Source organism: Eulemur rufifrons, chromosome 14 (assembly GCF_041146395.1).
Source record: "Eulemur rufifrons isolate Redbay chromosome 14, OSU_ERuf_1, whole genome shotgun sequence".
Classification (NCBI taxonomy): Eukaryota; Metazoa; Chordata; class Mammalia; order Primates; family Lemuridae; genus Eulemur; species Eulemur rufifrons.
In genome coordinates this window covers 29,993,097-30,278,446 of record NC_090996.1, presented here as the reverse complement: position 1 = coordinate 30,278,446, position 285,350 = coordinate 29,993,097, and the positions used below count along the sequence as shown (strand labels likewise).

The window sequence follows — 285,350 nt, the reverse complement described above, 5'->3', positions numbered from 1 at the left end:
CCGGGCATCCGCCCCTGCTAGAGGATGGTCTGTTATTATCTAGGGCAGAGGTTTGGTGGAACACGATTGGTGAGCAATTGGGACTGCATCTTCCCTTCCCCTCCAGTTTGGAGAAACACCTGCCTCCAGGTGTGCCGTGAAGGCAGAGGAAAACGCAGCATGAAGGATGCGCTTCCAGCCCTGCACCTCCAGCACCGGGCTGGCCCTGCCCACCCAGGGTCCACGCCTGCCCCACAGACCCAGGCTCCGGGCACAGGCTGGCCCTGAGCACCACCCGCTGAGCCCGGCGCCAGCCACGAGCCCACCCAGAGGGTCTGCACGGGGCCACCTTTCTGTCCCCAACCCCTGCTGGCTCTGAGGGTCCCTCCACCACCTTGTTTCTTTCCATCTCTGGTTTTTCAGTGGCCATTTCTCAGTCCCTTTCCATCTCTCGGCTGTGTCTGTCTCAGGCTCTAGCCCCCTATTTCTACCTTTTTCCAAACCTCTTTCAGCCTCTTCATCCACCCCTCATTACTTCTGTTCTCTCTTCTTTCTCTCTGTGCAAAGCTCTTTCCTTCCTTCTCCATCTTCTCCCTGTCCCTCTCTCTCTCTCTCTCTCTCTCTCTCTGCAGTTACGTTCCTTGCTGCCTTTCTCTGGGTCTTCCTGTGCCTCTCTCTGCCTCTCTTGTTTTCCTCTGTGCGTGTGTCCCCATCTCTCATTCCTTCTCTGTCTCCCTCTCCCCCCACCCCCGCCCCATCCCCCTTATGCTTCGGAGGGACCCTCCCTTGTCGCTGCTTGGAAAAGCGCAGTCTGCTGCTGGAACGAGGCGGGGATGATGAATCTGCCTCCAGCGTTCGCAGAGGCCCAATATCGGTGTCCCAGCTCTTGGGTGTCACATGCTGGGAAAACGACAAGTGGAACTTCTCTGAGATGATAAGCCAAGACCACGACTGTGCCCCCCTTTTTTTTTACTATAAATTAAACCCAGGCCGTTTGCTCTCAAGGGAGGCAGGGAGTCTCAACGTCAGCACCTCGGACAAGTGGACCAGAGACCTCTGTGTCGTGGGGCTGTCCTGAGCATCACAGGATGTTCGGCAGCGTCCCTGGCCTCTACCCGTAGGTGCCAGTAGTGCACACACCCCCACCCATCGTCACAACCAAAACTGTCTCCAGACATTGCCAAATGTCAGGGAGGCGGAGATAGAATCGCCCCAGCTGAGAGCCACCAGCCTGCTAGCGTTTAACACATTGACTGCCACACTAGAAAAAAAAAAATTTCCCTGGGGCCACCGTGTTTTATTAAAACAAAACAATCCTTTCTAATTTGTTGTTTTTTTATTGTTTTCTGTGCATGAATTATATGCAATGTAATCCACATTTTTAGAATTAAATTGTCAATATTAATTGTAACAATGAGAACATCAGCAAGTAAGATTTTCAAGAACAAACTGCAGGGTTTTGCTTCATGAGGCCCTGGGTTCAAAACTAGCCCGAGTTAAATACAACTCACATGACCGTCAATGTGTTTACCCAGCGATGGGAGCTCAGACGGCAGAGAACAAATGTCTTTCGACTAATCTGAGACTCGAGCCCTGCCTCTGACGCAGTTCCACCATATGACCACCAGGTGGCAGCAAAGACCGCCCTTTCAGCAGCATGGTTGCCCTCACTTTGCGAAAATGCTTTCTTTGCACAGCCTAGTAATTGCTGTTGCGACCGCGCTCGTTCACCTCCAGGGGGCCTTGTGAGCAACCCGTGCCACTGACCCTTTTCCAGATTAGACAGAGAAGTCACAGCAACGTCCTGAACCAAAGCTGAGTGGTACAGGCGTTGTGGGGAGTGGGGAGGGAATCGTCTTGGGATCAGGCGGCTCTGAACTTTACTCCCAGCTGTAAACTTTTGTCTCCTTACGCCCTTGGTCCCGTTACCTTAACCTGTTTGTGCCTCAGTTTCCTCATCTGTACCCTGCTTTGCTTCTCTCCATAGTCCTCATCATTGGCTATGCATTGCACATGGCTCTCTCCTGCCATAGGTCAGCTCAGGGAGCAGGGGCTGGGAGTCACCACCCCCAGCTCCTGGAGTGGCCTCGCATCACGTGTTTGCTGACTGGCACATAGAGTAGCACAGACGCATAGCAAGTACTCCATGGTGTCAGCTGTGATGATGGTGATGGTGATGACATCAGCATGAGGGTGACATCATGGGAAGATGATGTCATGTGAGGATGATCACATGGTGACGTTGATCGTGGTGTTGTCACCTTATAACCCACACCAGTGGTCCCCAAACCTGCTGAACCATCAGCACCTCCCAGAGCTTTTCCTGAACCTAAGTCTCCCCTGGCCCAGGCTCCCCCCCTCAACACCTCATGACTCAGAACCACCAGGAGCAGGATCTCAGGCTTGTCTGCACGTTGGAATCATCGGGAGAGCTCGTTAAAGACACCAACGCCTGGACTGCACCCCTACAGACTATAGGACCAGGGATGTAGCCCAGGCATTGGGAGTTTTAAAAGATGCCCAGGTGATTCTAATGTGAAAAGTGATGATCCTTCCCCATCACCTAACTAACTCCCAGGTGTTGGGAAAGGGTGGTTCCCGCAGCGGCAGCAGCCTCACCTGAGCTGGTTAGAACCGTGAGTTCTCCAGCCCCACCCGGACACCCCCAGGGCAGCACACACCTGGCATCAACAAGCCCCGCAGAGCCTCGGGCACGCTGGATGCGAACAGCCCTGCCCCCCACGTGGGGCCTTCACTCTGGAGCCCCCATTCCCGTGGGCCAGAATGCCAGGATGAACAGAAGGGTGGATTTCGGGGGAGGGGGCAGAAGGAAAAGGAATGTTTAGTCTTAACCCCAGCACCCCACACCACAGAAAGCCACTGGCATACCCAGAGTTATTTTAGCCCAAAAGGCACTCCAGGCTACAGCTTCCCTGGGGAGGGCTCAATGCCAGCATCGCCGAGGATGCGGGAGCCTCTCCCACCCTGACCCCTCCCCCCCACAGCCACGCCAGGAACACACCTTCCCCTGGCCACACAACTGCCAGTGGTGCATGATTCCTTCACAAAAGAACCGTTAATACTATGACCAGCACTAATGAAAAACGCTGCTGCATTGAAGGACAGAGGATCTCGTGTGTGCCTGTGTGTGTGGCTTTATAAATCTCCTCTACTCGAAGTCAGCCCACAGCGCAGCAGCAGCCTCAGGCAGGAGTGTGTTGGCCACGCAGAATCCCAGGCCCACCCCACCCTACTGAATCAGAGGCTGCATTGTAACAAGATCCCCGCGAATGTTTGAGTAGCCGTGGTACAAACCCAATGCCGGGTACGCTCCTTCTTACCCTTTTATTGAGTGCAGCTTCTTGCAGAGTTCAGCGGATCACAACAGGAAACTTGATCCGTGGTTATAAAGTTATACGCAAGCGCTTATTTGGGTTCCAACCCAGCTCATTGCTCATCTCGGCTCTGGTTACCTGTTGCAGTAAATAACCTGAGCACCTTTGCAGCTTTTAAAGCTAATGCTCCCCAGGCCCCGAGACGGTGATTTGATTGGCCTGTGCTTGGGCAATTATTGAAATTCTTCAGGTGATTGCAATGGGCAACCAAGGTGGAGACCCACCTCACATGTTTGGGGGCTGTTTGGGGACTCAGCAAATGACAGTGTGTGCATTTCCCCAGACTGGGACTTCACACCAGAGAGCTGAGCTCAGGTGTCACTGCAGAACTGCTTTCACCGCAGGTGTGAGGGTGACTGGAGCTAACACTTAGCATTTGGACCGAAGACTCGGTAGGAAGATGGTAGCCCAGGAGTTACCAGCTGTGTGTTTGAGGACTCGTCTTCCCTACTAACTGTGAGTGTGCGGATAAAACTTCCCTCCCAGGTGACTTTGCCAATGGCCTTTCCCTGCTAAGAGGGAGTTTGTTGATTATTCTCCTCTTCTTACAGAGGCCTCCTGACAATTAAAAAATGCCTCGTAACACTGACCACCTGCATGTTCGAGAAGATGTCTCAGCTCGGGGATGACTCTGTTTAACGTCTCAAAAGAGAGCCACTGATCGCCAAGAACCATTAACATCATTAAGTGACATTTCCCAGTGGAGGCTCAGGTTCCAGACCAGATGGGCATGAAGCCGCTGGAGTGAGGTTGGAGGAAATTCTTCCACTGCCTGGTGGCTGAGAAACCCAGGTCTCTGCTGTGTCCCCTGTGGGGTTTCCCACAGCACCTTCCTACCCGGATTGGGGGTCATTTAAAGCATGAGGCAGTGTCCGGGGTGGAGTATATCTCACACCCGATACCCACAGCAGCCAACCAGCAGGAGGCCTGCCCAGAAAAGCTGTGTTAAAGGACAGAGTCCTGGTCTTGAAGCAAGGAGTATGCCACGAGCTCGCTGTGCATCTTTGCACAAGTTACCTAACCTCTCTGATCACCCTTAACATTTCCTTAACAAAGAGCTGATCCAGAGGACATGGGTGAGGATGAAATGAGGCCAGAGGAGGCAGATGGACATTGCAATCTGTAGAAGTCTGCAACTGATTAAAGGATCGTTGTTATTTATTTCAGGTGATGCAGGTTTGATACTCCCTCAGCCCTCCCTGCGCCACACAGATACACATACATGAGCAGCACACGGCACATCCCACACAGGGCAGCCCGGATGGCACTAGGACAGCAGCCAGACCCCGAGCTCAGTCCACAGGGATTTGAGGGCTGGCGCCCCCACCCCCCCGCAGCCCCATGCTCCCCTGGTGGCCTTGGAGGAGGGGGTGGAGGCGGCAGCGGCTACAGCCACCACCATGGGTCCGTGAAGTGCCCAGGCCTCCCCTCCACTACCACAACCCTGCGGCATCTAGGCTTATATGACCTGGTCCTGCCTCCGCCTCAGGCTGAGCACACGGGCTGCTGCCAGGAAGGCTGCCCCCGTGAGCAGCTCAGCGACGAAGCTGATCCAGCCCAGGGCCAGGGACCAGCCGAAGCGGATGTCCACCTGCTCCAGGAGCGCCTTCTCCTCCATAAGACACAGCGCCTGCTGGAAGGCAGTGGCTGAGTACGCGATGTAGATGCTGATTCCAGCGAGGGTCACTGAGGCTGCAGGGAAGGCAAAGGGAGAGCAGATCAAACCTCCCCCACACACTCTCCTCCTCCTCCCCCCCTCCCCCTCCTCCTCCTCTTCCTCCTTGCCCTGCCCAACCACTACGGTCAGCCGAGACCCAGAGTCCTCACTCCTTCCCACCACAGGGCCTTTGCCCATGCTGCTCCCCTGCCTGGGGCACCCTCCTCTCCCCTCCCCTCCCCTCCTGCCATCAATAACTGTGATCCTTCCCTGCAGGGGCCCCGGGTTTGCCTGTGCCGTGATCCCACGGCACCCCACAGCTGTCCAGCCCTGCCCAGGGCACATCTGCAACCTTGCATTCGTTTGTGTAATCACTTAACTGACAACTTCCATCTCCCCCAGCAGACTGTGAGCTCAGGGGGCAGGAGCCATGCCCGCCTGGCTCGTCCTCCATCCCCTGGCACCTAGAATGCTGCCTGGCACACAGTGGGTCTGCAGGCGTATTAGATTTGAGCTGCATTATCCAGCACGGTAGCCACTGGCCATATGTGGCTATTTAAGTCAATTAATGTAAATTAAGTTAACAACTCAGTCTCTCATTGGCACTTGCCGTGCACGCCTGGTTCGTGGCTCTCCCACTGCCCGGATGCGTTAGAGAACTTCCCCATCATAGAAACTTCCACTGGGTGGTGCTGGTTTCAAGACTTAGTCATTAGATGAACTGTTAATGCCAATATTAGCAATAATTGTGGGCAGTCGGAAGAGATCAGAGCTTCGCAATATTTTCACCTCCAGACGTTGCTTTTGTGTTCTCTCCTCGTGGATTCCAAGTGTGCGTGTCATTGCCACTGTGTCTTTTTTCAACGAAGGACCATTGCAAACACGCAGGTGTATGGGGAGCCACAGAGCAGCAGCCTGTGCCAAATCCCATTTCCTAAAACCACTGGTCTGCCGAACAAATGGTGTTAACCCAGCCACTGTCTGCCACCCCTTTTGTATTGTCTTGGTCTGGTTCAGTGTGTTGTTTAACTGACAAGTAAAGATTGTTTATTTATGGTGCATAACATACGAAGTTTTGATATACGTGTACACGGAAGAATGGCTAAATCACTCTAATTAATGTATGCATTGCCTCATACTTAGCACCTTTTGTGGTGAGAGCACTTTAAATCTCTCAGCGATTTTCAAGAATATGATACATTGTTATTAACTGCAGTGACCATGATGTACAATGTATCTCTTGAGTTTACGCTCTCATGTAGCTGAAATTTTGTATCCTTTGACCAACATCTCCCCATTCCCCCCACCCCCCAGCCTCTGGTAACCACCGTTTTACTCTCTGCTTCTATGAGTTCAACTTGTTCTAGCTCCACACATAGGAGAGGTCGTGCGGTATTTGTCTTTCTGTGCCTGGTCCTGCCAGCTTTTTAGTCAATCAAAGCAAAATATCTACCAGAATGTCTGATCGCCATGAGAGAGTGAGGGTGGCCAGAGTGAGGGTCCCTGGCCAGCCCACGGCCCTAAAGCTCGAAGCTATCATGACTTTGGGCAAAGGCAATGTACACGGCTTCTTTGAAGAGTTAAGGAAATGATTCTTGGAACCAGAGACCCAGGGATCCTGGGCCGGAAACCCCTCCCGTCTCCCAACTGTGATATCACAGGTGGGGAAACTGAGCCTCAAGAGGCCATGAGGCCCCATCCCCCACGGAGGATTCATGTGCAGCACCCACCACCCACCTCCTCCTGAGCCCTGGGCAGGGTGGGCACCTACCTCCAAAGAGGAAGAGAGTCCCAGTGAGCAGCAGGAGGAGGGAGGCGCGGAGGAGGAAGCTCAGAAACCCCGTCATCCCCCCGAAAACCATCAGGATCAGGCTGAGAGGCAGCAGAATCACAAACATCCCATGCATGGCTTAGAAGAGACAGAGAGGACACCAGGCAGGAGGGTTACTACCATCCTTCATTCAATCAACAAACACTTCCTGAGCACCCACTATGGGCCAGCCCCCGAATGCTGGGGGGGAATCCACATCACTGTCACTACCCCCACCACTATCACTAGGACTCTTTCTAATGATCATGATGGTGACGACAGCAACAGTTATGGGGCTCCTCGTGTGCCAGGCTGTGTGCCTTACAAGCATCATGTCACTTAACCCTCACAGGCCCCTCCAGGGAGGCGTCATTATTGCTGTTCACTCGATTATTCACTTGTGCGGACGCAGAGGCGAAAACCAAGACCCCTGCCCTGGTGGGGCGGCCTCCTAGGAGCAGAGTCCAGCAGGAAATGCCTAGTAAATGGCAACGCTGAGAACTGAGGGCAAATACAGGGCTCAGGGATGAAGCAGTGGGGGGAAGCCAGGGGGACCCCAGGAAATGGATGTTTGAGCAAAGCCCGGAGGGGGCAGCAGGGAGGCAGGGGCCGCAGGTGCAGCGCCCCCAAGGTGGGATCGTGACTGGTGCGATGGTGGCACCTGGGGAAGGCAGGGCGAGGCTAGGTGGGGAGGACGGGGCCAGGACACGTTGAGTTTGAGACGGATACCGTAGGCCGGTGCTCAGCAGGCAGTTTGGGACGGGGCTGTGACCCGGGAAGCTGACGCACATGGACGTGTTTAGAGAAACGAGACCAGGTGAGGCCTTGCGGGGAGAGAACAGAGGTGCAGAGGAGCAGTGACTGAGGACCGAGCCCAGCATGTACACATCAAGGAGGAAGGAGGAGCCAGGGGGCTCAGCGGGGCCAGGGGGCATCCTCCCCTCCCGCTGGGCGGCCCCTGTGCCTCCCCCAGCTCACAGGGTGTCTGGCCTCCTGCCAGCACCAGCAGAGTTGCAAAGATGTTTGAAACTCAATCCCCAGGGCAAGCTGAGGACAGCGACAGGCAGGGGTGAGCAGGTGGCAAGGGGGTGAGCAGGTGGCAGGGGGTGGAGGGACATCTCATAAGACCTGTCACCACTGTTCTGTCCCCTGCCTCAGCCCCCAAAATTGTAGGTGTCCTGTGAGTCCAAGGCACATGGCTGATTTTGCACTGGGCTGTCCTCCCTGGGCTGTCACTGGATGAGATGTGATTACAGGGGGGACAAGACGTCGGTCTTTCTCCCTTTCTTTCTTTTTCAAGGAAAAAGCCTTGGGCAGGGAAGTAGAACAGCCGGTGTGAAAACCTGGTCCTGCGTTCTATCCCCTGCACGGTTTCGCCTCCAGACTACAGCTGAGAAATGAAATCAGTTCTCATTTAGAAATTAATGAGGTTTCCCAGAGTTGGTACAGCCCTGGCGGCCCTGCATGAGTTCCCAGACATGCCGCTAGCGGCCGTGACGTACGCGTTCAATTAAATGTCTGGGTAAGAACAGGCGCCCCGTGGGAGAGTTGTAAAACCTCCTGCTGAAATTTGGTTTGGCTTTCTTTGTGCGTGTGTGCCTTACTCGTTGCTTTTTTTTTTTTTTTTTTTTTTTTTTCAATTTCCAGGATTGTGGTCTTGGAACATGAATATTGATCCCCAGTTCTGTTCTCCTTGGAAATGTTCCCATCTCCAACCACATCTCTAAATGTGCCTGGGAAGATGTTCTCCTGTGGGATGTGGATCTGATAAAGTAACCAATTTCTGGAGCTGGGATATTCTGCAGGTGGTGGTGTGTATGCAGTTGTTGGGGAGGGGGAACAGCCAAAAGACCACCTACTGAGAGTCTGAGTCTGCGACATACAAGCTGTGTGGCTTTGGATAAATGACGAAACCACTCTGAGCCTCATGGACAAAATAAGAGTGAAATCCCCTGCCCACTGATCTCCTAGAACTTGCTAAATTCGACAGCATCATGCTAAGCAGCGTGGGGACAGAAATTAATAAGTCGCCAACAGTTTCTCTCTTGGCATATTGATGGAGGACCTGTATGATTTATCATCCAAACCATAACTTTTGAGAGTCAAACAATCACCAATAGTTATTAAATTATCTACCAGGACCATAGGCATATTCTGAGACCAGTCAGGGCAAACCAGAACAACTAGGTCACCCCACGTAGCCATTTATTGTTCCAGCAAACATTTACCCAACACCTGCTGCCTGTGCCTCTCGGGGCTCCAGTGTCAGCGCTGTCACCCGCCAGCGGAGGGGCCTTAGGCAAGTTAGTTACTATGTAACATTTCAAACCTCAGTTTTCTCACCTGCTAAATGGAGATACTAAGGTATCCACATCACAGGACTGTGTGTTGAGGATGGAATAAAATAGCCAAACCTCTTGGAACAGCGCTTGTCACCTAACAAGCCTAATACGCCCATTGGTTATTAGTGTTAGTGTTGGTTTTCTGGCTTGGTACTGTGCTACCTAAATGAAATGATGTGTGTGAACGCTTATAAACCTTTTAGTAATATAGGAATCCTGTTACAACCAAACTCAAATCTGGGGCCATGAGAACTGGTTCCCATTCAGCAACAAGCCTCTAATGAGCCTCCGTGATGGGGAGAAAAATGTTCCCCAATGTCTGGGAACGGGCCTGGTGCTCATGGCTGGACCGCGGTGTTCTCCTGTTGGACAGAATCTCACTGAGCTTCAACGTCAGACAAGACCGTCTGAGACCACAAGACAGTAAGGACAAGCGAGGCCACTTCACGGTGCTGCCTGAGCACAGGCAAAAACAACGTTTCTGTGCCACCCACAAAATAGCCGCTTCTCCCAACTAATATGATCGCCACTTCCTTCTCAATCGCAGCTTTAGCCATGCTCTAGTCTGCCTCCCCATAAATAGGATTGATTGAGACATTCAATTAGAACTATCCCTACTTGCTGACACCACCCAGTTCGGATCAAACCCCTGCTTCCTCAGACCCCCTCCAAAATCACCCGATCAAAACCCAAATCCTATAACACCTCCTACTGAGATTCTCCCTGTGGTGTGTGTTCTCCTCTGTTGCAATGAGCAGTAAACCCCAACTTATTCAATTACAGGTGGTCCCTGGTGGTCTTCGGCTGGAGGACTACAGGCACTCGTGAGGGGGGAGGGTGTGATGGAGCAGGTCAGAGGTGGGGAGGAATCAAAGACCAACAAGGCCCAGGAAATTTCTTTCTCAGGATGTATTTTTACATAGTCCTGAATGCCCAAAAACTTGTACACACAGCCTGGAACATAGTATGTGTTTGATGTGCAATGGATGGCTGAATTAATGAATGAAGGAAGGAAGGAAGGAAGGAGCAAACTGAGCATTTCTTGAGCATCTAATACATGCAATATTTGGGGATAGGTATCATAGAGGTACAAAGTTGAATCATGCATAAATTCTGCCTCCTTGGAACTTATAATCTAGAAAGAAAGTTCAAGTGTAGACATACATTGCTGTAATGCCAGGTGAAAGTCATGTCTTAAGAGATTCAGGGCCAGGCATGGTGGCTCACACCTGTAATCCTAGCACTCTGGGAGGCCGAGGCAGGAGGATCACTTGAGCTCAGGAGTTCGAGACCAGCCTGAGCAAGAGTGAGACCTTGTCTCTACTAAAAACAGAAAAAATTAGCCGGGCATGCTGGAGCACACCTGTAGTCCCAGCTATTTGGGAGGCTGAGACAGGAGGATCACTTGAGCCCAGGAGTTTGAGGTTGCCGTGAGCTAGGCTGACGCCACGGCACTCACTCTAGCCTGGGCAACAGAGCAAGTCTCTGTCTCAAAAAAAAAAAAAAAAAAAAAAAGATTCATAAAGGGAAGAGCAGAATACTTGGGCTCAGAAGCGAGCTTCCCAATTCTTGGGTTTCCATCTCAGTTCTGTCATTCCCTGTTGGTGGTCTTGGGAGGAAAGGGTCCCGGGTCTGAGGCCACCAGACACACTGACTCACCATGTGACCTCAGGAGAGTCCCTTTATTCCTGGCAGCCCCCATTTTCTCACCTGTAAAAGGGGGATACCAAGGCCTCCCTGCAGTGGTCATCCCGACGGGCAATGTTTTCAAAAGCACCGAACACAGCCCTGGGCGCACAAATTTGTTCATAAACAGACACCTGTGGGTCTGTGGCAGAGGCTGGGGACAGCGCAGTGGACAAGGCCATGCCCTCACAGAGCTCACAGTCTGGTGCAGGAGAGAGCCCAGCCAGGAAGCGAGGGGACGAAGGATCATTCCCAACCTTGACGGGTCACAGAGGAAACAAGCATGAAGATACGGGAAAACCGGTGGGCGGTGGGAGAGCCTTATTCTTGGATAAAAGGTGGTTTATCAGTTTCCTGTCCCTGCTGTAACAAAATATGACAAACTGGGTGGCTTAAAGGCAACAGGAATTTATTCTCTCGCAGTTCTGGAGGCCAGAGGTTCAAAATCAAGGTGTCAGCCAGACCGTGTTCCCTGTGACCGTTCTAGGGGAGAATCCTTCCCTGCCCCCTCCACTTCCTGGAGGCCGGCGGCGGTCCCTGACGTCCCCTGGCTCATGGCAGCGTCACTACCATCTCTGCCTCCATCGTCATATGCCGTCCTCTTCTCATCTCTCTTCCATGCTTCTTGCTTCATTTTTTGAGACAAAGTCTTACTCTGTCACCCCGCCTGGAGTACAGTGGCATCAGCCTCGCTCACAGCAACCTCCAACTCCTGGGCTCAAGCAATTCTCCTGCCTCAGCCTCCCGAGTAGCTGCAACTACAGGCACGTGCCACAGCTTTTTCTGTTTTTAGTACAGTCTCACTCTTGCTCAGGCTGGTTTCGAACTCCTGAACTCAAGTGATCCTCCTGCCTCAGCCTCCCAGAGTGCTAGGATTACAGGCGTGAGCCAGTGTGCCCAGCCTGCTTCTCCTCTTCTTATGAGGACACTTGTCATAGGATTTAGAGCCCACCCAGTTAATCTAAGATGATCTCATCTTGAGATTCTTAACCTAATTACATCCACAAACATGCTTCTTCTAAATAAGCTTCCATTCACTGGTACTGGGCGTAGGACACGAGTGTATCTTTGGGCGGGGGGAGGTGACACCATCCAACACACTGCTGTGTCTTGCATAGCATACAGTAGGAACTCAACAGAGTTCCATATGATTGTTACATAGAATCAATAACAACATAAACACGTTGACAGATCATCATTTCGTCAAGGGTAAACGTGCGTGCTCAAGTGCAAGAGATATCTTAGACTCAAAAATGCTTTGTCGCAAGTAAGAGGAAAAGCAAACCCAGCAAGAAGAAAGAAGCAAATGTGTTCATGCCAAAAAAAAAAAAAAAAAAATTCCCTGCCTTTGTGACTGTTCTGTTACCTTCAAGCACTCTTCAAAGAACTGCTTAATGGGAAGAGCAGGCTTCCACAATGCCTGCAAGATCAGGAAGCCCAGGGTGGTTAGTGCTCTTAAAAAGAGGAAGGTCGCCCTTAACCCCAGCAACATCAGAAGCTCCTGCAAAGGAAGAAAGTCTCAGGAACCATTTACCAGGGGGAAATGTCCCTGCCTTTATTTTCAAATCTTGTCACTGTGACTCTGTGACTCCAGGCAGGGCTCAGAGATATTCAGTCCTACCATGCCTGGTAAAGAAGCGGCTTTTTAAAATTTTTGCAAATATTTGTCTTTGAATCTATCCTTGAGGATAGGGGCTGCATCTTAGTTACCCTCATGGTCTCCAAGTTGTACTGTTGGGCTATGGCAAGAACAGGGGTCTACAAGCAAAGAACTGGGTTCAAATCCTGACCCCCCCTCTTACTGAGCAAACATCGTCAAACATCCTCTCTCAAAAGCCTCCATTTCCTCACCTGCCAATTGGACTCTGGACTCTGACCTTGCAGAGCTGTGGTGAGCACTGTATATGGGAATAACTGTTGTCTTCACGTACCTTAGGCTCTACCAGATAGGCATTTTTAACTCCCATTTCACAGATGGGAAAACTGAGGTTCAAGGAATTTATGTCAGTTGCCCCAGATCAAACGGCTATGAAGTATCAGCGCTGGAACGGGATACCAAAGGAGGTGACAAAGGCACTGTGGGACTGCAGATGTGGGCACTCGCCCCAGCCTGGGAAGTTAGGAAAGGCTTCCTGAAGTGGGGGAGAGTTCTCAGCGGAGACCTGGAGGTAAGAAGGGGAGGCGTTAACTGGGCTAAGAGGAGGGAGAGGGTGTCCCCAAAAGAGGGGACAGAATGTGCCAACGTCAGAAGCAGGAGATTGGGAAGCAACACATATCCCAGCTCTTGCAGTTGGAGAGGTGAGCCAGGGTCACAGACAGTCCCAGGAGCCACACTAAGGAGGAATCCAATCACCACGACAGCCCTCTTAGGGCTTGTTTTATAGCAACACGCGACAACATTCTTCTTAGAAAAAATTTAAAGCAAGCTTCCTTTGGCCACCACGCCAACCCCTCTCCTCTCCTTCATCTCTTTCCCAGAATAAACCTCTGTGAATAGCTCGATGCACATCCTTCCAGACTCTCCTCCATGTATTTATATTTTTTCATATAATTACATATTTCTCCAATTCTACCAATGCACACTTGACCTGAAAACAGGACATGTTTGACCACCCACCGCATCTCACAGTATAAGTGGCAGAATATTTTTCTGTCTTAGTGGCACATAAAGGTACATCTTAAACTTTTGTTACATACCCACAGAAAAGGTATAATATTGAGGGATTTCTGTTGGGAGGGATAACAAATGGCATCATACTGCCCGTAACATTCTGTAACTTGCTTTTTTAATTCCACAATACATCTTGGTTTTCTATCCACATTGGTATATTCTTTTTACAAGCTGTATAATATTCCGTAAAATGGCTATACATGTATAAACACCTAGCCATTTCTCCAACTATGTGCACTGAGCTACACGTAGCTTGTTCATCATGGCTTCAAAAGTGGTGCAGTGGCCAGGCATGGTGGATCAGGCACTCATAATCCCAGCACTTTGGGAGGCCAAGGCAGGAGGATCACTTTAGGAGTTTAAGACCAGCCTGGGAAAAATAGCAAGACTCCCATCTCCAAAACTTTTTTTTTTTTTTTTAAATTAGCCAGGCATGGTGGTGCATACCTCTAGTCCTAGCTACTCAGGAGGCTGAGGCAGGAAGAGCACTTGAGCTCAGGAGTTGGAGACTGCAGTGAGCTAGGATTGGGCCACTGAACTCCAATCTGGGCAACAGAGTAAGATCTTGTGAAAGAAAGAGAGAGAGAGAGAGAGAGAGAGAAAGGAAGGAAGGGAGGGAGGGAAAAAGAAAGAAAGAGAGAGAGAGAAAGAAATGGTGTGGTGGACCTCCTCTTATGCCCCTACCAAGAAGTAGAATAACTTTAAATATGAACCTTTTTTTTTTTTTTTTTTAGTTTAAAACGTGGCTTTGACATTCAGTGGGCACCTGAGGAAGACAAGCTGAAACCCAGGCCTTCAAGCCCAGAGGAGCTGAGACCCACAGACTCCTGCCTGCCTCCCTGCCTGCGTGCAGCACAGCTGTGTCATAAATCACACTGACAACTCCCTCCCGGGCCCAGGCAGCCTGGTGTGCCCCCAGTTCCTTCTATTCCTGTCCCTTGCCACCTCCACCCTTGCAATTGGCACCAGGCATTGTGGGAGGGCTGGTTTTAATTTTCCACATCACTGTAACAGCCAAGCACCCAGAAAGACTGGAGACCCAACCTCGTGATTTTCCAAACTTGCCTCTGTAAAGGACAGGCAGGCCAGACCCCTGGCCCTTGGTCCAGCTTCTGCCACTGGCATGCTGTGTGGGCGTTTGGCCTCTCTGGGGCTGGTGTCTCTATCCCACCAGCCTGACAGTCCCCGTGGGCTCTTAGGAGATTCGGCTGAGGTAAAGCGTAGAAAACAACAGGAGGTGCCCCTAAGAAGCACTTTCTGCACCACACTCCAGAAACACCAGCCTTCCTGCTATTTCTGGAACACGCCCTGCTCAGTCCTGCCTTGTGGCTTTGCATTTGCTGTTCCTTCCGTAATGCAGGTCTCTGGTTCCCCATCTGAAGGAGGTAGTATAGGATGGCAAGACTCTGAACCCCCAAAAGCAGGCTAGGAGCTCCTCCTGTGGGCTGCCATGGCCTCTGGTCTTTTCGTTTGTTTGTTTTTGTTTTTGTTTTATTTCCAACTGCTCCTATAGATAACCGCTGGTCTTAATATACACACATTACACTGAAATTACTCTCAGTGTAACATTGAAGCAGACCCAAGATTCGAATCCCGGTGGTGTGCACATCTGTGGGTTTTGCCTGCCCCCACACCTGACAACAGCACCTTGACCTGCCGGTGTGAACACTCCATCCCCACTGCAAACCTTTATCTGTGACGGCCATTCCATCCCCACCCCTTGTTAAAGTGGGCACGTGACTCAGCCTGGCCAATCAGCAAATTCCACCCCCTTGGCTATAGTGATTGGCTGGGGACTGAGCATGTCACCCAATCTGATCCGGTGGAAGACATAGCTGGGGGTTGTGTGGGATTATTGAGAACTAGAAAGTCTCCTCTGTTAGGGTTGCTAAAATAGTGGAGGACTTAGCTGACTTAAACAGAAGAAAGCAAAACCCAAAAGAGAAGATGAAAGAAACCGAGTTTAGCAGTATGGGTCCCAGCTTTCCAGTTACATGGACCAGTAATTGCTTTTCTCATTTAAGCCAGTATAACCTGAGTTTCTGTCACTTGCCACCAAAAGATTCCTGGCTCATGCAGCTAGCCTGGTTGGTTTTAGACCATGGCTCTTTAATCTACACTGTGCTGAATTTGATCATCTCCTTTCCATCAAAAATAATTCCAGCCCCTAGCCAAGGAACCAAACCTGTGATTTCCCCAGAGCTAATCTGGAAGATAAAACACCCAAGCAAGGTGGATTTTGCTGACAAGGAAACCATTTTGTTGGAAACTTCTCTCTCTCACCTGGCTGCAATAGGTGAGGTTGTAAGGTGTTCCTGTTCATGAACTTGATGTTTCTGCTCAACTCCACCAAGCTGGCTGAGTAGAATTAAGGAGGCAAGTACGCGATGGGGCTTGCCTAACAGCTCTCCGTCTACCAGGTGACTGCAGTGAGTTATCGGATGCTGAAGTGGTCTGCCCACTTGGGTTTTCTTGGAGGAAAAAATCAAGGTTTCTTCCTACACACCCCCACCAGGATTTTTCTAGAAGGCTGACTTAGAGAACATGCAGCTTGTCAACTGGCTTCTCCTCTATGGCCTCTGCAGCAGGTCCTTAAAAGAATGAAATGTTTTTACGTAATAAAATAGCTTGGACCAAACTTAAAATTCAATTTGGGGAAAAAGAGATTCTGGGGGAAAAAAGCTCTTTCTGGGTGATTTCCAATGAGCGTGCAAGCTGAAGGGGCAGCTTGCCCTCTTTCCTGGAGGATATAATGGTAATAATATTGGCTGGGAGTGGTGGCATGTGCTCAGGAGGCTGAGGCAGGAGGATTGCTTGAGCCCAGGAGTTCGAGGTTGCTGTGAGCTATGATGATGTCACTGCACTCTAGCCAGGGTGACAGAATGAGAGCCTGTCTCAAAAAAAAAAAAAAAAATGGTAATGATAGCAGCTACCACTTATTGCACACTTACAGAGGTCAGGCACTGTATTAAATACACTCTCCCATTTTATCCTCACAAAAATCTTAAAAGGAGAGACAATTATCCTCATTTTGCCCATGAGGAAAACCTGAGGCTCAGGGGAGTATAAGGAAATGTCTGAGGCCACACAGCTAGTTGGCAGTAAAGCTGGGGGTTCACCCTAGGTGTGAGGGTCAACAGATGCATTGACTCTGGATGGGAGTTCTGCCTGTTTCTCAAAATCCTGGAACAAGCAGGCGTGTTGTATTATCAAGTTTCAAAAGGAAGCCAGCCCAGTGCCTCCTGTAGTTAGCCACCCAATCTTCCCATTGGTGTGCTGAGTCTATAAGCCTCAGTTTCCTCATTGGAAAAGGAAGGTAAAAGTGGAGGAAATTTCATGGGGTGGCCGTGGGAATCAAATGGAGACCTACATGAAAAGCACTTGGCTCCCTTGTCTGGCCCATAGGGAGCCTCAAGGAATCCAGCTCCCCGGGCGGGTTTAGGCGCCGGCTCGGGCTTCCCACTCTCCCTCGTGCTGCTGATCTGAAATGCCACTGCGTGTTTCCACATCTTTCTCCCCAGCTACCCCGTGAGCCCCTTAAGGGCATGGCCTGGGTCTTAATCATCAATGGGCACGGTGTCTGGCACACAGAAAGCCATCAGCCAATGTCGGCTGAATGAATCGTAAACCACACACGTTACAGGTGGAGCAAGGGAGGCCACCCCAGCCGCCCCCTCCGCGGTGCCCGAGCCCGCTGTATGCAGGGCGGCTCCAGAACCGGCGGCCAGATCCGGGGCAGGGCGCTCCCTCCGTCCTCACCCTCCCCGGACTCACTGAGAAGTTGTCGGCTCGCGTCGCTGAGCGTCACGTTCTCCTGCCAGAAGGGGTTCATCAGCGGCGTGCACGGGCTCTGCACTGGAGGGGACGGAGGAATCCATCAGTGGACACAGTATCCTGGAGTTCCACCTCTGGCTGGCGGCGCGTCCCCACGTTCGCCCTGATTGCCCCACCCCGGGAGGGAACCGGGAGAACTAGAGCAGTTGCGAGCGCAGCTGGACGCCTCTCAGAAGGGCTTTCGCAGCCCCAGCCATCTGCCCGCCTTCCCCGCGCCCCCAGACCTTGCGTTCTGCGCTGGGGGCTTGGGGAAGGGGTGCACGTCGAGCAACAGGTCCCAGGCGAGCAGGGCACCCAGCGTCCCCGGCCACAGCCCCCGGCCCCCGGGTGCACCTTACCCCGGCAGGTCCGCCAGAGGCCGGAGTGGGAGCTCAGAGGCTCGGGCTGGCTGCGGTTGGCGGCCCCCTGCGGGTCCTGCGCCCCAGGGCCGCTCCTCTCCAGCCGCTCGGTGTCGATGATGTACCAGAAGTCCGTGCCGATGGCGGCAGCCAGGAGCACGAAGCTGAGCGCCCCGGTCAGGGCCGCCGCGCCCGCCAGCACGCCCAGGTGCACCCGCATCGCCCAGCCGGACCCCGAGCCGCCGGTTCCTGTGACCGAGGCACCGGCTCCCAGCTCCACTCCCGGAGCCTCCAAGCTCAGATCGGGAATCCAGCCCTGAGACATCGCTCTCTAGCTCAGACCTGCACGCGTTCCCGGCCAGACCCCGTTCCCAGTCCTCAGGTGCCACATCCACCTGCAGACCCCTCACCTGTGCCGTCCACCCTCACCTCCGGGGCCGTCCGGGGATCCTAGCCCCTTCGCACTTGCACTTAACCCACCGGCTCCCTCAGCCCCACCCGTAGCCTGAGTCCCAGCTCAGCCCTGCCTGACCCAAGTGCACCCGCTCCTCAAACTCCTCACCTTGCCCCCAGACCCCACTCCCTCCGCTGCCCGCCTCACTCTCCACCACCCCCAGCCCCTCCCCTCTCTGCCAGGGTCTCTCCCTTTCCGCCCCAGCCCCTCCTGTTCTCCCCGCACTGCCTCACTGCCAGCTGCCTCTTCCCCCCCCCCACCTCCCCCCGGCTCGGAGCTCTTCCCTCGTCCGCCCTTCTGCCCTTCCCGAAGCTCTGGCTCCGGCGCTGCGCTCCGTGTGATTCAGCAGCCTGGCCCCCGGCTCCGAGCGAACGAGCGCAGCGCGGGAGCCTGGCGGTGTGTGTGTGGAGGGTGGGCCTTCCGACCACCTTGGGGAGTACGAAGGAGGGGCGCGGTGGGCCTCACCGTCCTGCCAGGGTGTGCAGATGATCTGCAATAGCCCCTCTTCCTCCAGCTCCAAGTACCCGCCTCCAAAATCCACCTTCAAGTGATTTTTCTGGATTGACCACAGAGAGAAAGGAAGATTAGTCTTATAAAAGTTCCTTAAAGCATTGGGGCAGTCCAGGTCCTCTAAGTCTATCATTTCTAACACCAAAATCTTTCTTCATTAGCCACCACCAGCACTGCCAACACCACCACCATCATCATCACTGACATCAGTACCACCACCGTCACCATCATCTTTATCACCATCAGTACCACTGCCGTCACTACCAGCATCACCACCACCACCATCATCATCATCGCCATCAGTACCTCCACCACCACCACCATCATCACTGACATCAGTACCACCACCATCATCATCATCACCATCAGTACCTCCACACCACCACCATCATCATCACTGACATCAGTACCACCACCATCACCATCATCTTTATCACCATCAGTACCACTGCCGTCACTACCGGCATCACCACCATCAGTACCACCAGCATCACCACCACCACCATCATCATCATCGCCATCAGGACCACTACCATCACCATCAACACCATCATCATCACCACCACCATCATTGTCCTCCCAAATTGGAATAAAAATCCCTCAGCCAGAGAGATGCTTCTTCCAGGGATTATGGGATAGAAGGGAAAGAACTTAGACCAGGAACCAGCTCTGCCACTAGCCTGCTAAAAGATCCCGATCTGGTTACTTCACCTCTCTGAGCCTCAGTTTCCTCATCTGTAAGAAGGGCTAGTAAAAGTCCTCTTCTGGGAATCTAATCCAGTGACAGATAATATGTGCTGAATCATTATAGCATGGCAGGCACAACAAGTACATTCCTTTTTAAATCTCCACATCAATTTTATAAGAAAAGTATGCTTAGTACAACCATGTTACAGAGGGGGACAAAAAGGCTCAGAGAGGTTGAGTAAGTGAGTCAACATCACACAGCTAGGAAGTAGAGGAGCCAGGACTCCAAACACAAGTTTGTCTAACTCCAGAGCCATACTTTGAATGTGGGGTTGGTTTCATGCATTTGAGTAACAAGAGTCTAAAGCAAGACTAATGTATAAGAGATACTCAGTCAATAGTTACTAATGTGTATTGGCTGACAATAGCTTAATATGGGAGACGCTGTGGAAAGAATTTATGAGAGACCTCACTTGAAAAGTCATCTCCACCACTTATTAGCTGAGTGACATGAGCAAGTGTTTCAGTTCTCTGAAGTTCATTTTCTTCAGAAAAATTGATGTATTGATACCAAAGTCACACAGTTATCATCAGAATGGAATGAGATGATAGATGAGAAGGCTTTTATCCCAGGGCCTTGCATACAGTAGCTGCTTGAGAGATTTTAGCATCTACTTTCCACAGGTATTATCTAGGTCATTGTGCCTCCATTTTACAGGTGATTAATTGTACTGTGTCGGGTATTGGTCCTTAATTGTTTTGTGTGTATTCTGTGTATTCGTGCAACCCCAACCCCACCCACCACACCTCCCTTCAGTTTTCCTTAGAGTTCTCAGCAAGTGCTCGAGCCTGGAGAACAGTCTTAGGCACAGTTGGTGCACTGCAGATTACAATAATGTCACGGGGGAATTGTCTGATCTCAGCCACCTGCTGGTCTCATGTCCTCATTCCCAACCCAGGATCAGTCCTCAATGAGCCTATGTTTACAGCAAGTGTTGGTGGGGATGTGGAGAGATTGAACCCTCATCCACTTCTGGTAGGAATGCAAAATGGTGTAGCTCTTTGGAAAACAATGTGGCAATTCCTCAAAATGTTAAATACCCCATGACCCAGAGATTCCACTCCTAGGTGTGTGTACCCAAAAGTACTGAAAACCTACGTTCACACAAAGACTTACACAGAAATGTTCACAGCCTCATTACTCACACTAGCCAAAAAGTGAAAACAACCCAAATACCTGTCAACTGATGACTGGATAAACCAGATGCAGTACATTCATACAATGGAATATTATGCAGCAAAGAAAGAAACAGACATACTACAACATGGATGAACCTCAAAGTTAAGTGAAAGAAGTCCATAACAAAATATGTATTATAGGGTTCCTTTTACATTAAAGGTCCAGAAAAGACAAGAGACAGAACTACAATAGTGACTGCTTAAGGATGGGAGAAAATAAGGAATGATTATACATGGGCATGAGGTTGTTTTGGGGCGGTGATACCAATATTCTAAAATTGGATTATGAGAGTAGGCCCCAAATTCTGTAAATATACTAAAATTGAATTGTCTAAATATATATACTAATTTTTTAAGCCTATGTCTGACTTTCCCAGGCCTGAACCCAGAGGAAACAGGACAGGAAGAGCTCGGGAATGAGGAGGAGGAGGATGGTGGTGAGATGATGCTGGTGGAGGTGATGACAATGATAATAATCACAACAGTGCCACTTTCTGAACGTGAACGCCGGCTCTGTGTCAGACACTGTCGCATCCATCACTGTTAATTAACACGACGCTCCTGGGAGGTAGACGTTGCCATTAAGGAGGCCGTGGGGGCTGCCATCAGCACACAGGCTCTGGAGGCAGCTGCACCTGCACCCCTTCCTAGCCTTGGACCTCAGACAAGGTCCAAACCCTCACCAGGCCTCAGTTTCTCCATCTGTAGAGAAGGTATAAAGACCATCCTGACCTTGAGGTTGTGAGGATATGACCTAGAATCACGCTGTGCTGAGCAGAGTTCCAAGTAGCCCACAGAAAACAGCTGGTAAACGTTAGCTCCGGTTATTAGCTCAGGTCCCTGTTTTACAAAATGCGACACAGTCGCTCAGTTTGACCCAGCAAGGTCACACAGCTAATAAGGCATGGACTTGGCATTCAAACCCAGGCCTGACTCCAAACTCAAGGCTATTGCCACTACCTGGGTATTAATCTGAACAATTAGATCTGACATCTTCGCCTGCCCCAGCGCCACAGACAGCAGACGGCCTGCCCCGGCCCCCTCCCGAGAGCATTTGCAGTTCACAAGCCGTCAGCGTCTCTACAGATTGTTAATGCCAGAATTGCCACATCAGTGCCCAGCGCCAGCCTCCAGCCAGCTCCCCCCAGCCCTCCAAGGCCAGAAATCCACTGACAGAGATTCTGAACATCACAAGGGATGGCAGGGTGAGGGGGCAGGAGCTGGCCAGATCTCCCGGGTCATGTTGCCTTGAAACCCCCTGCCCAGCCAGGACCTGCAATGATACCCCATGGGAGACAGATTTGGTTCTCCTCCTACTGCAGTTCGTTGGGGACAGGTGGAGGGGCAGAGGCACCAGAACCATAGAGCTGGGAGAGCTCATAGCATCTGCCCGTCATCTTATGGAGGAGGAATGTGAGACCTAAAAAAGAAATGCTACTCAAGCCTTCATGAAGGACAAGAAAAAGGGCATCTCAGTTCAGCCTGTCAGGCACTAACTTACTGAGCAACTACTACATGCCAGGCACTAAGGATACAACAGGACTAGGACAAGGTCTCCTGGCTCCTCCAAGGAGCTCACAGGGTCCTGGGGGTACCAGAGAAGGAAAGAAACACATGTAACGCTGTGTAATACCTGTAGTCCTAGAAACAGGTTGAAAGAATACTATTTGATGGTAATGACCATTTGTTGAGTGCTGAAATAACAAGCTCTTCCCATGTCAGGGGGTTCACATAGCCCCTATGCCCGCCTCCACCCCAACAATCTCCCCCATACCCTTGCCATGGTGATGAGGTTTCATCTACACAGCAACCCTGTATTACTTTCCCAGGGCTGCTGTGCCAAATTCTTATGAATTTTATGGCCTAAAACAATGCAAGTTTATTCTGGAGATCGGAAGTCTGAAGTGGTCTCCCTGGGCTGACGTCGAAGTGTTAGCAGACCTGCACTCACCCCAGAGGCCGTTTTCCTCGCCTTTTCTGGCTCCTAGAGGCCGCCCGCATTCCTTGGCTTGTGGCTCCCACCTGCACCCAAAGCCAGCAGCTCAGCACCTCCTCCCCAGCCTCTGCCACTGTCCTTCCATCTTCTCTTTCTGACCATCCTGCCTCCTTCTTGTAAAGTGCCTGGTGACCACACTGAGCCCACCCAGATAGTCCGGGGAAATGGCCGTGTCTCAAGATCCTGAACTTCATGACAGCAGGTGTCACCACTGCCATGTGAGGTGGCACAGTCACAGCTTTCGTGGATTCCAATGTGGCCATCTCTGGCAGGCCGTGATTCAGCCCTCCACAAACCCTAACAAGGTTGGCCTCGTGATTGCTCGCATGTTAGAGACGAGGAAACTGAGGCTTAAGGAGGTAAAGTGACACACAGAGGCACAAAAGGAGCAAGGCTTTGAACCCAGGCTTGTCTGATCCCTGAGAGTAGGGTACAGTTTCCACTGTGCTACAGAAGACAGCGGAGAAGGCAAGAGCAGGCCGGTGAAAAATGCTTCTGGGAAGAGGGGTCCCAGCACAAATCATGCGAGATAAATAGGACATCCTGGGGTTGAGCCGCAGGACAGCTGGCAACACTGTCCACCCCTGCACCCCAGAGCGACAAGCATGCATGCGATGTCGGGGAAAGAAACTGGACAGCCAATGTCCCCAGGCCAGTTTCCCCTGTGGGATCATATCTTCGAGGTAAAAATAGTAGCTTCGGTGGAGGCTGTGACAGTTTGGCGAGTTAGCTGCTTTCCCTAACTCATGTGAATGTTTGAGATGTCTAAGAGCATCCGTCTGTTGTCTGAAAGAATGGGCATCATTGATGCCTACTGATGTAAGCGGATTAACCACCCTCCCCTACCCGCTTCCTTTCTTCTCCCTGACCCTGGAGTTTTTGTTGTTGTAGTTGTTGTTTTTAGGGAGGAAGGAAGGAAGTTGTTTTTTAATAGAGCAGTTTTGGGTTCATAGCAAAACTGAGTAAAAGGTACCAAGGTTTCCCATGTACCTCCTGCCCCCACATAGGCACAGCCTCCTCCGTTATCAGCATCCGCCACCAGAGCGGCACATTTGTCACAAGGGATGAACCCACATTCACAGAGCACAATCACTCAGAACTGGGAGTTTCATTCAGAAACACGTTTCCACTGTTACGGAGTGTCTTGTTTCTACAGCAGGCGAGGGAAACAAAGCGTCTAGACACAGTCCAGACAAGCCCGGCCTTAGCCAGCCTCGGCCATGACTTAAAGCCTGAATAGCGTCCCCCAGAGAACGTGCACGCAGACACTTCTGGGATCGTCCAGACTGGAAGGAGTAAAGATGTTTATTATAAAAATAGTATGTAACTTTTTCTTTAAAAACTTGGGAAAGAGAAGAAAATAAAAGTCGCCTATTATTTCACAACCAGAGAGGAAGCTCTATTAACATGCCAGGTGCATTTCTTTCTAATGTTTTTTCTATGGATAATATAACCATAATAGCATCTACTGAGCTTTTTCAGGGTACAGGGTCCTGTTCTAAGTGTTTTGTACACATTGTCTCAATCCTCCCAGCAGCTGTACAAGGCAGGGGCTGTTATCATCCCAGTTAACAGATGAGAATACGGAGGCAGAGAGAGAGGAAACTATACAAGGATAAATGGGTATAAATATATATGAAAGCAAATGGAAGCCAGGATGGGAGATAAGAGTATAGACTTTGGAGGCAGACCACCAGGGCTTCTTTTATTTTCCTCTAACTTTATATATTCCTTATATAGGTAATATTGACACAAGTTGTAAAATACATAAATTTTAAACATTCAAAAGGTATACAATGCCACACTGTGAAAAGTCCTCCTTTCTCTCCTGAGCCCAAGTATCCAAGGGCAACCATACTTTGCAATTTCTTTGTATCTTTCCAGAGATATTTTATGCAAGCAATTGTGTGTGTGTGTGTGTGTGTGTGTGTGAGCATTCCCTTTTACACAAGTGACAGAGTAATCTACTTCTTGCTTTGTTAATTTAACAAAACATCTCATGGGTCATTATGTGTCAGTCAAGGGTGGGTTCTTAAGTATCAGATGCATAGCACTGAGACAATATGTAACTACTTCCACCTCCATCGGGCCATTGTGAGAAGCAAATGAAACAATGCACTTACCCAGAGCCTTACGCAGAGTAAGTGTTCACATGCAAGATATGATAACTAAAATTTTAATCATCCTGCATGTAGGGTTTTCCATTCTGTGTTCTTCAACTAAAATTACATCACTCAATTGGATATCATGTGCAAAAATAAAAATAAACTTTGATTGTTACCTTACACCATATACAAAAAATTATATGTCTGGCTGGGCATGGTGGCTCATGCCTGTTATCCTGGCAATTTGGGAGACTGAGGTGGGAGGACTGCTTGAGGCCAGGAGTTTGAGACCAGCCTGGGCAACATAGTGAGACCCTGTCTCCACAAAAAATAGAAAAATTAGCTGGGCGTGGTGGCGCACACCTGTAGTCCCAGCTACTCAGGAGGTTGAGGCGGGAGGATTGCTTGAGCCCAGGAGTTTGAGATTGCAGTGAGCTATGATGATGCCACTGCACTCTATCCTGAGTGACAAAGTGAAAGCTTGTCTAAAATTTAAAAAAAACAAAACAAAACACTCTAAATGGATGCCAGAAGTAAATGTAGGAACCAAAGCAATAGAACTAGAAGAAAATACAGGAGAAAAATCTTTGTGACTTTGAGTGACCAAAAATCCCTTAGACAGGATACAAAGAGCACAATCTGTAAAAGAAAAAAGTGGTGGTCCCCAGTGATCACTCATCCAGGTATTCACCCCCCTCTTTGTGAGTGCGGGTGAGCCCTGTGCCTTGTTTCTAACCAGTAAATACAACAAAGTTGACAGGATGTCATTTCTGTGATTACGTTACATGAGCTTGTCGTTGCCTTCTTGCCAGCAGTCTTTGTCTATTTGCCCTCTTGACTTGCACACTTCATGTTGGACAGACCAGTGTTGCTAGAAACTGAGGCTGACCCCTGGCCAACACCAGCAAGAAACTGAGACCTTCTGCAAGTAGCCCTGGAGAAACTGAGTGCTGCCAACCACCTGAGTGAGCTTGGAAGCAAATCCTTCCCCAGTCGAGCTTTCGAATGAGACCCCGGCCCCAGCCAATAACTTGATTGCAGAGGACCCAGTCAGGCTGTGGTCACGTTCCTGACCCACAAAAATGGTGAGATAATTAATGTACTGTTTTAAGGTGCTAAGTTTGTGGTGATTTGATACATAACAACAGGTAACTAATACAGTCAGCATATGTCTGGAGAGCAGTTTGGTGCTGCGTGTCAAGGACCTTAACAAATCAATACTCTGTGATTCTGCAGTTCCACTTTGGGAATTTAGCCTAAAGGGAAAAAAGAGGCAATTGAACCCAAAAGGACACATGAAGCTATCCATCACGGAGTTCTCTAGTCAGAGAAATGTAGCTAATATTTAGTGAGGTTCCACTATGTCCCAAGAGTTCTGCATTCTTTACTTCACTTAAGCCTCACGACAATCCCATTCTTATAAGATCATTCCCATTTTACACAGCAGCAAATGAAGTCTCCAAGACATGATGTGACTCACCCAAGACTAATCAGACAATGTTTATTAAATTCTTAGCACCATGTCTGGCACAAGGCAAATGGTCAATAAATCATATAGTGTCGGGAATCATTCAGCTTCAAGTTGTAGCAAACTAACACAAAATATTTTAAGCCAAAAAGGCTCACAAAACTGAAAGGCTCATGGAACTGGGTAGTTCAGCTGTACAGCGGGCTGCAGGCATGGCTGCAGCCAGGAGCTGGAAGAATATCCTCCAGGCTCTGTCTTTACCATCTATTAGCCCTGCTTGCTTCTGCTTCTCAGGCTCTCACCACACGACAGACAATGGTCCCAGGCTTGTTTCCTACAGGCCTGGAAGAACAAGAGCAACTCTCTCCCAAAATCCATAGTCTAATCCCAGAAAAGATTCTGATTGGCCTTAACTGGGTCATATGACCTTTTCTGAAATTGTATCACCAGGAAGTTGGGGCTCTCTGATTGAACACTCTGGGTCTCATGACACTCTTCCAGGGGCATGACTGTCATGACTGACCAGTCCCTCCCAGGACCACATGGTTGGAGCAGGGTGGTTCCCACAAGGAAGGATGCAGACAGAATCAGCATGGCCACAGCATGCCGTGATTATTACCCTAGCGTGGATGTTGAGAGGGGAAAACTGCATGTTGAGACTATGACCGCCCAGCTCCAGAGGTCAGGTCATTTCCATTACACACACCTCATCTCCCACCTCCCTGCTCTAACCTTTCCAAACTTCAGGGCAGCTCAGGAGGTGAGAACTGAAGGCTGTTGTCAGCAGGCCTGGAAAACAATTCTTCTACCCGACAGCATGCAGGAAAAAGTAGCTCATAGCGGAGCCTCCCTTGGTGAACACAGGACAGTGGGATGCAACAGTCGGAGCCAAGCGGAGCTGACACGCCCCTCTGTCCTCGCACATGAGGGTTCAAGAGCTGCCAACATTGTCAGCGACACAGCAAGCCCAGGACAGGCTCCCGAGAAGGCTGAGGGGTCAGCAGCTTCCCCCGGCCCCACCCAGAGAATGAAATAATTATAAAACAGGCGCCTGTTTATCGAGTACTTCCATGTGCCAGGCCCCATTCTAAACACATTGACTCACACTGCACAACCCTATCAGGCATGTACTATCATCATTCTCATTTTGTCGATGGGGAAACTGAGGCACACAGGGAGGTGAAGTAACTTGCCCAAAGGCACACATTTGAACTTGAGATTCAAAGCCAGACTGTCTTGCTCCAGAGGCTGTGATTTTTTTATAGAGAAAATAAATGGGCAATGATTTCCTGAATAGTACCCCCAAAGCACAGACAACCAAAGCAAAACTGGACAAAGAGGATCACATCAAGCTAAAAAGCTTCTGCACAGCAAAGGAAACAGTCAACAAAGGGAAGAGACAACCCACAGAATGGGAGAAAATGTTTGCAAACTACCCGTCTGACAAAGGATTAATAACTAGAATATATAAGGAGCTCCAACAACTCAATAGGAAAAAATTAAATAATCCAATTAAAAATGGGCAAAGACATTTCTCAAAAGAAGACATACATATGGCCAACAGGTATATGAAAAAATGCTCAACATCATTAGTCATCAGAGAAATGCAAATCAAAACTACAATGAGATATCATCTCACCCCAGTTAAAACGGCTTTTATCAAAAAAATGCTGGAGAAGATAGGAAGAAAGGGGAACACTCGTATACTGTAAATTAGTGTAACCACTATGGAGAACAGTATGAAGGTTTCTCAAAACACTAAAAATAGAACTACCATATAACCCAGAAATCCCAATGCTGGTGTATATCCAAAGGAGGGGAAATCAGTATATTGAAAAGATATCACCTACCCTTGTCGCTGGTCTCCAAGCCTCTCGGGGTTTAGACCCTGCCGATGCCTTTCACCTTCCAGTTCTGCTTCACAGCCTCTTCCCATGGAGTCTTCTGTAGGTTCAGGCACCCTTCCTTCTGACCCTCGTCCGATATATGTTTGTCTGCCTGTTTATTTTTTCACTTTCATTTAAAAATCTTTCTTTTTTGCAGAGATGCTCTGGCTGGAGGTATTTCTCATCTGCCATCTTGCCTCTCCTCCCATTGCTGAAATCTATAAAGCATATAAGGAAGAAATAATAAGTCTTATATAATTTCTTTAGAAAATAAAGGTGGCGATAACACATTCCAACTTGTTTTATGAGGATGGCATAACCCTGATTCTAAAATGTAATAGAGACATTATAAGAAAAATTATCATCCAACTTAGCCACATGTCAAATGAAGACACTACAGTTTCACATATGTTTGTATTTGATGTTTTAAGGAGTTAGATGTTATAAATTACTCTCTTACATGAAAAAAAAAAGATATCTGCACTCCCATGTTTATTGCAGCACTATTTACAACAGCCAAGATTTGCAATCAACCTAAGTGTCCATCAACAGATGAATGGATAAATTGTGGCACATGTATACATACAATGAAACATTATTCAGCCACAAAAAAGAATGAAATCCTGCCATTTGCAACAACATAAATGGAACTGGAGAACATTACGTTAAGTGAAATAAGCCAAGCACAGAAAGACAAACATCACATGTTCTCATTCACATGTGGGAGCTAAATATTAAAAACGATCTCATGGAGACAGAGAGGAGAATGATGGTTACCAGATACTGGGAAGGGTAGTGGGGAGTGGGGGATAAAGTGGGGATGATTAATGGGTTCAAAAATATAGTTAGATAGTCAGATAGAATGAACAATATTTCATAGCACAACCAAGTTACTATAGTCAACAATAAGTTAGGGTATACTTTAAAATAACTAAAAGAGTAGAATTGGAATGTTCCTAACACAAAGAAATGATAAATACCTGGGGTGATGGATACCCCAATTACCCTAATTTGATTAATTCACATTGTACACCTGTATCAAAACATCACAAGTACCCTATAAAGATATACAAGTATTATGAACCCAAGATAATTATAAATAAAATTTCAAAAAATATATAAATAAGCACTTGGTGAATTAATAAATAACTTTCTAAGCATAAAATCTCTTTCAAACATAGAAAACAAACACAAGCAAGAAGACAGAGGACTTCATGTTTCAGGAAAAAATGGGTGACAGCGTATTCATCTACTGGAATATTTATATAAGCAAACCGCATATTGGCCTGACTAGGCAGGCCCCTGTGAGCATTTGAATTTGTGTCTCCCAGTCTACAGTGACATAGTAGTGAACTCTAGAGAATGGTGGAGGTCTATATAAAAGACATGTATCTTATGTATACAAGGGGTCAGTCAGCTTTTTCTTAAAGGGCCAGATAGTGAATATTTGAGGTCATAGCATCTCTGTCCCAACTATTCAACTGAGACACTGTAGTACAAAGGCAGCCATAAATAATTGTAAGTGAATATACCTACCTGGCTATGTTCCAATAAAACTTTATTAACAAAAGCAGGCAGCAGGGGTAGATTTGGCCCGTGGCCCACAGTTTGCCAACCCCTGTTCTATTTGAACTCTTCAGGGACAGTTGATTAAGGATAGCAGGAGAGGAAAGAAAAATGTGTTCATTGAACAAATATAATATGCAGCTACCAAGCTGGGCTGTTTCATTTAATCCCTAAAACAACTAGGTCACTATTATCCTCATTTTACAGATGAAGAAAACAGAGGCGCCCAGACACTAATGATGCGCCCAAAGTCACGTAGCTAGTGAGGGAAAAAGTCAGAACTTGAATCCAAAACTCCAAAGCTCAGGCCTTTGTGCCCACACCACGCTGCCTCCCCAGTATCCCATTCCAGGTCCCTCAGGTCCCCGGCATTCCAGCCTCCCCAATCCAGCCCCCACACTCTCCCTCCCCCCGGGCCCACACTGGCTCTCAAGCTCTCTCCTTCTCCGCAGAGCTCAGCAACGCTGCTCTGTCTGCAACACATTTTCCCAGCTGAGAAAGAAAAAATCAAAAGTTTTGTTTTTGTACAAGCTACCCTTTTCGCCTGTGGCTAAAATTCTCCCTGACAGAACAGGAATAATATCCAAAGTCATACAAAAGTAAAGCTGGAAACTTCGTCCTCCTGTCAATATTTATTGGGCTTGCACCTGCGCCAGTCACTGCGTGGGGACTAGAGCAAGAGAGCAGAGCCTCCTTGAGGAGCTGATGGAAGAAGGAGCACAGTTTTCCCTTAGTTCAGCCTGGCAGGGAATGGGGAGACTCTCAAAAGGATGGAGAACTTAGAGGATGTGCAGAAATTAATCCATGGATGAGTCAGGAGGAAAGACATTCCAGGCACACAGACCCAGAGGGAGAGCATGAGCTTTGCAAAACAACCAACAGCCTGGCATGGCCGCACACCAGGAGCAAGAAGAGACTGTGGGGTGGGCCTCTGAGGACTGGGAAATTGGAGTTGCCCACTACCCTTTCCTCTTCTTCAGGCAATAGTATCCCAATTTTCCTTAGGGGAGCCTTCCCTTCCCACTGCACAGTCTTAGGGAGACTGTCATTCAAGGTGCCCCATCCACGTATGACCAAGGTACACCATGCTCTCTTTATGGAATTTGCTCCATGGAGAACATAATAATACAAAGTACTCAGGGCATAGAGTTTACTCATTTCCTAGGTAACACCTTGAAGAAGGTGTCTTTGCTTCTGTCCTAACTTCTCTGAGCCTTTCTGGACCTTGTCTCTTTTAAGGCCTGGGTTTTCCAGCTTTTCTTCCCGTTAGGTGTGAGATTCCCCATTGCATCATTACATTTTTCAACATAAATTAGCCATTGCTGGTATCAGGCCATCCACACAGACACAGAGCTGTGCAAGGTCAAATCGTCATGGGGAAAGAGAGGAGAATGGATTAGACATTAGGGGGAGTGAGTCAGGAGTCAGAAATGCCAGGTAGGGGACTACTGCAGAAATACAGCTGAGCAACAAGGTGGCCCAAACTGTGACAATGATCTTTGGGATAGAGAGGAGGGCTCATGGCCCAACCCAAAGACTAGAAGCATGTATCACTCATTCAATCACAAGCATGTATTAAGCATCTACTATGTGCCAGCATTTGCCCACCTTTGGAGCCACCTGTCCTCTTCTTTGTCATCTACCACTTGTCTCCTGGATTAGGTATCTATTGTTGCATAACAAATTACTGCAAAACGTAGTGGCATAAAATAATAAATATAATGAATGTTTATTATCTTCTGTGGGTCAGAAATTCAAGAGAGGCTTGGGTGGTCTGGCCCAGGGTCTCTCATAAGGTTGCAGTCAAGATGACAGCCAGGGCTGCCATCAACTGAAGGCTCGACCGGGGCTGGAGAACCTGCCTCCAAGGTGGCTCCCTCACGTGGCTGGCAAGTTTCTGATTGCTGCCAGGGTCTCAGTTCCTGCCACATGACCTCTTCCCGGTACTGCCTGAGCCCCCTCACAACATGGTGGCTGGCTTCCCCCAAAGCAAGCGATCTAAAAGAAAACCAGGAGAAAGCTGCAATGCCTTTTATGACCTGGTCTTAGAGGTGATACATTATCACTTCACCATATTCTATTTGTTATAAGTTTAGATTCGAGCTGGTGGAGGGTGGGGAGATTAAGCTCTACCTCTTGAAGGGAGAAACATGAAAAAAATATATGGACATATTTTAAAACCACCACAATTTCATGACACTTTATTCTTCCCCCACCTGTCTCCTCTCTGGGATGCTCAAGCAAAGAATTACAGAAGTTCTCATTTGTTGAGGACCTACTGTGTGCCCTCTAATATGTATTAGTTTGCTAGGGCTACCATAGTAAAGCAACACAAACTGGGTGGCCTAAACAACATAAATGTTTCATCTCACGGTTCTGGAGACCAAAAGTGGGAAGGGGCCGGCAGGGTTGGCTCCTTCTGAGGGCTCTGGGGAAGGATCTGTTCCGTGTCTCCTAGCTTCTGGAGGTTGCTGGCAGTCTTCAGCATTCCTTGCTTTCTGCTACATCCTCTCAGTCTCTGCCGTTGTTCATTGGTGGTTCTCCCTCTGTGCATGTCTGTCTCTGTGTCCAAATTTCCCCTTTTTATAAGGACACAGTCATATTGGATTAGGGCCCACCTCGTTTTAACTTGATCACCTCTGTGAAGACCTGGTCTCCAAACAATGTCACACCCTGAGGTACTGAGGTTCCAACATGCCGTTTTCACGTGGGAACACAGTTCAACCCACGACAGGCAGTGTCCTAACTCCTTATATATTTTTTGATTTCCTCCCAGAAATCCTCCGATGTAGACACCATGACTAGCCCCACTTTACAGATGTGGAAACCAAAGGTCACAAAGCTCAACTAAGCTATTCAGAATCAACGCTCAGAAAGTGGGGCGCCAAGCACTGAATACAGCCTGTCTGACCCCAGGGCCTTGCTCTTCCCTTCCCTGTGTTGCCTCAATTCCCTGGTGGAGTAAAGCAGCAGGCGTCTCCTGATTAATGTCATTAAACAAGCTTGGCTCTCTTCTGGCCAGGAAATGCTTAGACATTTCCCCCAGCCTCGTAGCTCCGTCTGGTCTGAGGGGCTGGCCCTCCATTCCTCCAGACTCCAGAGTCTACCAGGAGGGTTATTGGAGGTGACATCTCCCTGACATCACAACCCACAGTGTGGTTACAACTTGTGTCTATGAACAAGCAGTAGGGAACCCCAAATGTTGTTTGGGCAGAAGCATCGGTCAGGCATGGTGGCTCACACCTGTAATCCCAGCCCTTTAAGAGGCTGAGGAAGGAGGATCACTGGAGGCCAGGAGTTCAAGACCAGCTGAGCAAGAGCAAGGTCCCCATGTCTACAAAAAATAGAAAAAATTAGCGGGGCATGGTGGTGAGCCCCTGTAGTCCCAGCTACTCAGGAGGCTGAGGTGGGAGGATCACTTGAGCCCAGGAATTGGAAGCTACAGTGAGCTATGATGACACCACTGCACTTCAGCCCAGGCAACAGAGGAAGACCCTGTCTCTAAATAAATAAATAGATAAATGCAATAGTTAATAGCCACAAGTGATTGAGTTTTCCCATGCTTACTGCATTTATAAGAATCTCTATGGGATAGCACATTATTACTCTCATTTTGCAGATGAGGCTCAGAGAGACTGTCCAACACTGTATACAGGTGGTATATATGACATGGTCAGGCCTCCACCCAGATCCCATTCACTCCTCTCACGATTGGGAGATGCACCTGCACTGGCCTTAGGGACTTACTGGACCAAGGGACTGTGGCAGAAGTGCTGTTCTGAGACTTCAAAGGCATGGTCATAAGAAGCCCTGCAACTTTCACCTGGGTCTCTTGGAACCCCTGTTCTGGGACCAGCCAGCCACTGTGTAAGACCTTCAGCCACCCTGAGACCACCCCATACTGCGAGAAGCCTGAGCCACGTGGAGGGAGAGCCAGAGAGGCCAGGGTCATCAGTGTATCAGATGTGTGAGTGACACATCCAGCCCCAAAGTGGATCCTGCAGCCCCAGCTATTCCAGCTCACACCATGTGCATCAGAGATGAACAGCCCAGCTGAACCCTTCCTAAATTCCCGCCCCGTAAACCTAGGAGCAAAATAAAATGGTTGCTTTGAGACACTAAGTTCTAGAGTAGTTTTTCACTCAACCTTAGATAATGGAAACGATTGTTTGAATCCCCTTGGTCATTTCTGTGCATCTACCCACAGTGTCTACCAGCTAGATTTCCAACAGCTGCGCTTGAGACGTTCTCCAGGTGGCTGGAGGTATCTGTTCACTTTGTCTACACCAGCAGAAAGCTGGTAGTGCCTGGGAGTTCCCATCCTCCCGTGGTGACACTTAGCCAATCACTGACTAGGGTGGGAGTGTGCAAGCCTGATTTCCTTGCCTTAGTGGGTTGAATGGTGCCCTCCAAAAAGATAGGTCTACCCAGAAACAGTGAATGTGACCTTATTTGGAGAAAAGGGTCTTTGCAGATGTGGTTAAGTATCTCAAGATGAGATCATTCTGGATTATCCAGGTGGAGCCTAGAGCCAATGACAAGTGTCCTCATAAGAAGAGAAGACACAGACACGGAGCAGAGGGCCATGTGATGATGGAGGTACGGATTGCGAGGAGGCACCTGCAAGCCAAGGAACTCCCAGAAGTACCAGCAGCCATCAGAAGCTGGGAGAAAGGAAGGGAGCAGATTCTCCTCTAGAGTTTGCAGAAGGAACTGACCCTGCCCACACCTTTATTTCAGACCTCTGGCCTCCAGGACTGTGAGAGAATACATTTCTGTTGTTTTAAGCCACCCCGTTTTAGTAATTTCTTACAACAGGCCTAGGAAACTACCACACTTGCCTCAAAGAGGGACAAATGCTAAAATGTAATCTGTGCTTCAGAGCTCCCCGCAGCGTCAGGAGAAGGCTGTGATCCCACCTGAGTGTGCTCTCTGGCTGGGCTGCTTCCCCAGCCTGCTAATTTACTGCCTCAATAAAATCGTTTGCACCTCAGCTCCCATGTCCCACTCTGCTCTTGGGAGAATCTGACAAGACAAGTAATTAGGGCAGGGTCAAGGTTTGCACCAAGGCTGTCTGACTCCAGAAAGTTATCAATAAGAAACTCGTGTCACTTTTCACAGACCCACCTGAGCCAGCCCCTAGGAGCTGAGTGACCACAGGCAAGTGACTTCACATCTCTGAGCCTCAGTTTCCTGATCTGTAAAATGGCGCCAGTCATCTTGCTTCCTCCCGCTTAAGGTAGCTGGGAGAGTTAAAGATGATGTATGTAAAGACACAGCAGGTGCCCGAGCCTGGGGCACAATGTTCTGCACTTCAGAGTGGGTCTGGGGTAGGTGTGAGGACTCAAGTGACTCAATCTCACACTCAGGCAGTGCTCTGGAAAACAACTCTGGAGGATGTGGGCCCTCTGAGAGCCCTTGGCTGCCCTGGTCTGATTAGATTTGGCTTGCAAAATGTTCCCAAGATGACAGGAGCTGCTGGTGAGCCACATAATCAAAGCACATTTGTTGGATCTGAAGGCTCATGGTGTATCATCAGCTGAAAAAGAGAAAAATGTGAGTTGAAGGGAGGGGGAAAAAAGATCCTAAAGGCTGGGAACAGAATGAACAGAATGAAAAGAGCAGTGTGCGTTCTGACACTGCGGCAACAGCCCCCCTCCCCTCATTTTCCGGTGGGGGTGCTGACAGAGGAGGAATTCGAGGTACAAAGGCATTGACTAAGTCGGTCCCATTTCACCCAGAGGAAGCTGACCCTTAGAAAGGTCGCCCAAGCTCCCACAAGTGGGGTCGAATCCAGGTCTGCTCAAGTGCAGAGCCCCGACCCTCAGCCCTGGTCTCCTTTAAGCTGCCAAGGTCTCTCCTGACCCTGACTCGGTCCTTCCTCCATCCTTCCCCTGTTCCCCACCCACCAAGTCCACGTTTCAAACCACAGCACGTTCTCAGAGGTCCTTACTCAATGCAGCTATGACACCCAGAGGATTCTCAGAAACAAACAGGAAAGCACCTCTGTGACATCCGTCACACCACGATCTTGGACCCATAGTCACCCATCACGTCACCATGCTACTCAACGTCAAGACCGTAACTGCACGCCTGCACAGGAGATCTCGAGATGCCACTGAGAAATAAATGCCACTCAGCACGAAAAGTTCTCTGGAGCCAGTTTTGACATTCTCCATAAAGACAAAGAAACCTGGTGAGAAACCAGTCATTTCCACCCTGATGGAGCAGGACAGAGTTTAGGATGTTACCTGCTCTGTGTTTACCGCACAGCTCAAAGGGAGGTTACTTGGACAAACTAACTGTGTTGTTTTTTTTGCTCCATGTGAGGTCAACAAAGCCTAATACAGTGGAAAGAGCAGGCTGAAATAACTAAAACAGCATCAACCTAATGTCCCTCACAGTAGTTTAAATAAATAAATCATATTATGTTCATTCCTTGAAATATCCTACTGCTATGAAAATGAACGAACTGTACTGGATACAACATAAATTAATCTTATTCAGCAAAAAAAAAAAATCAAATACAAAAGAATATAACACAGTATGATTCCATTTAAAGTTCAAAGCAAGCAAAACTACATTGAGGGGATGCATATTTAGGCAGTGAAACTATAAAAACAACAAAGAATTGAGCACCTAACCCAGTATCACAAAAAAGGATGGTGGTTATTCAAAGGGAGGGGAGGGAGAATAAACAGGGCTTTCTGGGGTTCTGGCAATATCTGTAACTTGAACTCACTGTCAATTATGTGGATGTTTGCTCTATAACTATTTGTTATACTTTATATACTGTATATGATGTATATGAGTGCTATATTCCCCAACAAAAATGAGAATGTCATTAGGGAATTGCAAACTAAAACAACAATGGGATACCGCTACATACCTATCAGAATGGCCAAAATCCAGATCACTGACAACACCGAATGCTGGCAGCAGGAACATTTGTTCATTGCTGGTGGGAATGCAAAATGGTACAAGCCACTTGGGGAAGCAGGTTGTTTCTTGCAAAACTGAACATATTCTCAACATATGATTCAGCAATTGTGCTCCTTGATATTTATCCAAATGAAGTGAAAATTGAGGTCCATACAAAAAACCTGCCCACAGATGTTTATAGCAGCTTTATTTATAATTGCCAAAATTTGGAAGCAATCAAAATGTCCCTCAGTAGGTGAATGGATTAAAACTGAGGTACATCCAGACATGGAAAATTACTCAGCACTAAAAAAGAAATGAGCTATCCAGTCATGAAAAGGTATGGAAGAATTTCAGATACATATCACAAAGTGAAAGAAGCCAACCTGAAATTACATACTGGGGGACTTTGCTAGAAGGGGACTTGGGGGAAGGAGCCAGAGGATATATGGGAAATGTCTGTATTTTCTACCCAATTTTGCTGGGAACCTAAAACTTCTGTAAAAATAAAGTTTATTAATTTTTTTAAAAAAAATGTTTTAAGAAATAAAGGAAAGAGAAGGGAAAAAAGAAAAGAGTCTTGGGCATAGAGCTTAACCTCTCTGCTCCTCACATATAAACCAGGAACAACAATGCTTCACTCGTAGGATTGTCATGAGGGTGAAAAGCAACAAAATATACAAGATGCCTGGTGGATCTTACATTCGTCTGGGCACTACTGACCAGGACACAGGTTCGTGATTCAGAGTCACTGTCCCCTTACCAGTTAGAAGAGATCAACCTGTGCCTAGATGTAGTTTAAATAAAATAGAAACAAGGCCGGGCACAGTGGCTCACACCTGTAATCCCAGCACTTAGGGAGGCTGAGGTGGGAGGATTCCTTGAGGCCAGGAGTTTGAGACCAGCCTGGGTGACATAGCAAGATCCCATCTCTACAAAAAAATTTTAAAAATTAGCTGGGCATGGTGGCATGAGGCTGTAGTCCCAGGTACTTAGGAGGCTGAGGCAGGAGGATCGCTTGAGCCCAGGAGTTTAAGGTTGTAGTGAACTATGATGATGCCACTGCACTCTAGCATGGGAAACACAGTAAGACCCTATCTCAAAAAAAAATCAGACTTTGATTACAAAATGCAGTCTGTGCAGTGGAATGTTACTCAGGCATAGAAAGGAATGAAGCACCGATTCTTGCTACCACATGGATAAACCTTGAAAACATGATGCTAAGTGAAAGAAGCCAGATACAAAAGGCTACATGTTGTATGAATTTATTTATAAGAAAATGGGCAAATCCACAGAGACAAAAAGCAGACAGTGGTTGGCAGGAATGACTTTTGGGGGGGGGCGGTGAAAATGTCCTGGAATTAGCTAGCGGTGATGGTTGCACAAGGTTGTGAATATACTAAAAACCACTGATTTGTACATTTTAAAATGGTGAATTTTATGATATGTGACTTACATCTAAATTTGATACTTTGGGAGTCTGTGAAAATCCTGTTCTCCCCCTGAAAAAGTCTTTCTCCCAAAGGTTTTAATATCCATTAATGACTCTCTCATCCGGATCACTCATCCTTACGGTGACTTTAAAGAGTGTCTTTCTATTGCTAGTCACCCTTCCTCTAGGTGTATTTGTTGGAGCTTTTCATCCACTCCCTCCCTCTTAAAAAATTATTTTAATATCAGTATGGCAGCATGTATTTTTTGTTGAAATAAAACTCATATAGCATAAAAGTCACCATTTTAAAATGTACATTTCAGCGGCATTTAGTATATTCACAATGCTGTGCAAACATCGTCTCTATTTCCAAGCCATTTTTGTCACCCCAAAAGAAGATTCCACACCCCCTGAGCAGTCACTGCCCACTCTGCCTGCCTCAATCCCTGGTAACCAGTACTCTACTTATTGTCTCTATGGATTTGCCTCTTCTGGACATTTCATATAAATGGAATCATACAGTATGTGACATTTTGTGTCTGACATTTCACTTAGCATAATGTGTTCGGGGTTCATCTTTCTTTGGCTGAATAATATAACATTATATGGATGTACCACATTTTGTTTATCCATTACTCAGTTAACAGATATCTGGGTTTTTTTCATTTTTTGGCTATGATAGTGTTATAGCCAAACATTCTTGTGCAAGCATTTTTTTGAGCACCTGTTTATAGGAATTGTTTTTATTCAATGTCACTTAGTCATTTAGTCTTGTCACTCTTCATTTCCATGCTCAAATTATCTCACATTTGACCAGTGAAGACTCCTTTGCACTTTCATTTTAAAATAAATTTTTAACTACATAAGTAATATATGACACAGCTTTTTAAAAATTAACACAAATTCCTCCTGGACCTCCCCCCACATAAGCCCCCTCCCAAGAAGAAACCACTGTTTCACTTTGAGCTCATTTTCTCAGACTTTTTTCTGTGCATTTTATAGAATATGCATCTAGCCTGAGAAAACATATTTTGTGAGCTTTTTTTTTTTTTTTACATAACTGATATTATATAGTATGGAGGGCACTGTAACTTGCTTTTTTCATCTAACAGTACGACTTGGTGAAGTGAGTGAAATTGATGGGTTCTTAAAAATACAACAGATCCAGTTATATTACCTCAGGAAGGGGAGGGGAGTCATTGTCTGGAACTTTCCATGGGTTATATGTCACTCATTCTCACAACAACACTTCAAGAAAGGTATTGTCAGTATTTGAGAAATTAGAAAATTAAGTTTCAGAGAAGTGATTGCCCGAGTACCTAGCACGTGAAAAGCTCTCCAAAATTAGGTATTGAATGAATGAATATGATTAATCGGTGGCCAAGCTGGGGATTTGAACCCCACTCGGTGCACCTGAAAGTCAATCTCGAGCATCTGCGCACAGAACCAGGAACCACAGTCAACCTCCGTGCATTGAAAGCAGCTGCTGTTATGAGCTGATGGGAGGCAGAGGGCAGAATTATAATCACTCACTCTCAGCAGTCCTGGGGGACAAGCTCTCTCTCCAGGAGAACAAAATCTTCTAGGGCTGACTGGGAAAACACATCAAGTATTTGATAAACGCACGATCTTTGCAGAAAGGGCTGTGTTGAATAACCAAGCTAATAATAATCGCCTGAAAGCAATTTCCTGCAAGCTGGTTTCTTAACACACGTCTGGCAGTTCACCCACCTTCCCCGGGCTGCATACGTGATTTGTCATTAGTCCAGGCGGTGGGAGTAATGGACACTCCAGCTCATGTGAGCTCCAGCCTTAACCCTTGCCTCGCCAAGCCTGGAGGAGACCCATAAAGAAAAGGACCTGCCCAGGACACCAGAGAGGGCTTGCACTCTAAGTCTCCACCCAACAGACTCACTGGGACGTGTTGGAGACCTGAGGCTGCAACTCATTAGCTGAGTGGTGTTAAGCAAGATGCTTCACCTCTCTGAGCCTCGGGGTGAGTGTGAGGATGAAGGAAGAACATAACAGGATGGGGCCAGCAGGGTGCACTGTGCGTAACTGGAACTCAGCAACAGAGGGCTCTCCCCACGTCCCCAGCTACTGCCTTGTCATGGCCCGCAAAGAAAGGCTGGCTGTCTCTCTCCTTATCTAATGATAGGGAGAAAACGACCCCAAAATTGTGGCATAAACAATAACCCATTTCTTATGTTCATGACTTCTGTGGGTTGGTCTCTAAGGCCATTTGGGATGCTATAACAGAATACCATATATTGGGTGACTTATAAACAACAGACATTTATTTCTCATACTTCTAGAAGCTGGGAAGTCCAAGATCAAGGTGCCAGCAGATTCCATGTCAGGTTCACAGATGGCTGTCTCTTTGCTGTGTCCTTACATGGCAGAACTGGTGAGGCAGCTCTCTGGGGTCTTTTTATTTATTTTTTTTCTTGTACCTCAATCATCTGGTAATCTGGGGTCTTTTTTATAAGGACACTAATCCCATTCACAAGGGCTCCAACCTCGTGACATAATCATCTCCTGTCATAGTTTGGATATGCGACCCTCCAAACCTCATGTTGACATTTGATCCCCAATATTGGAGGTGGAGCCTCATGGGAGGTGTTGGGGTCATGGGCGTGGATCCCTCCTGAATGGCTTGGTGCCCTCCTCACCTTAGTGAAAGAGTTCTTGCTCTATTAGTCCCCTTGAGAGTTCCTCCAAGAGCTGGTTGTTAAAAAGAGCCTGGCACCTCCTCCTCCCTCTCTTCCTTCCTCTCTCGGCATGTGATCTTCCACCATGAGTGGAAGCTTCCTGACATCTTCACCGGAAGCAGATGTTGGTGTCATGCTTCTCATACAGCCTGCAGAATCATGAGCCAAATAAACCTCTTTTCTTTCTAAATTACCCCACCTCAGGTATTCTGTTATAGCAACACCAACAGACCGTGACACCTCCCAAAGGCCCAACCTCCAGATACCATCACAGTGGGGCTCAGGTTTCAACCTATGAATTTGGGGGACACCCACATTCAGTCCATAGCAGTCCAGAGCACGGCAGGGCTGGCTTGTCTCTGCTCCACAATGTCTGGAGCCTCAGCTAAGAGGACGCGAACAGATGGGGCAACTCACACAGCTGTGGGCTGAGGAGCTGTGTCTGGAGCATCTAACCCAAGCTGATTTCTACTGTGGGTCAGACTGTGTCCCCCATATTCAAGTACTAACCCTGTACCTGTGAATGTGACCTCACTTGAAAACAGGGTATTTGCAGGTGTAAATAGTTAAGGATCTTGAGATGAAATCATCCTAGATTTTAGGGTGGGCCCTAAATCCAGTGACTGTTGGTCATAAGAAGAGGAGACACGCAGAAAGAAGGCCAAAGGAAGACGGAGGCAAATGGAGTTAGGCCGCCCCAAGCCAAGGAACGCCTGGAGCCACCAGACAGAAGCTGGAAGAAGCAAGGAGAGATTCCCTCCTAGAGTTTTCAGACCGAGTACAGCTTTGCTGATACCTCGATTTTGGACTTCCAGACTCCAAAACTGTGAGAGAGTACATTTCTCTTTTTTTAAGCCACCAAATTTATGGTAATCTGCTATAGGAAACTAATATACCTCCCAATGCACCCATGCTTGAAAGGGAGTGGGGACTTCATGGCTAGGAGAAGGAGACACAGGATGCCAGTGGGCTGCGCCAGGGGCTTTACTGATAGATGTCATGTGTGAAGATCTCACGGGCTTCTTGGACCCTTGGGCGATCCTCATTGTTTGAGGACTAGGGACTGTGCTGTGGCTGTTTCTGAGGGAGGGACATTTGCAAGTGACTCTTGAGTAAATGCCCCAAGAAACCATAATATGTGTAAAGCAGGAGTAGCCAACAGACCTTTCTGGGATGAAGGACCTGTTCTATATCTGGAGCTGTCTAATACAGCAGCCACCAGCCACGTGTGGCTACTGAGCCCTTGAAATGTGACTTATTCAATGACAGGGGAATTGAATATTTCATTTCATTACATTTTAACTCATTTAAACTTTTTAAATTACTTTTTAGAGACAGCATCTTGCTCTGTCACCCAGGCTGGAGTGAAGTGGAGCAATCATAGCTCACTGAAGCCTCGGACTCCTTGGCTTAAGGGATCCTCCCAGCTCAGCCACAGGAGTAGCTAGGACTACAGGTGCATGCCACCAAGTGCAGCTAATTTAAATTTTTTTGTAGAGATGGGGGTCTCACTATATTGCCCAGGCTGGTCTTGAACTCCTGGCCTCAAACAATCCTCCCATCTCAGCCTCCCATTACAGCTGGGACTACAGGTGGAAGCCACTGCATCTAGCCTAACTCATTTACATTTAAACTTAAATACTACCTGTGGCCAGTGGCTACCATATTGGACAGCATGGCTCTCGAGAGTTTTCAGGTCCTCCTTCTCCTCATAAATGCCTTCTGCAAGACAGAGAGAAGGACACCCACGGAATGGAAAGGGAGGTGACCAAGCAGGACAGGTGGGTGTCCAGAGTTGAAGCTTCTTGGGCCAATGGAACAGCCAGTAAGAAGGACTTGAAGGAGATCATGGCTGGGTTGGGAGGGACAGGGAGGAGGTCAGTGTGGCTGGAGTGGGGAGAGGAGAAGAGATGGGGAGAAGATGATTGTGCGAATACTGGTGATGAGGATAAAACCACCAGGGCTTAGAGACCCCATTTTTGAGGCCGTGGGAGGAGAGGAGGTGAAGGGATGCTGCCTGAGCTGGAGCCGGAGATAAGGACAGAAGTTAACTGCCTAGTTGCGGGACATTCCAGCGATCTGGGAGTACGGCAGAGCAGACTCCCACCTTAAAGCCTGAGGGGCCTCATCCCTAAAAAGCCACAGAGCGGCTTGACATGAAAGCCACCCACAGCTGTAGAGGAAGATTTCAAAATGTCAGCCTGGGAGAAGGGACGCCAGGCTCCAATTCTTAAAAAACACCAGGTTGAGTTCCTTCCCTCTCCTTTCTCAGCAGAACGCCTTGGTTAATGGGGAGCTAACCTCCCAGTAAGAAGTACTAATCTCTGTTCCTCAATCAAATGGGCCACAGCTGCTGAGTTCAGAGATCCTCTCTATACATACCTTAAAGCGAGCTCTGTTCCTGCTTTTATAGAAAAAAGAGTAATTAGCTAAGGCATCTGGTGACTTTTAGGGGAGACTTGAAACTTCTGCACATTGTAACCCATGAGCTTTTCACGTGAAATCATTGTAATCTATAGCATGAAAAAGAGAATAAAAACGGGTGCTAGATTTCAGTCAGTACCACCTGGCTCACGGGAATGCTGGTGGTCCCCTGATCTTCCCCGCACCCTTTCACCTTACTTTTTGTGTCCGTGTCTTTGTCTCTCCCATCTCTTGCAGTGCACACTGCCCAGGGAACCGGTTATATCGGGGGCGTCTCAAACCCCCGATATACTGGCTTCTCTTTCTATCCAAGATGGAGTCTCAAAGCGTTTGATCAGAGGAGGGAGATGATTGGACTTTGTTTTTAAAGGATCCTTCTGCTTGCTTTACATTTAAAGACAAAACTCCCAGGGGTGTGAACACCACCTTCCTCATGCCCTCCCCACAAGCACAACATCCCCTGGGGGTAACTGAGAGAGCCCTCAGTGAACTACAGAGAGAACTAGGACTAGAATCCAGTCCCAAGATGCCCATCTGTACTGTCCTGGCGGGAGGCGGGGGGGGGGGGGGGGGGGGGGGGGCGGTCAGGAAACACAATCTGTTTCCTTAAAAATGATTTTTTTCTTATTTGTGTTACTTGGTCATCCTATCAACTTCCCATTTTTATCAACACTAACTGTGAAATTGATGCTGACACTTGTGTTTTGAAAAGAGAAATCTCTGTTTGAAAGTAATTGAGACAAAGGGTGCCAGCTGAGGCTGTGTCTGTGCATGTGTGTGTACACATCTGTGACCCCATATGCCTGTGTTTATATTTGTGTGTTCGTTGACCTGTGGTCTATGGGCGGGTACTGCTGTGCCTGTCTACACATGTCTGTGAACATATCAGTGTGGTGTACATCCCTGACAGCTCCCCATCTCACACACAATAAAGTACAGAGTCTTACAATGGTCCAAATGTTTTGGCCTCGACTACCTTTGCATTCTCGATTCCTGCTACCCATCCCCTGGCTTGCTCTGGGCTAGCCACCCTTTCCATGCTGTTGCTGGAATATACTTAACACAGTCCTGCCCCAGGGCCTTTGCACTGGCTGTTCCTTCTACCTGGAATCCCCTCCCCCAGATGCCCGTGTGGCCCGCTCCTCACTTAGCCTCTCTCATCTCTTGCCATGGTATCCTGGCCTCCCTAGGCGACTCGATCTCTTTCCATTCCCCAGCGCTCTTCTCTGTAACCCACATGGCCACCCGGCACACTGTATTTGTATTTATATATCGTTTTTTATCTGTCTTAACAGAATGTGAGTTCCATGAGGGCAGGAAACTTGACCGTCTCGTTCCTTGTTGTCTTCCTCCCTCCTCTCCCACCCTACATCTAGAATACTGGCTGATACATAGTAGGCACCTGACAAATATTTGTTAAGTGAAAGCTTGGGGTGTTTGCAGGTCTGCATGTGCATATTTGTGTGCATCACTTCTAGCACCTACATGGGCACATCTGTGTGTATCAGTGTGTCTGCCTGAGTCTGTGTGTATGTTAATGTGCCCCTAGTGTGTCTGGTGTGTGTGTGTGTGTGTGTCTACTCAGGTACAGAACAGACAGCAGGAGAATCAGTAAAGGAAGAAAGCAGCTTTGGGCACTTCAAAAACTTGCTGCCTATTTGCCAGGAAGACGCTTCAGTGATGTCCATTCACTTCTTCTGGGCAAGTGCTTTCCGGTTTGAGGAGACAGTGACAAAAGTTCTCCCAGGCCTGAGGCCTCTGCTGGGCTCCCCCCAGCCGGTGCTGTAATTGCCAGTGTCCGTGCTTCCTGACCCCACTCTGCCAAAGCCCTGTGGGGTCCACAGAGAAAACACACAGCAAAGGTGTGACAATGGTCTGCTGGAAGATAAATGGAGGTTTTTGAGTTTCATGCTAAGGCCTCCAGGGCCCTTAAAGTGCCTACCACTTTTAGGTTTAGGATGCTTTCAAGTTTAAAGTTTAACATTTGCATTGGATTTCATACCCTGTTAGACTCCAATTAAGACAGATTATGGATTCAACCTTGTGAGCTAAAGAAAAACCAAGCTTTTAAAGAACTAAAGTTAGTTTTCTTCAGAGTCTTACTGAGGAATGCAACCCAGGAGGAACCTTTCAGAGAGTTCTGTTAAGGCTGCTCCGAAGCAGTGTTTCAGCCCAATACACAAGTGGTGGCAGCTCTGTGTGTGTTCAGAAGTTACGTTAGAGGCTGGGCTTGGTGGCTCACACCGGTAATCCCGGCACTCTTCGAGGCTGAGGCGGGAAGATGGCTTGAGGTCAGGAGTTCGAGACCAGCCTGAGCAAAACTGAGACCCATCTCTACTAAAAATAGAAAAAACTAGCAGGGCATGGTGGCACGTGCCTGTAGTCCCAGCTACTCGGGAGGCTGAGTCAGGAGGATTGCTTGAACCCAGGAGTTTGAGGTTGCTGTGGGCTGGGCTGACGCCACAGCACTCCAGCCTGGGCAACAGTGCTAGACCCTGTCTCAAAAAAAAAATTACATTAGAGCAAAATCTCATCAAGGTTTGGGAGCAAGGGTACACCTGGTTATAGATTAGGGGCATCATCATTAATCCGGTCAGACGTTATTTTATACACAGGAACAGGCAAGGGCCAGATCATCTCTTCTAAAAACGCAGTGATTCAGGCAAGAGTCATGGGAAGCTGTGCTCTCTTGCTTGTCGTCTTCAGGACATTCTCAGGGGCAGGGCCTTTGTGAAATTCTGCCGGCAAGCTGGATGAGCAAACATAGCTTTCCGCATTTGCTACTTGGTCCCACACCTGGTGTTGGAAGCCTGTGAGTGGACGAAGGAATAACGATAACGACAGTGATAAATGCAGCAGCCAGCACGCCGGGGACCGGCACAGGCTCAGGGTCCCTGCATCCCGTTCCCATCTCAGGCCTCACCACTAAGTGTGTGGGTGACTTTGGGCGAGTTATTTAACTCCTTTGAGGAGTTTTCGGCCACCCACGTGCAGAGGCGTCCCCACCTAGACCGTTCGCCTCAGCAAACCGCGACAGGTGACAGCTCTGCCGCCTCCTCAGGCCGCCGCGCGCTCCAGGAACCCAGAGCCAACCAAGAAAGCGGCCAGCAGCGGCGCTCCCACGCACGCGCAGTTCGGGCTGGTGGGCGTGACTACGGGGAGGGGCGCGTGGACGGACGGGCGCGGGGGGCGGGGCCGCGCTTGCGCGGCCTGCCTGTCATGGCTGCCCCCTGAGTCCCGCAGTGGTGGGGTCGGCTGGGACTCCTGGCTGGGCCCCGCAGCGGGTAAGTTCCTGGGACAGGCGGCCGGACTGGGTATGGTGCAGGGAGCCTCTTGGCACTGTGCCTGGCTTTGAAATCCAGGCTCCCACGGACCTGAAGGCCCAGTCCCTAAGGCCTGACCCAATTCTTGCCTCAGTTTCCCCTTTTAAGTACGGGTGTTGGAGGAAGAAATCCACATGGTCACCTGGATTTTCATCCAGGGTCCAGGCAGCCTCCCTCGGTTCCAGATTAGGAAGGGAAGGCGATGCCCTAACTGTGATTGCTTTTTGAGAGGACAATGGTTAACAAGAGTGGAGTCGCGGAGGCGGCCAGACAGAACGAGGAGACCCGCAGGGAGGAGGTCTCCCGGAGCTGCTGACTCCAACTCTGCAAGCGGTAGCCAGGCCAACTCGTTCCACACCCCACCGCGGGCCTTGGTTGCTACAGCTTCCCAGTCTTCACACCCTGCCCTCCGTTATCCAGCGCGTGGCTGTAAACCGTCACGGAATCGTGCTCAATTCCTGACTGTGGAGTGAATGGCACCTAGTGGAAAGACAGACTGGGAGGAGGGAAGTTATTTCTACCTCCTAGTCCTAGCAAACTGTGTTTTGGGACAGTTTGACTAGGGACCTATAGAAGAGGAAGGTGGAAAGTGTCTGAGTGTGGCCCCCACAGCCCTATGAGAGGAGCCAAAAACACCTGTCATCTCCTGCTTCAGGGATGAACCAACTGGCCACCCGGGCGGGGGGCGGGGTGGGTTCTGTGAAATAAAATAGTGAAGGTAAGAAACCACTTTTGCTCATTCTGCTTGCCATCAAACTTTCACAAAGGGCAGCCCTATGGAAGAATGCCCTGAAGAAGGTAAGCAGGATAGAGCATAGGTTCCTGCCTCTCTTGCTTGAATCAATAAATTTTTTTAAAAAGATAAACTCACTGATCCTAGCCTTTGCCTCTCCCTGTACATAAGATAACGCCTGACCAGATTAATGGTGACGCCTTTGTAATCTATAACCAGATGTACTTTTGCACCCAAACTTTGATTAGATTCTGCTCTAAAGTAACTCCTGAGCACATGTAGAACCTCCACCACCTGATAAATAAGCTGTGGGCTGAAACACTGCTTGGGAGCAGTCTTAACTCTCTGAAAGACTCCTGGGTTGCAATCCTCAGTAAGACTCTGAATAAAACTAACTTTAATTCTTTAAGAGCTTAGTTTTTCTTTAGTGATAGTTCCATCCGCAACCTGGGTCTCCTTTCTCAGCTCTGCCCAGTGAGGAGAGGAGCCCAAAGCCCATCTAGCCTCGGCACTCCCATACAGACTCAGTCAGCTTTTCCTAACTAGAGAAACTGACCATTGCCTTTTTCTGTCTTCCCAGCATTTCCTTTAATGATAATAGTGATATTGCTATAGTGATAATACTTACTGTCTTTGTTTATTGAACATTTACTATGTCCTGAGCCCTGAAATTTATCATTGTCTCGTTTACTCCTCACGCGGGCCTTGAGATAGATACAAGAGGGCTTCTTTATTCCCAGGGAGCTGTTGCTGGGGAAGGCCCCTTAGAGGGAATCTTCTTCACCTAGGACTTACAGTGCAGAGTACATTTCCTGGGAAGGCTAGGTAGTTTGAATTTTAAATTGAAAATTCAACTACAAATTAAGAATTGCAAAGGGTTTTTGTCTCTATTTAAGGAAACCTGGTGTGTAATATTATGCTCACTTTTGGAAAGAGCAAAGAACATATATTTTTCTGGAATGTACTTTCTCCAACAAAATTGCACTATAGCAAAAAATGGCATCGTTTGGTGCACTTTTGACTTTCATGGCAACATCAGAGAGGATCTTTTATTTTTTTTCCCCCAAAAGCTTTATGTGGAGTCCTCAGTTTTCCCCCAGGACATCTCTCAGTCCTGGTAGAGCCAAATCTGCCTTTGAAACAATTTGTGTGGTAGGTCTACTCTTCCCGGATCCAGCCTGATAGTGCCAGGCCTTGTTGGTTGAGAGCTTGTGCCTGAGGGTGGAGCATTTCTCCATCGCTTTCACTGACACGGTGAAGTCCTGCATTGATTTGCCAGATTCACAGCTTTTCCTCACACCCCACTTGCTCTTTGCTGGCATATAGTGTCGAGTAGGAAAGCCAGAACGGAGACTTATAAGAAATTGTCTTTTTCCTGAAAATTTTTGTGTTGGGACAACTTTTGCTGCCTTGTGGCAAGCACTGAAACATAGGAACTCCACTTGTATACTCAGATCATGAGGATGCCTGGGTTCTGTTTTCCAGTTGAAGAAATGGAGGCCCTGAGGGGTTTTGCCACGTGCCTAGGGCACTCAGTGCGGTAGGAGCAGTTCCTGTAGGCAGTCAAGGGTTATGGGCAGGTCTGGGTCAAACACTTGAAACCAACCCCAGGACAAGGAAGTTGCTGGTATTTTACTAACACTGCTATGGGCCAAGAACTCTGCTGAGCACTTCAGCCCCCAGTGACACTGCAAGGTGGGACTGGCTAAAGAAGCAGGTCCAGAGAGATGAAGTGATTTTCCTGAGGTCACATAGCTAGGAGGTGGGAGACCAGAGTCCCCATCTGGTCTGCCCAGCTTTAAAACCCATCAAACTGCTGTCGTTTGATGCTTTTTGATGAGGTAGAATATTTGGTGAGAGGGAGACCCTTCCTGTTTTTGACCACTTTGCCTCGGGCATGGTTTTCTAAACTAGTTTTTGCTGTTTCACCATAATTTTTCCATATCTATATATCACCTGTGTAGTGATTCCCTTCACTGCTTTTCGTTTAAGTCCATTCACTTTTTTAAAAACTTTAATAGGAAAGCTTTAAAACAAATGGTATGTGGGTAGTTGGTATCAGCTTCTAGAATAATAAAAAGAGAAACTATATAGATAGGGCAAGCACATATGGCAAAATGTTCACAATCATTGAATCTAAGCAGTGGGTATATGGGTGTTTATTATATTCCCCTAACTTTATCTGTTTGAAATTTTTCATGATAAAGAAGTGGGAAAAAGGAAAGGAAAGGAAACTTTGTCACTATAAATGGAAATTCAGATCCCTCGCCATAAATAAAAGGTTACTATGAAAATGAATATATTATAAACAAAATAACATAATTAAATTCTAGCTGGATTCTTTTCCCTGGTCAAGTCGCTAAGACTTTCTAATTAGGAAAAATTGAAAAAGAATGGAAAAGGGAAGCCGTGTCTCCCTGGGAGACGCAGAGCTCTTGGCCACCTTGGTGTTTACACCTACACTTCCCCTGCGGGACCCGCCATGCTGAGGAGCTGTTCTCGCCTCCCAGGTGCGCCTGTCCCAGGATTAACGTGGAGCCTGGGCCATGGTGCAGTTGGCTCCCGGCCCAGCCATGGACGAGGTCACCTTTAGAAGCGACACTGTGCTGTCAGACGTCCACCTCTATACCCCGAACCACAGACACCTCATGGTGCGGCTGAACAGCGTGGGGCAACCCGGTAAGGTCCTGGGCCCGGGTGCCCAGCGGATCCCATTTTGTTTTCTGCTTTCTCATACTCATCTCTTTGGGGAAAATATTGGGAATAATGGCTAGTTTCATTGTTATCCTCACACTACTTCTTAAGTGCCCTTCTTTCATTGAGCAAATTCCTGTGCCTTGCTGAGCACCTACTGTGTGCTGGGGACAGGACTTGATGCTGGGAACACAGAATTGGGTGAGCCAAGCTCTGCCCTCAGCAAGCCCATGGGCCAGCACATGGGGAGACAGCAGTGGGGTTCCAGCTGTCCCTTCCCTGTCTGGCCACCTCCACGGCCATCTCTGCTTGCCTGGCTGCCTGTGTCTCCTCCCCCTGGGACTCCCTGCTCCACACTCTCCCCAGCCACCTCCCCAGCAGCCAAGGAGATCTTTTGGAAACGCACGTCAAATCACGGCACTCCCTGATGGGGACCACCTGTGATTCCCCATTGCTCTCAGGATAACATCCAGATTTCTCACCTCGGCCTGCAAGTGCCAGCCTGACACAGCCTCTGCCCCTTATGTCACCCTCCCTCACTGCACTGTGGCCACTGTCACCTCCTTCCTATCCCTCAGTCACTGCACCTGCTTTGTTCCCTCCCAGCCCTGGTTCCCCAAGTGTCATCTTGGACAAGCCCTGCCTGACCACCCTCCTAATTCTGATTACCCTGTATTAGCTCATTGTCCTGGTGTGATTATTAATACTTCCAATTTCCCTTCCATCCTAATTGGGATGATACATTTTACCAGGAGTCTATAAACTGTAGCCTGTGGGGCAAATCTGACCTGCAGCTTGTTTTTGTAAATAAAATTTTATTGAGATGTGCCTATGCCTGTTCCTTTACATGTTCTTATGGCTGCCTTAGTGCTGCAACGGCAGAGTTGAGGAGTTGCAACAGAGATCACATGGCCCAAAATATTCACTGACTAACCTGTCATAGAAGCAGCTTGCTGACCCCTGCGTCATATGGTTGCCATATCTGTGGCACACAGAATACAGTTTTACTGTATTCGTGGCAGTTAGTACACAGTCCATAATTATCTTACTTGTGTAACGTTTGTTCCCCCACTGTCCCCCTAAAATGTGAGTCCCTAAGATGTCCAATTCTGCTTTGTGTCCCCAGCACCTGGCATGGTACTCAGCACGGGGTCCACGTTCAGTGGTGTTTGTTGAATGGATGGATGGATGGATGGATGAGTGAAGTGCTCCAGAAACTGGCATAAGCCCAGGACAATGTGGGCGCCTAAAGAGAGGCATTGAATCCAGCCTTGGAGAAGATGCCTGAGCTCATGCCTACAAGCTGAGAGGGATCTACCCAGACAGAAGCAAAGGAAAGGCGCCCCAGGCAGTGCCTATGCAAAGGCCTGGAGGCAAGAGCTCTAGCCAGGGTCTTCCCATCATGGCCCTGCCCGTGGTGTCACAGTTGCATTTTCCCTGGAGAAGGTGGAGAACAGTGAGCCCCACCTCATGGCATGTAAGGGTGAAGGGAAGAGAAAGGACTGGGAACAGGTGTTGGGTACCTACTCTGAGCTAGGTGCTTTATACATTTATTATCCCATCATGGCCTGAAATAACCCAGGAGCAGATGCTATTATCCTCATAATGCAAATGAGGAAACTGAGGTGACTTGCCCAGGGTCAGACACCTGGGTGGCAGATGGTTCAAGCCTAGAGCTACCTGCTCTGAAGTCCTTGTACCTCCTGCCCCTGACCACCTCTCCTGGTACAGTGACTTTCTGGCCACCAGATGGTGAGGGATACTTCACATCCTTGTCCTGTCCTCCAGACCTTAAGGGGCAGAAGTGTGTCAGAGTAAGCGTTGAGCATTCTGGGTTTGAATCCTCCTCAGCCTTGTCCACATACAAAGCTGTGTGGCCTTGGTCAGCTCACTCAACCTGTCTAGGCCTCAGTTTCCATGTCTGTAGGATGAAGCTGATAATACTGTCTTCATGGCGATTGTGAGGGTTCAATGGATTGATGTGGGCCAAATGCCTGCACTGTAGATTCTCATACAATGGTGGCTGTTCATGGCGGTGGTGATGGTTATTATCTTGGTGGCCGCAGCCACCCAGCGTGGTCACAGCTCAATCAAATGGGACTGTCTGCTGGTGTTAGTGTATTTCTCCCTGGCCTTTAAAAATCCTTCCAGATGGTAATCCGATTTCCTCAGAGAAAGAGAAGACACCTTGAAATTCTTCTCATTGTGTGTCCTGTCTTGCCTTTCAGTTTTCCTGTCCCAGTTCAAGCTTCTGTGGAGCCGAGACTCTTGGACAGACTCAGGGGCTGAGGGTGGTGATCACCAAGATGCTCACGCAGAGGAGCCTCGTCCTGCTGGGACAGGCAGCACAGGGTCCCCTCCAGGAGGTGGCCACAGGCGTGAGGGTTTCTCCCTCCAGGCCGGGGCTGACAGCACCGGCCAGGAAGGGGCGGGAGCTCAGCTGGACGAGGACGGAGATTTGGACGTAGTGAGAAGACCGCGGGCCGCCTCTGATCTCCACCCACCGGGGCCTCCGAGAGACAAGGTACATCCCATGATTCTAGCACAGGAAGAAGACGACGACATGGGAGACGAGGCACACGAGGACAGCCCCCACAGTATCATCAAAATAGGTAAATGAAGGTCTGGCCCACCTGCCACCAAGGCAGCTCCGCAGCGTGGATCAGGGCACAGTATGGTCTGAGTGTTGGCTCTGTGTTCAGGCCTGGCCAGGACGGGACGGGCAGCGGGGGTTATCAGAACCTGTGCCGCACAGCAGGGAGAGCTCTCCAGAACCACAGCTCGCTCTTGCTCAACTCACGTCGCCACCAGCCTCACAGCCTTCTGTGCACTTCCTCACCTGTGGGCCTCTCCTGTGCTGTGCCTCCTTCCTGGAGCACCTGCCCCGGCCTCTGCTCTCAGCACGTTCCTCATGGCTGTGCAGGTCCCAGTTCAGTCACACCTCCTCCAGGAAGCCCCGCTGCTGCTTCCCCCACAACCGTGCGCTGCTCTAATTCAGCACGTCAGTGGTGGGGGGGCGTGCAGGGTGAGGTACAGTTTGCAGAAGCCTTGGCAGGGCTGGGCTGGCAACAGGGAGCCACGGGAGGCTCTGGAGCTGGGGTGTGGCAGATGGAAAGGGACGTAGATCCAGGATTAATCAGGTGTGGGACAGTCAGAGCTGGGAGCTAGAAGCCAGGTAGAGGAGGTGATGAAATGGCAGGAAAAGTGGGGCAGGAAAGAGGTTTCAAAGATGCTACCCACGCTGAGCCAGAGCTGAAGGGTTTGGTGACTCCATGCTTTCAAATCTGAAGACCCAGCACTCTGGAAACAGCAGGAGCACTAGGGAGCCAGGGCAGGAGTGGGGCGGCGATGGCTGAGTCCCTGCTGCATTGTGGGTATCTTTGCCAGGACCCTCTCCCCTAGTCTCATAGCCCCCTGGGGTGGGGGGTGCACAGATCAGGAAGTGACCAGCGTCAGGCAGCTCGGTGACGGTGAGGAAGGTTTTGAATCCACGTGGTCAATCTCCACAGCCGGCACTCTTGCCACCCCCAGCGCTGCTCATCTGGGGGAAAGGAACTCTGATTTGAGTCTGTTCATTACGTCCAGGGTCCCTCATGCTGCCTGAGGCCTTGTGGAAAGACCACAGTATCAAGTCCAGCCAAGATGCTGGTGGACAATGCATTTGTCACTTACTGGGGGCTCAGATTCTAAGTCTGCACATAGGGCAGAAGTCTTTAGTCAAATTTGCCCAAGAAAAGCCTTCAGAGAGCAGTGGCCCAGGTCCCCGGGAGCACCCCACACAGCCAGTTTTGCTCCTGGCTTTGGGACAGAGTGGCTGGCTTATGTTCTTTCTGGACCCTTCTTATACATCTTTAACACGGCAGTGCCCTTGACACAATGAAATGTTCGCTCTGTGAGAGCTCATGGGAACCAAAAAGAAACCAGGGATGTGCAGATTGCCCAGCCCCCCTCCTAGGGCCGACCGCATGGAGGGGACCATGACCCACCTACTCACAACCCTGCTATCCTCCACCCTTGTCCCTCCCTTGTTCCCCCCATCCCCACTCCTTTCTCCATGGGCACTTGGTTTGATTTGTGCAAGTCCGACGAGCATGCAAAGCTACCCTACCATGCATGTCTGTGTGTGTTCATTTGATGGCCATTACCAACTCACTCAAAAATACTACAGCGAGTTCTTATTTAGTAGCAAAGTGTCTCGTGTCATTCCTTTTTCTCCTTGATCTCATGTTTCCATTCTCTTCCCCCTCCTAGCCACCAGAATTCTATCCTAATGTGTTTTGTGCTTGAGAATACTTCCTATAATTACTTATCATGCTTCTCTTCAATTTTGTTAAAAAAGATATAAATTCAAACTCATTTTGTTAACTGCTAGTGTAGTTCTAAGTGTAAGAAAATATTTTGGAATGAGTTGTGATTAGTATCAGCATACAAATATATTTTGATTGCAAAATTTGCAGTTATTGACCATAAAAATGTGTGGAGTGATGCCTGTGTGTTTAGTTAGGTAGAATCAAGACTCTTGAGACCCTAGTCTCCGGGCTGTGGACATAGCTACCCAGTTACCTGTAAGAGAGTGAGCCGCAGCTCCTGGTCGCTGAGTGATGCTCAAACCGCCCCTCCCGACTGGGAGCACAGCCTGTGTTTCTGCTTCTCTCTCGAACACCTAACTCCAACCTCCAACGCCATCCGACCATGTTGGCAGGCTGCCATGCACCCCTGTCTTGTGGTTTTCTGTCCATCCCCATTTTCACAGTGGGCATTTCTCTTCTGGTTTCCATCCTGTCCAGAGCACACCATGGCCACCCCCCTGGAGGATGTTGGCAAGCAGGTGGGTAGGTCCCATCCACTTCCCGTGGCCCCGAAGGGTCTCTGCAGAGCCTCACGTTGCCTGTCCTTCCTTGTCATCTGCCTTCCAGGTGTGGCGAGGCGCCCTGCTCCTGGCAGACTATATCTTGTTCCAACGGGACCTCTTCCAAGGGTGCACCGTGCTGGAGCTTGGGGCGGGCACGGGGCTTGTTAGCATCATTGCAGCCACCATGGCAAGGACCGTTTATTGTACAGGTAACTACGCAACATCGCAGGCTGAGGGGAGGTAGTGATCTTCACAAGGCATGTACCGACTCTGTAAAAGAGGCAGAAACACTGGGAATTAGACATTGCCTGCTGTTAATTTTGCTATCCTGGTCCACTTGTTTTTTCAACCCTTCGATTTTTTTCTCAATATCAGAATAAGCCAGCAACACCAAGTCAGTGGCCACAGCATCACCTGCAGGTCTCGCAGCAGGTGCCTGGCCCCTCTGCTTATACCCTGAGAAAGAGAACATGTCTCAGAAAACCATGAGAAATATGCCCTTTTAGAAGGCTTTGAAAACAAGTTTATTGGCCAGGCATGGTAGCCCATGCCTGTGAGCCCAGCACTCTGGGAGGCCAAGGCAGGAGGATTGATTGAGGCCAGGAGTTTGAGACCAGCCTGAGCAAGAGTGAGACCCCATCTCTACTAAAAACAGAAAAATTAGCTGGGCGTGATGTTGTGTGCCTGTAGTCCCAGCTACTCAGGAGGCTGAGGCAGGAGGATCACTGGAGCCCAGGAGTTTGAAACTGCAGTGAGCTATGATGACGCCACTGCACCACTCCAGCCTGGGCAACAGAGCAAGACTGTCTCAAAATAAAATAAAAAATAAATATTTTAGGGCCCATCCCAAACCCCCAACTCACACCTTGCTGAGGCGAGAAAGGATGTTGAATATCTAAATTTTAACACACTTCCCAGTTGGTACCTTCAATTTGCTTTTCTTTTATGCCTGAGGTTGAGCCTCTTAGTATAATGAAAATCTATTTATGTGTCCTTTTCATGTCCTTTTCTGTGAACGTGGTGCTTGTATACTTTGTCCATTTTTTTTTTTTTGAGACAAGTTCTCTGTCACCCATGCTAGAGTGCCATGGCCCAATCATAGCTCACTGTAACCCCAAATTCCTAGGTTCAAGTAATCCTCCTGTCTTGGCCTTCCAAGTAGCTGGGACTACAAGCATGTGCCACCATTCCCAGCTAATTTTTTTTAGCTGGAGATGGGGACTTGTTTCATTGCACAGGCTGGTCTTGAACTCCTGGCCTGCATACCAGCTCCTAGGGTTGCTGTAAACATGAAAGGGTGAACTATGGGATGTTTTATATACTCAGAAAATGTTGGGAGCGCTCACCCCTTCCTTCTGGAGCACAGAGTCTCTCCCCACCAGGATGAGAATCTCTCACTTAGGGCACAAATCAATGAAAGGAGCCTTAAGGTGAACATATTTAATTTTGTCAGTAGGACTCACAGGAGAGACAGTACGGTAGTATCTGCAGTCGAGCCCTCGACAACAGTTCTCTCTCAGCAAAAATGTGGAGATGAGAGTGTTGTAACGACTGGCGCTTTACAGGCTGCCCTTCTGTCGTTCCAGATGTCGGTGCAGATCTCCTGGCCATGTGCCAGCGGAACATTGCCCTCAACAGCCACCTGGCTGCCACTGCAGGTGAGGCCCGGCAGGTCTTCTGTTTGGCAGGGGGGACAGACACCAAGACTGTGACCCTGGAAGGCAGGTTCCACCTGCTTCCCTTTGCACCAGGTGAACAGAGGGAGCATAGCGACTCCATCCTGGAATCACGTCCTCCTTCCCACAACTGCCACCACGTCCCACTTCAGCTCCTCTCTCCTGCATGTGGGCAGCGGCCCCCAGCTAGTCTCCCTCACCCTTTTTTGCCCAGTCCAAGCTGTCCTCCATGCAGCATCCAGGGTGACCTTTCTAACATGCAAGCCTGACCCCTTCCCTCCCCACTGAAAACCTTCCAGGGGCTCCATCACCTATGGGATGAAGTCGGGACTCTTCCTCGAATTCCCAAACCTCTCTGGCCTGGCCCCTGCCTGAGTTCCCACCTCCTCTCCTGACAGTCCTGATGTCCAGCCTGCGTCCAGCGAGCCAAGGACTCATGTCACAGGCAGATATCCCCCCACCCCCACCTACCTGATCGTCCAGTCCCCGCACAGCCGGCAGGGATGAGTGGACACGATGGGCGATGGCTGCCATGTCCTCATGGGCCACCTGTCCAGCCCTTCCTCCTCCTAACAGCCCTGCGGGCTTCGGGCCCTCCAGAAGTTTCTGGTTGCTCATCCTGTCCCTTCTCCCGTGGGGTCTGACCCTGTCTGTCTGCAGCTGCCTCAGCACACGTGGCCCAGCCTCCTTTGAGGCCCCTTCCCATGGCACCTTTCTCTTGCTGTCCCCCTGCCCACGTGCTCTCCCTCCTGGCAAGTCCTTGTCACACTCAGATCTCCAGATCTCCAGATTAGAGGTCAGAGGCAAGTCCCCAGACAGACTCCAGTGACATGTTGAGCCATCACATTTTAACATCTGCTCGTGTGACTAGTTGATTGGCATTTTCCATCCCCCCTGGACTACAGGCTCTGTGGGCCTTGTCTGTGTTCATCACCGTGGTGTGTTTGTTGACTGCCCCTTGTGCAGTAGGCAGTGGAACAGAGACCGGAAGGGAGCAGCAGGCCTGCTGCCAGAGCCTTTGCTGTCACCCCTGGTCTCACAGATGAGCTCCCTTCTCTCCTCCCGGTGTTTGGCCCATCCTCCTGACGTTACCCTGGCCACACGGGCTTGTGGTTGTCTCTTAACCTGCCCATTTTCCCTAAGGTGGCTGGTCCCCAAGAAGGGGCACCATGAGTCTTAAATCTTTATGTTCCCTGTGCCTGGCACAGTCGCTGACACTCAGCACTCAGAAAATGCCAGAAGGGCCAGGCACAGTGGCTCATGCCTGTATCCTAACACTTTGGGAGGCCAAGGCGGGAGGATCACTTGAGTCCAGGAGTTCAAGACCAGCATGGGCAATAGCAAGACCCTGCCTCTACAAAAATTAAAAAAAATAATAATAATGCTGGGAGGATTGATGGATGAATGGAGGGGAGGGACGGAAGGTGGTGATGGGTGGGAATGAGGGAGGGAGGACAACCAGGGTGGGTAGAGGATGGATGGAAGGAAGGGTGGGAGGTGGAGGGTGGATGGATGGGAGGCTGGAGGAGTGGGTGGAAGGATGGATAGATAAGAGGGAGGATAGACGAGTGGATCTTGGTGTATCCTTTTTCCTAATTATGTTTAGAGTTAGGGGGTTATGTTTATATTTGTTTTTACAGGTGGTATAGTTAAGGTCAAAGAACTGGACTGGCTGAAGGACGACCTTTGCACAGGTGTGTGTTTCCCTTTGATGTCCGGTTTGATTCAGTGGTTCCTCTGTAATTCTTTGAGGCCATCAGCTCTGTGGCCTTGATTGAGTGGCGGGGTCCCAGCTTTTGCTACACTCCTCGACAGTGGTGCTAATCATGTTCTGCACAGGGCTACTGGCCAAGGCAGCGGTGAGGCCAAAATCTGCCCTCCCCTCACTGGCTGGGCAGGCACCTGGCAGAAAGGGCACCTCTTACGCTGTGCGTGTGCACAGGCAGCGGCCAGCCTGCAGCTGGGATGCCGGCAGGCACGTCTGCCTGGCGGTACCCACCGCACCAAGCTTCCCCCAAGCATGTTTCTTCTTTCTTCTCCTAAAGCTTCCTTTGGTGAGAGCTGGTGGCCAGCAGAGAAAGAAACGAGCATAAAATGTCCTTTTCTTTCTTCTTTCATAGATCCTGAGGTCCCCTTCAGTTGGTCAGAAGAGGAAATCTCTGACTTGTACGATCACACCACCATACTGTTTGCAGCCGAAGGTAAGAAAACTCTCCTTCGTCGTACATGTCCTTTGTCATTACCTGTAGTCCTGTGCAGTGTCCCCTCACCTCTGCTGAGTTCTCTGCGTTTTGGAAGCACCTTCCAGGGCGTTCTGCCCCATCTGCGTACAGGTTTAATCCTGAGACCTGTCGCCGCTCTGAGTTGATAAGGATTCCCTCTGTAGTGCCCACGGGGGTCCCTTGGAGAAGCACCTCTCTTTGATATTTGCATGTTTTCCTGATGCCTTTTCTCTTCCTGCAGTGTTTTACGATGACGACTTGACCGATGCTGTGTTCAAAACTCTCTCTCGACTCGCCCACAGATTAAAGAATGCCTGCACGGCCATTCTGTCGGTGGAGAAGAGGTGAGCTCTGCACCCTGGGGTCATGCTGGTGCCCTGGGTATCAGCCACGCTCTCACCTTCTGAATGCGTCCTTGTCCATGTGCCATTACTACTCACTCCCATTTATTGAGCACCTACCCTGTGCCAGGCCTGTGCTAGTCCCTGCATCCATCACCTTGCTTAATCCTCGTACTAAGCCGGTGGGCAGGCGCTGCCGACCCAATTTTACAGGAGGTGGCAGGAAGGCCGAGGGACATCAGGGACGTGTCCAGAGCACAGCTGATCAGGGGTAGTCACAGACATGGATGCCAACTGCATCCCAGAGCCTCAACGTTTGGCTACCACTCTCCATCGAGACCTCTCTTTCTGAACATCCTCTCAGGGGACCACCTATCCCTGCTGCTCCGCCAGGTCTTCCCTCTGGCTGGTACAAACAGAGTTTGTGCTCATTTCTCCTCACCCGAAAGTCCCTCCTGGGTGTTTCCGCTCAAGCGTCCCAAAACGTTAGATGGCTGCATTTATTGAGTGTCCACGTTGTGGCAGCTGCAGTGCTAGGGACTTCACACACATTCCCCCTGGTACTTAAGACAGTCTACAACTTTCCTGAAGGCAGTTTGGAATATGCAGCCAAAGCCGTAAAACTGAGTGTATTTCTTGACCCAGCAATTCAACATCCAGAAATTCGAGATACGCACTGACATGTTTAGGAGGAAATGCTATGATGCCTGGCAATGGCTTTTTAATAATTCAGTGGGGTGGGTGGACAGGGGCTAAAGCCAGTGGTGGCTTCATCTTACTGTTCTCACTCCTTTTGCATGTTTGAAATTTTTCATAAAAGATTTTGGAAATAAGAGAGAAAGCAGCAAAGAGCTTGAGTTACAAGTTAAATCATCTTGCAGATTCAGGTGTTGAAAGGCAAATGTCAGGGTTGGGAGATGCATTTCTGACGTTGCTCGCTCACTCTGAAACCTCCACAACCTCCCGACTGCCTGGCAATTTTACCTCCATCCTCTGTGCTCTGAGTCCTCTGCACCGCCTCTCATTCATTCATCCCACAGATGGTGACGGGGCAGCTCCGTGTGCCAGATTCTGTGCCAGCTGCAGGCAGAACATGGCAGGAGCAGGTGGAGGCCCATCCTCAAGCATCGGCCTGAGTCTGCCTCTTGCACCAATCTGTAGCTTCTCAGGGGCAGGGACGTCTTTATCTTTCCAGTGGTGTCATCTTGGGCACATGACTTCGGCTGTCTGAGGCTCAGTTTCCACATCTGTAAAATGGAAGTAATAACGTCCCCACCTCCCAGATTCAGGAAGGAATTGCAGGCAGTTAGCATGAGATAGGCGCTCAGCAAAAATCCGCTCAGAGGAAGTGGAATCAGTGAGGCAACAGGAAAGCAAGTTGGGTGTCCAGGAATGACAGCAGTTTGAGAGTCGGCTGGTTGGTTTGCAGACTCAACTTCACACTGAGACACTTGGATGTCACGTGCGAAGCCTACGATCACTTCCGCTCCTGCCTGCATGCGCTGGAGAAGCTCGCCGACAGCAGACTGCGCTTCGTGGTGGAGCCCGTGGAGACTTCCTTCCCGCAGCACCTCATCTACGAGCGCATCCGACAGCTGGTAGGTCCGCGGCACGGGCAGGGCCTCGGGTTGCTTTGCCCTGGAGCGGCTGACGCCGGGCAGAGGAGGTGATGATTGGGTCCTGCAGGGGGTGAAGGCTGCATACTTGGCACCATCTTTAGTGAAACCTGTGGGGGGATCTGCACCCCATTCTCAGCAGTTACCATGCATGTCTGGAGGTGGCCTGCTGATGAGGCTTCACCTGCAACTTTGTAGCACATTCTTTCCGTGTGGGTAGTTCAGACTCCAGAGGAAGCAAGACCAAGGGCAGGAGGTTGTTTGGGGAAAAGGAAGTCAGTGAAGGGGAAGTTGGTGACCTACAGATCTTAATGCCAGGGCCCGGGCATGGCAGCTAATGGTCACATTCTCACTGTGGAACTATTCTGGCCTCCCAGACTGAACCTGTCTCATTACTGCTGACCCTTCTGACTGAGCACAAGGGACCCCATCTTATCAGGGCTCTGGGTGGTTGATTGTCCTGACAGCGACAGCTAGTGTGTGTCAGGCACTGTGCTAAGCACTTTTTGTCCACTGTCTCTTCTATTAACGCCAACAGCGTCTATTAATGGCAACAGCCCAGACAGGGTGTGTCACCCAGCCAGGAAACGGCTGAGCTGGGACCTCATCCTACATGTCACTTGCTATTGCAGCTTTTTTTTCATTTCAGCATATTACAGGGGTACAAATGTTTAGGTTACATATATTGCCTTTGCCTCTCCCAAGTCAGAGCTACAAGCGTGTCCATCCCCAGACAGTGCACACCACACCCATTAGGTGTGAATATTCCCATCTCCTCCTCCCCACTCCCACCTGCCCAACACCGGATGAAAGTTACTACCGTGTGTGCACATACAGTACTTTTCTTGTACATTACATTCACTAAATATTTGAAAATATATTGAAGTAAAATTGAATTTTTTTTTTTTGGTCATAAGAAAATATTAAGAGTTATTGTTGCAGTTTTGACAAGCTGCAGGTTTCTTGCAGCTTTTTAAATCCTGCACTTGGGGGAAATTTCAAAATTACCCGGAAAAATTCCTTAAAATTATCAGGAGCTGGATTCATAGTGGAACAAAGATTGAGAATCAGCTTCTCTTATCTTTGCCTCGTGGCTGTGGCCTCCCTTTCTCTGTGTCTTCAGCGACCCAGGCCTAGTTCTAAGGAGGCAAAGGGGAAGATGAGGGTTACCAGGGGCTGCACACTGTCATGCCCTGGCCCGTTTCCCAAGCAAGTGTGGTATGGAATCTGTGTGGTTCTGTGTGTCAAGAGGACCTGACATTCGTCACTGTGCCACCTCTGGGCAGCCTCCCTGCCTGTCGGCTCAGTCAGCCTCCAAGCAGACAGCAAACACTCCGCGTCTGCTAGTGAGGACGGGAGGCTGCAGTAAGACCTGAGCGTGTATCTGTGCATTCTCCACCTGCCAGCAATAAGAGTAGTGTCACATGACTGGGAAACTCAGCTTCTTACAAAATTCAGCAGCCACAGTACATGGTGCTTAAGATCTCCTGAAATGGAGAGATTGTGGCGACAGGCTGCCATTCTCCCGGTCCCTTTTGATTGTGTGACACCTGGTGGCCCTTCGGTTAATGCCAGGATCCATTCATCTAGGTTCCCTGCCACAGTCAAACAGAAGGAACAGCCCAGAGCAACAAAGGGAAGAAAGCTGCCCGCTCCCGCACTAGCTTGCGTGGCGCCGTGGTTTGCATGTTGTTTGATGACTCTCTTTGGCTAATTACTTTCCTTGATGAAATTGTAGCGGTCTTATTTGCACACTTGAGGAACCTGTCCTTTCTCTATTTGCTGCAGGAGCTCTGGAAGATCATAGCAGAACCAATAAAGTGACCTGTGGCCTCAAAGAGGCACGGCATCTCAACTGTTCTTGTAATATATTTCTAATAAAATCAAATGCTCACCGAAGTGATGCACTCGAGGTTTTGACATTCTAAATATATGGCAAATGTGCCTTATTGTGTGACCCAAGATGGTTTCCTGGGGTCTGTCACTGCCTCCCAGTAGCAGCCAGAGAGTGTTAACTGCCTGGGCGGGGGTCTATTGGTTGCCTGTTTCTAGTGCTCGATATGTGTCCTGGAGTGTTTCAAACGCTGCTTGGTCAAGTTGAGCTGCTTGGTCAAGTTGAGCGAATGTTCTCAACTTGATTTCACCCAAGGCAGTTATTTCAGCCATGCACTTCCCTTGGGGGCAGGGCCTTGGCCGTGCAGGTAGGTTTTTATGCTCTCCTGTGTTAACTGTTTATAAATGTCTTTAACATCATTGTCACAATTGCCATAATAACACCGCTCAACACAAAAGCCTCATTTCCTCCCGAGGCTCTGTGTCCTCCATCCCCATTCCTCCGTGAAGGACTCATGATGAGGAAGGGGCTGGAGCTGGCCCCAAGAGTGGACTGGACTGGCATTGGCCTTTGTCCTTAGTGTTAACCCTTTATAACCCAAATCAGGTATGCTTAGAACAAACATAAGATCTGCTCTTCTGTGTCATTTACAGTCATCCACCTCAGAGGTGTTCCCTCCAGCCTGGGCTCATCTTCCTTCGCCCCTCCATCTCTCCACCTTGCATCACATGCACAGACGGATGCTGGTCTTGTCTGTCTGTCTGCCTGGTTTTTTATCTTTGTGCTTCTCCTCCCATATCCACCTCTGTGTCCCTCTCCCACTCTCTCTCACCTCTTCTCTCTCTACTTCTCTGCAGTTTTGGCCTCATCTTCCTGCATCCCTTGGCCCTCCCTGCAGCCCTCTCCCCCGCCTCCCTGCTGCTGCTGCACACTTTGCACGGGGGGCCGGCATGGCCCCTCCCTGCCCACCCATGCAGACCAAGGCTCCTGGCTTCTCCGTCCAGCTGTCCATGCTCTTGCTCGCTTCTCCCCACCCACCCAGGTCCGAATCCCAGGCCCATTGCACCCCCAGTCATTGGCTTGTCCTTATACTGGGGCTGGGCATTTGCGGGTCTAAATTCATTTCATCTTCCCAAAAAATTTAAGAAATTAGCAGGCTTGTTATATCCACTTTACAGTTGGGAAGACTGAGGCTTCAGAAGGAAAAGAATCTCCGTGAGGTCAAGGACCTTGTTTGTCTTAAACATCACTATATCCCTGGCGTACGGTCTGGCACAAAGTAATTACTCAACACATACTGTTGAATTAATTGCTAATAGAAATTAGTAATTAGAATATTTCCTAATTATGGGTACTTTTGCCTCCAGGGGCATCTGGCAATGTCCAGAGGCATTTTTGGTTGTCACAAGTAGGGGAGAGGGTGCTGCTGGTATCTAGTGGGTGAGGCTAGAGATGCTGCTAAACGTCCTACAGAGCACAGAACAGCCCCCACAACACAGAATTGGCCAACCCAAAATGTCAACAGTGCCAACGCAGAGAAATCCTGACTTGGAAGAAGAAAACCAGCTACTTTAGGAAAGAGAAGGGTGCAGGGGAGGCAGGAGAGTGAGTCTCACCCTGCCCCTCTGGGATCAGGAAGAAAACCTGCACATGTACATCATCCGTGTACATTATCTGTAAATCTCCTAAAGAGCCTAAAAGGCAGAAGTGATCCTTATTTTACATGCGAGAAATCTGAAGCTCAGAGAGGTTAAGCAACTTGCCCAACATCACCCAGCTACTAGGCGCAGCATTAGGCTTGGAGCCCACATCCTTTTGACTCCCAGGCCCATATGCTTTTCCCACATTCCCATTGTGTGGTCCCTGGGCCAGCAGCCACAGCCGGGACACTGTCTGGATTCCTGTTAGAAACGTAGCATCATGGCCCAGCCCAGAACCTGCATTGGACAAGACATTGCATGGTTTATCTTTGAGAAGCCCTGGGGGCCACAGCAGAGCCTTTGACTATTCCTGTTTTCTAAGGTTCCTGCACAAAAACTGTCCCTGACAGACTCGCCCTAATGGAGCAGAGTTGCAGATCCCAGTGGGATATATTAATAATGAGTCTTCAAAACAGAACCCCACTAGACAGAGCGCCCAGCTGGTGATACGTGAGCACTAACGGTGGCATTTTCCTAGCACTCTTGGGGACAAGCCCATACACATAACTGGCACCAAGCAATTGAGTTGTCACGGCTTCACCTGGTGCATTAAAGGGAACTGCTTTTATGTCTAAACCACTTGGCCTGAAAATCTTCCTCTAAGTGGAGCCCAGAATTAATCTTGATCCACCATAACTCAAAGTATCATCAGAGTTTCACTTCCCAGAGTCAAAGTGCGCAGCATCACCATGTTTTATGGCCCGGCTTGAACCCCTGCAAGTGCTTGTTTGGCAGCGATATTTCAGAATCATCAAACCACCGGGAAGTTCTCCTGGGTAATTAACCCAGGCCATTGGACTCATTTTTTTTTTTTTTTTTTTTACACATTCTAACGTTTTCAGAGAAATATGTGGCCCAGAGAGGGGACTTGGTGGTTCAGCTGTAGCTTGCACGGGAAAGATCTGTTAAAACCAACAAATAGTGACACTGGTCTCCAGCGCCTCTCAAACTGCTGTGTACAGGAAACACCTGGGGTCTTGCTGAAATGCCGATTCTGACTCAGGTCCTGGGCAGGCCCGAGGCTGCAGCTTAACAAGCCCCCAGGTGATGCTGGTCCGGGGGTCACACTGAGGAGTGTGGCTGCAGCGTGTCATTCTTGGTTCAGAGCACAAACCCTGGAGTTAGGCAGACCTGGGTTCAAACCCTGGCTCTTTCACATGCCAGCGATGATCTTGGAGAAGTGACCTAGCCTCTCTGAACCTCAGTGTCCTCACCTGTAAAATGGTAAGAGTTTCCCCTGCCCTTTCTGACCACAATTAATCAATCAATCAATCAATAAAGTAAGTTAGTGCATGGGTACAAACTTGCAATTAAATAGATGAAACCAGTTCTAATGTTCCACAGCAGAGTGGGCTGGCTATAGTTAGCAACAATATATTGTATACTTCAAAGTAGCTGGAAGAGAGCACTTGAAATGTTACCAACACATAGAAATGATAAGTACTCAAGGTGACAGATACCCCACATACCCTAACTTAATCATTACACATTCTGTGCATTTAAAAAACACTCTCATGTAACCCATAAATATGTCAAATATGTATCAATAAAAGATAAAAATGGTAAAACTTCTTTGGGGGTTATTGGAAGCTGTGCCTGGCATTGGGGAAGTTTCAGTAGATGGCAGACATAGTCCTAACATAGAGTTTTTTTGGTTTGGGAGCATTTTCAACTTGCACACTGTGGCCTGAGTGATTTATAAGGTTCGATTATCTAGTATCATCGCCTGCTGGAGAAATCGTCGTGATGCACAGACCCGAGAGCTTGATTCCCTACCCATGTCTATACCCTAGTTACATAGGGCCAAGGGCTGCCCACCAACGCAGGGCTCCCTTAGTCTAGGTGGGTCCACACCTGAGGATTTCACAGCAAACAGAGGCTGACGTGACATCCCACTTTTATCTTAACTCTGCACTGCAGAACATGAACTCCTTTTCTCACTTGAGGAAGCTTTGTCATCCTGCCTAGTCCTTCATTATTAAGGTAAATAAGACTTTTGACACTTGCTAAATATTGACTTTAAGAGAATGACTGTCTTCATGGTTCAACAATTACAATTTCAGCAGTGTTGATAAGTGCTAGGAAGAACGATAAAGCCCTCTGGGGGCTGGGAGAGTGTAGATGAGGGTGGTAGCTACTGCAGGTGAGGTGCTACTGCAGGTGAGACGGGAGAGTCCCGGAGAGTGAGGGGCAGCAGCTGTGTGGAGTGAATGAACCGGGGAGTGACTGGATGAGTGAACTGAAGCCAGAGCTACCAGGCTGGGCTCCTTATTCTGGCCCAACCAATGGTGAAGACAGGTGCAGAGATTGTTCTTGATTTCGGAGCTCCCAGCCAGCCCGAGGTCATGCTCTCCTCTCCCCACGGGGGTTCCTCCCTGAGCACCTCGCATCCCTGCTGGCTCCCGGGAGGGCTTTCACCGCGAGGTGGCGCCCCAACCTCATGAGTTGACAGCAGGATGTGCCGGAAAGGAATCCAGGCCACGGTCATCAGTCCTCTAGGTGACTGGCAGCCACACCAAAGTGTGGGTCCCCAGTGAGTCTTGGGGGGACCTAACTAACCTGCCATTCATTATACAGTGGCACAACATCAGTTCTGAGAGCCACCAGCATCCAGCTAGCCCCATACCCTAATTTGGATCAAACCCACCTTTACTGAGCACTTAACTGTTGATCTCATTTATCTGCACAACCACCCTGTATCCATTTTAGAGGCAGGTAAGCTAATGCTCGGCTTATGGAGGCTGTCCAAGGTCACAGGGTTCAGAGGTAGCAAGGGCGGGTCTAAGCCCGGGTCTGTCTTTCCACTGGAAAGCCAGCATTCTTCCCATGCCCTCTGCCCAGGATGGGTGTTGCTTGTCTGAAGTAGACTGAGCAGCCCTGTGGATTAGAGACTGTGCTGTGCCATTGTCCTGGGACCAAAGGGTTTGACATAGCAGGGCTGAGACATGATCACAGCTTTATTCTGCCTTCCTAAGGCATCAGGAACCAATGGACATTGGAGCCATCCAATGTCTTTGGGGCAAGAATGTCTAGACTAGGAAGGATCCCAGCTTCAAAATGGGCTCCATGGGCAGGTGGTAGAGTTTCCAGCTTCAGAGCTCACCAAGAAAGCAGCCTAGATCCGATGGTTTGGATGCTGGGGCCAGGGAAAAGTGGAGCTGAGCCTTCTCCTCATACCCCCTTGAGGTTTCTCAGAGGCAATAAAGTTTGGTTCTTAAAATGTGGTGCCTTGCGTTTGAACTCAGACCAGCCCTAACACTCCCTGAGCCTTAGAATCCTGGTCCATAAAATGGGTTTGCTACTAGTACTTCTCAAGGTTGCACTTGATAATTCATGTAAAACATCTAGCATTGGCCGGGCGCGGTGGCTCACGCCTGTAATCCTAGCACTCTGGGAGGCTGAGGTGAGAGGATTGAGCTCAGGAGTTGGAGACCAGCCCGAGCAAAAGCGAGACCCCGTCTCTAAAATAAATAAATTAACTTAAATTAAAAATAAACATCTAGCATCTAGCTCGGCACAGGAGAAACGGTCAATAAATGGTAGCCGCCATCATCATCATCAGTATTATTATCCACTGCCGCATTTCTGTTAACTGCCTGTCTCAGGGGAATGGAAACTCCCCGAGTGGGCGCCTTGCTCAGCGGTTAATGATGGTGAAACAATCGCGCTCACCTAAACACCTCACCTAAGTGTTACTTGACTGACAGCGTGGGTTATTTTGGGGAGGAAAAAAAATCCATCAAGCTCTTGAGTGCCCCATTCCTGAAAGGTTTCCATGACAACACACACCTGGTGTTCCAGGGGGAGGGCGGGCACATGGGGAAGAGTTCAGAACTGAAACCCAGAGACTAGGGGGGGCGTCCTCCCACTCTTCCTACTTTTCTGGCTGTGTGTGCGCACCCCCGGCTCCATCCCGGCCCTGAGCAATACGCTTTGTCTCTTTTAAACCTCACCACAGTCCTTTGCAGGTGAAGCAACTGAGGCTCAGAGAAGTTAAAACTTGCCCAAAGCCCAGTCTGCTAACCACACGCTCTGTAATTTTGGCCCGTTCTGGGTTTCACGTGTCAGACTAGAAGAGTGACCCTGGAGCAGGGTTTCTCTGGCTCAGATGGTTGACACGTCGGGATAGCTCTGAAGCGACTGTTCTGTGCTGGCTCCCAGCGGTCCCCAATTGGATGGAGCCCCAGTTGCCCCCTGCGATCATTTGCTGGATCACTCACCCTTTATTATCTGCCCACTGGCATCTCCTGGTGTCAGCCCCACCGGTGTGTGCTGCTGCCACTTCCCAAACAAAGAACTCAAACCTCTCAGGGTTAGGGTCCATTTCTCGAGGAACCCAACTGTAAGATGGTGATTCCAATAATGATCATGGTAATAGCTAATATTTGTTGAGTGCTTATTACACGCCAAAGACTCCACTACATGCTACATGCTCTAAGACATTTCTCCCATTTAATACCCATGACAGCCCTGTGATGCAGGCGTTATGATCACCGTCCCCGTTTTACAGATGAGGGGCTGAGGCTCAGAGAGTTTAATCTGTGTAAAGTCATACTCCTCTTAATTGTCCCGGGCAGACTATGACCCCAGATCTCTTTAACTCCAGCATTTGAGGATATAACTGCTCTGCCACACTGTCTCCTAGTTTCCATCTTCCACTGTCTGTAAGCAGAGGGATGAGGATGAGGGGGAGAAAGGACAGTTGGGTCTGCTGGCCTGGGGGCGGGGGCTAGGGGAAGTTCAATCTCAGTTTGCATTTTCTCCTCTGTGAGGTTTCAGCAGGGAGTTGCTGGACAGCTCCTTGGGGCCAAGGAAAGGGTGAGATGAGTCAGTTCACTCTGTTGTCCTTTTCATGCAGTGAAGTTGATTAAGTACTAATAGAGCACCTACTGCATGCCAAACACTGTCAGAAAGAGTCATCAAAGGTCTCAGAAAGGACATACATGGTTAGCTGTTTTCTCCAGCACTGGCGGCGAGAGAGGGAACCACACTCCATCTGACTCCCTGAGATGCCCTCGGCAGGTATTGGCAAGAAGAGTTGGGGTGAACGTGAGTGCATCTCCAGCCACAGGAGGAAGGAACCAAGGATGTATTAAGCTCCTTCCATATTCTTGGAACTACATACACATTAACTAATGCAGAGCTTCTCAGCCTCAGCACTATAGATGTTTTGAGGATTGTAATTGTTTGTAGTTAGGGGCTGCCCTGTTCATTCGCTGCCTCTAGGAAGACCTGCAGGACACAGGGGTGGCAATAGGGGATAACACAGTTCCTCTGTCAGTTCAGGGTGTCCTGAGCTAGAGGGAGAACTTCACTGTCATGGCTCTTTGGGGCTGGCAGCTGTGAAGGTCCCAGCCATCACGATGATAGTGGAACAAAGCCATGATGTGTCAGTGACATGTCACATGCAGCAGCTGCTTCTGTTGGGCACAGCTCACTTGCTCATGTTATCCCCATCTTACCAGTTCATTCAGATAAGGAAAGCTGGAGATAGCCCCTGGGTCTTCTAGGAGCCCAACACAAGGGCCAAAATATGCAGTGCTGGTCACAAGGTAATCCCATATAGCGTCCTTCCTGGCATTCAGGCCTCACATTGAATGTCACATCCTTCCAGATGATCTCCTGACCTTCATGGATAATGATCCCACCCTGATCCTGGACATATCATCTTATTTTTCATGCTTAGAGCACGTATTATTAGAACTTAGTTTCCTTATTTACATGTCTTCCTTCTCATACACTGTCTCCAGCATCGGAATGGGAGCTCCTTAGGGCCAAGAACAGCTCAGCACCTGGCACACAGTAGGTGCTAAGTGCATATTCGTAGACTGAATGATTGAGTGAATGGAAAAATCAGTAAATGAGTGAATGAATGGCCTCTGGTCAACCTCTCACACTCAAGCAGGTAACATGGCGAAACTAGCACAACTACAGTGTTAATGCATAGGTCCCCACCAGGGACCAGGACCAAACTCTCCCATTTACCCCACCAATGACCCACTGTGGTAGATACTTTTTTTCTTTATTGGGATAAAATACACATAACACAAAATCAGCCATTTTAACAATTTCAAATTGCACGATTCAGTGGCATTAATCACATTCACACTATTATACAACCATCACCACTATCTAGTTCCAGAACTTTTTCTTCACCCCTAAAGGAAACCCCGTACCTGCTAAGCAGTCACTCCCCATTCCCCACCAATCCCAGCCCCTGGCAATCATTAATCTGATTTCTGTTTCTGTGGATTTGCCTACTTTGACTATTTCATATAAATATAGTATGTGGTCTTCTGGGGATTCATCCATGTTATAGCTTGTATCATTCATTCATTTTTGTGGCTGAATGATATTCTCTTGTGTGGATGGACCATAATTTGGTTATCTATTCATCAGTTGAATATTTGGGCTATTTCCACCTTTTGACTATAGTGAATAATGCTGCTATGAATGCTCGTATAATAAGGTTTTGTCTGAACACCTGTTTTTCATTCTTTTAGGTAGATACCTAGGAGTAGAATTGCTGGGTCTTAAGGTAATTCTAGGTTTAACTTGTTGAGGAAATGCCAGACTGTTTTCCACAGTGATGGCACGATTTTACAGCCCGTTCCCCACTCCACTGCAATGTATATGAAGGTTCCGATGTCTCCACATCCTCACTAACACTCATTATTTTCCATTTTTTGATTATGGCCATCCTAGAGAGTGTGAAGTAGTATCTCATGTGGTCTTGATTTGCATTTCCCTAATGATCAATGATGTTGAACATCTTTTCATGTGCTTATTGGCCACTTGTATATCTTTGGAGAAATGCCTATTCAAGTCCTTTGCCCATTTTTGAATTGTGTTGTGTTTTTGTTGTTTGGCCAGAAGGGTTCTTTGTATCTTCTGGATATTAGACTCTTATCAGATATGCTTTGCAAATATATTCCCCCATTCTGTGGGTTGTCTTTTCACTTTCTTGATAGCGTCCTTTTATACACAATAAGTTTTTAATTGTGATAAATTCCAATGTACCTATTTTTCTTCTGTTGCTTGTGCTTTTTATGTCCTATTTAAGAAACCATTGCCAAACCTGAAGTCATAAATATTTATCCCTATGTTTTCTTCTAAGAATTTTATAGTTTTAAGTATTATATTTAGGTCTTTGATCCATTATGAGTTAATTTTTGCATATGATATGAGGTTAAGGGTCCAACCTCATTCTTTTCCATGTGGACATTGTGGTAGGTACTTTAATGATCAAGTTTGCAGATAAGAACACATAAATGACTTGTCCAACACCACGTGGCCACTGGGAGGTGGAGCTGGAATTCAGTATCAGGTTCGACTGCCAGCTCGTCCCCTTCCCACCACACCCAAATGCACTTTATTATTTTGTGAGCAGGGGATATGGAAAGCACAGGCCTAGGAAATAAGACATGGGATCCAGTCTGGCTCTGGACAATCTCTTCCTCCTCTCGGGGCCTCAGTCTCCTTTTCTATAGAATGGGCTGCTGATTTCTAAGAGTCTTTCCCGTTCTGGCCGCTGACACCCCTCGAGCCTAATGCTCCAGTGCCTTCATTTTCATTTCTCCTCTCGGGAGTACAGTGTGGGCCCTCCCAGCTAGAGCTGCTCTTCTGGAAGGAGACCCATTACAGGCCCAGTGCATGGGCGAAGCCTCATCCCAGGCCTCAGGCAGCCTCTGGACAACACTGCCAGCATCCCCTGGCAGACACCTGCAGCCCCAAGCAACCCCACAGGAAAACTGTAAAACTGCAGAAAGTGCAAGCTAATGTGAAAAGGGCTTTCCCCACCTGCTGACAGTTTTTCTTCACAAGTGTCACAATGAAGCTATTTGAGAATCAGCTTGCAAAGCACTTGGCTCTAAATATCCCTCTTTCGTCCCTCCTTAACCAGAAAGAAAGCAGTGCCACCCCTCCCCTAGGAATGCCCAGAACCAGGGCCTGACCCACAGTGGGTGCACAATACCTAGTTGAATGAATGAATGAATAGATGAATGAAGATTGCTCCACACACTTCTGATTTCCCTCGATTGCCTTAGAACAGGGCGTGGCAAATTTTTCTGAAAATATTTTTGGATTTGCAGGCCACACAGTCTCTGTCACAACTACTCAGCTCTGCCATTGTAGCACAAAGACAGCCATAGATGATATATAAATAAGTGGGCCCAGCTATGTTCCAATAAAACTTTACTGACACACAGTGAAATCTGAATTTCATATAATTTTTATGTGTCACAAAATATTAGTCTTCTTTTGATTATTTTTCAACCATTTAAAACATAAAACTCATTCTTATAGCTCACAGTCATACAAAAACAGATGGTGGGCTGTATTTGGCCCCTGGGTTATAGTTTGCCAACCTTTGGCTTAGACTTTTACTTTTTTGTTTTTCATTTTATATATTTTTTTCTGAGTGCAGGAATGATATACATTCATTATAGAATAATTAGAAATGAGTGGCATGCAAATAAAGTTAAATTGAAATCACCCATAATTTCAATACACAAAGGTAATTGTTTCTACTGACATGTATTTTTTAACTCTATCTATCTATATCACTACTATTCAATATGATAGCCATTAGCTACATAATGACTATTAAACTTAAAATTAAAATTAGATACAATTAAACATTCAGGTCTTTGGTTGACTAGTCATTTCAAGTGTTCAACGCCTACATGTGGCTAGTGGCTACCATATTGGACATGATCCAATAGAACAAGATCACCATCACAGAAGATTCTATTGGACAGCATTGATCTATCTATATCTGTTTATATAGATTTAACCAAAAAAATAGGACAATACCAAATAGATGGTTTTTGTGACTATCTTTGTTCATGTAACATTTTGGGATGACATTTCTGTACCATCCAATAATTGACACTTATGCTTATTGTTCAACTTATTTTTTCATCCAATCCCTGCTTGGGCATATTGTTCAATTTCATGCAACCATTTCCCTTCTGAGTCCTTGTTGTACCTTTATTTCCATTTTTTCACTGTGATAAGCAAAATGACAGTAAACTACTTTATTATTAAACCTTTGTACCTTTCATTGTTTTAAGTTCATAGAGGTTGGATTGCTAGGTTAAAGGGTAACCTCACTTTAAAGATTAGATTTTTTTTATAGGAATATCCAGTCTCTCTCTGGAAAGGCTATGATCACAGTCCCATCAGCAGTACATGAAATTGTGCACTTCCTTGAAACCTCTGCAAATAATAGTAAATACAGTAATAAAAACGAGGCCATTCTGGTAGGTGAAATTTGTCCATCTCTTTGTTTTAACTTGCCTTTCCTTGACAAAGCGTCGTCTCTCACGTTTATTGGCCATTTTATTTCTTTGGTCGGATCAAGGGCAATAAAGAGATTATCTTCATGGCTTAGGTTTTAAGGGAAAATTGCTAGATTTGCAACACAGGCCCCACAAAGTTCTTCAAGCAAGGTGATAGGATTAACATACCAGAGAGACTGGCGAAACTCAGTTTCAGCAGGTCAATGGGTCAGTTATACTTTTTGTCTGTTCTTTTGGATTATTCTTATTGATAGTGGTTTTTTTTTGGAGGGTACCTACAGTCAGAGATCACACTAGGAGATGGGTGTTTGGCAGTTTTTAAATTCATCTATTTGTTTACTTTATATTCCCCTTGGTTCCTTAATTCCTGGGGCTACAGTCCTCCTTGTCTGATCAGAGACAGGGCAGACTGGACTCCTGGAGAGCAGAAGAGAGGACCTCAGGGTTCTCCAAGATTCCAGCAGACCAAGCAGTTATTGGTGATCCAGGCCGAGTGGGAAGAACCAAGTTGGATTCTTTCTTGGCCTTTTAAGGTCTGGAATCTTTGTCCATCCATTCATTATGAACACTTGTTGATCCCATGTTGTCCTGATAGGCAGGTTTTTGTGTCTTTGATTTTACCTTGGAATGATTGCATCCTCTTTCCACAATACCTTTAGAGAGCTGTGGGGGCTGTCAATCAATCACACCTTCAAGTTTTCATGCAGCATTTCATACAATTGTATAAAGGCACCTTATCACATCTGGGGTCTCCTTTACCCCCACGAAGGAGGTACAATGTCCCTATCTGCTATTGAGTAAATCAAGATCAGGGAGGAAAAGCGACCTGCCCTAGGGCATGCAGAAGGAGCCAATATCTGACTCTAGTCCAGCGCTCTTTGTCTTTGGGGGGTTGGGGGGAAGGCGGCGGTCATCGCATAGCAGCTGGGGGAGCTGAGACCGAGGCCCCGAGCGCCGCCGGCACTGGGGGGAGGGCACGATGCTCCTTCCCTCTCTTTCAAACGGAACCTTTCTGACTCAGTCTCTAGGGTTCCAGAGACCGGATCCGAGGCGCAGGGTGGGGGTGACCGGCCACACTTGCCTGCAGCACCGAGGGTCTAAAAAAAGGGGCGGGGGGTTCATAAAGATCCAGGTTAAATCAACCTATAGAGGTGCCCCCCACCCCTTTAGGGATGGGATCCCACCACTCCCCCATCAAACTTGGTGAGGGTCCTCGGCCGCCTCCTCCACAGCCCCCGCCCTCCTCCCGGCCCCCAGGCCAGCCCGCGGGGCCGGGTCTCCACCGCCCCCCGGGCTGGACTCTGCCCCCGCCCCGCCTCCCCCTCCCTCCCGGGGGCGGTGGCTCGTGGCGGGCGTTCTCATTGGCTGCGGCGCGAGCGAGGGCGGGGGCCGGCGGCGCTGATTGGCCGGGGCGGCTCGGCGGAGCCCTGGAGTCCGGCGAGTCGCTGGGGGAGCCGGGCAGACGCCGCGCGCAGCCGGAGCTCGGCGCGAGGATCCTGCAGGTCAGAGCCCGGCGGGTCACAGCCACAGATCTCAGCCACAGATCCGAGCCGTAGATCGGAGCCAGAGCCTAGAGGTAAGGGCGAGGCGCCGGGTCGCGTAGGGTAGGCCCTTTCCAGGGTAGCCGGGATGGGGTCCTTCTGCCCTGCCCCCAGGGAGCAGAAACGGAGCATCTTCCCCCAGAAGGGGAGCCCTCATCCTCCCAAGACGCGGGATCCCCTCCTGGGAAAAGAAGCATCTCCCAGCCCTCAGCAAAATAGCTGTTTTACCTTCAGAAATGGGGCCCTCCTCCTGCCCCCAGCTCTAGAGATAGAGTTCCGCTCCCTGATTCACCCCTTGAAATAGACTGTGGTCCCCAAGAACCTCCTCGTCCCTTTGGAGACTGATGCCCCTTCCCCATCCCTAAGAAACTAAGTTTGGATTTCTTCCTTGCCCCCAATGGAAAATGGAAATTCTGAGGAGTAACCTCCCCCTACACACAATAAGACAAGAAAATCCTGGAGCAGACACTCTGCAAGTCCCCCTCCCACCCCACATGAACCTCAGAAACTGGGCTCTGAAGATAGAGGGTTCCCCCTCTCTCTGCCAGAGACCCCTCTCTACCCATAAGGCAAGGTTGCCTCTGACACCACCACACTAAAGACTGGGGGATTTTCTCTCTTCCTCTAAAGATGTAAGACCAGGGGCTTTCAAACTCAGGAACAGGGCAAGGGTACAGCCACCCATCCAAGTCATCCACCTCCCTCGACCCCTCTGTAACCCTCTCACCGAAATCCCATCCTGCTTACACCCCACGCCCACCACTCCCAATCTCACCCTGTACCACCTCCACCCGACTCAACTCGCACACCTGGCTGCCCCACCTGTCTAATTCCCTCTCATGTTTCCTCACCCACTCTGGCCAGAGATAAGACCAGAGGAGGTTTATTAAGATTTAGTAAGACTGGTATCCTTAGAACTGGGATCCCAGGCCTAGGACCCTTCCAGGTACCTCCAAACTCTGACAGCAGAGATGGTCTCTGAGGCAGCAGGACCTTTGGGGATTCTCCCACCCGCAACACTCACACAAAGGGCCTTGTCCAGCGTATCCTCCCCTGAGGCGGTCTGAGGGAGGGGCTGCTGGCCCTCTCCTGATTTGCTCCCTGGGTCGCTGCCCACCCCCAAAAGCTCCTGTGGGCATTGCTTGGTGGAACCCCCTGGGCACTCGGCCAAGAGAGGTAGGTGCTGCTGGGCCCGTCCCTCGGGCTGGGGACAGTGTTGGCTTTGCTGCTTTGATGAAGCTAAATGGACAGGATGTTGGTGACCTGAGGGAGGTTGGGGGCAACTCTTCTCTGGTGGGCCAGGTTTTGGGTCGAGGGTGCAAGGGAGAGGGAGGCAGTGAGTTTTGCCTTGTTCTTTGGCACCAGGTGCTGCGGCATGGAGTATGGAGAAATGTGTTTCCTGGAGGCCCAAAGAGGTCGGCCCCTGGGAGAGGTAAATGGCCCAGTCTAGAGTCCTCAGACCTAAAAAGGGCTTCTAGATTAAAGACCCACCCCCTTCCTTTGATAGTTAAACAAACAGAGGCACAAGGAGGGGAAGAGACTTGCTCAAGGTCACCCAGCTTGTGGGTGACAAAGCCCACCACAACTCCTCCAGGGCCTGCAGGGTACCAGGATCTCAGACACTAGCTCCAGGTCTCACATTTACAATGGGTACTGCTGGTCCCCAAGTCTGTACTTGTCAGAGGAAGCGCGTAGGCTCTGCGAAGGTCATGCAGCTAGGAAGGGGCACAGCTGGAACTCAGAGCTGTCCCCACCAGGCTGCCTCATGGAATCCATTCCTGGGTGTCTGCACTACCCTGTTTACCCCGTGTGGTCTGGTATTGAGCCCATTGCCAAATCTAGGCTTGCCAAAATTCAGATTGACCCAGTAGCTAATAAGATCAGTTGAAATAGGCTGGAGTGGAGACTACTGCAGGGACCTCAGTTGCATAGCTGGGTTTGCTCCAAGAACTTTGGACAGGCCCTGAGGCACTCACATCCCTTCCTTCCAGGGTCCCTTCCCTCTGAGTCCATGCCCATTCCCTCAGATGCCCAGCTCCCTGCAGCATCTTCTCCCTGCTCAGAGCCCTGCATCTTTTCCTGGGGCATTGCGTGGGAAAGGTGCTGAAACCCTGGCAGATTTCCTGGGCTCACCCAGTTGAGCAGCAGGGACCAGGTCCCTACATATGGGACAGTCTGAGGTAGGGGCCCTGCCCTCTCTGGCCCCTGCCCAGTTCCCAGCTAAAGGATTGACTGGCATGCTCCAACGTAAAGCCCAGAGCAAAGTGCAGGTGCCAAGGTGTAAAGTTCAGAGCATGAGTAGAACCATAGTACAGGGGTCGAGAGATTGGTATATGGAAACTTCTTATCTGGGTCTAGAGCCCAAACCCGCCACTTAACGTGTGATCTTGGGGAAATTATTAACCTCTCTGTGTCTTGTCTTCAGGGTAAAATAAAAGAGTTTATCCTGATAAAGTGTGTAGCACACAGCAAATGAGTGGAAGCAACGATTACTATGACAGATGGCAAAGTCATAAAACCTCTAAAACTGAGGGGTGAAGGAGCTTATTATGGTTTTAGGCAAAACTTGTAACCTGTGCTGTAGATAGTCTGCCAGGGCTAAGGTGCTTGGAAACAAGGTGATGTCTTCCCAGACAGTGCCATATGCAGAAGGGACCACAGGCACTAAAGTCAGATGGAGCCGAGAGCTATGGCTGCTCAGGGAGCCTCAGGCAGGTCATTCACCTCTCTGAGCCTCAGTTCCTCATCTTTGAGTGGGGTTGTTGGAGGTGAGCATCAGAGATAGGCCTAGATCAGGGGTTCTCATCCTCGGCACAGATATTTGGACCAGATCATTCTTTGTTGTGGGGGGGTTGTCCTGTGTATTGTAGGATGTTTAGCAGTATCCCTGGTCTCTACTCACTAGAAGCCAGGAGCACCCCTACACTATGGGTTGTGTCCATCAGAAATGTCTCCAGACATTGCCAAATGTCCCCTGGGGAGCAAAATCACCCTCCCCGCCCCCATTGAGAACTGCTGGTCCAATATATGGCCTTAAACATGATGTATGCTTGATATAAAACAGCTTCCTTCTTGCACAAGTTCATTTTTCTGCTTTCTACATGATGAGGGGTGGAGGAGAATGTGTCCAGCTACAGAGTCTCTCTGTGTTAATGACAATTTTAACTCCTCACATTTACACAGGACTTTACCATCTCCAAAGTACTGTTAATGTCTATTATACCATTTCCCATTTTACAGATAAGTAAACTAAGGCTCGTAGAGGTTGAGAGGTTTGTCTAAGAGCATCACCCCACTAGAGGTCAAAGAAACATCCATGCCAGAAATAGTTTTAGAATCAACCTAGCTCTGGAGGCTTTTTCCTTCAGATTATTTGGCAGTCACTGTACACTCTTTGGCCCAGCAATCTCACTAGAAGATGCACCTCCTTCCGCAATGCTCACTCGTGCACGCAGATAACACAAGAATGTCCACTGCAGGGCTTCGCAATACCAGGATGGGAAGGGGTGACAGTGCAGTGTGTTTGTGACTCATGGGAAAGTGAGCAATCTTTGGAAGAATGAGGTAGATCAACATTGCTGACCTGGAAAGTTCTCCAAGGCATATTACTTAGTGAAAAAGATAAAGTCACAGGATCACTATAAAGAGTATGACCCCATTTCAAAAACCAAAAGATAGATGTAAACATGGAAATGGATAGTTAGGGAAGAACCTACATAGTATATGTGTAAGAATATATTCATGGGGGAAGAAGAAAAGGAATCCTGCACGAGCTTCCCGTGCATTAAAAACAAGCAAAGTGCAGCCCATGGAGGGTTAAGAGACTTGCTCACAGCAGGAGTTACCAGTGGTGGAAACTCGGCTGTGACCTCCCTGAGAGTTCTGGGGTCGAGGTGGGCCTCGACATCAGACTGACCTCACCACAAGTGGGCTTCCACCAGCATGACAACTTCAGGCCAGCCACTTTATCTCTCTCTGCTCATTTCTCCATCTTTTTTTTTTCTTTGAGACAGAGTCTCACTCTGTCACCTGAGTAGAGTGCCATGGCGTCAGCCTAGCTCACAGCAACTTCCAACTCCTGGGCCCAAGCAATCCTCCTGCCTCAGCCTCCCGAGTAGCTGGGACTACAGGCTCATGCTACCACGCCCGGCTAATTTTTCTATTTTTAGTAGAAATGGGGTCTCGCTCTTCCTGAGGCTGGTCTCAAACTCCTGAGCTCAAGCTATCCTCCCACCTCAGCCTCCCAGAGTGCTAGGATTACACGCATGAGCCACCATGCCCGGCTTGAATATTTCATATAAATGGAATCATGCAATATGTGGCCTATTGCATATGGCTTCTCCACGTTGTAGCATGTATCAGTGTGACATTCCTTTTATGGCTGAATAATATCATTGTATGGTTAGACCACAGTTTGTTTATCCATTCTTCAGTTGATGCACACTTGAGTTGTTTCCACCTTTGGGTTATATGTGTGTACAAGTTTTGGTTTGAAGATCTATTGTCAATTCTTTTGGGTATATGCCCAGGAGTGGAACTGACAGAGCCTGTGGTAACTCTTGTTTAACTTTTTACAAAAAGGAACTGCCACACTGTTTGACATTCCCACCAGCCATGTGTGAGGGTTCTAATGTTTCCTCACCAAACTTGTTATTTTCCATTTTCTGGTTATTGCTATTATGGTCATTCTAGCAAGTGTGAAGTGATCTCATTGTGGTTTCAGTTTGCATTCCCCTAATGTCTAATGATATTGAGCATCTTCTCATGTGTTTGCTGGCCATTTGTGTGTCAGCTTTGGAGAAATGTACACTGAAGTTCTTTGTCCATCTTTGAATTAGGCTGTCTTTTTGTTGTTGAGTTGTAAGAGATCTTTATATGCACAAATATATTTTTGTGTCACCGTATCCTCATCCATTTAAATATTTGCTCAGCTCATGTGGGTCAGGCACTGTCTTGTGACCTTGGGATACCAAGGTGACAATATAGTTCCTGCCCTCAAGGAACTCAAAGTCCACTGTAATGTTTCTCACCCACAACACTGTTGACATTGCGTGTGTGGTAGGGGCTGTCCTGGGCATTATTGGATGTTTAGCAGCATCCCTGACCTCTACCCCACTAGATGCTAGTAGCATACCTGCCTCCAAGTTGTGACACCCAAAAATGTCTCCAAACATTGTAAAATGTCCCCTTGCGGGCAAAATTGACCCTGGTTGAGAATCACTGGTATAGAGGCTAAGACACACCTGTGTAGCTACAGTTTCAGTAAGATCTCTTGTGCCCAAGAGGGTACACAGTAAGCATTCAGGATGTATTTGCTGGATGTCAGACACATGGGCGGTGGGGCGGGGGCGGGGGGGGGGTGGATGGACAGACACAACCTCTTTGTTGGTTGGAGAGATTGATGGAGGTGTGTATGAAAGAATGGACAAATAAATGAATGCAACTTACAAACTACCGTGGGAAAACAAAACACTATTCTTGTACGTGGAATATTCAACATCTTAACCTCTTCCGAGCACAGTGGTTTTCAAACTTTAGCATCAGAATCCCCTGGAGAGCTGGTTAAAACACAGACTGCCCCCCACCCCCAACCCACCAGAATCGAGTAGAATCACCAGCCTGGCAGAATGAGCTCCCAATGCTATTTCCATATTCTCTGGGAATCTTGAAACTGCCCCCTACCCACCCACCCCCACCTGTCCATTCTGAGAGATCCCATAAGCTTAACTGCCAGCATCTCCCATTTGGGTGCTAATATCTATTGTCTTGGATATCAGCAACAGGGTAGAAATCTGTTCCTTATCCACACTGAGAATTCCTTCAAAGCTAGGACCCGGTGTGTCCTTGTACCTTCCTGCTAAAAGTGTGGTCCATTAGAAATGCAGAATCTTGGGCCCTACCACTTATGGAAGATGAATCTGCATTTTAACAATATCCCCAGGGCGATTCGTGTGCACATTAAAGTTTGAGAAGCCTGTCCCAGGACAGCTCTATGATCCCCATACTCAAAGCTAAGCCCTGGGGAGCTTTGCTGATGAGTTACGTTGACGGCATCTGTTACAATGTAAATGGTATATGAGCGGGAGCATCATCTGGGCATCATTGTCCATTCATATCTTTGCCTGATGTTCTTTATCTCTTGGAATGTCTAAACTGACCTTGCTTTACCGGTGGGAACACGGAGGTCCAGGGGGCAGTGCCTTGCTCAAGGTCACACGATGACCATGAAGTGGAGACTGCTCTCCATTCCTGAGCGGGGAGTGGGATCCAAGGAGTTGAGCTGCCATAGCAGCGATCCCTGGAGGACAGCATTCCGAAGCTTCTAGGTGTGTCTTCTGAAAGCAGAGAAATGAGGGATGATTTAAATGGTGCAAGAGTAAGAACTTAAAGTTGTATTTTTTCAGTTGTTTAACATATTTATTGGGTACTTACTAGATGCCAGACATGGTTATCTGGTATATGGTGTTTTTTTTTTTTTTTTTTTGAGACAGAGTCTCACTCTGTTGCCCAGGCTAGAGTGAGTGCCGTGGCGTCAGCCTAGCTCACAGCAACCTCAAACTCCTGAGCTCAAGCGATCCTCCTGTCTCAGCCTCCCGAGTAGCTGGGACTACAGGCATGCACCACCATGCCCGGCTAATTTTTTCTATATATATATTTTTAGCTGTCCATATAATTTCTTTCTATTTTTAGTAGAGATGGGGTCTCGCTCTTGCTCAGGCTGGTCTCGAACTCCTGAGCTCAAACGATCCGCCCACCTCGGCCTCCCAGAGTGCTAGGATTACAGGCGTGAGCCACCGCGCCCGGCCGGTATATGGTGTTGAGCAAGGAAAGCAAGGGCCTCCCTCTGGGTAGCTTATCTGTAGTGGGCAGAGGTAGCAGCTGACATTTATTTGTTAATGAATGTGTTCATTTATGGCATGATTTCCTTGGTACTGTGCTGAGTGCAGCACTGGGGGTGTGTGTGTGTGTGTGTGTGTGTGTGTGTGTGTGAGATGGGGGAGAGAGAAAGGCTCAGCTGTGGCACCAGAGCCTCTTCCAGGCTGGCTGTGGGGAGACAGGCCTCATGAATGACCACGCAGTGAGGACAGTGGAGGGGAAGGGTGGGAGTGAATAGATGTTCAAGCTCAAAGTAGAAAGAGGTTACCAGTCCCCATTCCTGGGGATTCTGGGGAAGAAATTTCAGAAGGAAAAGGCAGGGAAAGGAGAAGGATATTCTGGGCAGAGAGAGTATCGTGAAGAGGCCCAGAGAGTTCACAGGGAACTGTTGAAATCTTCAGGAAAAAAAGGCAAGGGGATTAAAATCAAGATTCATAATAGACACAAAAACAAGCACTTGTTAAAGATTTTATTAAGCTCATTCAATGAGAGAACCAGGCAGATGTGAGAACCAGTTCAGAAAAAAAGTCAAATAAAGCACAAATATGTGTGGCGTAAAGGAATGTTGAAATGAATTGCAATCAGAGGCAAAAATGGTTGGACAAGATCCTTTTGAGGTCTCTACCCAGCTCTGAAAGTTTCTGATTTGAGGTTCCCAGTTGCCACCGGCACTTTGCTAAAAGAGGGGCTCATGTTCCAGTGGTTTGATGGAGTTGGTTGTGATGGGTGCACTTCTAAGGCTGAGATAAAGTCCTGGAGTAACCTCAGATATCAGTCCTGGGCTCTGTCCAGGCAGAGAAGGAAGCACAGGGAAAGGAAAGTGGGCCGCCACATCCTGACACCTGCGTTCCAGTTTGGGGACCACAGAGACTCTGTGTTCCGATCTGCACCCACAGGCTGTCCCCGGTCCCCTACCCCCCTCCAGTATTTCGCTTGAACACCAGGCCCAGCAGGTAGCGTTCTGCTGGTGCCACTGGCTCAGGGAGCCTGAGAGTTGATGAGCCACTGGTACCTGGGAATGGTGGCATTTGTCCTTGTCTGTCCAGTGCCTGTGTCCCCATGAGCTCAGTTCTTTGTTCTGGGTCTCAAGTCTGAAGTGGAGAGTCCCAGCTTTGCTTGGGGGGCATCCTTTGGAAATAAGAGCGGCGTGTCAAAGCCACATGGTTTGGGGGGAAAGTTGCTGAATCTACGAGACACATCTCCCCACTTGAGTTGGCATTGTGGGGGAGAGAGGATAAGTCCTCAAAAGACCGGGATGAGAAGCAGATGGTTCATCCTGGATTTGATAAGAGGCCGGTGCCTTGCTGTAGTTTGAATTTTCTGAAGGAGCCAAATGATTGTAAAGATTGTATTTCCCTGCCTCTGCAGAATCACCCCTAAGCACTGTGCTCGTGACTCTGCAGAAAAACTAGGCAGCCAGGCAAACCTGATTGAGGTCCCAACCACTTTTTGCAAACCTGATTCAGGTCCCAGCGAATAATGGCGAAAAGTATCTGTTCAAGTCCCTGCTTTCAATTCTTTTACACCTAAGAGTAGAATCGGTGGGTCCTGTGGGAATTCTATGTCTAACTTTTTGAGAAACTGCCAAACTGTTTTCCACTGTGAGCCACAGAGTTTGGGTCCAAGAAGTCACAGGGCTGCCTCAGATCCAATCACTCCCACTGGAGACAGATGCCACCTCCAATGGGAGTGACAGGGTCACAGATGGAGGAGGTAGAGGGGTGACACCCAGCCGATGTCTCTCTCTATCTCTGCAGAGGCAGGTGCTGGGTGGGATGCCGACGGGACCATTGTACCTGTGGTTCTTGCCTCTCACATGAACTTGCAGTTACTTGGAGAACAGCCATTAACTAAAAGTATGAAATTAATTTTAGAGAAAGGGGGCTCGGCTTTCTTGATATTCTCGTCTCACTTTTGCCTGTTTTTAAAATTGATGAATAACTTAATCTGGCAAACTGCACTAAGCCTAAATACCCAGCTCCGTGAGTTTTTACCTGTGAAAACAACCGTGTCACCAGCACCCAGATCAAGATATGGACCATCCCCAGTCCTCAGTGAGTTCCTCCGTGCCTCAAAGGGCAACTGCTATGTAACATCTGTCACTGCGGATAAGCTTTGTCTGTTTTTCAACTTCATATAAATGGAATCGTGCGGTAGGTGCCGGGCATCCCGCTCAGCGCTGCGTGTGAAATCCCACAATTAATTCTTCAATTTGCAACTGCAGGGAGGGCTGTGAAGAAAACATGTTTTGTGCCACAGGAGCATGGAGTAGCGAAGCCTCTCCAAGTCTGGGGAGAATAATCGGAATGCTGGGAACAGAAGCTCGCCCTCTCTAGGGACGTGCTGTTGGCCTGGCCCTGCCCGTATAATGCGGGGGCAATGTTGGCACTGCCAGAGCTGCAGGCTCCGGAATGGGCCCTGATAGGGTTGAACTCCGCACCCCCAACCCCAGTGCTCTTTACTATCCCGTGTGACTCTGAGCAGGTGACTTTGCCTCTCTGCCTCAGTGTCCCTTTTTACAAAATCATCATTCCACAAATCCTAGTGAACAATGGACATGGAGCTTGCATTCTGAGGGGATGTGGGGGAGATAGGCAAGACTGGGGACGCCTGTACGCAGGGAAAGGGGAGGAGTGGGGAGGGCAGGGGCGATGTAAAATCAGAAGCCCAAGCCCCAAGGAAGACATGCTGGGAGCCACCTGGGTCTCTGGGGAAGAGATTTTCAGGCAGCAGAAATGGCAAGAGCTGGATCAGGCTTGCCTGGCAGTTGGAGGAAACTCCAGGGGGCCAGAGGCTGGAGCACAGTGGGAGGGTCTGGGCAGGAAGAGGGCAGAGAGGGGGGGGGGGGGGTCAGGGGCCTCCTGGGGGCCATGGTGGCAGCTTTGCTTTCACTCTGGGGTGGGGGCCTTTGGAGGGTTTTGATTAAAGGGAGAGCTGATGTCATCTGGCCTGACGTTTGCAAAGGACCGTCTCTAGCTGCTGAGTTGATTGCATACAGCCTGCAGGAAAATTAGGAGAGCATTTGATGGTTTGGAGACCACAGCAGGGAACCTGGGGCAGGGATGGGAAGGAAATGGTGGGCGTGAGAGAAGCAGACAGATTCTGGGTCTGCTTTTAAGGTGGAGCCAACAGGATTTACAAGGATGGACCAGGTGTGATGCACCAGAGGGCGTCTGGCAGGTGCAGTGGCTTAACGAGCCTCCTACAGGCACCAGAATTCAGGTAGAGTTGAAGAACACACTTCTGGTGTCATTGTGTTGTTTTCACAGGTACTTTCTGTTTATAGGAAATGACTAGCTTTCTAGATACGATAGTGATATAAAAGTTTCCACTTGAATTTGCTGCTGTTAAAAAGGAAGAGAATTTCATGCACATGTCTTATAAATGTTGGTAAATACAGACACTTTAGGGAGACTGCAAATGCTGACTTTGGAGAAGCATGCAACTCTGTGTGTTGCTGACGTGTTAGCAGAAAAACGACACAGTGTCTGAGGCCGAAAGTGGCTCCACCACAGCAGGATCGGGTGCTTTCTCTAGACACCGGACAGACCTATGGTTTGAAGGCTGAGAATGCCTAGCTCAGGGGTCAACAAACTATTTCTATGAAGGGCCAGATGGTCAATATTTTCAGCCGCATGGGCCCCATGGTTTCTCTGGCAAATACTCAACTCTGCAGGGGTAGCACATAAGCAGCCATGAGTGAATAAATGGATGGGTTTAGCTGTGTTTTAATAAAACCTTATATTTACAAAATCAGGCCAACGCCATAGTTGTAGACCCCTTGCCTAGAATTTGAATCCCAGAGCAGCATAGCCTCAAAGAACATCCTCTTTCCTGGCCTTCTGGGAATTCTAGACTTAATAACCTCCGAGCTTCTCTTTTTTTTCCTTCACTATCTTAGGATGAATAGAGAAGTTTAACTTTGTGTCAACTACAAACGCACTAACTCCCTGATTATGCTGACCTACTTTCAGCTTTAAGTATTTCCACCTGGGGATTGGAATCCAATTTGACCTGGTTCAATGCCAGAACACTAATGTCCTTGTTATAATCCATTTGGAATCGCATCTCCTCTTTCCACACCTTCGGACACCAAACTGAACACAGATCAATTTTGAAGTGCCTCTGGGCTCTCTGTTAATGCCATGTCAAGTTATTCAATAGTTGTTTTCCTATAATTAAATGTCTAGACACACGCAGCTGTCATGAACTGAAGTTACTCCTGTGTGCTGTTCAAGTTTCTCTGTCTGCATATTATTTGAGAAAGCTAGAGAGGCTTCTTTCCTCCAAATGTGTGATAAAATTAATAACGCAGGTTATTAATGAAGAATCAAAAACTATAAAAAGGTGGAAACAAGTAGAAGCCACTTCCTAGCCTCACATCCAAGATAAAACAGTGTTAAACAGAAAATACACTTTCCAGCCTTCCTTTATTGGTTTATGGTTTTGTTTTTGTGCCTCTACAAAATTATAGACAGACTGCATATAAAATTTTATGGTCTTTTTTTTGGTCTCATTACATTGCTTCAAAAACCATTTTCTTGTCTTTTTTACACAGTTTTCCGTAAATGTCATACAATCAAGTTGTTGTACCACAACTTATTTGAGGAATCCTCTACTGTTCGTTGGTTACATTGTTTTCAGCTGTGCATGCTTTTTAAATTATGCTGCTCTGAACATCTCTGAGCATATCAAATTCACAAAGCAGTTAAGAGAGAAGTCAGATTTCACAGTCTACATGATGCTATTGCTTGAGTATAACTATGCTAGCCATTTGCCCATGTTTCTTGGTAGCAACTCTATGCCCCTGGATTAGGACTTTGCACACAATATGATCATAATAATTTTGTTTTATAATTGTGGCATTTGGAGAAGTTACTCTGTGAACTCCCAGCTCCCTTATCTGTAAAATGGGAATTGTAAAAATTAATTCGACAAATACTCAACGTTTCAGGCACTTGTGCAGCCCATCTCTTGGGAATGGACTGGCTTTCACAGAAGGCATGCATTAAACAGATATGCAAATAAATGTGTAAGTACAAAGTGTGATAAGTGGAAAGAATTTCACAAGGAGCTATAAGAAATTATATTTATTTCCATAAGAAGGTTAAGATTAAAAATGCTTCTTTGTGCCTCCGCTAACATCTGTAATGCTAACATCTGTAATGCTAACTTCTGTAATGCTAACTTCTGTAAAATGGGAATAAAAACCCCACCACAAAAGCATTGTTTTGAGGTTTCCATGAGATCATATATGTAAAGTGCTTAGTTCAGTCCTAGCCACAAGATAGGTGCTCAAACCCAAACGAAGGCTATAGTTTTTGCTACATGAGTTAGGCATGCCTAGTATTCAGAAGTGGGCTAAGTAAATCCTGACGATAAATGAGTAACAGTAACTCTCATTTGTTTAGCAAGATAGACTTTTGCGTGAACCTCCATGGCTATATTTGATCTTCAGAATGACCTTGGGAGGTAAGGACAGGCCCTTAGAGAGAGGAGATAGGCTTTGGAGCACTTCTAGATCTGAGCAGGAACTAGAACCAGGTCTGTTGGGTTCCTTGGAAACTTTCCAAGCCTCCTTGGTGTGTCTCTGTGTTTATTTCACCCTCTGGTTAAGTAGTTTCCACAGTGGTCCCCAGAGCAAGAGAGACGACCAATATTCAGTATAACCGAGCAACCTGCAGGGCCCACCTTCCCTGATGGTGCTGGCAGAGCACCGGGTATAGTCTAAGGGGACTTGAGGGGCAGGAATGCTATGCCTGGGCCTCAACTTTTGTTCCCCAACCTGGTGGAGAGTTAGCATTGACATCTGTGACAAGGAAGAGGTAGCCCATAAAGCCATGTTCCCTGCATGCACTAGCCCCTATGATATCTTAAATCTGTATGATAACACAAGTGTAAGGCGTTGCTGGGGACATGAGAGACATTAGACTACACATACCCATTTGGAACTTGTTTTAACCTACTATGTTAAACACTTTCCACATCAGTACCTAAATCACTACATCAATCTTTTTTATTGGATGCATGTTATTCTACATGATGGGTGTACCAAAATTATTTTAACCAGTTCCTACTGATGGACATTTTGGTTATTCTCAGTTTATATTAGTGAGACAAATTCCTTTAAGTAGAACTATTGTGGGGAAAAAATCATTTGTGCATTTAAAATTTTATAGATTTTGATGAATTGCTCACCAAGACATTTGTATAAATTTCCCATCCTGCCAGCAATTGTGTGAAAAGCCAGTTGCCCACCACCACGAACATGGTCAGATATTTCATAATAACAAGTCAGTGTGGAGAAAGCAGAGGGAAGGTGAGATGGCAGCAGGGAGGCCAGGCAGGAGGCTGGGGCAACTGGCCAGCTAGGAAATGATGGGTACTCAATGAGAGGACAAGAGAGAGGACAGGATGGAGCCCAGAGTCCATACTGACCTTGATATGCAGGACATCCTGTTAGAGGTATCTGCTGGACCAGGGAGGAAGATCTGGGGATACTGACTCACTTGTGGAAACCATGAGTATGCATGAGATCTCCCAGAGTTGGGGTGGGGTGGGTGGATGGACGGATGGACAGATGGATGAGTGGATGGGAAGATGGAGTAGATGGGTGGATAGATGGAGTGGGTGGAATGGATGAACAGGTGGACAGATGGACAGATGGATGAGTGGATGGGAAGATGGAGTGGATGGGTGGGTGGATAGAGAAATGGATGAATAAATGGACAGAATGGCAGAAAAACCTTCATTTTATTCTATTTAGATGGAACCATATGAAATAGCTGTTTTTGTTGTTCAGAAATGATCAAATACTTAATTTTATTCAGGCTGAAGTATTTTGGGGGAAGAGAACTGATGTCTGCAATTTACTTTGAAAGGCATCAAAAAAGGGAAAGGATTGAGGGATAGATGGATGGTAGATGTGTGACAAAGCAAGCACAGTAACAACGTTGATGCTCGAAACTGGGTGGTGGGCGTACAGGTATTCACTGTAAAATTCTTTCAACTTTGCTTTACATTGGAAATTTCCATAATAAATCCATGGGAAATTGTTTTCATTGGTAAATATTGGCACTTTCATGTGGTTTCCCCTAATATTTATTTCTCATTTGGCCAAGAGGCTTCTAGGTTCCCAATCTGTAGCATCAATAGATCTACTTTGCACAATCTCCTTTGGCCTTATTCATCCCAGATTTTGGGGCCGGGGGGCTGACATTTCTTGCCGGAGTTCAGGTTGAATTGCTCTAACGTGCTGATTACTGCGCCAAGGATGCCGGTATCTGGCTTGTAATAATTATAGATCTCCTCAGCGATTTGATCCCATTGGTTGCCCCAGCAACGGCGTAATGGCTCGACTGAAGCGCTGTCACGGTGATTTAGAACCAACATGTCTCTCTTGCAGCCTCCTATCTGGGTGCCCCCACCCCCTTGCTGTCGTCATGGCAACTGATGAGCAGCACGTGACCGAAAAGCTCTGTGTCCCCCTCCCCCCATCTTGTGATCATCGCCACTTCCTCTCCTGGGCCCCTTGTGGACCGGCTGCAATGGGAGGGTCTAGAATAATTGGTTTCCCGAGGTTCCTCCCCCATCCTCTAGATGGGGTCAGAGTAGCCCCTCTGCCCTGGAGGCCTTGGGAGATGACTTCATGCCCCTCAGACCCCGGTCATGGCTACGGCTAGACCCGCCCTGGCAGCAGAGACCTGGGGAAGCCATTTAGGGACCTAAAGCCTCGGATCTCTGCCTTGTCCCTTCAGGGATTCCTGAGCCTGTCAAAGAAAAATCTAGGAAGAGCCCCCTGCAAAGGGGAAAGGGGAGGGAAACAGCTTGTCTCAGAAGGTCTGAGATGCTGGGGTTCATCTTTCTGGCTTAAACCGAGCCAGGCTCAAAACATCTTTTTTAAAAGTCTGTATTCTATTTTCCCCTCTCCATTTAGATCTTTTTTCCTGCCTCTGTTTCTCTTTGTTTCTGTGTGAATCCTTTCCTTCTTGTTTCTGTCTGAAAATTGCCCGGCTTTCTGAGTCCATCTTTCAGTCTTTCTTGCTCTCTACCCCCCACCTTCACCTTCTCTCCATCCCTCCCCCTCGCCCACTTGCTGGGTACCAGCTGAGTGCACCCTTTTCCCAAACCTGCTTTGCTCCTGAGGGACCCTTTTCTCTCTCCTGTACCTGTGCCCATGTTCTGGGGACTGTCTGGAAGTCTGGACCACCCTCTGCAGGGGGGAGCTGGTGCCCAGAGGCACCTCTTGGGATGAACCTAGACAGCTGCATTCCTGGGACTCTGCAGAATGACCTAGAGGAGGCATTTTAAGCAGGCGAGCTGGGCTTGCTGCAGCACCCCGACTGCCAGGCACCGTGAGTGCAGGGGTGTGTGTGTGTGTGTGTGTGTGTGTACGAGTCCTCACATTCATGTCTGCTGGCATGTGGAGGTGTGTGTCAGTGACAGTTATCTATAGTGTTGTGGTGTGCAAGTGTGTCCACACCCGTGTACGTGTGTGCAAGCGTGTGGCTTTCTGTGTGAAGAACACACATACATGTCAGATTTTTCAAGGATATTTTGTGAAGAGAACACAGGAAGATGCGCCCCTTGAAAGTGGGAGCAAAATAACAAAAGATGGACATTAAAATGACAGATAAGGACATTGGGCTTATCAGTAGGCTTGCAGTTCCACTGTCGGCCTGCTCTGGTCCCAGGAAATGAAGTGAGGGTCACCTTGACAAGGCATTTTTGCTCAAGCCCCAAAATAAATCCTTTCATTCTAAGGGCTAAAACAGCACACTTACATACCCCTTTCTCTTTGCAACTCAGGGGAAGGGAGGGCTGAGGGCGCGCTGTCAGTGGGCATTTCGGGAGGAGTTTGCAGTGAGAATCTCAGTAGACAACCTGGGTGGCTCATGCCAAGAACAGAGTGAGTAAGCTCTGGATAGCCGGTCCCTTCACATCTTGTGGCCGATTAGAAGTTCATTTTGAATTTCTTCACAGAAGCAGCCCATGCCCCAAGAGGCAGCCAGAAGGAAGCAATTTTATAAAATGAAACTTCATTTGCAGGGCAAGATGTGGGAATCTGCCAGGTTGCCACTGAAGGTCCTGTAGTCAGGGTGTAGGAGCTGGCAGCCAAGTCACCTCTGGAAGGGAGGCCCTCGTGCTTTGCCTGTCCACAGGTATTTGGGAAAACTTGTCCAGCAGTCACTCTAGGAGAAGGCACTTGGCGTTCGCAGAGAGGACAGCCAGAGACAAAGACTGGCCCCAGGAAGTCGGCAGTCCAAGTAGGAATAGACCTGATCACACATGGTACCATCATACCCAGAGACACTTCTGCCACCTGCCTTTCCTCCAAGATGCCATCCTCTTTCCCTGCCCCTGGCATCTACCTGCCATTTACCTGCCATGGCCACTTTTGTCCACTTGCCAAAGCTCTAACCATCTTTAAACACCCTCTGCTGCTGCTTCCAGGAAATCCTTAACTTCCACCCAAGTACAGCTAACACCGTCTACCCTCCTCTATCTGCCCCAGGTACCTTAGGCCTGTGGCATCCTGTGTCCTACCGACCTCTTTCCCCACATTTGCCCAAGAGCTGCAGTTTATTTTGCAAGAACATAAAGAAAAACATCGGTGCAAATGCATGCAAAGTGACTGGTCAGGATTCTTGAAATGTCAATGTCTTAAAAGGCAAAATGGCTGAGAAATGCTTCCAGGCTAAAAAGAGATTCCAGAGCCATGGGCCCGAATGCTGGTGTGCAGCTGCCTCAGAGGAACAGAAAACAGCCGCAAAAGACATTTCGGGGACAAGTGGGGAAATTTGAACATAGACTGTGTATCAATGATAACATTTGCTGAGAGTGAAATACTTTGTATCTCAGATAATTTGTACTGAGGTTATGTAGGAGAATGTCCTTATTCTTAGAAGATACAAGCTGAAAGATTTAGGGCTGAAATACAAGTGTGCAACTAACTTTCAAATAATTCAAAAGATAGGTAATGATGGATGAAGGATGAATGGATAGATAAAGAAAGTGGGTATAAATGTGGCAAAGTGTTAACACTTGGTGGTTTTAGGATTACAGGTGGTTGTTCAATTATGTTTATAACTTTTAAGTAGGTTTGAAAATTTCTCAGTGCCCACTACATGCTGGGCACTCTGCCTAGCTTTGCACGTGGGTTATCTCCTTTAATCCCCAGCAGCCTGGGGACGGCAGTGCTCTCTCATACTCTTTTTCCAGTTGAGAGAACAAGCAGAGCCAGATTCAAGCCCAGGTTCAAAACCCTCCCTATGCCCCCACCCCATATTATGGTGAAATTACTAAAGATAACCCAGCAGTCTTGTTCTTCCACAAGAAGCTCTTCCGGTTTGAACGTGAGTGACTTTGTAGTCATTTGTGCAATAGGGCCAGTGATGCCTACTGTGTAAGACAGTTGCAAGGGTGGAATGAGACCAAGCAGAGGAAATGCCCAATCGGGCAACTTGCATGTGACAGGTGTGCCATTAATCCCTGCATGCCCAACAGGGCATCAATATTGTCCCCAAGAGGGTGAACACTGATTTATGGGGAAGCAAAAAATCTTAGTCTTTATGAATACAGTAGATGTACAATGGAATATATAAATAGACAATACAGTTTATGTGTGGAATTAAAATGTCACGGGGGATTTGCCTAACAAAGAATCTTTAGGTGAACAAGAATGAAGAAAGAGTTGAGGAACATCATATTAATCTGACGGACAAGGTTTGGAGGTAGCTTTTCAGTTCTGACTTCTGTGGTTGTTGCAATGTGGGGCTGGGACTCTATTACTGAATTTGACAAGTATGCATTGCCAGGCTCCATTCTGGACCCTGAGGTCCCCTGAGCCAGCCTATGCCTCTGGGCAGGTGACTCCTAAACAGCAGCCTCCAGTGATCTCAGTTTGGCACACAGTGTTAGAGTTGTCCTTATCCCACACTCTTTCCAGCACAGGGCTGCCCATGTAACTTCCCTGCAAATCAGTCACTCAGCTTCCAGGTCCCTGCCTCCATGGTGGAGAACCTGCCCTTCCAGGTGCGCTGTAAAGACCCCCAAGGGAACACACTTCTGTGCAGTAGTCACATAAATACACGAGCTTACCAGAACCTCCCAAAGTCCACCCCAGAGGGCTGAAACGAGCCTCCATATTTTGCTTGTTTGTTTCTTTGGGTTGTGTTGTTTCCACTCCTTGACATTATAGCTCCTTAGAGCCACCAAAAAAGAACCCAGATAGGGAGTGTTTAGAAATTCACTCCAAACTCTTCAGTCTCTTGAGCCAGATGTTCACACATGAAAAGCCATCCTGGGAGTAGAATGCAGAAGGAGGGGTGGCTTCAGTCCCCAGCAGGCGGGCAGGTGGGGTGGATCCTCATCGGTCACCTAGTTCACTCTCCCTATGCCCCTTCCAAGGGCGTGGAAAGGAAAGGATTGTTGCCAGAGTGACCTCGGGACTCAGGCGGTGGCTGTGGGACTCCTGGTAGAGGTATTCAGTTCATGGAGTGCAGCAAACATTTATGCAGCCTTCTCCAGGGGTGGCGAGGTGCTTGAGTGCTGGGGTTGCCGAGATGCATCACCTTGTGGGATTCTGTTATGTGTTTACTTATTTGCTGTAAGCCTCCTGCACTGGAACAGAATACAGAGACGTTGCAGTCTGGTTCCACCATCCTCACCTGGGTCCTTAGGATGATGTAGCACTGTCTTCAGGCAACAGGTGACCAGTAACCAGTAAATATAAAGAACAGATGGATTACGAGAGAAATACAGATGAGCATCATCGAACCCTGAGTTGAAGGGTCAGGAAGGCTTCCTGGAGCAGGTGACGGGAGGTATACCATGCAAAATTGCACAAGAGTTCCGGGAATGTCAACAGGAGGCCAGGACAGAAAGGACATTTCCAACAGACAGTATCATGTGAGCGACGAGAGGGCAGAGTGTGTGCAGTCCAGGCGGGAGATGCAGCTGAGGGGGGTGGGGGTTATGTGTGTCCAGCCTTGCAGCTGGGCTTCGTTCTAGGGGTAGCTGGAACCCAGGGAGTATTCAAGCAAGAGAGTGACTGTGTCTGGTTTGCTATTCAGAAAAAAATGAATGGTTCGATTAAAGCTCTGGAGCCGTTCCTGCAACCCTGCTCTTTTTGCCTGGAGGACAGCTGGGGTTTTTGTACATTTCCCAAAGAGTGTCATTTTAGAGATTTGCTTTTTTTACTTAGGAAGTTTGTTTTCCCGTAAAAGTATCAAGAAGTCATGAAATGGAGACTTTTTCAAAGCGAAGGTGGAGATGCCTCCTGATGAGAGGGAGGAACCCAGGTAGATTTGGACACCTTGGTAGGTTATTGCCCCCTCCCATGGAGGATGCCACCCCAGGACAAATCCTGTCAGTTTTGTTCACTGTGGATATTTGGTGCTGTGTGGACAAAAACACTGGGGAGGCAATTGATTCTGGGGGAGGGGGAGGCACATTGTCAGGAGTGTCCTGTAACTAGCCCCCCTCCCCAAAGAAAGCTCCACAGCCTAGGCCTGTCTTTGGTGCCACTTTTTGTCCCCCAGGCCCACTCCTTCGCCTAAACATGCCTGAACTAAGTTAAAAAGGCATCGTCAGCATACTGTCCCCACTCCAGCCATCCACCCGCTGGTGTTCCCTGGGGAGACTCAAAGCGCTCCCTAAGTGCTTGAGTCTGATAACTCGCGAAAACAAGCCACCAGACGGGGAGGTGGCTCATCGAAATCAACACCCAAGTGCCATCCAGAAGGCCCGAACCTTTGGCCAGGGTCCTATGATTGGTGGCCACTATGGCCACCTGAGAAGCAAGGGGCGAGCCCACCTGTCTGGTTGAAAGTTTTCCATGGAAGGCAATGCCTGCGTACAGTGAGACACTTCTTCTTTATTCCTGGACCCCCCCTTCACTAGCTCTTCTGCCCCCAAATGTTTAAATAAGGGTTGGCTAGAAGAACAGGAGGCCAGAAAAATGAGGCAAACTATCACAGATAATTGTTAAAATATCCATTATCTCCAGTTGTGCGTCCTTGTGCAAGTGGCAAAACCTCTCTGTGCCTATTTCCTCATCTGAAAACAGTGAAAATAGTGGTATTTGCCTCCCAGGACTAGATGAGATGGTGTGTGTGAAATCCGGACACAGTAGGCTTTCATTCATTAAATCAGAGCAGACACATACACACGTAAATGCAAGATCCTTTGAATTATGGAAGAGTTAAAATATTTGCAAGGGAATGCAGGAATGCCGTCAGGCACACACCATGACTCCAGCCACCAAGAAAGTGTTTCCGAGTCACAAGCTGAGCAGTCCTTGAAGGAGATATAAATGTTTCATTTGTTATATGCTGAAATATTTGGGTACATAGCAGTTCCTGGAGCCCTTAAAAGTGGTTTGTTTTCTCCGAATGGGAAGTGTGTCTTCCTCTGTCCTCCCCACTAGAACACGAAGTCCCATAGGACGGGGAGCAGCACGTGTTCTTGTTTACTGAGGTATCTCCAGAGCTTAGCACAGGTGCTGAGCAAACATTTATGGACCTGGACAAACAGATTTTTTTTTTTTTTTTGCTGTATAGATGTTACCTACTATTACATTTATTCCCATTTTTTTTTTCAATTTAATTTTACAGAATCAAAGATGGACAAACAGATTTTAAAAGCTGGACCTTTGGGGGCTTTGGCCTGGGTACCTTCTTCAGGGTGGGCACAAGCGTCCTTCCCAGGCCAGATGCCACTCTGTCTCTCCTCCTTCCTCGTAGGAGCAGAATTTCAAAACTAGCTCATCTTTCTGCAGACGTTTCTTTCCGCATGTTTCCTACCCCAACAATCAAGGCCCTCTGTCTTTCACATTCCGAGGGCTTGAATTTGAAGCCTTCTCTGTTCCTCTTCCTCTCTACTTTTTTTTCGCAGGCTAGGTGACTACCTGCCTGCGAGCAATGATGTGTTCACGCTCACTGCTTTCCTGATTTAACTTCACCTAATCCTTGCTGATGGGAGCCTGGGCAGGGGCGGGGCGGGGGGACTCTGAGACAGGGGCATGAGGGTGGCAGAGGCTGAGGGAGGCCAACTTCCCTCTCGTGGAACCCGGATGCTGTGGTTCGTAGCAGAGCCACTGCATGTGCCAAAAGTCTTCCCTAGCGCATCAGGGCCGTACAGGAAATGCCTTCCCAAGGTTAGAGAGCTTTTCAGAAACAGAAAATGACCTGCAACGAGCCATCTCTTCTATATCCTGTGTACATTCTTCAGTTGGCCCTAACCCAACTGAGTGCCGTGTGACCTCATGGATAGGTTTCATTCTTCCTATTTTACAGATGAGGAAACTGAGACCCCGCTGAGTTGACCAATTGCCCAGAGCCATCAAGCTCTAATATATGGCCCAGCCATGATTTAGACCTAATTTCTGGCCCATGTTACTTCCTCAACTTCACCTTCCAGCCTTTCTTAGGAGTCGACACTTGCATGTTTCCGAGAACAGCGTTCCTGTCTCCTTATACAAGTCACTGATGACTGTATAGTGCCTCCAACAAGAGGTTATAGGAATCATGCCTGCAGGGAGGGAGGAAGGGAGGGTCGGGCCCACCCTCGGGGACAGCCAGGAGAGGCTTTGGAGCGGCGGAGGGAAGCCGGATCTGAGATAAAGCCTTCTGTCCCTGCACTCTCGCCCCGTGAATGGGGCCCTGTTAGCCCCATCTGTGGCAGCCCAGGCCTCTGGCTTTATGGGTTGCCATGGTGACCCCTGGCCTTGACAACGGAGGTGCACTTGGCAGAGTGTGTCTTTGTGTCCCATTGAGTCTGTAGAAAAGCCAACGGCTGGGGCAGCAGGCGGGAAAGGAATGTCCCGAGCGCCTGCCAGCACTTTTTGTCTTGGTCCCGAGGGCAGATAGGAGAATGAGAGGGAGCATATTTGGGGCCCCAAAGAGGTATGGGGGGTCCATTTCTAGCCAGTGATGTGTGCAAAGAGTTTGTGTTCACAGGACCTGGGCAGCAGCACAGTGGAAAGATGAGCCAGACACCATCTTCCTAGGATGCCTGTTGAGCGTTTACTTTCATTCAATGACTATTTGCAGCCAGGCGCTGCTCTGGAGCTGGGGATACAGCAGGGACCCAAGTCCCAGGTCTTGGTTCACACTCTGCTACCCCATGAAGTAGGTTCAGTTGATATTATCCCCATTTTACAGACGAGGAAACTGAGGTCCAGAGAGGTTACTTAATGTGCCTGAGGTCACACAGCAGTTAAATGACTAGCCTGGGATGGCTAGTCTAGGGGTGTGATCCTTTTGGAGGATGCAAAGACTGGGAAGATGCGCGAGGCGCCCCCACAGGCTTCTTTCTCTCTGTATCTCTGGGAAGTTTTACCTGCACTTCTAGCGGATTTGAGGATCATGCAGATCTGTGACCATGTGCAGGGTCCACTGTCCACCCCTTATGGCAGTTAAAAGTAGCTCTCAGCCCACCCCCTGGGCTCCCCCAGTGCCCGGGTCAGTGTATGTCCCCTTCCAGAGATGAGGACATGGAAGCTCAGAGAGGTCATGGTATTTGGCTTCAGTCACAGGCTTGCCTGGGACTATCCGATCCCAAAGCCACTACCTTTACTCACTGTAACACATCAATTAATTCAGCTAATAACAAAACACCTCCCTGTAGTAGATACTGGGCTTGATGAATAAAGTGACATAGTTCAGAGAATAAATTGTATCGCTTTTCACCAGGAGAAATTTTTTTGAGAAACTGGGCTCGGAAACCATGACTATAAATTAACTGAGAAACCAAACTCTTTTCTTAATAACTCAATGGATTTTTTTTTAATCTATTGCAACCTACTCAACTCAATGCTAGCCTGTTAATTTAGCAACATGATAACTAAATAGAGAGAGCAGTTGCTGTCTCTCCCATAAAACCATTTGTTTCAAATGGGAACACTGAGACGTCACACAATTCAATTTCCATTCAATGTGTTTTTGAAAACTCGAGTAGGAGAACTCAAACAATAGCATTTGAATACTCTGGAAAAGTGAGAGCCACACCCACGTGCTTTCAATTACAAAATGTCACAGTGGAATATATAGCGTGCTGGCATTTTGGTGGCCTGCAGTTGAAATTGACCTTATAACAAAACCTAATCTCTGTCAGACATTAATTCTTAACACAATGTATCTCAAACAATCAGAAGAACTAATGTCATTCACCCACTCCCTCTCGCCCACTAATTCAATCAACAAAAGTTAATTAGTTGCCTGCTACAGGAGAGGCAAGGTATCATTTCTCTCAGGAGAAACGAAGTCGGATGAAACACTGCTCTCTTTCTGCAGCTCATAATTTAGTGGCAGAGGACGATGAAGGGGAAAATGGGAGAATTTAATGTACTAGGCTGCTTTACCCATCATGTGAATAATTTCTTAAAATAACCCAGCAAGATATGTATATAAAAATATTCCAGTTCAGTGTCAACAGCGAATTCTGTGCAAGGCAGAATGGAATCATGACTATTTTGCCTGTGATTAAAGTTCTGGAACTAGATAGGGGTAGTGGCCGCACAACATTGCAAATGTACTAAAAGGCACTGAACTGGTTACTTAAAAAGAGAATTAGGGAGTTGGCCCTCTTCTTTTGAAGATGGGGAGAGAGAGGCGCAGAGAAGGGTGTGTGGATCGGGACACACTCTGATCGTGCAGACCTGTGTTTGAATCCCTGCGGGCTGCAGGCTCTGTGGCCCCCACGGTTGTCACTCAACCTCTACCTGCTGCATTCATTCACTCAGTAGATAATATTGTGCCCCTGTCATGCACGAGGCACTGTGTGTAAATGCTGGTGATGAATGGAGAAAGAGACCACGATTTGTATCTTCTCCTTATAGGGCTAACATTCTAGTAGCCTGCCTCAGTTTCCTCAAGGCAACATGGGTGATAGTAATGGTTCCTGCCTCGGTTTCCTACAAGGATTAAATGAGATAAGTTGCATAATGCACCTGGCCCAGAGGAACGGACTGATGGTGATGATGATGCTGCGGTTGTTGCTTAATGTTACAGAAAGGCAGGTCTAGAACTCCCTCATTCCACTGACTTTCTCATATTGCCTCTACACCAGGAGGAGCACCCAGACCAAACTTAAGGGAAGAAGCTAATCTTCTGGGTTCTCTGTGGTGTTGGAATAAACATCACATCACTTTTCAGTGCTAATCAATGTGGATTGACTACAACAGTGAGCTGAAAGATTTTATGGCCTCTTTCAGGCTCTGAGGGGAAAAAAGAGTTGTGATAGACTAGTGATGTCTGTCATGTGCACCATCATAGATAGTAAAGATATGTGTGTTGCGGATGGAGCTGGCTCCTGAGTTTGGGCTTTAGAACATAAAGCTTGGGTCCTGGTGTATCCCTGCTTGGGGGCAAGTCCCTAACCTGCTCTGGTCTAAGTTGCCATCATCTGGCCCCTGGATGAAGGCAATGACATCCTAAATGTTGGGTGGTGGGCGCTCCAGGCCCACAAGACAAAGTCAGCAGGAGCCAGGGCCCAGGGACTTGAGGGCAAGATGCAAAAGAGGCTTGACAGGATGAACACACATGCGAAATGGGAGCTGAGGATCCGGACTCCCTGGGCTTGTGGAAGGTGGCCATCCCAATTTGCCTGGGACTGTCCTGGTTTCAAAATGGAAAGTCCCACATCCTGGAACCTCGCGGTCCTGAGCAGACAGGGATGCCTGGTGGTGCCTGGGCTCTGCACCCCTGGAGTGGGCCACCAGGTACCCCACCGGCTGCTGTGGATTCCCCGGACAGCCTAGTGACTGTATTCCATGGGAGAACAGAGCAGAGAGCACCTTGGCTTCCCACATCGAGTGGCTGCCATGAGGTTTGCCGTGAAGTTCCTCCCGTCTGAGTCCTTCCATCCTAGAGAGCACAGGCTTGTTCTCGCTTCCAGGGGATCCCAAACCAACTCTGTCCCTTTCTCTGTTTTTCCCATTTAAATGAGTGTGACAGTCCTATCTGGGGGGTGGTAAAGGTTACTCGAAAATGCATGTGATTTAACGTATATGTTTGTTACAATATACTCTTTGGTTGAATATATTCTTTTTATATTCAGCATAAAAGCCAAGGATTTGATGTCAAAGAATCTTCTCTGTTAGGTGGGGAAATGGTGGGGGGAGGGACATTTGGCCAGCTGGAGAGTGGTCTTTGTGGGCCTGAGTCTGTGTTTCTGGTCTCTTTCAGGGCGGCAGTGAGGGAGGGGTCTTCAGTGCCTGAAGGAAGGGGTCATGGCCTCCATGCTGCTCGCCCGGCAGCTGGCCTGCAGCTTCCAGCACAACTCCCGCCTGCTGGTGCCAGGTAAGCCCCAGGGGTCTTGGCAAGAACAGGTCCCGATGGGAGACACAATCCAGACTGGGGATTCCTGGGCAGGAAGAGTCCTTGGGGATAAAGGAACCGGCCCACCAGTGCCTCTGGAGCTGTGCCACTGTCCCCCATAAAACTGTCACCATGGTCACCCCCATCCCATTGCCCATCTCTGCCATGTGCTCTTGTCCTTGGTGAACAGCTCTGCAGAGGGAAGGGAGCTGATCCATCCCAGAGCCACTCTGCCTGCGGGTAGGTGGTGGCCCCTGCAGCCAGCAGGGCCCAGGCCATCCTCACAGAAACTGTTGGAGAAAACACACAGCTGGGGTCACTGCCAACAACAGTCTCTGTAATTGACCTAAAGGCCAACTGTGCTTCACGGACACTGTCAGGAGGTAATGCCCCCCGCCCCTCACCTCCATACCCCACACCTACTGGCCACCCACTGGCTCCTTCCTGGGGTCTCTCTCAGGTGGGCTCATTGTTCTGTGCCTCTCAGGCAGCATAGCCAAGTGAGCCCTGATCACATGACCTCAGGGAGACTTCCCTGCCCTAGTCCCACAAGGGAGGCCCAAGTAAATACCATTTTACAGGTGAGAAAACTGAGTCTCGGAGAAGCAAAAGTTATCTGCCCAAGATCACACAGCCCCTTGAATGCAAGCCTGTCTGGCTCCAAATGCTGAGTTCTGAGGCCCCCTCAATGTCCCCCCATGTGGTTCTAGGAGAGAGAGTGGGTAACAGAAGCCTCGCTACAGACACCCCGAGATTGGCCTCCTGCAGAGACATGAGCAGTCCCGCCTCTGGCCTGACCATGAAATAGGCTCAGAAAGACCAATGAGCTGCCACTCTGTCCCCAGCTCTCTGAGAGACCCCGAGCTTGTCACCGTGGTGTCCCCTTACTCTTGGAAAAGTCTGCCTTCTGAAGACAAACTGCTAGCCATGTCCTTGTCTTGCATGTTGAATTATGGTGTTTATGTCCTGGGTGGGATAAAGAGTAGGAGCATTTTCCCACTCCCAGGCTTTATTTTAAAATAAACATTTTATTTTGGAATAATTTTAGATTTAGTGAGAAGTTGCAAAGATAGTACAGAGAGACCCCATATGCACGCCCCAATTTTCCTCCATTGTTAACATCTCACCGTCACCAGGATGCATTTGTCAAAACTAAGAAACTGACCCAGGTTTACTGGTACTAGTAACCAAACTCCTGGCTTCTATTCAGATTTCACTAGTTTTCCCTTAATGTCTTTTTCTGTCCCGCGATTCATTGTGTTTACTTGTCACGTTTCCCTGGTCTCTGGTCTGTGACAGTTTCTCAGTCGTATTCTTCTTGACCTTGATAGTGTTGAGGAGTCAGGAACAGCTTTGGGGGTTTTGTTTTTGTTTTGTTTATAAGAGAAGCATATCGGTGTTTACTCGTAATCAGGTTAAAATAAACCAGAATTGGAAAGATGCAAGAATGGTGAGTTCCAAGTCGGAGAGAGCCCTTGGCATGGAAGATGCGTTCGTTCCCTAGCGAATGCTGTTGAGCACCTGCCACGTGCCAAGTGCTGTGCTGGGTGCCAAGGATGGACCAGTGAAGGAGACGTGGCTCTTGTAGAGCACGAGCCTGGAGGCACACCTGGCACCATCTTTGAAGGTCATTGTGAAGGACATCTGAGCCCTCCCAACAGACAACATGCAAAGAGCAGTAGATTAAGACTCATACAGTTAGGCTACTGGCTTCACCTCCTGTTGGCCATGTGAGCCCCTCCAAGAGACAATGTCTCCAGCCTCAGTTTTCTTGACAGAAAAGTGAAGATAATAGTATCCTTCCTATTTCACAAATTACTTGCATCGGAAGTGAAAGCACTTTGTTTATGTTTTACGAAGGTGGGAAATATCCTAACTCACATTTTGCAAGCATGGAAATAGAAGCATGATGCAAAAAAAAAAAAAAAAAGAAAGAAAGAAAAGGAAATGGCTAAATCACAGAGTTCCTTTCCTCTCTATTTTCTTGGCTGGAGTTTGATCTTTTTTGGCACACTTGTGGCCAGATTTAGACAACCATACGGTGATTTTTTTTTTCTTTTCTTTTGGCTTAATCAATTTGGCATATCGAGTATAAGTAGCAACAGAAATGATGGTTAAATGCTTATTTTTAACCCATTTAGTCCTCAACACCTTCTGTACCATAAGGTAAAGAAAACTGAGACCCAGAGAAATTAAGAAACTTTCCATAGTAACAGAGCCGACCACTGGCTGAGCCAGGCATTGGGTGAGGCCAGCCTGGCTCCAGGACCTGTGCCATTGTATTGGTTATCTGTTGCTGCATAACAAATGCCCCCAAATGCAGCAGCTTAAGGATAATACATTTGTTATCTCTCAGTTTCTGGGATCAGGAAACCAGGGATGGCTTAGCTGGGTTCTCTGGCTCCAGGTCTAGTCACGAGGGTGCAGTTGAGCTGTTAGCTGGGGCTACGGTCTCATCTGAAGGCTCAACTTGTGGATTGGAGGACCCACTTCCAAGGTCACTCACGTGGCTGTAGCTGGATTCAGTTCCTTAGGGGCTGTTGGCCAGGGGCTACTCTCAGTTCCTTGATGTGTGGACCCCTTCGCAGGGCAGCTCACAAGTGGCAACTGCTTCTTCAGAGCAAGAGCAGGTGCCCAACACAGAAGGCACACAGTGCTACCATGCCCACATCCCTGGGTACATCCACCCATCGAGTCACTATGAAGCCATTAAACATGACAGACAATGGCCAGAGATAATGTTCCCAACGGCATCTTTCATGCACCCCCCAATTATAATCTTATGTTGGTAAATAAAGTAAGAGACTGGGAGACGAGACATCAAAATGGTTATCTCTGGATAGAAAATTGAAAGTGGTTTTTTTTTTTTTCCATGTTGCTTATTGGTCTCTTCCTCAATGAGCATGTTATCAAACATAAGTGGGAAGGACAGTCACAGGGGCAGATCAGATTTTTTTCTTTTACAGAAAAGCAGGGCAGACAACTCCAGTTGGGCTTTATGTTGACTTCAGCCAGGCTCACCTAAGGAATCTTTGCTGTTTGGGAACGGTGTAAATATCAAGGGGACATTAAAAATGTTTGCTCTCTGCTTTATAGTTTGGAGTTAAAAATAGACTCTGGATTGGTGTGGCCATGAAGGTCATGACCATGATGGTTTACCCACTGTGTCCAGTCTTCTGTGTCAATGACACACCCTGGCCTTCTGGGTGTGCTATTTTATTCTTGAATGAAAATGCTAGATCATTCCATCTTTTTTTCCCCTGCATCTCTGTTCTTTTGATAATAATTTGCCTTTGGGGGAATCATGTTGTTTTGCTGCAAACGTTCCTTTCAAAGGCCAGCACTAGATGAGATCAAAGATAGCATCAGGCACATTCACAGGATCTAGGGAAGAGTTGGGTGGGCAAATTTCTAGTTTAACCACTTGCTAGCTGTGTGATCTTGGGCAAATTAATTAACCTCTCTGAGCCTCATTGTCTTCTTCTGTAATAAGAGAATGATACAATTTACCGCATGGGGGCTATAAGATTTAAATGAGGTAAGCCATATAAATCGCTCAGGATAATTCCTGGTATGTTCACCCTAAATGCTCAATGCACACTGGACATCCGCTCGGGTGACTTGATATAACAGATCCAAGAAAATCGGCTGTGTGCAGTGGCTCACATTGTGAAACTCAGGTCTTTGTATACATTGGCATATAGATTAACTTTTTACACATTTAAATAATTTCTACAATCTGATCTTTCACATGATAACACCATGGGCATCTTCCCATGTCCATAAGTATTCAAAATTTTGATCTCAAAACAATGGTTGTATAATATTCCATGAGATGGTTGACCGTGTCATATTCTACTTAGCAACCCTCCAGTGTTAGGCATTTAGGTTGTTTGCTCTTTGCTCTTACATAGACACTTCTATAATGAATATTTTTTACCTACATCTTTGTACACGGTTCTCATTATTTTCTTAGGAAGAATCCTAAATAACAAAATTGCTCAGTAGAAAGGACTAGGAGGTTGGCATCAGCTTATACTCACACCAATAAAACAGGAGTGTGCCTGTTTGCCTATAACTTCACTGACACTGGGTTTTCCTATTTTTTAAATCTGCAGTGTCCTTGTAGTGCCCAGGTCTGTCCAGACCAGTGTTTTCGGGTGGTCTGGCTGGGATGGGGTTGAGGTCCTGGCACCACCCCTATTAGGGACAGTGGGCATCTGTTAGGGCAGAATCCTCATATCTGCCATCACCAGGGGTTCTCACCGTCTCTGTTTACTGCAGGATCCAGACAGATCAGTCAAGCCGCAGCCAAAGTGGATATTGAGTTTGATTACGATGGGCCTCTGATGAAGACAGAAGTGCCTGGGCCTAGATCTCAAGTGAGTGGAGGACCCCTGAGTGGTGTGCTTTGGAAAAGAGATAAAGGGGCTTAGCAGAGGAGAACACAGCATGCATTCTTAGCTGCTTGCAGAGAGCTCACTACCAGAGATCCGATATGTTAAAAACTAGGCCATTCTGCTGTAAGAAGTCAAAGAAGGGTTCACAAAGCAAGTGTATCAGTTATCTGTTGCCACAATAATGCTGCATAACAGACAACCACAAAAACCTCAGTTTTGTCATTGGAACTATTTTATAAATCCAGAAATCTTTGTAGTATTGTAAATGATTGTATTCATAGTTACTTTGGATAGTGTTTTGCTAACAAAAGGGGAGACTTTCTTCAAGCAAATTTCCATTGTAGGGGTGGATTTTAATTTAACCATAGTAAAATTATGGAATAACATTTAATATTCATGTCATTAATATTATTCCGTGGTTTTATATGGAAATATAATTGCTAAAGCATATTTTACATTGACTTATTTTTGGAGCTGAAATCTTTGTATTATCAAAGCGACTAGCTTCTAATTCCCAGTGTCTGCATAGAATTTTACAAGTGGTTTATGGAGTGATTGGATTGTAATTATAAATGGTTCTGTGATATGCAAATTAATATTTTCAGTGTTTTATATTCCTAATGGATGTTAAAGTCTTTTTATTTTTCTAAATAGAAAAGAGAACCTATCTTTTTAGGGATATAAATGCCTTCAGCTTAATTTTTTTGCTAAATATTTTATATTATTAAGTTCTAGGTGTCTAAATATCCAGTCTGTTGTACTGGCAATTTAGCTGTGTAATGGAATAGTTTCCTGTCAACTGTTTATATTAAGTAATTTTTAAAATATGTGCAATATTGTTGACCAATAAACTATTAATTTATTGGCAAGAGAGAAAAAATGCCAAGCCTTGGGAATACATGAATGATTTTAAGCTGTTTGGCAAGAGTGTGTACTTGCTGTAATGCTTTTATTCTTCTCGCCGGCAGGAGTTAATGAAACAGCTGAATATGATTCAGGTAAGTGGCGGTGTGGTAACATCCTTCTGTTGTTCCTTTATTACAATTTAGCTGAGGGACAGATGCTTCCTCTGTTCTGGCTCTTTAAAAAAATGTAGTTGACTCTTGTTCTAAACCCCATTTTCTAATTTCCCTTGCAGTTTTTTCTTTGACCCATTGGTGATTTATGTGTTGTTTAATTTTCACATTTTTTTAAATCTTCAAAATTTCTTTCTGTTATTGATTTCAGGCTTCATTCCATTGTGGTTAGCAAACACCTTTTGCGTGATTTCAATCCTGTTAAATTAATTGAGCCTTTTTTGATGGCCTAGCATATGGTCCAGCCTAGAGCATGTTCCGTGTGTACTTGAAGAGTGTATATTCTGCTGCTGTTGAATGAGTGTGTGGATGTTTGTTAGATGTGATTGCTTTTAGAGCGTTGTTCAAGTCTTCTATTTCCTTGCTAATCTTCTGCCTAGGTTTCCAATCCATCATTGAATGCCAGGTATTGAAGTCTCCAACTATTATTGCACAGCTATTTCTCTCTTTAACTCTGTCCCTTTTTGTTTCTATAGTTTGGGGCTCTGTTGTTAGGTACAAATATGTTTACAATTGTCCTGTCTTCTGAACTGACCCTTTTATCATTATATAATGTCTTTTTATCTCTAGTAGTTTCATTTTATAGTCTGTTTTGTCTGATACTAGTATAAACCCTTCCAGCTTTCTCATGCTTGCTGTGTGCATCAGACACCATTTTATTTATTTATTTTTTGAGACACGGTCTCACTCTGTTGCCCCAGCTAGAGTGCCATGGCATCAGCCTAGCTCACAGCAACCTTAAACTCCTGGGCTTAAGCAATCTTTCTGCCTCAGCCTCCTAAGTAGTTGGGACCACAGGCATGCGCCACCATACTCGGCTAACTTTTTCTATACATTTTTAGTTGTCCAGCTAATTTTTTTCTATTTTTTTTAGTAGAGACGGGGGTCTCGCTCTTGCTCAGGCTGGTATCAAACTCCTGAGCTCAAACAATCCACCCGGCTCAGCCTCCCAGAGTGCTAGGATTACAGGTGTGAGCCACTGCGTCCGGCCCATTTTCCATCTTTTTATTTTCAACCTGTTTATATTCTTGAATCCAAAGTACGTCTGCTGAGCAAGCACGTAGTTGGTTCTTTTTATCCAGTCAGACAATCTCTGACTTTTGATTGGAACCCATTCACAGTTCATGTTATTATTGATACGGTTGTGTTCACACTGCCATTTTACTTTTTGGTCTCTGTATGTCTTGGGTGTCTTTTGTTTCTCTTTCACTGGTTTTTATTTTGCATTAGGTGAATATTTTCCAGTGTAACATTTTTATTTCTTTAATAATTACTACATATTTTTAGTTTCCTTAGTGGTTGCTGTAAGGCGTACTATATATATTATTTAAAAAAAAAAACAGGTTTACAAGGGTGTACAGGGTGTACAAGTTGAATTCAGTTACATGTATATATTGTACAGTGGTGGAATCTGGGCTTTCAGTGTATCCATCACCCAAGTAGTGTCTGTTGTACCCCACAGGTAATGACCATATAATTTAACTTATCAGAATCTACTTTAGATCTGTATCTCAACCTTTTCTGTTCTGACATATAAAACATATACAGAAAAGTTTGTGAACTACAAAATCACAGCTTAATGGACTATTATAAACAAACCACCCATGTCATGACCCCAGAGCAAGAAGTGTAACGTTGGCAGTGCCCACAGACACTCCCACATGTCCACAGAATGGGCAGGACATGGTTTACTTCACCAATCAAGCTTAATCCTGAAAGACTGAGAATGCAGGGAGTTGTAGCAAGCCTGAGTCGGTCTCTCCTCTCCCCAAGAACGCAGAGGCCGTGCATTTTTTCTGCAATTATGAAGAGAGCCGAGGCAACTACCTGGTCGACGTGGATGGCAACCGGATGCTGGACCTGTATTCCCAGATCTCCTCTGTCCCCATAGGTAAGAGCTGGCAACGCAGCTTTGAGTGTAATATCTCTTTCTCTCTGTCTCTCTCTCATAGTTATGGCCATCCCAGCTTTAGATGCTCCTCCCAGACACTTCCTCCAAGCGTAGGGAGAAGAACAAGTAATGTGTGGAGGGTATATTATGAGGCACATTACATGTCTTCTTTCTTCTTTCGTTTCCTCCTCCCCAAAACCTTACACAATAGTGTGTATTAACATGCCCATTTTCCAGATAAGTAAAGACAGCTTGGAGAGGTTGAGTAGCTCACAGAGGACTCAGCCAGGATGTGGACCCAAGTCTGTGTGACCACAGTGTCCACAATTTACATGTCTTAGGCTGGGTTTCCTGGAAAGAGCCTGAGTCAGGGAGTCTTGTGAAAGTTGTTTACTGGGGAGAGCCGTCAGGAGAAAAGGGAGGAAGGAAACAGTCTAGGGCAGAGGGAAGAAGATAAAAAGGATGAAGTGTCAGCTAGAGACTGTCCACAGCCTGACCGCACGGTGGCTCTGGAGTATGAATTGCACCCAGACTTGGTTCCAGACAGAGGGAAAGGGCCCGGCCTTCTGGAACCCCTGTGCCAGCCAGCCATCGCCCACCAGCTGCCGGAGGCGGAGGTGTGAGTAACCTCCTAGGCAAAGCAGCCTCCTTTCGCCAAGGGCAGTTTTCCCTACACGAGGCAGCTGCAGCCGTTATCAGCCAACACACGCGGCAGCTGGGAGACGCGTGATGACCCACCCGGTAAAAGTGACCTCGGTGGGACGCCAACAGCATCTGCCTCCCGGGCTCACCTCCCAGCCATGCAGAGCGCGACTCGCTGTGTAAAAGGGCGCGAGGACGGGGCTGTGGTAGACAGAGATGACTAGGAAACGCAGGTAGCTGTTATTTGCAGCCTGGATGCTTAATGCTTCTTTGGTTGATAGATTCCTGGCTGCATCTAGTGGCCTGCAGCCTGTCCCTTCACAGATGATGCTGGCTCCTCTGTCGCAGAGGAGACAAGGCATCCTTGCTCCCCTCGCTGTCACCCCCACACGGCCCTCGGAGCAGCCTGGGGCCTTCCCTGACCCAGCCCTGGGTGCCTCCTTCCTCCTCTGTGTCCCCCAGCACATTTCCTCAAACCTGTTTCTTTCCATTAAGATGCAATCAGACAGTAAGCACATGACTCATTCTTTTGGGGAAGTCCACCGTTCAGGGATGCCTCTGCCTCTGAAGGGCATTTTGGATTCAAAGATTTGCAAAGCTCTATCTCCTCTTTGTGTTGGAGTGGAAGGGACAGGCTCCTGAGTTCAAATCCTGGCTCCACCATACAGTAACGCTGGGACTGTGAGCCCCTCCCTGGGGCTGCCTCAGTTGGGAGGCCCAGCCAGCCAGCGTGTGCACAGGGGTGGGGGACAGCATTTGTTAAAAGACTTGAAGTTCTAAAAGCATCTCTCTGGCCACCTTTTATTTCATATCTGTAGTCTTTGTGAATGTGTTTCTTTCTTTCCTTTTTTGTTTTTGTTTTTTGAGACAGTATCTCACTCTATCCCACCAGCTGGAGTGCAGTAGCATCATCTTCGCTGACTGCAACCTTAAACTCACGGGCCAGCGATCCTCCTGCCTCAGCCCCCCAGAGTGCTAGGGGTACAGGCGTGAGCCACCACACCCAGCCAGTGCTGGGTCTTTAATACCTGTCTACACTTGCTAATCTCTTACTGTGGCAGCAGCTCAGGGCCCAGGATCAGAGCCTTGTGCCAGCAACATAAAGATTGTTCCCACTGCATTCAGACCACAGTGATACAAAGTCCCTTTCAAAGCAAATGCATTTATAGAAACTAGGTACAAGGTGTGTATAATAAAAATGTGATACTTACAGACTGGGAGTTTTTCTCTAAAGTTGACTTCCTACTCCAAGATTCCTGATTTTCTCATAGGCAACATGTGTTTGGTTCTTGCTCAGGAAGCCAATATGTGATGTAATTGTAGAGCATGTCTTCAAAAAAGGCCCTGGAAGATTAAAACAATCTTACTCAAATCCAATATGACTACAGAATAAGCCTTATAACTTAACTTTTTAAAAAATTATTTTCAATTTTAATGGGGTGGGAGGAACCAGTGTCATTCCCAAGCCTGAGCCGCGTCCCCAATTCTCCTCCCGGGGGCAACCATCCTTACTGGTTTCTGCTAGGGACAGTCTGTGCATACACAAGTGTGTATATATATGTATATATATATCTCCCATGTCCCCCTTTTTACTTAGCAGATATCAGATATTGTTCTAACTCAGCACAAATAAATCTGTCTCATCCTCTTCTACAGCTGCACAGTCACATTAGAAGGCTTTCATCATGTGGATAAATCTTAGTTTATTTCCTTGACCTGCTACTGATGGACCTTAGATTGCTTTCACGTCTTGGCATATTAGAGTGTCATAATTAAGACCCACGTACATAGGTCTTTACACACATTTGTAAGCTAAGTTAGTAGGAGAGCAATTGCTGAATCAAAGCGTGTCCTAAGCCTTATCGTGCAATGTCAGCCCCAGCCCACACAGTGAATGCAGAAGGCCTCGGGGAATAGGCAAGGGCATGAAGGCAGCGTGAGGCATGCTGGCCGCAGGTTGCAGGCAGCATCACTCGCTCAGTCCCTGAGTAAACATATATTGAGACTCGACTCAGCCAGTGAGCCCTGGAGAAAGTCAGGACCATCTTTGCAGCTCTTCATGCTGTCCTGCTGATCCACACCCCAGCCCTAGTCATGACATTGCCTTGACCTTGCATTTACCTCCCCTGTGTTTATCTAATCCAGTAGTGCTCAAACCTGAGCAAGCATCAGACTGTCCTAGAGAATTTGGTGAAGGCTTCTGGGCTGCTCCCTGAGAGATTCTGAGTCAGAGGCCTTGGGTGGGGCCCAGGAATCTCTCTTTGTCTGCAAAGGATAAAAGATCCTTTGCCTAGTGAAGAGAGTTGCAGGGCTGGGGCATGGGTACCCCCAGATGTGATGCTGATCTCTAACGCTTCCCTCCTCTCCCCAGGTTACAGCCACCCCGCCCTGGTGAAGCTCATCCAACAGCCTCAGAATGTGGTACGTCTCCGGGTTACTCAGGCTAAAGACCACATGTGTTCACGGCCATTCACAGAATCTCTTGGGCGACCTTTGGAAACAGCCCACTCATTTATTCTTTCATTCCATAAGTATTTATTGAGACCATACTATGTGACAGACACTTGGAATGCCTTGGTGGGTGACAACATAGTGCCCCCATCCCCATGGAGGCAGTCGATTAACCACACACATAAATAGAGCACAGCAACCATATCAAATGCTGCAGGTAAGACAGGCACTGCTGTGTGGGCACGAAATAATGATGGTAATAATGGTTAGCGTTTAAGAAGAGTATAACATGTACCTGACACTGTGTGTGGCACTTTACAGCTGTAATGTTGACAAGTCCCCAAGCAGGCACTCTTGTTATCCCCATTTTGCAGATGCAGAAACTGGGGCCCAGAGAGGTCAAGTATTTGCCCAGGGCCACACAGCCAGTGGAGGTGCTGGGAATAAACCCACAGGAGCTGAGCTATTGGGGAGTGGAGGGCAGGGAGGACTTCCCAGGGAAGTGACGTTTGAGCTGAGAGCTGAAGGAGGGGGAGGTCTAACAGGTGACGAGCCAGGAGTGGTCCCAGCCAGGAGAGCGGGGCAGCTGGGAGGCTGGCAGTGCACAGGAGCAGAGAGCAGCGAGGGATCCGAGGAGGACTGGAGTAGCAGCAAGGGGACATGGCTCTTTGTTTGTTTTTCTTGTTTTGTTTTGTTTTGTTTCACCCTCCTGTGTGCTCAGTGAGGGACATGGTTGTTAGATGCCTGCTAGACTACGGTTCTCAACCTCGGTACTTCTGACACCCGGGGCCAGATAATTCCTTCCTGCAAAGGCCTGTCCTGTGTGTTGTAGGATGTTTAGCAGCATCTTTTACCCACTAGATGCCAGTAGCACCCCCTCCCTCTGTTGTGACAACCAAAATTGTCTACAGCCATGGGCAAGTGTCCCCTGGTGGGTACATTCACCCCAGTTGAGAACCCTTTTGGTAGAAGACTGCAGTTTCTATCCTGAGTGGGTGCAAAGCCCCCGCGCAGTTAGGCTGAAGTACAGCACACACGCACATGTGCACACAGCCTGAAGGCACACTCAACAAATTTTCCCAAGTAACTGGTGTTTCTCAAATTCTTATTTCATTATTGTCCCCTTAAGAAGCTGGGGATCACATTATTTTCCTGATTTTTCCTCATCATGAAATTTTAATACCACCCTATTAGTTTTCCGTTGCTACCGTGGTCAAATGACCACAACTTAATGGTTTAGAACAACACCCACGTAATGCCTTGCAGTTTTTGTGGGCTGGGAGCCTGGTGGGCCAAGTTGAGTTAAGGCCTCTCAAAGCTGAAATCAAGGAGTTGACCAACCTGGGCTCTTAGGTGGAGGTTCTGGGGGGGAGTCCGCTTTGGGCACATTTAGGTTGTTGGCAAATTCATTTCATCCTGTTTCCACGTGGCCCATCCACCTTCAGGCTAGCGGCTGAGTCCTTCTCTGTCTGCCTCTCCTACGTCTGCTACCAAGGGCTCGTGTGGTTGCACTGGGAGTGCAGAATACTCTCCCTACCTTAACGGATCAGGAACCTTAATTATTGTACATCGGCAAAGCCCCTTTTGCCATGTGACATATTCACGGTCCCAGGGATGGAATGAGGGTGTAGCATCTTCTTGGGGTTATACTTGCAGCCTCGACACACAGGTACGCTGTTGTCCTGAAGTCTGTGCTTTGTGTATTAACAGGGTAAGATTTTTTTTTTTGCCCCCGATGAGAATGCAGAAATTGTAACAGGGACTCAGATCACATCCCCACACAGCTACTATTTCCTCCAACCAAATGAGGCAGACCACGATCCCCTGTTAGAGAACAGATAGATGCATTTCTCCTGTTGTTTGTGGCCACATGAGTGGAATTCCGAAGTGTGTACTCTTTATATTGTTTGGCTTATTTAACTCAAAATTGTGTCTGTGCGATTCATCCTTATTGTATGTAGCTGCAGGTCAGCTAGTCTCATGGCTTTATAGTATTCCACTGTGCGAATATACTGCACCCAACCTGTCCATTCTGCTGTTGATGAGCATGTGGGTAGTTCCCAGTTTGGGGCTCTCATGAACACTGCTGCTGTGAACCATGGAGTGTGTGTCTTTTGGTGAACACATTTATGTTTTTCCGTTGGATACAAAGCTGGGAGTGGAATTGCTGGCCACAGTGTGTGCGCACTTTCAGCTCCAGCAGATGCTGCCAGACGGTTTCCAAATGGGTTGTGCTGTTTCCACTCCGCCCGCTGTGTGTGAGTTCCAGGTGCTCCACATCCTCACCAACCCCGAGTATCACTGGGGCAATTTCCATTGACTCAGAATGTGACTTACAAAAGAATTCTAAGAAAGGCAGAAGGAAGCAGAGCCCAATCCTGACCAGAAACTGAATCCCTAGCCTTAAAACTTTCCTCCTGTTTTACCAACAGAGTTGAAGATAATAGGAAAAAAAACAAATTTCCCTGTTTATAAATAGGAGTGCCCTGCCTGGGAGGGGCCTGGGGACATTCTTGCCTCCAATTAGCAGACAGGTTCAGGGGCTGCTGTCGAGGAAACCAGCGTCCCCCTGAAGATGTCTGATGGGGCCCCTTTGCGGCCGGAGCCTGCACGGATATGTTTACATTCAAAGCACGGCTTTGTTTTGAAACGTTGTGCAGATCCCAGATGCTTTGGCAGTTGGTGCTGAAAAAAATGTGTCAACAAACATGTCAGACACATTTGCAGTGTCAACCGCCTCCGGAGGCAGAATCGTCCCCAACAGCACGTGATGTCAGGCCCAGGGATTCTGATTTCAGGAGATGGCTCCACCCTGTCCCTACCTGGGAAACCAGCCACCTCTCACCTTTAACCTCTCACCCAATCAGGGGCTGGTCCTGCCCTCACATCTCCCACTGGGATTCTTGCTGAGCCTCCCTCCATCCATCCCTCCCACTGCTCTCGCCTCCTCCAAACCTCCCTCCAAACAGCCATGCGTGGAGCCCTTCCCCAGCACCGCTGCCTTCAGGATGCATCCCAAACTCCTCCACTTCAAATGCAAAGCCCTTGGTGATCCAGCACCTTCTTTCTTCTTCAGCCTTATTTCTTGACATGAGTTCACTCCCCGGTTAACGGCTGCATGCCTACCACACGCAGGCGCAGCTCTCGGTGCTGGGGTTTGAGGGGGAGTCCATATTCCACCCGTCTATGCTGAGTTTTTCTGCAGAGGACTTGGGTTGGGGGCCTGGTGAAAGGGGTTCCCTGACAGTCTTAGGGAACTTCTCAGTGAGGGTACCTCGGGCAGCAGGCTAGGGGGCTGTGGACTGTCATCTTGGGTCTTCCAAATCCTTGGCTGGAGATGCGCTTAGGTGGTGGTTATGGTATTTTACCAGGCCAGGGCAGGTTCCTCCAGGTCATCCAACTCCTGAGAAGTGGCTTCAACCCTTTTGCACCACCCTGAAACTCCCACATAATTACTTCCTGTGACTGCAAGCAATGAAACCATGTCCCCAGGAGCTAATATGTGGGTTCCAGTTATGATTCCGTATGTCACCATGGCCATCGCATTACATTGCCCCCAAGCTATGCAGTAATTACTGCACACTGCATTTGCCCAGTCACGTTGCAATGAATGCTCGTAGCACAGCAGGCCTGGCCAGGTAAAACATGTGCCATCCTGTGATCTCTGGACCTTTCCAGCTCCTGCATCCTCTGTATACCTTGCCATCCCCCGGGCTCCTTACAAGCACCTGGCAGAGGAAGACCCCAAAGTTCAGAGAGGTTAAGTGACTTGCCCAAGGTTGCACAGCCATTTAAACCAAAGCTTCACACTGTACTTTAAGACTGCTGAGCTGATGGCAAGGATTCTAGAAACCTGTCCTCATTTAATTCCACTACCCCATGTCCCAGATATCTTCTGTTCTTAATGTCACGCTTTGTCGAGCAAGAACACCACCCCCCACATCTTTCCTGGGCCCAGATAGGCAGTCAAGCTGCCAGCCCGCCCGCCTGTGCCCCTCTGGGAGCCACTTCCCTGCTGCCACTGATGGCAGCTTGCTTCTACCCCATTCTCATGATGTGCCTGATTTCGTAGGAGCCCCGCTAGCAGCTTGGAGGCAGAAGGAAATGCTCCCTAAAGACCCCCACAGGAGAGCCAAGGACTCCAAGTTGTGCCAAGCATTAAATTGTCACATGGAGGCTGCCTGGGGTGTCTGACAGAGAACGGCAGCTGAAGCCAGTAAGCCTGGGTCTGAGTTGTGGTTCTGCTCCTTCCTGGCTGTGTGATTTGGGGCAAGTTGCTTGAGCTCTCTGGTCCTCAGTTTCCCCAGCTCTACAAAGAGGAGGGTTAACTTTCCCCACTACTTAAACCCGTAGACCCACCTGGGTGGTCACTAAGCAGAAAAAGTACCAGATATGAATTTGCCACAATTTCTAACAGTCCTAGCCAAGTCCTCAAGCCACGAGGAGAATGATGTCTGGGTCCTCTCCGTCCTTGGGTTTCCCCCATGCAGTGATGTCACTGTTTGGATTTGCACTAAACATATTATTAACACATTATGTCCAAGAGAGAGGTACCCGAGATGTCCCAAATCCCAGCACTGTCCTCCCCTTTTATAACTAGGTTGGTGTTTAGACTAATCATGGATGTACAGATGAGTTGTAACGAGAGCTCACATCTACCTTTCCCCAGCTGTCCCCTGTGTCAGCATCTCACCTCACCAGGTACATCTGTCAGAGCAATCTGTACAGACGAATGTTGGGACATGGCACACTGCAGGCTTTTAGATTTCACCAGTTTTCCCACTAATGGCATTTGTTGTTCCAGGATCTGATCCAGGATGCCATGCTGCATTAAATACAATCCCTTTTTATAACCCCAATCCACTTCCTCGTGAGCCCGTTGCTTATCCCCATCCCAGACCCCTCCCAGCCTCTTCCCAATCGCCACCCGGGACTGCTGCTGGACCTCCAGCCACTGTCCTGCTCTTAGCCCATTAGCTCAGGTCTCTTGTTAGCATGAAAGGGAGCTCTCATCACCAAGACACTGAAGGGGCCAGTCTTAGCACGGCCTGGGGCTCCTGGGCAGCCCCCAGCTGTGCCCCTGGCTCACCTCCCTCCTGGAGTCCCAAGAATAACCCCCTGCAGCTTCCACCTCTATCTCTTGCAGAGCTGAACTTTTCTGTATTCACTGGTGTGACACATTTTCCACTAAATCTAATGCATCTCTCTCCTCTAGTACAATGACTTGTTCTTCTGATCGGTAAAGGGTGATAAGGTTATAAGGATAAGTAAAGTTCCTGCCCAGTGCCTGCCATGTAGTCAGTGCCCAAGACCCACCAATGCTTTCTTTCCCACGCTGGCTTCCTGGGCTCACGGCTCCACCCTCTCTGGGCACACCTCATCCTTCTGTGGGGCCAGGAGGCTGTCGGCACCCCAGTGAGCTAGGAAGGGCAAGCGGTGTTATTCTCCCTTTTGTTGAGAGAGAGAGAGGGTCTGGCTCTATCGCCTGAGCTAGAGGAGCAGTGGTGGTATCACTCCTTTTAAAGACTCAATACTTGAGGCTCATTAACATTAAATGACTTAACCTTAATAGTTTGAATTCCTAATCTAGCACTTTTGCATTCCCCTAAATGGTCTCTGGAATGAAATACAGTCAAGTGTTGCTTAACGACAGGGATCCGTTCTTGGTTGGCAATTTTGTTATGCGACCATCATTGTGATCTTATGAGACCATCGCATATGTAGTCCATACTTGACCAAGACGTCATTACGCAGTGCACGTGACTCCAGGGTGAATGAATGCACTTTACTGTCCAGAAATACAGTGCAGCGGTTTGTATAATAGCACTCAGTAAATAAAGAATGGACGCAGGGGTACAAACCTTCCTGACTAGTTTTTTATAAAAAGAAGAAAAAATCCACTGTAATCTCAGCCTTCCCATGTGATTATACCTTTTTTTAAAAACCATTTTAGTAGCCGTGTAACATTACCTTGAGTTAATGTGTCTTGCTTCGCTTAACCAAATACTGGGCACTGAGAGTATTTCTACTTTTTGTTGTTATAAAGACTGCTACATAATTAAATTCATAGCCTTTGTCCACATTTGAAGTCCTTTCTTTAGAGAAGGTCAGGAGATGAGACAGCCAGATCACAGTATGAAATTCGGTGAGGCTTTTAAGATACAGTAACAACCAACATAGTTGAAACTTCTACCACGGTAGGTGTCCTTCCTGGATTAGATTTTTACGGTTTGTTTTCCTTGTCTGGCTTTGCTTTGAGGAAAGTGTTTGAGGACATGGCAGCAAGCCTGTCAGCGGAGGTTCGGGCCGACTGCCCTGCTGTGTGGGCAGCTAGCAACCATGCCCGTGTTTTAGAGCCAGCACAGGGATGGTTTTCTTCAAGAATGCAGCTACAGGAGTGTGGGACTGCCCCTAGGCCAGAGGCTGTTTTAGGGTATTTTGGCCAGCATTTTATAGTTAATGCACACTGCAATCCACATTCCTCTTTTCTTTTGAAATTTGGAGGCGCAGGCTCCCTTGGCCCGAGTTCCTGCCCGGCAGCCACACAGCAGGGCTGGCCCAGGCTTGGACAAGCAACTCCGTCTCCGTCACCACCAGGCCCCCGCTCCCTGGGCATCGGGCAGGAGTGTCCATTTAGTGTCCAGCTCACACTATTGATTTCCTTGCAGAGGAAATGATTTCTCTGGATTACATCCATCAAAATTAGAAAAAAACGTCGACAGAGAGAATCTTGTAATTTGCTAACACGGATTTTTCCACACTCAGTCTACTCTGGATATTTAGCCAGCACCCCCCTGCTCAGACCCACGGTCTAAGAGCTGCCACCGTCTCCTCATGCCTTTTTTTCTTCTTTATTTCTTAAAAAAAAGTTAAGGTGCAGTTTACATGCAGTAAAATCCACCTTTTTTTAGTGTACAGTTCTGTAGGTTTCAGCAAATGCATAGTCATGTCATCGCTGTCAAAATCCAGACAGGTTTACACACCCATGTTCACGGTAGTGTTATTCACAGTGGCCAACAGGTGGCAGCAACCCACCTGTCCGCCGACAATGGGTGGCTATACAAGATGCGTCTATCCACACGGTGGAATATTATTTAGCCTTAAAGAGAAGGGAAATTCTGACATACACCACAACATGGATGAACACTAAGGACATTATGCTAAGGGAAATAAGCCTGTCACAAAAAGACAAATACTATATGATCGCACTTTTATAAGGTCTGTAGAATAGTTGAACCCACAGAGACAGGAAGCAGACTGAGGGTAGCCAGGGGCTGGGGGAGTGAGAATGGGCAGCTGTTGTTTCAAGGGGGCAGAGTTTCAATTCAGGATGATGAAAAAGTTCTAGAGATGGATGCACAACAATGGGATGTTCTTATCACTACTGAGCTGTACACTTAGAAATGGTTAAGATGGTAAGTTTTATTTATTTTATGTGTTTTTTTACTATAAATTTTTTTAAAGCCCAGATAGAATGGGTTTATCACCCCAAATAGTCCCCCAGGCCCTTTAGTCAATCCGACTCCAGCCCCTGGCAAGCACGAGCTGTTTTCTGTCCCAATAGCATTGCCTTTTCCAGACCGTCATAGAAATGGAACCATATGGCATATAATCCTTTGATTCCGGCTTCTGTCACTCAGCGTCGTAACTCAGATTCTTCCGCGCTGTTGTGTGTATAGGAAGATGGTTCCTTTTTGTCCCTGAGTAGCGTCCCGTTGTGTGCGTGAACCACGGTTTGTCTCTCCTTTCCCCAGTGCAGGGACATTTGGGCTGTTTCCGGTTTTTGGCAAATGAGAACAGAAGCCACTGTAAACATTCATGTACACATCTTTGTGTGGACATGTGCTTTCGTTCCACCTGGGCAACACCGGGAGTGGACTGCTGGGTGACAGGGGAGGGGGTGTTCCACATTGTGAGAAGCTTCCAAGCTGTTTTCCAAAGGGGCTGCCCCATTTTGCCTTCCCCCCAGCTGTGAATGAGAGTTCTAGTTGCTCTACATCCTCAATGGTACTTGCCAGTGTACATTTTTTGGGTTATTTTTGCCTTTCTGATGGTTTTTTAAAGAAAAATTATAGATTCACAAGAAGTTACAAAAAATAGTATAAAGAGGTCCCATGTACCCTTCACTCAGTTTCCAATCGGAAGCATCTTGTGTAACTATAATGTGATATCACAACCAGGAAATTGACACTTTTTCAAAAAATCCAGAGCAATCGTAGTGGATTTCTCTAAAATCTCAGGGAATCCTGTCGTTCCCCACACGGGCAGAACGCCATCCACCTACTCAGAGCCTACTGGAACACGGGGTCTGTGCAAAGCATTGTCAGTCAGCAGGAGCTGGGTTGGGCGGAGAAGTCACCATTTGTCTCTTGGCCTTTCACAGAGCACATTCATCAACAGACCTGCCCTCGGAATCCTGCCTCCGGAGAACTTTGTGGAGAAGCTCCGGTCGTCCTTGCTCTCAGTGAGTTCCCAGGGGACGATCCAGCCACTGTGGCAGCCCCGCTGCCCTCAGACATGGTGCCACCAGCCGGGGAAGGAGAGGACCCAGAGCCATGACAATGAAGGATATAGGGCATTGCTACAGAAATCGAGCTCTTTGTGCTTATTCTTTCATGAAGAGTATTTTTAATTTTTCTTTTTAAGAAAATGAGGGATTCTTTGTATACAGGACAAAGGGAATGCAGGAAATTCATGTGTCCCACGACAGGAGCTCTGCACATGTTATTCAGTCTTTCCTCTGCTTCTCGATTTCAGCTGTTGGAAAGATGAAAGTGTTCGGGAACCTCAGCTTCCCACCTGGCGGATATGGGTGTCCTAGGTAGCAGTCATTGTGTCATGAGGGACAGATGGGGCTTTTCTGCCTCTTTCCTCTCTGCCAGCCTCAGGGGCGGGGCCCTTCTGGGCTTCTCAGCACCTGGAGAAGCCTGAGTCCACCCTCCCCATCCCATGCTTCCAGGACATCCCTGGCTCCCTGGCTCCCTCCCGTCCTCCCCCTGCCCCGTGGAGATACAGCCCCAGCCCTGGGAAGCCGGAGTCTGGATGAGCCTGGGCTCACAGCTGTTTCCTTCACTGCAGGTGGCTCCCAAAGGGATGTCGCAGCTCATCACGATGGCCTGTGGCTCCTGCTCCAATGAAAATGCATTCAAGACCATCTTCATGTGGTACCGGGTGAGGTTTTGGGCATGAACACACACGTACACATACACACACATATACACCCCTCTTGTCCGACTGTTCATCCTGACTGGCTGCAGTATCAGACTTTCAGTGACCAGGGTTAAAATCCAGGAAGGGCCAAGGCTTTGCCATCAAACCTACACAGTGTGACTATCACTCTACTTTTCCTCTCATAACATAAGCCACCTCAACAGATCTGACTTGTTGGTGATAGAATATTATGCATCCTATGTATTCAACTATTTATTTCCTTGCAAGCACCGTTAACAGTCTCATGCCTCAATACAGACCTGTAACCCTCGGTACATGAGACCAACTGCTGAGAAAGTGCTTTCTCATCGTCCAGACTTATATCGGTTGGGTGGGGAGTTGAAGCCCTGTCCACCCAGAGCATCTCTGACATTTTCTTCTGTTCTGTTCTGTTCTGTCAGAGCAAGGAAAGGGGACAGAGGGGCTTCTCCAAAGAGGAGCTGGAGACCTGCATGATTAACCAGGTGAGTGCAGCTCAGCTTCCATCGTGTGTGTTTGGGGGGCTGGCGCTGTCCCTCTGAATTAGGAGGGGTCCCCACACGCTTCCACTTAGGAGTCTGTTCCCTGAGTGTCAAGGCTGACTGGACTGCTCCCTGGTGGGCTTCCTGTGGTTTCCCAGGACAACTGCCTGAATTTGACGGGTCTGGAATAATCCAGGATATCAGCAGGAATGCGTGCACCAGGGTGGCAGCTGGGCCATCTGCTTGGGGCTGGGAAGGAATTGGGGCATTGTGCATCCCCGCCTGCACTCAAGGGGGCGGGGTCTCCCCTGCTACCCTCTGTGACAGAGCAGACCTCCTGCAAAGGCCAGGGCCACTTCCTGGGAGCGGCCTGCCCAGCTCAGCCCCTGTCTCAGGTCACCCTGGGAGCAGGTACCCCTCATTAGCACCTGGCCCACCTGAGACCCGTGGAAGCCAGAGCAGTGGAGCCACGGCCCCGGGCAGGGGCTTGAAGAGCCGGTAGAGCAGGGGTTAGAACTCCGACAGCCCAGCCAGCTGGCAGGGACAGAAAGGAGAAAGGCAGGCAGGGAGCATTGCTTGGCCACCTGCTGCTGCCACGGGAGAAAAATGAGCCCAAATGGTGCAGAACTTGTGAGAAGCCGGCATTTCGGATATTTATGTGAAATCTCTTGATTTTAAATTTGCGAATATATTTTTAAAAAAACATTTTTAAGTATGTGGGTAAAATCGAACATCTGTGCACTGAATATGTACCTCAGGGGTCCAGCTGATAACATCTGTCTGAGAAGAGCTCCCAGTCCCTCTGGTAGACGTCTCTGTCCCCCGAGGTTTGTGGGGGCAACGATACAGCTCCGCCGTCCTTACAACGGTGACTGATGACTGGCATTTCTTGGTTCTAGGCCCCCGGCTGCCCCGAGTACAGCATCCTCTCCTTCATGGGCGCGTTCCACGGGAGAACCATGGGTAAGCAGGGACCCGCGGCACAGCAATAACAGTGACAGCTGCCCTCGATGTGGCGTTGACGTTTTAGACATATTGTCTCATTGGTTCCACACAATTGCCCTGAAAAGAGCAGATTATTATCCCTACTTTGCAGATGTGGAAATCAAGACTCAGGAAGGGAAAGGACTTTCTAAGGCTCTTTGGTGACAGCCAGGATTTGAACTGTTGACTCTCTGTCTTCAAAACCTGTGCTTAATCTGTGATAAATCACAAGGCAAACACGCACACACGCACACATGCACACATTCACACACACACATGAAAATTAAGGGTCGCAGATTCCCCTTCAGCTTCAGGGTGTTGTAAGACCTGGGGTTCTGTGGGCGACTGGCCTCCCTGGGCATTGAAAGTTGCTGAAAAGCCTACCCTCTCCCTTTCAAAGACTGTTCAGTCCACTCTCCCAAGCCAAGCATCTGCTCTTTTGTTTTGCCGGACTCAGGTTGCCTAGCGACCACGCACTCCAAAGCCATTCACAAGATCGACATCCCTTCCTTCGACTGGCCCATTGCACCATTCCCACGGCTGAACTATCCTCTGGAAGAGTTTGTGAAAGAAAACCAACAAGAAGAAGCCCGCTGTCTAGAAGAGGTAACCCCCGGATCTTGCAGATCCTCCCTACGCACCAGCCCCTTACTCTCGCCACCCCAAGACTTAGCCCAGGAGAAGAGGAACAGATGATGGGTTTACCTGGGGACCTGTGTTGTGCTCCTTGGGAGGGAAGTAGGGACAGGGAGACAGTGTTCCAAATATTCCCCGTATTGGGAAAGGCAGTGAGACACATTGTTTTTCTCACCCAGCATCCATCACCCCACTTGGGTACCAATTTCTGTACCACTTAAGTTCCTTTGGGGACCAGCTTCAATAACTCTAAAATAAGAGAATAGATTTTTTGAAAGAATATGGGTGTCTCATAGGAACCAATGATCCCATGGGACCCTCTGGCACACTGGTTTTGTCCTGCCCCAAGTCCTAAGGCTTCATTGTGTTGCCTTGGGGGTTGTGTTAGGAGAAACTGAGGACACACAGCCTCCTGTCACCCCAGGCTTGCTCTTCAACCAAGCAGCCCCCCTTTGGTCTGTTCCATATATTGGGGTTCCATGGAAGATGTTGGAAAGATTCTGTTGCTGGAAAAAAAAATAACTATCACTCTTCAAGTTTGGATTGGAGCTGCAATAAGGCTGCTGGTTTTCCTCTTAGGCTCATCATCATTTTCAATGAATTAATGTTTACTGAGCACCTACTAGGTGTCAAGCAAGGTGCTAGGTGCTGGGTATTCACAGTAGCAAACGAAAGAAACAAGATCATGGTGTCACGTATGGCACTGTCCGATAGGAATATAATACAGCACAGGGATGGAATCACAGCTTTTTTAGAAATCACATTTTTTAAAAAGTAAAAAGCCAAAAAGTGCAAATGATGCTCTGAAAGTGAAGAAAAGTGTCTTGGAGCTTCCCTGGGGTGACTGTTGGAGACCAAGGCCAAAATCACATCATCCGAGCAGACGGCTTTTCCTTAGCTGTGCATACAAGGAAAGATTTCACTCATTAGTCTATCTAGGTGTATGCTTTTGGGTTTTTCAAATGATGTGTGATTTTGTAATCCCAGCACTTTGGGAGGCCAAGGTGAGAGGATCACTCAGGGGTTTGAGACCAGCCTGGGCAACGTGGTGAGACTCTGTCTATTTAAAAAAAAAAAAAAAAAAACCCACATTTTCAATAACGCTTCATGGGGCTCATGGAACCTCACACGCCTGCCCATGGATACAGATCAAGAGCCTCAAGGAGCAATCGTCTGTTCCCCGTTTGGAATCTAGGTGGAAGATCTGATCGTCAAATACAGGAAAAAGAAAAAGACGGTGGCCGGGATCATCGTGGAGCCCATCCAGTCCGAGGGCGGAGACAACCACGCGTCGGACGACTTCTTTCGGAAGCTGAGGGACATCGCCAGGAAGGTCAGTGGCCGCGGCCAAGGGCAGACAGGACCACGGGGGTTTCTCGGGTGGGTCCCAGAGCAAAGGCTTAGCTCCGCTTCTATTCTGGAGTCCTGGTTTAGTGCAGGGAGTATTTGATGTTCTGGGTTTTCTGTTCCAGCTCAGCACTTTTAGGAACCATTCAGACACAGCTCTGGTTGGAGCTGCTCTGCTTAAGGGTTTGTTTTGTTTCGCGTAGTGCAAGAACATGGGCTTGGTTTGCAGTTCGGAAAACAAGCACGATGTGGCTGGACTTGGGGTTTGGCAGTGGGTGGGCTGTGCTGGGGGCGGGGGGTGTTCCGCCAGCCTCCTGCGGGTGTTTACTTCTCCGTCTTCTCCGTCTGCAGCATGGCTGTGCCTTCTTGGTGGATGAGGTCCAGACTGGAGGGGGCTGTACCGGCAAGTTCTGGGCCCATGAGCACTGGGGCTTGGACGACCCAGCAGACGTGATGACCTTCAGCAAGAAGATGATGACCGGTGGCTTCTTCCACAAGGAGGAGTTCAGGCCCAATGCTGTGAGTCATTGTCCGTGGGCAGAGAAGGGCATGTCCCTCTCACAAGTGCTCCTTTCTCACAAACGGGGAGCTGGGTGCACACCTCATGTGTCACGGAGGTTTTCTAAGACCCCATTCTTATCAATTTAATCAGCTCACGGTGATCACCCCAGCTGTCTGCAAGGCCAACTCCGTGGCAGCCCATTGTCAGTCTTTTGCTGATTCTCTGTGTGCACGCACAATGATATTGCCAGTAGTGGCTGCTGGGGACTGAGCATTTGCTTTGTGCCTGGCCCACTTCTGAGTACTTCTCATGTACTTTTAATCCTCACAACAATCTAACCAAGTAGGTGTTATTAAGTAGGATAAACCCTATTTTACTAATGAGGAATCAGACAGAGAGGGTGAGTTGTCTAATATCACGTAGGCTGCAAGTGACAAAACCCAGATACAAAGACAAGACCGTGCCCTTAACCACACACTGTGTACTGCCACGTGTACATACACATTCACAAGCACATCCACCCACCCACCCACCTACACACATAACACGGCCATCGGGGCCCAGGGTCCTTTTTCCCACAAATAGTTTCTACCCTCAAGGTGGCCTCATAGTCCAAAATGGCTACTGGAGCTCCAGCCATCACATCTCGATTCTAGCCAGTTGGATTCCTTTTCCTATAGAAGAGGACAAAGTGGTCCCCTTCTTGTCTTTAGCAGCCTTCCCACAAATCTCATATAACATTTCTATTTCCAACACTTGACTAAGCACTTGTCACATGGCTACTCCCTAACCGTGAGGGAGGCCAGGAAGTGTATTTTAGTTGGCTGCATTGCCCTACTGAATAATTCATGGAGGTGTAAAGTGGGTGATCTTTGTTTCAGACCGCTAGAGATCCAGTCCCAACTCTACCACCTACGAGCCATATTTGCCCTTCCTCCTGTGTAAAATGGGGAGTATCATAGTTAAAGACCGGCTGTCTTGCTTCCCTGGGACTGAGGGACTTCCCAGAGCATGGGACAATTTGGTCTCCCCAATAGCAGCAGCTACCTACGGGGCTGTGTTGTTGGAAGAATTCAGTGAGATAGACGTGTTCTCCCAGCCCTGGGGGATGCTCGTTGGGTTAGTTTCTCTCCTCATCAAGAGGAGAAGGCATGTCTGAGGACAGCGGCCCCTTCAGAATGTGCCTATGTGTGAACCTCCTGACACCCCTTCCTCGTTCCAGCCCTACCGGATCTTCAACACCTGGCTGGGGGACCCGTCCAAGAACCTGCTGCTGGCCGAGGTCATCGACGTCATCAAGCGGGAAGACCTGCTGAATAATGCAGCGCATACCGGGAAGGTCCTGCTCACGGGGCTGCTGGACCTCCAGGTACCCCCCACCCGGCCCTGCACCCCAGAGGCTCCCCCCAGCCCACGGGTGCCCACAACCCCAGAGCAATTTGACTTGGACTCCCCACAGTTCAACAGCCACGGTGGCTGCCACACTGGCCAGTGCAGCTCTGTGACAGCCGTTGTCTTTGTTCTGGCAAACTCCCCGTCCAACACAAACCCACACATACAAGCATTACTCTCCTAGACTTGGGGTGCAGGTGGGAGGTGGCTGGGGGGGACCCAGTGTTTTCAGAACTGGCCAGAAGAGCCCAGGGTTGAAAGGAGCGATGACCTCCAAGTGGCTGGTCTCAAAGAGCCACCTGAGATCTTGAAGCATCCAGTCACCACTGACTTGAGCAGAACCACTGAGCAGGTGGTGGTGGTATAGTGATACTGACGGTGATGACGATGGGGGTGATGACGAAGGCAGGGAGGATGATAACAGTAAAAACTTATATTGAAATCGAACAGTAATGCTGTGGGTCTAGCCACTATTATTACCCCTATTTTACGATGAGGAAACTGAGGCAAGGTGTTAACTGCCCCAAAGTTACAGAGCTTCATGGTGGCACTGCTGACATTTGAACTTGATTCTAATGGACTTCAAAGTCACGTTCTTTGCCATTGTTTACCTCTCTGACATGATCAAGGACCTACTAATATCAATAACAACAACTTCCATCAATTGAGAACTTGCTTATGTGCCAGGCATTGTGTTAAGTGCCTTAACTCATTTAATCCTTAACGTTTGCCACATTTAGGGGAGAAAAAAGGCAGGACCTACCCCCCCCACCATTAAATTTAAATTTCAGAAGTCCAAGGCCCAGGGGTAGGTACAGGACATGGTTTGGGACACAGGGCAGTCAGGAGTTCCAGAAGATGCTCCCTCACTTCACCCAGTAGGACTGCCAGATTTAGCAAACTGCAATGCAGGACGCCCAGTCAAACCTGAGAAACAGGGACTAGTTTTTTAGTATAAGTATATCCCATGCAACATTTGGGACATTTTTATACTGAAAAAATGACTCACCTGAAATTCCAATTCACTGGGCATCCTGTATTACTTGGCAACCCTAACTCAGAACAACTGGAAATTAGAAAACCGTGATCCACATTTTCTGGACGAGAAAATGGAGGCTTGGGGAGGTGAGTGTGTCACCTAAGCCCAGACGGCAAAGCCCAGCTGATTCCAGAGACTTTGCGTGTAGCTGTTAAGACAGCCAAGACCCTCCAAGTGACACCACTCTGGATGGAATCCAGAGACAGGTTTTTCTTGGACTGGATTCAAAGTTGAGCTGAGGTTCAGGGGAAGGGACTAGGGGAAGCCTCTGCACAGGGCCGAACCCTTCCTTCCTGCTGAAGCCTCTCACCATCATCGGACGGCGCAGGCAGCAAAAGTGACAGGTGGCATTTGTTTCCCCAGAAGACGTCTGGGCCCTGCCTGGGGTAGTGCGTGCCCACTGCGGGACGAGGCGTGCGTTGCTCGGGGGCTGCTCCTGGTTCTGCACTGAGTTAGCTTCCCGGCCCGTCCACATGGTCCCTCCTTGTGACCCATGGTGGCAAGCGTCTTGCCAGGCTCTCGAGATAGGAAGGGACAGGCAGAGTCCACAGCCTGGCAAAGGGCCGGGATGGGGACACAGAGAACGAACGGGGCATAAGGGAAGAAAGAGAAGCAAACGAGTTCAGAACGATTGAGGTGTCCCTGCACAGGCCAGGGGACACAGAACAATGGGAGCGTCACGGTCACATTGCCAGATAGCAGGGTGGCCCAGGTGAATAAAAAAGAAATGAGCTTCCAGCCCAGCGAGGTCATGGTACCCCAGCAAGAGCAAGGCCCGAGTCTCTGAAATGTCCCAGTTAATGCTACGCGTCCCTAGTTGTAGGGGTGAGCCCTGGAGGAACCTGAAGATTTCTGACTGTGGCAATCTGGCTGTAGGCGTGGTGTGGAGGGCAGCGTTTCCCAAAGTGGGTTCCATGTGCAGGGCGGTGCCACAACAAGAGATCCACAAAAACTGCCCTGGCCTCGTGCTACTGGGATCCTGAGTTAGCTAATTTAGAGGGGTGAGTGGGGTTACGAGTTCCATCAGGACCTCAGAAAACCAGATGCAAGGAGTAGTTGGGATTATTACTGCAAGGCCCTAAGATTCAGCAAGACAGATGGGTGAGGAGAGGGAAGGTCTGCTTGCCTGTGAGCACCTGCCCCTGGAGGCAGCGAGGAGGGGGTGGGGTTCCCACTGCCCTGCATCAACTCCTTAAGTTACTAAGCCCTACTCTGTGAGTTTGTGTCACAAGGATCCCAAGGAGTGTCGGAATGGCGGAGACCGTATTCCGGGCCTCCTCAGGCCACACACTGGCTCCTAGGCAATCGGCTCGTGCCAGAACAGGGTAGAATAAGTGCTGGGGGGACTAAAAGCCTTAGTTTTCTCATCCATGGAGCCCAAAACAGGCCCCTCCTCCCTGGCAGAGTGAGGATTCAAGATTGTGCGTGTAGCACCGTGCCTGGCTCTATCACCACCACGTGACCGTCTCCAGTCTCCACCAAGCAGCTGCTGTGAAATCAGCCTCGCCCCCCCGCACCCCTGCCCCCCAGCTCTGTCCCCAGCACTCTGCGGTGGTTGTGGGTATCCGAGCCCTTGTTTGCTGTCCTTCACTAGAACAGGGGAAAGTAGAGAGAAACCAAGATCCGCTGCTCTAGGTGCCTGGATACTCTCCCAGGGCGGCTGTAAAAGATCACCACAAAGTGAATTTGGGGAAGCCACTATTCAGCCTAGGACATCTCCCCATCTCAAAGCCTTGAGGGAGGACGCGCATTTCTTCTCCTGGGAGAACTGCTGTGTCTAGAAGAGCTAACAATAGAGATGGCAAACATCTGTGGAGCACCTGACCCGTGCCAGGCCCTGGGCTTAGGACTAAACCTTATCTCACTGAATTCTTACCCCAGCCTCTTGGGGTCAGTAGCATTTATATCCTTCAGTTTCCAGAAGAGGAAACTGAGGCATCAGCCACTTAAGTGACTCACCCAATGTTCACAGTAAGAAACAGGCAGAGCTGGGTTTTGAACCTAGGCCTGGATGTCTCCAGAGCCAGCCATGCAGAAGCCCAGCGGCTGGCCCACGGGCGGCACCTGAGGAGGCACAGCCATTAAGCCAAGCTGGTACACAGGTGACACCCTTTGACGCCAGCCTTGTCTCCCCCGTGCAGGCCCGGTACCCCCAGTTCATCAGCAGAGTGAGAGGCCGAGGCACCTTTTGCTCCTTTGACACTCCAGATGAATCAGTACGGAATAAGCTCATTTTGATTGCCAGAAACAAAGGTACGGGGGCCAGGCATCATCTGCTGTGCATGCAAAATACTGCCGGGTCCTGGGGTGGGGGGCAGGTGGAACAGGAGACTAAAAGTAGATTTTAAGTCCCAAGAAGGAAGAAAGGAGACAGAGAGCAAAGCGGGGGAGAGTGTCATGGTCAGGAAATCAGGGAAGGCTTCCTTGGGGAAGTGGCATTTTACCTTAGGTCTTGATGGATGAACAGAGGTTGGCCAGGTGAGGAAGGTGAGAGGAGCATTATGGGCAGAGGGAAGGACTCGTGCACTTCCCCAGGGCAGCATGGAGCTTGTGGAGGCGCAGAAAGGGAGAGGATGGAGGGTGATGGGACAGACAGACGGGAGGGGATGGAGCTGAGGGAGGGGAGGCCTGGCCCACATCATGCTGGGCTGCGGATCGGTTCCGTACTCCAGACTTATCCTAGGAGGCATGGGCAAGGGAGGCCACTGAAGAGTCATAGGTGGGAGGGATACTGCTGTGAGATCGGAGAACCTACTATGTGTCAAGCACCATGTCAGGAATACCTTGTACCATCTTACAGAATCCTCGCAGTAGCCCTGCAAGGGCAGGGATAATCAGCCTCCCTTTTAAAATGAGAAAACTTAGTCTCAAAGATCCAAACACCCTAGACAAAGATGCCCAGCTGTGCCTGGGGAAGTCACCCTTTAAAACGAGCAGGGTCTGGCCTTCTGCAGTGGTAGCTCAGCACCTACGTGCTTGTCTTAGCCTGCGCTTCTGTGATTTGTTTACCCATTTTCTTTGCCCACACCTCCATGAGTTTCTGGAAGGGGAGGACTCGTCCCAGGATTTCTCTGACACCAAACCTAGTTCAGGGGCAGCAGAGCAATCAAACTTAGGAGGGAGGGGGCGAGGGAAAGAAGAGAATGACAGAGAGGAAACGAAGGCTGCATGGGTGGATGGAGGGGACAGGCGGCGGCCGGGTGGGAAGAGTGGTGTATGGACGGACGAGTGTACCAGTGGGGGTCACTTCCCTTCCAGCCCGCCCAGCAGGTGGCCCTGAGAGCCCAAGCTCCTAACCTCCTCCTGCCTCTTCTTCCAGGTGTGGTGTTGGGGGGCTGCGGCGACAAATCCATTCGTTTCCGTCCCACACTGGTCTTCAGGGATCACCACGCTCACCTGTTCCTCAATATTTTCAGCGACATCTTAGCAGACTTCAAGTAAAGAAGCCATTTCCACGACACTCTGAGGAAGCCCTGATCTCAACAGTTGTCAAATTGATTAGTTTGCCTAATTCATGTTTTCACTTAAAAGCATCAGAGGTGAATGCATAAACTGAAGGGTTTTTTGTGAGGAGGGGACGTGTTTGGTGGTTTGGGGGAGGCGGAGAGAAAAGGGGAGGGCTGGTTTCGATTTTCCTCCTGCAGAGCCAAAGGTGCACGTTGGTTTAAGCCCAGAAATCCTGCTAGAGCCCTGGACGTAGCCTTGGGAAGGGCCGCTGGGATCTTGGCCATATTTCTGCCCACCCTTGACCGACCCAATAATGGTTCTGGAAGCCAGTCAAGGCAGTTACACCTGCTCCTGGGACTGGTGGCTGGGACTTAAGGGTTCCAGTCCATCTCAAGTGCCATATTCTGTAATGAGGATGCCGGCTGCCCCTGCCCTATGCAAGCAAACAGGGCCTTGCCTTCTCACTCAGCCCCTACAGCTCTGAACACGCCCCCAGCACATTTCAGTGAGGGACAGGACAGATCGTAGCAGGGCAGAAAAATGGGGACAGGAGGACTGAGCTCAGAGGTGAGGGAAAGGGTCTCCTGGCCTCCTGAAGGCTGGGACCACTCCTCTCAGTGCACCTGGGGGTTTCTCCAAACTGAATTCTGTCCTTCACGGGGCTTTGCCCTTGGAGGATCTCCAGGTGGCATCACTGACGGTTCTCACCCGACAACCTCCATGCCCCAAACTCTGTCCTCCCTGGTAAATGTCAGCGTAGGCCTGCAGCCTGAGAGTCCACGGGGACATGCTTGAGCTGCAAGTTCAGAAGCACATGCCTGTCACCCCAGGAGCACAAGCCCAGGGGCCTGGGTAGCAGAGCTACACACCCTGTCTCCTCGGGCATTTGGGGGCCTGGCTCGTGGACCCCTTGTCCCAGGAGGCTCTTGCTCATCCAGATTCCCTCCGCCACTGAGCACCCGCATGAGCGGCGTGGCTGTTCCTTCAGGGGGACTCACTGCTGGACTAGATTTCTTCTTGTCCTGAGGGAAGCGCCAGGAATTAAAGGCGCCAGAGCTCCATGCATGGGGCACGTTGGTTTAAGGCAGTTTCCTTGTACTTGTCCTCCTGAAATTAGCTTTTCCTGAGATGACTGAGTGTGGAGATTACCCAGCAGATGGTACTTAAATGCTTAATTGGGGCTGTGGCTCAGGCTACAGTTTCTCTGCTGGAGGCGAGACACTGGTGGAAGTGATTTGACCTCAAATGCTCCTAAAAAGAGCACTTGATAGACTGAGAGCCAGGAAGTATTATTTAGTGGGTAGACTGAGAAAGTGGTTGTATTCTCTGTCCAAAAGGAAGCCACTTCATCCCCTGGTGGCTTGGTTGGCTATTTTGGAAGATGAGCATAACAAGGTTCCTGATTCAGCACTTTGCTCTTTTAATAACGAATCATCCAAAGATCTCAAAGTGGGTTTTCTTCTTTAGCTTTCACCCTTCAGCAGATTCGGTCATCCACCTATTTTTGTCGAAGAATGAGAGACACGGACATGTCTAACAGACACGGACAGATCCATGCATTCCAGTTCACTTTACATTCCTGCAGTCACTGCTAATCTGTTGCTTTTAATAAGTTCTGCCATGTTTACAGTCATTTGCACTGCCAACTAGTAGAGACGTATGACTCCCTCTCTCTGCAAGGTCTCACTCATTTGTACATTCATTTGTTCAACATTCAGTCATGCATCAAACTTTCATTAAATACCTGCACCATCCCAGGCCCTGTGCTAAGCACCAGGAATACAAAGATGAGATAAAACATAGTCCCTGCCCTCAGGGGCTCACATGCCATTGGAAACAGACTTTTAAGCTAACAGAGTAGAGTGGCAAGTGCTATAACAGATGTATTAGCACAACAGGAAAGCAGAGGGAGTCCTGCAAGCCACCTGAGGGTCAGAGGAAGTTTCTGAGAATTGGAGCAGGGTTTTGCAGAATGAGGAAGAGTTCGCCAAGCTGACAAGGCAAAGAAGAGTGTTGCAGAAAGGGAATGGCATATGCAAAGGCACGCCAGTTCACGGTCTGGCAGCTTTCACTGGGGGGCCGCATTCCACAGACAACATCCCAAGGTTCAAGGCCTTATTTAACAAACATGCCAAATGTAAACCAAACCACAATTCATTCATTGACTTAAGGATGCTTTCTCCTGAGAACTTTAGCACTGGGTGCAAATATTCAATAAGGTCCTTGGAGTCCAAAGGGTTTTAAGGCAGGGCACAACCAGAAAGTTGGCTCTGTTCGGTGGAGAGAGTGGCTCCACTATTTTGTTCTCTCCCCACGGGGCATTGACAGAGGGATGAGATCATTTTATCTGGAAAGTCATTTACAGATTTATTATTCACTCCTTACCAAGGAAAGTTACCCTCTGAAAAATTTTTAAGCCATTTACCAAGTTCTTGTTGATTCAGGGCATAATGAGTTCCTGAGACATCCTCTTTTTGGGGGTGGGAGCTTAGCTGGAAGAATTTCAAGGAAAAGAATTCTCAGCAGAGCTCAAGGTCGTAGAGACTCAGAAGTTGGTGAAAACATGGGAAGCCCAGCGGACAGGCTGCTGTCTAGGGCAGGGCCCAGGAAGACATACTTCTGTGGCCAATGGTCTGGAAATGAATCCATCATACATCAGTGCCATAGAGTCTAGTAAATGTCTAGCAAGTGCTGTCTCTTTTACAGAAAACAAGGTCCAATAATAGCAAGTCTTAGCATATCCTCACTTTTATTATAAATGGGTGTTTTTTTTATAATTTTTACTGACGCTCAGTAACCATGCAAAATTGTGCACAGCATTAATATATCTATGTATCTATACCTATCTATATATATATATATCAGCTCATGGTAGAAAACCACAGCTAGGGAGCATCACAGACTTATGCATACAAAGTGATCTGGTTTACAGTATTCTGTTCACAGTGCCAATAAATGATAAAGAAATGAACGTGTCACAGTGTAACTGACCATATGCACAATTCCATGAATTAAATCTGTTTCCTGTGTTAATCCGTATTCTTAAATTTAAAAGAATTTATAATGGAAATATCAAGAGTGAATGTGGACTTTTTGGGGTTTCAAATGGTTTTGCTTAATAATTATTTGCCACTACTTACTAAGTACCTCTCACACACTTTTTAGAGATGTCTTGGGGGAACACTTTATCTGCATAAATCTGCCTATAGAAGCACAATAAGGCCATTCATTTGACTAAGTTCATGAAGCACATACCATGTGACAGGGACACGGATGGACAAGGCACAGTCCTTACCCTCGGCTCATACTCCAGTGAGGTTAAGGTCACAACCACCCAGTGTGGGGACCGGGACGCACAGAGGCCAGGTCTCGAGCCCTTCGGGGTTCAGTTAGGCCCAAGCCGCATCTTCAAGGCTGAGCAGGAACTGCTCCGGTGGGATGGGGGCATTCCAGAACAAGAGAAGAGCTACACACAGGCACAAAGGCAGGGTGGGCATCTCCGAGAAGTTCAGTGTTACTAGAACACAAGGAGAGGGAGACCAGAGTGCCTGGAGGTGAGGCCAGAGAAACAGGCAGGGCCCAGGTCCCCCAGGACCTTCTGTGCCACTTGGAGGGGCAGAAGATTGTCCTGATTTCACTGCGAAGATCAGGAAGGCAGGGGGGCCGCTCAGGAATCTAGTGCAGTCACAGTGGCCTGGTGGCCTGGACTAAGGGCAATGACAACGGGGATGGAGAGGGAAAGAAAATCCTAGAATCCAAAACATGCAGGACTGTGGTTCTCAGCACTACGTGCACTTATGGATCACCCCAGAGAGCTTTTTAAAAATCCTATCCCTTGGGCCCCAGCCCAGACCGTTACACCAGGTCCTCTGACCCGCTGGTTGAGGAGTGAGTTGACGACCGACTGGAATAAACTGGGAGGCAGACGCAACAGGGGGAAGGCTAAGAGAGGTGCTCAGGGAGCACCCACAGGGATGAGCCGCCTCCTTGGTCCTCCTGGTGACCTGACCTGGAACTAGAACCAGGGGTCCCTTTCTCACCGCTGCTCTCAGCTGCCTCAGTGGCCCTCTAGGGCCCTTTCCTCACCTGGAAAACATGGTTTGGACCATATCTTTCCAAGGCTCCTTCCAGCTCCAACATCCAACAAGTCCACGAAATGACAACGGACTTGAAAGGCAGTACTTACCAATAAGTGCGTTTTTTTAAATAATCACATATAAATAGTGACCACAATTATTTGTTGAGTAGTTCCGTTCGTGCATTAAGATTTTCACAACAAACCTATAAGGCACATACAGGAGGTCCTCACTTAATGTTGTCCATAGGTTCTTGGAAACTGACTTTAAGCAAAATGATACACAATGAAACCAATTTTTTTTCTCATCAATGTTACAAGAGGATGACATTGAATGAAATGATGTTATTCAAGGACCTGCGGTATGTCGTTTTGCTTAAAGTTGCAGTTTCCGGCAACCTATCAACACTGAAGTGGGGACTCACTGTGTTTGTATGCCTGTTTTTAAGATGAGGAAACTGCAGTGTAGCGAGGTTAAGGGAACCTGCTCAAAAATCACACAGCCTGGAAGCTGGGACTTGATACACAGAGATGCATGAAACATACATAACATTGTGTGGACAGACGTGTGCATGCAGTCAACTCAGGACTGGCTTGAACTTTCTCCTGACCAGCCTGGCCTCTGGCCTTGGAAGGTCAACTTGAACTTGTCAGCCTATGTGAGTTCCCAAATGCACATTCCAAAGGCAGATGGGCTGAAGGTGCTAGAACTTCAAGGTAGTAAGTCTTTGCTGAAGAGTCACTGTTTTATATATTCTGTACTTCACCCCTGAGGAGGAAATGGAATGACCCAGCTCTGCTGCTTTCTAGCTGGGTGACCTTGGGCAAGTCACTTCATCCCTCTGAGCTTCATTCTGCAAAATGAGGATGATTGTAGGAATGCTAGCTAACATTTATTGAGTGCTTGCCTGGACCAAGCACTATTTTAAGAGCTTTTCATGCAGTAAAGTCAGTTAATCCTCCCAAGAACCCTGGGGAGGTAGCACTATTATCTTTACTTCACAGATGAGGAAACCAAGGCAGAGAGAGGTTACAAAACTAACCCAAAGTCTCAGCTAGGAAGTTGCAGGGCTGGGATTTCAAGCAGGCAAGAAGTCTTCCCTCAGAAGCCGCGTGCTTCACCCTGACACTATGCTGCCTCTCTGGGGTTCTCTAACTCCAAGTGTTGCTAGCAGGATTAAATAAAATCACGTAGTAATCGCCAGGCACGTAGTAGATGGTTCATATATAGTAGTTTCTTTTGCCACTTGTTCTCCATGAATAAATGTGTCTCATATGTGGTTCTAAATGACAATATTACATTTGTCACAGTTAAGTTCCCACTTGTAAATACTAAATCTACTTTCCAGTACAGGTACAAGCCCAACTGGAATCTGGGGGTATATTTCAACTGCTATCAGTAAAATGAATGAATATTCTGTCCCTAGAGTTGGTACAAACATGGCCAGATGGCATCGGCCCCACCTGATTAACCCTAATCAGGCAAGATTTTACAGTTGAATGCTGCAGGATCAAAACAAGGCCATAAAAGTTGGACTCTGCCTCGTGTTCAAAGGGACCCTGTTGCTTTCCATTTAGAAAGTCATGAGTCCTGAAGTCCTAAAGCAACAACAAAAAGAAAGCTTCCAACCCCAGTTATCTGGGCAATTCATCCCAGGCTGTCCCTTGCAAGCAGCTAAGTCCACCAGATCTGCTCTGGGGGGGTGCATTAAACATGGTTATTTAATGATGGGGTGGGGGATGCGATAGACTTCTGGCCCTGTGACAAGGTAAGTCTCATTTTTGGTGATCGTGTGGTAAGGACCACAGCTACCATTGGGCTGTGCTTTCCATGTGCTACGAACTGTGCACACCAGGAGCATCATCGCCACGTAGAGCACACCTCATCACATTTGGATGGCCGTCACAGGAAAGTTAACGTGCTACAGACCACCCTGTCCCCTACATCTAAATTATACACAGCCACGGCATGCCTGGGTGTCGGGGGCAAGTCCACACAGTTCTCAGCAGACAGGAAGTGAAGCCCAGCTGCAAGAGACACACATGGTTATATTGCGGATGCTTTTCTTTCTTTTTTGAGTTGTTTTATTATAGAGACGGGGTCTTGCTATGTTGCCCAGGCTTGTCTCAAACTCCTGGCCTCAAGTGATCCTCCCACCTTGGCTTCCCAAAGTGCTGGGATTACAGGCGTGAGCTCCCACGTCAGTCTGCAGATGCTTTTCAACAACTGCATGTTTCCTTCTACCTACTCGGCTTCTCAGTGTAGAATGAGAATTCACAGTTGAGAAACTTTCCCCCTTGCCTGGAAAGCTGGCAGGAGGAGAAAGGGATGGAAGAGGAGACTGTTATTAAAGCATTTTTCTTCATTTCTTAAGATGAACAAGCTCATGATGAAAATTTTAAACAACACTAGGTCACAAAGTTCCGAGTGGAAGAATTACTCCCCCCTTTCCTCTCATCTGCCTCTCCCACCCCAATGCTCTCCCCAGGGATAGCCACGGTTAATAATTTGCAATGTGCGCATTTTTTTAAAAACATACAAGATCACACAGAACCACATTGTTCCGTGATTTGCTTTTTTCACTTACCGCCCCGTGGCCATCTTTCCACGGGAGCAGATCTATTTCAATCTTATTCTTTTTTAAGGGACACACATATTCCACAGTATGGATCTATCAACATTTATTAACTGTGTTGCTTATTAATGGAAACTTAGCTTATTTCCAGTATTTTTGCTATTAGAAATATTTCAGCGAACATCCTCATACGTAGGCTTGAGCATTTCTATTAGATTTTTACTATAGACTGAATATTTATGCCCCCCCCAAATACATATATTGAAACTTAATCCCCACAGTGATTGGTATTTGGTGGTGGGACCTTTGGGCGATGATTAGGTCCGAAGGGTGGAGCCCTCATGAGTGGGCTGAGTGCCCTTATGAGACCCCAGACAGCTCCCTCACCCCTTCTGCCACGTGAGAGCACAGCAAGAAAACGGTTGCCTGTGAACCAGGAAATGGGCTCTCATCCAACACCAAGTCTGCCGGCACCTTGATCTTGGACTTGGCAGGCTCCAGAACTGGGACAAACAAACGTCTGTTGTTCGAGCCACCAGTCTATAGTACTTTTGTTACAGCAGCCTGAATGAACTGTCTAACCTGAATGAATTATTATCTTGGAACTGTCGTTAAAGAGGGGAGTTGCCAATATATCTACCACCCCAATCTAAAGACCATTTCCGTTTTCTGAGCTGCTTTACCATCTATTGCATGACTTTGAGCGATTCTCAGAATGTGGGTGCCTTGGAATTACCTTGGGAGCATAAAAGTACAGATGCCCAGGTTCTACAAGTGACTTCTGTTTTTGTTGTTGATTTGGGGTTTGTGTTTTGTTTTGTTTTGTTTTGTTTTGTTTTGTTTTAATAACTCCAAGTACTGCCCTACTGGTGCCTTGTAGAAGCCCTAACCCAGTTCCTGTTGTCTGGTGAAGATTGGTGATTTTAGCTCCGGAATAAAGGGATGGAACAATGCCTTTGTTCTGTATGCCCTCTGCTGGTACCGTGTGAGCAGACCTTGCAGCTCCTGCCTACACTGGCGAGAACCTGGGCTCTCCTCTCCGGGCAGGCCCCTTGCAGGCTTAACTGTGCGGTGATACTTCAGGGTATCCATGGTCAAACCTGGCTGGCATTAGATCACCTGGGGAGCCTTGAAAATACCGATGCCTGGTCACGGGCCTGGGCAATGGGATTTTTCAAATGCCCTCCAGGTGATTCTACACATGGAGCCAGGACCCTATTCCTTAGGCGGAAAATTGGCCCAGGAACACAAAGTCCACAGAAGCATGTGTCACTCTGGTGTTTTCTATAGTCTGTTTCAGAAATTCCTAACCACCTAGCATCTCAGAATTGGCTTTGAGCCTGTAAAAAAGACAGATTCTGGGAACCTGCCCCAGACATATTCAATCAGAATCTCCAGGGGTGAGGCTCTTTCAGGTCATTGCTTTGAACTAGCCCAATACAGGGGGCTATTTGAGCAAATTTTTGGTTTTAATGAGGTTAAGGTCAAATCATTACTACTTTTTTTTTTTTTTTTGGTAGAGACAGGATTTCAGTATATTTCCCAGGCTGGTCTCCAATTCCTGGCCTCAAGCAATCCTCCTTCCTTGGCCTCCCAAAGTGCTGGGGTTAAAGGTATAAGCCACTGCGCCCAGCCTTGTGTAATAGCTACACAATTGCCTCTTTCCACAATTGACTCTTCACTACAACTTCTTCAGCATGAACAGTAATACCCCTGTTATACAGAGAAGAAACTGAAGCACGGTGGTCAGTCAGTCCTCTGTGCAGATATCTAGGGAGAAAACCTTCCAGGCAGAGGGACTGCCAATACAAAGGCCTTGAGGCTGATACTGAAGGAACAAGGTGAACTTGACCTAGGGAAGTGATCTACAGCAGAGTGATGGACGAGGGAGGGGAGGGTAGGCCATCACAAGGAGGTCAGCTTTTATAACAGAGTTAACATAATTCATTTTTTTCCCAAGGATCACTTTGCTGTAAAAACAGACTCTAGTAAGTCCAGGATAGAAGCCCTGGACTGCAATAACCCAGGGGTGATATGCGAGCAGCTTGGATATGATGGTAGGGGTGGAGGGGGTGAGAAGTGGCCAGGTTCTGGTCATATTTTTAAAGTAGGGCCATCATAAAACCATAACACATGCCATTTTGCCTGAAGAAAGAGCCAGCACTTGGGAATGGGTTTGAGACCCACCCCTAGGCTCTGCGCCACACCCACACAATCAATGCAGGCCAAGAGTTGCTCCTGCACACGCAGCCCCTCCAGCTAGGAAAACCACAACTGTACACCCACGGACAGTGGGTGCCCAGTGTCTCCAAGCACCTGAGGGACCCAGTCACACTCACTCCCCAGACCACCTTCTCCAGCTGGCAGGAATTAACATGCAGTGAGAATTCAACCAATGAAACAGATCTATAAGCCTGTGCCCTTTCATTTATATCTTCAACTGAAAAATGAAAATTAAAAGGAGGTGTTTCTTCTCGTTCTTAAAAAATCCCAAACTTTCTTTCACTGTTCTCTTTCTCTTACTTTCAAAGGCTTCCCACAGTAATTAGGATAAAATTCAGGCTCTTCTTAGCAAATGCACCAAGCTCTTGTGCAGCACAGAAACACACCCTTGCTGTTCTCTGTGCCTGAAACAAGCTCGGGGCCACCTCCCACTTACACCTCAGGTCTCTGCTTCTCAGAAATCTAACATCGTGTCACCTTGATTACAAGTCACTTTTCTCAAAATGCCATTTCAGTCTCCACAGAAGAACGATATCACAACATATATTTGATATTTATCACATTCTTTATAACAATGAAATAAATGGAAGTAACCTAAATAGTAAAAGTTAAAAGCACCAGCTACATCCACTCAGTGGAATATTCTGCAATTCCTGAATATTCTTAATATTCAGGATATGAGACAGCTTTGTGTTATAACATGAAGCAAAAACCCAAACAGTCCCAGGTACAGTATAATGTCTATGACAAGCCTGAAAGCACAATGAGATACCACTTCACGCCCATTAGGATGGCCATTTCCAAAACAACAGAAAATAACTACTGCTGGTGAGGATGTAGAGAAACTGGCACCCTTAAACATTGCTGGTGGCAATGTAAAACGCAGCAGCCACTGTGGAAAAGTGGCAGGTTCTCCAAAAGTTAAGCACAGAATTACCAGGGGATCCATAATTCCACCGCTCAGTATGTACCCGAAAGAACTATAAGCAGAGACTCAAACAGAAACTTGTACACCAATGTTTACAGTAATAGCCAACAGCCAAAAGATGGAAAGAACCCAAATGTCCATCAACAGATGAATGGATAACAAAATGTGGTATATACATACAATATCATTCAACCATAAAAAAGCAATGAAGCACTGAGACATGCAGTAACAAGGATGCACCTTGAAAACATCGTGCCATGTGAAAGAAGCCAAGACAAAAGGACTCACATTGTATGATCCTGTTTACATGAAATATCCAGAATAGGCAAATCCAGAGAGACAGAAAGTAAATTAGTGGTTGCCAAGGGCCAGGGGGAGGGGGTCAATTACTGTCTAATGGGCGCAGAGGTTCTGTTTGACATGATGAAAAAGTTCTGGAAATGGATAGTAGTGATGGTAGTACAACATCATAAATGTACTTAATGTCCCTGAATTGTACACTTAAAAATGGTTAAAAGGATAAACTTGTTATGTATATTTTACTACAATTAAAAAAAAAAACTGGAAGGCTACACAATAAAACATTTAGTTGTTGACTTTTGAGTGGCAAAATAATAAAGATCAAACCTTCCTTCCTCTTCACTTTTATAAATCGCATAATTAACATATATTATTAATTATAGCAGGCACTGCACATAACTGGCTTTAGTTTATAAAATAACACACCAGCATACAGTCCATCTGGCTTTATTTATTTATTTTTAAAGACAAAGTCTCGCTCTGCCACGCAGGCTGGAACTCCTGAGCTCAAGCAATCTTCAGGCCTCAGTCTCCTGATGTGGCTTTACTGCACTGCAAAGCCTTCCAAACTGACAGCCCCTAGACCTCTGGGTGGTGAACAAAATCTCTGCTGGGTGTTGTGCTCACTCGGATGACATTCCTGCCCATGTCCATGTGCAGTTACCATCCTGGCAGGATGAAATGGCCCCCACTCTCGGCTTCAATTCCGTCCCTTCTGCTGCTGGGTATAGGAGGGGGCACAGCACAGGGCTCTGGAAATCCCTATGGACTACCTAGAAACCTTTTACCACACCAAAGCCTCTGACCAAATGCTTCGTATTTGCTCTGGGCTGCTGAGCTTGCAAAACACTTGACATTTATTGTTTATTCTCACACCCATTCCGTGAGACAGGCAGGACTTTCCATTTTACAGATGTGAAAACCAAGGTTCAGTGAGACTCAATAACCTGCCCCAGGACAGCGAGCTAAGCACTGACAGAACCCAAGCCTCTGACTCCAAATCCCATGCTCCCCCTCCCACAGTTCTGTCTTCTAATTTCACAGCAGTGGACAATCTGGGTAACCTTGGCACAACTTTCTCCAAGAACTGGCTCTGAACAGAAACTTCTGGCATTATCTGACTGTCATACACAAGTGCGGTAAGAATTTGCATGAAGAGTCTTTTTCCCTAAACCTGGTTACCAGCTTTTGCCTCATGAATTGCTTGGTGGCTAAAGACAAGTTCCTAGGGGCAAACTCTCCAGAAACTCGATCCCCTTCTTCAGCCTTGCCCACACTCTTGGCCTTCCTGTAAGAGATCCAGTAGCCCAGATCCACCCAGAGGCCTGGCTGCCAGTTGTTCACCTGCACTTGTCCAGCATCCCAAACACCTGTGTGAAACGCTCTCTGTCCAGGATCCGTCCATAGCGCAGGGTGAGGTAGAAGGTCTTCTTCCCACTGTACTGCTTGATACGCACGAACACTTCCTGGGGCAAGTCCCCAGTTTCCGTCAGGGGTATCACATCTGCCACGGGACAGTATGTATCCTGCCGCCAGCCCCAGAAGGTCAGGTGAGCCACTCGTAGCACAGTACCAGACTCATTCACGTACAGGAGGCCCACCAGTCTCTGGAAGAAATAGCTCATCCAACACAGCATGACCAGGGCAAAGCCAGCTATCCCACTCAAGAGGCACAGGGAGTTGAAAGTCAAGACACCCTGGGAGTACCAGTAGAAGCCTGGCGGCAAGGCCACCACTGTCAGGGCAGTCTGTGCCACCTTCAGACGAGACACATACCCAAAGGACCTTATGGCATCAAAACGGTAGACCATTTGGAATTTCTCAGTCTCTGTGCCTGGTGGTTTCTCCTTCGAGGTGGGTGACCTGCTCTCCACCCACCTCTTGTGATGCTCCTGCCCACTGCAGCACCACAGCCCATGAGGAGGCCTTCCCCATGCAGCTGGCCCTTGCCCCCGCAACCTCAGCACAGCTCGGAAGAGGGCAGCCTGGAAGGAAAATAGGAGACCATTTCTCTCATGGAAATCAACCATACTAATCACACAATGAATATCCACAAAGCATTGCACACGGAGAGTTCTTCCAGTCCTTCGAGATCACCATTACAGCCAGAGGAAGGAAAGGTAAAGCCAGATGCTTTATCTCATGTGAGCATACAAAAGCTATTCGAGACAGGTATCATTTCCACTTTATCACTAAGGAAACTAAACCCAGAAAGGGTAAGAAATTTACACAAGGACACAAAGCCAGTGAGTGTAGCAGAGTCTGACTTTCAAACTGGTCCTCTTTCCTCTAGGCAGTTCCAAATAACTATAGGAAAGGAAATGCAGTCTTTACTCAATAAATACCTAAGGAGGACCAACTCTGGGCTGGACACCGGATCCACAGGGCTGTGTGAACATTGCCCCAAGCAAAAAACAAAATAATCAATGTCCTAGTGGGAAATTCGAGCAACAAATCTGTGAAATATTTATCACAATAACTTTCCAATTTTCTGCCTGGTTTATTCGTTATCTTGGGTATTGGAGGGAACTGCTGTTTTCTCTTAGCCTAGTTTGGGGAAGGAGGAACAGCAGAGGAGGAGGAGTTAGGGAGGCCCCAACTCGCAGCACTGGGATTTTATTAGGTGAGCAGTGCAGTGGAAAAAGCTCTGGGCTTTTGGAGTTACACATGGCTTCCAATCCTGGCTCCGACAGTCATAAGCTGTGGACCCTTGGGCAAGTTACCCCATCTCTCTTAGCCTCCGATTCCTCGCCTTTCAAAACGGGGACTCAAAAGATACTGAACGAGACGATAGTTTTAAAGCCCTCAACTTAGTATGTGACACACGGTGAGCGCACAGCGAGTTTTAGCGACCACTACTGCTGGCCCACGTGACCCGAGGAGGGTCGAGAAAGCCAGAAAAGAGCAAATTTTAACCCACACCGAAGCTTCCTCCCGCGAACTCTCCAAGTCGGAGACCCATGCGTCCTGCCTGCCTGCCCCAGCTCCAAACCCGACCCCGACCTCCAAAACGCGTCACTCCCTCCAGGTCCACCACCCGGTTTCTTACCATGGCCCCGCCATCTGCTGCCGGAAGTAAATCCCATCTGCCCCGGAACCTCCAGGAGCGCACGCTCGGGTGTACGAGGCGCGCGTAATACGCGCTGCATTCTGGGAGTTGTGATCTGGCAACTGTGGCTGGCGCGGGTCCCAGGCATTGTGGGAGTGGATTCTCCTCCTCCCGACGTGCCGTGCGGTGTAGGGGCCGATCCCGGAAGTTCCGGGTCGAGTTTCCTGGTGCCAACGAGTCCCGCTAGGTACGGGTAGAAAGTGGGGTCATGGCGGCGTTTGGCCCAGCGCTCTGCCTCTTCGACGTGGATGGGACCCTGACAGCCCCGCGGCAGGTAGGTGGAGCCCGGCGGGCTGGTGGAAGCCGGTGCAGAGCCCCTGCTGCTCCCAGAGGGGGCTAACAACCGCCCAGGGTGGGCGCCAAGGAGCGGTTAAGGACCACCTGCCTCCTCCAGAGGGGGCTGAACCCTCCTCTGGGGTGCCCTGGAGGAATGAGACGGGAGCCCTAACCGGCCTTTCAAGACCCCAGGGTGCTCGGAGAGATGAGAAGGGGCTGAAAAACTTAAGAGCAGGAAACTTTTAGTGGGTTGGAAAATGCAGTTCTGGACTCTCCCCGCAAGCTATCGGGAATGATGGACCAGGATTTGAACCCCAGCTAAGGTCTCCTTACCAGCTATGTGCCCGTCAGGCCTGTCACCAAGGGTCTGTGCCGTGTAGCATGATATTAAAAACATAGATTTCCGGGTCAAACAGACCTAGCGGAGTCTTAGCTTCATCTCTTGGCAGCTGTGTGACCTTGAACAAGACAGTTAACTTCTGTGAGCCTCAGCATTTACAGCTTTAAATGGGCATATTACCTGTTCCATATGGTGTTTGTGAAGATCAAATGAAATTATGTAAGTTCATGAAAGTATGGTGCACACACTAGGCCTCAATAAATATTAGCCACCTTCATTGCCCCCCTTTCCAGCCCCTGCAGTGGACTGGGGTGATGGAGGAGTCCTAGATCATTCATTACAGGATACCTGCTTAGAGTCTCCTTGGGCTCTTGGAAACTGGGTTCCTACTCCCAGATTTTGCTGCTACAGACACATATAAGTTTCAGTTAGGAGGCTCTCTCCGTCCCCCTTTCACAAAGTGGTCACTGAATGCCAGCCATTAAAACTTGAGACTGGGCCCAAATGGCCTCACTGTCCTTAACTTCCATCCCACCTCCCTTAATTTTGGCTGGGTGGCAGCAGTGCTGTGTTCCAGAAGACCATGTCAAATCTTTGTGACCTTAGACATACCGTTTTACCCTAATCAGCCACAGGTTTGATCTATCCAGTAATGACAGTCAACTCCAAGTTCTCCAAAGGCCCTTTCTGACTTTGAGATTGATCAGTCAGCACACACTTGTGGGTTGTTAAAAGCCCATTGTGGTCTACGGGGGGGGGGGGGGTCAGCAATTCATTTTTTGTACAAGGTCGTATAGTAAATACTTTTGTTTTTGCAGTTCATATGATCTATAGTAACTACAATACTCAACTTTAGTGCAAAAGTAGCCATAGACCATATGTAAACACAGAGTAGCTGTGTTCCAATAGAACTTTATTTATTCCAAAAACAAACAGCTCAATTTGTCCCATGGGCTGTAGTGGTCTACGGTTTACATTGTGAAGCCTTTTTACATGATATCATTGGACCCTCTCAATCTTCCCCCAAGTTTCATCCCAGGTAGGATAGTTGTTATTACCATTTTAAACATAAGGAAACTCAGATACAGGGAAGCCCTGACGTCCTCAGTTTCACATAGCAGACCTGGTACAAGTCCCTGGGCCTCAGAGAATTGTTATTTGTCAAGTTTGTGAGCTAAAGTGGAAGCTGTTCTAGTTGCTGGATATGCCATTCAGGAAAGTGCTTCTGATTCCCAGAATGAAGCAGAATATATAAGCACAAAGTATAAAATAGCAAAGAAACCAGGTGACCCATAATGTATTCCTCTGAAGCATTTGAAACAGGATATTTTTTGCAGTGAATGTAAGTAATTTTCACACTCAAAATTTATAATTTAAAAGGAATTGTTTCTGTATGCTGGGTACTCTAGGTAAAAAATAAAAATTATTTTAGCAACAAATCTATTCATTATACTGCCTTTACCTTCCTCAGTATGTGTGCATCCTCAAACATTGATAAGCACAATACAACCTGGAAGAATGGGTTATCTTTTCAAGCAGTTGCTGAAGTGATATGACCTAAACAAATAAAATCTGATTAGCATGGATTCCAGAGATTTGCGCATTTTGCTTTTTTTGTTTATTTCCATCACAAAGACATTTCACTGTTTTAGTAGAAGTTTGTTGTGCTGAGTCCTTTCCTAAAAATGCCATTCTATCTAAAAACAGTTGGGACTTAGAACAGAAGCCTGTAAAAAGAGAGGGGCAAAATTGTTTTCCAACTTTGTATCATGAAAAATTCCAAACACAGAATCACTTGAAAAAATAGTACACAGAACACCCATGTCCCCACCACTTAGATTCAAAAATGGTTGACATGTTGATGTATTAACTTGATCCTGACGTTCTTTTTTCTTTTACTGAACAACTTCCTATGCTGCAGTCATCACAGCACTTCACTTCTGTGAATTTTAAACTGCCTCTCTTAAGAACAAAGACATCCTCCTTCATAACTACAGTATCATTATTACACCTAAAAAAATTATCACAACTTCCCTAATATTTCATACCGTCCATAGCCCAAGGGTCAGCAGATTTCTTCCTGTAAAAGGCCAGATAGTAAATATTTGAGGCTTCGCAGGTCATGTGGTCTTAGTCACAAATATACTCAACTCTGTTGTCATAGCATTAAAGCAGCCGTGGACACCATATACACGAATGGACGTGGCTGTGTCCCAATAATACTTTACAGAAACAGGCAGCAGGCCTGATTATGGCCCCCAGCCCCCAGTGTGCTGACTCCTCCTCTAGTCCATACTAAAATTTCCTTAATGGTCTCCCAAAAAAGTCTTTTATAATTGGCTTTTTTTCCCCAGAATGTGAATTTTTAACTTTTTTCCACCTTAATTTCAAGCTTTTGGATCTTTCTCTGGATTTTATTTTGTAGGGAGTGATTTATAAAGGATTCCTGGTAATTATCAGTACAACAGTTATTTGAGAACCTCAAAACGATTTTGGTATGCAGTTGCTTTGCTGTAAAGATGTTTGCTGTAAAGTTGCTTTGCTGCAGTGGGATGTAGTTCAGATGTTCTTTTGTGGTTACAGCATCTGGGTCTTATTTCCTGTCAAATAATATTTGCTTCCACTTAGAAGTAAAAATTTGCCTTTTATAACCCATTCATATTGAAGAACATGTCATGATCTCTGACCACAATACCATTTAGCTCACCAACATGTACAAGGGTTAAGATATAATAAATTATTAGTTAGCTGAGCAAGGAGGCACACATCTGTAGTCATCACTACTTGGGAGGTCTGGCTATGTTGCTGAGGCTACTCTTATGCATTTTTTATATAAGTATAATCAGTTCTGAATTTCCTCAATCTCGTTATTTTGTTTTAAGATCAACAACTTAAATCCACAGATGTAATACAGTGTAGTATTTAAAAGGAATGAGCTAGATTTTTGTGTCGACATGAAAAGATCACCACAATATAGTGCTGAAAAACCAAGTCACTGCACAGGACATAGAATGATTCCATTTATGTTTCAAAATAAGACCTATTAGCATATGTGCATTTAGACAGAAATGCATAGAAAAATAGTCCGAACAACACACAATGGCTGTTAATATATTACTTGAGTATTTAAAATTTGGTAAAAATAAGTGACATTTAACAAGTTTATTCCAGTAAAAAGTTGATGGCCCAAAATTACAACTAGAATATTTGAACTTATCTACAGACCTAGTAACTAAATTGGCATGTATGAAAATAAGGCTGGTATTATTCTTGCAGTTTTAGTCTCCTGATTATTTTGTGGCTCATGACTATTGTATTTTCCTTCTTGAAATGTAGAAAATTACCAAAGAAATGGATGGCTTTCTACAAAAATTGAGGCAGAAGATCAAAATCGGAGTGGTAGGCGGGTCAGACTTTGAGAAAGTGCAGGAGCAGCTGGGAAATGACGGTAAATGATACGTTGCTAATTACTTTTTGGTAAAAGATTAACTTCTTATGAGAATATTGGGGCCTGTAGCCAAGTATCATAGGCAGCCCTAAAACTTCCATTCTATCTGCTTCTTTCTTTGAGGAAACATTTTTTCTGCCTTTTTTTTTTTTTTTTTAATCCCACATATGCTTGTTCCCAATTCCTCTGCTTTTAATCCTGTAAATTTCTGAAGTTGCTGATGGAGCACTTGGTACTCAGATGTCTGGGTAGATTTACCTAGAAAGGTGAGTGTCCATGTCTTTACACACGGTATCTCTCTGCCTGGAACACTTCTCATCCCTGTTCACTGCCCTTCTAGCCTCAGCTCAGGCCCCATCTCCTGACCGTCCTTCTCACCCAGGAATCAAGATGCCCTCTGGGTCTAAGTGCCTCCTTCCTGTTGCCCTAACATGGTGTTTCCCAGAATTCCCTAATCATGACCCACCCAGGCTCCTCCCCCCACAATGAACCAGTCTCCAGCATAGGACCCTGGGAAGCTGGGAAGTCTTACTGACCCCACTGGAGATTCTGATTTGATAGGTCTACAAGGCCTGGGAATCAAATTTTAGCAAGTACCCGCAAGAGATTCGAGTACACAATCCTACTGATGTGACACTCTCTAATTGTTGCAAACTGTCTGGTTGTATGTTTGTCTTGAAGACCAGGACTGGGGTTATTCATCTCCATAGCCCCAGGGCCTCTGGGGTGCCTGGCCTATAAGAAAAAATAGGTGGGGAGATGGGTGAATTGATCTTTCAACCCCCATTGCCCCAGGAGTCTTCATATCTTGGAACCAACTCCTCTAGAGCAAGATTTCTCAACCTCTGCACCACTGACATTTTGGACCAGATAATTCTGTTATGGGGCTGTCCTGGGCATTGTAGGGCATTTAGCACCATTCTTTACCTGTATCCACTAGATGCCAGCACTGTACTCACACACACACTGGTGACAACCAAAAATGTCTCCAGACATTGCCACATGTCCTCTGGGAATAAAATCACCCCCATATGAGAACTACTGTTCTAGATGTAATATCTTACAGTACAAATCTGTGTAGACTGTATTTATTGGATCACGATTACTGGAAGAGTAATTTATGTAATCCTTTTGAAATTCTCTGTTCCACTTACACTTAATTTTCCTTGTGAGTGTTCTTCTTAGAAATGCTATAAACAACATAATCGGGCACATTAAGCCCCGGAAATCCTATTACCAGGCCATGATTGCCCTTTCTGTCTCTAGTCATATATTTAACCACATGTGCAGAGAAGGTTTTTGTCAGAGTAGCATAGTCTATACCTTCCAGAGAGTGCAACAACAGAATCAAAACATTTACAAGCTAGAAGAAAGCTGAAGGCCCAGCTGTATCAGAATCATCTGGGGGAAGCTTATTAAAAACAGATGGGGCCCTACCCAACACATAGGGGTATCTGCATTTTAACAGTTGCTTAAAGTTTGAGAATCCCTTCATTAAGGTTTATGTGGGTAGTCTCCAAATTTGAGTGACTGATTATATGAATCACCTGAAGAACTTTTTTTTAAGGAAAAAAATCTGGTTTTTAGCCTATCCCTGGTGATTCTGATTCAGAAAGCCTGAGAGCATAGCTTGGAAATCTACATTTTCACTCACTGCCCTGCTGCTGCCGGTTCACAGTGGGGTTTGGGAGCCGTCACAGGCAGCATCTTCCTTTACAGGCAGGCAGGCTGAAGTCAGGGGCACAAAGTCACCCATCACCGGGTCTCTTATATTTAGTCCCATTGTCAGCTTTTAAATTTGTAACCAAAAGGGCCTCTTTTTAAAAAAGATAATGAGATTTTTCTCCTCTCCCTATCCATTAAGATGAGATAGTCATTCAAAGTACTTACCGGAGTTTAGCAGTTTTATTGATGGTAAGTATTAATCAAGAAGTAGAAACAGAGGGCTGGGCGCAATAGCTCATGCTTGTAATCCCAGCACTTTGGGAAGCCCAGGCAACAGGATTGCTTGAGGCCAGGAGTTGGAGACCACTCTGGGCAACATAGCAAGACCCTATCTCTGCAAAAAAAAAAAAGGAAGCAGAAATATAGGTTTTGATTTATTACATTCTAAGTCTTCTTTCGTTTTAATTGTAGTGGTTGAAAAATACGATTACGTGTTTCCAGAAAATGGCTTGGTAGCATACAAAGATGGGAAACTCTTGTGTAAACAGGTAGGTTCTTAAGTTTGAACTTTGAACCATGTGACCCTTATATATTCCAAATTGATAATTAAATTTTCATAATTTTTTAAGGATGTTTAAATTTAATGTTTCTATTATGATAACACAAACTAGGACAGGCTGCCTCACTATACGAATTTTTAAGAGGTACTACGTAGCTCTGAGTAGTAGTAAGATCATTCTATTCACATATAAGAAAAAGCTGAAGTGGAACAAATATATTTTCTGTCAGTGCCCATAGATATTTTAATTGAATAAAAGCAGCAGCAATAAACTCTTTGGGCCTTCCAGGAAGCGTTTCAAAAATAATGAATACAAAAATCTTGATTAATGAAGCAGAAAATGCTTTTGACTGAAGCCTTTCTGGTTTGCCTAATGTTTTCAACCAGAGAAAAAAGAGAAAGAATTAAAAAAGCAGTATGTCACCGTCACTGCTACATCAGCCTAATGACTTCCAAACAATAGTGGCTGAAGACCTGGGCTTGCTGTAAAGCTGTTTTGAAAATGCTTCCTGCTGAATGAAATAACTCCAGTATTTTCTTTATCTAGAATATTCAAGGTCACCTGGGTGAGGCCCTAATCCAGGATTTAATCAACTACTGTCTCAGCTACATTGCAAAAATTAAACTGCCAAAGAAGAGGTGAGTTTGCTTTTAGCAAAGAAGCTCTGCTGGAATATGGAGTAATGTCATTTGGTGGGTTCATGTGGGTTGTCTCCAAATCTGACTGATTATCAGAATCACCTAGGCCGGGCATGGTGACTCATGCCTGTAGTCCCAGCACTTTGGGAGGCTGAGTCAGGAGGATCACGTGAGGCCAGGATTTTGAGATCACCCTAGGCAACATAGCAAGACCCCATCTCTACAAAAAAAAAAAAAAATTTGCTGGGTGTGGTAGTACATGCCTATATTCCCAGCTACTCAGCAGGCTGAGGTGGGAGGATCAGTTGAGCCCAGGAGTTTGAGGTTGCAGTGAGCTGTGATCATGCCACTGTGCTCCAGCCTGGATGAGAGTCACCTAAAGAGCTTTAAAAAAAAATACTGATCTTTAGCCAGTCCCCTGACTATTCTGATTTAGAAAGCCTGAGAGCAGAGCTTGGAAATCCACATTTTCACTCACTGCCCTGGGAGTACTTGTTCACTGCAAGGTTTGGTAGCCTTCAAGGGCCAGCTAATTTAAATCTGAAGCCCAGCATTCGGTAAGAAATAATTGGAAACAGTCTGTAAAGCCAGCAGAATAAGAGTGATTGCATAAATGATGGCATGTGCCCAGGGCGGAAATTTATACAGCCATTGGAAACCGTCTGCCTTCAGAGGTTGTCAGTGAGAGGAAACGGCTGTGAAACAGCCTGTGAAAAAAGCCACAGAAACCCCAGACCTGGAAGTCTCAAACTGCAGGCCTCCAGGCCACATCTATACAAAGCCAAATCTGGTTGGCCTGCAGTGTTAAATAAAATCTGAATTAATTGCCATCATTTAAAAGTCGATTTCACATTTTAAAACATCTGGACTTCTGGCTTCTGTTTGCAAATCTGAAGACCTGGCTACTCTGGGTCCCCACTCCCATGTGGCCGCTGTCACCTGAGCAGCAGCCCCCCGGGCACTCAGAGGCATGTGTTGCAGCTTTTCACAGGCTGCTACTCTCATTTTCTGACCTCTATAGGCATTTGATTTGGGGACCTACCTCCTGCTCTGGATACTTACACTATCTCAATTCCCATTTAAATAATAATAATAATAATGATGTACATAATGCCCACAGGAAAAAGATTGGCAGGAAATGGACCCAATGCTAACAGTGGCTATATTTTGGGGGTGAGGTTACAGGTGATTTCTTTAAAATACTTCTCATTTTTTTCCCCCATTTTTCAACACGCATTATGTAACACCTTAATCACCAGGGTGAGAAACATCTTTTAAGTGGCAGTTGAATTTCAGGGCATGCCGAACTCCAGAGGCTGCTTCAGACTGTCAGTACCCATGAAACCCGAGCCTCCTGCTCAGCACCTGCAGTCGGAGCAGAGCGCAGGAGCTTCCCCGTGCCCAGGAGAGGCCTGCATGGGGCCGGCTGGACCCAGAGCTGGTCATGGTTGCAGATGGGTGACAGGCGCATGAGGGGTACTCACCCTGTTCTGTTTACCTTTGTGAATGTTAGAAATTCTCTTAGTAAAAGTTAGAATATACATGTATCCCAGGTCCGTTCCATCTCTGGAGTAAACAGTAAGGGAGGGTAAGAGGCCAGGCGCAATAGTTCGCACCTGTAATCCTAGCTCTTTTGGAAGCTGAGGTGGGAGGATCGCTTGAGGCCAGGAGTTTGAGACCAGCCTGAGCACGAGTGAGACCCCGTCTCTACAAAAAAAAAAAAAAAAAATAGGAAAATTACCTGGACATGGGGGGGTGTGCCTGTGGTCCCAGCTGAGGCAGGAGGATCACTGGAACCCAGGAGTGTGAGGTTGCTGTGAGCTATGATGACACCACTGCACTCTACCCAGGTGACAGGGTGAGACTCTGTCTCCAAGAGAAAAGGTGGGGGTGGGGGCAAGAATAAGGGGGAAAACATACAAAGCATAATCCTGTCCTCAAAGAATTTATCGAGGGAGAGGGACGTGCAGAGCTGTAATTCCAGAATAGTAAAAGATACCCACTGAGACCAGGAGGCAGAACTGGGACCAGCCTTGAGCAGCGCTGTCCACGTTTACATCAGTGCTAACCACACGCCCCACGCAGGTCAGGCAGCTACAGTCAGACTTCAGAGCCCAAGTCTTCAGGGAGGAACTGATAAACCACCCTAATGGTTATTTCTGAGAAGCTTTCTAACGCATTAGCTTCCCCACATGCCTTGGGAATGAGCTCTTTTTCTGACCCATAACCCTAGGGTCACCCTGGGTATGGTCACCTCACATGTAGGACAGGGCTGGGTTTCTGCCAGCTCGAGGACAACCTGGACGTGGGATTTTTGTAAGAGTTCTTCAGGCGTGTCTATTTTGTTAAATCATTTGCCTCCTTCTCTACAAGTTGCACACAGCAGGGGAAAGGATCCAGTTGATTGGGATTTTGTTGTTTTTACCTTACTTGATGAGTATTCACTGCCTCCTGGTTTACAAAGTACCTTTACTTAAACTGGTACGTTTGATTTTCACAGGGCCCTTCAGAGGTAACCAGAGCAAATGCCATTAGCCTTTCTTCTGTCGGTGAATAAACAGGCTTGGAGAGATGCCCAGAGCCAAGCAGCCTAGTGAGAGGCCGCGTTGGCCTTGAATCAGGTCCTCAGCCCTGCACTTGGCACGTGGCCTCCCAGTATTTACAGTGGCTGGTGGCTGGAGATGAGGACTGAGTGATTAAAATAGCAGAAAGAGACCAGGGAAAATGTTTTTGTAGGGTTCCCAGGCATCAATGCTTAGGGCTGGAAGATACTTTACACTGCCTAAGTTGTCACAAAATGCTTGAATTTCATCTGCCAGAATGATTGTCTAGCTTACAAGCTATCTCAGTTTTTAAGAAACTGTTTAAAGAGTCAAACTGGAAACATAGGAAAAAACAGTTTTTAAACATCTTCATTCGAAGTAACTAAAATAGTGTTAGGCTGTTCTCCTTTTCGGTGATCAAATCAAACATGTAGGAGCAGTCTGCCACTGGTTAAATTAAATTTCCTCAGTTATTACTGAGGCTCATTGGACAATTCTCAGAACCTTTTTCTGTGTAGCTTTGCTTGGTATAATCTGTTCAAGACCTCAATAGCAAAACAGGTGTCTAGCGCATATATTTTCAAACTCCTCGGGGAACTTACTGCTCTTGTAGTGCTAGAAATCATTTTCATAGCTCTTTATTAACTTTAAAATTCTCTGCCCTATAGCAGCACTGTTGAACAGAAATAAATGTGAGCTGTGTATAATTTTAAATTTTCTGTAGCCACATTTTTAAAAAGCAGAAAAGAATAGGTAAAATTAATTTTAATATATTTAACCCAATATGTCCAAAATATAACTATTTTAACAAAAAGTCAATGTGGAACGTTACCGATGACCACATTCCTTTTTCATCTTAAGTCTTTCAAATCTAATCTCAATTTGGATTATCCACATTTCTAGATTGTGCTGTGCAGTGCGGTGGCCGCAATAGTCACGTGGTGGATGGCTGCTGTATTGCATAGCACGGTTCTGAGAAACATTGATCACATCAGGGTCTGCTTTTTAGAATTCCCTAACCTTTGAGGTTGTTTATCTATCTATAATGTTATCCAAATAGATGATGTGTTTTGGGTACCCTCTGTCACCTTTTTCTCCCCAGGGGCACTTTCATTGAATTCCGAAATGGCATGTTAAACGTGTCCCCTATTGGAAGGAGCTGCAGCCAAGAAGAACGCATTGAGTTCTACGAACTCGATAAAGTGAGTCTTTCTAAAACGTCCTTGCTGAATGGCTGGGTTTATGAAAATAAGACAAGACATGCAGCTTTGTGGCCAGTAGTTGAAGCCTGTTGTCTAAATTGCAATACAATACACAATTGGTATCTCTTTGTTTTTCTCAGAAAGAAAATATAAGACAAAAATTTGTAGCAGATCTACGGAAAGAGTTTGCAGGAAAAGGCCTCACGTTTTCCATAGGTATTGTATATTCAAATATATTCCAGACTTTGGTGCCCATTTGCCAAGAGTTTGTTATGGGCCAGTGAGCTGTTGAGATTGGACTGTGCCTCGTTTTAAGGTGGGCAGAGGGTTAAATAGTCTGATCCATAGAGGAGAAGCAGCCACTAGGAAGTGGCTTCCAGACTTCTGGCTTTGTTCTAAAATTCTTAGCAGGATTCTTCCTACCTGCACTTCAAGTCAAAAGAGAAGCACTTTGATTAATGAAGAGTAAGAACTTATCCTCACACCTTTGGACGGAAGAGAAGCGCTATAGTGGACTTCATAAGAGAGAGATGGAATGTGAACCTCTTAGATAACCTAGACTGATTATGTTTTAGAATTGTATTTCAATGGCAAGGAACTTTAGGAGTCAGTTGCTTGTTTTCACAGGTCAAGAAACCAAGGCTGGCCACGCGCCATGGCTCACGCCTGTAATCCTAGCACTCTGGGAGGCCAAGATGGGAGGATCACTTGAGCTCAGGAGTTTGAGACCAGCCTGAGCAAGAGCAAGACCCTGTCTCTACTAAAAATAGAAAAATTAGCTAGTCGTGGTGTGGACCTGTAGTCCCAGCTACTCTGGAGGCTAAGGCAGGAGGATCGCTTGACCTTGGGAGTTTGAGGCTGCAGTGAGCTACGATGACACCATTGCACTCTAGCCAGGGCGACAGAGTGAGACTCTCAAAAAAAAAAAAAAAGAAAGAAACTGAGGCCCAGAAAGGAGAAGAGACTTGTCCAAGTTACAAAGCTCTTATTTACTGTGACAGCCAGTGTGTGAATGTTTCTGGTATCTAATGAAGAGTGCTTTGTGCAGCATAGATGTTCTCAGACCTCTCTCTTGGTAGAATATGCCTGTCAAGTTCTTTGCAAACTGATTTCTCTTGTCAATGCTAATGAGTCATTGCTCAAAGCCCTCTCATTTTGCTAGCTTTAATTAAGGTACAGGTTGTAGGAAAATGAGAATTGCAAAGGAATCATGTATAACAGATGAATGGGTGGAGTTTTAAGTATTCCTGAACGGTGAGATGGACATCTTTCTGACAAAGCTTCAGAGGGCTTTTGTTGCCCATGAAAGCTGCCTGTAAATCACCTTCAATGTGGTTTTTATTTTTACTGCAAGAGGAGCTGCAGCCTGCTTCCAGGCATTTTCCACTGAGGGTGTGTTAAAGCTCAAGACAAATGCGACAGAATGAAGCCATTATCAGATTTTTCGTAAGCATGCTTCATTTACACCACTTGCTTGACAGAGCACTCAAATGCAAATACATTTCTCGTCCTGAATTGGCATTCTGTGTCTGATTTTTAGACCCAGATGAAATAATGTTAGAGGAAAACATGATGTAGAATTCATTTCTAGAACCTGTTCGTAATGTAGGATAATAACAAACTATGTTGTTGATTTTTAACTGGCAGTCCAGTTGCCGACAAAGAGTAAATTTTAAAAAATTTCTTTCAATGACATGTCATTAGCCTCTTCTTCACCTTTAGCTTTTATGTGCCCCCCCCCACACCCGGCAGGAGGCCAGATCAGCTTTGATGTCTTTCCTGATGGATGGGACAAGAGGTATTGCCTGAGACACGTGGAAAATGATGGTTTTAAGACCATTTATTTCTTTGGAGACAAAACCATGCCAGTAAGTATGGAAGCGTTTTTGCAGTTTCGTTGTTCAATTTGGGTTTGAATGGGAAGAACTGACAAATGAGCTATCTTCCGCCTCACCCACACTTCACCCAGCCGCCGGCTCAAACTGAGCGATGGCTTCTGTGCTGAGGGGGTATGACTGACGGAGCCTCCCTCCCTTCGGAGCCCAGACACCCGATGCCTCAGCGGGGGCAAGGGTCATACCTGTGTGTTAGTCATCCTTTTCTGTTTGGCTTTTGAATTAAATATTGATCACTTCAGGTGCCTTCCAGAATACCAGTCCCCAGTGTTGTCAAACCCTCTCTGCACTTCAAAGCCCTTGCTGTTTCCATTTCCTTTTACCACTGCATTCCCACCCCCGCAGGCATTCATTGTAAAGTGAGCGCAGGAGCCATAAATGTTGGAGGACAGGGAATCCCCCCCAAGTCTGAAGCTCAGGTGGGGCTCAGTCCTGGGCATCACACATGCAGCATAGGGGGCACTGTCCCTGGGGGCATCACAGTCCGAAGTCCAGGACCAAATCTAAACTGAGGACTGAGAGCAGAGCCCAGTGGTAAAGGCCAGCGCCAACAGGAGGCGTACATGGAAGACATTTCCCCAGAGTCACTGAGGCAGCAGAGCAAGGCTCTCCCTGGGACAGGTGGGTCCCCAGCAGGTCAGAGAGGCATGGCTGCCGTCCAGCCTGAGAGGAGGCTCAGCTCTAGTCGCTCAGTCCAGCCTCGGGCTCAGCATCTCTGGGCCATCTCTATTTATTCATTCATTCATTCGCATTCTGTTGCCCCTGCTAGAGTGTGGTGGCATCATCACAGCTCACTGGAACCTCAAACTCCCGGTCTCAAGTGATCCTCCTACCTCCACCTCCCAAGTAGCTGGGACTACAGGCACACCACACCGCCACACCCCACCGCCACACCCAGCTAATTTTTCTGTTTTTAGTAGAGACAGGGTCTTGTTCTTGCTCAGGCTGGTCTCTAACTCCTGACCTCAAGCAATCCTCCCACCTTGGCCTCCCAGAGTGCTAGGATTACAGGCACGAGGCACCATGCCTGGCTGCCAATTGTAAATTAATACATGTTCATATGTATTTTATTTTTCCCATAGTAGTCAATATTCTTTGAAAACAAGATTTTTAACGGCTGTATTATATTCTCTCGTTTATGCATAGTTTGCCCATTTCCGTCCTAGAGGCTCATTTGGGTTGTTTAAGGATTTTTTGCTGTTATAACTAATACTTTAGTGAACGTTTTTTGCATGATTCTTTGCCTTCGTCTCCGATCCTTTTCATCAGTGGTTTCCTAGAAATGGGAATTAACAGCCCAGCCATGTAAACCTTTAAACATCTCAGTTTTTGAACCGTTAGGTGCAGAGCTGTCCAAATACTAGCTTTAATCTTCTCATATTCAGTGATCGACATTTAGAAAGCTGTTTTCTTTCTTTTGTATTGAAGCTAATGTTTTTTCTGGCTCCCAGGGAAACGGCCCCTGAGCTAAGAGCTGTCAGTAAAGAGCCATTTCCCCACCAGGCCCTAAAGGCTCAGAAGCCTCTGGCAGCCTCTCCTCTCCCAGCAGCACAGCCTCCAGCGGGTGGCGTCTGGGGCTGCACAAAGGATGACTCTGCTCTGAGCAACTGGGAGAGCAGAGGGGAGAAACAAAGTGTTGTCCTTTTCTTTTCAAAATACTTGTCAGCCCCAGAAAGCCCCTAACCCTTCCTGTCAGCCACAACAAGCTGGCTCTGAGTTAGCGTGGAGGTCCTGGGCGCAGCCTGGAGTGCCTTGGTCTGCTGCAGGGGGAGAGAGGGCGAGGGTGTGTGGCACACGGCTCTGAATGGCTCTCGGGGGCCATACTGGCTGGATCGCCCTTCAGCCACTCTGAAGTGGCAGGCAAGGGAGCCTGTGTTTGTCGATGCTTTTTGTAAACAGCATGTTAGTTTAAGGCAATTGCAACGTGAAAATATTTTAGCACTTCATGAACATTATTAGCAACTGATTTACTTTTTGACTCAGCGCTTCCTTTTTGGGTAATTCAGCTGTCGGTGCACTGGGCACGTGTGAGACGTGCACAGGGGGTTCAGGGATGGGCACGGCCCTGGCACTCCTCAGGAGGCTGGCCTGTCTCCGCAGTGGGGTGCCACGTGGCTGTAAAACCAGCTGACATGGACCGTTCTCTAGGGCTTTTGTTAAGTGAACAAAGCAAGTGCAGAACAATGTATAAGCAATGTGCTACATTTTTGTCTAGAGAGGGGGAAATAATCTCTCTTCATATTAGCTTGTAAGCACATACAGGGAATCCGAACAGATAAAAAAATTACAGAAGTTACTGTGGGGGTGGGGACAGGATGGGAGAGAAACCTGCCAAAAGAGGAGCTTATCTTTTTTTTAAATTTTTGAACCATGGGAATGTGCTATCTATTGGAAAATAAAATCTTAAATTGAGAAAAGGAGGGAAACTAAAATCTTCCAGCACTTCTCGGTGTCAGAGGTGGTCCCTGCGGTCCATAGGGCAGCCCTGTAGGACAGCAGCATCCTCCCGGCAGCCGGAGGGCGGAGGAGTCTCGGCTGGTAGGAGACTGACCTGGGACCCGAAAGCCTCTCCTTATGCTCCTACATCACTTCTAAAATGCTAAGGCCGGCCTGCCTTTCGTATTAAATTGTGCAACATTTTATTCTCCAATAACGTTAAAAAGGAAGATCTTCCTGTGAAATTAGCTTAGAAGAGGTCCGTAACAGCACGGAGTCAAGAGGCAGTGGGCTTTGAAACCACTGTGCCACCCTGTACCTTCTGTTGCATCCTCAGACCCTGGGCCTTTCGCAGATTTAAATATTAATCAGCTGGTTTCACTGAGCTGTGGCCTTGCCTTTGGGCGTGTCAGTTACACTGTGATAGGAATCTGATCCTTCATTCATCCCTCCCCTCCTGCCCTCCCTGTATCTTCTCAGGAATAGGGTTTTTGTTCTGGGAGCTTGGTGGGGTGGCTGAGTTTCCCCAACCGGAATTGAGTAACCTTTAGTGCATATGCAAATCCAGTGTTTGAAATTTCCGGTTCTCTGAGGCCTTATTATTCTAGAGGGCAGCGGGCTTTCACTAGCCGAGTTTGGGTCCTGGCTTCGCACCCACTCTGGTCTGTATGCCTGCACCCCGGGAACTAGCTGCTGCGCTTTGAGAGTCACAAAGGAGGAAGCAGGCCCCTTGGCAGGAGAAAAAGGAAGGTCGAGGTGGCTGAGCGGTGGTGCAGATGCTCCCGCCAGCATTGCACCTCGCCCGCCCCCTGAACTCCAGCGGGGCCAAAAGGGGACCCAGCCAGGGTGGGGGAGGCCTTCACCTCCCTGGACGTGTTTTGATCCTCTGGACCTGGCTTTATTAAGTGTCAGTGAGTTACACTCACGCAAAGCTAGCCCTCGGATGCCACGGACAATCCCCCTGCCACCAGCAGGACCATGGGAGACTCCTGCCACAGTAGGCCTGCGTCCGGCATGCCTCTCCCCCTGCATGTCGCATCTGGGGAAGAGCAGGCCTGGCAGCTGTCATGGGACTGCATGAAACCCTTTTGCTTCAGAGGCCTCTTCCCGGGTAATGGCTCTGCCCTCGGTGCACCCTGGCTGGCTGCAGGAGCCTCCCAACTTTAGCTCTCAGTATCCACACTTGTGTCCCATCCATTTTCCAGAGACATCTGTGATAAAGAAATCAGATCGTGTCCTGGTCTTGCAGCCTTCTGGTGGCTTCCCAGGAAATCCCAAGTCCTCGTCAGGATCTACCGACCTTTCCAGCCCCTCCAGGCAGGTTTACACCTGCTGCCTTCCCAGACAGTCACATGGCCTGTCCCCTCACCGCAGGTCCCTGCTCGGAAGCCCTCCCTGTCACTCTGGGTTCCCTTGCCCCACAAGACATCATGGCTGGTCTCCCCAAGTGGCCCACAGGCTCCCAGGGCAGCCCTGATGCGGGTTTGGTTTGTGCTGTGTCTCCAGCCTCTAAAACCACGCCTGGCAGGGGGTAGGTTCCCCACCCCTTCCTCCTAGTCCGCGAGTGACGAGGGAGTGCCCGTGTCCCAGACAGATGTTTGGTTCTCGGAGCGTGCGAGAGTCGGTTTTGCCTTTGTTGGGTTCTGTGGCTTTTACCCATCATGCCACTCCTGAGAGAAATCTGACTTCACATGTATTGTGCTGGGAGCAGATGGTGGCCGTGACTCAGGGCTGTCTGAGTGGCCCCAGGGTCGTGGCCTCGTAATGTGACTCAACCTAGTGATTCCCGCCTGGGGTCTGGGACTTCACCCCACTCTGGGGAAGGCCTGCTCAGGAGTGGGTTGTTCCTGCAAAAGTGAGAGTACTAGTAATTTCCAGTGTCGATTCTGTAGAAAGATGTCAGGTTTTCCTACAGACTCACAGCTTTTCTCCATATTGGCTGCATTGTCTGTGCCTTACGAGAAATCCATTCCCTCTGCAGTTATTTTCATCATATTATGAACTGATTTTTTTCAAGGTTTTGAATTAGCGTGCTTTCCAATTTATGAGGACAGTATAGAAAAGTCCATGACAAGAACAGCAGAGGCTTTCCTGCAGGGTGCGGGGGTGCGGGGGGTGCAGGTAGCCTGATTCATTAACCTGACACCTCGGGGTTGGGGCTGGTGGGGACACAGACCAGAGCATGTGACTCAGGCACGGGACAGCCCCTGCCAGACAATTCCAAAGCCTCCGTTTCCCCATCTTTTACCAAGGTGTGACCCGCCCTTGCTCTGAACCCCGGGAGGACACCAGGTGAAATCATGCTTGGAAATGCTTAGACAGCCGCCCTGGCCAAGGTGCCGCTGCTGGTGCCAGGTGATTTGCCTTCCAGGGGCCTTGCCCCATCGATGCTCTCGATGACTTCTCACAACAGCGCTCTGGGCGAGGTTCCACCATTATCCCCATTTAGAGAGGAGGAGTTGCCGCAGCCACACCCCAGTCAGTGGCAGAACGAAGATCTAACCCAGGCCCCCCACTCCAGAGACCCTGCTCCTAACCAGCAGCTTAGACACCAGCCACGGGGGTGGGGGGAATTTAAATTAAAACCAGATCAACTCAGTTTCTCTGTCGCACTAGCCACACCAAGTGGGCAGTAGTCACACATGGCCAGTGGCTGCCGTCACCACGGTACTGCCTGTGTCCATCATCACAGGAAGTGCCACAGGCAGCCCTGCTCCAGGCTGTGCCCTCCCCATTCTCCCTGTGACTTGTTAGAGAAGTTTGGGCGCAGCTAAAGCAGGCTGATGGCTGTAAGGATCCTGTCACTTGCTGTGCTTGCTTGCTTTGTAGAAAAATAAGCCTTAGCTCTTTGCAAGAATGTCGTGATTTCTTTCATAGGCATAATTACATGTTCCAAGTCAAACTGCAGTTCAAGAGAAGGTTATAAATCCCTTCTCAATAATAACCGCACTCATGTTGTTCGTCTCCTGGAAACCAAGAGAAAGGTAACTGAAGAAATTCTCCCGGCCCAGTAAAATCTCAAGTTCCTCATTTCTCTGGCCGCCTCAGGCCCCAGGGTTGCAGCAAGGGCCCAGGACTGACGGGGCGGAGCCTTCATCTGTGCTTCGTGTCTTTGCAGGGTGGCAATGACCATGAGATCTTCACGGACCCGAGAACTGTGGGCTTTGCGGTGTCGGCGCCTGAGGACACTCGCAGGATGTGTGAGGAGTTCTTCTTCTGATGGAGGAGGGAGGGGTCCTGGCTCAAAGCCCAGGGCCCTCCCACACGTGCACACCCCTTCAGCCCCGACCACCTGGTCACGCGGGGTCTGGACCTCTAGCGCCTCAGGGAAATCGCCCTCCTCCCCCATGCCAGGAGCAGCCAGAAGGGAATAGAAAAGACTCTTGGGGAGTGGCTCAAGGACCACCTCCAGCACAAGATCCATCCCCCAGCCCCCAGCGTAAGACCCCAACTTCCGCACCATTCTAGGGTGATGCAGAAAGAATGTGCCTGGACCCTCCCTCTTTACAGGCCTTGTGAAGAGGAGAGGGGTTAATCTTTGCACCCCTGTGCCAGCACCAAAGAGGAGGATCTCGTGTGAAAAAGGACAGAGCATCTGCAGGGACCCAACTGGTGACAAGTTAGAAACACTAACTGAAACAAAGCTCCCTCCGTGTGGGCGGGACAGGGCTGTGGCCGTGGGGCAGCGTGGAGCTGGGGCTGTGTGCATCGTTTGCCCAGCCCCTTCCTGTTGGTGAGGCCGAGGCCTGCCCGACAGACGGCTGCCCTGGGACTGCGGACCCCGAAGAGTTTGCACTCGGCTGGCCCAGAGCTCAGGCCAGGTCTGCATTCACTGCACCTCGAGCGCCCTGGCTGCTTTGCTGTAACTGTCAAGACGGTTGGAAATCGGAACCAGCGACCCCATGGGGAACTGGTGCTGGTGAATGGTCCCTCCCCTGGAGGGTTCAGAGAAGCCAACTTGGGAGGCCAGACTTCCCCAGAAGGACCTTCTCGTTGGACCCAGAGGCGCTGGCCCTGGTGTGTCAGGGATGGGGAGAGCCTGGCTGGGGAACAGGAACGGGAGCTGCGCTTCTCTGTAAGCGCGTCCACCCACCCGGACCCTCACCCGGACTTGGACCAGCAGCTGGGCCTGCAGCCCTCGCTCCTCCCTTCCACATTCTGCAAGTCCTTCAGGAAACTGCAGGACGTTCACAGGCCTTGTCCGGAACACAGTGCAAGAGAGCTTTCCAAGGAAACGGTTCACATGCTGCTTTCCAGGGTGTGGAAACCCTGGGGCCCTTGCACCCTCCGCGGCCTGGCGCTGGGGCGGCCTGGCTTCCACGGGGTGCTGGCCACCTGGGCCTGCTGCGCTGCACCTCCTGCTGCCTGGCCTGGCCCATCCACTCCGCTCAGTCGTCTGAGCTCACTCGGGGGCAGGTGGGGAGAAAGCAAGAGGCTCCTCCTCTCGGTGACCCCTAAGACATGGCCATCTGGTGGCATCTCCCCTTGTTGAACGTTGCAAATGATACTGTAATGACTTTTCCAGATGAAAGGTAGCACATTAAAGATTTTATTTCCTATTTCTAATTGATTACTTTTTCTCCTTTGATTGGCAAGAGAGTGGTTAAGCGAGAGATTTGCGATTGTATCTTCTTAGGTTCTGGAAGGAAACCCCAGCCCTTCTAGATCTGAGAGCCCCTCTTTCTTGCTCTGGTATTTCTGTAATGCCGGGGGCCCCTCACTCTGTCCACATGTTTCACGTTTCTGTTCCTGACACACACTCCCCCTCCCCTGCTTTTCTGCCTAAATTCCCTAAATGTTTCCTTACTGTGTCAAAGCAAGACAGCTGGGTCCCACTCAACTGAATCTTAACCCTCTCTGTAACTCACTGCTCAAGGCTGCCAGCTGGGCCACCGTCCTTCCCCAGTTCCCAGTGGCTGTTTCAGACGATGCCAGACCCCTCGAGCCCGTCTCACCCCTCCCCCCGCCCTCTGCACTGTCAGAATTCCCTCCCTGTTTTTGGCCCTGAACCAAAGCCAGCAGTTTGCTGAAGCCGTTGGTTTCAAGCAGGAGCCTAAAGAATTCTCTCCCTATGGTCTGTTGGCCATTTCAGAACTTTGGAACTGTAATGGTCAATTCATTAGAAAGAAACATGAGTCATTTAAAAAAAGGAAAAAAAGGCCGGGCGCGGTGGCTCACACCTATAATCCTAGCACTCTGAGAGGCCGAGGCGGGTGGATCACTTGAAGTCAGGAGTTCAATACCAGCCTGAGCAAGAGCGAGACCCCGTCTCTACTAAAAATGGAAAGAAATTATATGGACAGCTAAAAATATATAGAAAAATTAGCCAGGCATGGTGGTACATGCCTGTAGTCCCAGCTACCTGGGAGGCTGAGGCAGGAGGATTGCTTGAGCCCAGGAGTTTGAGGTGCTGTGAGCTAGGCTGATGCCATGGCACTGTAGCCCGGGCAACAGAGTGAGACTCTGTCTCAAAAAAAAGAAAAGAAACATGAGTCATTTTTAAAAAAGGAAAAGAAAAAGGCCGGGCACGATGGCTCACACCTGTAATCCTAGCACTCTGGGAGGCCGAGGCGGGTGGATCGCTTGAGGTCAGGAGTTCGATACCAGCCTGAGCAAGAGCGAGACCCCCGTCTCTACTAAAAATAGAAAGAAATTAGCTGGCCAACTAAAAATATATAGAAAAAACTAGCCAGGCACGGTGGTGCATGCCCGTAGTCCCAGCTACTCGGGAGGCTGAGGCAGGAGGATTGCTTGAGCCCAGGAGTTTGAGGTTGCTGTGAGCTAGGCTGAAGCCATGGCACTGTAGCCCGGGCAACAGAGTGAGACTCCATCTCAAAAAAAAAGGAAAAAAAGAATTTCCTCCCTCTCCTTCCATCTTGTCATCCCATTGCCACAGTCCAGCTTCGGAGGCACCGTCCTGGTTACATAAGGTGACAATGGCTCGATGACACGCACACAGCCCTTACCAGGGTGGCAGGTGCTGCATGTGGCAGGTTAGGGCTGGTGGCCATGGCTCAAAGCCTAGTTGTGCCGCAGAGTGGCTGTGTGACCCGGGCCAAGTTCATCTGGGCTTCCATTTGCTCGTCTGTCAGATGGGGTGGTCCTGACCACATATGGAATGAAACAAGTGAATTTCTGTGAAGCACTTTGAACAGTGTGTGTGAACCGCCCCGACCTGCCACCCAGAGGTACAGTCATTCCCTCGGCCTCAGGGAGTTGGCAGGATGAAGACACCATCTCAGGAAATCTGAATGCAGTGGGTGGTGCAGAGCCACAGCCGAGCACAGCGGCTGCGCCCAGGCCGGCCTGGCACTGTTAAGAGAGCTGCCGCCCTCCCAGGCACTACAGAAGCTAACCCTGGACTCAAGGCCACCCAGGGTTTAAGAAGCCTCCGGGGAAAGGCCCAGGTTGAACCTGAGCAGCTGGTGAGTGGAGGGCAGGGGCCGGCCCAGCAAGGAGCTTGCACTGGGTGGGGGGAGGGGTGGGGGGACTGGGGATCTGCCCACTTGGGAAGGTCTCTCCAGCTACTGGGCGGGGAGTGAGCAGAGGGGCCGGGAGAGGAGAGGAACGAGTTGGGCAGATGTTGCCGTAATCCAGGCGTGTGTGGCTTTGAATCACTTCCTCTTTCCTCTTCTTCCTCCCCACCCCTGGATCCCGGCCACCTCAGCCCAGGCCGGGTGCCTCTAACCCTCGCCCCAAGGAGAGACGGCCAGGCCTCCAGGCTGCCTCCTGCCTCCACTCTGCCCTCCACAGCCCCCCACAGTCAAGTCCTAGAACTCATCCCACCTCCTTCACCCACGCTGGTTCCCCAAACGTTCCGGGCCGCCCTCGGCTTGCGCCACGCCCTTGCTCACGCCACCTGCGCAGCACTCAGCGGAGCAAGTCAGCACATCTCACTGCTTCCAGCAAAGCGCCTGCTTTGGCCTCTCCCTAAACGGGTTTGATGGGCTGGTTATAGTTTTTCCCCAAACGCTCTGAAAACCATCATATTATTAACAACACATGTGTCCATCTGCACCATCAAAAATCACTACCTTCCTCGGGCAAAGCCTTCCCAGCAGGCCACAAAGTCCCTCCCAGAGCAGACTGCTGGTCCTAGTCACCCCAGTCCCCTGCACCGCCCCGACCCCCCCTACTACTGCCCTGGACACGAAGGACGGAGGCTCTCTTGCCCCCAAACCGCCCGGGCCATGGCTCCTGCTGCTCCATCGGCCCACTGTCCCTACCCCAAGTGCTGGCGAGCACCCCTGCTGCGGCACTTACAAGAGACATCCATCCTGGCACCTTCGTGCCAGCACCTGGACCCTGGGGTGGGGGCAGCCTCACCTGAGCACGGTGAGCTCTCATCTACTGCCCGGGCAGGAACGCGCCGCGGAGACCCTCCCCTCCCACGCTCCCGCCACATCCTAAATGTTTCACAGGGCACTTAGCCACAGCTGAGCCGGTAAACGCCACGCAGCCACGTTCTACCGCTGAACCTTCCTATGCTAGACAACGATGAGTAAGGAAAAAACTGACCCCATCTTGTTCACTGCCCCCCAAAATAAAACCAGACAGCAAAGTGGAATGTGTCAGCCTCGTTTGGGGGAGACACCGTCACCTGCCGGCTTAAAGGGAACGCTCCTGGGCCAGCTGGCCTCCACAGCAACACACACACACACCTTGCACAAAACCAAACTTTATTGAGAGAAACGTGGCTGGCGGGAGGAAAGACCCGGATTTGGGAATGCTGGATTCTACTTCCAGCTTGGTCACCAACACCCCATGTCCCTCCCAGAGCCTCCAGGAGCTTCCCCATCTGTCAGTGGAGAGTCCGTGTCCCTTCCGGCTCTAACAGCCTGCAGTTCTAGAATACTCATCGATTGGAAAAGATGTGGCCACACAGAGAGGACAGAGCAAGAGCCGTTCACAAAGGGTTCTCCCCAGCGAGAGAATCCAAAGGTCACCTCTGAACCGCAGAATGCAACTCCCAAGCTCACCGGCCAGAGCCTGCCGGGGCACCAGCACGTGGGGTCACGGCGAGCTGTGACAGCCCCAAGACTGGGACACAGCCGCAGAGACTGGGGGAGCGAGACAAGGTTCTCAGCCCCAGGAGAACTCTTGGCAGAAGTGGCTTTGGAAGTGTGGTCTGTACCCAATAGAGAGGCCTCCGGGGAGCCATCTGGGGAACAAGCCAAGGCTGGAGGGAAAAAGGCCACCTTTGACCCAGCCACGGTGGAGTCGGGAGGTGGAGAGGACTCCCAGGCGCGCTACAGGCCAGGAAAAGCGATCGCGCTACTCAAGTGCACAGGCAACAGCTTGTGCGTGGCTCGTGCGTTTCGGTGCACACACGCAACCAACTCACTTACTTGCCTGTTTTAAAACAACTCCCTTCCACCCGCTCCCAGAGGAAGCAGCTCCTAGGCAGGAGGAGGAGCACGTCCACGGGGTTAAGAGCGCTGACGAAGCCGCCAGAGCCCGCTGTTCTCTGCCCAAAAGCCACCGTTTCAAAAGCTTTGCCGCCTGCATTGAGGAGAGGATTCTTGACTACATGGGGGCCATATATTTCAACACACATTACCCAGCTATTTCTACTTTTAAATCACAACTCAAGCCAAACCAAAACCCACAGCAAATAAAATCCTAAGGATTTGTTGACTGGCAACACCTACAAAGTTTGCAATGTCAGCAGCAAAGTGCACACAGAGCTGGTTCTGGGTGAGAGCTTTAAGTTATCAAAAATGAGGCAGGAGGGGGAAAAATCCCTAAGCATTTCTTAACAGCAGTATTAAAGAAAACCCCCTCACCAAGGGTGTATTTCTCCTTCAGCGTTTGACTTTAGCAAAGGCTGTCGGGAAGCCCGCTACCTACTCTCTTCCGGGATGGAGCCAGAGAAGTTTGTTTTGAACAAAGACCCTCCCTTCTGCACGAGCCCTTCTGCTAGCAACAGCCATCTTCCCCCAACCCCCACCTTCATGACAGAGGCTGTGAAATGGGTGCCGGGTGGTCACTCCACCAGCAGACAGAGGGTCAGATCGGGCTGTAAGGAGCTGGGGTGCAGCCTCCCAGCACCCCAGACCACAACGCCCAAGGGTCAGGGCTGCCGGGCAACGTGTCTTCCCCAGACAGGCAAAGGCACCAAAAGAGAAAATCCTTCCAATCCAAAGACCCCACCCCATCTCCCCTAAAGCCAGCTCCCCTAGAACTAATGAAGAATGAGAAGACTGCTCGGGCCAGGGTGCAGGAGACACACAAGAGGGGCACTCAGGTGGAAATCCACCCTGGGGAGGTCACACAGGGGCCATGTCATCCCCAGGGGGCCGGATCTGGGGAGTTGGGGTCTCCAACTCCAGCGGGAAGAGGGACTCTGCGGTCTGTGCCCGCTTCTCTGGGCGGCTGGGGACACACCACCTCCCACCCACGCCCTGGGCTGGGCCGGGCCCCTCCACTCAGCCACTGGCCGGCGCCTCTCCTTTCAAAATGCTTTTAATGCTTTTCAGATGGCGAGAGGTTGTTGCAATGGTCAGAGGCTGTGCTGGTGGCCGAGAGCACCCCCGTGCCTGCCCCCCCTTTCTCCAGGAGGTGCTTGAAAAGGACTGTGCCCCCCCTTGAAGCCCCATCTCGTGTGCTAGAATGTCATCTCCAGTGTGGTCCTGCCGCCTCCTCCCCCCAAAGTCTCCCACAAGCCCAGGAGAAGGGGTGCTTCCAGCGTCCCCTAGGAGCTGATGACGTGTCCGGACCAGGTCTCATGCTTCGTGCCCGGCGCCAGGTGGGTGATGACCACCTCCACAGCCTGCAGCTTCTCGTTCTTGGGCGGGATGGAACACATCTTAAAGGTGACCTCGTCGCCTTCCACCGGGACATACTCCCCTTCCACGCTACAGGAGTACGAAGAAAGCCATCAGTGCCCACACCCAAGACGCCAGCACCCTTCTGGTCAGAGGGCCACCAGAGCGGGCACCTGTCTCACTGACCACCTGGAACTGTCCTCCTGCCCTTCCACCAGAGGGAGCCACCACACTGCCCCGCGTCCTGGCCAAGCAGACCCTGACCCAATCAGCTCCTCCCCGGGGACTTTTGATGCTGGGACTACAAGACACAGCTCAGCCACCTGTGGGTGGTCATGCTGTGACACTGAACGTGAGAGCCTGCACTTGTGGACAGAAGAGCAAGGACAGCCAGTCTGAGCCAGAGAGACGAGGCCGTCGTCTCTAGAATCGGAGTTGAGAGATGGCCCGGGCAAGGGTTTCCTGAGTTCCTCAGCACAGCGGCCCCTGGTACCAGGGGTCCCCAAAACTGAGCTGTGTCTGCTCTCATATCCCCCAGATACCCGGTGAGCCTTTAAGAAAGTTCCTTTTGTGCTTAAAGCTAGTTCTCCTGGGGGGGGGTCCTCTCCCTTGTGAGCACCCCCAGGAAGGTTCCCTTACTTTGTAGGGGACATGAGTCACTATTTCACAGTGACATTGGCATCTTGATGTTCCCTTTATGAGACCCCAGGAAGAAATGCCCCTTCACACCCTGAAGGCCAGGGCTAGCCAGCTCCCCTAAGAACTGGTTTGACTGGAGAATCACTCAGTGAACAGTGTTTCCCTCTTTGATTTGGTCACCAGGAAGCTCAGGAATCCATTTCCAGCCCACTTCTGGCAGCAGAACATCACAGACATCACAGTATCTCCAACTTCCTTACCTGCAACCAAGCTTCCCTTATGAACTGACTGTAAACCACTACTAATTCTTTCTGGAAAGAGGCTGTGTGGAAATACATTTACACACCCATGTATGCGTTCATACGTACACACGACACATCGCTTTGGCATCTTTCTCATGCCCGTGCTGTGCAGGGGGCCTTCAGCAGATCTGATAAGTAAGGATGTGGGGGAAAGGGCGGCCCAGCAGACGTTGTGCAACAGGACCCTACTTTCAAAAGCGTGGTTTCTGTCTGCCAGGTCTGCCACTGCCTCAAATGAAAGATTGGGGGGTGCTTAGGCCAAACAAGGGGGTGGGGGTAAAGTGCCAGATTAAGGGTCCTGGAATACCTAAAGGCTGCCCAGAAGCTCAAAGGTGAAGCTCCAAGGCCTAGCAAGTGTGGGCCCCGCCCAGGGCTCCCCGAGGGCTTCCAGACACTCAGGAAGGAAGGACGTCAAGATCGAGTGTCAGGAGAAGGGGTCCCACCCCAAACTTCCTTCCTGCAGCAAAGGCGCTGGGCAGCCCCCAGCCTCACCAGGCACTTCCCCCAAAGCAGGGCAGGAAGCCAGGCCCCAGGCCAATCATGGCTCCCCCAATTCACAGGAGCGTCCTTCCCACTGGCCAGATATATACGGGTGCTCAGACTCACCCCAGCAGTGCTCGACTCTCTCTCACACGCACACACCATGCACAGCTGCCACCACCCTGTCCCCAACAAGCACGGCCAGATACCCCTAGGCATCCATGGAGAAGCACACACACGAAACCTGACACAACCATTCCCAAAGACGCAGTCACAATCACACATGGAGTGTCGCCTGCAGCCTCCCGCACCCCCTGACACATCCAGGTGCAGTCTCACCCCACAACCACAAATGCTCATACCCAGCGCCCGTAAGAGGCACACACTGTCCCCACCTCCACGGGGCCAGGGCAGCACCCGCCCCCGCCTGACCGCCCAGACTTGCCACTGACTCACTCGGAGATGTGCAGGAAGATGTCGGGGCCGCCATCAGCTGGGGTGATGAAGCCATGGCCCTTGGATCGGCAGAAGCATTTGCAGACTCCTTTGTAGACGGGGCCCTGTGAAGCCCGCACCGTCCTGATAGAGAAGGAGAAGTGTGAGGGGCCCCCATCAGCCCACCAGGACACCCACTCGCTCATCTGGGGCACATCCAACTCATCCTAGCCCCTGCCTATAGCTGTGCCTCGGGGAGTCCTGGCCAGGGCCCCACTATAGCCATACAGGTTGTGCACTGCACAACTCCAGGAGCCATTCACACAGCCTCTGGTAAGAATGACTCTCTAGATGACCCTGGCAAATTTTCTCAGGCCTGTTTCCCCACTTGGAAATAGGGAGTTGAACTAAAAGATCTCTGAGCATCCTTCCAGAGACTAATCGGGTTTTGGGGGTTTTTGTTTGTTTGTTTGTTTATTTGTTTGTTTTTGAGACAGAGTCTTGCTCTATCGCCCAGGCTAGAGTGAAGTGGTGTCATCATAGCTCACTGCAGCCTCCAACTCCTGGGCTCAAGGGATCCTCCTGCCTCAGCCTCCCGAGTAGCTGGGACTACAGGTACATACCACCACATCTGGCTAATTTTTCTATTTTTAGTAGAGACGGGGGTCTCGCTCTTGCTCAGGCTGGTCTCAAACTCCTGAGCTCGAGCGATCCTCCTGCCTTGGCTTCCCAGATGCTAGGATTACAGGCGTGAGCCACCGCGCCCGGCCCTAGAGACTAATTGTCAATTATTAACAACAGCAGCCGCCTCCACACACTGGGTCTGAGATCTGCACCATGTGGGTCCTCTGCAGCCCCGTGGCCACCCTGATCCTGTCCCAGTTTTACAGCTGAGGAAACCAAGGTCTCACGGCGGAAGAGGCTTATGTGTGGTTAAAGCCCAGTGATTTTAAGACCGCAGCCATTTCCCACTCATTGCCACTCCCAGCTCGGAACAGGCTCTCGGGGGCCAAGGCGCTTTCCCAGTTTCTCACCCTCAGCCCTCACCCCAGCCCCAAGTCCCCCTATGTGACAGCCAGGGACACGGAACCAGAGATGGTGAGAGACACAGTGACTCTCTGGCCTCCGGCAGGCAACCATCTCAGACAGCGTCCCCAGCCAGCCCCAGACTCACGCTGAGAAGGTCCTTGTCCGGCGAGTGGGCAGTGGGCTCGGGACCACGTTGCCCCGCAGAGGGGACGGAGAGCGCTCGTGGGTCTGGGGGGTGTCCAGCAGCCCAACCGAAGCCTCCTGGGTGGGGGGCTGCAGCGGTGGGGGAGGCTCAGATGACATGGCTGACCTGGAGAGAGAGGAGGGGCTCTCAGAGGCTCACGCCTTACAAGGCACGGGCCCGATGCGTCTGCACTTCTAGGTCTGAGTCCTCCACCTGGGACACATTCCTTGAGACTCCGTCATCGAGGAGGTCACCTTGCCGGGAACATGCCCGGCTGGGTCAGGTGCCTTCTCTGGGCACTTGCAGCAGCCGTGGGTCTCCCCTGATCACAACTCTGCACCAAACTGCCAAGTCATCCCTAACCAGGATGGCACAGGTCCCCTCTATGTCCCCAGTGCAAGGTACAGACCCTGGCACACGTGGGACAGTTGGTGAACACTTGTGAGAGGGAGGGGGCGGGCCGGGAGAGCAGGCGGAGGCTTCAGCCACCTGCGCCCAGCCCCCACCACCCCCCCAAACCCTCCCCGGCCCTGCTCTGCGCCAGACACCACAGGGAGGGCGGGGGGAGGTGGGGGGCAGAAACACGAACCACACACAGCGTCTACCTCCAGGAAACCCTGGAACACACACCGAAAGAGCTCCAACCCCCAGTCTGGATCCCCGAAGGGCTGTCACAAGTCTTTCTCCCGTGGGCCAGCCAGAAGGACCCAAAGGAGGTGGGGTTTGAAGGCTGCAGCCACTAGGCCGGGTCCACAGATCCAGGCCCTCGAGGTGAACTTCCACCCAGCCAGGCTCACTGGTTGCTGTTATGAAATCAGATTCCCTCGGTGACCCCTACCGGGCACCAGAACTCGGGGGAGACCCAGGGCTGCAGGGAGGCGCGCCCTAGCTGCTGCCTTGCTTTTGGCAATTCTGCAAGAGCAGGACACCGCGCTGTCCACAACGAACACCCAACGTGGAACAGGAAGGTGTCGGCTCTAACACAGCCGCCTCGTAGGGAAAGAGCAACAGCCGGAGGCAAAGGCCCTCGGGCAAGTCCTTTCCCTCTCTGGGCTCAGTTTCCGCATCTGCAAAGTGGGGCGGCTGGGTGGGCGATGGAGGCCGAGGACGAGGCTCTGCCGGCTGGGCCGGGAGGGGCCTGGACTCAGGAGGTCACCCAAGTTCACACAGCCAGGGGGACAGAAGCGGACTGGGGAAGGGGAGTTGATCCAGCTCCCCTGGGGCTTTCAAAGTCAAAATATGAACTATCTTTTAAACATCCCAAGAATTTGCCTCAAAATCTAAGTTTCCAGCTCTTCTTGAACAGAACTGGAAGCTCTGGCATCCCTGAGCCCCCCACTGCTCCCCGATTCCCTCATTCCTAGGCATCCTCCACCTCCAGCACCCAGCAGGGCCGCCTCAGGGCCGCCTCTGCCGCCAGCCCTGACCACCCAAGAGCCAGGCCGACGCCTCCTCCAGACGGACAAAACCTCTCCCTCCGCGCGCCCCCACACTCCCCTGTCAGGACGGTTCTGTCCACCTGGGAAGGGAGGTGACTGGCTGGCCTTCCGGAGCAAAGGACATAGCTACCTCCCGACCCTCGTTCTCAGCTGTAGCCGCGGCCAGGGAGGACCGCGAGGCCAGGGAGCCCCCAGCTCATAAAGGCCCTGACTGCTCGCCTGGGGGCCAGGGCTCCAGCGTGACCCACCAGCACAGGTCATAGAGTCCTGGAATGTTCCAAGGACCGGGGTTCTGGGAAGGCGGCCAGGCCAGACAGGGAAGGGCCCCGCCCAGGCCTCCCAGGCCAGCAGGAGGGACCATGGCAGCTGGTGACAACCGGGTGAGACAGGGCACTGCCCTCTCCTCTTCTACCCGAGTCCCCTTCCCTTTCTCCTGGAGTCAGGCACATCTGACTTCAACTCCCACCATCTGACAGCTGTGTGATCTTGGGCCAGTTATTTAACCTCTCTGGGCCTCGGTTCTGCATGTGGAAAATAGGATTTTTAACAGTCCCCACTTCGCACCATCATGATGAAGTTGAAAGGAAATAGTACACACTGAGTCCTGGGCATACCATCCACCCTGGGTTTCCTGCCCTGCTCTGGGGGTGTGCCTGTCGGCTATGGCTGTTGTTATAATTGTTATCATAAAGTCACTCAACAGGTATGTGCCCAGTACCAGGCCCTGTTCGTGGTACTGGGGACGCAGGGCCGAGCTTGAAGCCAGAGAATAGACAGGCAAATAAATATATAAAGAAGATCATTATAGGCTGGGCGTGGTGGCGCGTGCCTGTGGTCCCAGCTACTCAGGAGGTTGAGGTGGGAGGACCACTGGAGCCCAGGGGTTCCAGGGCAATGATCGCAACACTACACTCCGGCCTGGGTAACAGAGCGAGACCCTGTCTCAATAAAAAAATAAAAAAAAGGTCATTCCAGATTGCCAAAAGGGCCCTTAAGAAATGGCAGGGGAGATAAGAAGTAGCAGGGTGGGGTGCTGCTCTAGCAAAGGTGCCAGCTGGGCCCTGAACCGTGAGAAAGAGTCAACCATTTGAAAAGTAGAGGGAGGCTGTGCAAAGGCCCTGGGGTTGGCCAGCAAAGAGACTGTGGGGGGGGGGGCCGGAGGGCTGGGAGGCAGGAGATGAGGTAGGAAGGAGGCAGCTCAAGAACTGTGCATCATCATCACGTGTGTCTTTCTTTTCTCACATGCATTTGCCTCCCTGTCTGTCCGCACACCCCTGACTGTGCCCACCTCCCCTGCGTTCATGAGGCAGGCTCAAAATGGGGGCCCCCTTCTTCCTCCACTCCAGCCCCTCAACTCACCAAATACACCCGGTCCCTCAGAGATGCCAGTGGAAGCCCATGGCCTTCAGGGGTGAGTAGCCCGAGGGCAGCACGGGGTCCCTCTACATCCCAAGGGCCCACCCAGCACAGGGGCTGGCACAGAGCAGGGTCTCAGGGATGGTCCAGGGAATGACCCAAAGGTTCCTTCTTAACCAGCATTAGAGCCCAAAGCCTTGGCTGTCATCCGCTGTGCACTTGGTATGTGCTAAGCACCTTGAGCAGGGCAGCAGGACATGGCTACACTCATGCTCACCAGACGGTGGAGGAAACTGAGGCACAGAGAGCACAAGTGACTGGGGGCGGGAGCAGTGCCACCTGGGAGACCCAGGAGCCTTAACCACCACCCAGCCAGCCTCCCATGGCCATCTGGGCTGGGGAGCAGCTGGGGCGGTCACAGCAGGCCTGGCCGAGGGCCAGCCTCGTCACCACCAGCCCGTGCAGAGTGGAGCAGTGAATGGCCTTGGTGTGGGGGAGGGGTGGGTCAGAGTCCAGCTGTACAGAAAACAGCTGGGGGGTGGGTGGCCAGGCACCCAGTAGCTGGCTCTGAGCCCTGCCGCATCTCTCCTCCCCCACGCCCCCCCCCACACACAAGGATGGGGCACATAGCAGCCCCAGCCCCAGCCCCAGCCCCACCCGCCAGCACAGCCCAGCCCCAGCTAGAGATGACTCCTAGCAACGCTAGGCATGGCCCTGGAGTGTCCCCTGGAGAAGGCAGGGCCCATCCTGTGACCAGCCTTCAACTCTCCACACTTGGGGCAGGTCGGGGTGGCTGCAAGCAGAAGCTAAGGCTGTCAGGAGGCTCTGGGCCAGACCCGAGATGGGCCTCTGGCCTGCCACCAACTCAGACCAAATGTCACACCTAAGGCAGCATGTCATGATGGCTGCGTTGTGTGTGCACATGCAAGTAAGTGTGTGTATGCACACGTGTGTACATGTGTGGGGTATCTGTGTGTGCACGTGTATGCAGGTGTGTGCTCCTCTGTGTGTGTGTGTGAGGTGCGTCTGTGAGTGCATCTGAAACCACACACGTGCATGTTGCTGCTGTCTGTGCATGCGCACACCTGTGGATGGGGTGGGGGGACTACGCTGGGTGCCAGTGGCTGGGGGCCTGCACTGGCACCAGAGGACCTTGACAAATGCAGCCTCCTGTTCCCAGAGCCAGACTTCACACATCTGGGCTCCTTTCATCCCCATTTCACTGATGGGCAAACCAAGACACAAAGTGTCAAGTACCTGACCCAGGGTCACCCAGCTAATAAAAAACTGGTGAAATACTGAGTGTCAGACAGTGGAAATGCCAGGGGGGGAAAGCTAGTGGGGGACAGGGATGGGGAGGGGCTGCACATACAAAGCAGGTGGCCCCAGAAGGTGAGTAGCTGGCCATGTGCATCCTCCCAACCCCCACGCTCCCCCTTTTGCTGAGTGCCAGGCCAAGGGAGGGGGTCCAGGCCAGGGGAGGCAGGAAGCCACTCCCACCCTGACAGCCCCTGGGGACGGGTGTGTCAGCAGGGCCTTCAGTCTAAGAAGGGGGCCTCAGCCCAAAATAGCCTGGGAATTTTCCATAGCTCTGCAGCTCCTGGAAGGCTCCAAGAGTTCCGCAGGCACAAGGCTGTGGGCTTGCCACCTGTCCTTAGCTCGTCCCCCTACCTGGGGACTTAGCACCCAACATGCAGAGCCCTTGCGTCAACCTCCAGGGACCCCTCTGTCCAGGCTCAGCTGACCCACCCTCTCCCGCCCTCCTGGCCTGCGAGCCCACCAGGGCATCAAGGGTGTGTCCCCTAAGCCACAGCCAGGTGCTCACTCCACGGAGGGGCTTTAGCAGTGCCATTGGCCATTTACACACCTTAGCAAGAGGAGTTCATTTCAAGAGGCTCATATTTGGTAGCTTCTGACCCTTCCTTGAAGGTGGAGGGCCGTGGGGGGCACAAAATGGGGGTGTCTTGAGCCCTCCATGGGTTTCTGGCTGGGGAAGGCCAGGGCTGGGCGTGGTGCTGGGACAGCTCCACACTGAGGGAAGGGGACAGGGCAGGCTGCAGAGGACCAGCCCCGGAGGGGAGGACAGGGACGTGCGACCTCTACTCGCCTGATACCCACCTGCCACAGGTGTCTGTGTTGGGCTCTGCTGGGCACTCAGGCTTTGTGTCAACCCCCCCAGGCACGTTTATCATCCCCATCCTACAGGTGCGGAAACTACAGCACAGCTTCTGCACCTTTAGTGCCATTAGCAATCTCTGGGAACCCTGTTCACATGCAGACTGTGATTGAGCAGGTCGGGCTGGGGCCTGAGATTCTGTGTTTCTCAGGAGCTCCCAGCGAGGCACCTGCCAGCCCCGGGCTCACCGGTGCAAGAGGGTGGGAGGGAAACTGGGCAGGGGGTGGATGGGGGAGGCTCTAGAAGAATCACAAAGTTACCCTAGTGCACCTGGGTTCTGCTCTGTAAACTGAGGCAGAGACGCTGTCCCACCCCATGGCCACCCGGCACCCCAGCCCAGCTGAGCCCCAGGCTGGCAGAACCGAAGGCATGTGGGCTGAGGTGGGTCAGCTGAGCCCGGACAGACGGGTCCCTGCAAGCGACAGAGGCCGGGTCCCTGCAAGCGACAGAGGCCGAGAACGAGCCAGAGGTTGAAGCAGCATGCGATGGGCCTCGCCACATTCCCCTCCATTGTTCCGGGGAGAGCGGTCCCGAGAGGGTGGTGGGAGGGGAGCGGGGTAGGGGAAGAGGGAGGGAGAGCGGGGGGGGGGGGGGGGGGGGGGGCGGGGGCAGCCAGGCCGGAGCTCCCCACCCTAGCCCGCCTGGAACAGCTCTGCCCCGGGGCCCCGGATTGCTGGGAAGAGGCCGGAAACCCGAGCACCAGCGTAGCAGGCACCGAGGGGGAGGGGGCCACCGCCGCTTGAGCACTCCCAGCACTCCGGGACAGCCGCGCCCAGCAGCGGAGAGGCAATCACCCACCACCACGACGCCTGGGACCCCGCGCCCACCCCAGCCCCCAGGTGGAGAGCCCGGAGCCCGAGCCCGCGCTCTTAACAAGGACCTGCTCTGTCCCCCTATTCAGTCGTTCCTACAGAATCGTCACACTCGAGTTTCCCGCCCGACTCTGCTCTCCACTCCCTCTGTGACCCCCCGGCCAGGGACCTCACCACTCCAGGCCTGTTTCCTCATCTGACAAAAGGGAGAGGGGCCGCGGGTGTAGACGGTGCCAGCTACAATGCCAAGCACGCGGTGGGCTCAGCCAACAATACTTGTGCGGCAGATCGTGGAACTGCCAGGCATGGGGCCATCTGAAATAATCCTTCCCTCCCATTCCTGCCCATGCTGATGGGACACAAACCAAATGTCCTGACTCTGCCACTTCGCAGGACAAAGACCGTTCCCCTCCCGAGGGCACCCGTCATCCCACCCCAGAACCACCCCACCCCCCAATGGCCTTTCTCAGCTCACTGGACCCAAAAGCATCAATTCCCAGCCCAGATGCGAGACTCGGTTCTTGCCCAGGAAGGGCTACGGGGGGAGCCCCCAGTGGGGGAGGGGAACAGACCAGCCGCCCTGGGAGTAGAGGGAGGAGGCCCCGGCCCAGACCCCGGGAGGGCTGAGCTGAGTCTGATAGAATCACTTCAAGGGTGGGGAGTCACTCCCGGCAGAGGGCCCTGCAGGGGCAGATCGCGGGTGGAGAAGAATGTGGGGGAAGACAACAGGAAGCCCTGTTGAAAAGTCTGGGACTTGATGACAATGGGGACATCAATGGAGGATCTGAAGCCAGGGGTTGATTTGAACCCATTGTTTTCACATGTTCTCTCTGGCTCTGGAGTGGCAAATACATTAACCTCGCAGCCTGGGCACAAAGGGACTGAGAAGTATCAAAATAGCAAGTTAAAAAAATATTAATACTAGCTCACGTTTCTCCTGGCACTGGGTTAGCCACCTCCTTTTGTTCTCACGCCCCCCCCCCCGGGCTTTATACTGGGAAAAGTTATACCTCCAATCTGCAGATGGGGAAACTGAGGCTCTGAGAGGCCTCCTATTTTGCAGTGAGACACCCTAACCTGTGAGCATGGAGGCCCCTTTCCCCAGCACACACAGCCACTCCAACCCCAGAAAAGCTGTGCGGCCAGAGGCTTCCTTTTTAAAAATCAAAAAATGTTGCATTCGCGGCCTGCAAACCTGGGCTGTCGGCGCAGCCCGCGGGGAGGGAACCTGTGGGCGCGGATGAAGTTTTTCTCCTCCGCCCGCCCCCCCATCGGGGCGCGAATACCCGCAGCGAGCGCGCCCCGCGGCTCCTCCCCCACCCCATGCGGCTAATCGCGCGGCGCCAGGACGGTCCCCCCCCCCCGCCCCGCCCTGCTCCCCCGCCAGGCCTGGCGACCGTCCCGCCGCCGAGCCCACACTGGCAGGGCCAGGCCGGGGGTGGCGGGGTGGGGGTCGGCTCCACTTCCCGCGCGCGGCGCCCCCGGCGCCATAAGTCACCCCATTCAGACTCCAGCCCGCTGGCAAAGCGGTGGGGAGGGCGGGGCGGGGGTTTCCCTGCATGCAGAAAACAGGTGGCCAGGCGGGAAGTGCCACCCGACGTCCGCCCCAAATCCCTCCAGCTGCTGCCACACCCACCCCTTCCCCTGGGGAGGAGAAACCCGCGCTCCCCGAACAGGCCACGGCGGCTGGGGCATTTCCTAGGGGCCGAGCCCGGGGCCCCTGCCGCCGAGCTGGGGGACCTCGCACTAGGGGGCTGAGTGCCGGCGGCGGCGGCACAGGAGGCCAGGCCCAGTCCCTGAGGCTCCCGGGGCGTCGGGGCGGGGGCGCTCACCACGCCCCTCCTGGGGACCCCCGGGAAAGGCTCCCTACCTGGGGACTGCTTCTGCTCCGCCAGCTGCTTCGCCCCGACTGCGAGAGCGAGCTGGGGCGGGGGCGTGGCCCACGAGGAGGGGCGTGGCCCGCGGTGGGGGGGGGCTCCGCGGCCCCGCCCCCAGGAGCGCCCGGCCAATGGGGCCGTGGGCCGGGGCGGGGACGGCGGGGCGGGACGGCGGGACAGCCCGGGCGGAACCTTTGTGTCCGCGGGGGACACGGCGGGAGCGCGCGGCGCGGGGCCGGGGAGGGGCTCGGGGTGCGAACACGGCCCGGGAAAGTGGGAGACTTGGGGCCTGGCGCCGTGCGGCCCCCGCCCTAACCACCCGCGCGTTGTCCCGCCCCCACCTCCTTTGGCTCCCGAATCCGGAAGAGCCCCCGCTTAAGCAGAAAGAAAGAGAAAGGAAGGAAGAGACAGAAGGGAAACACGCAAAAAACAGAAGGGAGGAAAAGGAAAAGGAAAAAAGTGCAAAAACATTTAAAAAACAGAGAAAAACGAGGAGGCGGCCTGGGGGTTTTGTCTGTTTTCTTTTGTCTTTCTTTCTTTTTTTTAATTTTTATTTCCATCCCTTCTCGTACCTCTGTTTCTGGAGGTCCATGATGTTACTTCTGTTTTACAGGAGGGGAAACTGAGGCACAGACAGAGAGGTGAGCGACCCACGGTCACAGCAAGTCCAGGGGCCACCTCTGTGGGAGACAGTCTGGCGATCCCTCAAACCGCTAACTCGCAGTCACCTACTAGTCAGCAGTTCCCTTCCTGGGCATACACATACCCAAGAGAAATGAAAACATTTGTCCCACGAAAACTTACTGGCACAAAGATGTTTATAGCAGTATTACTCATAGCAGCCAAGAGGTAGAAGCAACCCAGATGTCCATCACATGATGATGGATAAACAAAATGTGTTATCTGCACAACAGACAATGGCTCGGTCATAGAAAGGAACGAAGTATTGATGTGTGCTAGGGTGGGGATGAACGGCGCAAACACGCTCAGTGGAAGAAGGCAGACACAGAAGGCCACGTGTTGTACGATTCCACCTGTACGGCGTATCCAGAATAGGCAAATCCCCAGAGACAGAAAGTTTAGATAGTTAGAAATATAGATCAGTGTTTGCTCAGAGCTGGGCGTCGGTCGTGGTGGGGGTTAGGAGGTTGACAGCTAAAAGGGTACAGGGTTTTGTTAGAAGTGACGAAAATGTTCTGAAATTGACGTGGTGGCAGTTGCACAACTCTGAATATTGTAAAAACCATTGACTCACAGGCCTTCAATGGGAGAACTATATGGTGTGTGGATCTGACTCAACAAAGCTGCTTACAAAAAGCCAGGCAGTGGGGACCCTGAGATGGGGGCGGTGACCAGAAGGACATTTTTTAAAGGCCCGGCAGAACCATGGAGTCCTACCTCCCCATTTTTTAGAGGAGAAAATTGACGTCAAAGAAAAGTGGAAATATTTTCCCCTGAATTACACCAAGGACTGACAACTGCCCAGGCTGGGCCTAGGGTAAACACTATTTGGTAGGCCCTGGCGTTTTAAGAACAGAATTAGGAGGGCGCTTAACAAATCAACATTTGAAGTAAATAATATTTTAATGCAATATTTTTAAAAAATCAAAATTTATGCCAAAAACAATCTTTGATGAACTGTTAAATTTTTAGATACAGATGAGATCTAACGGGGCCCTGGCAGAACCCTACCTCACCTGCCTCACCATAACCTTGACCTACCGAGCCCTGACACCCCATCTCTTCACTGGGAGGGCCTCCACCCCTGCTGGGAGAGAGAATTCCTCCCCCATGGGGTTGGGGTGGGGGCTGGCGTCCTCTCTTCACCACCAGCTGGGAGGAAGAGAAGGCAGTAGGGTGGTTGGCAGAGCCCAGAGAGGTTCAGGACAGGCCAGAATGGCCCAACAGGCCCCGCCCCAGGGCTCCAGGGTCCCTGTGCTGACGGGGCAGAGGGGACCCCACTGCTAACGGGAGGAGGCTGAGGGGAAAGGGAGGCTCTGGGGGCAGCCAGCCCCTCCCCAGGCAGGAATGGGCAGCTCCTATGGCCGCCCCGCTCCACAGGTGTCTCCGCAGCCCAGCCCCACACGCCTTGTGCAATGGATTCCTTCTGCCTTAACCTCTCAAAGCCTCCGTGCACACGCTGGGCCCTTCTGGGAAGAGAGGATGAGCAGGAAGGCAAAAAGTCCCCTTGCCCTTTCTCTGGCTGCAATTTTCCTAATTGCACACAAAGAAAGCAAACCTCAGAGAAGGTCGAGTAAGATGCCCAGAGTCACACAGCAGGAGAGGGACCAGGTAGGCCTCCCCAGATCCCCAGGTGTCCAAACTCCAGGCTCCTTCCGTTCCTGGGGTGGCCTGCCCTGCCCTGGCCTCCGTGATTGCACTGGTTCTGTTACTGTCACCGTGATTGTTGTCACTCATTGCTAACTCACTGCAAGTTTCTACGTGCCAGGCACAGAGCTGAGTGCTTCACGTTGATTTCTTCCATTCAACATTCATTTAACAATCTTTATTGAGCATCTACTATGTGCCAGACACTGTGCTAAGTACTGGGAAGACAGCTGTGAACGAAACTGACATCCCTACCCTCAAGGAGCTAACGTTTTAGGGGAGGCGGATCAGTTAAACTAATATCAGAGCAGGTTAATTGCAGAAGGTAACTGTTGTCAGAATGGAACCAGGTGATATACTAGAGGTGGCCAACTCCTCTCCACAAAGGGGCCACAGTTCCCTCACTGAGAAAATGACAATGAAATGAAAATCAGCCGTCAGGTGTCTCAGGGAAGAGATTCCAGGCAGCAGGAACGGCAAGTGCAAAGGCCCTGGGGCTGGAGCTGAACGGAGAGTTAACACCTGAAGGCTCAGCCCGTGAGGTAAGGCTGCCCAGACAGGGTGCTGAAGGGCCAGGGTCCAGTTCGGCTCTGACGGCCACGCCGTGTGCCCTTGGGCCGGCTTCACGAGCACTCCGTGCCTCCTCACTGCTCCAGCCTGGCCCGTGCTGCCCGGTGGGAAAGGAGTCCTCAGCCCCGGTCAGGGTGCAGAGCTCTAGACCCGCAAAGCCCAGATGCGGGACGCGGGCGCCTCTCGGCAGCCCGGTGCTGCCACCTGGTGGCGATGGCTGGGATGGACAGAGCCCGAGAGCATCCTCTCGTTCACTCTCAAGACACTTCAGAGCTGGCCACATTGGAGGCTTCTGGCAGCCTGTGGAGGTGGCTCACGCCTGTACTCCTAGCACTGTGGGAGGCCGAGGTGGGAGGATCGCTTGAGGTCAGGAGTTCAAGACCAGCCTGAGCAAGAGCGAGACCCCGTCTCTACAAATTAAAAAAACAATAAAAAAAAATTAAATAACAAGGGCAGAGCCACGTCGTGGGGAATAGAAAGCTCTGGCTGCCCCACGCACCTGCTGTCTTAAGCAGAACAGGCAAGCCGTGGGCGTCTGCAGAACCCCTGCAAGCCGTCCCCAGAGCGCCCAGTCAGGGAGGGTCCCCCTCGCAGCAGCTCCAGGTGCGGGAGCCCAGGCTTCTCCCCTGCTTCCTGGTGCAGCACCAGCTCCCCGTGGGACAGAGGCTGACCGTGCAGCCTGGCACTGTGCTGGGTACTGGGAAGACAGCTGTGAACAAAACTGAGATCCCTACCCTCTAGGAGCTGACATTTCAGGGCAGGCTGATCAATTAAACTAATATCAGAGCAGGTTAATTGCAGAAGGCAACTGTTGTCAGAATGGAACCAGGTGATATACTAGAGGTGGCCAACCCCTCTCCACAAAGGGGCCACGGTTTCCTCCCTGAGAAAATGACAATGAAATGAAAATGAGCCATCAGGTATCTCAGTATGTGGGGGAAGAGATTCCAGGCAGCAGGAACGGCAAGTGCAAAGGCCCTGGGGCAGGAGCAGAACGGAAAATGGGAAAGGAGTGCCGGGTGGGAAAGGAGTCCTCAGCCCCGGGCAGGGTGCAGAGCTCTAGACCCGCAAAGCCCAGATGCGGGACGCGGGCGCCTCTCGGCAGCCCGGTGCTGCCACCTGGTGGCGATAGCTGGGATGGACAGAGCACGAGAGCATCCTCTCGTTCACCCTTAAGACGCTTCAGAGCGGGCCACATTGGAGGCTTCTGGCAGCCTGTGGAGGTGGCTCACGCCTGTACTCCTAGCACTGTGGGAGGCCGAGGTGGGAGGATTGCTTGAGGTCAGGAGTTCAAGACCAGCCTGAGCAAGAGCGAGACTCCATCTCTACAAATTAAAAAAAACAATAAAAAAAATTAAATACCAAGGGTAGAGCCACATCATAGGGAATAGAAAGCTCTGGCTGCCCCACGCACCTGCTGTCTTAACCAGAAGAGGCAAGCTGTGGGCGTCTGCAGACCCCCTGCAAGCCGTCCCCAGAAAGCCCAGTCAGGGAGGGTCCCCCTCGGAACAGCTCCAGGTGCGGGAGCCCAGGCTTCTCCCCTGCTTCCTGGTGCAGCACCAGCTCCCCGTGGGACAGAGTCTGACTGTGCAGCCTGGCACTGTGCTGGGTACTGGGAAGACAGCTGTGAACAAAACCGAGATCCCTACCCTCTAGGAGCTGACATTTCAGGGCAGGCTGATCAATTAAACTAATATCAGAGCAGGTTAATTGCAGAAGGTAACTGTTGTCAAAATGGAACCAAGTGATATACTAGAGGTGGCCAATGCCTTTCCACAAAGGGGCCACGGTTCCCTCCTGAGAAAATGACAATGAAATGAAAACGAGCCATCAGGTGTCTCGGGGAAGAGATTCCAGGCAGCAGGAATGGCAAGTGCAAAGGCCCTGGGGCAGGAGCAGAATGGAAAGTACACCCGTGAAGCCTCAGCCCATGAGGTAAGACTGCCTCACTGGATTTACATACACTCTCAGAAGAAGGTGTTACTAGACCTTTTTTGGAGGGGAGAAAACTGAGGCTTAGAGAGGTGAAGATGCCTGCCTGGGGTCACACAGGTGGGAGTGATGGAGCCCACACTTTAACCACTTTCTTCCCCCTCTGTGCCAGACCTAATTTTGAGGGGTGCAAAGGTTTAAAAAATAAAAACACCCAGTCCTCCAGGACCCCTGAACCCCAAAGGCAGCTGATCCTTGGGCAGAGGACTAGGGAGCCCAGACAGGGTGCTGGGGGGCCGGGGTCCAGTTCGGCTCTGACGGCCACGCCGTGTGCCCTTGGGCCGGCTTCACGAGCACTCCGGTGCCTCCTCACTGCTCCAGCCTGGCCCGTGCGTGCCCGGTGGGAAAGGAGTCCTCAGCCCCGGGCAGGGTGCAGAGCTCCAGACCCGCGAAGCCCAGATGCGGGACGCGGGGGACTCTCGGCAGCCCGGTGCTGCCACCTGGTGGCGATAGCTGGGATGGACAGAGCCCGAGAGCATCCTCTCGTTCACTCTCAAGACACTTCAGAGCTGGCCACATTGGAGGCTTCTGGCAGCCTGTGGAGGTGGCTCACGCCTGTAATCCTAGCACTGTGGGAGGCTGAGGTGGGAGGATTGCTTGAGGTCAGGAGTTCAAGACCAGCCTGAGCAAGAGCGAGACCCCGTCTCTACAAATTAAAAAAAAAACAATAAAAAAAAATTAAATAACAAGGGCAGAGCCACGTCGTGGGGAATAGAAAGCTCTGGCTGCCCCACGCACCTGCTGTCTTAAGCAGAACAGGCAAGCCGTGGGCGTCTGCAGAACCCCTGCAAGCCGTCCCCAGAAAGCCCAGTCAGGGAGGGTCCCCCTCAGAGCAGCTCCAGGTGCGGGAGCCCAGGCTTCCCCCCTGCTTCCTGGTGCAGCACCAGCTCCCCGTGGGACAGAGTCTGACCGTGCAGCCTGGCACTGTGCTGGGTACTGGGAAGACAGCTGTGAACAAAACCGAGATCCCTACCCTCTAGGAGCTGACATTTCAGGGCAGGCTGATCAGTTAAACTAATATCAGAGCAGGTTAATTGCAGAAGGTAACTGCTGTCCAAATGGAACCAGGTGATATACTAGAGGTGGCCAACTCTTCTCCACAAAGGGGCCACGGTTCCCTCCCTGAGAAAATGACAATGAAATGAAAATGAGCCATCAGGTGTCTCGGTATCTCGGGGAAGAGATTCCAGGCAGCAGGAATGGCAAGTGCAAAGGCCCTGGGGCAGGAGCAGAATGGAAAGTGGGAAAGGAGTCCTCAGCCCCGGGCAGGGTGCAGAGCTCTAGACCCGCAAAGCCCAGATGCGGGACCCGGGGGACTCACGGCATCCCGGTGCTGCCACTTTGTGGCGATGGCTGGGATGGACAGAGCCGGAGAGCATCATTCTCTCTCGTTCACCCTCAAGACACAGTTTCTGGGGTCCCAACAGTGTGTTCGGGGGATCGTCACCCTCAGAATCCCCAGGGAAGGAGGCAGCCCCCACCCCATTCCAAGATGTGTGATCTCAAGTCTGTACAAAGACCCCAGGCCCTGGGGTTTGACATGAGGGCGTTTCAGGCCCCGTGGGGTGGGCGGTGAGGAGGGGGCACGTAGCTCATTCATTCGTTCATTGACTCATTCGTTTTTCATTCACACACTCAGCCTGCACCCACGTCCGAGGGAGGCCCGTGCCCTCCTCCCCCAGGACGTGAGGACAAGGCCCACTCCCGGCGACCGCTGTGAAGATACAGGTCACAATGGCTGTTCCACCCAAGCCAGACCCCCGCAGAGGGCGCCTGGGGAGGCCCTGGCTCCCCCAACACCTCCCGGCAACCAGGCCTCACCATGAGGATTCCTCGAGAGAGGCGCCTGGCCTCTCAGAGCTTGGAACCCGAGGCTGCCTGGACACCGTTGCTGGGACAAAAGACTTCCAGGGTACCAAGATGGAACAATCCCCAGGGTGAGGGTTCCTTCCCTTCCCTTCAGGTGCTGGGCTGGGAGAGGCCAGGGACAAGTCGACTTTGGGGCCCATGGAAAAGCAGGGGAGGCGACCACAGGTCCCCTTGCTGAGCTGGGGGCCAAGCCCAGTCTTACCAGACTCCCCGCAAGTCCTAACAGCCCCACCAACCCAGGGACCGCAGGACCCAGTAGGGAACATCAGGCACTGGGGCCTCCAACAGCACGTACTTTCTCTTAAAGTGTCACAAGGAAGTTGTCAAAGACAAGCAATGACTCCCCCACAACAGGTATGACACCCTCAACCCTGGGTGGCGAAAGACCACCTAGACTGAATGGGGTGGGAGTGGGGGTCCTGGCCCTGCCTGACCGTGTTGACGTGGCCTTGGGAGAGTCACCAAATCTCTCCGAACTGTCTTTCTCATCTGGAAAACGGTACTCTGCCGGGCATGGTGGCGTGCGCCTGTCATCCCAGCTCCTCGGGAGGCTGAGGTGGGAGGATCGCTGGAGCCCAGGAGTTGGAGGTTGCAGTGAGCTGTGATGACACCACTGCACTCCAGCCAGGGCGACTGGCCACACGCCCTGGTTGAGAGGATGAGAGGGCTGACACAGGGGCTTGAGATCAGGGTGATCTTCCGGCTGGAGCCCTTTCCGGCCTTCAGCGTCTTCACCTGCAAAACGGGCCCAGGAAACAAGTCCCAGGCAGGGCTACGGGGGCGCTGGCTGGGCGAGAAGCCTCTTCATGTCCCAGAGTCCAGCCCGTGTGGCATGAAATGGGAGGGGCCTCCTGCTCTTGGATTGGCCCCACCCTAGGACGGGGCATTGGGCGGGGAGATCCCAGGGCCCCCTCAAGCCACCAGGCCCTTTCCCAGGAGGGGAGGAGGATCTAGTGTCAAGACAAGGCCCAGGTCCCTGTGCAAAGCATCCATGTGGCTCCCAAAGGGACCCTGTCGCCCACACGTCACGAAGGTGAACTAGGCTCCCATCCTCCCCTTTCCTGGACCACACTCTGGGCATCTGGGATCCCAGAATTCCTTGCCCAAACAGCCCGAAGCCTGCTCCCAGGGCCTGCCTGGGGACTCTCTGGAGGCCCGAGGGCTGGCCAGGGGTGGCTACAGGGAGGCGAGGGCATGGAGCCGGGGTGTCCACACACTTGGGATGGAGCCAAGGTTGGGAAGAAGGGGGGGGGTGCAGCAACTGGACCCAAAAAGTCCTCCTCCAAAGGAGTCAATGGAACGCAGCCCCGTGTGGAGCTGTTCTGACCAGGGCATGGCAGCAGCACGGGCTCTGGAGTCAGGCATACTTAGGTTCCAGCTTTGGTCTGCTGCTTACCTACTGGGTGACCTCAGGCAAGTTACTTAACCTCTCTGAGCCTAGTCTTCACACCTGCAAAACTGGAATGCCTCATGCCTACCTCAATGCTGTTTTGGCAAGAAGTAAGTGTGGTGAAGAGTAGTGTTGAGCACAGGGTGCAGTGGGTGATAAATGCTGAATATTTTTCTAAAAAGACCACAGGGCCCCAGGCTGTCTGCATCCTAGACTTCCTGGCGCTGCCTCCAGGAAGAGCTTACATCCTAGGACACGAGGCTGCAACTGGAGTCAGAGTGCCTGGGTTCAAATCCCAGTTTCTCTACCTGCTGGATACACAGCCACTGGCAACTCAATTCATTCTACCGGCCTTGGCTTCCCATTCTGTAAAATGGGCGCCTCCCTCGGGCTGGCTGAGTGCCAGCTCAGTGTCTGGTGTACGGGGGCTCTCAGATCTGAGGATGTTTCTCCTGCCTCTCTCCTAAAGATGTTCGTCATCCTCAACACCTTTATCCTCCTCCTCCTCCTCCTCCTCCTCCGCCGCCGCCTCGTCCACCAGCTCAAGGCCCCGTCCCGGTGTACCTCGGAGGCCCACTGGTTGTCCACCAAGGTGAGCTCCTCCCGCCTCCTCTCCTTGCTTTGACTCCCGCTCGGGGCTGCCCGGAAGGCGCTTTCCTGACCACTGACCGTGCACGGGGTCGCCCCTGCACAAGGCCGTGTGACTCCCGCAGCTGGCTGGGGCGCTCCCATCCCCAGTGGATACCGGGGCATCTCTCTCCAATGTGGAGGCACCGGTGGCCAGGGCCAGTATACAGCAGGTGCTCAGGAAACGTTTACGGCAAACTCTCTACCCAAACCACAGGGAGGGGAACGCGGAGCCTCAGGGTAACACAGGAAGCCGACCTCGGGGGTGGGAAGCCCCCTGAGAGCCCCCTGGGATGCCCTCTTCCAGCCACACACACGCCTGTGCCTCGGTTTCCTCTATGTGGAGTGTTCGCTTTGCACCCCACAAGTATCAGGGCTGCCACCTCCCAAATCCCAGCATCTTCTCACCCCAGGCCCGAGGAAGCCTTCACACACCCTCCCCACCATTCCGGGCCGGCAGTTCAGAACACTAATCCAGCCACCGCCAAGGAGGCAGAAATGGCTGCAGTGTTAAAATAACCAAACACACTTTTTTTGTCTCACTGTACAAGCACAGAAGAGTTGCATTCAGGAAGAAACAACAGGAAGGTTTGCCTGTTTGTCTTTCACACAATTGCTCCAGCAAGGGTGTCAGGGCCTTCTAACTGCAGAGATTGGAAATGGTCTCTGGCTAACACGAATGAGTGAACTGCTAGGGACGTGCATGGCAGGGCATCTCGGGGACCTCGCTGGACTGAACCCTGGAGATGCTCACATCCCCCTGGCCTGGGGTCTTGACTGAGGGGGGCCCTGAGGCTGGTGGCCAGGGGGATGGTGGGGCGCTGGCCTTGGGTGCTCAGGTGAGCGCTGAGAGCCTGCAGGAGGTGAGAGGTCACAGGGGCTCTAGCCCAGGGGTCCCACCTGCCTCCCCCACCCCCAGAAGTATACACCAGAGTGCCTAGGCCAAGGACTTCCATGCCGATGCAGACCATCTGTCCCTACTGCGGGAACACCATCATCACGGTGACCTCACACGTCCCAGGAGTCCTCTCCTGGCTGCTGTGTTCGGCTCTGTTTGTGTTCGGGTGAGTGGCTGCCCCTTGGCCTCCCTTCGCAGAGGCCCTGAGCAATTGGTGTGTGGGGGTGGTTTGGGGGAGGGCTGGCTTGTGGCAGGGGTGATGGGGGGAGAGCTTCGGGGGAGGCAGGGCAGGACCATGCACGGAGGGGAGGTCCCGGTTCCCCCAGAACGGTGGGGGCTGCATGGCGGGGGAGCAGTACCTGCAAAGCAGCAGGCTCAGGGCAGGCCCCCTGGGCTGGTGTGACCACGGGCAGTCAAGAACAAGTGGGTTCAGGGTGCTCGCAACTCCAGTGGGCCTGGAGAATCATTTGAGGAGCTTTAGAACATAGAGGCCCACCTGCCATGGCCGAGGGCAGCCCCAGCTCACGCCGCTGTCGCTGCCCCGAGGCTGCAGGTGCGCCCTGGGCTGCTGCTTCATCCCCTTCTGCATCAGGAGCCTGCTGGACGTGAAGCACTCGTGCCCCGTGTGCCAGCACGAGCTCTTCTACCACCACCGCCTGTGAACCGCCCGGAAATAAACGTTGGCGGCACCACCTTGGCACCCTGTGTCCTTTTCTCCTGCCACAGTGGGAGGTGAGGGGAGTGCCAGGACAGTGCCCAGGTGGCCCGTGTCCACTGCATGGGGCCTCGCCGTCCCAGCGCAGCCTCCATTCCCTCCTGGCTCCTTAGAAACCACAGTCCCGGCCGGGCGTGGTGGCTCAGGCCTGTAATCCTACCACTCCGGGAGGATCGCTCGAGGTCAGGAGTTCGAGACCAGCCTGAGCAAAAGCGAGATCCCCGTCTCTACTAAAAAATAGAAAGAAATGATCTGGACAGCTAAAAATATATAGAAAAAATTAGCCAGGCATGGTGGCGCATGCCTGTAGTCCCAGCTACTCGGGAGGCTGAGGCAGGAGGATTGCTTGAGCCCAGGAGTTTGAGGTTGCTGTGAGCTAGGCTGACACCACGGCACTCTAGCCCAGGCAACAGAGCGAGACTCTGTCTCAAAAAAAAAAAAAAAAGAAAGAAAGAGAGAGAGAGAAACCACAGTCCCTGGGCTCCCACCCTCCTGTCCCGCACGTTCTCCCTCTGCCCTGGGCCCCCCTCTGGCCTCCTCCCCTCTGGCACCCACAGCTTTCACCCTCTGCTCCCAGCAGGTCTCAAAGCACCTCCCTCCTTGCGGGGGCTGGGTGGCTGGGAATGGCACTGCCATCACCTCTTATCCCAGACCCTCCAGGGCGGCTCTTCCATCCTGTCCTCTCCTGAAATGGCTCCTTCTCTTCCTTCATCCCGGCCTTGTCCTTGAAGGAGACATCCCCTGGGTCTCCCGGCCACACATCCTGCCAACTCCTTCCTGTCCCCACCAGCAGCAGTGCTGGCCCAGAGCTCAGACTACAGGACACCTGCCCACACTCTTCACCCGGGGCCATCTGTGAGCCGGCTCCCCCTCCCTGCCCCAACTCCAGCCACACAGGCCCTGGTGTTACCCACACACGCCCACACCCTGCCCCGTGGCTCTCCGGGGCCACTCACCCTCTGGTCTGTCACTTTCCCAGGCAGACGTGGGAGGTCTGGGCTTGGCTGCAGGCAGGGGCACATCTTCCTACACGTCTGTCCAGCTCCCCACCAAGGGGTTTGATCCTAAAGACCCCCTCACGGCTGCAGCCTACGGCACTGCACAGGCTGCTACAGAGGGCAGTGGCCGTCGAAAGGCCCCAAAGTGCCTGAGGAACGGGACCCCTTCTGAACAAAATGGGGTTAGCTTGGGGACCAGGTAAAGAAGGGGCCGGGGCAACATAAGATCCAGTGTTACAGCCAGGGGACTTCTTCTTACGTATTTATCTGAGACCGAGTCTTGCTCTGTCACCCGGGCTAGAGTGCCGTGGCATTGGCCTAGCTCACAGCAACCTCAAACTCCTGGGGGCTCAAGGGATCCTCCTGCCTCAGCCTCTCTAGTAGCTGTGACTACAGGTGTGCGCCACCACACCCAGCTCATTTTTTCTATTTTTAGTAGAGATGGGGTCTTGCTCTTGCTCAGGCTGCCCCTGAACTCATGACCACAAGCAATCCTCCCATTTCGGCCTCCCAAAGTGCTAGGATTGCAGGGGTGAGCCACGGTGCCCGGCCAAGACTTCTTAATTTTTCAAGAGAGAAACACTGTTCTCCCATCATCTTTTCAATTAATATGAACTTCACAAAGAAAGGGAAGGTTAGGGGGAAGAGGGGACAAGCAGGAAACCGTGGGCCTGTCTCCACCTGAGCGTGGCTGGGGGCTCCCAGTTATGCTCACGGCCACCCCGGCGGGGCAGCCCTGCCCCATCCCGCTGACGCCGAAGCCCGGCCCAGGGATGGTTTATTCAAATCCAGTAACCAGATCAGCAGTGCAAACTCAGGTCTGTCTGCCGAAGACTCCTGCGTGGGGGAGGAAGGTGCAGAAGTGTCCGTGAAGCTGCAGGCTGGGAGGCACAGCAGCAGGAACCAGCTTCCACCAGGTGGTCTCCAGCAGGCAGAGGGGTTCCTGGGAGCCTCCGGGTCAGGCACCACCAGAAGCCTGGTCCTCGCGTCACACCAGCCAGCTAGGACACGCTCCAGGACGGATTTCTCCGATGTGAACTCCCCGATGCCTGCACTGGGCCACCCCCACCAGAGGCCCTGAGCAATCGGGAGAACCGACTTCCAAGCAGGCATTGGCTGCGGGCCTGGGAGCCTCGTTTCCATGTCCAAACAGAGACCCACCCCAACAGGATTTTTAGGAGTAGATGGTGAAGTTTCTGACACAATCAGGCGCCCCATACATGGGAACCCTGGTGAGTCCCTGAAGATGAGGGAAGTAACCTCTCATTTGTGGTCAGGACGCAGGGGTGCCGAGTCAACACAGGCCGACCGGGAAGGCCCAGGTGGACGGGACAGGCGACGACTGAGCTAAGTAAGCTCTGTACCTACAGGCGAAGCCGTGCAGTCCCAAGCAGGGCTTGGTGGCCCTGCAGAAGCATCCAGGCTGCAGCAGGCAACAGTCATGGTTCTGCCAGCAAAGCCAACCTTTAGCCTGAACCCTACACCTGCAGAGTCCAGCCGGAGCCCTGTGCTCAGACTCCAAGCGGCCTGCCAGCTGTGACTCAGATTCTCAGACAGGTGTGAGACACCAGGGTCCGCAGTCCTGTGACAGCGCCTCATGGCCGTCTGCCCACATGGCTCCCCTTAGAGAGACTCGGTGCTGGCTGCGGCTCCACGGCGCTCCGCTCACCGCCGTGCACGCGCTGCTGTGCTGGGCCCTCCTCTGCCCCCTGCGTGACTGCGAGCTTCTGCCTTGACTCCACAGCCCAGTCCCCAGGCCTCTTGGGTTGAGACTGCCCAGTGTTAACAAAATATCATTTGCCGACTCTTCAAAGTGGGAGAATTCACGCTGGAAATCCAGGCTTCTCTGCTTCTTTTACATCTTGTCAGTGCAGCTACACGGGCCCCGGGTTCCTGAGAGGCAGCAACGTGGGGCTGAACCATGGCCACTGCCCTGGCCGGCCCTTCAGCCGGTCTCAGGGTCTCTGCACTCACCGCCTTAGGGGACACGGCCTCAACCACTGCTGCTACCTCTCAGTCCTCACGCATCTGAGGCCTCGTCCCAGGGCAGCCTTGGTTCCCACGCCAAGACCCAGCAGGAGGGCCAGGCTGGCGGTGGGCTGGGGTCATGGCCTCGTTCTCTGGCCCGTCAGTATCGTCTCTTCAGCCACTCCCGGGGCCTGTCGGAAGGGCAGCCCAGGAGGTACAGCCGGGAGAGCCCCACGGCTCGGAAGGATACGGTGCGTGCCCTGAGCAGACGAGCCTGGCAAGCTGCTGGCCTCTCACTTGAAACCGGGGACGGCTCCCATCCTCCCATCCAGGGAGGGCCGAGCCGGGCCACCCGTGAAATGGGTAGGCGAGGGGGGCAGCAAGCTGGGGTCTGGATGCCTGCTCTGCAGTTGGCAAGGACAAGGCCCTGCCAAGTCCGGGTTCTGGTCTACTCTGGGCTGCCAGACACCTTGATGCCAACCACCTTGAGGCCACAGCACGGGCTGCCTTGCTCAACGGCAGTGGCCGTTACGCAGGGTGGTGACACAGGGTTTGCTGCTCCTGCCCTCCCCAAGCTTGGCCGGAGCTGGAGACAGAGCAGTCCCCCAACCTTATCACGGGGGCCAACAGGAGTGTGTGGCGCTGGCTCCTGGGCAGGCTCTGCTATCAGAGGCTGCGGAGCCTCCCTCCCAGCAGGCTCAGCCCGGGCAAATGGCTATGCCTGGTGGGTCTCACCTTGAGCCGTGCCCGGGAGGGTGGGGCCTCTGAGGGGCCACCTGGGCCAGGCCAGGATCCTTGGGCAGCTTCTGGCATAACCCTCATCCCCCCACCGCCCCCACTCGCCAGGGAGGGGCCGACACCGACCACCTTTCCTTGCCTCCTGCCCTGCGGTGAAGCCTACTTCGCAGAAGTGAGTTTGCAGGGCCCAGCGGCACCACATCTTTACCGGTGGGAAGGAGACCAGTCCTGCAGCAGGAGCTGGGCTTGGCGGCTGGGCGGAGTCTGTAGCTCTTCCCCTCTCCCCCTGTTTTACACCCATCTGACGTGCAAGCATCTCGCTGTGAACACCCGAATGCCCAGATCCAGCACTGGTGGTTCGCAGCCGGTGTGGGCTGGAGCCCCCGGGAGCAGAGTAGGGACCCTCCCTCCAGAACCAGCACTACCAATTTTGCTCAGACCGTTCAAGGTCACCCGGGGGTCCCGCTTCCAGGCCTCACCCAGAGGCAGAGGCTGTGAAGGCCAAGTCAGCAGAAGATGCACAAGCACCCGTTCGTTCCCCCCAGTGGCAAGATACAGGAATTTGGGGACTTCGTCCTTATTTGACTTCGTTCCCACCCAGAAAACGAATGCCCCTAAAAGCTTCTGTTAATGAACCAGTCATAAAAAGGCCAACCCCAATGTGCTCGCGTTTTATACATTAGCTCAGCCGCTCGGCAGGGGAACTAACCATTCTAACAATTGACAAGGTTAGAGCCGCATCACACACTGGTGGGCATGAGCCGCACGCGCCGATTCAGAGTATTCACTCCGTGGGCCCCAGGGACACATGAGTGGCTACTGCACAGGATGGAGCAGATACAGTGTCTCCCCCAGGACAGCAAGGACTAGGGGACAGGGTGAGGTGGATGGGGTGGTAACAAAAAAAAAAAAAACGGCAAGGCCAGGAAAGCTACATGTTACCCATACAAAAATTCCGGGGAGGCACAGTCCCGACTCGACAATGTCTGACGTGTATGTGTGAACACCTTTAGGAAGGGACAGGCCTGGCTGCCACAGTCACTGACTCGCCAAGCCCCCCAGCAGACCCACCTATCAAGCCACTAGAACAGGCGTGTTATTCTCCCTCCAACCCAAGGGTCAGCGGACGAAAGGTCTGTTTGTACAGATGAAGGTTTGTTGGAACCGGCTCACCTGTTCACGCAAGCGTCGCCTGGGGCTGTCCTCCGGCTGAGTCACAGAGCTGAGTTTGGTCTGCAGGGCCGACAGTATTTACTCTCTGGCCTTTTACACACAGTTACCCACCCAGGCCCTAATACAGTAGGCTAAGACCACAAAAGAGAAACGTCTTTCTTACACCGCCCCCGCCAACCAACGCACAGAGCCCAAGGTGCTACAACTTCCCTAAGTGCTGCGTGTAGTTACCTGCGAAGGTGGTTTCAAACTTGAGGCCTTAGTTGGCTCTCACAAGTCTCCATCCCAGACACCATGAACATTTGCCTCAAAACAAATGGTGACAGTTGTATATGATTCCAGATGCCCCTCCCGTGCCACCTCGTGGGGAGCCCTGGTCAGGGGGCTCTCCCATCAGAAGAGATGGTACCTACGCTTGGCTTTTTGCCGCCGTCACAGGGACTCACGTTGCAGGGCCCCATTGTGTGCTGCGGCTGACAGCGTCATCCTTGGGCCTTGCTACACACTAAGACCCTGTCCCCCAGGGTGTGACACAGACAGACTCAGCTTCCCTAATGGAATCACACATTTATTTCACCAGAATGATCCCTAGCCAGCATCACTGTAGGCACCCGCCTCTCTTCTCGCTGCATGTGCTGGTCCCCAAGATGACACAGCAGGGGTGTTTGGAGGGACAAAGATGACACAGCAGGGGTGGTTGGAGGGACAGGACACCCAGTGCTAGGGAGCAGCCTGCACCTAGCTCGAGATGAGCCTTCGCATGCTCTTGTAGTTTCTAAAGGAGACCGTTTCAGCACGCGGCTTCTGTGTGCCACACGCAGGGAGGACACTGACCGCAACCCGCTGCTGTCGCACTACGGCTCCAAGGGACACACTGCTGTGAGGACCGACTGCTGTCGGCAGGGGCCATGACCGTACCACCGTGCCGCAGAGCGAGAGGACACAGGATGCAACTCGCTCAGCGGCTTCAGGTGAGCCAGCCGAAGGCAGGTTTCTTCCTTTAACATAAAAGTTCCGCTCCTGTCTCCCCAAAACCAGCTCAGGGAACTCCGACTCCTGACACCACCACCGGGAGTGAATGGCAAAGCAGAAGCAGCACACGACGGACACGTTACAACAAGTTCTTTGAAAAAACAGTCATTTAATATCTTAAGGGAAAGTAGTAACTTTCAGTCACCTAAGACTATAACCAACAAAACTAAAACAGATCGACACCTGGACGTTCATTCAAAGACAAACACACAGTGAATGGCTCTCGTCGCCCTGCCCGGAACTAGTCCTTCTGCAGGAGGAAGGCGAGGGTGGGCCAGGTCCCCCGGGGCCCTCACTACCTGCTTCCTGTCACACGGCCGGAAGGCAGCGCTGAGTGGGAAGGCACACACATTACCGCGGAAATTGAGAAAGGAGTCGCTCCAAGGTACAGACTGGCCCAGAGACCAGGAAATTCACACCCTAAATGTGGGACGAAGCCACCAAGGTGAACCGCTCGAGGGTCGCGTGTCCACCTGCCGGCGTGGCCTCCCGGACTAAGCCTCACAACATCAAACAGTATTTCCAGTCATCTCATTTGTACATGATTCCCTCCTGGAAAATCTTTTATTTCTTAAGCTCAAATGTAACTAGATAGAGGAGGGGGGAAAAAAAACCCCAAAAACTGAAATTAGAGGGAAAAGGACATCTCGGTAAAAGCTTGTTATAAAGGAAAAGGTTTCCCAAACCTATTTCCAGGGAGAGTAGAAATCTTCCTCAACTTCCACGTCACTCACTGAATTATAATTTTTATAGAAAATTTTATTCAACATACAACATTTTCCAGCAAAAAGGCAATATACAGGAAGAGTTGGTGTACACTGCTGCTACAGAAACCAAAAAAGAAAAAAAGAAAAAAAAAATCTGGGAAAGGATGAAAAATAAGTGTGACTTGCTGATTCTATTTTACTGCACTCAAAACTAGACACGCAGCTGGCATTAGCTCCAAAATGAAAGGAAACGAGGAAGGCTGAGACTGAAATAAAACTACACACCATGAATATCGACATCAGTGAGATTCACTTGCAGACTCACCCACCAAAAAGGAGCCTCCTCCCAGTGGCAAATTGTACATGTTCATTCATTAAATATACAATTCATTTTTCCTTTTTTAGCTTTTTTACAAAGTCAGCAGCTTACTAACCACTAGCGAGCATGCCCTCTTGGCTAAAGGCTCTCTCGTTTGTTCTGTCTGTTCCATTTTCACGAAATTCTATTTATAATTCTTTCACCTGCTCATATGAATTGTTGAGATCATCAAGTCTGCCGAAACGCAGTATAGTAAACCTTAATTGTATTTAACAATGTTTTTCAGCTTAATAAAAAGACCCCAAAACACCTGTCGGGACCGGCTGCAGGACAGCATGGCTGGCGGGAGTGAGACCCCTGGCAGCCGAGGAGAGAAGAACCGAGGCAGGGCTGACAACGCACACAATGACGGAAAGAGTGCTATTTATTAGGTTGTGAGTTTCTCTGTTTTGCCTTTACAGATGCACAAAAGGTCATTGAAAGTATAACTGAAGGAAACAGGTCAGACGAGCCTAAACACAAGACTTTCTAGCTGCAGGCTGGTGCACAGGACCGCGTGCGGCAGCCAGGCCGCTCATGCCGACACACAGCCCAGAGCCCTCGGCCGGGGACCTGCGCTCCGCTAACCTTCTCCCCCGTTACGCTGACAGCTGCCTTGCATTGTGGTTACCATAAAATAACTCTCATTGGCATCCAAGCTTTATAAAAACACCTTCATTTTGCTCAAAAGGGCAGTCAATAGATACAGAGAAGCCAAACTGAACAGCCTCGACAAAATAAAATTAACATCAGCAGCAAATCCTTTTGCTGACGACTCCGGAGAGTGTGCGTGTGTGCCAAAGTTCTCCGCTGTTAAAAGGGGCACACACCCACGCACCGTCCCTCGCCTCGGACACATGGGGTAAGGAAGTCAGTTATGGATCTTAATAGCCTTTTCAAGGTAAGTGTAGCGACTCCTCTTTGGGGCTTTGTTGAAGTGGTCGAGCCCTAGCCAAGGCCGAGGATGAGACATGTTACCTGGTGGGGACAAAGAAAAGCAACTGAGACCACAGAGCAACCCTAGAACCCCTGGGTCCGTAGCGGCCAACATGGACATTCAAAACCACTACGAGTATGTCCTGTAAGCCTCGAGGTGTGAGTTCACGGGGAGATCAGGAACATCTGAGCAGCATGCTCACCTGGGGCCAAGGATGCCCACGGCCTGACCAGACGTCTCAGAGGCTTCTAGAATGCAGTACTGTCAGAGGACCTGTACCCCTGGGACCACCACCACTTCAGTGCTCAGCTTTTAGCCACCACTGATTACATACGCAAAGTTTAATCCTCTAAGAATTCATAGGTTACAGGTTACCCAGGTGTGCAAAGAGAAGAGCTGGCACTGGACCCCGGGGCTGTCCCCCCCCCCCCCACCAGGTACCCCCTCCCCCCTCCCCCGACCCCACTGCCTAAACTCACGCTTGGTGAAAACTGCCCCTGCAGAGTGGGCACTTACCAGGCTGTGGCTCAAAGTCTTTCAAATTTACTTCATACTCATCTTCATTTATGTACTGGTGTCGGCCCATCATTACAATTGCAAATTTAAACTAAAAGAAAAAAAAAATTTAAGCTCCCCCATTATTTCTGGGTATCTCCAAAACTCACATCTCCAGCAAAACACACCCAGGCCACTTTCCCAGTCGAGGTTGGAGCGCGCTGTCCGCTGGGCCCCCAGGCGCATACCTTCTCGAACTCCTTCTCCTGGATGTCCAGCAGACTCTGAATCCGCTTCATCACTTCTCTGAAGTGCTCGCCCTGGAACAGCAGAGGACACGTGAGCGCAGGCGGTCACTCCCGGCATCCTGGTGCTGCCAGCACTGTGGCCAGCCGCCCAAGCAGGGCCCTGATTTAGCAACAACAGTCACTCGACACTCACGCTTTGACTGGAGACGCTCAACCCACTGCAAACACCGTACCTGGTGTATCCTCAGCAAAAACGGGATGCCGAACGTCCCGAACACCTCTTTGTGGAAATGAGCCACTGTGATGAGCATCTCGTTTTCCTTGTCTATGTCCACCTGGTCCAAAGGTACTTCCTGCGGACACGGAGTTAAACACAGGCCTGGGTAAGTACGGGTAATGCAGACAAAATGGCCACATTTAAATTATGACTAAGCACTCCAACAAGGACGTTAGACTATTTTTGCCAAAACAAAGGGCCAAACTTGGATCTATCAATGACGGGGCGTTCAGAGCCAAAAGACACCTACGTTTTTTCAAAAGAAAACTCAGCATAGAGACCAAATAGTGCATTATTCCAGTTACTGGGGAAATGTCAACAGCTCTAAATTCAAACAATCCACAGGTTCTGCCTGAAGTTGCTTGGTGGCCGACACTGAATATTAATTACTATGGACAAATACTGTATGATTCCACTCATGAGGTACCTAGAGTTGTCAAATTCAAAACCAAAGTAGAATGGTGGATGCCAGGGGCTGAGGAACGGTGACTGTTTCAGTTTGGGGAAAATGGAAAACTCTGGAGAAGAACAGATGGCTGCAGAGCAATGACAATGTCCTTTATGCCAGAACTTAAAAATGATAAAAAAATAAAATAAAAACAAAAACAAATAAAACCACACACACCTCAACTATTGGTACAAAAACGCAAACTCAGCTGCTTACACGACTTGCTTCTGTATTTAGGAAGCAGCAGACAGGCCCAGGCCCACCCAGTGGCCTCACCAACTCTCTGCCAACAAGGAGACAGTTACCTCTATTCGAAACGTTCGACTCGTTGCGGGAGATAAACATTCTAATAGTTCATCTTCTTGATGCACGCCAATAATTTTGTAGCTTACAATTTCTAGCAGCCTGAACAAAGAAAAAACAAGGGCAAGAAAGTGAAGTAAGTACATATGTTCGTGTAAAAATAAAACAACGATCACAAATAGTTTTCTAGGAAAGAATTGTATCTATAAAGCTACCACAACATGTCCTTGTCCTCTTATTTTTAAGAGGGTTTGAAATGTCAGAGCAGGTACTCATGGGGAGCGGACAGAACATGGAACAGGCGGTCCCCGCAGAGCATGAGAGCAAAGGACTCAGCTGGTCTTAGTGCAAGTGGGCACAGAGATAAAGTGAGATAAGGCTCCTGGGCCTGTGGGAGCCTTTCCCAAAAGGAACTCAAGGCAGGCAAGACCAGAGTTTTCCTCACTTACTCTTTAGATAACAGATTAAGGTCTCATTGTTTTATTGACATTCCAAAGAAAGCATATTGGAAACCAAATAGCCCCAAAAGCTGTTCGTCCTACCAGCTGACTGTAAGGCAAAATGCTAAGAACAGTGTCCAACTCTCTGAAATAAACACTCATCATCAAACTGGGGGCTTCCTTCTACAGCCTGCATGCTGGCTGAACAGATCCAGGGTGACCCAGCTTCTCATTGATCATTCACAGTTTGATTCATATACCCTTCCTCTGCTTGGCTTTTCTACCTGAATCTCACCTTTTTTCTACAGCTCATTAACACCAGGAGATAAGGGGGAAAATGGCTGAGCTGTGAAATACCTATAAACCTAGGCAGTAGGCCGCTTCTCTCCACACCTGGCCAGGACGCACACTGCCCCTGGCCGCCCCTGGCCGTGCTCCATCTCCATTAATGAGACTTGGGGGGGTGGGGGGGGGACAAGCCACCCCTACCTTTGGGGTCAAGAAATACTTGCCTGAGTTTCCCTGATGCTTTCTCCCCGAGCTCTACAGCCTTTTTACATTCTTCTAACAGGTCCCGGACACACCCGTGCTTGTCTGGATATAGTGTTATTTCCTAAGCAATGGAAAGATGAAATAAGCACTTTAAAGAAAACAAAAGGTCTGCACTAACAAACGAGGAAAAGCTGCCCCGGTTGTTCTCAATCGTCTCCAGCTGGTCCAACATGTCCTTGTCTATGTTCCCGTGCGGTGGTCCCTCACCTGTGAGCTCGCTCAGGGTGGGCAGATCGGCGGTAACCTAGGCCCCACCCAGTATTAGCAGGCCAGGATGCAGACTCATTTCTAGAGACAAATACTCTATGCAAAAAGCTTGCCATTTACAGAGCAGCCTCTCAGGACGTGATTCCCCGAAGGGCTGTCCAAGAGCCTTCCCAATTCCCAGCAGGGTTAGGGTTAGAGAACAGACCAGGCACACTGTGGGCTTCATCTGACCCACCCTGCACAGGGGAGGCCGGTTATGGCTCAAATCTTCCTTCAACGCTGGCAGAGCTAGAGAGAGATGAGTAACATGGTATCCAAGTGGACACAGACTGTCTAAAAGAACCACTTAAAGGTACGGCTGGACCTTTCTTTGGAGCAAGCAGGTGACCGTGAGCAGCCTGCGTTAGCGATGTGGGACGTGTGTGCACAGCAGAGTCAACGACTGCTCCACTCAGAGGCCTGCTGGACCCACTGGGACCCGGCCAAGGCAGGAATAGGTTGAGCGGGATACTTCCCCTGGGCCAAGTAGCAACGCGGAAGCGCCAACATCTCCCAATCAGTAAGAAAAGGATTACAGGGAGCTGTTAGCTCAACACTGTCATTCACCCCAAAGGCCTGAGAAGATCACACCAGGCAGGAGGAGGGAAGACCCTGGGCCAGGGGGCACTTAATACCTGCTGTCATTTAGACAGCGCTTTTCTTTCGTTATTTTAGTTTAAGAGCTGGGGATATACAGAAACGATAAGCTCCAATAAAATAAAAACTCACGGTATTTTAAACAAAACTTACCTCTTCCCTAAATTGGCTGTTTAACCATATACACTTAAAACTCCGCCTATTCTCAAAGTCTGTGATTTTCATCTTAAGCTATTAAAAAAAGAGAGACTCATTTTAGATACGTTTCCACAAAAACCCAAGCCTTCTCTTTATACCCACAGTTACGTTAATTTGGACTCATACCTGCTGATAGTAAAGTTTCTTAGGTTGTCTGGGCTTGAAGAACTGTAGAAGATCTCTTAGAGTACCTTCATAATTATGTCTAAGTGGATTACCTGGGCCATCCCTATAACTACACAAGAAAACAGCATATAAATAAATGACTTATTTGCCTAAAACAAGTATCTGAGTGAAGCATAAAAGCAAACCACTGCCCTCACGCCTAGACACGAAATTTGGACCTGGCATAGGGTTCAGACCTAAGTACCTCTTGCTGTCACACTGGAATGCTCTGCAATGGTGGCACAGCACAGAACCTGGTAGGGACTGAACTGGCTGGACACATGGGAGATGCACTGATGATGTGTCTAGAGTAAGTCTGGCTTTAGATGGGGCTCTGACGATTATTCTGACATCTCAGAGAAATATGGTGAAGCTGTGAGTGGTGACAATGCTAAATCTCCAAACTAAGCAAGCAATGGCACGTCAGGTGATGGGGCAAGCTACTTATTCACATTAGGTGCCAGATGTTTTGATGAACTATGGAAAGCATGTGGTTACCGACCAAACGACAGGGGTCTGTGAGTGTGGCTTACCCTTGAGACTTGAAAAACTGGAGCAGCATTGGATCCGTGTTGAGCCTCTGTGCAACTGTCTTTGCAACCTGCGAGACGGAAACGCCCCAGGAGACAGAAAGGAAGGTTCACATTTTAGGGAAAGAATTGAAATGTGCTCAATAAACTTCACGATTAATTATTTAAAATATGGTATGAGCAGCCTGAATTTAAATTCCCTAGAAATTTACTATTTAACAGGAATAAACTATATTCCTTAGTATAGCACCATGGGAGCCGTGTATCTATCTAATGATCACTTTTAAAAGGACTTTCACCTTGAGCGGTGAGGTCCACAGGTTTCTATTTTCTAACGAAGATTATTCTAGCTCCCACGGCAGCATCAGCCTGAATCCACGTCCACGGGCAATGTCCTCAGGCAATGGGATTGTAACCCCCACCCCCCCCTTCTGAACCAAGCCCATTAGACAGCTTCTTTAACAAGCATTTCAAACAAGAAATTGGTCTGTCTGGTGTGGAATCTGAAGGGGAGAAGAACGTTTCTTAAATACCTGAAAATAATTCATTCTATTTGATAATGTCACCACAAATCCAGGATCATTAGGGATTGTTTTATCACAGAAAATGACATCAACGCGATGGTAGAGGTCTCTGAAGTACTCCTTTGCAGTGGGCAATTCACTGTTATCATTTTCAGGGTCATCCCTGGGTGGGGGGGAAAGGTTTACAGACTGAATCAAAGTCCATGCAGGGGAGTAGTCGGTAAAAATGGCATTTTTTATGCAACAGTGACACCAACAGGTTCTCTTGCAATATAAACTCAGGCTTCGCTTTCAGGCTGCTGGGAGCCCGCCTCAGCTCCCTCTGTGAGCAAGGCACAACGAGAAAAGCAGTCACGTCTGTGAGATGTGCTCTGAGCCACGCACAGTGCCGGCCGCTTCACATTCTCAGTGTTCCCACAGAACCAGAACCTGCTCGAGACAGCAGAGCCCCCTTTACAGACAAGCACGCCCAGGATGCAGTGCCTTGCCCACAGAACTGGCAGGTGGCAGAGCCGAGGCTCTGACCAGGAGCCAGCAAATTACCACTTTCATGTAACATCTAAGACCACAGAGCTGCTGGATTACATGCAGACAGATCTAAATCAATCACCTAAGTAGGTGCATTCTCAGGAATTTCATTTATTTTAGGAGAAGGAAAACAATTGTTATTCCATAAAGTCCCTCCCCCCCCCATAGCTACCATGCTCACTTGTTCACATTTTTAGGGTGTGGGAAGACAGCTTTACATGATAAAGATGTTCCCCACCCCTCTTTCCAAAACCTAGAGAAGGCCAGCTACTGTCATCACTGAGATGCTCTAGCAAAACATGGCACAGGGTCTAGACACAAAACGTTACTTCGCCTAACGACAAGAAAACTTCTGACATTAGTATAAAGTGATAAAATCCTTCAAAAAAGTACATACTTTTGAAACACAATAATGTCACCATCCATTAGTTCATCCAGGGCTTTATCAAGAGACACGTCATAGTCCTGAATTCGCTCTGTTAAATTCGGTTTAACTTCCTATAGTAAAAGACATGAAATGGTTACATGGCATAGTTTGTTTAATGCTTAACACGGCCATATGTTCTTCCTTGCGCTTTAAGTACTTTCTCTAACCCCAATTCTGTCCACCTACATTTGTAGTTAGTTAAAATGCTAATAGAAAACACTAAAGTGAAAAATCCCTAAGTATGTAATTAATTACTGATCTTAAATAGATTTTTTTTAAGTCACAAATCTAAAAATGTGATCCTCAACTCAAGATTATCTAAGGCCCAAGTCAGGAGTCGGGTATAGACTTCACATGATAACAAATTCAGAAAAAGCAAAATAAACAAGAGCCCCCCCACCCCCCCAAACTACTAACGATACACTGATTATGAAAAAAGGAAGCACACAAACCTCATAGAGGATAAGATTAGTATCTTGACTAAATCCTGCTCTGTCACACATAACTGGGAGCAAGTCACCTAGGATAGAGAGAAGTTTTTAAATACGTAGCTGTAACATACTGAGCAAAACTCTGCTTAGAAGGCAAGGGCAGTAAGGACTTACTTATTTTACAGGATATTGGTGTGTAGATATGCCCACAGTAATTCAAGCTCCGTGTTTTGGGATCATACATCTTCAAAAATAACATTACATCATCTACAAGGTTAATAAACGAGTTTTGTTAGGATTGTAATACTCGGTACAACGTTGACGAAAAAGATCAATAGTAAGTTCACTTGCTGCTCAGTAACAACGGAAATGACAGCTTAAGGTAACAGTTACTGTGTCAGATGAGGTTTGCTCAAGAGGCTGATGCTATGACTGAAGAGATCTGTCCCACATCAAACTCACGGGAACTGCTACATTTGAGGCAGTGAGGTTGGTGTGTGCACTGAATTTAGAAATCCAAGTTCACAGAGACCTGACACTAACTAGCTGGACAGGTGTTACCACACAAATATGTTAACAGCTTAGTCTTTGATAAACGTGACCACTCATGGCAAAAAAACCTCTTGTCACTTTATATCAAGGGTCTGCAACCCACCTGTTTAATAAAGAAACTTTACTGGCAGACAGCGGTCGTTTACATATTCTCTGCGGCAGCTTTATTGCTACAATGGCAGACAGACTCTACGGCCAGAGAAGGCTGAGACATTTACTATCTGGCCTGTGACATCTTGCGATCCTGCTCTACATGATCTGTTCACGGTGGGTAGCACAACAGAGGCAGAGACCAGGAACAGGACAGCCCCACACTGCTGCCACCGTCTCCCCGCCTCACAGCCCATCTTACTTGACTTCATCAGGAAGCCTTGAGCACGGGAAGGAGCATTTGCGGAATTAAGCAACAGATCTCTCTGCAATGCTTGACCCCGTGTGTGTGGAACAACCATCCAAGAATCCAGCTCTACGCTCTAAGCGCAGTCAGGCGTCTCGTGGGCACTTACGATCTTTATCAAACTTGGGTAATGTTGCTCCACTAGCGGCCAGCTCAGGATCAACTGTTTCCAGGAATATTGTCCAAGGGTTTTCATTATCACTGAGTTCAATCATCTATTTCCAAAAGAGATGCTGATTTTAGAAGGTTCTAATGGCTTAGGTGACAGATCGAAAAACTATACTCAAGTACTGAAGAAAATGTCCATTCTATTTAACTGGACCAAAAAGGAAACAAGGTGCACTAATTGCAGAGGACGAAGCCTTCTGCACGGTCCCAAATGAGATATGCTATTAGCAACAATATTTACTGTTTTATTGCCGTCTGCTTCATTATCTAACATTGCTGGTCGCTTTGTTCCATTACTCCTTGCTTGCATGGGCCATAATCGAATTTGATCTTGTGGAAATCCCTGAAAAAAATGTTAAAAATGAGTAACAAGTTCATATTTTATCAACCTAATGATTATCTTTTTTTTTTTTTTCTTTTTCGTTGAAAGGGAGATAGGGTCTCTCTCTGTCATCCAGGCTAGAGTGTGGTGGCATCATCTTAGCTGACTGCAGCCTCAAACTCCTGCGGCAGCGATCCTGCTGCCTCAGCCTCCCAAGTGGCTGGAACTATAGGCACATGCCACCATGCTCAGGTGATTTTATTTATTTATTTTTTTAGAGACAGGGTTTTGCTATATTGCCCAGGCTGGTCTCAAACTCCTGGCCTCAAGAGATCCTCCCACCTGAGCCTCCCAAAGTGCTGGCATTACACATGTGAGCCACTGTGCCCGGCCTGGTTTTGTGATTACAAGAAAAAAATCATAATTACAACTCTCCCTACTGACTTAGACAACTGTGACCCACCCCTCAGGGTCAGCTCTATTCCAGGGCTCAAGTGCCCATTCTCCCCACCCACAAAGGGCAGGGGGATATTAACATACATGTGCAACTTCCTTCTTTGCAAATTCTATGGAAAGACTAGCTCAAAAGGGCAGAAACATGTTTCTGAAACTTCGTGGATTCCCCTGTCCTAGAGTCAAGAGCTCTAGAATATTAAGAGTATTTTTCCTAGACTCATTTCTCAGACAGGACATTTACCTCACACTTCTAGGCAGTGACTGGACACAGTGCCTATCCCCAAAGGTAGTTAGTGTTTTCTAGTTACACAAAAGAAAGGTGGAACCTGGAAGTCAGCCTAAGAAAAGCCACCAGAAGGACTGGCACGCACCATGGTCTGGGAGAGGTTCTGGACGAACTCGGCAAGCGAGGAGTTCTTTAATACTTTGAACACAGTGTACTTCACTTTCTCTTCATCGTACATGTCATTTCCTTGGTGGCCACAAAACTGGTCCTCTGCAACTATCTGAATACACATTTGAGAGCACAGAACAGAGTTTACGATTGACAAAAAATATGAGTCCATGCTGAACAAATTTAAATACTAAAATCCTAAAAAAATTAGTCTTTTGTTCCAAGGACATTTCTTCAGAAGATCCATGAAGAAAAGCTTTATAAAATGACCAAAACTAACTCAGGTGTTTATTTAGGAAAGCAGTCTACGTTCTAATACTATCACAATCTATAGCGTACCAGCTGGAGATCCAACCTGTGGCGACCGCCTCCCACTCTCCAATCCCCTCTTGTGCTTTCCATAAACGCTAACATCTAAGTCCTTACTCCTGAACCGGCCCCAACAGTCACTCAGGAAGTACCCGCCAGCTAACCCAAAAGAGGCCAGATATTAGCTCGGGGCACAATGGCCCTGATGTGGCGACAGTCACACTGGGTGTGAGCGCAAGCTCAGGGCACCGCATGCGCACTCTTCCGGGGTCGGGGCGGGGCGGACCTGCACTTGCATGTAGAGGTGGGCCTCCTGCCGCTCCTTCCGTTTCTGGGCCTCGATCCTTTTCTCTTCTTGTAATCGCTCCACCAGCTGCTGAGGAATATCGTGATCTGTGACAGCCTGTAAAACTTCACCTGCAGGACAAATGCATCCTCTTTCACCTCTGTGCAGACCTACTTTCCCTTCCTTAGAAGGTCCAAAGTCCAGGTCATCTTTAATAAAATAATCTATTAAAGTAAAATTACTTGCTATCATGAGTTTACATCAGAACACACAAGCCCAATCCAACTTGCTTCCCAACAGGGCAGAATAAGTACAAAATGTGTTTGGACAGGCAAGGCAGCTGGTGGATTCATGGTACAACTATAAAGTTTACCAAAGTAAAGGATGAAACAAAAACCTGCTCTACTCACTCAGTTTTGATTCCCTGATATACACCAACATATAAGCATTAGTGCAGTGCCGGACAGACAGGTCATCATCATGACCTCCATAATTGTGCTCAATTGCTTCTTCTTTAGTACACCTGGACACGACGTCATCGTCAAATTTACACCACTGGAAAGAAAGCAGCAGAATGTCAGCAGAGATACAGTGCAGCGACAGGAACCTAGCACTGGAGGCTGCTGGGGTGTTGGCCCAGGCACTTGTCTCAGGCATCCCTCTCACAAAATGCATTAGCACTTTCGTTTTCAATATTCTGTGGGAACTGCTACTTCTTACGCAATGGCATTTTTTCGTAGTCTACTCAAATAGCCCACTTTTCACTGAAGTTCAATCTACTGACACTACCAACTCTTTACAAAATTAAGAAAGCCATATTGAGCATACCTAATTTAATAAGATTTTATGCTGTGGTTATAAAATGACATGGGATGTTACCTTATCCCATATCATTTTATCAAAGCAAGTGAGGGCCTGACTTTTTAAAAAAAGTCAACATAACATACATAATAGTTATCGTTCAATCCGTTGTGGATCGAGCCATTTCAAATGGTAATACACGCTACAGCTGAAGGTGATCTTCGTTGCTGTCTCATGCTGTGGGGACCCCTCTCCATCACATTCCCTTGGCAGGGGCCAGTGGCCTGAACCCTTGTTCTCTTGTTCTGTTACTCGCTGGCCCTCTGGTCTTGGACAAGCATTTTGAGACCCTCATCTCCAAAATGGGTATCCTGCCCTCTATTCTCCCAAGGGAGATGTTGAAAAATCACGTGATGAAGCCACATGGAAGAAGACACGGGAGGACGGGCACACAGGGTCAGATGCAAGCAACGCGGCCTCCTTGAGCCAGCCCATGCTGGGTCTCACATAAGATATGAGGGATTATATTCTGTCTCATATTAGATATAAGCCCAGTGTTCATTACTAACAAACAAAGTACACTCACTAATTATTTACCTTTAAAGTCTCAGCAATTAAATGGACAGGAAAATAGCACTTAGCAGCCAGAGGACAGACAGACCAATGCGAGGCCAGGAAGGAATCTGAGCTAACAAGCCCACCGAGTGGGAAGGAGAGATGGCTGCAGCGGCGCGTCAGTGTTAATCTCCTGACCAGCGCCGCCTTCCAGCCGAGCCAACACTTACTTTGCCGTCCCCCTTGGGGTTTAGATAAACCACATAATGTCCACCGTGGTTATCTCCACTGTGAACCAGGACTGCGTGGAGGATGTAATTTGCAGGGTCCTTAGGATCGGTTTTTTGCAAAAATTCATCAAGGGGTAACTGTTCTGGGAACTCAAACCTATTAAAAAAACATTTTAAAGGAAATTCATTTACATATAAAATACTGTACTTTTTGATTCTATTTATTGTAAGGTTTTCTAATTCATTGGTTCAACATTAAGGGGAAAAGTATGACTTTGACTTGAGAAACCCCCTGAGCTACTTCCGAGGTAGCCCCCCGCTTACAAGAATTTTTCATGTCAACATAATATTTGAATTTAGATTTATGAGGAAAATGCATATAAAGCAATGAGATCCCTAATAAAGTTTTAAATCCAAGGATATCATACAGTCTTATAGTACACAATGTGAATTTCTAGGCTGTGGATAATTCAAAATACAACAACAAATGATTCTGAAAGCCCAAGAGTTACACCATTGAAGATAATTTATTTTTTGGGGGGCCAGAGTGCCATGGTGTCAGCCTAGCTCACAGCAAGCTCTAACTCCTGGGGCTCAAGCAATCCTTCCCCCTTGGCCTCCCACAGTGCTAGGATTACAGGCGTGAGCCACTGCGCCCGGCCAATATACTACAAATTGAGAAGTGTGGAAAAACCAAGTAAAAAGAGATTTCTCATCCTGCAACTTCTATAGACATAATGAAATTGATTCGGTTTTAAATTATTGTCTTCATAAAATTTGATCTTCTTGATAAGATTTCAGCATCAGGGGTGCCAAAGCAAAGTACTGTCACTCTTGAATCTGGTATCTTACTCTGGAAAATTGTGTATAACAGGGCACACAAACACCTACTTTAGCATTCTTGAAAACTCCGGCAAATTCTAGATGTCAACACCAACTGAGAGATTACAAAATACTGGAGAATCTTATTTAAACAAATACACTAGTATCGAATTCCACATCTGAGGTAACATCTACAGTTTGGCTCAGCTTAAATGTATAAGCAATCCTGGTAAACGCAAAATGTATGAAAAAGAGATAACCCTCCCTATCATCCTGAACTTCAATCCCCCACAGCGGAGAATAGGGCTGGAGTCAGCCGAAGTATCCTTTAGAGGAAGAAATCCATTCAGTGGGAGCAGCCTTTGAAATCTCTTATGTAAAATGATCCCTTTGACATTACAACTCTTGAAACGCTGAGTTAGAAGAGAACTCAAAAGCAGAGAGGAAACTGAAAATACAAAGACTGAACAAAAGTACTGAGATCAGTCCCGTAAGTCAGAATGATGATGAAATCTTAGCTTTCACGTTACACTATAGATTACCTATCATTGATCTTGATATTTTGGTCCGTCTGCGGGTCATACATAAATCTCATCAGTTGCAGATGTAACACTGGTGGCAATGTTAGGAATTTCACACCTTTCTCTGCTTCCTGAACATTGAAAAAGAAACACAAATTTAGTTCCTTGAACCAAGAAACCAACATGTTTCAGCAGGAGTCCAATGTGTTTGGGGAAGTTTGGAGTGCAGAGGGGGGGAAGTTTAGCTATCCATTTGGGCACCTCTAAAATGTTTTGTTTGGGTCTATTATTAGGTCTCTTCATTTAAAATCGCTGCACCAGCATGTGTGAGAGACTTCTCTTAAGTGGGATTATGTTCTAACTGGACACCTAACAATGGGAGATGTGAAATAAATTAAGACACACATTTCCTACCACGTTATAGTCATTAAACATTATGAAAATTGCGGAGATCCACGGGGAAAAAAACATCAAATGGAAAAGCAGAAAACTATGATTTCAATTGTGTAGGATTAGGTATGCCCACAAAGCACCTAAAAGGACCGAGCACAAATGAACACATTCATGAGTTGGGAGGATTTTAAGTCAACAGCTTCGTTCCCTCAGCTTCGTTCCCTCGGGCTCTTTTATGTTGACAACAGAACCCATACATCCTGGAACACACATGCAGTCCTGGCTGTTCCATATTATTTCGAAGAGAACGAAAATGTCCTGATTCACTATCAGCAAGGCCCTTTCAACACCCAACGCAGCCTCACCCCTGCAAATGCCAGCCTCTGAGCCACAGGACACCCCCACGCCCCAACTTCTAACAAAGGCCTTCTCGGGAGGGGCCCAGGACCCTCCACCTCTCACACCTCCCCCTGCACCTCTGCTCCAGCTCAGCCAGCTCTCGCTGAAATAAGGCCTTGCCCACCTAAGACACTAACAGGCTGTCAGGGGCCTTCATCTCCTGTCTGACTCACAGCTGAATTTCCAGTATGGACCTTCCCTTAGGCCTTAAACCTGTCCAATCACCAGCCACAGACCTGCAGGCATTAGGGGCTGTGACAAGGCACACCTATTTGGCAACCTTCTGTAGTGTACATGGGCATGTTTAAGACGACAGGGGTATCTCAGGAAAGACAAAAACAAAACCCATGAATCTGCTCCAAATCAGTGAAGGGCATGTTTTTAACTGGGAAGATAAAGTATTCTGTCCCTCCACGACTGTCCACTGACGCTTTCACTCTAGAATACATATCACTTACCCAGACCTCAAAATATCCAGCATAAAAGCAGTGCTTATAAGTTGAGTGAAAGGTTTCTTGAGCACATCCAGTTACCAAACTTAGTGGGTTTTTTTTTTTTTTTTTAGACAGAGTCTTGCTCTGTAGCCTGGGCTAGAGTGCATGGTGTCAGCCTAGCTCACAGCAACCTCAAACTCCTGGGCTCAAGCAATTCTCCTGCCTCAGCCTCCCAAGTAGCTGGGATCAGAGGTGTGCACCACCATGCCCAGCTAATTTTCTATTTTTAGTAGAGACAGGGTCTCGCTCTTGCTGAGGCTGGTCTCGAACTCCTCAGCTCAAGGGATCCTCCCACCTCGGCCTCCCAGAGTGCTAGAATTACAAGCATGAGCCACTGCGCCCGGCCAGCAAACTTCTGATTAATGTTTACAAAACGATGTTCTGATCTGCAACTCAGTCCCTGAGCAGTCTGGCCTAGCAGAATAGCAAATCCGTGACCCACTGCAAAATGGGTATATTAGCCCCATAAATTATAAATTGGCAAGTTTGGTAAGCATAGGCCAATGTGAAATTTTAAATCATAAAGTAGCTGAGCCAATGAGTCAAGGTTATGCGGCTGCAAAACAGACCCTAGATCACTGGATCCCAGACGACACTGGAGATCCAACAGGATGGTGTGGACAGCAGCCAGGGACTTTGGCCACGTCGATTTCCCTCCATCCACCCATGACTGGTGGCCTATTCACAGTGCTCACCACTCTGCCGGATGCCCAGAGCACCTCTGGGGCCATGACCCTAGAGAATGCACTCATTCTAGAGGTCAGGATCCTCAGAAAACTAAGTTTCATCTAAAAAGAAAAAAGTGATCAAACAAAATACAAAACAAAAAAAAAACACCAACCAAAAACAGAGTCCCAGGGACTAAGAAACATTTTTTGTGACTGGATGCAACTGAGGGAAACGTCCAGCCTTCCTGAGGAAGAGAGACAGTAATTGATGAACTCGGGAACTTCCTACAACACCATGACAGACCCTGAAACTTCTGGATGATGAATCTGCTGCTGCAACCTTCTGCTAACACCCTCCCCTCCCTTCCCCATTCAACTCTACAGGAAATAAAATCCTTTGAATGTTCTTAATACCAGAAACACATGAAAAGGTACCAGTAAATTTTTAAGTAGCATTTAAGGAAAAGGATTGAAAATAGAGAAAAAAGCGGCAGTAGGACACTGGTGCAAAACCCCAGAGTTACCTGTAAGCCGTGCTCCCCGGCGTCGTATTTATTGTCTCCGTCCAGTTGTTCCACAGCCACATAATCCACAAATGATTCAAAAACTTTAAAGGGGGAGGAGAAAAAGTCAAACCAAACTGATCACTAAAGTTTGAACCCAGATACAATTACTTAAATATAACCCAGATATAAATTATGTAAATCAATCTATTTAGGAATGCCAGAGAAGAGAATCTCACTAACTGTAGCTATGAACAGTAACACCCTCTACTCAAGACTATAGTTGATGTGTCCTCACCACCCTCACTCATCAGCCAAAGCACACTAATGTTTCTAAAGGGTACTAAAACAATATGTAAGAAGAGTTAATGTTTTAGTAACTTAGATTTTGAGCAAAACACTTATTATAAAGCTACAATTACGAAGACAGCATAGAACGTACAGTGTGGACAACCAGATGAGCACTAAGGTTTGCAGCTGACGACACAGAGCAACAAACAGCCCAGGTGAGCTGGAGACCAGAGCTGGGGGGGTCTGTCACGACATCCTACCACACACAGCTGTCCCAGGGGGATTGCAGATCAAGAGAAAAACACTAACAGGTAACAGAGTATCTTAGGACATAAAAAGCAAAACTGACACACTGGATTTCACTGACATTAAGAATGACAACATTAAAGGGTGAAAAGCAAGGCACACAACCAGGGAGAATCTCTGCAACTCAAGGCAGAACGGGCACCCCGAGTATAAAGAACTACTTATGTTCTGGCCGTTCTGGAATAACACAAGTGGATAATACTGAAAACAACAACTGTATCACTTTGCCAGCAAGTAAAAGAAAAAGAAAAAAACAAAACTGTAATATTGTAGTCCACAGGCAGTATGGGACAGGACAGTGACCCTCCAGAGAAGGGCAACAAGTGAGCCCACGATGGGCCCAGCTCACTGCTTCGTTACTAGGCTGCAGTGCTGGGGAAGGAAACCCAGACGGAGTCCAGTGTGTGAGTCTCGAAGACAGAAGTGAAAATTTGAGGAGCCCAGGGCAGCTGGAATCCACAGGGCACAGCACCCAAGAGCCAAAAGCTGCACAGGACGAGAGGTCTGGAGATTTGCAGAAGGTTCTCCTTGAGCCATTAGCGAGTGCTGGTCAGCAGGTGAGTGTGAGTGTGAGTACCTGAGGCCAGGGAGAGAACGCCCTGGAGAATGGGGGAGGGGGGATCCTAATCCTCATAGCTGAAAAAGGCTGGAATAGGCTGTGCTCCCACCAACCACAGTAAATACCTCCTAATACGTGGTAGATTGGTCTGAAAACTCAAGAAAGGGAACAATTTAGACCTAAAATAAAACCTGCTGTGCCCCCACTGAACAAAGCTTAAAACAAGCTAAAAAGAGCCAAACTACTTCCAAGTAACTTGATCTGTGCCCCAAAACAAAGGTTAAGAATGCAACACCCAGCAACATAGAAACCACAGTACCTGCTATCAATAAAATATTACCAGGCATGCAAAGAAGCCAGAAAGCACCACCCATCAAGAGAAACAGATCCAGAAATCACAGATGACAGAATTGGTATGAAGTTATTATTAACTATATTCCATATGTTCAGGAGCACTGAAGAAAACAAGAGCATATTAGGAAACATGGGAGATTTTTATTAAGGGATCCAAATCAAACCTCAAGAAATGAAAACATCCCGGATGGGATTCACAGCAAGCTTGACAGTGCAGATGTCAGAGCAATAAAAACCACAATGTCAAACCAACAAGGCAACCAGGGGTGACTTCTGACAGGGGATGGGGGGATGTGTGAAGAGTGGCCAAAAATTTTCCAAATTTAACGATCACTAAAACTATAATCTCACAAATCCAAAGTTCAGTGGACACTGAGCAGAAGAAACATGAAAACCACAGTAGGGCACATCATCACCTGACAGCTTATAATCAGCGAGAAATAGAAAATCTTAAAATCAAGGGCGGGGGCGGGGGGGGGCGGGCAGCGCAGCACTGGCGTTGGGACAGAGACAGCACATACTACACAGAGAGGAAGAGACATAAGTATGACAACACAACAGACTTCTCAGGAGCAACGCCATCAAGAACACAGTGCTGTCAATCACAGGTCCCTACCCAGTTAATGTGTCTTTCAGAAATGAAGATGAATTAAGACCTTTCTCAGCATACAAGGTCAAAGAATTCATCTCAGCAGACCTGTACTACAGGCAATAAAGAAAATGATACCAAATGGAAACCTGGATCTAAATTAAAACGATGAGCACCACAGTTGTACACATGGGTGTAAATGTAACACACTCCCCCGACCCCACCACCGCCTTGTTTTTAACATCAATGTCTATAAATAAATTAAGAACTGAGGAACCAATACAAAAATGGATACAATACTTAAACAGGCATTTTACAAAAGATCTCCAAATTGTCAGTAAGTATCTGAAAAGACAACTTCACTGATCTTCAAGGAAATACAAACTAAAACCAAGACAGCATCATTCTCCCACCAAAATCTTCAAAGTCTGATAACTGACACTTCCGGTGTGGGTGTAGAGAGAGCAACTGCGACGCTGACATACTGGGGATGGAAGTGAAGCTGATCAATCACTTTGGAAGTCTCACTAGCTTTACCTGTGAAGCTGAACATGGGCATGCCCTGCGTGGTAGCAAGTCAATTCCTCCCGCCATAAATGCAAATGAGCACAGGAATGGTCAATCTGCCTTACACCTAACAGCTTCAATCTGAAAACCACCCAAATATCAAGTTCCAAAACTTTCATGGTATATTCCTAAAATGAAATACTCTGAAGCAATGAAAATGATCAAATTACTGCTGCTTACAATGGAATGTATTCACAAATACAATGTTGAGCAAAAGAAATCAGAAACAAAGAATATATCCTACTGCACGACTGTATTTCAATAAACACTGAAAACATGCAAAATTAACCTCACATGTCAGAAGCCCTAAGAGTGGATTCCTTGGAGGAGGGGGAGGCAGTGAGTGGGAGGGGTTGTGGGGTCTGGTCCAAGGTTCTATTTCTAGCACTGTTTGGGGTCTACAAGCCTGTGTTCAACTCAGTGAGCTGTACGCTTTACACGTGAGCCATTCTCTGCATCTATTCTCTAGGCTATGTTTCGAAAATATCAATTGTAAATAAGCCAAAATAGAAATTATCAAAAGCTCATGCCATTAACATACACACAAACTTACTATTTTTCTTTCCCTTTATACTTAGCTGGATGTCATAATAATCTTCTCTTCTGTCGGACCGATAGTCCACTTCTTTACATTGGATGTAGGACTGTAAGGAAAGTAAGGCAGCTTAAGTATTAGTAGTCAAAAAACTCATTTTAAAAGTCATGCTTTAAAATTGGTAATCACATACCACCATTTTGCCTCTGAATAATTTAGGAATGGTGCCTTCTACACACGTGCCTTTCATCTTATTTTCCACATTATCAAGCAACTGAAAGACAATGTTTTGGCTTTAATAAAAATTTTTATGACTAAGCAATATACAGTAATTTTATACATGACTAGGAAATATCAATGGTCAAAGATGTACTAGACTATTAAACATATGACCTTTGGCATGCAATTATCAAAAACATACAAAATCTTCTTTCTTGGTTGGATTTTTACAAAATATCTACATGCAACAGTTGAGGTTAACCTTTTATACAGCCTTTGGAATGAATTAGTAATCTGTAGTGCCCTTAGAAGCATTTTTTTATGTTTATTTTACCTCTGTGGAAAAGCATGTAAACTGTTCACTAAACTTAACTCGTAATGGTCCACACCAAGAGATTAATGAGGTTGAGCCTGTCAACAGGATTGACTGGTTTGTCCATGGATATTTAATGAACTGGATTCAATCCAGCTAGTGCTGCAAAAAAGAAAACACACCTTGCCCAGCCAATCACCTTGAACAGCCATTTCATGTTGTGTGTGTGTGTTTGTGTGTCTGTGTCTTTTATCAAAACTGGAAGAATGAGAATTTGCTAATAACTAATGATTAGGGGGAGAACCGACCCAGAGGACTCCCTCAGTGAGACTTCTGAGCACGGGACAGGTCTGGCTGCTAGCTAGCTTAGTAACAGAAGTCATTGCCCTACCATGACCAGACTGCTTTCTGAAAGGGTTATGCTGCCTGACATTAACACTAACAACAAAGGTAGAGGTCTGTATAATTTATTTTACAAACTGAAATATAATTTGTTGCACTTGAAAAAAAAAGGGGGGGGTCTTCACTGCTCTGAGATGATTTAGGACCAACAGGAGAGCGAACTGAGCCAATCTGTTGGTTCTTTGATTAATAACTCATGTATATATGCCAATTTAACAAATTAAAAGCCTACTACCTACTATTACTAAAATTCAAGCTTCCTACAACACTTCAGCTTCAAATAATTATTCAAATAATTTTTCTAGCTTTTAAAACTAGATAGGTGCTGTCTTTCCTTCCAAGCCTAAGTTTGGTCCTAAATAAATATGGGCATTCTTTAAATTAGGTCTGAAATTTATCTTGGTAAGAATTTCTGATACTGCTTCAAAATATTCACTGTAAGAACTACACAAGTATTGCTTGAAACTTACCACTCGACATAGCTCTTGAACATCATGTTGCATGAAGCTATCTAAAGTTTCCCACCTTTCAAAGATAAAACAACTACATTTAAACATCCAAATTTCAAAAGAATAAATTAAAAGCAACTTCAATTTAAAAACTAAACCGAAAAATCAGGCATTATTCTTGAATTCTTTTTGCGGAGTTGTAATTTAGTGGTGAGAAAAACGCTCACAACTTTATCCTGTTTTGATAATCTTACTGCTAGGGGAGGTGGTATTTACAAGAAAATGCAATGCATTTGAAAGCTATACATGTTCTTTGCTTGAAAAGCAAAGACTTTAAGTGATGAATTATTTCTAAAGCAAAAGTTTAAAACAAAGCTTGTTATTTCCAAAGACGTAACACAAAATACAATGATAAAAACACTGACATAATTAAATGCCTGCAGTATGCTCTATTAATCCTTCTATTCTCCACTCATTCTTCCTTTAAAAAGCAGGAAGCACGAAGGGAAAAGGCAGATTGCTAATACATACCCAAATGATTTTGTTAGCTTTTTCGTTCCTACAGGTTTATCGCTGTGCTGTAGTTCATAGAACACTCTTTGTAATGCTAATGGGACGCTTTTAGACGAATCATCGCCCTCTGTTGGCATCATGTACACAGCCTAAAAGATTAATTCAGAAATAAGAATTTAATTTTCATGTAGAAGTATCATTTCTAATAACACAATAGCTATGGTAGCTACTAGGGCTTTAATCTATATCAAAATAGGTCAGAAAGTTTAAATCATGAAAGCATTTAGAGACAATCTGGAAAATAAAGAAGAATTTTTAAAATTACTTATAGCTCACCACCCAAAGAGAACCACTTTTATTTCAAAAATCTCGGAGCATTATATTTTTTAACTTACCATTACTTGTGAACAAAAGATTTGATGAAAACATAAGTGCTACTAGAATTCCCCACATTCATCTATCCCCAGGATGTAATCCTATCACAGTAATCTCCCTGGATAAATAGTCAAAGAGACTATGAGAGACGGACGGGCCAGCCAGTGGTCCCCCAACATGACTAGGCATCCTGTGGCCTGTACCGCCTTCATTACCAATCATATAATTTCCAAAATTCTTAATGAAATACTTAATAGAAATAAGCTGCATTTAGAGTAAGTGAAAAATCAGACTGCACAGCTGGCAGTTTTCAATTCAATTTTGATATAAATTTTTTCAAATGTTGCTGCCAATGGCTTGTATGTTTTAAAATAAAAAACCCTTCGTAAAGTTATTTCTAACACAAGTCAGTAAATACTATCCATTTACCTTTCGTAGTTGATTTGTGAAAAATAATGTCTGCAGCAGGCTGTTCATGTAACAAGTGGCTCCCTGATTCTTTAAACCGACATAGCCCGTGTGTTTCTTAGAATCCCACCTAAAAGGCAAATCCAAGGTTGAGGGTAACGTGCACACTCCTCCTGGCTGCCACACCATGTGTGGAACAATCCGACTTGATGTGGGCAACAGGGCCGACATCTCACCGTCGTGTACCATCACCTCTTTTCCGCCATCCTCGACAGGACCGAGGACCCTGGAGCCCTCATCGCCAGGCCCCTGCCATCAAGGAGACCGAGGCCAGGAGTACTTATCACACGGCTCCCTTCCGTGACCGCCCATTCGTGTCTGCTCACACCAGTGTGTGAACTGGTGCAAATCCAACCCCAGCATTCGAACAGCTTTCTAAGCACCTGTCTGCTGACTGTGGCGCTGCTGTCATTCATCAAGATCGGCACTCAGACACTTATGGAGCCGTAACACTCACACCAAATGTGCCTCACAGTGTGGTTTTATTACATATATATTACAGAGGCCACATGTAGTAGGCTCAGCAAGAAATGGAAAGAGCTGAAACCCGACTTTTCTGGAGAGAGACATATATACACAAGAAAAAACCGGGATGTGTATTTGGCCAGTTTTACTTCAGACTTCTTAAGTCCTAGAGCTTTTCTTTTGCTATTTTGGTGGTCGGCTGGGAGAAACAGATTATCTGAGTTAATTGCATCCTACCCTCCACCCCTGAAGTAGTAACAGGAAGCCAGAGACAATAGTGAACAAACACAACAGGCACGATGTGTGACCGAAATGGAGGAGACATTTCCTGTGCAGTCAGAGCCCCCAGTGCTGTGATCCCAGCCTTCAGCCCACGGCCCTGGAAACATCCCCCAGGACACCTAACGTTCTGGCCTCTTGACACCTCGTCCGGCACGAGCTCGGCTGGGGGGCTCACCTCTCCCCTCTTCCTCCATCCTCACACACTGACAGGACTGCCCCATCCCTGCTCTCTTCAAAATAATGGGCACCTCTGCTGTGGTTATTTACGTACTGCTCTGAGCTCCTCTAAGAGAGCAGTCTATATATTCTCTAAGAACAGAAAACCATAGCTGTCTGGTTGACCACAGTTGTGTAATTATATTCCACATGTCCAACACACGGACGAGCGAACATGAAGCAGGCATGTATCTGTGGGCCACGGGACAGGCACTGAGAGGGGAGCTCGTGCCGAACATACGCAGTTCTGTTCCGCGTATGCTCCATGCAGCTTTCACTGCAGCACAGGAGACATTTTTAATAGCACCCAATTAAAGAAAAACTTACGCAACTCCATGGGGAGCATCCGCCTGTACAAAGACTTCAAAAGTAACTTTGTCATCATCTATAAATCCTTTCTCAGGATCAGTCACTTCCTATTAAGACAAAAAAAAAAAAAGAACATCCAACTTGCATAAGAACACTTACTTTATTCCAAAGAAATAAGTCCCCTGTACTTAATAGATTAAAATACTACTTTTTAAAACATCCCAATTACACTTCCAATTTTGTAATGTTTCCATTTGTTTTAAGCAGTGGTCTATGAACAAAAACAGCAAAAAGCAGAGGTATCCAGGGGCTCAATGGCACAGCATGGACAGGAGGAAGCACTGTCTGCTCATCAGAGCAGGGCTTGAGAAGGTTCCAGAGAACGAACTCAGGCTAGAGGGGTAACGTGAAGCAGTGATAAGTCATTAAGCAGTAACATCCCTAAGAATGTTCCAATGCTCACCACTTCTGCAAAAAGGAGCCAAAATGAACTGAATGAATGAACCACCCAGCACTACGCCTGACTGAGAAAATGGCCACATACAGTATTGTGCCTTTTAGCGAAACTTAGCCTATTGGGAACTTGCTAATGTTTAACTAAAAGTTGAGACTTGAATCCAGATGGCTGGATTTTTTTTTTTTTTTTTTTTTTTTTTTTTGAGAAGTCGTCTCACTCTGTCACCCAGGCTAGAGTGCAGTGGTGTCAGCCTGGCTCACAGCAGCCTCCAACTCCTGGGCTCAGGTGAACCTCCTGCCTCAGCCTCCCGAGTAGCTGGGACTATAGGCACAAGTCACCATGCCCAGCTCAGATGGCTGACAAAAACCTAAGCTAGGAAACTGGAAAAAATATAAGTTTACCGACACCTGTCCAATCTACAAAGCAAAAATCTGACTCTAAAATGATTAGAAGGATTTCAAGAATCAAAAGAATTAAGGGAACAAGCTAGAATGTGCAGATTATTCAGACTAAATACACTATTACTTACACTCCAGGCCATAAAGTTGGAAAATCCCCAATCATTTTCTTTATGGAAGAACAAATGACTAATACGACGACTGAAAGACTTATCATCATCTCTGTAATTTATTATCTTCAGCACTGCCTGAGCGTGACAAGACCACGACCTGTTTAAAAAAACCAACAATCTAAGCCTTAGTGCACATTTTAACTGATGTTTATACACTTTTAAAGACACTATGAACGAGCACACCAAAATTCCCACTTGTGTCTTCCCTCGCTCTCCATTTGGGCTGAGGGGGAGGGGAGTGAAGGTGAGATGGGGGCATATTTATCTTGAATATAGTGTTTGGGGGATGCCCCAGTGTAGTCTGTAGTGATTTAACCCACGGTTTTAATTTTTAAAAGCTTGAAGCCAAATTTTTCATTGTATCTATACAAGTTTCTGAGTTATGAATACTGACTGTAGATTTGAAAACAGCAAAGAAAGAGTGGACAAATAGTGATCCTCAGTTCTGATAAAGGTGTCACTTCTCAGCATCACTTCCTGCTCCTGGAACTCACAGGAACCGTGCCTCTCAAGTGCTCTTGGAATGCCCTCCTTCAAACGCTGGGGGAGGGTCAGCACCAAAACATGGGCTTGTGGGCAGGGCTGCACCAGGGGACCTCTGCTACCTCACAGCTGTGCTGTCCTGCCCGGGCATGGTGGAATCCGTCGGCGAGCTGAAATTCATCGAGCATGGGCACCAAACTACAACCATCGAGTGCTACCATACATGCATGGGTAGACCACAAAAGAGACTTGGGATCAATGCTTAAAAACCAAACTTACATCACTTTAAAGCTGATTAAAGTAATGGTTTGCAATTAAAGCAGGGCTTTATTTTAAAAATGTTACTATTGAACTCAAATAGTTTGAGACTTTTGAACAGTGTCATTTGTTGCTTGCTCAGGATGCTTATACTACGGTTTTTTTAGGGTTTTGTTTTGATTTTTTTGAGACAAACTCTCGCTCTATTGCCCAAGCTAGAGTGCTGTGGCATCAGCCTAGCTCACAACCACCTCAAACTCCTGGGCTCAAGGGTTCCTGCTGCCTTAGCCTCCCAAGTAGCTGGGATTACAGGCACATGCCAACACACCCAGCTAATTTTTTCTATTTTTAGGAGAGATGGGGTCTTGCTCTTGCTCAGGCTGGTCTCGAACTCCTGATCTCAAGGGATCCTGCCCCCCTCGGCCTCCAAGAGTGCTAGGATTACAGGCATGAGCCACCTCACCCAGCCTACACTGGGTATGAACAGCTCACTTTGTCCAAGCTACAGTTGAGGCTAACATTGTCTATTAGGCTAAAATAATTCTAGCCCTAATACTCATTGGATTACACCACATTGTGATCACAAAAAAAAAACTTTATCCTATAAACAGGTCCTGGCTGCATAATAAAAATGGCTTGATACTTCTTAAACATTAAAAGAAAATGAGTTGTATTCCTGGGGCATTTACAGAACAGCCAGAGCCATCATCCTTTTGAGAACATTTTTATTGAGGGCTCCAAAGGGCCACTCTCTGGGGGTGGCAGGAGACTAGGACAGATGTGGTCCAGATGAGCAGCTTCTCCTGGCTCTTCCATGTAGACAGAGGTACAAAGTGATTTACACTCCCCTCAAACAATCTGTCAACTGGCCTTTTGACAAAAGTCGAACAGTTATCAGTTACTATTACTGATTACGAGGCGATTCATAAATGTTTGAGAATGATTCAATAGGTATAAAGTTTGAAATACTTATGAAAATGTGACGATTAATCTTTGCTTTGATCTAAAGAGGGATCAAGATTTTTCTCAATATTAAGAAATTGTATAATATACCTTTGTATTATCTAATACTGTATAATGTATCTCCTTTAAGAAATTACAAGAATTTTTAAATGTTCCTAAAGTCAGAGGCCCATGCTGTAAATCCCTCAAAGAATGGTTTTTTTTTTTGTACTTACTGAGTGACCCGTAGGAAATGGGTATCACACAATGAAAAGGATGTCTGACCCAGACAACTACAATTTCCCTCTCAGGCAGCTGTCACTGATAGATAAGAATTGAGCCTGGCAGCTCAATGGTCAACTGCTCCAGACGGGCCCTGATTCCATGGGCTGGTAGAGTCTAACACACGATCTTTAGTTTCTTATTTGCCAGACAAAAATATAGTTTTCTTGTTTGGATCTTATGCATACCAGTGGGAAACACCTAATCTAATTTGAAATCAAAGGGCTATACAGAGGCAGCAAGACAGTTTAAAATGGTATTTGAGTTAGGCTGATCAAATTTGGCTTCTAATAATATAATACAACTATTCGGGAATTTGTAGTTGCATCATTTAAACGGTCTTACGTGGAATCAGATTCTGCATTGCACTGTAGAAAGAATCCCACGCTTTTTTGGTGTGGTCTGTCTGGATAAAAGCGTGGCATCACCATAATCTTCCATGGCAGATTTCGCACAAAACATGGAGGGCTAAGGACCGACTCACTCAGTCTGCTGAAGCGCTCGACAGTGAACTGAAAGGTTGCCTCGGAGCGCCAACTGGTGTCTGCAAGAAAACACGTCATCGATCAGAGCCCAGGCATCGACAGAAAGCACTAGCATAAACTAGAATAAATTGTTCCACACAATCCTTATCTAGCTACTAAAAATCCTAACTCTTTGGGAAAATTGGTTCCAACTTAATAAAAGCTTAAAAATGTGAAATGACATAAGTTTCCGAATGAATGAATCCTTCCTTATTAAATCCTAAACTCAGAGGGCTAAGGACACACACTTGGCCTTTCCCTTTAGACTTCGGTGTGGTAAGAATGTCTACTAAATCCTAATCCCCAAGTAATCCTGGGCACCAAGTGAGTGGGGAGACTTTGGGGAAGGGGAATGAAACAGCTCACACATGTGTTTAAGGACAGTACACGTGGAGGGTAAGACTTGCGACTCCGCCTGAGTCTAGAGGGGACGCGGAGCGGAATGCGCAGGCGCACAGCACTCCAGGGCGGGTGGGGAACAGCCACTCGCCGCCCGGAAGTGCAGCGCTGCTTAGAGGCAAGGAGATGCCTACGAGTCAACATACAATGTTAACTTCATTAGCTCACAACTGTTGCGAAATACCAGAAGGAAGGAGCTGGTATTCTATTCCACATGAGTACTATAAATTGTTCCATGTTAAGGCGAAAGGCAGATTTAAGAAATTAAGGTCTCTGCCAATACAGTGCCTCTCAGCTAAGGTTCAAATGAAGGTCTCGGTTTTAAAATTCCACCTTTTACTGATGATGGTGACTACTCATTTTCAAGTGGCTACAGGTCAAACAGCTTTGATAAGCCTGATATGTCTCAGTGTTTGCTTCTCAAACGACTCCTGTGAAGGAGCAGCCCTCCCATAACCACCCCATCAGTCTGTTACTGACCAACACTTTCATAAAACATAGCAAAACTGCCGCAGCAAGGTTGGACTGCTGCGGAAGTTGGTGAATGCTTTCTTTCACTTTCTGTACCCGTCTCACTGCAGACCGGGAACAGGTCACTGGCCATCAGATCAGGGCCACAGTGCCGGGCCATGTTCTCAGAGTCATAAGCAGTCCCTAAAAGGCCGTTCCTGGCTTAGAATCATCAGATGCTATTTTGACATCTCTGACCCCCCAGTCTCCCATGGCACAAAATGAGAGGCTTGCAGGCTCGGGTGACAAGCATGTTAATAACACACTCTCATCCTTCATCCTCAGACCCCCAAAGGCAGTCACGACGGGATCCAACAATCCTTCAGACTCCAGAGTTCACTAACAACTGAGTTCTCAATATCAGCCACTTACTTAATAGCGTACTGAAATTGCTGGAAGTTTGCCACTGAGTTTGCTCTTAAGAAAACATGTCCATCAGTCCTCACCAGAGGGTAGTATTCTTTACCAACTCAAGAAAAATCGAAAGTATGCGTGACGGTTAGTGCTTTTACCTTCTTCACACGCTCTTCATCCCACATTCTTTCATTCCACATCACCCTGCCCAGTGCTTTACAGCAGAGGCACTTCAGAAGGAAGAGCAGCTGAAAGAGGTGAGTCTCAGCTAAGAGATTTATTCATTCGAGCCGCCTCAGTGCTAGGTGTTACCCTGGTCCCTTTGTGGGATAAAAGTCTACTAAAAGGCAAGAAACTTGTTCAAGATAATGATGTCAAGATAATAATGTCGAGAATGGCTCAGGGGAAAAGTTTTGCCTTGTGTTTTTATAGGGGCAAAGCACAACTGAGCAGCACTTCAGTCCTGTAAGGTAGACAAGGCAGATGCAACTTAATTTCTACTTTTTAGGTGAGGAAACTGAGGCTCACTGAGGTTAAATGTCCTACAAAGTGACAAAAGCGGATTTCAATACCCAAGATTTGTTGAGACACTAAGCACAGTGACCCTGCCCTCCAGTTTTTGAAATGCCACTTCTGTATGTAATATAGTACTCCACAAAACGCAGAGCAGCAGCACAGCACATAGACAGAACTGTGTGGAAAAACCAGCTGAGGGCTGTAAAAGTTCTATGTCAGGAGGTTTCCCCTCTCTTCTAACTCATCTATTCAGCTCTTTGTAGATTTTATAGACACAAAATCAAGACATACTATAAATGCCTTTTTGTTCTTCTACCTTATACTTTAGTAAAGTTCCTTAAGTATTTTTTGAATATTAAACAGACCCAAGCAAGGCTGAAACGCAGCATGGCATTTACGCTATTAGCTGGCCTGCCCACCGAAGTCACAGTGTACTCATCTTTGTGCCTCTTTCTGGGCCTGGCATTGTCCTGGCACACAGTGGTTAGTTCAGATTTGTTGAATTACATAACCAGATTTCTGCCTCACACTCAAAGCACATTTCCTAGAAAATAATTATCTCATAAATTCTGCTAATCAGGAAGTTTAGATGAGACTTCATGGGAATTAAAATTTCACCTCAGTGCCTCTAAACTCTTCATAATAGAATAATTGAAAATTGATATTAAATACCAAGGGTCATGAGAGAAGGGCCTAGGACAAGACGTAGAATTGGAACCCATCATCAACGGATATGGCCGGCCTGACCGTCCTCCTAAGGAATTACATGAGACCAACAGATAAAAAGGGTGTTTGCCCAAGGAAATACTTACAATGGTACACGAGATCCTGCATACTGTTTCTGCCATTTCCTATGGGTCTATAAGTATAAACATTTTTAAAAATTAAAAGTGCACTGGGGATTATGAAGGATTCCCCGTACCCTGCAGAGAGAGAAATCTGCCTGGATGCCACTGGAGGGTTATTTCCTTGCTCCTTTTTGTTGTAAATGACATAAGTTTCTGCTAGCTGCTGTCACCACACATGCTCAGCCAGACTCTGTGATAACCCACTACCACCTTCCAATCCTGTCCCCAATACCCATGAAGCAGCCACCGCAGTTATATAGCACACAAAGCTCCCACTGTGCTAAGTCTTACTCCAATCTCCTTTTCAGGACAAAGGCCAATGGGAAGTGCAAAAAGATACTTCGGATTCTAGAATCAGAAAGGTTAGCCTGAAATTACCTGAATGGTGCTGTTGTGGTATTTTTATCAAACCTCAAATATTCATTCTAATACAGGTTTTTGCAAGGCCTAGTCAATACCCAGAAATTACTTGAGTTTCAAGAAGAACAACAATCTAAATCTATAACCATCTAGATCTTCAGCAGCTGCATATGCACTAAAATGTCCTTGGCCATCCATCTAAGGGAAAATGGTGAATGAGAAACTAAAATAAACATATACTAGATACATGCTACTGTACCGTGTTAACAGAATTTTTAACAGTTCTCTTCCTCAACTATGCATATACCCACCTCTCTCTGTGTTGTTAGCTATTTAGACAAGCAGCCTCTCTGCACATCAATTTGTTGATAATATGGCTACAAAACAAACTCTAATCCAGTGTTTCCCAGATTGTGTCCCAGTTTGAAATGTTTAAAGGACATTCAAGGAAACAGGTCCTGAAATCCAGAGTCTGTGGGGAATCATTAACAAAAAATCCTTTTGGAGAAGCAATGTATACTAGGATACTGAGAGCTCTGAGATGCACAGTGGTCAATAAGTTGGCCTGACGTAGCACACCTCAAACATCCCAGAATTCTGAACACTTTCACAATGCACTTACACCCTGCAAAAGAGTGTCCCACCATACATATTGCAACTGAGAAAATGCTCCTTCGACTAAGACTTCTCCTAGAACGAGAAACATCTCCCTCCCTTGCCCTTTGCCCTCAAAGACTATTCCCTTGGGTCTTTTAAAAGGCAACTAAAATTCCAAGCCAGGAAAAAGTGCTATTGAAGATTACTCTACGTTCTCGCATAATATGCTTTTTCCATTTATGAATTCACAACGGGGGCATTTCCACTTTTGGGCCCTATTGTTTAATATCATTATCTATTACCAATAATTTAGCAAAATTTGCCTCAACAGTAGGGGGATTTTGCCTACATTGTGCCCTCCCAACAGTGACTCTCAACTGAGGCGACTTAGCCCCCCGGGGGACATTGGGCAATGTATAAAGACATTTTTGGTTGTCATGACTGCAGGTCCAGAGTGGTGGCCAAGGGATGCTGGCATCCTACGATGTACGGGACGGCACCCCTCAACACACATCTTTGTTTCCTCCCGAGCCCTCCCCCCTAATAAAAGAGCGGGGAAATGTGAGCATCCAATTGGTCTGTAGAAACAAGACTGGGAGTGCTCTGATTGGGTCGGGCCAGTAACTGCTCCACAAGCGGCTAAAAGTGATCCCAGACACACACCTGGCGCCTCAGACCTGACCAAGCCTTCCCAAATGCACTCTCTGAAACACTTTTGGCATCTCTGGTGTCTAAAATAAAACCACCAAAGCCCAATGACCAAAGAGACCACACCCACACCGTCGCCCTTCAGTCTACAGTGGAAAGCGCACTCCACAGGGAACAAAGCAGCGGGTGTAGACCACGCCTCTTTACCTTCCTCAGATATTGCCTCAGCCAGCTGCCAGGGGTAAACCGCACTGTGAGAGAACTCTCAACTACGGCTGCAGTTTCTCATGGAGGCTGAACTTTTGGCAGGAGGTCTGACAGCAGTCCTTCTGGTGGTGCAGCCCGTGACTGACGGTTTCTTTCAACTGCCCCGTTACTCCCCTGGGAAGGACACAACCCTCATGAGGATTGATGGACATGCTTTTTTGACAGAACATGGTTTCATATTATACTGCAAGATTCCAGGGGCTGCATAAAGCAATTACTGGCTGCTCCCTTCTTATAACTGCGACCTTGCGAGTGTTTGGGTCACATAATCTGACAAATTATGAAGAAACAGTCTCCAACAAAAGTGATTTCCTATACAAAAATGTCCATGCATGTACATATGCATACGCTTTCTCAAAGAGAATCTACAGACCAACAGTTAGTGTGGGAGAATGAAGCCCAAAGCTTGAATCAGCTTTCACACCTATTGGGAGTGGGGAGGGGTTATCAGCTACAAACGACTGATATTCACACTACACTGAGAATGCAACGGAAGTATCTTGCTGCAAGCAAAAGGGAAAGGAGAGTAAGATATGCTGTTGTTCTGAATCCTAACATGGCTGGAGAACTGCAGGCATGAATGAATACACACATATTACAAACTTCTGTATTTAAACCGTCTCGCCTAGCCTAGGGAGAATCACTTACCTTGACATTTTGTAGGCAATCTTGAAACTCAAAACCCAAACAGGATCCTAAATTTTACTCAGATACAACTTCCTTAAAACTAGCTTCTCTTAAACTCAGAAGAACTCAAGGAAAAAATATGGACCTGAATCTGCGTTTGTGACAGCTTTCCGCCCGCTGCAGGTAAGCAATGCGCAGGTACTCACCGTCCTCCATGTCTTCCTCTGTGTTGTTATGCCCATCGCTCAGGGCCACGTTCCCGTTGATAACAGGGTTTTGAGTAATTCTCGGTGGGTCATCTGTATCTCCAGCTTTAAAGAAAAAAAAAAAAAAAAAGAAATTCCATGGATTTTACCTTCGTGGCTTGACTCAAATACACAAAAATATACTTTTCGTGATGTTTAGCTACTAATAAATTCCAAATGTATCACAATAAAAGTTCATCCCACACCAAAAAGCATTTACTAATATATTTAGCAAATACAAACTTTTGTTGCTTTAAAAATGTTAAATGGAATTTGAACTCGTGCTATAGCACACTATAATCTGATTCATTCGCAATACTTGATTATTCTGCACAAAATTTTTATGTAAAGAAATTTCTTACATAGCTCTTATTCTACAATAGCTATCCAGATTTAATTTAAGAACCTTTATATAATTGATACAGAATATTTTGCAATAGGTTTCCTAGAAATTAAAATTCAATCCTACAAATAATTTTGATGAAAAGGGTTATTAATCCTATGCAAGTGATATACACTAGGAAAAAATGTTACACTTTTATGGACACAGGCCATGGAAAACATCAAATTGTCATCCTCAAAGTGTCACTGGACAATTAAGTATCTGGAAAGTATTCAGACAAGAATAGAATGGTCTTGTCATTTTAAATGGTTGCTAAAATCTGGCATTAAAAAAACACATGTAACAGCTTTAAGTAATGACTGGCAAATAAGGTATATAAACTTCAATTTTCTCTAAAGCTGACCCAGGTCCATAGAAAAAGTATGGAAATACTTTAGGGTTTAAGTAGGTTCATATTTCCCATTTAAATTCACTCCTTCTTCCACGTGGCAGAACAGCTCATTGCAACTGAGGCTGGCCCTGTGCTGCCTCCACACTCGGCATTCCCTCATGCATCAGACTCTCCAGTGGAAACTAAAAGGCTCTCGTGTGAAAGCAGGACATGGGCTTTTTCAAACAGCGAGGCAGGTGTGTGACTGGCCTGCAGATTTCAGACTTTTTGCCATTCAGACCAGCAGGCAGTTTCATTCAGCACCATGGACAGCGCCATCCCCGTCAGGCAATTTCCAAAACCCCAACTATCGGGTTACATCATCAACCTCTCCAAGTATTTTCTGAATAAAATTGTGCTTCCCCCTTCCCCACAAGCATCTCAAAACACAACACTCAAAATACCGAGAAACAGATACCGTCACACAAACATTTAAGATTAAAACATTTAAGATCACTTTCATTCAGTCTTCACGTTCTCTTAATACATACACTTAATGGTGTGTTAAAAGCTATTTCTAAAAACTGCACATAAACTTTTAAATGAGTCCCTTGACCACTATGGCCTGACAGGAAAACTGAGAGTGGAGGTTAAGGAAAGGAACTCAGATGTATACACAAGACACAGGAGAGAAAGAAGATTATTCTTGCTGGTTCTTAACTAGCTCAAATTCTCTAAATAAAACACATGTGCTAAAAAGGCAAGGATGTCGGGTACTCTGAAATGTCTTTCAGCCACATCTATCCTCCTAAAAACTACATCATGTCATCATTTAAGAAGTTTTATGGGGGAAAAAAAAACCCCTATGAAGACCTGTCAAATAAATTATGGCACATTCCACCAATGGAATGGGGACCTTACCTAAGATATGTTTAGTTAAAAGCACATAACAAGCAATATGTATCACATGCAACTTTTGTTATAAAGAGAGACAGTAAACATAAATATATAAATTCTTATTTCCTTTACAAAATTAAAAAGGTGTCCACAGAAACACCAGGAGGACATACAAGAACCTAATATTAAGAGGTTCTGTAGAAGCAGCAGTTTGTTGAAGTATACTTGGTACTATCCTATTACACAATTGCTTTAAAACATCGTTTATAATGTGCAAGTAGAAAAATGACAGGTCGTTATCTGTACACAAAACATCACTTCTTAAATTCAAATATGTAAATGTAAGCAGTCTAAATAATTGCAGAACTGTAGAATTCTAAAAGTGATCTGTAATTCTGAAATACAGGTTACGCTTTCATGAGGTCCAGTGAAATCAGACTGGGATTCAAGTGAATTCAGATTACAGGTCAAGGAAGGGTTTCTTTGGGTGACTTGAGATAGAGTGCTCTTTCACACATGGCATTAATAAAAATCATGACCAATTCAAGAGATCTATGGATCACCATTCTCAACACCCTAATAGGTGGGGGATATAAGTAAGTCCCAACCCAAGTTTTCAGCAACAGGATTAACTGCAATGTGATGACTGGAAAAAGTCTAAATTAAGCCAGGGCTTCTCTGCAGTTGGTCCCTATAAAGCAAACCAAGTAGAGTTTTACAGCTGAACCAGAATTTCCTGAACAATACCCCATCTTTTACACCCAAATTAGCATTTATGTTGGTTTGGCCAATTTGCCCCTTTCCACCCCTGACTGGCCCAGAGAAAGTGACAAGGGCAGTGACCATGATATGGCAAAAGGTCGCTGGCTGGTGCACCGTGCCCACAAGGAACACAGCCTGGCCAACAACAGGCCCCACGAAGCCCCCAACCACCTGCCCAGGCAATTCCAGGCTAGCTCCTACTGGGCTGTATACCCAAATTCAATGTTACTCAGAAATTAGATAGTTCTGAAAGGGGATTAAAAAATTTATTTAAAATAAGGCAAATCCCTGGACCAGATAAATGATGAGAGTACCTGATAGCCACAAAAAATTCATACTAGGCTTCTAGCCTAAAAAAAAAGACTGCCTTCTTTCATCATCAAAGACAGATAGATGTGCCAGATTGGCATGGACATATTTACTGCTATATGAAAGTTGTCTCCCTAAATTTTGTCTCTCCTAGCTGGAATTTTGTTAAGACGTCATGGCCAAACATGAACTACAGCATTTTTCCCCCTTTGTTTCCAAGAGACAGGGTTTCACTCTGTCCCTAGGCTGGAGTGCAGGGGCTGCATCACAGCTCACTGGAGCCTCAAACTCCTCGGCTCAGCAATGCCCTCGCCTCGGCCTCCTGAAGTGCTGGATGACAGGTGTGAGCCACTGTGCCCAGCCAGGACTAATTTAGACACACAAATATCCCAAGTAAGATTTGGGACACGTTTGTCAAACACCAATGACAATGTGTAATGCCTCAAGCAGACAATTCCTTGATATATGAAATGTCTGTTAGGAAAAAATAAAGCCATTACCATTCCAAAAATACATATCAGAAACAGAAGTATAACAGAAGACAGTTCCTATCACTCATGATTGGTAAGCGTTTTGCCAATAAATCTAGTGACAACTATCAGAGGCACAATTTTACATGTCATTAAATAACAGGCACAAAGTATCTACTTTTTGGAAACATAATAAGCTCCCTTGGAGAGTTGTGAGGCCTATGTTCCCTTTTCTTTTACTGAGGGTGCCCGTGCTTATATTCAGCTTTCTTCCCATTGACTTCCATCTGTGATGTCATAACACGGAACTACTATCCCATCAAAGAACACTTGCTAACTACCATGGAAATCAGGTAGCACTAATTTAGCACCCGAATCTCACCTCTGGGTGAGAGGAATCATAAAAAAACAGAATTCCAATTTGTTGCCTTGGACATTTTCTGTCACTTAAGAATCATTTAATCGTATATCAAACCTCCCCCCAAAAGATGGCGAGGGGTGGGGGGACACACCAAACACCACAGTAGACCTCACAGCCTTCCAACCCACAGTCCGTGTGCTGCCACCAGGTGGTGCCTTGGCCACAAAGATCCAGCTCAGCCTCAAATGCACAGGCATCTCCACTCAGCCCCACAGAGTCCTCCTACTAGTGATGACAACCTAGTGACCAACTACAGCCCCGTTACAACAGCAGAATACACAGAACACAACGGTCAACTCTTAGTCCCCGAATTGGCCGAATGGGCCTGAGAGCACATCTTAATCCCCAACACTGCCAGTTCCCTCTGAATTCCAACTCAAAACCTCTCTGGCTTCTGCTTGGTCCTTCCTTGTCCTGTCTCCTTCTCCCCCAACGTCGAACTCATTTAAACTCTGCCCCCCCACCCCGCCACGTTGAACTCATTTAAACTCCTCTTCCCCAACATTGAACTCATTTAAAAACATTACCTTAAACAGAGATTACCAACATAACTTAGAAAATGATATCTTTCTACATATAAAATTTTAGACTAATACTATTTTTTGATTTGTTATCCCAAATATATTTTGGGACAGTTTAGAAGTGTTGGTATTGGTTATCTAAACCCATCACTAGCATAAGGAACCCTATCTGAAATCCCGAATCACCTTCTCGCCCAAGCCTGTGGTTCCCAGCCATGTCTGCATGGCCCTGCAGTGGAGTCTGCTGGGGGCCGGGAGGGGGAGGTTCTCTCACCCAATCAGTGACTGCATAGAATCTCCAGGAACTCTACACCTCAGCATTCTTTTGTCTTTTTCTAAAGCATCACATAAAATTCTTGTCTTTAGAACCAGAAACAGATTCAAGCAACCTCATCAATTTAGATAAGCCAAAGCAGTCCAGGAACAGAAGGAGGATGTTAATGGGAAAATCCCCAAAGGTCGCCTTAGGTTTGCTTCACAGTAATGTACGACGCTCAGTTTCTTCGTTGTGACAAACACACCCTGGTGATATAAATTCTTAACAACTGGAGGAGCTGGGTGAGGGGTACATGGGAACTCTTTGTACTAACTTTTCAACTTTTCTATAAATCTAAAATTACTCCAAAATTAAAAATTAATTTTTTTGAGTTTGACAAATTTATTGGGATTTCAGTAAAGACATTGCTCTTCATCATTTATTTCTCCTGTATTGCCCTTAGTTAATATTTCATTTGAGTCAAGAAAAGAATATGTAGGCGAGGGATATTAATTTTAACAGACAGTAAAATGGACAAAAATGGATTGTTTGCCTATATTCAATTAAGTTAAAGTTAAATTCGTGTGCTTGATAAAATTAAATCACGTAAGAACTAATAGTTCTATATACACTTCCACTGTTTTACTTGGGGCTTATTCTAAACTTAAAAGCAAGTGAATAAAGTGTTAGGAATATACACAGGCTGCTTCTCTGGACTTACTACCTACTAAAAGAGCTCAGTTAGTGTAGTGTTACCACCAATAAAATAGACTGAAGCTACCTCCAAATTTAACATGCAGAAGTAAAAACTAATTTTTAAAAGGCAAATTTTATTTTAGAAAGCCCTCTAAAGCCTAAGAAGCAGGGAAAATGACTGATACCAACTTAAAAATGAAAATGCCAGCATTATGCATCCACCTGGACATGGGTTAAATTCTCAAGCAATTAAAGGTAGGAAAAAAACGCAGTTTGATAGCTTAAACACTGAAGGTCCCCCACACAGATGCCAGGGGCAAGTATACAAAAACAGAGTTGTTCAGGACAGACCAGCCAGGTTGGAGAGCTTATATCTGTGCTGGAACAGGAGTAACAGAGAAAACATTCAACACGTGAGAAGATCTAAAATTTGCTTCAAGTATTTCATGAATCAATAATCCAATTACTGAAGCCGTAATATGTGCCAGGTCCAGCACAACCATTCTCGGGTAATATTCACAGGCCCTGGGGTAGTAGGGTGGGGTAGGGTTTCTCCCCTTTTATTGGCAGACCCACAGCTCGAACAGATTTGGCTACAACAGATTATATCACCAGACCAGGGTCAAGACTGGACGGGTAAGGGGCACTGCCACAGGAGACACTAGGTAGGAAGGATGGAGGGAAAAAATCCTGAGCAAACAGGCATGATACTGAGAAGGCTGTAGTTGCTTTTAAAAAGATGCCCAAATAACCTGTACTCTTCCTACTGATCTGATTATAAACTTTTCTTCATGAAACTGAGATAACTCTAGGTTCACAAGCAGTTAAGAAAAAATACAGTTGGCCCTCCATATCCTCGGGCTCTGAATCCATGGATTCAATTTCAAGTATATGGGAAGATGTATACAGGTCATATGCAAATATTACACCATTTTATAAGGGACCTGAGCATCTGTGGGTTTTGGTATGAGGGGTCCTGGACCAATTCCCCCACAAATACAAAGGGATGACTGTGCAGAGATCACGTACCCTTTTCCTAGTTTCTCCTTATAGCAGCACCATCTTGCAAAACCACAATATATAGTATCACAAACAGGATCCTGATATTGACATAATCCACCAATCCTATTAAGATTTCTCCATATTTACTTGTTCTCATTTGTGTGTTTAAGCTCTGGGCAATTTTATTACACGTGTAAATTTGTGTCCACTGCTAGCCAAGACACTGAGTAGTTCCAACACAAGGATTCCTCCGGGTTCCCTTTCGTAACCACACCCACCTCCTTCATTAGGGGAGCTCCCCCATAAGCCCTGGCAAACCCCATCAGTTCTCCATCTCTGTAACTATGAAGAATGTTATATATTTGCTGCCACTGGATAGAGAAGTAAAAAATTTTTAAAAAGTAAAGAATGTTATAAAATGAACATACAGTAGGTGACAAGTTGTCCCTTTCTTATTGCTAAGTAGGATTTCATGGTAGGAAATGTATCGCTGTTTGACCATTCACCTGCTGACATCTGGGTTGTTTTGAGACTGGGGATATTACAAATAAAGGTTTACAGGTCCTGGTTTTCTTCCTTTTTCTTTTTTTTTAAGAGACAACATGGTCTTGCTCTGTCGCCGGGGCTAGAGTGCAGTGGTGTCATCACAGCTCACTGCAACCTCAAACTCCTGGGCCTCCCAGTACCTCAGACTACAATCACCATGCCAGCTAATTTTTCTGGTTGTTTGTAGAGACGGGGTCTTGCTATGTTGCCCAGGATGGTCTTGAACTCCTGACCTAAAGCAATCCTCCCACCTAGGCCTCCCCAAGTGCTGGGATTATAGGTGTGAGCCACAGCACCGGGCCTATTTATTTTTTAATACCTGTAAATAGTTATGTCATGATTTATTGAATCATTTCCCTATACATGACTGTTACTAGTTTTTTTTGTTTTGTTGTTGTTTTGACCATTGTGAATGATGCTACCCTTCCGTCCCATGACTTCCATCCTGTTGCCTGTGTACCCTATCACCAGGTGTTCTTTCTCAAACGCACCTGGCCTCTCCAAGTAGTTAGCCATGCTCTGTGCAGTAGCAGCTATCAAGAACCACACCACCACCAAATGCCTCAACAGTCCCTCACCTGATCCACCAATCTCCTGCTGCACACACAGCACAGAACAGCTCCGGCTCTTCAACACAATGAGAGACAGAGATGTGCTAAGAACACCACGAAGCTGGGCGCCACCATCAGAGAGGGAGGTGGGGGATACCAGTGGGATCAAGCAACCCAGAGCAGGAGGTAGGGCAGGCAGGGGAGCAGCGGTACCTGTGCCCCCTACACCAGGAGGAAGAAGAGGGAGCCAGAGCATTCCCTAGGCATCCACAGACCCTGGGGCAGTGGCAATCCAGAGACGGTGGGTCACATTCCTGAGAGCCAATTTCTGGATAGACTCAATTTCTAGTGTTGTGTGGGAAAGACCAGAAACTGGGGTGAGCCACAGTCCCCTCGGGGAGATTCTAAGGCAAAGCTAAAGCTGGGCCTCAGGTAAGTCCCTGGAATATACCCCGTCCTCAGACAGAACCTGGCGGTAATGAAGGAGCAGAGTTCTTAAAAGGACACAATAAGGTCAGGAATCACAGGTCAGAATGACTGCTGCTCCCACTCGAGGTCTAAAACACGGTCCTTTCTCCCTTCCAGAACCAGAGACCCGTGGCTGACCACCCCTCACAGCCACTGGGTGGAAAGAAGGTGCTAACCAAGCAACAAGGACCTTACTTGCCAACACACTTGTCACTCCAGTCACAAAGATGGTGCTACCCACAGGCCATGAGGACACCCCAAATACTTCCCAGCCCTCAAGTCCTTTGTGCCTGACTAGGTACCAGAAACGTCGTGGAAGCAAACTAGGCCCTAAGTGGGAAACTTCAACTATGTTTCAAAAATAACCATTAAAGATCTTTCTGGCTGGACATGACGGCTCACGCCTGTACTCCCAGAACTTTGGGAGGCTGATGCAGGACGATCACTTAAGACCTGGAGTTCGAGATCAGCCTGAACAACATAGCAAGACCCCCATTTCTACAAAAAATAAGTAAATAAATAAACAAACCCCACAAGAATTAGCCGGTGTGGGTCACACACCTGTAATCCCAGCTACTCAGGAGGCTGAGGCAGGAGGATCGCTTGAGCCCAGGAGTTTGAGGCTACAGTGAGCTATGGTGGGGCCATTGCACTCCAGCCTGGGAGACATAGTAAGACCCTGTCTCAAAAAAAAGTCCTTGCTAAGCAGCCATTACGATTACATTACCAAGGATTTTGCTCGTCCCCCAAAGAGTGGGATACCCTATTTTTTGGCAATTACATTACCAACTCTATCAAAGACGACATTTTAATTACTCCATGCCCTAATACATTTCTTTTTCTGGGCAGGAATGACTTGGGAGATAAAGGAATGCGTTTCCAGTTGGGCTGCTGGAGTGCAGTGCTACCCACAAGGACAGGGACCCAGCGGGTGAGGAAGTGGCAGGGACACAAGGGCAATAAAAGGAATGCGTTTCCAGCCATTGTTGGGCAGAGCCCACTCGCTTCTCTCAGGTCAACCAACTCGTCTGGTACCTTGTACATGCCAAAAGCTGGGCTGGGCCCTGGGGTTCAGTAGGGAACTAGACAGACACCTCCCCTGGTCTCCTCTGCTTACTAGGGTGGGAGGAACTGTCCCCTGGTGATAACTGCAATGGAGGGGACAGCACAATGTGCCAGGCCACAGGGCTGGAACATGTCACACTAGCCGTGGAGGAAGAGACATCTGGGCAGAGACCACAGAATGAAAAGCAGTCAGCTGTGCAGAAATTCTGCAGAAGCAAATTCTAAGTAGAGCAAACCACAACAGGAGCAGGAACAAGGGAAAGGCAGAGAGGGAAGATAGACAGGGCCAAGGCCATGGAGGGCCATGAAGGACATGGGACAGATTCTTTATTTCATTCTAACATGTTCCACCCCAGTTGGTGCCCCACAGATTGACGCAGAAGCCAGCATGTCCTGGGAAGCACTGTGACACTCAGAGGTGAGTGTCATGCCTAACAGTCAGATCTGAGACTGTCTCAGAACGTGGGCCCGGTGCCACCCCACACCCATCCGGTCACAACGATCGCGTCTGTCCTAACCTTCCACATGCTGAGTCTCCTTGCAAGCTCCTCTGCTGTTCTGCAGGACACGGCGAGGGTTTTTTTGGGTGGGGTTTTTTTTTTTTTTCTTTTCCTTACTACTCAGCCCATCTCCCCAGTCATATTATTGAGAATAAAACTGTGGCTTAATCAACACAACAAATCTACAGTGTTTTGGTTTACCATTTTGTGCCCTCTGGTTATGTGGCTATGTGCATCCTGACAAGGCTGGCGGGAAACCCACTTGCAGGAGACAAGTCCTATCCATCCAAACCGGTGGTCTTTGGGCTGTGCCTGTGGGGGCCACTGCAGGCCACGGCCAGCACCCACCCAGCTTCAAGGCAGTGGTGCCTGGAGGTTCAAAGTAGATCCGCTGCATTCAAACTTGACAGTTTGCTCTGTACTGAAATAATCCTGATTTAAATTAGTTATATGAAAACAAAGCCCCAAAGAAGGCTACATATAATTTGTGTTCCTTAAATAAAACTATTTGTTTGGGGCTTACAGTTTGGTTTTATTATGTAAAAATCATCTGTTCCCTAGAGATCATCCTAACTACCAATCATATCTGTCCACAAACACTGATGACTGGTTTTAACGCTGTGCTGGGCACTGAGGGGTGCCAAATACAGCACAACTAAAGACCTCATAATTACGTTTGCATTGCTTTTACTCGTAAGGTCTGTTTCACAAAAGAAATGGGGTTATCTGCTAAAGCATGCTGCGTGATCTAAGTGCTGTAGGAAAGGAAGTCGTAGCATGTGTGCCAGGGACATAGCTTCTCGGAAGCTACAGGACAAAGGATGTGCGCCAACTAGATGAGTATTTGTAACACGTAACAGCCAAAGGACTAACATCTAGAATAAACAGAGTCCCTATAATTCAAAAAAAAGCAATCCAACTACAAGAAAGGAGAAATTCGTAAGAAATACAAACGACGAATATGCTCAACTTCCCTAATTAACATGAGGTACTATTTTTCATCTACCAGAGTAACAGTGAAAACCATTGGAAATGTCCATTGATACTGAGGGTCTAGCAATATGGGGGGTGTCAAATGGCTGCCTGGAACATAAATCTTTACACTCAAAGTTATTCCTCCAAAACCAGTTATGTATCAAAATCAAAATGTCAAATATCCTTTCATTCATTTTGAAATGATTTTCAAAAGTCCACTCCAAAGGAAATTAGCATACATGCCCAAAGACATATACAAGCACTATTTCTTACACTGAGGCACAAGTTTAAGTTTCTGCAGGAAAACATTTTGGTGTTTTAAAAATTCAATTATCTGGCTGGGCCCGGGTGGCTCACGCCTGTAATCCTAGCACTCTGGGAGGCCAAGGCAGGTGGATCACTCGAGGTCAGAAGTTCGATACCAGCCTGAGCAAGAGCAAGACGCCGTCTCTACTAAAAAAATAAATAAATAAATAGAAAGAAATTAGCAGGCCAAGTAAAAACATATAGAAAAAATTAGCCGGGCATGGTGGTGCATGCCTGTAGTCCCAGCTACTCGGGAGGCTGAGGCAAAGGCTTGCTTAAGCCCAGGAGTTTGAGGTTGCTGTGAGCTAGGCTGATGCCACGGCACACTAGCCTGGGCAACAAAGTGAGATTCTGTCTCCAAAAATAAAATAAAATAAAATAAAAATTTCAATTATCTGCTAAATTTATTATTCTGTAATAATGTTCATTCTACAATGATCTCTTTAACAGGCGGCATGGGAAGAACTGGACATTGCAGGCTGGGGGGGAAAAAACTGACTAAACTAACCACCTTTTACAAAAAATAACTCAGCATGAAATGTAAAAGATATAAGACTTTTAGAAGAAAATACAGAAGATAACCTTTCGCATGGGGTGGAGGGAAGCCTTCTTAGCCATAACACCAAAAGCGAGACCAAAAAAATTTTTGATAAACTATACTTTATTAAAATTAAAGGCTTTTGCTTCAGAAAGATGCTGTTAAGAGAATAAACAGGCAAGTTAAAGACTGGAAGGAAACATTTGCAAATCACTATCTGACCAAGGACTTGTATCCCAAATACACAGAGTTCTCAAGATTCAACAGCAGGAAAAACTACCCAACTAAACAATCAGCAGAAGATTTTCCCAGCACTTCAAAGAGGACACAGGGATGACAAACACCTACAGCAGTCTCTGACCACTGGCCTGCACCCCATCCCCACGCACAGGTAGCCACCACATTGCCGTCATTACCACTCAACCAACAAACAGAAGATTCTCACCTACAGAGCAAACAGCACAGGGGTTTTTACAACAATGCTGATGTTTGGGGCATGTTAAGTCAATTTTTTTTTAATAACTCAGTGAATCAATATTTCCAAGTGAGCAATGAATGGTACTAGAAAAGATCCATTCAAAGTACAAGATAAACCAATGAATTTTAATGTAATAGAGTAAGAAAAGCTGACTGATATGGTTCAGATTCCACGTTGCAATTAGCCTTTATTAAACTACCATTTGTTTCATAGTTGTATCAAATAGCCACAATTACCCGGGAAGGCCACTAAATTGCTGTCCCCATTTCTAACTGCAAGACTAAATTTTCTTTATATTTTAACTAAAACTACATTGCAACTGAGTGAAAGCAGAAATAGACTTTCATCAAACTGGACAATAAAGTTGCAAAAACGTAAAACAATGTCATTCCTCTCCCTTTAGATAATAATTATTTTCTACAAAAAGTAGGTTAGAGAAATTAAGACCGGTCTCAAGTAACTCACAATAGATATAACCCAGCTAATCAAAAGCTCTTTGGGGTCTTCATTTTTAGGAGTACAAACAGCAACCCAACATCAAAAGGTTGCCTGTTCCAGAGACACAACTGATGAGCAGATTTGAATGGTGCTGCCCCAGGAAAGTGGGAATGACACGCCCCTCCCTGCACAGTTCCCACTCCCGAGACACTCCTGTGCAATCTGCAGGGTGAGAGTAAGGGTACAGCCACGTCCCCAGTTGCCTGGGGGTTCTCTACCTTCTGGGCCTTTGACTTTGGGTGGAACAGTACCAGCTTCATCACTGCAGCTGGAGGCTCATGCAGATGGCGAGCAGCTCAGCCTTGCTTGTACTCCACCTTCCCTCGCAGACAGCATGCCCTGTGGACCTCAGCTCCAGCACCAGACATGTAACCAACTCACACAGCTGTGTCTGTCAAAATCCCTCTAATAAATCCCCTCATCTGTAATCATGTCCCAGCGGTTCTGTTACTGATGGAACAAACTGACACTGATTCCTCACATTCCCCTTGACCACCAAGTTTGCTCAACTTAGTAGTGAAGCATATCCTAACAATAAAAAAGTTCAAGTCCCTTTAAAAACTACTGAGTAAAACCTGACACATTCATGGGAACCTGCACATCTTTTGCAATCCGGTATACATCACAGTGAGTTTCTTCACACAATGGATTATTGTTCTCCAATAAAAAGGAATGGGCCAGGCACAGAGGCTCAGGCCTGTAGTTCCAGCACTACAGGAGGCCAAGGCTGGGGAGGCTGAGGCAGAGGGATCGCCTGAGCCCAGGAGTTCGAGGTTACAGTCAGCTATGATCACGCCAATGCACACCAGCCTGGGCAACAGAGCAAAACTCTGTCTCAAAAGAGTTTTTTTTTAAAAGCAATAAATAAACGCTACAACATGGATGAATTCTGAGGCCTTATGCTACACTATGTAAGAGCAGCCAGACTCAGAATAGGCAAATCCATAAAGATACGTTAGTGTTTGCCAGGGCTGGGGGGAGATGGGGAATGACTGCTAATGGATACAGGGTTTCCTTTTGTGGGGATAAAAATGTTCTTAAATTGCATTCATAGTCACACAAATGTGAATATACCAAAACCACTAAATTTTATACTATAAATCAGTGAATTGTGGTGGATGAATTATATCTCAATGAAGTTATTTTTAAAATCATGGTGATTACTAGCACATTTTTATCAATCACTAAGGGCAGATGCAAATCTAATCATTTAATTATTACCAAACCAGGTAAAATTAAGGTTAATTGGCATTTAACATCATACCACATTCCTGTCAGATTGAAACTAAAACATAAAAATGCAATGCTTTTGATTATTTGGTAGGAAGAAACGTTGGATCAAGGCATAAAGTCTAATGGTAAAGAAACACAAGACAATGTAGTAATTACAACAAACGCGTATGTCCAGGAAGCCAAAAGGTGGCACCTCTATTTTCACCCACCCAGAGCCTTTGCCTCTGGCACCCTCACCTCAGATTCCCTTCAGTTTAAATCCTAACCAGCCCCGAAGGCCCACTGCGAGTTCCACTTCCTCACCAAGCCTTCCTGCTTCCCCACAGCCCGATGCAATCTCTCTCTTGGATTCCAGAACCCTGTTTGTTACCTCTGTGGCATTCATCACTTTTTACACCACATTATTTGTTCACACGAATTGTGTCCTGCTGGCTTTTCCTTGTCACTTCGTCTTTGTTGCCCACCCTGCCCAGTGCCTAAGGCAACATCACCAGCATGCCTGCACCAGGCTGCACCCCAGTTTGGGGAACCTTATTCCTAAATTATTACAGATGACACTGCTTGGTTTTCTATATTCTAAACCCCCCAGACCAACAGTGTGATGAGAGCCCCCTATGGTAACAGAAGTAAAATCCAGTTCACAGGCTGTGTCTAGTGAGCAGCGCTGTCCCACAGAGCTTTCTGTGACGAACGATGGTGACATTCTATGTCCAAGATGGGAGCCACCAGCTACATGTGGGCTGCCGTGAGAGGAACTAATATTCTCAATCTTACTCAATTTTATTTAAATAGCCACATGTAGTTGAAGCATATGAAACTTGGCTAGTGAGAAAATGAATAGTTATTTCTCATTAAACTTAATCAGCCAGTACGTGGCTCATACTAGACTTCTCACTTCATCCCTCAGAGCCTCGGTTTCTATACCTGGAGTTGGGGCCATAATGGAATCTTTCACCTCTAAAACAAAATTATGTGACCCTGTCAGTGCCCTCCATGATTTTATTATATTCAAAATAAAAAACAGTATTTTTTCCAATTAATTAAACATTTATTAAAAATCTTCAGCATATAAAACACAGTGTTAGGCACTGTAGAAAGGATACAAAGGATTGGGAAGATGATAAGCTGTATTTTTTTTAAGAAAAATAGAAGCCTTTTTAAAAAATTATAGGACTGGCCAGGTAAGGTCACTCGTGCCTCTAATCCCAGCACTTTGGGATGCTGAGGCAGGAGGACTGCTTGAGACCAGGAGTCTGAGACCAAGCTGGGCAACATGGCAAGACCCCATGGCTACAAAAAATTTAAACATTTAGCCAGGCATGGTCGTACAAGCCTGTAGTCCCAGCTACTCAAGAAGCTGAGGCAGGAGGATTGCCTCAGCCCATTTGTTCATGGCTGCAGTGAGCTGAGATCACGCTACTATACTCCACCCTGGGCAACAAAGCTAGTCCCTGCTTCCAAAAAATAAAAAAATTAAAAAAGATAAAGAAACTTTTTAAAAAAATTATAGGACTTAACTTCATCAAAATAGAAATTTTAAATAAAAGCCTCTGATTTCCAAAGGAAATGACTCACAGAAAACTTTTACATTTGTACTGCTAATTCTTTCTCTCTCCATATCCCAGGGTAATTAATAACCCCAACGTAAGAATGCTCCTGAAAACTTGTCACACTTCGGCTGGGATCATGCTTTTAGCATGACATTTCCCACAGTACTGGGAGTACCCTCCTAACCCTGCCGGTCACCAACTCAGCACTGCTAAGTGTCCGGGAGATAGGAGCAGTTGTCACTGGCCGCCTTGCATTCTGAAGCTCACTCAAAACCAGTCACCTGAAGGATCATGTCTTCCTGACTAGGGCACCCGAGGGTCACTTATCCTCTCACTGACCAGCCAGGAACAGTTACCTGCCCAGGTAACCACATGTCATCATTTGTGCTGTGTGGACACTTGCTCCTGACCAGTTCAGGGGGCCAGCACTTGAGTCTTCCATCTTATTTTTCCCAGCAGAACCTCACACACGAATTGATGACCAATAAATAACAGTTCAATCCACTATCTGCACACTGATCGTAATCACCCATCTGAAGCAAAAGAAATCACAGCTCCTGTGCGTTGTGTCGTGTGAGCAGCAGGGACATTCAGAAAACTAAGATCAAAAAGCCACATTTATTTATGCTTTCTTGAATCACTGACTTAATAGGCAAAGGCTAAAGTCCAATCAAGTAAAGATTTCTGCATTTAAAACAGCAGTATTGCTACAGTTTTAGACTGCTACAGTCGCTTTACAAACTATTGTCTATGAAGATATGTACCTTTTTTATATATCTTTAAAACTCACTGTCAGAGAACAAGGCCCAAAAGGAAAATATTCAAAATATGCCGCATAAATACCACATAGCTAGCTAGAAGTCAATGAAGCAAGGAGACTGGCCTTTTAAGTCACCTAATTTCTTCCAACCTCTGCCCAGCTAAGGAATCCTGAGGCTCTGGTACCTCTGACCCAGTTTTCCATCCACCTGTGAAAGCTGCTGCTGAAAGAAACTAGGTGATCTAGGCAATAGGACGGGTCCAGCCCAGCTGGCCAGGGCTTCAGAGAGAACACAGCCCACCCGGCAGGAGGCTCACCCAGTGTGCCAGCCGGGCTCAGGCAGCTGCTGTGTGGGCTTGGAGAGAGCTCTTGCTGCAGTCTGCTCATGTGTAAATGGGAAAGAGGGGGGTGGGGGTCATGGGACAACCCCAGGACCTACCTCCATAAGGCCCGATATCTAACCCTGTATATCTACAGAACCGGGTGCTCTGAGATTGCCCTAATACCTGGCCCTGTGAGTCTTCAGAACAGGGTGCTCTGAAATTGCCCTGTGTACCTACAGAATGGAGAACTTTGAAATTGCCCAAGGCCTAGCTGACAATAGTCCTCCTTTTCACATTTAAATCTCCCCATATACTCTGAGCTATTAATACACAGAGTCTAGGTGGTTTGCTTTAGGGATGATTCATTTCAGCTCACAATCTTATTAAAATCTGTTACTGAATACCCGATTCACAAAGGAAGAAATCTACCAACATGTTATAGTTTCTCATTTTTTATGCCACCATACTCCACTTGCTGCTGTGCCCGGGTGGCCTCGGCCTATTCTGGCAGTGGGCTACTTTCTATATTCAAAGCATGTGGTGAACCACATGAAAACCTTCAGACTAGGAAGCCCAACTGCAGTTTACCACTTTGGGGTGGTGAGGTAAGAAACGTGGGAGAAGACAGCAAGGTGTCTAAATAAAAAACCAGTCAACGGCTACTTTCATGGCCAATGGTGTCTACTGGCTACGAATCGCACGTGGCTGCGAAGCCAGACCACGTGGGCTCCAATCTCACCTCTACCACTTGCTCTGGTGACCTCAAGGTAAGTTGTGTAACTTGCTCAGGGCCTTGTTTTGTTCTGCTATAAAATGGGTTTGATGCTGTGCCCATTTCAGAGAGTTGTATGGAAGTCAGAAGTCTGCACTGCGTCTCTCTGGGCTAAAATCTAGGTGTCCACAGAACTGCATCCCTTCTCTGGGGGCTCTAGCGGGTAACATGTTTGCCTGGCTTTTCCAGCTTTCGGGGGCCACCTGCATTCCCGGGCTCCTCCATGCATCTTCAACATCAGCAGGGGCTGGTCAAGTCTTTCCTCACATTGCTGACATGGACCCTTGTCATTAAACTGTGGCCACCCATCTAACACACGATGACCTCCTCACCTAAGGATTCTGAATTGAATCATATCTGCGAAGTCCCTACACCATGTATCGTAGCGTACTCACCAGTTCCAGGGGGCAGGACATGGACATCACCCTGCATAGCACAGACCCTAAACGCCTAGTCAGACACTGGCAGTCCCCCAACCCATTGTGCTACTCTACCCCCTCACCCCTGACAACTCACACCTCTTCTCAAACGCAGCTGGGTGACCTTCCCTGCATCAACCAGTTCTGAATTTCCTTTACACGGCAACTGCCCCTCCACCCTTCCCGCCTTCCGTCAGGACTTCCCTGGCGCCCTCCCTTGCTCTTGCGCCCGGGCTCCTTCACTCTCTGAGGTGTGGGGGGTGGAAGGCAGGGACCACAAGTAAGTGCCAGTCTGGAGGTGCTTAAGGGATGAGAGCCTGCACCAGGCCCTGTGGGCACCACAGCAAGAACACTGCGGCCACAATAGTCGGGAGTGAGCAATGACCAGGAGGAAATGAAGACAAACAGGCAAAGGCAGTGGGGGTCACAACAGATGCCCTACACCGCCCTGCTCAAAGCAGAGGCTTCGAACAGGTGTCTCTCTCAGAGACTGTCAGAAATGGAGAGTAAGCTTTAGATACTTTCATGAAGTCTGACTTTGCTGCCACATCCAAATGTGTGTTCAGCAGGCCCATCTCTCTAAACAGAGCACGAGGCAGTTCGGGTGCTGTCAAACTGGCGTCGCGCTTCCCAAGGCATGACTGCATTCAGTCGCGCGCAGCAGGACCACGTTACGGCCTCTGATTTCAGATTAGCTGGTTAACTCTAACCCAAAAGTAAGTAACACCCAGAACCCACTTCCTTCAATGCAAGACAATTTAGCTGTAAGTCTATAAGAAAAATTGTCAAAGTTGTCTACAGAAATAAAGTATTAGAAAAAATTTTCTTTTTAATTTTTTTTAGAGACAGGGTCTTGCTCTGTCACCTGGGCTGGAGTGCAGTGCTGCAATCATAGCTCACTGTAACCTCAAACTCCTGACCTAGAATGATCCCCCTGCCTCAGCCTCCAGAGTAGCTCGGACTACAGTCTTGTGCCACCACAATCAGCTTTTTAAATTTTTCTTAAAGAAGCGTTCTTACTGTGTTGCCCAGGCTGGTCTTGAACTCCTGGCCTCAAGCCATCCTCCTGCCTCAGTCTCCCAAAGCACTAGGATTATAGGCACGAACCACAGTGCCCCACAAAAAAATTTACTTAAGTGTAAATGTAGACTTTTAATGTGGGCAATTGCTTTTTCATGCAAAATTCTTCTCAGTTATCACCGGTGGAATAACAAAGTTACACGTGTAATAGTGATTCTTCATATTAATCGCCTATACACACTTTCTATGAACATGCACATTTTGTGCAATTCTTTTCTTTCTTCCCATGTATGTTTGTTCTATAACTGCTGAACTGTAATTTTACATTAGCTGAATTTCATAAACTGGAGCTTGTGTTTTTACATGCCTATCTCAAATAATTTGTTTGCATTGTATTTCTAACATGATGGATAGTGCTATCCATGATGGACGGAAAATTTAAAAAACTCGTTCCTTCACCACAAATAACGTGGGAAGCACTGCTCTTTAGGGTTTGCTGAGAACCATTTATCTGCAAGTTTCCAACGCTTTTGCTCATTTTAATTCTGCTTCTCCAGGATACACTGTACCTTTCCAACATTCAGGGGGACCCTAATGCTACCCAAAACACCTTCTAAGCGAGAATCCAGCCGGTTTTCTTGACCAGTTAGGTGGACACTGGCCAACAAACCTTTATGAGGTGACTGTCCAATGTCGGGGCTGTACTGGCTACTGACCATTTAATGTGGCTAGTCTAATGAGGAATTTTTTAATTTTAAACTTGAGTCACTGCATGTCACTGGCGGCTGCCATAATCACACAGTGCAGGGTTAGACCCTTAGTCTTCCTTGCCCATGTCATTCCCCTTGTCCCCAGTATGAAAATGAGTGGCTTTCAGGAGAAACATGGGTCTAAAGTAGGAAAACACTCCCTCTGTGCTCATCACGACTGGCAGCAGAAGGCTGGACTGCTTCAGAGCAGTGTGGACTCCTGCCTGGCTAGGACGGGCAGGACACCGCAGCAGGAGAAGCTTGGGGGGATCTCAAAGGCTGGGGCGCCCAAGGAGGCCACAGCAATCCTCACCCCACCAGCTACTTCTCCGGGGGCTTTCTTGAGGTCAAGCATTCTACCCTCTTCATCCTTACAAGTTCAAGACATAAGAGAAAAGAGTGACTAAGAATCCTTTGGGGAGAATTCTTATTAAGTATCTAGGATGGTTATAAAACAGCAACATGGACTTAAGGATGTTTTTAAACACTCCATACACATTTTGCTTGAATGAACAATTTCTCCTCCAAGCTGACATAAACTACCAACTGGAAGAAGCAAGCACTTGGAATGATCCGCTCCATACAAAGAAGCTGGTCTGTGTAACCACATACACAGGTTAAAGAGTATTCCATGTGCTTGTTTTAAAACAGCAATCCTGCAGGGTCAATTTACAGTCTTGAAATATAATTTATTCCCCCAAAGTCATACTGATGAAACGTACTTGAAACTCTAGGTCAATGGTCCACAGCCTTTTCATTAACATAAGGGGCTACGGTGTGGCAAGGTTTTCTCGAACACCACATTCAGGGTAACACAAACCCATTTCCCTTGCAAACATGCCCCTCAACTCTTTCTGAAGGTACCACGAATGCGGTGGCAGGAGGGACAGCAAAGAGAAGTTAGATCACCACCCACACACCTGCAGCTACACCCTGGGATGTGATCAAGCCCCATAATACACAGCACCCTACCAAACTCGCACAGTATGTTTCCCAAACCAGATGCCTGCTGAACAGCTTATTGCGAGAGCTAGCCCAGTTGATATTCTGGCAGTTGGTACATAACATAGGACACTGCCCTCCCAGTATCAGGGTGTAAGGAAACTGTAGTTACTGGTGTGAAACCAAAACTGAGGGAGCTGGGTTTTTGAATACTCTGTGGCAGGCCAGAAAAATCACACAACTGTCCTGGTTTCTCAAGAAAGCCTCCTTCTATTAACAGATAATTTATAGATTCTCAATGCCCAAAGAAGAATGAAGGGCCATCACCCTAAGACTGGAATACAACACTCACTCACAGGTTTCAAACATTTGAATTTTAAGCTCCTATCAGAGTCCTTGAAAAGACACCTGAGCATCTCTGTGACACCTGAGCATCTCTGTGACTATGAACAGCTGTCATCTCAGAACCGTGGTCTCCACCCCTCCAGGGCTGACCTAAGAGCTGAACTGGCGGAACACAGCAATAGGCAGAGCACAGCAACAGCCCGGTCCCCACCAGGCAGTCAGTCCCTCTGTCCACCCACTCACTGCAACCCCAGCATGGCCTCAGCCATCCTCTATCCTTCTTATAGCAGAACCCCGCAGAAGAGTCAACACTACTTCTCAGGATGGGTTCTCCCAGGTGTCCCTCTTCCTTTCCCATTTGGGGATCCGGCTGGTCTCACTTTCAGGGGTATCCTGAATTCTGGAAGCGTCCTGCTCTTGCTCTGGTTGGTGTAATTCCCTACATAAGAAACTTTCTAATTACTGTTTCCAACCTCCAAATAAAGGTTTAAATTACCAACCCTTAGTAGACCTGCTTCTCTTCAAGAATTTCAACACATCTGACTTCTCATTAGCCAAGGCATGTGTTAACTTACTAGAAAAATGGCATAACTGACTTTCATGCCTACGCATGACACTGAAAATCCTGCTTCCTCCAACTTTCTTAAGTCCAAATTAGTTCAGAACAAGTAGTTTATAAAGCAGGGTGACATTTTAACATTCAACTCTATCATGGTACGTGTCAAGAAATGCCTTGTTACACCCCTTGTTCTCCAGGGCTAAATTTCTTTGCTTTGGAAGTCAAGCAGAAATATCCAGGCTACCTAGTACTCATCAAAAAAAAACCAGAAACAACAATAAATTTTAAAAATACTCAAAAGAACCCTTCAGTCATTTATGAAGACCTATCAATGTCTTTGTCTGAAAAACAAGCTATTTCTTCCAAAAGGATCAAAAAAGCGCCACTGCGTTAACGTTAAAAGCAATAAAACTAAATTAGCAGCTATCAAAGCAATATTGTTTTATGGCTTCAGCATTCTCTTTCACAGGGCCACCTTGCCAGCCAGCCATCTCGTGTATTACTGTTTAGCTGAGTTCATTGAAAAGGTGTTTCCTGAATGAGTAGCTCTCACAAATAAATTTAACAAAAAAGGAACCTAAAGTGGTCATCTTCAGAACAAACAATCCAACAGTGAGGAAGTCAGGTACACAAATTCAGCCGCCACAGGCAAAACAGCAGATGGAGCAAAAAGTTACATGGCTCTTCTGCAAGGCAACCGGCTGAGGCGACCACAAAGAGTTAGGAGAAAGAGGACACATGAATGAAGTCCTGGACCACTGTCCTGGTATGTCCTGTCTTCCTGGAGGAGAGGCTGCTGCTGCCACCTACACAAGTGCATGTGTGCTAGGGGCCGGTAGCATAAAGGAGGCTGGGACCATCCTGAGGACCCTGGCAATGTGACTTCAGGACACCTGAATCCTTCTAAGCAGGGCAACGAGTGACAGGGCAGAGAATTCTGTGGGCAGCCAGTTATCATAGCTGCGTGGGGTTCAGGCGGGGTAGAAGCAGAGCACAGTAAAGAAGGCTGTTGCAACAGTTCCAGCGTGAGACCACAAGGGCCTCCTTTAAGGTGGTGGCTGGAAAAACAAAATGGGCTTGGTAACAGGATGCAGGGATCCAGACAGAAGAATTCAAGGCCGGCTCCCAAAGCCTAGAGGCACAGTGACCTGGCTTCCCTGCAACAATGCAATTCTCAACTTTACCAATTTCTCCAACACGAATGCTGCAAGGATAATCAGAAGGCTAATGAGCTCATCAAACTTCAGCACCAGTGTCACAAAGCACCAAAGCTACTTAACTCCTATTATCTAGTTAATTGTTTTCAAAATATTATATCTTTAACCTTAAATCCCTACTTAGGCACATCAAACCCAGGATCTCATGGTTAACAATTCTTATTCTTTTTTTTTTTTTTTTTTTGAGACAGAGTCTCACTCTGTTGCCCAGGCTAGAGTGAGTGCCGTGGCGTCAGCCTAGCTCACAGCAACCTCAAACTCCTGGGCTCAAGCAATCCTCCTGTCTCAGCCTCCCGAGTAGCTGGGACTACAGGCATGCACCACCATGCCCGGCTAATTTTTTCTATATATATTTTTAGCTGTCCATATAATTTCTTTCTATTTTTAGTAGAGATGGGGTCTCGCTCTTGCTCAGGCTGGTCTGAACTCCTGAGCTCAAACGATCCGCCCACCTCGGCCTCCCAGAGTGCTAGGATTACAGGCGTGAGCCACCGCGCCCGGCCAACAATTCTTATGTGAGGTTGGTTGTTGTTTTTTTTCCAACCCACATCAGGATATAATTACTGTAGGACATTTTTGCATATCACCAATCATCTCTTGCCCCACCTGTGGTGTATGCCCCACTTTAGTCTTAGACTAAGTATGTTCTTTCCTCAGCTGCAAAGGTTTCACCATCAGAGCAACACCACTTACTGAACATCACCTGTGCTCCAAACTCCGTGCCTGGCACTTCACACGTGCTTGGTGACTTTAGTCTCACAACAACCTGGGCAGGTAGCTATGACCAACTCTCCTTTTCAAGGATGTAGAAACCGAGACACCAAGAGCACAAGCAACATACATGAGGTCACACAGCAATTAAAGGACAAAATCCTGACTCAAATTCCAAGCACAGGAGACTGTCTTAGCCACCACACTGCCCTACCATGAATCTTAATTTCATGACCTCTTTCTCCCTTTCTAAAAAACTGATTTAAAAAATGGAAAGTATACTTCCTTCCCACATTTGCTGGGATCAGTCATTTATTTGATCATAGAGGAAAAGGTAATCAGAAGATCGGCAGCGTGAAAGGATAGGAGAGCTGAAGCCTGTGGGGAACAACCTGAAATCATATCACAGCCTGACATGTCACATCAGAGGGAGATGTTTCTAGGTTTGGCCTAATTTCTTCTGTACCGGGTTCTCTGAGTTGATGTTCATTTTGTAACTTTGCAAAAAATTTTTACCAACCTAAGCCTATGTAAGGAAAATCAATATCCTCATGTTATTTGATTTTTGTCTTGCTAGGGGGTTATTCGAAAGGAATCTTATTTTAGTTATAATAAAATACACAGCACAAGTTTATCCAGGTGGGTGTGTGCAAGAGAACTCACCATCCACTCCCAAACATGCTTTAGCAGAAAAAGTATCTTCAAACTCCAACAACAGGCACAAGTTTGATCAAAAAAAAAAAAAAAAAGAAAGAAAGAAAGAAACCCACCACCACCCCTGGAACAAAAAAATACAGATGTCAGTGACCAATTCTCAGAAGCTACAGCTGACTTGTTGGTTTGAGTGGCATACAAAAGCCAACCACCTAGCCCATTCGTGTCTGAGATTCCACTCTGAAGCAGACTGCTCCCATGGGCAGAACCGCCACACCAGGAAAGAAACAGAGTTTTCACACAGAATGCAGACCTCAGGAAAACTTTTGTTGATTCAACAGGGCACCCACAGACAAGACTACTAACTCTCTAGGTGTTGGGAGGGCAGAGACCTGAGCAAGCCACTCCTTCAGCCCCCAGGCCTCACTGACCATCAAAGCCAGACAGTGAATAAACTGCCTAGCAAATGTATTCCCAGCCAGACCTATTAATGCCACCACCTCCATAGCTCTATCTGCCTCCAACTAGAAACACGCAGTTGGCTGCTCCAGGCCTTTTAGAGAGCATGTGGCCACAATCCCAACGAGCTGCCAACAGAACACCCATCTCTCTTCCCTCTCTGCACTTCACCCATCATAAGTTTCCTAACTGCTCAGAACAGGGCGTTTTTAAAATAACTAATCCACAGCATTGCTATTCTCCAGCGGATATACAAGGGCTGTGCAGAGTTCAGTTAAAAGCAAATGCAACCTCAACAGAGTGAGGCAGGAGGAGGGCAAATGAACACTGACCTACTGCTAGGGAAATACCAACCAACCAAACCAGTCTCTCAGCCTCCTTCGAAACCACCCTGCCCAGGAGGGCAGGATGCTCAAGCTCCTCGTTTACCAAGCCTCCCCTTCCTCAAGCTGGTCAGACCCAGCTGCTGGTTCTATAGGAATTAAGGCAAGACACTTAACAGGTGCAAGACACCAGCTCCAACAGGGATCCCATTCACAGCCTGGCATATGAAGCCAACCAGAGTTGGTATTCGCTAAACTCCACCCTCTGGCTTTTCAATACAAGTGCATTCTTTCACTCTTTCTGATCTTAAGTTACAATACATAAGCCTAGCACATTTTAGGAATGGAAAGGCTGAAACCGATGGCATACGACATAGGCAGCTTTTTAAGCCACACACCTGTGGGTGCTCACAGGGTACTACTTGTCAATAGCCATCACGTGCCCCCCAAGACACGGTACCTTCTGGAGATGAAACCAACACAGAAGCCCACTCAGAAGAAACAAGCTAAAGCTTAAGAATCCGCATTAGTAACTAAAACCCTTGGCATCCAATTTGAGACACTGGTAAACGTGCAGGTTAATGACCTGAGGGGTTACCTTTCCAATGCAAACTTTGATATGGAAATAAAACTTCATGATTAAAAAAAAAACACTTCAGGAGAAGAGAAAGTAGTCTTGAAACCATGCATGAATGGGTAGAAAGGGACCTTCTAAAAGAATTCTTCCATCCTTTGGCCAGGAGCTCAATGAAAAAAAGAGAAAAAGAAAACAAAAATTCTTCCACCACTCTTCAGTAATCTCTAGTCTTTTAGCAAAGCCCTTGAAACTTATGGTCGTGGGTGTTTCCCAAAGACACAGTTCTGTGTCAGAAATATACTCTGTAGTGATGTCCATGTTTATTCATTCTAACTCCTGTCCAAAAACACTTGGTAAGTGTTAAGAAAATGTACGTGGGAAATCAGTATGCTCACCTTACTGGATTTTTGTCTTGGTAGGATACTATTCAAAAAGAAAAATGAAAATGCTTTTTTATGTTTCACATGTGTTGCAAAGTATAGCATAAAAGGAATACACACAATTCTCTCAGCGATGTATGCCTTCACCTATTTGGTTTAATCACACATGCCAGATGTTCTGTGAAGTTATTGCCTTGCTGGGTCTGAGTAAAATAGATAGCCTGGTTTTTGGCATGGTCTCTGCTCTCCTGTCCCCCAGTACTGCCATTGATAAGTACTATTAGTGAGTGCCTATAGCAGGCATCTCAGCCACTTTGCCATTTGGAACCTGGCAAGCAATTTTTTCAGTGAACATCCAATTATTGGCAGTAAGTTATTCACAGGGGAACAGCAGTCTTGGTTAAGTGTTCCCACCAACCAGTATGCAGCACCCCACACGTGTAACTACCCCACAGGACAAGTACTGCTTTACCTGCACTTCCCTAGAGCCTCCATTCATTTATGCAAGCCAAGATTCTTTGCTAAAAGCAAAAGTAGAACAAAACATTTGATGCCTGTTCATTCAGTTGACCCCCATTTGACTCCTGAAAGTGTGATCCCTTAACCAGGGTAAGAAAACTACTTTAAGACTACTATGGCTTTGCCCTTTTAAGTACTATGAACCATATGAAATGAAGTGCCTCCCAATCATGTCCTACTCGGCTTGAGCTATAAAAATCAAAGACTCTTCCCTCTGCAGCGCCTTTACATCAAACCTTTACAACCAAGATCTCCTCTCTCGAACTAACACTACCTTAGAAAATTTCTGCCACATAGACAGAAAATTGAGTTACCTTTAGAGTCAGGTCTGAGTCTGATGCAGGTAGCCATGTGTGGTGGGGCTTTCATGTAGTTTCAAGCACACACCTGGCCCGATGCTGACTGCACCACACGCAGCCAGGTACCAAACTCCCCGAAAAAAAAAGGTAACTCAGAAGCCAGCAGAGCCTAGGTCACAACTCTGAGCCAGTCCCAAAGCTGAGAACATCTGCGTTCCTTGCAGGTGTTTTCAAAACTGAGCCTTACGCTAGGCAGTGCTGTTATAAAGTGATCTGGGGGAACGCTTCACAGCCCCGGGGGACCCTCCAGGAGAGCGCACAGAAGCAGGTGCGGGCGAGCCCCGAGTCCGAGGAGGTCTAGAGTTCCCGGAGCTTACCAGGCAGCAGCAGGCCCAGCGAGACGCCTGAGAAAGGGGACGGTCCTCGGAGCCCGCCTCCCGACCTGGGCGGCAGCGCTGCCGCCAGAAGCGAGAAAACATCTCCGTGCCTCGGCGGCTGGAGCGCCCTAATTTACAACTCCGGGCGCTTTGTGCCGGGGCGGCCGAGCGCCGGGCGGCCGCGGGGTCCGGACAATGCGCAGGGCCGGGGTCCCGCCGGCCGCCCCCGCCCGCGGGCACGGCATGACGGTGCAGCCTCCCCTGGCCGGGCCGGGGCCGGGGCGGCCAGGCCGAGGCCCGGCGGCCGCCGCGGCCTGGTTAAAAATGGCGAGTCCCTCGCGTGGCTCCCGCGGCTCCCCCCGGCCACAATGGAAGGCGCCCCCCGGCCCCGCCGCGGCCGGCCCGCGGGCCTCACCTTCCATCTCCATGTCCTCGGGCTCGCTCAGCTGCTGCTCGCCCGCTTTCTGCTGCTGCTGCTGCTGGTGGTTCATGTCGGCCGCGGCCTGGGCCTCGCCTGCGGCCGGGGGCCGGGGCTGCGGGCCCGGCGGGCGGGCGGCGGCGGCGAGCCCGGGCGGCGGCGGCGGCGACGGCGGCGGGGCGGCCTCCTCCTCCTCCTCCCGCGCGTTGTCGGCGGCGGCGGCCCCGGGGCGGCCCGCGGCGGGCGGCGGCGGCGGCGGCGGTAGGGAGACGCGCACGTACTTGCTCGCGATTCGCCCAATCTCGGCGCCGAGGCGGGCGGGCGGCCGGCGGGCCGGGCCGGGCGGCCTCGTCGCTCGCTGCGGCCGCCGCCGCCGCCGCCGCCGCCGCGGGGCCCGCCTCCCGCCGCCGGGGCTGGGGCCGGGGCTGCGGGGCCGCGGGCCGGCCGGGGGCGGAGGGCGGCCGGGAGGGGGCCGCGGAGTCAGCCCCGCCTCGGGCCGGGCGCGACGGGCGGGAGGCCTGGCCGGCCGCGGCTGGCCTGCGGGGCCTGGGGCCGGCGGAAGCGGCGGCGCGGGCGGGCGACGGGCCGGCCGCGCTCGGGGCGCTGCGGCCTCCGCCTCCTCGGCGTCGTCGTCGGGGCTCCGGCAGCGGACGCGGCGCCCGGCGGCTCGGCTCGGCTCGCTCTCAAAATGGCGGCGGCGTAAAATGTCACATCCGCATGGGGGGCCGGAGAGCCAGCAAGCAAGCGAGGAGAGCGGGCGGGCGGGCGCCGAGCCGGAGGGCGGAGCGGGCGCGGGAGGGCGGAGCAGGGGAGGCGGAGCAGGGAGCGGTCCGCCCGCCGCCGCCACAGCGGCCCCGCCGCCCAGCCGCGCCGCGCCCCCAGCGCCCGGGAGTCGCCAGCCCCGCGGCCGACCCGACCCTGGGCACCGGCCCCCGAGCCGCCAGGTCCGACGCGAGCCGTGGGCCCCCCGACCCTAGCTGGGGATGGCCCGGAATCCGCCCCATCCCGGGGAGCTGGTCACCCTGAAAGAACCACGGGCAGCCGGGGTAGAGTCCGAGGCGCCGGCCCCCGCAGGGGTCTAGCCCAGCCGTGTGGCCCTGGCCGAGTGCTTGGTGTCGCCCGAGGACCGCAGAGAGGAGGGTCCGAGGAGGAGGGAGGGGTCAGCGCGTATCAGCAGTAGCTGCCGATCATTATGGTTCCCTCCTACACACACCTTTAACCGATCTGTAGTTTTTCACCCAATATCGAATGCGGAGCTTCTTTTCTCACTACCAGTCCAATCCTACAAAGTTTAGCTCCTCGTCTGGCATCAATTTATTTCCTTCGTATGATCCCAGTCTGGCTAGGATTATTCACCCAAGACCTCCCCATGCCAGGAGATGTCCCTCAAACATATCTCCTGGCCTGTCTCATCCGGTCATGGAGACAGATTTAGGGTCTCAGTTTTTCCATGATAAGCAAGGCGCGGTGGGCCAATAAGGATGGAGGAAAAGGATATACGTCTCTACACGTCTTGGCGAATAATATAATTTTGCCCTCAAAAGGTCAGGAGATTGTGGTCCTGTCTCACTGTCCGTCTCCCCAACCCCAAAAGAATGTTTTGTTCACTGTTGTATCCCAAATGCCTTGGGTATAGCAAGTGCTCAATAAAAACTGGTGGAGTGAATATATGATTCAAATGTGACTGGATTCCCACATTTCATACACTTGAAGGTTTTCCACCAGGGAATCTCCTGCCAGACCACAGAGGAGAGCAGAAGAGAGTGCAGGAGTTACTTCAACAGGAATGGACCCCAGGCTTGGTGGCCCACGGCTGTAATCCTAGCACTCCGGGAGGCCGAGATGGGAGGATTGCTTGAGCTCAGGAGTTAGAGACCACCTTGAGCAAGAGCGAGACCCCATCTCTGTTAAAAATTAGCCAGGTGTGGTGGCGCATGCCTGTAGTCCCAGCTACTCGAGAGGCTGAGGAAGGAGGATCGCTTGAGCCCAGGAGTTTGAGGTTGCTGTGAACTAGGCTGATGCCATGGCACTCTACTCGAGGCAACAGAGAGTCTGTCTCCAAAAAAAAAAAAAAAAAAAAAAGGAATAGACCACCCCCCCACTCCCTCACACTCCCCGCCCCCGTCACACCCTAGGCACTGCCCTACCCAGCCTAAAGAGGTATTGTTATTCACGTGGATTCTCTTCTCAGAAATGCTAATCAGCAGTTCTCAAATGCATAAGAATCCTTCTCTCTTAGTATTACAGACTTGGAGAGGGTTGCAAAGGACCTTTGTGGCAGAGGAAGTAGCAGAAAGTGATATACTTGCCTACCAGCTCACACTAGCCAACCCTGATCCTCATCACTGGGTTCGAAACCAACACTGGTTGACTAGCTTCAAAAAAAAAAAAAAAAAAGCCCAACCCAGAAACTGTGAAGATGAAAAAGTATACTGTGCTTGATGACTTGGTATATAGAAAGAAAAAAAAAAGGATACCTTGCATGATAGATAAATTGAATATGGTATCCCCAAACAGTGAAATACTGCTTGGAAATAAAAAAGAATGAGGCTCTGATACTTGCTGCATATAACATGGATGAACCTTGAAAACATGCTGCAAGTCAGACACAAAAGACCACATATTGTATGACTCCAATTCCAGGAGATGTCCACAACAGGCAAACCCAGAGAGAGAAAATAGATTAGTGGTTGCCAGGGCCTGGGGCATGACTACTGTTAGGCACAGAGTTTCTTTTTGGAGTGATGAAAATATTCTAAAATTAGTTTCTGGTGATGGTTGCACAACTCTGTGAATATACTAAAAAACCATTTAATTGTGCACATTAAATGTGAGAATTATATGGTACATGAATTATATCTCAGTAAAACTGTTTGTCTTAAAAAGGCTATCTTACAAAGGACAAGAAGAGTGAGAAGAACAGAGTGGAAGCTGCTCAAAGTGTAGCCCAGAGATGGATTACATTAGGGCAGTGTTGGAGATAGAGTTAAGAGGACAGGTGCAGGTCCAGTGGCAGGTCCAGTTGGCTGGCCTTGCTGAGACTGCAGTCGGATGAGAGGGAAAGGGGAGAATGGAGCGTAGCTCTTTCTGGCTTGAGCAACAGGGTGAATGATGGTGCCAGTCACTAACGTGGCAGTATCTGGGGGAGCCTCGGGTTTGGAAGGAAAATTTAGAGTAAGTTTTTCTCTGATTGAACCCTAACTGGAAAAAGAAAAAGTAAGGTTTTTTTGCTTGTTTGATTTGCTTTTGGGGGGGGGGGTTCTTGAGGAGGCTGTGTTACGTTTGTGTTGCCCATCAGGCATCTGTGTGCAAGTGACTAGGAGTTAGTCCATCAGAAATCTGGATTGGGGCCGGGCGCGGTGGCTCACGCCTGTAATCCTAGCACTCTGGGAGGCCGAGGTGGGCGGATCGTTTGAGCTCAGGAGTTCGAGACCAGCCTGAGCAAGAGCGAGACCCCACCTCTACTAAAAATAGAAAGAAATTATATGGACAGCTAAAAATATATATAGAAAAAATTAGCCGGGCATGGTGGCGCATGCTTGTAGTCCCAGCTACTCGGGAGGCTGAGACAGGAGGATCGCTTGAGCTCAGGAGTTTGAGGTTGCTGTGAGCTAGGCTGACGCCACGGCACTCACTCTAGCCTGGGCAACAGAGTGAGACTCTGTCTCAAAAAAAAAAAAAAAAAGAAATCTGGATTGGAGGTAGAGTTGTGTAGAGCTGATATGAGAGCCAAGGGTCTTCAGGCCACCAAGGGAGGTGGCAATAGGGCACATATTGGCCATACATAGAGACTGATCATAGGAGGGGCCAGCAAAGTAAACTCTCAAATAGCCCCTCACTCATCAACCCAGTCATTCCATTTCAGTCCCTGGCTTACTTTTTCATGGTTGTTATCACTATTTGCAATAACTGCAATTATTTATTTGCACAGCGTGGTGTACAAAATTCTAAGAGGGCCTCCAAGCCCTTCAACCCTGGTGTTACTCCTGTGATATTCTTATGGTATGTGGCAAAAGGGATTTTTTGAGATGTATGAGAGCCCAGCCCCTGGCTTTGGCCTTGTGAAATCCTAAGAGAACCCAGACAAGTCCACTTGGACTTCTGATCTATACAACTGTAAGACCATAAATGGGTGTTGGTTTAAGCTGGTAAATTTGTGGCAATTTATTACATATCAATAGAAAATGAATACACATAAACCATATCTACCTTCCCTGCTAGCAGCACTTTGAGGGAGAAACTGATTTGTCCACGGCTCTATCTGCAGCACGTGGCACAGCACCTGGCTCTTAGTGATGCTCAGTGAAGATTTGAATGAATCATTTCACCTTCTCGAATGTTTACTGACTGCTTACCAAGAGCTAGGGGCTGACTGGGACACAAAGCTGGAAATGATAGTGCCTGCTTAGTTGAGAGGCTTCTCCCATGGAGTCAGTCAAACAGTACTTGTGCCTGGCCGGTATCTAGCATCAAGCAGTAGATGGTAGAGGAAAGAGTTCATTTCTAGGCCACCGGAGCTATGAGAAAAGCAATACGAGTGCCCTTGGAAGCCTGCTAAAAAGGCCCAGACACAGTTATTCCAGAGGGCTCTGCTAGCCTGTTTCCTTCTTTCCCTAGTGTAATTCTGTCTGCATTGGCTATGAAGCCCATTTGCACACAGAAGGGGTATGTGTGGAAGAACTCTGCAGACGTGAATCCGCTGAGTAATGCCTGCTTCCTCAGAGGTCTGATGCCAAGATGCCTCCAAAGGACTTGGAGAGTTCCAAAGTGGAAGATGACTTAGGGCACCATTTCTGATCACTGCCAATTTTTTAAAAAATTCATAATCCCTACCATGGTTCAGAGACCAGGCACCTAAGGAAGAGACAAAAAAAACAGGGAGACAGGAACCGCCAGAAGCTGACTGGTCATTAGGTCGAGCCAGCAAAGAGCAGGGAGGGGCCACCCTATCATTACTCGGAGCAAAACATATTTTGCTGTTCCCGGGACTGTGCCATGACTTGGCATAAACGGCAGGTTGGGTTTCTTCTTGAGAACCAACATATTTATCTACCTGGATGCTACATTGGTCAGGGTCTGAAATAATTTAATGCCAGTGTCAGATAAGAAATGGGATTCACAGTCGCTTTTTTTTCCCCCAGGATAACTAAATTCTTAATTAATCCACACCTAGAAAGATGACCTAATCCCACACTACAAAGGTAGTGATGAGAATTTGGGTTTAGAGAAAAGGGACTTGGCCGGGCGCGGTGGCTCACGCCTGTAATCCTAGCACTCTGGGAGGCCGAGGTGGGCGGATCGTTTGAGCTCAGGAGTTCGAGACCAGCCTGAGCAAGAGCGAGACCCCACCTCTACTAAAAATAGAAAGAAATTATATGGACAGCTAAAAATATATATAGAAAAAATTAGCCGGGCATGGTGGCGCATGCCTGTAGTCCCAGCTACTGGGGAGGCTGAGACAGGAGGATTGCTTGAGCTCAGGAGTTTGAGGTTGCTGTGAGCTAGGCTGACGCCACGGCACTCACTCTAGCCTGGGCAACAGAGTGAGACTCTGTCTCAAAAAAAAAAAAAAAAAAAAAGAAAAGGGACTTGGCCAAGATCATGCAGCCAAAGTCAAACAGTTTGGGAGGGCACAGGGCTTTAGAATTCAGAACGAGGGCGGGGAGGTGGCTCACGCCTGTAAATCCTAGCACTCTGGGAGGCTGAGGTGAGAGGATCACTTGAGCTCAGGACTTTAAGATCAGCCTGAGCAAAAGCGAGACTCTGTCTCTACTAAAAATGGAAAAATTAGCCAGGCATGGTGGCTGCATGCCTATAGTCCCATTACTCAGGAGACTGAGGCAGGAGGATTGCTTGAGTCTGAGAGTTTGCGGTTCCTGTGAGCTAGGCTGATGCCACAGCACTCTAGCTCAGGTAACAGAGCGACACTGTCTTAAAAAACAAACAAACAAAAAAAAAACTGGCAGAGAAATTACAAAACAAACAAATACATAAAACTACAGATTGATATCCCTCTAAAAAAAAAAAAATAAGAATTCAGAACCAGATGACCTGGACTCCATATAGGATTTTGTAAACTTGGGAAGATTATATAACCTCTTTGAACTTAAGGTTCTTATCAGTGAAATGGGAAGACTTTCTATCTGAAATGAAAAAACTTCAAACACTTCAAAATGCACAGAGGTTGTGAAATGGTTCTTGTAAAAAGAAGGGCAGAATGAAGTAAGACCATCTGTTCACTCAGATCTGTTTATGGGTTGAGTCCCTACTAAGCGCAAGGGACTGTGTTGCCTCAGGATAAACGAACAGCAAAATAATGGCCACAGGTGGTTAAATAAAACACCATGTGACCAATATTCTTCTAGGCTAGCTTTTAGAAGGGAGGCAGCCAAGTTAATGCAAGCTCTGCCAGAATGTCTGCTCCTGGTTGTCCAGGTGTGTGCTTAGAGGCTCAGTTGTGTTTATTTTCAAAAAACAGCTAACAGAGGTGCTTTGGTAGAGTGACTGGGTTGACTCAAATATTAACAAAGTTGCAATCCTGAGAGGCAGCGAGAACAAGAGCAGCCAGGTACTTTCTTTGTCTCTCTCTCTCTTTTTTTTTTTTTTTTTTTTATTTTTAGGAAAATTAGCCAAACTATTCCCTACTTTTCTGGTTGAGACTCTCTTAAAAGGGCAAGAATATGGAGTGATAGGATATTTTCAAGTATGTTAATTTGAATGCTCGGTTACGGTTATATAACACTAAGAGCCAGGGACTTTGCAAAGCGCTTCACATGTGATAACTCATTTAATTCTTACAGCAACCCTATGAGGCAGGTGCTATTATTATCCCCATTTTATGGATGAGCTAACTTCTGCAGTCACGAGGCCACCAGTAACTAGTTCAAGGTCACACAGCTGATAAAAGAGGAGCCCAAGTTTGAGACTGGGCAGTCTGGCAATAGAAAAATATTAATAAGAGACTCACTTTATGCCCCAAATGCAAAATGCCACTCACCCATTAAAAGCACAAATCAGAATCCCATAATTTTACACTATTTTCTCATCCACTTTCTCTGGAAAGTGGACACGGGCCACCTTTCAGCACAATTGCTCTTGAATCACGCAAAATCTTTTTCAGGAGCCGTCCTTTGATTAACCATAACCACTCTATTTTTATTTGGCCAATAGGAGCCTAGAAGTTTGTCATGTTACGTTCCTGACAGAATGTTCTCAGCATAAATTGTAAACGAAATAATAAGTAACTGCTCACGAAGCCAGCTAACATGCTTTATGTGGATATCTTACTTAATCCTCACAACCAGGTAAGAGCAACAATAACTGCTAATGTTTACTGACTGCTCGGCAATGTTCCAACGGCTTTCCTTTTTTTTTTTTTTTTTTTTTTGAGTACACTTATTATAATTTTTTTTTAAACAAAGAGTTCAAATCTACAAATACAAACAAACTGGAATAGGTATGCACCTGCCCAGATAATTTAGGGAAGAAAAGTTCCAAGGGCTTTACATTAATTCACTCATTTAATCCTCAACAACCCTGTGAGATAAATTTGTCACGTAGCCCTTTTATAGGTGAGGAAACCAAGGCACAGAAAAGAATGGTGCTCTAAGGTATCAGAGGCAATAAGTAGCGAGGTAAGCGTCCCCCAATGTAAGTTAAACAAAGGAGTGACCCAGCATTTCCATTCCTAAGTATATACCCAAGGGAATTGAAAAGTTACTCAAACAAAAATGTGTACACCTAGTTCATAGCCGCACTATTCACAATAGCCAAAAGGTGGAACTTTGGAAAATGGCATTTTGAATGGAAACTATAAAACTTAAATTAAAAACTGCACATTTTTTAAAGAGGACCAGAGCTCAAGTCCAGCCCAGGGACTACCCCTAGCCAAGCTTGCTTTGGGCACCAAAGGTGTCACCTGCTTACTCTGCCATGGGATGAGACAGGCATCTGCCCAGACAGATGTGTGTCTCTAACTTGCACAAAGGCACTGTATAGGCTAGTGCCAGGCTGCCTATGAGAGAGATGCTATTATTATTACTCCATTTTACAGATGAAGCAGCAGCAAGAGGTGGCACCAAGATGTCAACTCTGGTAACAACTCAAATGTCCATCAATAGATAAATTGATAAGTAAAAGTGGTCCATCCAGGCCGGGCAAGATGGCTCACGACAGTCATTCTAGCACTCTGAGAGGCCAAGATGGGAGGATCACTTGAGCTCAGGAGTTCGAGGCCAGCCTGAGCAAGAGCGAGACCCTGTCTCTACTAAAAATAGAAAGAAATTAGGCACTGCCTTGCGGCCGCCGCAGAAACCAGAGATGGATCTGCTGGCGCTGCCAGTGCGGGGATGGGCCGTGTTCACGCTGGCTAAATTAAAATTTTCTAAAAAAATAAAAAAAAATAGAAATTAGCTGGCCAACTAAAAATATATATAGAAAAAATTAGCTGGGCATGGTGGCGCATGCCTGTAGTCCCAGCTACTCGGGAGGCTGAGGCAGGAGGATTGCCTGAGCCCAGGAGTTTGTGGTTGCTGTGAGCTAGGCTGACGCCACGGCACTCTAGCCTGAGTAACAGAGTGAGACTCTGTCTCAAAAAAAAAAAAAAAAAAAGTAGCCCATCCATTCTATGGAATATTTATTGTTCACCTATAAGAGGGAATGAGGTTCTGATTCATACTACAACACGGATGAACCTTAAAAACATTTTGTGCTAAGTGACAGAGAAGCCAAACACAAAAAGATAAATATTGTATGATTCCATTTATATGAAATGTCCAGAATAGGCAAATCCATAGACAGAAAATAGACCAGTGGTTGCCAGCGATTTTAGCGGGGGAGAGAGGAGAAAATAAGGAGCAAGTACTATTAATGTGTACGGAATTTGGGGGGACAAATGGATAATGTCCTATAAATGACTGTGGTGATAGTTTTATGACTCTGAATATACTAAAAAACATTCAATTGCACATTTAGAACAGGTGAATTACGTGGCATGTGAATTATATTTCAATAATGCTGTTTTCTTTTGTTTTTTTTTAAATCTTTTTTTTTTTTCTGTTTTAGTTTCCCATTGGCCAAACCCAAAAGCTGTTATTTAAAAAAAAATTTTTTTTAAGTGGTTTCATCTTCCCACTGGAGCTCTTAATGAGTCACACCAGGTTGCCTTCATCCAGGCAGGCCTGTCAATATTTCAAAACCCACATCCCAAGAAAGACCTAAATTAATACTCGGCCACTGAATTAATACAAATAGCCATTGTTTTCCCTGGTCCACTCTGTGCCAGCCACTTTTCTTATATTAAGTCCACTTTTCACACCAGTTGTGTTCCTGAAGACTTGGCAACGTTTAAAGCTAATCATTCAAGACTAATCTTGACAATGGAGGGTGGGTATTTCTGTTTCCCAGATCAGGTGGGATTGCCCTAGTGATGAATAGTATAGGCACAGGGGACTGCAGGCCACCGGGTCTTGCCACCTTGAGTTTACAGGATCTTTCTTAAATTAACATGGGGATTTAAGGAATTTGCATTAATTTCACTTTAAGGCCAAAAAAAAAATAAGTGAAACTTTACCCATTTTTTATGGCTTTGATTCAAATCTTCACTGAAAATGACAACCCTATATGGTCTTTTCTTTTATGGAAATGTTGAGCAACTTGTCCAGAGTCACACAGCAAAGAAGGGACAGAACCAGGACTCTAAGTCTGGGGCCCCCATCCCAGCCTCCTGGGGCATGGCCTCCCTGCAGCTATCCTGGACATGAGAAAATCTCACCCGCTCTGAGTTAAATCAGACAGTGATGACAGGTCCCAGTTGGGCAAGGAAAGCATTGAGATTACCTCCTCTCAAAGGAACATGGTATTCCTTTTCAAAAGTATTTGCTCTAAGGTGAAATCCTTAAAAACCTCTGTGAGGCCAGGCATGATGGCTCATGCCTATAATCCCAACACTTCGGGGGGCCAAGGCAGGAGGATCCCTTGAGGCTAGGAATTTGAGACCAGCCTGGGCAACATAGCAAGACCCTATTCCTCAAAAAATTAGAAAAATTAGCTAGGCCCAGCTACTGGGGAGGCTGAGGCAGGAGGATCCCTTGAGCTGGGAATTGGAGGTTGCAGTAAGCTGTGATTGCACCACTACACTCCAGTGTGAGCAAATAGTGTGAGATCCTGTCTCAAGAAAAAAAAAAAAAAAGAAAAGCAGGGGTTGGCAAATGACAGCTCATGGGCCACATTTGTCTGGTCTACTTCCTGTTTGTTTACAGCCCTGAAATAAAGATTGGCTTCTATATTTTTTTAATGATTGGGAAAAAAGTCAGAAGAAGAATATTTCAGGGCATGGGAAAATTTCAAAGTCACATTTCATTGTTAATAAAATCTTATTGGAATGTGGCCATACACACTTATCATCTATGGCTACTACTGTAGCAGAGTAGTGGAGTTGCCCAAACTATTTATGACCCACAAAGCCCAAACTATTTATTCTCTGGGATAACGGATGCAATAGCACATAGCATATAAATATCACCTATACGTTATTCTTCCTTATGAACAATGTTCCTAATATACACAAACCTCTTTAACCTCCTATATTTTTTAACTAGGAGATCTGTGACAACACATTTAATTCTCTTTTTAGAGACAGGGTCTCACTCTGTTACTCGGGCTGGAGTACAATGGCACCATGATAGCTCACTGCAGCCTGGAACTCCTGGGCTTAAGTGATCCTCCGGCCTCAGCCTCCTAAGTAGCAGGTGCACACCACCATGTGATAAGGAAAACCCCTGTCTATTGGCACAGCAGCCACCTGAGACCCCCACACCTCACAGAAGACCCGAATCAGCATAATGCTTACCTATCACCTGGCCCATCAACTACCCTATTACCTGGCGCATCAGCATAACACTAACCCTATTACCTGGTACAGCAACATAATACTAACCTATTACCTGACACATCGACTAACCTATTACCTGGCTGGCATTAGTCACCTGAGACCCCACCCCTCGGGTCACCCCAACTTAATAAAAGTGGGAAAAATCGGGCAGACGGGGCTCAGAATTTGGTGGCAAGACCCCTCTGAGCCCACCGGGAAATAAACCTTGATTCTCCGACTCTCCGTGTGCCGCTGGGTTTGTCCTTGGGACCACTCGCTGTAACACTTGCTGTAACATTTTGGTTCCCTGACCGGGAAAACCGACCGCGCTGGCCCCTTGAAGCCACTGGTTCTGGGACGGGCGCAGCGACCGGCGGGACCTCAGCGACAGAAGCGAACCGGCGCCAACCGCCATTTTGTGGAATATCTTTGCTCCTTAGGAGCTCTCGCCAGCCGTGGGGTCCCGAACTGGCCCGGACACGCAGGAGAGGAGGACGAGTCAAATCAGGTCTGGAGGCATCGGACCAGGTAGGGTCCCGGGACCCGTCGGAGTCAGGCCCGTCAGACGACGGAAGGGGAACTTAATCACCTCCCGAGCGCAGGGACTGCCCAGGGCGGGACGGTGTGACCTCTGCCTGTGTGAATGAGTGAGTGAAGAGTGACTGTGGTTCCATGGCTATGGCTATGGAACCTGAGTGGGTCCTCACCTGCGGTTCTATGGCGGCGGCGTAGGGCATAACGGTGACTCACGCCCCTAAAGGAACAACCAGGCCCGGGGTTTATACGGGCACACCTTCGCCAAGAAGCGCCTAAGTTCCCGAGAGGGATGCAGCCAGGCGGACACCTGAGAGAAGCCCCCCCTCCTTTGTCTGTTAAGCTGCGACACCGTTCAAGGGTCTAGGATGGGTAGCATAGAATCTAAGCCTACAGTCCTTAAATGCATGTTAAAGAACTTTAAGTAGGGTTTCACAGGATATTACAGCGTCACACTGAGTCCCAGTAGACTTAGGGCCCTCTGTGAACACGAATGGCCCAAATTTGGGGTTGACTGGCCCGCGACAGGAACCCTAGACCTCCCCACCATGGGAGCAGTTTGGAGAATCATGACCAGGACTCCTGGCCACCCAGACCAATTCCCTTACATAGATTCATGGCCAGAGATTGCTCAGACCCTGCCCCCTTGGGTCCGTTTTTGTGCTAATAAGGGACAGAGCAGGCTTTTTGTGGCCCAAAGGACCAGAGACTGCAAACTGTCCAAACCCATCTATCAGGAAGCTCCTGAAGAGGATCCACCACCACTGCCCTACAACCCTACCATGACACCTCCTGAAGTATCCCCAAATCCAGCAGACCCCTGACACCGTCAATCTCCCTGCCGCCAGCTCTGGACCAACTAGGTGCCAACATTCTCATCACCCGCCGGCTACGGGTCAGCGCAGGCCCCAACTTCAGCCCTCCAGATGCCCCTATGTGAGGTGCCAGGTCCGATGCAGGTTACGGACGATGAGTCCGTTCAGCCAGGGCAGCCAGTCCTGTAGTACCAGCCCTTCTTCACCACTGACCTTCTGAACTGGAAGCACCACACCCTGCCATACTCCAAGAAACCTCAGGCCCTAGTTGACCTCCTGGAATCCATCTTTGATACCCACCATCCCACTTGGGAAGACTGCCGCCAGCCCCTTCTAATCCTTTTTAACACAGAAGGACGCCGCTGCATTGTAGCTGGGACCTGGAGGTGGCTCCAGGACCAGGCTCCAGCAGGGACCTTGGACGTGGAGCAGTGGGCACAGAGAGCAGCATCCAAGACCAACCTGGTTTGGGATTTCAACTCCCCGAGTGGATGAGAGGCTCTCAGAAGGTATGAGGAAGCTCTCCTCCACGGGGTCCAGTCAACATGAACAAAGTCACCCTGATCACCCAGAAGCCAGAGGAATGACCAAACGAATTCTAGGAGCACCTTTGTGAGGCCTACCAAGTCTACACACCCTTCGACCCAGAGGCAGAGGCCAGTGGCTTACTTCTCAAAACAATTAGATCCAGTAGTGGCAGGAAGGCCACCTTGCCTCTGCACTGGTGGCCACCGTCCTGCTAGTCAAGGAAGCAGACAAACTCACATTGGGATAGAACCTCCATGTTTGAGTCCCTCATACAGCAATATCTCTAATGAACACCTCAGGGCACCGGTGGCTCTCAAGCAACCGGTTAGTGCAGTACCAAGGACTGCTGTGTGAAAATCCAAGGGTCACCCTGAAGAGTGTGTGGACCTTGAATCCTGCCACCCTCCTACCCACCGAGCCAGGGCCCCCGGACCATGACTGCACTGAGGCAGTAGAGGAGGTCTATGCAGCCAGCCAGATCTGAAAGATAGTCCTCTATCGGCAGCAGACTTAGAACTCTACACGGATGGCAGTAGTTTTATCCAGAATGGGAAACGACTGGCGGGCTTCACAGTCACCACAGTCGATGAGGTCATCATGTCAGCTCCTTTGCCCCAAGGGTGGTCGGCACAAAGGGCGGAGCTATGGGCCCTCATCCAAGCCCTCAGGCATGCCCGGGATAAGAAGGCAAACATATACACAGACTCTAAGTATGCCTTTGCCACAATACATATCCACGGGGCAATATACAGGGAGAGGACTGCTGACTGCAGGTGGAAAGGAGATCAAAAATAGGGATGAAATCCTCCAGCTGCTGGAGGCCAAAAGAAATTGCGGTCACCCACCATCGAGGGTAACAAAAGGGCACAGATCCAATTGCCACCAGCAATTGCCTGGCAGACCAAGCAGCCAAAAATGCAGCCACCCAAGAATGTTCAGAGGACGACACTCCAACCCAGTGCCAAATCTTGTTGGCACCCGAGTGGCCTGAAGAACCAAAATATACCCCAGAAGAGAACCAGTGGGCAGAGCAGAAGGCCAAGAAGGACACAGACAGGTGGTGGCACCTACGGAACCATAACATCTTTATCCCCAATAAATTAGCATACTCTATTTTAGTCTCCCGTCATCACAGCCTGACTGACTTAGGGAAAACAGACCTCACGCAGCTACTCGCCCGGTACCGCTACATCGCCAAACTTCCGTCCATCACTGCAGCAGTCAGCGCCCGCTGCCAGACCTGTGCTAGAAACAATGCAGCGGTCAGGCCAAGACCCGCCCCAGGAATTCAGTACACCGGAACCTCTCTGTTTGAGCATGTGGAAGTTGATTTCACAGAAGTAAAACCATGTGGGGGCTATAGGTACCTGCTGGTAGTGATATGCACCTTCTCAGGCTGGGTCCAGGCAGTCCCTAGCCGGACCGAGAAGGCTAGGGACCTGGCAAAATTTCTATTGAGAGAAATCATCCCCCGGTATGGTCTACCACTCTCCTTTGGCAGTGACAACGGACCAAGCTTCACTGCGGAGGTCATGCAAACCCTCACCAACGCACTAGGAATCAAATGGAAACTGCACACAGCCTACAGGCCACAGAGCTCAGGGAAAGTAGAGCGCATGAACTGGACCTTCAAGACCACTCTAGCGAAGCTATGTCAGGAAACACAATTACCCTGGGTAGACATGCTAAGCTTATCCCTATTCAGGGGTCAGGTGCACACTCGGACCCACAGGATATTCACCCTTTGAAATCCTGTTCGGTAGACCTCCCCACTCATCAAGCAATTAAGGGGAGACATCAGACAACTAGGGGAATTGAATATAAACACACACCTCCAAGCCTTAGCCAAAACTATGCGCCATATCCACCACACCGTCCTAGAAAAAACCCCTATCTCCCTGGGTCTCCCTCTCCACCCTCACCAACCTGGGGATCTAGTCTGGGTAAAGGACTGGAAAAGAATACCCCTAGAACCCACTGGGAAGGGTCCCCATACTGTGATACTAGTTACTCCCACTGCTGCTAAAGTTGCAGGTATCACTCCGTGAATCCATCACTCCTGGGTGAAAAAGGCTGAACCAGACAATGAAACTAATCTCTGGACTGCATATCAGGATGAGCAGAACCCACTAAAGAGCCAGCTTAATCATTTCCCAACGAGGACAGCCATACCCAGGACTGAACAGGAGTAAATGGGACCACTCACCCTGGCCCTCATTGGGGTTGTAGTGACCTTACTGGGGATTGGACTCTTCTGGGTAGCTCCGAGAGATTGGACTGGACTGCAGAGAGCGTCTCTAACTGTGGTATTTTGGCTCATAGGATGTCTACTTTTGCCTCAGTCCCTATCCTCCTGCTGGTTGAGGCAACTCGCCCTAACAACTATGGCAGACAAACCCTGCCCTGAGGCTTATTATGCTAGGACTTGGATTCCCTCCACTAACGGGATTACTCGAGGCTTCTGGACCACGGGAGGTTTCACAGTCCGTACCTACATGCCAAAGACATGCTATAGTCAGGCTTGGGTGTGCCACAGCGGGGAAAGAAATACTGGACTGGCACCATTACAGGCTCCTGCGTACTGAGTGTGGTTATAAAATTTGTAGAGACAACTGTAACCCGAAGAGGAACAGCTCACATAATGGCCTTACGTGGCTATCACCAACTGGGAAATGATACCCTATACCAGACATGTAAGGGCATCAAAGGGGGGAATGATAAGGAAAACCCCCATCTATTACTTGGCACAGCAGCCACCTGAGACCCTGACCCCTTACGGAAGACCCGCATCAGCATAATACTAACCTATCAACTGGCCCATCAACTAATCTATTACCTGGTGCATCAGCATAATACTAACCTATTACCTGGTGCATCAACTAACCTATTACCTTACCACCTGAGACCCCAACCCTCGGACCACCCCAACTTAATAAAAGTGGGAAAAATTGGGTAGACGGGGCTCAGAATTTGGTGGCGAGACCCCCCCTGAGCCCTCGGGGGAATAAACCTTGATTCTCTGACTCTCTGTGTGCTGCTCGGTTTGTCCTTGGGACTACCCACTGTAACACTTGCTGTAACAGTAGAAAAGCATAACCACGGGTGGGCTTCAGGAGTCAAGGCCCGCCCACCCCAGAACCTAGTGTGTACAGACATAAATCGAATTTTTCTGGACAGAGAGCATTCGCTTTTCCAAGGGCTACGAGATTACAAACCACTCCTCAAATCCACATCTGTTCTGTCTCCTAAAAACTCCTCCACAGGCCCACCACCTCTGTCCCTCTCTCCCCACTCAAGTTCAGAGCAGGATTCCTTCTTCCCCTCCTGCCTTTGTCTTTAGCTGTCTTTTTCTCTCCACCCTCCAAAAGCAACAATGACCTAAAGGCATTCCCAGAGCTACCCAGGTGGTCTCCACCTTTAAGCCATTTGTCATCCTTTCAAAATGCCATTTGATCTGTCACTCCCTTTCTTAAGATCCATCTATATCTGCTGGAGCTTGCTCTGGCACCTCCCAGCCCCTTTCTCCACCCCACCAGGAATTGCTGGCCTGGGGGCCTTTCCCAGGTGTCCAGATCCTCCTCCCCCCTCCCACAAGCCTTGCCCCAGGTGGCTCCAGTCACTTTCCTGGGGTGCCCTAGTTGCACCCCATCCCTGTGCTTTATGCCTTTCCTTCGCAGGGCTTGTTGCAGTTGGTGGCTGTCTTCATGTGACTTTGATTAAAAGCATGAATGAGTTAAGATGTGGTATGTGTTTATTGCCTTTCTCCTACTAGATGTGAGTTTCTTGAATGAGGCAGGGCCCCTGTTTGCCTCATTCACACCCTGTCCCCAGTGCCCAGCACACATAGGTGCTCAAAAAATATATTGTGAATTGAAATTTCTTTTTAAAAAAATGTTGATAAAACATAGTCTGGGCCTGGCCTGGGTGACAGCTACTGGGGAGGCTGAGGCGGGAGGTTCGCTTGAGCCCAGGAGTTCGAGGCTGCATTGCACCATGATCATGCCTGTGAATAAGCCACTGTATTCCAGCCTGGATGACATATCGACCCCATGTCTAAAAAATAAATAAATAAATAAACAAAATTTAAAAAGAAAACATTTAAATAAAAATTGGATGGTGCCCGCCAAAAGGGAGAGAAAACAAAAGAAAAAGGAATCTGTCTCTGCCATTGGAATGCAGCCTCCACAAGTAGTGCCTTTATCTCTTTCAAGGAAGAAGTGGCTGGGACGACTAAAATATTGCCTGAAGGAAGAGATGGATTCATTTGTAAGTTTCGGGTGCCAGAAGCCTAAGGGGAGTTTTGGGAAGTAGCCTGAGGTTGGTAGCTCCCCCACCTATCAAGGTACAGCCTGCCCCCTCCTCCAATGCTCCCCACTGCAGCCCCCCTCTCGAGGAACAGCAGGCACAAAAGTGAGAGCTGGGAGGCTGAAGTCCACAAGTGCAAAAGAGAATTAAGGGCGTTGAGAGTCAAATGAAATCATGGGAGGAGAAGCAACTTGCAAGTTTATGGAGCTAGAACAAATGCTCAGTATTTTAATGTTAATTTACGGGCTTTAAACTCTGAAGTGCTTTGATTCCTGGACTGAAAAGATATTTATTTGGGGGGAGTGTAATGAAATTGCTAAGTAGTTCAGCAGTACTCAATAAAGCAATACTGTACCAACTTGGGAAGAGACCAGGATGGCAAAGATTACAAAGGTGATTTAAAGGATTTTAAGGGATTTTAAGGGACCCTACTTGACTTTGGGATTTGTGCCCATCTTGGAGCCTCAGTTCTATGTAGGAGTCCTTTAGCCATTATTCTTGCAGGGCCAGACCACATGTTCCCACATCCTAGCCTCTGTTCCCACATCCATCCTTCCACTAGGTGCTCAAAAGCCTGACTCCATTCCCTTCAATCCAATCCACTTTCAAGGAACACCGTGAAAGGCGAGAAAACTAAACACAGGCTCTACTGCAAAGGAAGAGGCTACACACTTCTTTGCAAATGACACGCTTGCACACCTAAAAACGCTCTAGAGAAGAAAGGAGCCATCAGAAGCACTGATACGTTCTCCCGGAGGTGGCGACATCTAAAACCATGAGATCAATAGCTTTCTTATGAACCAGCAATAAAGTTGACAAACACAATAAAAAAAAAAAATACCTTGTTTTTTGCTACAGTCCCCCAGTAGCAACAAGGATTGGAAGCTGGTACTGGGCACGTCGTCGGGAAGCTCCCTCAGGACTTTGGGGAGAGGCTGCAATTTGCGCCTCTGGCCGGGCGTATGGCTCCAGGATTTCCGACGTCGCTTTGCTGGCGGCATGGAGAATCTCACAAAATCAAGTACCCTGGAGCCTGGGGGAGCTTCCTTAGTCTACTCACAGGGAACTAACTAGCAGAGAAGGGAACGCAATGTGGTCCGAGCCCTCTCAACCTTCCGCGTTTATACTCCGCCTCTCACCTCCCCACCCATCCCCACCCAGGGGGTCTAAAGGCTGGATCTGGAATCCTTACTCCATTTGCAAACTTAAAAGGTTTATTTAAGGCGATGTGGTCCCAGAACAAAAGAACTGGCTACCCTTAAGTAATTTTGAAGCCTCCACTTTTTTCCAAGTACAGCATAACAGTGCCTCAAGTAAAGACTTTGACTATCCGCCCTGACACTTTGATAAATAAATAAACAAATAAACACGTAATAAGGCCGGAAGACTGTGGCTCATGCTTGTAATCCCAGCACTCTGGGAGCTTGAGTCGAGAGGAACGCTTGAGGCCAGGAATTCGAGACCATCCTGAGCAAGAGGGAGACCCCCCTCCCCCACCGCCCGCCTGCCATCTCTACAAAAAATAGAAAAATTAGCCAGGTGTGGTGGTACAGGCCTGTAATCCCAACTACTTGGGAGGCCAAGACAGGAGGATTGCTGGAGCCCAGGAGTCCAGGGGTTTGAGGTTACAATGAGCTGTGATGATGCCATTGCACTCTAGCCCAGGCAAAGAAATAAGACCTTGTCTAAGAAAAAAAAATTTTTTTTTCTTTTTTTTTGACTAGTCAAATTTAGCAGTGGGGGGTTAAAAAAATTTTTTTAAACACATAAATAAATGGATAAATTTAGCAACTGTCCGAATACGTTTCTGCCATTTAAATGTGCATGTTGTCTTACCCATTCTTTTTTTTTTTTTTTTTTTTTTTGAGACAGAATCTCACTTTGTTGCCCAGGCTAGAGTGAGTGCCGTGGCGTCAGCCTAGCTCACAGCAACCTCAAACTCCTGGGCTCAAGCGATCCTCCTGCCTCAGCCTCCCGAGTAGCTGGGACTACAGGCATGTGCCACAATGCCCGGCTAATTTTTCTATATATATATTTTTAGTTGTCCATATAATTTTTTTCTATTTTTAGTAGAGACGGGGTCTCGCTCTTGCTCAGGCTGGTCTCGAACTCCTGACCTTGAGCGATCCGCCGGCCTCGGCCTCCCAGAGTGCTAGGATTACAGGCGTGAGCCACCGCGCCCGGCCTGTCTTACCCATTCTTTTCCTGAAGATTTAACCCTTCGTGGGTCCCAGTGTTTGCTTCTGCCAGGTGTCTTGGGGACTACCAAGTTAGGTCCACTTTTGATAGTATCCTCATTATCTTTAACATATTATTTCATTATTTATATTACAGCACAAGGTGTTTGTGTGGCTGAAAGAAATATAATTTTCCAGGCCTTGCCTGTAGTCCCAGCTACTCAGGAGGTGGGAGGATTGCTTGAGGACAGCAGTTCAAGACCAGTCGAGGCTAGAGTGCAATGGCATCACCATAGCTCACTGCGACCTTAAACTCCTGGGCCCAGGCCAGTCTGGAACTCCTGGCCTCAGCAATCCTCCCGCTTCTGCCTCTGGAAGTGCTGAGAATACAGCCATAAGAGCATGGAGACTACAAAGGAAAAATTTTGTAATGAATATTTCGTAAATAAAAGTACATTTAACTACAATTTCCCATTTTCCCTATGTACGGTGACTTTTGGGACACCCTCTATTATTCAATCGATTTGGATGAATCAACTGATACTAGTGACTCAGCACAGGTTTTATACTTCATTCAGGTCATAACAGAAGGTTTTCTTTGCTATGAAGAGTTACTGGCTTTGGGCACTCTTGCAAACAGAACATGCAGAATAGATATCTTAAACAACTTTCACAATAAAGTCATGAGGTTGGACTGAATTTGGTAAATTAATGAGTGTGTGTACAGAAGATGCACCTTCCATGACAGGAAAACATGAGAGGTTTATTGCATAGATAAAAAAAATTATTAACAGATCCAGAAATTCTCATTTCTTCTCATTATATCTTGCATCAGCAAAATCTCTGTGCTAAACCTATTATTTTAAGTGACACTTTGCAAGAAGTTATAAGTACTGTTAACTATATTCTTCCAAAAGCAACATGGCATCCTCCATTTCATAACATGCTAAAGTTGAACGATGAACTAGTCAGTGTGGATTTGCCATATCATTCTAAAGTGCGTTGGCTATCTCAGGGGCAGGTGTTAGCCAAAATTTTATCTCCGCAAGAAGAGACAGTTAAATTTTATGAAGAAAAGAATCAGCAATGTGAATGATTGAAAGAAGATTTCTATAGGAATGCAGCATTTCTGTATGATATGTCAAATCAAAACAACTTGAATATTTCTTTGTAAGGTAAAACTAAGTCTATGTACAACATGTGGCAAAAAATCCAAGCATTTCAAAAAAAGTTATCTTCTTTCAAAACACTTCTTCAAAAGGAAATTTTGGATGAACATTTTCCCCAGTTAGCAAAGGTCACTGATGAGCAGGATGATATATGCAAATCATTTGAAGAACGTATTTATTGGAGAATACAATGAAAGGTTCACTGACTTTCAGAATTATGAATCACACTCAAATTAGCATTTCAGCCTCACCTAGTTGATATCACCAAGGCACCTAAGAACTACAGATGGAATTGATCGGGCTCTCAGTAGATGACATTTTAAAGTCAAACAATGCTAAGAAAGATCCAATTGAAATGTGGAAAAGGCCAGGCGCGGTGGCTCACGCCTGTAATCCTAGCACTCTGGGAGGCCGAGGTGGGTGGATCGCTGAAGGTCAGGAGTTAGAGACCAGCCTGAGCAACAGCGAGACCCCGTCTCTACTAAAAATGGAAAGAAATTATCTGGCCAACTAAAATATATATATAGAAAAAATTAGCTGGGCATGGTGGCGCATGCCTGTAGTCCCAGCTACTAGGTAAGCTGAGGCAGGAGGATCACTTGAGCCCAGGAGTTTGAGGTTGCTGTGAGCAAGGCTGACGCCATGGCACTCACTCTAGCCCGGGCAACAGAGTGAGACTCTGTCTCAAAAAAAAAAAAAAGAAAAGTGGAAAAATGCAGAATACCCATGCCTTCAGCAGCATGCCAGAAAAATGCTGTCTTGCTTTTCAACCACTTATTGCTGTGAATCTACATTTTCCTACCTAACCCAGATCAAGATGCCCTTAAGGTCACAAATGACTGATGCCCATCTATAGGATCAACTGAAACTGCGGCCCTCCATGCTGCAACCAAATATTCAAATGCTTTCCAACAAAAAGCAGACACAACAAAGTCATGAAAAGTTAGTTAACTTTAAAATAAACAAACAGTCTTCATTTTTTGAAATGATTAAGTACAGGTAGTTAGATTTTTACAAAATAATGTACATACTTCAGTATACCTAAGTGAAGTTTCTTGAGTGTGTTCTTATTTGATTACAGCTAAATGAATGCAGCCTTCCAACATGAAAAGTTCCCCACCCCTGGTGTATTACCTTCATTGTGGTAATAGTGTCACAGGTGTATGTATATGTCCAAACTCATGAAACTATATACAATCATCCTCTGTATCCTTGGGGGATTCATTTCAGGACTCCCTCAGGTACCAAAATCTAAGGATGCTCAAATCCCTTATGTAAAATGGCTCAATATGCACATCCTCCATATACTTTATTTTATTTTATTTTAAATAAATATTAAATAGAGATGGGGGTCCCACTGTTGCTCAGGCTGGTGTCAAACTACCAGAGCTTCAACTATCCTCCTGCTTTGAACTGCCAGAGAGCTATGATTACAGGCATGAGCCACTGCGCCCGGCTCTCCATGTACTGTAAATCATCTCTACATTACTTGTAATACCCAATACAATGGAAATGCTATGTAAATCACTGTTATACTGTATTTAAAAATTTGTATTCTTTTTATCCACTTATTATCCATTTTTATGTGTTTATATAAAACATTTTTATATTTTATATATCTATATAAATCATATCTATTACAAATATTTTATATATACTAAATATAAATATATATTTATATTTTTATACATTTGATATTTATTATTGTTATTCATTCATTCATTTATTTATTTATTTTTTGAGACAGCGTCTCACTCTGTCACCCAGGCTGGAGTCCAGTGGCGTCAGCCTAGCTCACAGGAACCTCCAACTCCTGGGCTCAAGCCATCCTCCTGCCTCAGCCTCTTGAGTAGCTGGGACTACAGGTGTGTGCCACCACCAACTAATTTTTTCTATTTTTAGTAAAGATAGGGTCTTGCTCTTGCTCAGGCTGCTTTTGAACTCTTGAGCTCAATCAATCCTCCTGCCTTGGCCTCCCGGGGTTCGAGGTCTACAGGCGTGAGCCACTGCACCTGGCCATTGTATTTTTAATTATATTTGTATTTTTGTTACTTTCTATTGTTTTTTAATATTTTTGACCTGAACTTTGTTGAAAGTGCAGATGCAGAACCTTCCGTATGGAGGGCCTGCTCTACATGGCCTATGTGCAATGTTTTGTCTATTAAGTACACCTTATAAAGTTGTGAACAGCAGGAAGAAAGGAAGGAGATAAGGAGAGAAAGAGAGAATGGGATTAGAACAATGTGTATATCATTTAGCAGTGAAATAATTTCACTTGCTCATTAATTCCCTCGGCAAACATGGTGGGAACACAGGTGTGGACAGAACAAGCCTAGCAACCATTTCGGCAACAAAGAGAGCTGCCAGAAATGGTACGATTTTAAAGGGCTCATGCAAATCAATTTCACTCATGTCTTCCTAAACCAGATTATTTTTGTCTGTATCTGTGATGTCCCCAGCAGGGGATGATTCAGCGACCAGCGTCCCTTTTGCCTTCCATTCCGGTGGGGGAGACAGACAATAACTAAGTGACAACATCGGTGAGCGACAGGCAGCCCTGCACAGTGGGCAGAGGGAGGAGAGAGCAGCCAAGTTCACTCCTCCCAAGACTGGGCGGGGACAGCCTCGCAGGAGGTGATGGGGACCAAGGTGGTTCTCAGGGTGAGGCCCCTTCTGTGCCTCAGTGTTTGTCTTTTTTTTTTTTTTTGAGACAGAGTCTCACTCTGTTGCCCGGGCTAGAGTGCAGTAGCGTCAGCCTAGCTCACAGTAACCTCAAACTCCTGGGCCCAAGCGATCTTCCTGCCTCAGCCTCCCGAGTAGCTGGGACTACAGGCATGCACCACCACGCCCGGCTCATTTTTTCTGTATATTTTTAGTTGTCCAGATCATTTCTTTCTATTTTTTTAGTAGAGACAGGGTCTCACTCTTGCTCAGGCTGGTCTCGAACTCCTGACCCTAAGTGATCCTCCCCACTCGTCCTCCCAGAGTGCTAGGATTACAGGCGTGAGCCACCACGCCCCAGCCAGACGGTATTTTAATTTTAAATGGGGACAGCTAAGCTGGGTGTGTTTTTCTCTCTTTATTCACCTTTGTAACAGCTGATGGGATCACCTGGTCTAGAAAACAGAGACCTTTACCGGATGTCTTTCAACTCCAAAGATGCTACTGGCGGTGGCTGGGAAGGGGAATTGGTTGGGGATTTGATATGTGGGGCTGCAGTGGTGACAGAGCGAGACTCTGTCTCCAAAAAAAGGATGTCCACATCCTAATCCCCAGAATCCGTGTTTGATGTTCCATGGCCAGCAGGAATTAAGGATGCTAAGTGGCTTTAAAATGGAACTATTACCCTAGCTTATCTGGTGAGACCAAAGTAATCACGAAGGTTCTTAAAAGAAACAGTAGGGAGGCAAAATGGACAGAAGTTGATGAGACATCCCTGGCCAGCCATCGCTGGCTTGGAAGATGGAAGGAACCATGAGCCAGGGAATGTGGGCGACCTCGTAGGAGCTGGAAAAGGCAAGAAAATACCCTCTTCTCTACAGCCGCCAGCGACGAACACAGCCCTGCAGACACCCTGATTTTAGCCCAGCGAGTCCCACATCAGACTTCTGACCTCCAGAATGATAAGATGATAAATTTATGGTTGTTTAAGCCATGATGTTTTGGGTAACTTTTACAGTGGCAATAAGGAACTAAGACCAGCACAGAACAGTTGACATTGGGCATGCCTAGCAAGGGTGAGCACCTTGCAAAGGTTATTCCTTTAACCGTATCAACCAGGATAGGTCAGGAGATGCTGCACTAACCAACAAGCCCCGGAGCCCAGTGGGGGACCTAAAACAACAAAGGTTTACTTCTTGTTCATGCTGCATGTCCTTGCCAGGTGCTGGAAGCTCTGCTCCTACTTGTGACTCAGTCACCTGGGCCAACATTGCTGGATGCTGCTGAATGTCTCATAGGAGCAATTAAACATGCTTCCAAATGACTTAGAGCCCACACATTCACTGGGGAGCAGGCAGTGTCATCCCACTGCATGCCCAGAAAGGGGGAACTGGAAATGCTTGGAAAACATCACTGAAGGTTCCTCTCACCCTTAGCAAAGAGTTTCTGGCAGTCCTGTTTGCATTACAGGCCCTGTACCATTTATTGGACTGGGCTTGTACATCTGACCCATTCTGGGCAAAGGGGAATCCCTTCCCTGAGAATTTGGAACTGGGACAAAATAAGGGAATGGTTGTGAATGTGGAAACTGGAACCAGGATGTCTGTGTCCAAATCCCAGCTTCGCTCCTGAACAACTCGGTGACCCCAAGCAAGTTACTTCACCTCTCCAGGCCTCAGTTTTTGCTTCTGTGAAGTGGGGATGATTATAGTAGAACCCAGGTCATAGAGCTGTTGTGAGGAGTCAATGAGTTTGCATGTAAAGTGCTTTGAACAGTGCCTGGCATGTGGGAATACTCGATATGTGTTTATTGTTGTTGTTCTTGTTGTTATAAGTTAGGGTTCTTCAGTTATAAAGAACATACAGCTTTATCTTAAGCAAAAAAAAAAAAAAAAAAAAAAGGCATTTGTTGGAAGGAGAGATCAAAGAATTCAAAGGAAACTCAGAACATCCCAGACCTCAGCAAAGAACAGGAGCAGCCTCAGGGATCCAGGAGGCGGGATTTAACAGTCTCTCTGGGCACCGTTGCTGGCAAGTAGGCCCCCAATTCAGATTCCAAGACAAGTCTGGCTCCAGCACATCCTTATTCTTTGGTACATTGATTGACAACCCCATCCGAGCTGCAAGGAACTGGGAAAGAGCTGTTCTTGGAAGGAAAATCAAGGGATTGTTGTTGGAGGCTGAGTCCATATAACATTTTATTCTGGGTGCTGCTAACCCATGCAACGGCTTTGTGTGAACTAGAGGATAACCCTGCTGTGGGTGAACGTAGCCCTGAGCCTGGTCTCATGGCTTCACAAGCAGACAAGAGGCTGGGGTTCACCTACAGGTGTCTCCTTGCTCAGAGGCCCCTTGTGCAGTGCAGAACCTGCTCATCCATCCGTGGCCACCCTGTATCCTCTATCAGGCAACAGAGAGACAGATTGAAAGACACTGCATGTCCAGGACTGAGCTCTGGAGCTGCCACAGTCCTCAGCATGGTCCAGGGAGCAGAGGAAATCAGGCTGGAGACAGAAAAAAAAAAAAAAAAGAATGAATCTGACCTGCAAGGAGAAACAGAGCCAAGAGCCTCTAGAAATGCAAATCCAGCCTTCGTTTCTGGTGGCTTTCCATTTTGGGACCCTCCTGAGGCCTTTAGGTTCTGCAAGATGCCCAGTATCCTCACAGCACACCCTCCCTTTTGCTTAAGATAGCTGCATTCCTGCCTCAGCAGATGCCTAACAACAGAGGAAGCATTTGGTTACAGCTACCATTCTCCTCTGTTGACAGGGACAGACTTTTGCAGCACACCCCGGGGAGGTGAGATTTGGACTATACCCAGTTTACAAAAGGGGGTTGGAGGTGGCGGTGGGGATGCTGGGTGTCCCTGGAGGTAGTGATGAAAATGGCGTTTGATTCTTTGTAGTTGATGGATGAGAATAAACCCACCTCCACCCTCCTGAACCACAGCTATTCTAGGAAAGCAGCTCTGGCATCAGTGAGAGTTGCTTCCACGAGGAGAAGGCTCTGTGGGTATATTAAAAGAAATCCCTTTGATGAGCCCTGAAAGCATCCTGCTAGACAGACTCCAGGCTTTTCCCGTTTTTCTGTGTCACAAGGCCTGAGACAGTGAGTCTTTATCAGTGTCATGGTCAATGTGGCAGTTTCTCTCTGCTCTGTAAAACTGTGGGGGTAGGATTGTTTTATATCAAGCCTATGATTTCATAACACTGATTGATCTATCGTGCAAATACAGCATAACCTGTGTAAATCAAAATGTCCCTTTTCTGGATCACAGTACTGTCAGTGATAACATGGCGGGGAGGGAGTCGTGTTGCAGTCCCTTGGTGTAAGGGACTGTGTAGTTGACCTATGTACATTTCCATCTCCCTTTCTCCAAGTTCCTCTGGGAGAACTTCACATGGTCCTGAGCTGTCCCTCCCCATTTCGCTATAGGGCTCAGGCTGGCCAGAGTAGCCCATCCCCCTGGCCCCCAGATTGGCTCACAGGATAGGCATGTGACCAATGCTGGGCCAATCATAATCTTCTCCAGGACCCATAGATAGATGTTGGAAGGCAAAAGTTCCCTTTCCAAAGGACCAGCTGAACTGGCCACCAGAGGCAGTTGTTTCTGCTACATGGAGAAACTATCCATGCAAATAAAGCCAGGCAGCAACTCACAGAGCAGAAAAAAACCAAAAGAAGAAAAGAGAGAGAGAGAAAGCTCTTATCCACCCTGAACTTCCCAGTGACCTTCAGTTGTCTTCTGGCCAAGGTCTTTGGGTTTGTGTTTGTACTCAAAGTACAGAGTTGTAGGTTGGTGGGGTTTTTTTTGTTTGTTTGTTTGTTTTTTTGAGACAGAGTCTTGCTCTGTCTCCTGGGCTAGAGTACCGTGGCATCAACCTAGCTCACAGAAACCTCAAACTCCTGGGATCCTCCTGCCTTAGCCTCCAAAGTGGCTGGGACTACAGGTGCTCACCACGATGCTGGCTAATTTTTTCTATTTTTAGTAGAGATGGGGTCTCACTCTTGCTCAGTCTGGTCTCGAACTCCTGACCTCAAGCAATCCTCTCACTTCAGTCTCCCAGAGTGCTAGGATTACAGGCGTGAGCCACCACGCCCGGCTCCCAGAGTTGTGTTTTGTGGGGCCTCCACTAAATGTGATTTTGGAGAGCCCTCCTTAAAAAAAAAAAATTAATTATGATTATAAAATTGCTAGGAAACAAGCAGCAGGCTGGATTTGACCCAAGAGCTATAGTTTGCTGACTCCTCAGCTGATTCATCAAAGGGAGACATAGAACTTATAAACACAACACTTAAAAGAAACAAACAAAAAATTACTAGGGACCCTCCCAGGAATTAGGAGGAGACAAGTTAGGACCCCACTGCTCAAGCTTCATGGCCTTCTCGTTAAGGCACCCCTGTTCGCACCCTAGGATCAGTCATTTCATTTGTTTTCATCTATTATTTTTTCTAGATACTATATCCAATTAAACTCAAGCATGGTGTCCTGACTCCATTAGTCTCTGAGTGTGTCTACAAGGCACATGATAGCTGACAAATGGTTAAGAATATTTATACTTTTTTAACTGTATAAAAAAAAAATCAATCCCACTGTTAACTCTCTGTTCTCTCCTCTAGAAACAGTTTCCCAGCACTTAATTCAGCTCCTACTAACAACACAAATAAGCTTAATAAGAGGTGTGAGGAAGGGTGCTAAGTGCTTTAAAGACATTTTATTTAATCTTGCTCACCCCTGAGGCAGTGGAGGGGACACTGGATTGCCTGCTCGGCATCCACTCTGGGTTTTCTTAAGGAGACCAAACTCCTGCCAGTAGTCCCAGTGACTGAGCCCTCCCCGCCCCCCCACGCTCCGCCCCAACTCCAGGGATGGGCTCTGATTGGTCCAAATATGGTGATCCCATTTCCTTACCTGTGATTGCTTCAAGAATCCAGACCTAAGCCAATCAGCTTCAGGCAACTCCCTATGAATGGATTCTCAGTCTGTGGTGGGTATGAGACTTAAACTGGATCAATTATATTGAAAGAAAGCAATTTTATTCCATGATCAGGGAAGGACTCTCTATTGCTCATTGGATATGAACAAAGAGGTGTGTGGTCTCAATTACAAGAAGCCATCTAGCAACCAGGAAAAACACCTTAGCCTGAAGGTGAACCTTGGAGGGGTAGGAAGCTTGTAGGGCCTTGTTGACTGGGTTCAGCTTCCAGATCATTTCTGAAGGCCACCTTACTTCTGGGCTTTTTGCTGTGTTAAATGATAGATTGTCTTATGGTCAAAATCAATTTCCGTTCCTTCCAGCCAGAAACATCTGGCTGATATATGTAGATATTACCCTCAGTCTACATTTGGGAAAACTGAACTGAAGGAAGTTATGTAATATAAATGAGTCACTCAGCTAGTAAGTGGCAGAGCTAAGTCTGTCTGAATTCTATGGTAATGCCCTTAATCACACCAGTATGAAGATTAGCTTGGAGCATCTGTGATCCATCATTCCTGTTTCTGCAAAGCAACTAATAACAACAAGAATAATCAATGGAGGTTGGGTGTGGCGGCTCACACCTGTAATCCAAGCACTCTGGGAGGCCAAGGAGGGAGGATCGCTTGAGCCCAGGAGTTTGAGGTTGCTGCATGTCACTCTAGTCTGGGCAACAGAGCAAGACTCTGTCTCAAAAAAAAAAAAAAAAAACAAAGTTAATGGTAGCTAATACTTCTTGAACGCCTATTATATATCAGGCACTGTTCTAAGTGATTCACCTACATACATTCTTTTAAATAGTTACTGTTTTGATTTATAAAAATAAAAAAAAAGTTCCTGTTATCCCTATTTAACAGATGAGGAAACTGAGGCACAGAAGGTTTAAGCAACCTGTCCAAGGTCACACTGCTAGTAAGGTTCCCGCTGTCAATGCTCTGACCTTCTGCGCTTAACAGAGACGTGCACTTCAGTTGGCCGATCTTAGAAACCTGCTGCCACAGTCCCCACCATACTCTGTAGTCACACATTCAGGCTGATCCACTCATTTGCAAAACCAGCCCCGCTCTTGTAAGCATTTGTGTTTCCAAACGTTGGGGCACAGCAGGGGGGCAAGAAATGGTGGACATTATTTTTCTATTTGTGTCCGTTTATTTCCTCATTTATTTTTCTTGGTGGCTAACTTTTTCCAGTTTGCTTTTGTATCTGCACTGCCACCCACTTCCTTATGGTATGACTTGAAATGAATTGCATTCTTGGATCGTTTGCCTCCCTTCCTCCCTCTCCTGTGTGAGGCTCACTAAATCCAGCTGGCAGTAGATTTATCTCCTACTTGTTTCTTCTTGCACATCATTAACTTAGGAGCTGAAAATAATTCCAAGTTCATAGCCAATGTCGCAAGGATGCTTACCACAGGCCCAGCGCTGGGCTAAGTGCTTAACATATACTTGCTGCAACAACATCGGAGGTAAGTTCTATTATTATCATGCCCACTTTATAGATGAAAAAAAAAAAGCTTGAGGCACAGAGAGATTAAGTCATTTCTCCAAGGTCACACAGCAGTATGAAACAGAGTAGGGATTTGAGCCTAGAAAGAGTCATCACTCACAGTGTAGACTCTAGCATTACGCCTTCTAGAGAAAGAAGGGAAATTTCAGTGAGCTTTCAAAATATTAAAGCACCCCACTCCCCTGCTGTGTTTACTGCTGAAAATTCTTTTTTATTTTATTTTATTTTATTTTTTATTTTTTTATTTTATTATTTTTTTTTTTTGTTGAGACAGAGTCTCACTTTGTTGCCCAGGCTAGAGTGAGTGCCGTGGCGTCAGCCTAGCTCACAGCAACCTCAGACTCCTCGGCTTAAGCGATCCTCCTGCCTCAGCCTCCCGAGTAGCTGGGACTACAGGCATGCGCCACTATGCCCGGCTAATTTTTTCTATATAGATTTTTAGTCGTCCATATAATGTCTTTCCATTTTTAGTAGAGACGGGGTCTCGCTCAGGCTGGTCTCGAACTCCTGACCTTGAGCAATCCACCCGCCTCGGCCTCCCAGAGTGCTAGGATTACAGGCGTGAGCCACCGCGCCCGGCCTATTTTATTTTATTTTTTAAAAGATGGGGGTCTTGCTCTTGCCCACGCTGGTCTCGAACTCCTGAACTCAAGCAATCCTCCCGCCTCAGCCTCCAGAATATCTGGGATCATAGGCACTCACCGCCACACCTGGTTTGTGAAGATTCTGTGAGGTGAGGATTTGCAGTACTCAGCCCCAGTCCTTCCCACTTTGGCCCTCTGCTCTCCGCCTGATTGCCTCCACTTAAAATGCTTTTGCAGCCTTTCCACTTGGCTCCTTCGTCTCTCCAGCATGCACTGTCCAACACGGACGCCAGCAGCCACGTGTGGCTGACATGTGCTGTAAGCATCAAAAGCACACTGGACTTTGAAGACTTCGCAAGAACAAAAAGGTAAAATCCTTCATCAATAATTTTTATATTAATTACAAGTTGAAATGATAACATTTTGCACATATTGGGTTAGATAAAATATATTGCTAAAATTATTTCCACCTGTTCCTGCTTACTTTGGAAATGTGGCTATTACAAAATTTAAAGTTACCTGTATGGCCTTACATAAAAGCAAAATTACATATATGGCTTTAGAAACTTTAAATTACATATATTAAGTTTCCATTGGATGGTGTCATTTTAGAGCCTCAGCTTAAATGCTTTCCTCCTCCATGAAGCCTTCCTTGCCCACTCCACCTAGAATGAGCACTCTCCCGTTAGGTGGGTTCTAACCACAGGTATTTCTGGTCATGTCAAAGTCTGAAAGTAGGCAGTGCAGCATCTGGGACCCATTCTCCTTCTGCCTTGTTGCTCTGCTGTGCATGGCCTTTGTCCCTATGGTGTCCTCATGCTTCAGGCTAGAAAAGAACCCATCCCTTTTAAGGACACTTCCTGTAAGGTACACACCCCCTTCAGCTTCCATCCTATTGGCCAGGACTTGGTCACATGGCCACATCTGCTGCAAGGGAGCCTGGGACAATGCCACATGGCCATATGTCCAGCTACACATTGGGAGATCTATGACTTTAAAAGAAGAAAGATGAGACAGTGGGGACAACTGGTCATCTCTGTTCCACCACCTATCAACAGCCTCCACTTTGTTTCCTGTCACCGGGTGCCATCTGTTATTTTATTGGCTTATCTGTTTTCTTTGGGACAGGCTCCCTCCTTTGAACCTTGGCATTGAGAGGGCAAGGACTTGGCAATCTTCAGTTCTGTCTCCCAATGCCTAATGCACTGCCCGGCACAAATTAGGCACATAGCAAAT

The 285,350-nt window shown here is 48.3% G+C and overlaps 8 protein-coding genes and 1 non-coding gene across 22 annotated transcripts; 5 read left to right on the top strand and 4 right to left on the bottom strand.

Annotated features, from left to right (window-relative positions):
- Nucleotides 1–4,833: 4,833 nt before the first annotated feature.
- Nucleotides 4,834–17,932, bottom strand: TMEM114 (transmembrane protein 114). Of its 2 annotated transcripts, XM_069486881.1 has the most exons (4): nucleotides 17,713–17,932; nucleotides 17,315–17,395; nucleotides 6,803–6,940; nucleotides 4,834–5,066 (listed from the first exon to the last, which is right to left on the bottom strand). In XM_069486881.1, exons 1-4 carry the CDS (start codon nucleotides 17,930–17,932, stop codon nucleotides 4,834–4,836), a joined length of 672 nt encoding a protein of 223 aa, XP_069342982.1. The 2 variants fall into 2 exon arrangements, with proteins under 2 accessions (XP_069342982.1, XP_069342983.1); XM_069486882.1 differs by lacking the exon at nucleotides 6,803–6,940.
- Nucleotides 17,933–46,333: 28,401 nt separating this feature from the next.
- METTL22 (methyltransferase 22, Kin17 lysine) lies at nucleotides 46,334–62,456 on the top strand. Its single transcript, XM_069486144.1, has 11 exons — nucleotides 46,334–46,395; nucleotides 49,678–49,846; nucleotides 52,090–52,473; nucleotides 54,649–54,689; nucleotides 54,778–54,922; nucleotides 56,300–56,371; nucleotides 58,030–58,083; nucleotides 58,510–58,590; nucleotides 58,853–58,955; nucleotides 60,382–60,550; nucleotides 62,357–62,456. Exons 2-11 carry the CDS (start codon nucleotides 49,714–49,716, stop codon nucleotides 62,390–62,392), a joined length of 1,218 nt encoding a protein of 405 aa, XP_069342245.1. The 5' UTR covers nucleotides 46,334–46,395; nucleotides 49,678–49,713; the 3' UTR covers nucleotides 62,393–62,456.
- Nucleotides 62,457–74,868: 12,412 nt separating this feature from the next.
- Nucleotides 74,869–132,648, top strand: ABAT (4-aminobutyrate aminotransferase). The gene is made up of 16 exons (XM_069486958.1): nucleotides 74,869–74,983; nucleotides 100,013–100,126; nucleotides 104,429–104,526; nucleotides 105,513–105,542; nucleotides 107,394–107,511; nucleotides 110,525–110,574; nucleotides 118,988–119,068; nucleotides 119,683–119,775; nucleotides 120,216–120,278; nucleotides 121,175–121,238; nucleotides 121,717–121,865; nucleotides 123,091–123,228; nucleotides 123,594–123,761; nucleotides 124,967–125,113; nucleotides 128,317–128,428; nucleotides 129,495–132,648. Exons 2-16 carry the CDS (start codon nucleotides 100,057–100,059, stop codon nucleotides 129,614–129,616), a joined length of 1,503 nt encoding a protein of 500 aa, XP_069343059.1. The 5' UTR covers nucleotides 74,869–74,983; nucleotides 100,013–100,056; the 3' UTR covers nucleotides 129,617–132,648.
- Nucleotides 132,649–140,099: 7,451 nt separating this feature from the next.
- TMEM186 (transmembrane protein 186) lies at nucleotides 140,100–142,814 on the bottom strand. Its single transcript, XM_069486140.1, has 2 exons — nucleotides 142,774–142,814; nucleotides 140,100–141,709 (listed from the first exon to the last, which is right to left on the bottom strand). Exons 1-2 carry the CDS (start codon nucleotides 142,774–142,776, stop codon nucleotides 141,065–141,067), a joined length of 648 nt encoding a protein of 215 aa, XP_069342241.1. The 5' UTR covers nucleotides 142,777–142,814; the 3' UTR covers nucleotides 140,100–141,064.
- A 183-nt stretch (nucleotides 142,815–142,997) lies between these two features.
- PMM2 (phosphomannomutase 2) lies at nucleotides 142,998–162,370 on the top strand. Of its 2 annotated transcripts, XM_069486956.1 has the most exons (9): nucleotides 143,013–143,107; nucleotides 146,786–146,897; nucleotides 149,034–149,110; nucleotides 149,669–149,760; nucleotides 153,406–153,505; nucleotides 153,646–153,721; nucleotides 155,258–155,373; nucleotides 160,955–161,036; nucleotides 161,347–162,370. In XM_069486956.1, exons 1-9 carry the CDS (start codon nucleotides 143,042–143,044, stop codon nucleotides 161,571–161,573), a joined length of 948 nt encoding a protein of 315 aa, XP_069343057.1. In that variant the 5' UTR covers nucleotides 143,013–143,041; the 3' UTR covers nucleotides 161,574–162,370. The 2 variants fall into 2 exon arrangements, with proteins under 2 accessions (XP_069343058.1, XP_069343057.1); XM_069486957.1 differs by lacking the exon at nucleotides 161,347–162,370 and having other exon boundaries at nucleotides 142,998–143,107; nucleotides 160,955–161,082.
- A 464-nt stretch (nucleotides 162,371–162,834) lies between these two features.
- LOC138394945 (small nucleolar RNA SNORA2/SNORA34 family) lies at nucleotides 162,835–162,971 on the top strand. The gene has a single exon (XR_011235453.1). It is a non-coding gene; the product is annotated as a small nucleolar RNA SNORA2/SNORA34 family (small nucleolar RNA).
- Nucleotides 162,972–165,477: 2,506 nt separating this feature from the next.
- On the bottom strand, nucleotides 165,478–179,155 carry CARHSP1 (calcium regulated heat stable protein 1). Of its 10 annotated transcripts, none has more exons than XM_069486952.1 (4): nucleotides 179,137–179,155; nucleotides 170,634–170,798; nucleotides 169,481–169,603; nucleotides 165,478–167,693 (listed from the first exon to the last, which is right to left on the bottom strand). In XM_069486952.1, the coding sequence occupies exons 2-4, from the start codon at nucleotides 170,789–170,791 to the stop codon at nucleotides 167,531–167,533; spliced, it is 444 nt and encodes a 147-aa protein (XP_069343053.1). In that variant the 5' UTR covers nucleotides 170,792–170,798; nucleotides 179,137–179,155; the 3' UTR covers nucleotides 165,478–167,530. The 10 variants fall into 10 exon arrangements, with proteins under 10 accessions (XP_069343053.1, XP_069343051.1, XP_069343055.1 ...); XM_069486950.1 differs by lacking the exon at nucleotides 179,137–179,155 and adding an exon at nucleotides 178,326–178,366; XM_069486954.1 differs by lacking the exon at nucleotides 179,137–179,155 and adding an exon at nucleotides 177,651–177,658.
- An 8,907-nt stretch (nucleotides 179,156–188,062) lies between these two features.
- Nucleotides 188,063–188,668, top strand: LITAFD (LITAF domain containing). Its single transcript, XM_069486454.1, has 2 exons — nucleotides 188,063–188,172; nucleotides 188,560–188,668. The coding sequence occupies exons 1-2, from the start codon at nucleotides 188,063–188,065 to the stop codon at nucleotides 188,666–188,668; spliced, it is 219 nt and encodes a 72-aa protein (XP_069342555.1).
- Nucleotides 188,669–194,679: 6,011 nt separating this feature from the next.
- On the bottom strand, nucleotides 194,680–254,119 carry USP7 (ubiquitin specific peptidase 7). 3 transcript variants are annotated; one of them, XM_069486942.1, is made up of 31 exons: nucleotides 253,987–254,119; nucleotides 227,373–227,477; nucleotides 221,862–222,060; nucleotides 219,510–219,648; nucleotides 218,542–218,630; nucleotides 217,213–217,321; nucleotides 216,427–216,557; nucleotides 215,917–215,971; nucleotides 214,706–214,786; nucleotides 214,531–214,621; nucleotides 211,333–211,415; nucleotides 208,876–208,985; nucleotides 207,512–207,668; nucleotides 206,336–206,480; nucleotides 205,926–206,056; nucleotides 205,308–205,442; nucleotides 204,400–204,501; nucleotides 204,100–204,205; nucleotides 203,216–203,308; nucleotides 203,063–203,130; nucleotides 202,581–202,681; nucleotides 201,665–201,818; nucleotides 201,135–201,202; nucleotides 200,563–200,671; nucleotides 200,392–200,469; nucleotides 199,356–199,456; nucleotides 198,406–198,505; nucleotides 197,609–197,728; nucleotides 197,376–197,447; nucleotides 197,149–197,239; nucleotides 194,680–196,673 (listed from the first exon to the last, which is right to left on the bottom strand). In XM_069486942.1, the coding sequence occupies exons 1-31, from the start codon at nucleotides 254,060–254,062 to the stop codon at nucleotides 196,567–196,569; spliced, it is 3,306 nt and encodes a 1,101-aa protein (XP_069343043.1). In that variant the 5' UTR covers nucleotides 254,063–254,119; the 3' UTR covers nucleotides 194,680–196,566. The 3 variants fall into 3 exon arrangements, with proteins under 3 accessions (XP_069343043.1, XP_069343044.1, XP_069343046.1); XM_069486943.1 differs by lacking the exon at nucleotides 253,987–254,119 and adding an exon at nucleotides 231,691–231,748; XM_069486945.1 differs by lacking the exons at nucleotides 227,373–227,477; nucleotides 253,987–254,119 and adding an exon at nucleotides 226,480–226,497 and having other exon boundaries at nucleotides 194,681–196,673.
- Between the last annotated feature and the right edge of the window lie 31,231 nt (nucleotides 254,120–285,350).

Bases quoted from the DNA above. Each gene is read 5' to 3' on its own strand.
- TMEM114 (XM_069486881.1), bottom strand. From the start codon at position 17,932: ATGCGGGTGCACCTGGGCGTGCTGGCGGGCGCGGCGGCCCTGACCGGG. The intron at 6,941-17,314 runs GTGAGTCCGGGG...GTCTCTTCTAAG, and splicing joins CGCGAGCCGACAACTTCTCA to CCATGCATGGGATGTTTGTG. The intron at 5,067-6,802 runs GTAGGTGCCCAC...CCTTCCCTGCAG, and splicing joins GACTCTCTTCCTCTTTGGAG to CCTCAGTGACCCTCGCTGGA.
- METTL22 (XM_069486144.1), top strand. From the start codon at position 49,714: ATGGTGCAGTTGGCTCCCGGCCCAGCCATGGACGAGGTCACCTTTAGA. The intron at 49,847-52,089 runs GTAAGGTCCTGG...CTTGCCTTTCAG, and splicing joins GAACAGCGTGGGGCAACCCG to TTTTCCTGTCCCAGTTCAAG. The intron at 58,591-58,852 runs GTAAGAAAACTC...CTCTTCCTGCAG, and splicing joins CATACTGTTTGCAGCCGAAG to TGTTTTACGATGACGACTTG.
- ABAT (XM_069486958.1), top strand. From the start codon at position 100,057: ATGGCCTCCATGCTGCTCGCCCGGCAGCTGGCCTGCAGCTTCCAGCAC. The intron at 110,575-118,987 runs GTACGTCTCCGG...GGCCTTTCACAG, and splicing joins TCCAACAGCCTCAGAATGTG to AGCACATTCATCAACAGACC. The intron at 125,114-128,316 runs GTACCCCCCACC...TCCCCCGTGCAG, and splicing joins CGGGGCTGCTGGACCTCCAG to GCCCGGTACCCCCAGTTCAT.
- PMM2 (XM_069486956.1), top strand. From the start codon at position 143,042: ATGGCGGCGTTTGGCCCAGCGCTCTGCCTCTTCGACGTGGATGGGACC. The intron at 149,761-153,405 runs GTGAGTTTGCTT...TTTTCTCCCCAG, and splicing joins ATTAAACTGCCAAAGAAGAG to GGGCACTTTCATTGAATTCC. The intron at 155,374-160,954 runs GTAAGTATGGAA...GTGTCTTTGCAG, and splicing joins TTGGAGACAAAACCATGCCA to GGTGGCAATGACCATGAGAT.
- CARHSP1 (XM_069486946.1), bottom strand. From the start codon at position 172,235: ATGTCCTTTGCTCCGGAAGGCCAGCCAGTCACCTCCCTTCCCAG. The intron at 169,604-170,633 runs GTGAGTCTGGGG...CTTCTCTATCAG, and splicing joins CGGACAAGGACCTTCTCAGC to GACGGTGCGGGCTTCACAGG. The intron at 167,694-169,480 runs GTGAGTCAGTGG...GTACTCCTGTAG, and splicing joins ATCTTCCTGCACATCTCCGA to CGTGGAAGGGGAGTATGTCC.
- LITAFD (XM_069486454.1), top strand. From the start codon at position 188,063: ATGCCGATGCAGACCATCTGTCCCTACTGCGGGAACACCATCATCACG. The intron at 188,173-188,559 runs GTGAGTGGCTGC...CCGAGGCTGCAG, and splicing joins TCGGCTCTGTTTGTGTTCGG to GTGCGCCCTGGGCTGCTGCT.
- USP7 (XM_069486942.1), bottom strand. From the start codon at position 254,062: ATGAACCACCAGCAGCAGCAGCAGCAGAAAGCGGGCGAGCAGCAGCTG. The intron at 205,443-205,925 runs GTCCGCCCCGCC...ATGTGTATTCAG, and splicing joins ACCTCTACATGCAAGTGCAG to ATAGTTGCAGAGGACCAGTT. The intron at 203,131-203,215 runs GTAAGTCCTTAC...TCTCTATCCTAG, and splicing joins ACCAATATCCTGTAAAATAA to GTGACTTGCTCCCAGTTATG.